The sequence below is a fragment of the Anticarsia gemmatalis genome, chromosome 27, assembly GCF_050436995.1.
Source record: "Anticarsia gemmatalis isolate Benzon Research Colony breed Stoneville strain chromosome 27, ilAntGemm2 primary, whole genome shotgun sequence".
Taxonomy (NCBI): Eukaryota; Metazoa; Arthropoda; class Insecta; order Lepidoptera; family Erebidae; genus Anticarsia; species Anticarsia gemmatalis.
Genome location: NC_134771.1, coordinates 5,883,402 through 6,118,294, shown reverse-complemented (window position 1 = coordinate 6,118,294; position 234,893 = coordinate 5,883,402). Strand labels below are relative to the sequence as shown.

Here is a 234,893-nt window from a genome sequence, read left to right as displayed (position 1 = left end):
TTTTTTGCTATTGTACTGAGTGTTATGTCTGTCTGTACGTATGTGCCTGTGATTTGTTTTGCATGCTTTGGGAGTCTGATTCTTGATTGTGTTGGGGTCACATTTATCTGAAAAGAGATGCATTAAAGAGTCATAGAATTATATCAACATTTTCAGTGTGAAATCCTGAATTTATGACTCAACATAAGTATTAGAGTAAAGACTTTCCCACATGAAGTCTAAGAGTTATTGGGAGGTACTACTTCCAATACCAGAAACATTTCCCGACTGTGTCTGACCGTAAGTTATTAGGGTATGAACGAAAATGTTACTAAAAGTTTCATACTTTTTTGTCAGACCTGGACCCGATAGTTGGATGACAAAGCTGAGTTTCTTGGCTAGACCTGACTTCTAACGCCACTGAACAGGGATGACAAGGAAAGTTTCTTGTTCTAGGACTCCAGTGGATGAAGTAAACTGTGACTTACTCCTTTACTCTCATGTTTTTTGGACGTGACAGCTATTTGTGGTCGCTTGTGATGTTCTTGAACGTGATGCGCGTACCTCTCCCTGATCTTCGGACACTGGAGCTGGTTGCAGTTCTAAAACAAGATGTTTGGCATCTGATCCTGGAGGTCTACTGGTGAAAGTGACACTATTATTGTTCTAGTGGAGCAGAACGGTTCAGGACTTGCAAATCAATCAATTCATGCAAAAGATCAACATTATATTAATGATCGGTCAGATTATTAGTAGTCCCGCATTTTTCACCCTGTAAGATAGCACCATGACTAACTTTACATACGTTTGCAAACCTACACTAAGCTTTTAGGTACGCAAAAATTACTGACAAATCAAGTATGTAGACTACATTATATGCAGAGGCACTGAAGTTTAACTTTAGTGCGTCCGCAGTTAGAAAATACATATTATTATGTAGAAATGCGACTGCAAACAGCAATATTCTAAGAAACAGTCTCAAACTCACAAGAACAGAAGCTTTATTCCTATATCTGCAGACTTCCTTAGAGTACCGCACTTCGACCTTCTTGTGCCCCTTCCTCTCCCGGTCCCTCACTGGGTGGGGCTCCTCTGACGGTGCCCCATACTTCCTGGGGACCTTGTGCGGCTTCTTCACCGTGTCTCCTCTGTTCAGGTCGAGGGGGTTCTTTTTGGATTTCACTGAGGTGTTCAGGGAACGGGATCTTTGATCTGTTTAGTGAAATCCTACTAATATTATAAATGCGAAAGTTTGTGAGTATGTATGGATGTTTGTTAGTCTTTCACGCAAATACTACTGAACCGATTATGACAAAATTTGATATGTAGGTAGCTGAAGATTCAGAATAACACATAGGCTACTTTTTATGCCGGAGTTCTCGAGGGATCGGGATTTACACGGGAAGGGTTTAGGGAGATAACAAATCGGAGTGCTCCTTACACCTTCCTAGCCGCATACCGTTGCACCGAACTATGAGAGTGATGGAATAGAGAGAGTACGCTTACATACTCGGTCACTAAAATAACAGCGCATGAGCTTGTAGCAGCCAATACTAGAACGCGTAGTTTCTATGAAACTTAACACTACTGGAAGAGTATGCCGGTTAGAAGGCCATTACCTTGAGGACTTGCAGCTCCCTTCCTCACAGCGTCCGAGGAGTAATGATGGACTAATTCTATGTAGGTATCTTTTTGCGCCATCACGTACAATTGAATCAGTATATGTGTTATATTACATGCTTTTTATTACATTTTGTTTGTTTGATTTTTATTGTTATGCTGTGACAGTATTGGTGAATGACATGTTGGGTATAGAGTAGGAGTATCTTTTTAATGGATAAAACTTTTGAAGAAGTATCTATTGGTTACGGATAAGAATTATGCTTCTTACTTACGAGTGTACAGGTTTATTTTATCGAGCCGTGATTTTACTCAACGTGATTGCTCGATTTAGTGAAATTCTTTGCAATGAGCAACTTCGATTTATGGCTTTTGCAGTACCGTACACGTACCTACTGATATTTATTCGTGTCTGAGTAAAACTATCGCGCTATGCCGTATGTGATTTAGTATTATAATAGCTAGACTTAGACCTAATGCTCCGATTTAACCTACTTTTGATGTTCGAGCGATAGTGTACGCCATTGCAAACCAAGATGTCTCGTGTAGATCACAACCTTTGGGTTTCATTAACGTATCATTTTAGTTATTGCAATTTCTGTAGCCGTAAGTTAAGCAAGGTGTGATGATTTTCAATGCACCTCTGTCTACGTCTTTGGGTGTAACCGAACTCTATATTTTTATAACTCTAAACTTTAAAGGGATGAAAAACTTGCCAGATAGGTGACTTCGGCGACCTTTCCTCTTTTTCTGTGACTTTTCGTAAATCATTATGACTTCTGGAATTTCATGTCCTTTTAGCGGATCTTTAGCCCTGAAAACGAAATTGTGACTAGCGTTTAAAGTATTTTGAAAAGGCAGAAGTAGTGTTCGTAACCGACGCCCTGTATGACAAGATGTATAGATGTGAATGAGGCAAGGAAAGTTTGTAGGGAACGTACCAAGTTGCGTTCCCTGGTCTCTGCTTTAAACTATGTTTTTAAGTATGAAATAGCCAGAGACCAGAGAACGCCACTTAGTACGATCCTTACAAACTTTTTAGCTGCATTCACGTCCATACATTCATTTATTTAATTTGTCCTTTTTTACGTTATATACAAGAAAACATTTAAAAACAAAATGTCGATTGTCATTCTGTCATATTTCTGACATGTAGAAGTTAAGAGATTTATCGCAAAATTCTAAATTCTTGCAGTTTATATAAATTTTATTGTTTCATTTCCGACAAAGGATAATATACTTTGGATATTCCAGCGAGAAATGTAGGTATCTTTAATTTTACTTTCTATTTCTAGTTACCTCATTTTTCAAGTAAAAATGGTTTAATGCATAATTGAGGGTGCGTTTCCACTAAAGAAGAATTGGGCGTAGCGGTGTGTAATAGATCGCGAATCAACCAATGACACTAATTCCACTGACGTGAAGTGGAGATTTTGAGCACTGATTGGTCGATCCCGGATTCCTGCATGCTCCTACCTAACTACTACTAACCTAGCTCTGCTTCAGTGGAAACGCATCCTCTGCAAGATGACCATCTAAGGGATTTCCCCCCGACAGAAATAAGGTCGATATATTACTTATCTATCTAACTATGAACTGCTGTCTTATGAGCATAATTAATCGTCAGTCAATGGTAAATTAATGGTATCGATCAATTGTAACACAAAAATAGAAATTTTTTCACCAGGAATTATAACGTTAATCTTCATATATGAAACCAACGCAATTGATAAAAGTTTGCAAAACTAAAATAAACTTTTATCAATTGTGTTGGTTTCATATGAAAAAATAATCGAAACTAGTTCATGTTACCACTGTCAATGTTACCCAAATGATTCAACGTAACCCAGATTGACTGTATACGAATTGCCAACACCACGGTTTAAATTCTTTAGAGACCCTTGATAGAATTGAGTTGTTAGGAATGTACATAATACCTCAATGGTCTACAAATAAGGAGCTATTTGGAACTGTCATCATTCATGAATGTGACGTAGAATGCTGTCACACTTTATTTGAGGCGAATACATCAGGAGAAGAAGTCCTAAAGGACATTTAGTTATTATAAGATCCATGACTACTCCAGATTTGACAAAATTTCGTGTACCTATGTGGCTTCTACAGACATACAGGTTTGAGCAGACAGTATTAAAATTTAACAGAATATGGAACGTACTTATATGATACAAATAACAAATGAAAAAAAAAGGTACTCAGACATGCCGATCGTTTTGAAGGACTATAGGCTATAAATTTTATTGAGATATCTAGAGTTAAAAAAATAATAATTGTTTCTATTTCCAATATACTTTAGCCCTAGCTAACATTCACAAGTCAGTGAGTGACTGACGTTCTAAATTCTAAATATTGTATACCTTTGGGAATCGCTTTTACGGGGATATTTGCTAAGTACCTACGTAAAACTATAATGAAATGCAACGCAAAACTGTAAACGCAAGAAAAGCGACTAAAACAAACCCTAGTTTTATTATTTCTTGTAATTATATGTCAGGTACGAGATGACACTCACTACTCTGACAAATGGAGTCTCCCTGCATTTCGTTCACGTATTTATAACAATGTCAAAAGCCCGGTTTCCCAACTTCTTTACTTCTTCTACTTTATTTTTCTTTTTGTATTGTTTCAGGCCTGTACACCACAGTGAAGACTTCCAGGGCTGTTACCGGCCTGATCAGTGTTACTCGTGCTTGAGGGTGCTTAAAATGTCGGTAAGTAAAGAATAAGTTATCATGTAGTATTAGACCAGGATTATAAAAGGTTTCAGGAGTCCAAAGCCCATGAAGTTGGCAACTTAGTTAGTCTCCTTCTTGACTTCGAATGCTAATTTTAGTAAGACACAATATAGACTGATTGTCATTTAACTAACGTATGCAGATGTTTAATTAGGTTCTGATAACCCCGCAAGGCTCTGAAACAATAGGTATTGGTAAGAGATCAGCAACGGAACCGACCGAGCTTTACGTGCTGTTTGTTCCACGGGGTGTAGGAAAACAACTTTACCTGGCTTTTCTATGTATAAGGGGCAAGCCAAACAAGGCAAGCTACTCCTGGACGAGTATCCGCATTCCTAATTACTGTTGGAAACATTCCATCATCTACACCAGTGGTTCCCAACCAGTGGTCTGTGGAAGTAAAAATGTGGTCCGCGAATGATTTTAAAATTAAACATTTTCAGGATAGTTATTACACTTTATTTTTAATATACTTACGAAGTGGTCCCTGCTAGCAAGAATAATATAAAAGTGGTCCCGGACTAAGAAAAGGTTGGGAATCCCAGATCTACACTGTAATCTGCAAGTCTTGTTACACCTCGACTAGACTTAAAAGTTGGTGTTATTTCCAGCACATCCCAATCTCTCGCGACATCTAACAAGTGATGGAGGGAGAGGGGATGGCGGCGATGGTGCGGGGGCTGCGGGAGGCGGGGGTGGCTGTCACCCTCATGGACGGTGATAAACAGTATACGCTGATGCCTAATGCTGGTTAGTTTCAGAAGGTTTAAGAAAATATATTAAAAGAGGAAATTAAAAGCGATTGGCTCTTCTTCTCCTTTCCTTATTTACGATGTTAAAAAGCGTTATCCTTTTTGCTATTTTAAATCTTCCTTCATCGTAATTAGCAATTAAATAGCTATTATGGTATTTATGCTAACATTTTTTTTACAGATCCGAAAAACTGTGTGAATCTCAAAGGTAAATATTTTGTTTTATGTTTAGTTCTTTAGTAATCCTTTATGCCGAATTCCGATAACACAGTTTTAACAATAAAAAACTATTTATTACAATCTTATATAAAAAAAATCCATGTCAATTATATTTACCGTACTCCTCCGAAACGGCTTGACCGTTTCTCATGACATTTTGTGAGCATATTGAGTAGGTCTGAGAATCGGTCAACATCTATTTTTTATACCACTAAGTGACATTTTTTTTATTTATATGGCAAAACAGCGTTTGTCAGGTCAACTAGTAATTCATAAAAATATTTTTAACTTACATTAATTCAACTGTAGTAAAATTTTTCTTTATGAGTATTTCTCTCATAGTATTATCAGCTCAATACACAGATTTTGATTCTATGTTAGAAGTACCTCAACGGATGCGGGAGAGTGGCACAGACCCTGGCGGTTCACGCTGCGACTCAGCAGCACAGGCTATTGACGGGAGATACGCTAGTACATATCAGGTAAAACTAAACTCACTAGATTAGTTTTATCCAAAGTGATTGTGAGTGATTGCCTCCGTGGCGCAGTGGTTTAGGTCACCACGCCAATACCATTGAGTTGAGAGGTCGTGGGTTTGATTCCCACACGGAGAAATGATATTTGTGCGCAATCCACAATTAATTGTTTCGGGTCTGGTCGTGCTTTGTGTCCGTTGTTTGTATGTTTGTAAAAGTTCCCGCGACACAAGAGCAATTTTTAATGTTATATTGTCTATAAGAAAAAAGAAAAAAAGCGCCTGGATTTGCTCTGGAATTATTAGACCCACATAAGATTGGTTTTAATGTTGCTCTTCTTAATATTTTTGGCAGTTTTACTTCCATGATATCACGCCTGTATACTCAAATTCGCGACTAACAATATTATTCCCATGTAATAGGGGGCGAGCCTATTGTCATTTATGAAGCACGGTAACAAACTCCAGTTAATTGATGTCAATTTTTAATCTAGAAAGTTAGTTGCTACAGAAATTGATATTTCTCTATTTTGGTGGATGATATCTACCTACCGTCATATAAAGTCAGTCACAGAATAATTTGGGCTTTACTTCTTTTTAATTTTATAGACTAATACTTCTAAGTTTTAACTTTTTAGAACTCTAACGCAATGTTTCGTTATATAGACGACGCACTGCAACTTAAGACCGACATCTCCACCGGTCACTCTTCCTGAGTTTCCACCGCAAAGACCAACCCTGTATCCCGGTAAGAGACACATTTACTTACTGGATACTGATGTTTATTTCACTAAAGTAGTCTTGCTTATCCCACAGCTCATAAATATTGCAGGCAGATATTCGCCCGATTTGAAAAGTATTTTTTACAATAAAGCCTCCATTATAACTTCATCACATAAACATTCCTATTGAACCACCCTATTTTTAAAAATAGCCGCATCAAAATCTGTTGCTTAGTTTTAAAGGTCTAAGCCTACATAGAATACATACACACATAGGGACAGACGTGGAAAGCGACGTTGCTTTGAACTATGTAGTTGATATACCTTAAACTATTTATTACTACTAATGGCCCTGGCTAAATCAGTCGAAACTCTATTCATCTTTGTGCAATAAAGCTCATTACAATTTGGGTTCGTTGGGACAGGTCATGGCAACTTCGAAGTGGGTGGCGCAGGCAGCGGAGAAACTTTCACCCCTACGAAGATTCCTGCTTTTAGGGGTGGCATGAACTGGCCTGATAGAGGTGAGTTTTATTTGAAACTAATTAAATCTGGCAAAATATTACCGCTCGGATAAATACCTATATAAAAATAATCTTATTGAAAACTTAAAGGTCATTCTGAAATTAGCCTTTTTCTCATAGGTAGGCAGAGACCAAAGAACGCCATTTGGTGCTATACTTACAAAGTTCCCTTGCCTCAGTCATATTTATACATCTACAAAAATACTTTTTAGTTTTATTATAATAGTATAGATGAGATAATGAATGAATAATATGAATCATCTGCAATATATGGACACAGGCCAATGATGATGATGATGATAGATGAGATAGAAATTTCAACACTATTCTTGCTCCAGGGTGTGTGTGCTCTGCTCGTGTCTCCAACGAAGTGGACCCCTTCGCGAACTCTCTGAGGAAGTATCCCTCGCTGTCTCCGGAGAGGTCTACCGAGATGATGGAAAGACTTGTCAACTATGCGCAGGCGAAGGGCTGTGAGTATTTTAGACACTATCAATAGATATAAGTGCCGCCGAGTGGTTTAAGTACCAACTCACACGGAAAATGGTTTAAGCCTAGGGAACTCACCAACGATTTTTCCAGAAAAATTGTATTAGATACTTTGTTTTAACGTTAAACCAAAAGAGCGTGAGGTTAACAGGTCAAAGAGTTCTTTAAATATTTCTTTAAGTTTATGAGTTCGGCAACAGGCGCTTTAAAAAAATACATACTATGCGAAAGTCAAGTTGCAAATCAGTTTGGTATTGCATATCCCTTAAAGTTTTAGTCCAAACAAATATTTGCGATTTATATCAAAAAAATGAAAGAAAGAAAAGAAGATCATTCAGCCATTTTCATGAACACTTTTCAGAAAAAGATACCGCTTATTTACAGTCCAAAAGCCGATAACCCGTCTCCAACCGCCCACCCGTCTCTCGGACTCGGCGTACACCATAGACCCTGTAAAGTCCAGCTCCCGCAGCCGAGCCTCCCACACGGACTACTTCAGGAGGAGGGAGGACTCCCCCACTCGGGACCGGAGGAGGGAGTACAACTGTCAAGACGTGAGGTTCCCTCAGGAGTACGATGCGAGGTGCCTGAGGGAGATGAGTAGGAGAGTGAAGGATTGCGTCAGATCTGTTTGTGTGAGTGTTTCTTGTATTATTTGTTATATTGTCACGAAAAGATAATTAAGTTAAAGAATTAACATAGTTAATGATTTCAAGAACTTTTTTTATATTATTTACTTAGTTTTTATAAGAGGGCTAACAAAAACCTAGAAGAATATAGGACACATTATGTGACACTAACTTTAGCTAAAATATAGCGGGTGTATTCTCGGATCCATTTTGAATCAACGATCCATATTACACAATCAAGATATGAAAAACGTTACTTTTATTGAACTACAATGTGGTTTCTAAACTTTCCAAACTCTAGTCTAGGATGCTGACCTGAAAGGAAATAGCTTTTTGAGAATCGCTGACATAATATGAAGTTCATTAAAATTCTGATATAGCCCATACGTATTATCTACATTATATTTATAGGTACTTTATATGTATTTCTGGTTTCAGTCGAAATAATTGTCTTACAGCCTTTCCAGCAGTGCCCAACAATCAAGGAGAGCTTCGACCACTGTAATGAGAGCAATTACCGGAACGTAGTAAGTACACAATTGGGTAGTTTTCTAAGTTAACAAAAAAATATTAAACTCGCACTCGTAAAAGGTTCATGCTCAGACTATGTAGCTTGTTTTCGTAAATAATGTTGAAATTGTATTGCAGACTGAAACATTTTATTCGACACTTATTTGATACCTACGAAAATATGACATAGTGACGTCACTATGTTCTATTTCTATACTAAAATGTGTTTTTGACATTTCATAAAGAGTAGCTGATTTGACTGCTAGGCAAATCCATGTTAATTAGGTACTTTAGTTTATCATGCATTTGGCTACTTATTTTAGTCATTTGTTTAAGAATTTCATTAATATATACATTTTTTTCTCTAGGGATCAGCTAATTCAGTCAACATGGAGAGTCAAGGTAATTATAAATTTAACCCATTAATGTCCCAATGCTGGGCAAGCTCACGCAATGAGGGAGGGGTTAGGCTTTAAGTCCACCGCGCTGGCGAATAGCGGGCTGTGGAGACTTTGCTTACTTTCAAGAACTGTTCTAAAGAACTCTCAGGCACGCAAGGTTGCATCACGATGTTTTCCTTCACCGTTAGAGCAAGTGATAATTATTTCTAATACACACATAACTTCGAAAAGACATTGGTGTGTTGCCTCGGGTACGAACCCTCGGCCACTTGCGTGGAAGTTGCAACTTGAACCACTGGCTATTGTTAGGTCGGGGAAAAACTTTTTTCGCATTATAGTATACATTAACTTGAAATAAAATCTCTTTGGCTTCAAGAATCACAAACGAGTACACGGTTCATTAGGTTTCTTTCAGTGAGCTCGTGAGGTACCCGAAAATCGAGCTTTTTTGTGTAGAGAAAATATTTTATTACAAGTTCATACATACTATAATGCGAAAAGATCGTACCACTGCGGGGCGAAGGCTCCAACCTTTACACTATAGCCTATCTTCAGCAGTTAGATTCCGTTCTGGATTGAAGGTGTCAAGCTCATCTTTCTATTTTTGTGTACAGCGGGTGTGAAGATGGTGTCAAAGGAAGTGGCAACGGTGCCGCGAGCAGCGCCCTCTAGAAGAACTGTAAGACATTACTTATAGTAAGTAGCTGTTGGATAGACATGGGAGGTAGAGGGCCTAGCAAAAAACAGGATAAGATCTATAGTAAAGTGTATCAAATTCGTGAAATTACGCTAGCATTTCAAGGGGATAGGCTGAAACTAAAGAAAGTCAAGAACAGAAAGATTAAAGTTCTAGGGAAACCTAAAAAAATAGAGCAGTTTTAATTCTCTCTGGTTGCTAAATAATATCCACCTGATTCAATACAAAATTAGTGCAGAATAAGAATTTCTAACGGTTTATGTATACCGTATATTAACGTACAGTCAAGAATAGGATAGGATAGATAATGAACTATTATACATAGACAAATTTCTAAAAAGCTTATATTATTACCTTAAATATATTTAACGTTGTGTTTACCTTAGCCCAGTCCATGCTTCCTCTTTTATTTCAGATCGCCGTCCCGCTCTCTCCATCAGCATCGACCACCAGACCTGAGGACTGCTCCCACGCTCCGAGCCACAACTCCTTCACCTGCAAACGTATACAAACCACATTTAGCCCCCTAGACCTGCGACTAAACAGTCGCAAATCTGTCCAGACAGTCTCCAGTTCTATAGAACTAAGTAAACATAGTCATATTGATGATGGTAGGAAAAGCAGGTCCCAAGAAGAATTTAAAACTTACGACGATGATGAATTTAGAACAGATCTTCTAGAACTATTAGAAGATATGTCTAATTGTTCTAAATCTAGAAAATACGTTAGCTACGAACTGTTTAAGAAACTTCTAGAAAAGAATAAAGCAGAGAATTGCTGTGACAATTTCGATAACTGTTTCGAAAATGCCGGTGATACTAAAACTGTGATTTCTGACGATGACTTAGATAGCATTATTGATAATTGGATAAATATTATTAGTTTAAATAATACTGATTTTTACGGACGACAATTGGATAAAAAAGCTATATTAAATACGGTTGCTAGGAGAATTAAAACTTTGATTTATAATAAGAGAATGCCTGATAATGAATTTAAAAGTGAGATGTTTAATATGTTAGCCGATGTGCCGATAAAACCGTGTTGTAATTTCATCACTTATGTAGGTAGATTAATAGATAATTTACTAGGGCGATTGAGCAATACTTTTGTACAACGTAACACGGTAAAAGAAGACATGAGTAATAATAAACCACCGATCGAAAAGAAAAAGAAATCCGTGATCACTGAAAAGGACTTCAAGAATCTCATTGGAGATATTTTATTAGACTTTTTTGAGAAATACAATATAAGAATCTGTGTCAATCTAATACATGCGATTGAGGAAGAATTGTTAGACACTTTCGTAAATTCTCTGGATAATTTAAAACATGGCGACTGTTCTCTTATAAGACAAGAAATTGAGGAAATTTTGAAAGATGTAGACGAGTTATCAGATACTCAAGTAACACATTTAACAAATATATTATTACGTGATCTAAAAGATATTTCTATTGGGAACGACTTTCACAATACTTATACAGTCTGCCATTCGACTATTCGTTCAAATCAAGGTATCAACAAGAATCAACCTCAAGAAAATGAAGCCAATTTAACAGCAAACCAAGACCATTATATTGAACAACTAGTCAAACAAATAGACCAATGGTTGTCTAGTCTAAATCTACCTCAAGTCCTACACGCAGGGTTTAAACAAGTCGTAGTCACAGATCTAGCAACAGACATAGTTGATAGACATAAATATCTAGAACTAAACCCTAGCAGCAAAGGCACAGAGGCTGATGAATTAGAAAATCTAAAATTTCAGATATTCAAATGGATTAATAAATTAGTTGGGGAGAATAATATGGAGACGATAAGACGTGCTCATGAATTGATGGATAAGATTAAGAGCATACCAGTGCCTGCGTTGATAAAACCTTCACATGTTCGGAGACATAATAATATTAAAAAAAGCTTTGGTAAAGAAAGACCAGCAATCAAAATACCAGACGATTTAAATACCCAGAAAGTCACAGTAGATCAAACTAAAACTTTTTACGGCCAAAGAGAAGTAACTAGCTATAGAACTGAAGCTGAAATGGCTGATCTAGACAAGAAATCCAGACATGCTGTTAGTTTTAGACCTGTAGCCGATGTTAGAACTCCAGGCAATCAGTCTTTGCCACCTCAACCTAGTAGCAGACCATCCGAGGTCGGTCCGGCTTACCAGAGTTTACCTAACCAAGGTATGTCTGAATATCAAAAGTGTAGAATTATGGGCAATGAAAAAGACTGTTGTTCACGTTTGAAGAATCCAGATTTAGGTCTACCTAGATGCTGTACTGGTCGGGAGGAAGTCACTGGAGCGCAGTCATTGAAAGAACTGAATGAAGAATATGATTTATATCTAAAACAATGGTTGGAAAAGATTCCCATACCTGTTTCAAATGCTGAAGAGCAAAAACTAGCTGACCTAGCGAGACTAGGTATTTATAATGGAATTTGGAAAGCAATAACCAAGTTAAAATTTGATTCTAATATTTACAACAATCCTTTCTACTACCAAGATGTGTTAGATGATGAAATTCAAGACCTACTTAGTAATTTGCCTCAGACTAAAGAATTGGAGACTGTAAAGAATCAATTAATATCTGAGTTACTAGAAAAGACTGTTACTATGAATGAGCGAATAAGAGATGCTGCTACACCTTCAGGTTTTAAGCAAAACCTTTTAGATATACTAGATAATTATCTACCAAATATTTCCAAATTTGATCCCTTGAAACAGCACGTTGAAATACAGAAAATAAACTTAGTTGAAGACTTTGTACTATTCAATAAGTATCTAGATGAAGACGATACCAAAAGTAATGTTTATAGAAATAATTTTCTAAAGAAAGTTGATGATTTAGGTAATTTAATTGTTGGTACATTTGCCGAAGAATATAAAGACACAGACCCATCCGTTTACGTGAACGAATTGATTAGTGCAATCAGCAAAGTCCCTGTACCTCACGATGAGAAATTAATAGAAGAAGCGTATGAAATCTTAGTTCAAAGAGAGATAGGGCAATGGATTAAAGACTTACCTTTCAAAGAACATCTTAATCCGTTAGATAAGTTACGGTTAAGAGACACTTTAGCTATAAAAGTAAAAGAAATTGGCAAACAAATGAATCTATCTGATTGTATCGCCCATAATGAATTACAGAAAGTCCTACCGAAACATTTAGAAAAGCTGCCTTTACAAGATGGTAGTAATATTCCGTTTCTTATTGAAGAACTCGGGAATAGGCTTAGATATTTAATAAAAGAAGAGGAAAGAAGGAAACTAGTGTCTTTTGCTATACCAGAAGACTATGGCGAGTTCAGTAGAGACATGCCAGGCTGTTCCAGTCTGATGAGGAGCTCGCAGAGTGTTAATAATGACAGCTCTTACATGATGGTTGATGGCGAAGTGGTTAGAAACCCTGGACCTAAAAACTGGGTGATGCCAAAAGATTCCATAATTCCTGAAGAAGAATGGGTTTCTATGGAGGAGACGAAACCTCCGTCTGCTATGATGGGAGACCTATCAAGGCAACAGTATAGTCCAAATGTTGGGCCAACATTTGATCAAGCGTCTGCCCAACAACAACCAGTCAATCCTAATTCTTTACCCCAGGAGTATGAAGACAGACCAAATAAATACCACAGGCCATCTCCCCAATTTCCCCAAATTTACCCAGACGGCAGGGCCAGTTATCAAGGCGATTTTAATGAACCATCTGCCAAACATCACACTAGCGCGCCACACTTTCCCAGTGGTGTTACAGATAAAAGAATAAGTCAGGGTAAATCTAGATTGTCTTATGATCTTAGATACCCTTGTGGAAGAGACAAATACCCAGCTTTGACAACAAAGAAACACTTCCCAGTGACAAGTAATAATAACCTCTCCCAACAGGCCCTAGATGATGTTAGAAAAAAGCCTAATCTGCAAGAGATGGCTGGAGGTGGAATCGGAGATCTTGGTACTAGCCAAGTGGCTGGTTCCAGTAGGGGATACTCCCAAGCTCAGGTTCCTAGACAGTCTTCAACAGCAGGAAACCAAGGAGCTGAGTTTTACTTATCAACAGACAGTACAGGAATTATGAAAGTCATCGAACAAAATAAAAGCCAAAAAGTCAATATCAAAACTACACCAGAGCCTGCAGAAAATCTACAATACAGTAAAATGCAAGCAAATCCCGAGGAATTTGAAGGCCAATTCTATGTTGTAGATCCTAACACGGCAGAAATGACCCCAACACCATTCACTATAAGTCAAGGAGGATACACAACACCTCATCAACCTATAGCTCAAGAATACCCGGATAGACCGCAGAAAAGACCGCCGGATTATCAGCAAGAGAAACCAGAATACCAGCAGGAAAGACCGGGAATGAGGAGAAGACTGGAAATGGATGATGCTGATGATGATGATGATGACTTCAGGTGTATCTGTTTGGAAAGACGTGGAATGAGAAGACGGAGGCTTTTCTATTCTTGTGACATGGGGTACCCGCCATACATGCCTATGATACATTGTCCATACTTTTACTGAAAACGTTAAAATGTCTAACCAAAACATAAGCTTGCTAGAGGCTTAGATCATCAATAAACGTCAGCCTTATTTAAAGCTTAGGAATATAATCAAAAGCCGAAATACATTGAAATGTTACGATTGAGTTGTAAGGCTTATGAATTACTCCCGGTTTCAGCTCTGGATAAGTACGAGATATCTTATCAGAAGGATATTTGAGTTTGTTTTCATACATCTGCTGTTATCTTATTAGGCAAAGAAGTTATCTGACACTTCTGTAAGCTATGAAACTGGCTCTAAGTGTTGTATAATCTATGCGATAAAATTGCAGGGATTGAATGAAAACTGCTGTCAATTTTCCTCTTGTTAAGCTAACCGATATTTATTTGGGAGTGCTTAAACCTGCTATTATTCTTCTACATGTTAAGTTTAACTTAAAATCAAGTTAAAGGTGCTGAATTAGTAATAAATTAATTGTAGTCTTGTGTTGAGATTTAATAAGTATCGTGTCTTTATAATACTGTAAAATACTCAAAATAGTTGTTTGTTTCATCGTAATTTTGTCTCTTGTTTCGTCTCAAATATATCCCAAAAGAGATTTATATTTTCTTCTAACTCCCACCCTTAGATTCTAATCTTTATTAAGAACATTCAAAACTAAATCAGGTAAATATATTTCTACAACATTAATATAATTATTTGTTTTACAGAACTTCCCGAACACGATACAGTTATAACTGTGAGTATTACGAATTATATTATATAAAAATAATTAATATATAACACTAAACCATATAATAAAAACAGATTTTCCATTCACAGGAACCTGAAACCAAATCGAACAATTTAGAATCAACAACGAAAGCATCTCAGACAAGTAATAAGATATCTTTGCAAAGCGTTAATAGTACAATAAATATCACAACTAAATGCAAGTACATAGAAATTAGAAGCAAATCTCAAGAAGAATTGACATCTAGAACTAAAGTTAAGACTACAAGAGTAATCACAGGAGACGATATGAAGGAAATTACCGAATGGCTGGAGATCCACAGTGACAAAGTTAAAGTACTGCAATGGAGTGAAAAGCTAAAGAAATTAGCTCTAAAACTCCGAGTGCCTGGCGAAGAAGAAAGGTTGAAAAGGAAGATTGAAAAGTACTTGGAAAAAGCACCGGAGAATTTCTCCGATAATGATGAGGAAACGAGAGAATTCAGAAGACAATTACCGAAACATATTGTGAAGAAACTGAAAAAGATGTACCTGAAAACGCCTCGACATGATATTGATGTTTACAGAATGGAGATGCCTAAATACTATAGCCGATGCAAAATGGATCATCTAAATAAAATTTTAATGGAATGGTTGAAGAACATAACAATTAAAAAGAAGGATTTTCTCGGTAGAATTGTTAAGAAAGATAATATTATACGATTTGTAACTGATTACCTAGAACCGTTGGTTTTAGACAGACCTAAATCTGAGATAGAATATAAAACTGCTTTACATAACAAGATTACAGACATTGTAAATGATTTACCAATAATTTATAACGGTAGAGACAAAGAATATTACTTAAACAATCTAATTGAAACTTTAGTAAGCGAAATACTAAGCATTGATGGTAAAATTCCTACAACATATATTCAACCTACCGTTTCAGAGATAAAGCATTTCGTCAAAGATGAAATTTCTTTCTTTCTAGAAAGATCTCACGCGGCTCTTAGTACTAGACGTATAGACTACTTAGAAACTGAGCTTATAGACCATTTATTAGACCTAACTAATATAGAAAACATTGATGAAAGTGTTATAGAAGAAATCAAATGTCTACTTATTAATATAGCTAAGTTATCAGATGACAAAGCTAAGTATTTCACTAAGATTATTGTGAATGATTATAAAGAGTTCTTTTTCCGTCAACATTACTTCGCTGATAAAGAAAACGGAAACGTTATCAAGCCTGATGTTACAGCAGAGGTTAAACTAGAACCTAGTACAATAGAAGATACTAATAATCTAGATATTTATGAACAAAAACTCGCAGAAGAAATTAATAAATGGTTATCGAAAGTAACAATACCGGTCGAACATCAAAACTTTAAAGAAACTACTGTTAAAAATTTAACCAACGATATTATAGAAAGGCGAAGATATTTGCAAATGAATTCTACTTCGATCAGTGGTCTAGACGATTCTGATCATTTGAAGTATCTAATATTTCGAAGTATTAACAAATTGATTGGAGAAAACAATCCTAAACTTATGGAACTTATAAAGGAATTAGTTGATATTATAAACAATATACCTATACCCTCTATCCTCAATTTGGGTAATACCCTTTCAGATACCCCAATCGTAAATACCCGAGCGATCATTGAAGATAAACCCACACCATACGTGGAAATACTTACTGATAAAATCTACACATGGTTCAAAACACTACCTAAGGAAATCCATAATTTAGTAGGTATTGATACAAGTAAACAACTAATTAAGACTTTAGCGCAACACATAGAAAATTGTAGCAGCAAAGATGCTAATAGTATCGACAAGGCTATAGATGATTGGATAGAAAAAATGTTCAACAAGAAACTCAATTGCAAACAAGTTTTACTATTGCAAAATAAAATCAAAAATAATGTTGCGATTTCCGAAAGAAAAGTGCAGAAAGATCCAAAACAAGAGAAACTATTGATCAGACAATATGAAGACATTATTGACGAATGGATAGATGCAGTACCATTGAACACTGAAAAAGACACAACATTTTTGAACAATAGAAATGAATTATTACACGAACTGGCAATAGATTTGTTTAACATTAATAAATCTTTAATGGATTCGCCAAACATGCGTAATAAGATGCACGAAAGCATTATAGATTGGATGAAAATAGTTCCATTGAACAAAGAGAGCTATAAAAAGAGGGATGTTTATGCAGCAAAATTGGCTAGACTTATTCAAACCTGTAGTGCTGAAGGGTCTCATGAAACTGAAACAAAACGAAGTGAAATCGATGAACTGGATAAGTTAGAAGAAGCTTTACTTAAATGGTTAAAACTCCTCCCTTTATACAACAATCGGAACGGCTCAAAAGATAAATTTGAACTGATAATGAAAGAACTTGTGAACAAATTGAAGAATGCTTTAGAAAATGGCGACACGATAGATGATAAAATCATCGATTATATTAATAAACTAGATACAAAACAAAGTATAGATGGAGTTCATAAAACAGCGATAGAACTAAAACAATATTTACAAAACCTCAACTTTGTAAAACATTCTTCGACTGTTGAAAATAATGATGAAACCTTCAGAGCTAAAGTGGAACTTTGGTTAAACAAACTACCTTTAAAAATAACAGATACTGAATATTTTGATATACAAAAAACTATATTTATTGAAAAGATAAGTGTGCTGAAATGTCTGGGTTTAACTGATGAACACATGAAAGTAGAAATTATCAAATTTATGAAAACTTTACCGATGGATTCTAATAAACGACTAGACGAATTATATTTGACAGCAGAAGCGAATAAACTAATAAATAGTTTTACAAACAACCAAATACAACCAAAAGTAATATCTAATAATAAAGAAATAAAAACAATTGGAGAAACTATCAGAAATTGGGTAAAACATCTACCTTTGAAATCTGTTTTGAAGTTTGCAGAATTACAACCAATCATTGATGAATTAATAAACAAGACTACTAGCCTAATAAACAATAAATTTATTGAAAACTGTGACTTCGAAATAAGAAAACCTATAGCTAATTTCATTAGACAATTTACTTCGGAATCTGAAGGTATATCAGTACAACTTAAAACTATATTGATTGACGAACTTATAAATAATTTGAAGAACATACAAGACAATACTGATAATGACCTACCAAGTAGCAAAACAAACTATACAAGTCAGAATAATTTAGCAAATAAAACGAAATCAATAGACCTTAGTATGATAGATTCTAAAAACAGAACTAACGTCACTGTGTATGGAATGTCAGTAAAAAATACGACAGATGATTTTAGCATACAAAGCATAAAAGCCGAAGATATAGACTCTAATTTAAACGCATATATAGGACAGATAGCTCAGCAAATTGCCCAATGGCTGGACGATTTCGATTTGATACAAAATCAAAATCAAGGCATGAAAGATGTCGTGATCAGTGACTTAGCTGGTGACATTGTTGATAGACTGAAATACTTAGAACTTAGTCCACAAAGTAAAGGTACGCCTGAAGAAGAAATAGAGCATTTGAAGTATCAGATATTTAAATGGATTAACAAATTAACTGGAGATAAACAAATAGAAGCTATATCTCATGCTGAAGATTTAATGAAACGAGTTCAAAGTATCCCAGCTCCTATGTTTTCTTTACCGAATCAAAATGTTGCAAACAGATCTAGAAATGACCCAGTGACGAGACAAGAAGTGGAAAGTATGCCTATCTATGGCCCTAATAGAGGTGATGGTAGCTTCAGTAATGAGCCCCCTCGACCATCATCTAGAAGATTGAGCAGTCCTGGAGAATTAGGTATCCCAGCATCTCCTAAAGTTAAACCGGACCCTGTGACAAAAGAAGATGTCTTCGCCAAATACCAAAAGGTTTTCAAAGAAAAGGTTTACGAGTTACCAATAGACACTCCTACGCCTGAAAGCGCGCAATTAGCTGAACTAGCAAGAACTGGAATATTCAATGGTATTATAAAGACGTTTTTTCGACTAAAATCTGAATCTGAATTTGAAGATGATGATGGATATTTTGAGCTTATTCTAGAAGATAAACTGGATGAAATGCTAGATCTACTACCACAAACAGAAGATTTAAAAAGCCTTAGGCACGGTTGGAAAGTTGATGTATTAAGTACGGCATTAGATATGCGAAAAGAATTACAAAATGTTTCAGACAGACCGTCGTTTAAACAACGTCTCAAAGATGGGTTTAACAGAAAATTTGCTAGAAATTTCGAAATGGAACAATGCTTTCTGTTACAACATGGATTTTTAACTGAAATGGCGGATGCTTATATCTTAGAAACAAAATACAAAGAAGAAGATCCTATCAAAGCTAATATTTATAGGCAAAGGTTAATGAAACGAATTGATGAAATGGCGAACCATTTAACAAAGCAGCATAATGTAGAATTTCGGTTTTTGAAGAAGCCGCAACTTGCGCAAAGAGCTATGAGGATCTTGGAAGACGTTCCTATACCCACAGACGATGTAATGAAAGAAGAAGTAGAAGAAATACTTCTAGCACAAGAAATAGAGCGTTGGTACAGAGAACTACCAATCAAACCTTATTTAAACAACTTTGATCAGGTATTTAGACGGCGAATGATCGATCTTCTAGCTAAAAAAATATACGAAATTGAGAGTAACGAAGACGAATTAGACACAACAAAAGAAGCTCAAATGAAACACGAAATGAGTAGATTTTTAACTGAAAGAGGTAAACTGGAGAAAGACCAAGATTTGAACATTAACTTTATGGTCGATGAACTCAACAATAGGATAAAAAATAGAAAGTTGAAAGACGCGAGTGGTTACGAAGGTTTTGAACAAAACAAGCCTGCTTGTTCAACGTTTGCTAAAGTAGATAATAATGAGATTTTAGCGCCATTGATAGATGCGTCTGCAACTCATGGTGGTCCTGAGAGAGTATCAACTCTTCAGAATCTGTTAGAAGCTGGTTCAATAGACCATAGCAGCAGCGTTTTTATCGAACCAATAACGAATGCAAGCCGCCCTGGAGGCAAGGTTACTAGCAATCAAGGTCTACCTTACCAATGGCCTGGACAATCTCCCACTGCTCCTAGAGCCAATAGCTTAAGAAACCGAAGCCAGAGCACTCCATTACATGCCCAAATAGTTTCTCCTCCCAGAGTGAGTGTCCAATCAGACTCTCTTCCAAGTCCTGTCAGACAGCAGTCTCCTGTGAGTCAAAGGAACGATGTCTGTCAACTCAAATCGCCGAATGGCCGTCCGAACTACCAAAGCAGTCAGATAGATCCAAATCAGTACTCACAAAGTCTTCAAGGCGCATGCCGTATGGCCGAAGCGAGTAGAGCGAGGCAAAGTTCTTCACCAACTCCAAATGTACCGACAATTCCGAGATCCTGTAGTCCTCGACGAAGGGATACTCCTTGGGTCCATCATTTAGAAGACGATCAAGAGGAAGATGATTATCCTTGTGTTGATGTGGAACAGAAAGCGAAAGACCAAAGATTGAGTAGACGGGATACAGTCCATCATTTAGACCCAAATCTACAGGAACAATTGAATCAGGAATTTGGTAACCAAGCTTATCAAAACCCTCAGAGGAATCAACAGGAGCAAAGCCAGGAGTCTTCAAATCTTCGACGAAATCAAAACCAGAAATCAAGTCCTAATTATCCTGGGGCAGAAGGGTCTCAGGACCCTGGTCTTCGTGAACGGTCCCCTGTGAGGGTGACAAGAAGCCAGGGTCGAGAAGACGACCCAAATAAGCAGTATCTTCAATGTAAATGTCTGGAGAAATATCGTAAAAGACGTGTGTGTATCAATTCGTTCCCGTGTCCGAACTTCAGAGCGCCGTGTCGGTATTTTTATTAAATTGTTTTTGTGTATGTCTTTAATATATTTTGTTGTTTATTGCATTGTGTTGTTATTCTTTACTTTATAATAAAAAATCTATAAAATGTTAGCGAAACATGAGATTCAGATAACACATCCATACTTAAGTTTGTTATTGACGGGTGTACCCAATAAATTGTGGGAGAAAGTCGGGTACACCACATGAAATATTTATAAACTTCCTGCCTTAAACTAACAATTAAATCTGAACAATGTATGTAAGGCAGGTAGTTTATAAATAATTTTGGCATATGGCAGGCTTGCTGTTTTTAAAGAATTCAACTCAAAATTCAAGTTATTCTGTTCTTACTACACAGGGTAAGTAATTATTGTGTTTAACTAATCTTATATAGTTTATCGACTAGTTTCCAGGACTTGACACACCCTCATAATTTGTTCTTAAAGGCTTGCAACTTTCAACTTTCATCCTGAGTTTCAAGTTCCTGAGTTTTGAGTAAGTGATAATTATTATTATATTTCTAATACACATAATTAACTTGGAAAAGTCATTGGTGTAGTGCTTTTAACCCTCAATCACTTACGTGTGAGTCGAATTATTATATTATGAGCCTGGATGTTAATGTTTCTATATAAGTATGTATTTAGAAGTATATAAGTATAAGTATGTTTATCAGTTATTTGGTTACCATAGTACAAGCTTTGCTTAAGCCCAAAGCACACGACGCTTGTTTTGCTGCTAGATAGCTTGCTAGAATTTGCCGCTGGGTTCGAAGTTGACTGTGGCGCTGGGTGCGCTGATGGCTCCCTTGGTAGGTTGGCTTCACACGGTGCTTGTCGCTAGGCGTGCATCGAAGTGATATTAAATTGATTTCTCAAATTGTGAAACTTGGTTGAGCACTCTTTTGCCGTCACGGTTGGCTTTAACCCCAAAACTGCGTTCCTCACTCTATCAAGAGCCTCAGTTCGAAGACGCTTGTTGTGGTAATCGGAGTATTTGTTGCATACAAACACGGTTCTTCTTTGTATGCGTCAATTAAAGCATTAATTTGCTCCGGAGACCACCTTTGCGACATATTTTTTCAACAACAGAGCACGAAAAAAAGAGGACACGCAAGCAAGCCGTCACGAAAAATAGCACACGTTCTATCATCGACAGCCAGCACGCAACCACGCTGCAGAGCCAGCAGTGACGTCACTTTCTCGCAGCGCTGCCAGCAGAGTAGCCAGCAGAGGGCCCCGCAAGCAATCCAGCAGCAAAACAAGCGTCGTGTGCAGCGGGCTTTAGTTTGGAGTCAAATGACCGTGTGTGAGTTGTCCAATCATATTTATTTATTTATTTTATACCACTTGGCTCAATTCACTGGACAAAAGCCCTAAGAAAATTAAGAAGAATATTTCAGTTGTCAAAATCGGTCATAATATCTTGACAATGTTTTTCATGGTCTCATGAAAACAAAATTCTAAAACATTTTGTAATGAATTGATATCAACGAATATTTATTAGTTTTAAGATAACGTTTTTTTATAATGTAAGTATACATAATAATATAACGCCCGTTAAATAACCGTAAAAGTACACAAAGGTGTATGAAATACACCCACGTTTTGCCATTTACAATGTTATTACCATCTAATAGGGGTCGAGCGTCCGGCCATATACTGGGTACGTCACAAAACTCTGGGCTACTACAATATTCTAGTTTTGCCTGTGAGCGTCGTCTTGACGACTTGTGTGGTGTAGAAGTAAGGGCGCGTTCCCACTATGTCGTAACGATTAATTTATCGTTGGACGACAGTCGTCTCTAGCTGTTCCCATTATAACGGTTGTTTGTCGTCAAAAAAATTTATCATTCAGTAACTGTCGTATCTAGCCGTCTCCACTGTCACGAAATTCTGAAGTCACTGCAAAAAATGTCATAGACATAGACAGCAAGTCATGTCGTTCTATATGTGAACACCTCCATTTAAACACATGAGCCACAACACTTGAAACTACACTATTATCTGTCGTCACGACATAGTGGGAACGCGCCCTAAAAGTAGTAATTAGACAGCTCCCACTACGCGAGGGTGGTGGGATCGATTCCTACACGGGAGAAATATTTGTGTTTACCAAAAAAAAAGTTTCGGGTCTGGTTGTACGTTGTCTTTGTTGTTTCTGAACTAACGACATTTCTATGGATTTATAGAAACTTTTAGATTACTCTGAATAAAAGATTTTGTGATGTTTCAGGCCAATAGTCCCAGGTGACGGGTGGCGGAGTTGCTTCTGCCCTGATCTTTGCTTCAATCTTCTCCGTCTCCTCAGGCTGACTGTAAGAATAGTTTTTAAAAATCTCTTTTTATTAACATACAAGCTTATTTTAATATTGTAACGTTTCTCCTATTTGTCTTAGGGCCACGTCACAATATATTAATGAAAAAAACCCCGGAAAATTTTAAACTTTCGCGTTGCGTGTTTATTATAAAATGGAATACGGGGATTAATACTAACATGCATTTTACCTTAGAATGCTTACTACGGGCAATGCAACCTGTGCCAAAACGACAGGCATTCTAAAGTGTAGCATTCGTACAGTCCAATATCTGCCAAAACCTACCTGCGGGAAATAAAACTCAAAGTTCTTCTGTTTTCCAGAACCTACCTCTACCCAAAGACTAGCACCATGGAGGGAGACGGCAAGGGTCTCCTCACTATCCTGCACAGCCTGAGCGATGACGGCACAGTCCTCACCGTGGTCAAGAGACAGAAGGACAAGTTCAAGTCCAGCTCAAGTAAGTTAAATATATAATATTCTATACTAATATTATAAAGCTGAAGAGTTTGTTTCTTAGTTTGAACGCGCTAATCTCAGAATCTACTGGTCCGATTTGAAAAATCCTATCAGTTTTAGATAGCCCGTTTATCGAGAAAGGCTATAGGCTATGCAACATCACGCTAGGGCCATTAGGAGCGGTGAAGCAACGAAAAATGTTCCAAAAACGAGGAAAATTATGACCCATTCTCTCTTATGTTACGCAAGCGAAGCTGCGCGGGTCAGCTATAAAGAGTTCCAGTCTTAATAATAGCACAGATTTCTTTCTTTCTTTTCGTAAGGTTAGTGGTCAACCTAGTATTAAAGCACACTGTTTGCTGGGAAAGCCTGCGGGACACTGATGTTCTACATTCTGAATTATGTAAACCTTGTATACAAGACTTAAATTATATCGATACGATACACGTCAAAATGACAATGACAACAAAAACTTAAAAATCAGTTTATTTGGGTTTTTACCGTTATCTGACACACAAAGTTAAATAATAATATATTTGTTGTTCACTATAAGGTGCCCGATAAATGAATGTTGAATACCTTCTTTTATATAAAACTTATCAACATTTTATGCATACATTATTTTGCAGCGAAGTCGTTAGTCCATCGTCCGTCAGTTCAGACGAACACAGCGCGAAACGTAAATGCAGCCGCACAGATCTGTGATGATCAATATGCAAGCTGTTATCAGGTATATCTTTAAAATTACTTTACTGTAAGTATACAATTTGGTACTTACTATTGATATTTTCGAACTACTTACAATTTTTGCTAAATCAAGATATCCGTAGATCCCTAGAAAATCATATTTAGATTCCCCTTTAAATGTTTTCCGTTCCAAACAGTTACATAATAATGTATTAATCAATATTTTTCATAGCTCCTTACCCCTAAATGAAGTAACTGAACCCTTATAAGATGACATGGCTTGTCCGTATCATCCAGAAAGGCGAAGGCTTTGATAGATATTGTTATACAATATACATATATTTGGAATAAAAAATATATTATTTTCAGGTGGCACATTGCAACACTAATCCTAGCCCACAGCCACACTCCTTGACTGAGTTTCCACCACAGAGGACTAGCCCGAGCTACAGTAAGTCTAATTCCTATACTTTATACGAAGAAGCAAACCAATTTAAAAATAACAGCAACACAGAACATGAGGCTGTTGCCAGCTCTACTCATTGGACCTACATTCCGTATTGGCGGTAAATTCTATACTTGACCATTATGAATAAATTATTTAATTTTGAATCCGACTTAGTATTGTTTTGCATTCTCCTTAAATGTAGGTTGGGCACTGAGTTGTGAGAGCTATTGAAGCCAACGTATTTACTAAGCCTTAGAACCACTACATGTATGTGGCCCACTAGTCTAGAACAGTGAACTCATTATCAGCAACGTATTCATATAACCAACTCTACTGTGAATAAAAGTAGACATGATTTTATATTTTCAGTGGATGGACACTTTGCTATCGGTGGCTGTGGCAGCTGTGAGCTTGGAGAGCTGAAGACACGGTCTACTCGGTATAGAAGAAGCCTCACCAGATTCGGCAAAGGTACGACAGTGTTATAAAAATTTAATTATTTTTAACCCACTATTATCGCAATGCTGATCAAGGGATCCAATCGTTCCCCGGAATGTGGAAAATGATGCACGCTAAGTTCACTGTGCCGACCAAGTTAAGATGAAAAACAAACGATTTTTGTCGTTGGTATAAGTTGATACCTCCCACGCAAGTGGTCGACGGTTCGAACTCGAGGTAACACACCAATGACTTATCCAAGTTATGTGTGTATTAGAAATAATTAATCACTTGCTTCAAGTGAAGGAAAACATCGTAATGCAACCTTGCCTGCCTAAGAGTGCTTTAGAACAGTTTTTGAAGGTATGCAAAGTCCTCAAACCGCATTTGGCGAACGTGGTAGACTCAAGGCCTAACCTCTCCCTCATTACGGGAAGAGACCCTTGTCCAGCAGTGGGACATTAACGGGTTAAATTTATTTATTTTTATAAACTTTGTAAGCCTCAAAAACTTTAACAACATTTTTAAAGCTTAACTGGTATCAACCTTCATTTCCAGGGTCACTTCGTTGCAGCAAATCATCTCGGGACATGAACGCCTTCGCTGACTCCTTACGCAAGTACCCACGACCAGCAGTTGACAGAACAGTCTCCAGTGAACTGCTGGGAAAACTCCTGGAGCAGAAGAGGGTTAAGGCTCGTGAGTTAGCTACCTGTTTCTTATTCATTCATTTGTCGTATGGTTAGTGGTCAACCTAGTGTCAAAGTTCAAACCGCCCGAAGGCCTTTGACGTGGCTTAACGACGGTTATCTTAATTAACAATAACCGGGATTGACTTTTTACGCGCCCTCTGAGGCTCGAAGACGCTCAGCTCAAATACCATACGGTCACCCATCATAAACTTTAGTCACTACAGCTATTGCCCATCGGATGGTAAACGATCTGTGGGTTAAGCAACTTTAGCGCAGACATCCTTTTAATGGATGGCCGCATCATGGTATTCGAGCTGAATGTCTCAATGGATCGGGGACAACGCAAAAAGTCCTAGTTATTGAAAAAAGTAGTATTTGAGCTGAACATCTGATAGCTGGCTGTATAGTGATATTTGAGCTGAACGTCTCAGTGGATCGGGGGCAACGTAAAAAGCCCTGGTTATTAAATTAAATTTAAAAGAATATAACAGTTTTTAGCTTTCCAAGGCTTTCGAGTGACTTGAACAACTTTGACACAAGGTTGACCACTAACCATACGATGGCTGAATATTACTAATCTACCCTAATTTCAGACCACATCGCACCCCGCACTCGCAGCATGCGCTCCCTGCACAAGCTCAAGTCTCGCACACACTCGCGCTACATACAGACGTACACGCGCGCGCACTCCCGCGACACCACGCGCGCTGATGATGATGAGGCCCGAGGCTCCAGGAGTGAGAGGAGCAGGATGAGCTCGCCAAGGTCGAAGTCTCCCGTCAGTGATGGGGAAAATGTTCGGTGAGTTAAATTTCTTAAGTTAACTATCTAAATAACTCAAAGGTGACTGACTGACAGACATAGTTGTCGATCAACGCACAGCCCAAACCACTGGACGGATCAGGCTGAAATTTGGTATGCAGGTAGATGTTATGATGTAGGCATCAGCTAAGAAAGGATTTTGATAAATTTTATCCCGAAGGGGGTGAAAGTGTGTATGAAAATTCTGGTGCTCTAAGCAAATGTATTGGCCTTGATGATATTTTGCCTCTCTGTGGTTAAATATATACTTTCCTTCATACCGACTTTCTAGGTTTCAAATCCGTTTCAAATTAATGTTTTCAGATTAAAAAAGTCTTAAATTTTAAGTTGTGAAAATTAGTCTTACGCCTGATTCCATATTAATCGTCTCAGTTTACTGTCTTACCGGGGTATAAAGTTATAGAATTAGGTCTAGCTAGCTACTGCGCTTAAATACCTCCAAGGACGACATTATTTATGCCTCGCTTTTCTTTTGTTTTCAGTCGCAGCAGTCCCATCAACGTGATGTACGACTACTTGAAGGTCCACTCGTCGTGTCCCTCTCGCTCCGAGCGAGAGATCCGACTCAGAGAACTGAACAAACATGTCCGAAGTGCTATCAGGCAGATTTATCAGCCACCTACTGTAAGTTACAAACTATTTACAGTTTCAAAACAGTTTCTTCAAAGATCTTGCTGAATATTTTTGCTAAGCTTTTAGTGATTGACCGAATAAGATGACAAGCTTATACTTTGGAGAAAATCGATCACTATCTTACCTCTGACATTAGTTTTCACTTAAAATTAGAGATATAATTTTCTAGCTGACCCGCGCAACTTCGCTTGCGTCACATAAGAGAGAATGGGTCAAAATAATAATTGTCCATGTCTTTGTAACATTTTTTGCTCGTTCTCTGCTCCTATTATTCGTAGCGTGATGATATATAGCCTATAGCCTTCCTCAATTAATGGACTATCTAACACTGAAAGAATTTTTCAAATCGGACCAGTAGTTCCTGAAACTAGCGCGTTCAAACAAACAAACAAAGAAACAAACAAACTCTTCAGCTTTATAATATTAGTATAGACCATGTTCTCCGGAATTTGATGATTAAAATATTTTTTCATCTTTTCTAAATAATATTGACTGTATTTCTTGCGTACCAAATGGTGTACTTTGGTCTCTGCGGTAAAAAGGTGCGAAATTATGTATTTATGTATTTCCAGGTGCTTCAAGTACCTTCCAAGATCCAGAAGACATATAAAGATTACAAGAACGCTTGTCTTAAAGTCACTGACAGCAAGGTCAGTACGACGTCGTTGATCAATGAACGAATGAATAGATCTTTCGTTCATTCGTTCTATTTAAAATGACAGATATTATGTGATTTGATATAGCGGAGTATATCATATTTTTGTTTCTTTTCACAGAAACCTACAGAAATTCAGGATAAAGGTTAATATTAAAACTAATATTTTCACTTCTAAACTACCAAACCAATTTTCATGAAAGTACCTACATAAAAATAGTATTATTATAGAAAATGTATATACTGAATATAATACCTATAAAACTGAATATAAAAAAGTGAAAATGATATAATTTGTTTCATTTCTTTGATTCAATTCCAGACAATCAAACAACCTACCAAAAAGCGCAAATCACAGCAATGCGATACGAAGACAAATCACGAGCGAAATCTATCTCGTTCTCTGAACCACAAGAATTTCCCTACAACAGTAACGGACGCGACAGTGCTGAAAGAAGGAACTCCTCAGGCTTACCAGAAGTCAAAGACGCTGTAGCAAAAGGCTTCAGAGATGTTATCAACAAATCAGACACACCCAGAGAACGTAAAGCAGAAATAAAGAACAGACTAAACGAAATAGTAGACGACTTTGCTGATGATATACAACTACATCCAAAAGAAAAAGACAGAATTGAAGTCAAAAGAGCGGTTATGAAAGACGTTAGGAGGGTCGTGAACGACGCATCTATAGCTAAGAAAGCCAAAGAATCATTAAAACGACAGCTTTCAGAAGTAATGGACAAAGTTATGAATATATTACCGGAAGACGCCGAAGATGTGCAGGAAAAACCTGAGCATAAACACAAATTGGTCAGACATACGCACAGTTTTTTAGATATATTACCAGTGCCACATCATTTGAGAGAAGATTTGAAAGGGAAGATTACAGATATAGTACAGCCCCCTGAAGAAGTCCAATACGTTTCAGCTCAAAGAAGACCTTCAACACTACCTAGGCTTCCTAGCTATGTACGCCAAAGTCAGTTTGATTTCCCTGAACCGTTGCCAGAAGTAAAAAAGCGTAAGAGCAAAGATTTAGGTGATAACTTAAGTCCTGATGAAATGGAGTGTTGGAGGGAGCTGGCAGCTGTGACCGGTACTTGGATAGATGAGTTACCAATTGATATGGATGAACGATCAAAGGTAGCTGTAAAGAATGAAATAGCTAATGATATAATAGAACGGCAGAGGTTTTTGCAGTTAAATTCGCAAGGACAGACAACGCTTCAGCAGGAGTTGTCGAATCTACAGTATCAGGTGTTTAAAAGTTTGGATAAAGTGTTGAAAGAAGACGATATGGGTGTGGTGATGAAGAAGGCTGATGATTTGATGAGAATGATGAAAAAAGTCAGGTGTCCGGCGACTTTTGGAGGTAAGGGATTTTATTTATATAATGTTTTGTGTTATTTTCAGGATACAATCTCTTTGCTTGTTTTCTTTGTTTAAAAAAAAACAACTCCCGCACAAAATATTGCTCTTGTGTCGCGGGGACCTTTTTAATAATACAAACAACGGACACAAAGTACAACTAGAACCGCAAAAATTATTATCCCGTTTGGGGATCGAACCCACGGCCTCCCAGGGCAATGGCAGTGGTGACCTTAACCATTGCGGGAAAGAAACCAAAAATAAATGCATATTTTGTGTGCCATGAATGGCAAATGTGTCGAAATTATATTTTAAACTAGCTGACCCGCACAACTTCGCTTGCGTCACATAAGAGAGAACGGATCAAAATTTTCCCCGTTTTTGTGACATTTTTTACCCTTACTCTGTTCCTATTGGCCGTAGCGTGATGATATATAGCCTATAGCCTTCCTCGATAAATGGACTATCTAACACTGAAAGAATTTTTCAAATTGGACCAGTAGTTCCTGAGATTAGCGCGTTCAAACAAACAAACAAACAAACTCTTCAGCTTTATTATATTAGTATAGATATAATTTCCACAGGTAAAGGTGGAAACAAACCAAGAACAGAATTTGATATAAACGAAGAAAAGATGAGAAGAATTATTGATTCCTGGATGTCACTGCTCCCTTCAAAGCTAAAATCAGCTGAAGAATGGAACCATTTTAACAAAAAAGCTGGCATTTTGGCAAAGAAACTGACAGAAATAGCACTATCTGACCGTACTCCTTCTGAAATAAGAAACGAAATGAAGAAAGAGATTACTAACTTTCTGAAAAAGTTACCTTTGAAAGAAAAACATGTAACGTTTGCGCAGGATCTAGTCGAGAAGCTTATAATAGGTAATGCAGCGGGTAAAGCAAGTAAAGCTAGGAGTAAAGTAAGTGGTTTCTTTATTGTATGGTTAGTGGTCAACCTAATGTCAAAGCTGTTCAAGTACGCACAGCCTTTGAAATGTCTTAAAGACTGTTATCTTAATATTAAACAACCCGGATTGATTTTTTATTAGCCCTCCAAAGCACGGAGATGCTCAGCTCTAATACTACTATGCGGCCACCCATCTTTAGAATAATATGCAACTGCTTCACAGAGGTGGGACGGGTCAAAAAGTATTTTCTGAGATTTTCTGTTAACGATTCCTTAGAGAATTACGAGGTCGTGAACCTTCGTGCCTTGGAGAGTGCCTGAAGCCGTCGGTCCTACCGAACTCAACCGTCGTAGCTAGGACTCGGAGGACATTATAATAGAATGACTTCATCGTTTTCAGGCGCCTGCTGAAAAGCCAGAAAAAATCCAGCCAGTCTGCCCATCACCTATATGCATGAAAGACAAATCTGTGGAGACATGTCAGTCAGACTTCGACTGTCGTCCTTGTAAGCCTTGCCCTAGAGTAGTTCGGCCTTGTGCGAGGTTCCGGCCATGTATGGGCGCGTCTCCGATGCCGTCGCGACAGCCCAGCCCGATTTGTTTGGAGAGATTCCCGTGTGGGGAGAGTCGCAGTGTGCTTGATGTTGGACCTCAGGTAAAGTAAATTTATTTCGAAATAAACTAGCGTAGGTTTGAAGTAGGTTATCAATATGAATGATAATATGACGATAAAAATAATTACAATTTGTGATAGGAAAAATCGGTGTCTAATGACTGTTTAATGATGAATGATGAGTTTTGAATGATGACTGATGACTGATGACCTATAGCCGATATGGACATATGAATGATGTCCGATTACCGATGAATGCATAATGATGAATTATGAATGTCCGATGACCGTAGACCGATGAATGATGACCAATGACCAATGACCAATGACCGATGACCGATGATCGTATACCGTAGACCGTAGACCGTAGACCGTAGACCGTAGACCGTAGACCGTAGACCGTAGACCGTAGACCGTAGACCGTAAACCGTAGACCGTAAGCCGTAAACCGTAGGCCGTAGACCGTAGACCGTAGACCGATGAATGATGAATGATGACCAATAACCAATGACCGATGACCGAGGACCGATGATCGTAGACCGTATACCGTAGACCGTAGACCGTAGACCGTAGACCGTAGACCGTAGACCGTAGACCGTAGACCGTTGACCGTAGACCGTAGGCCGTAGACCAAAGACCGTAGACCGTAGACCGATGAATGATGAATGATGACCAATGACCGATGACCGATGACCGAGGACCGAGGACCGATGATCGTAGACCGTATACCGTAGACCGTAGACCGTAAACCGTAGACCGTAGACCGTAGACCGTAAGCCGTAGACCGTAGGCCGTAGCCCGTAGACCGTAAGCCGTAGACCGTAGACCGTAGACCGTAGACCGTAGACCGTAGACCGTAGACCGTAGACCGATGAATGATGAATGATGACCAATGACCAATGACCGATGACCGATGACCGAGGACCGATGATCGTAGACCGTATACCGTAGACCGTAGACCGTAGACCGTAAACCGTAAGCCGTAGACCGTAGACCGTAGACCGTAGACAGTAGACCGTAGACCGTAGACCGTAAGCCGTAGACCATAGACCGTAGGCCGTAGACCGTAGACCGATGACCGATGACCGTAGACCGTAGACCGTAGACCGTAGACCGTAGACCGTAGACCGTAGACCGTAGACCGTAGACCGTAGACCGTAGACCGTAGACCGTAGACCGTAGACCGTAGACCGTAGGCCGTAGACCGTAGACCGTAGACCGTAGACCGTAGACCGTAGACCGTAGACCGTAGACCGTAGACCGTAGACCGTAGACCGTAGACCGTAGACCGTAGACCGTAGACCGTAGACCGTAGACCGTAGACCGTAGACCGTAGACCGTAGACCGTAGACAGTAGACAGTAGACAGTAGACCGTAGATCGTAGACCGAAGACCGATGAATGATGAATGATGACCAATAACCAATGACCGATGACCGAGGACCGATGATCGTAGACCGTATACCGTAGACCGTAGACCGTAGACCGTAGACCGTAAGCCGTAGACCGTAGGCCGTAGACCGTAGACCGTAGACCGATGAATGATGACCAATAACCAATGACCAATGACCGAGGACCGATGATCGTAGACCGTATACCGTAGACCGTAAGCCGTAGACCATAGACCGTAGGCCGTAGGCCGTAGACCGATGACCGATGACCGTATACCGTAGACCGTAGACCGTAGACCGTAGACCGTAGACCGTAGATCGTAGACCGTAGACCGTAGACCGTAGATCGTAGATCGTAGACCGAAGACCGTAGACAGTAGACAGTAGACCGTAGACCGATGTTCGATGACCGTAGACCGTAGACCGTAGACCGATGAATGATGACCGATGAATGATGAATGATGAATGATGAATAATGAATAATGACTGATGAATGATGACCGATGACCGATAACCGATGAATAATGACCGATGACCGATGAATAATGAATAATGAATGACGAATGACGAATGACGAATGATGAATGATGAATAATTTATGGTGACTGATGAATGATGAATGTTGACCAATGACCGACGAATGATGAATAATGAATAATAAATTATGTATGATGAATAATGACCGTCGAATGATGAATGATGAATAATAAATTATGTATGATGAATAATGACCGTCGAATGATGAATGATGAATAACGAACGATGAATGATGGCCAGTGAATGATGAATGATGACTGATGAAAGGTGAATGATAAATAATGACCGATGACGGATGACGAATGACAAGTGATGAGTGATAAATAATAATGACCAATGATTGATGACCGGTGATGATGAATGATGTCTGATGCATGTTTTATCAGTTCTTGAGATTAGCGCGTTCAACCAAACAAACAAACTCTTAAACTTAATAATATTTGTATAGATCATTTTAAATCTTAACGTTATTAAATATTCAACAGGTAGTAATTAAAGAATATTACTGGGATAACGACAACGGTGAAGACGACTATGAATCTGAACCATACGACTTCGAGCCCTGCCATCCTACACCATGTCATCCTGCACCATGTCGACCAAAACCCTGCCCAGGGAACACACTCCTCATATCACGGTCAGTCTCCTGCGACGAACCGGTCTACTGCCAGCGTTGTTCCCGACAGAAATCCTCAGTATCCTGTCAAGGAGGATCCAGGGTCTCATTGGCTTATAATGCTTCTCCAATCTCACAACGGTCTTCTAGATCCGCCAGTCCCAAGACCAAAAGACCATCACCATATACGAAAAAATCACCTCAGACAAATAAAAATACTAAGAAAGAACGGCCACCTAAACCGAGAAGACCAGTTCGCAGTTCCAGTCCAATAGACGGGAAGAGTAGACCGGTCTATCAAAGGTCATCGACTTCTGTGAAAGTTGATGATTCTTGTAGGGGGAAAGTGAACGATAGGTGTGTGTGGGCTAAGCCATGTTGTCCGAGGAAGCACGTGATGTCTCAATGTCAAATGAGGGGGCGCTGGTTTCCAGATGATGGCTCCAGCTGTTCTAAGAGTTGTGGGGTTCATTGCCCTTATCCCAGTGACTTGTATTTTAGATAGTGTTGTTTTGTTTTGTTTGGAATTAAATTGTGTCGTTTTCGATTTTGTTTTTTATTTTGTTGCATATGTAGCGCGGGTATGGTGTACGTGGGTTCGAATCTCGCATGATGTAAAAAGAGTATTTTTTAATGTGTTATCCACAAAATTTATGTAACTGTGCTAACTGTAATTTGAATTGCAAACGTAGCGAAAACAATAATCGCTTAAAATAATTCTCTCGTTTTCAAAAAGAGGCTTATAGCCGATATAGATTCATCAGTCATTATTCATCGGTCATCATTCATTGGTCATCATTAATTATCATTCATAATGAATGATGAATGATGAAGGATGAATAATGGATGATGAATAACGAATAATGGATGATGGATAATGAATAATTAATGATGACAAATGACTGATGAATAGTGACCGATGAATGATGACCGCTGAATGATGAATAATGAATGATGAATAATAAATGATAAATGATGAATGATGACTGATGACTGTTGACCGATGACCGATGACCGATGACCGATGAATAATTAATGATGAATGATTAATGATTAATGATGAATGATGAATAATGAATGAGTGATTATGAATGATGAATGACGGCTGATGAATGATGAATGATGAATGAAGAATGATGAATGATGGACAATGAATAATAAATAATGAATGATGAATGATGACCGATGAATGATGAATGATGAATGATGAATGAAGAATGATAAATGATGAATGATGACAGATGATCGATGACAGATAAATGATGAATGATGAATAATTAATTAAGGATGATGAATGATGAATGAAGAATTATGAATGATGAATGAAGAATTATGAATGATGAATGATAAATGAAGAATGATAAATGAAGAATGATGAATGAAGAATTATGAATGATGAATCATGAATGAAGAATGATGAATGATGGACAATGAATGATGAATGATGAATGAAGAATGAAGAATGAAGAATGAAGAATGAAGAATGAAGAATGAAGAATGAAGAATGAAGAATGAAGAATGAAGAATGATGAATGATGAATGATGAATGATGGATGATGAATAATGAATGATGAATGACGACTGATGAATGATGAATGATGAATTATGACTGGTGACCAATGACCGATGACCGATAGCTGATGATTGATGATGGATGAATGATGAATAATGAACGATGACCGATTACCGTAGACCGTTGATCGTAGACCGTAGACCGCAGACCGTAGACCGTAGACCGCTGGCCGTAGACCGTAGACCGTAGACCGCAGACCGCAGACCGTAGACCGCAGGCCGTAGACCGTAGACCGTAGACCGTAGACCGTAGACCGAAGACCGTTTTGTTTGTCATGAAATTGTATTGTTTTGATTTTTTCGTTTTATTTTAATACTGTATCTGTAGCAGAGGTCTCTTGGTGATCGTGGGTTCGAATCTCGCATGATGTAAAAAGGTATTTTTTACGTGTGATCCACTAAATTGTTGTTACAGTACTTACTGTAATTTGAATTGTAAACGAACGCAGCGAAAACAAGTACAAGTTTCAAGAAGAGGTTTATAGCCCGGGAATTTGAAATTCCATTTTGATGGAAATACAATTATGCAGTTGCGCCTGTGAATTTAACAAAGTCATTTATGGGTCCTTTCCACTTGCGATGGAAACCGAGCTTTGCAACGTATTTTATTGTTAAAATTTATTTCCTACGATAGTACTACACAAGGAGAACTTGAATAAGATTCTTTAACAACATAGACTAATACAGAGCGGTAGAGCCCTTTTCATTGATTGCTTTTAAACTCTATGAAATAACAAACCACTGACTAAAAGACAACAATTTTATTACCAACAACACAAATCACTGCCTGAAATAATAATAGCTTGGGTACGGACAAGGGACTCCACAACACTTAGAACACCTCCTCAAGTTTTCAGCAGGGCAGGGCCAGCCACTTTCCCTTGCAATACACTGAGGCCTGGCCCTTCTCCTAGCACAACTAGACGCCAATCGCTCCCTGCACTTACACCTTGGATTATCTTCTTTCGGTATATGAGTTTCTTCATCTTCAAATGAATGTCTTGAACATCTCGGCTCCCAGAAATCTTCTCCCATTCTCGGACACCATCCAAACTCCTCAGGAGTTCTGATCCTTTGGCAGGGCTTCCTCAAATCATCTAAGTCTTGCAAGTCAATCACTCTTTCTTTTCTTGGATATCTACATTCAGCTGACTGAAGGCCGTCTCTCTTAGGGCCGCTGCACATGGAACCGTATGAATCTCGATATGTAGTTGTTAAATGCTGTGGTTCTGGAAACGTTTGTGGGGACAGTCGTCTGCTGATCCTCTGATTGCAAGGTCTCGAAGTACAAGGACTTGGGACTCGAGGAGGTGTGTATCTGATCGAGGTTCTTGAAGGTGCATCTGTGCAGGTGATAAAGGATCTTTGGGTGGCACAGCGGGGACATGCTGAAGGTCTGGCCCCAGGGTCTGGGTGTTCGCAAGGTATTCTCATGGGTGAGAAGTGCTGTCGTCTCGGTGTGGTGCAAGTTCGACGTTCTTGACTGTGTTCGCCTTCGGGAGAGTCTACCGAGTCCCAGTAGTACTCTTTTATTATTACCTGTGAGAGAAAAAATATTATAGGAAATCGATTTAGTAATTAACTTTTCCAGTGACAACAAAGTGGAAAGAAAGATTATACGAATCTATACATTTCGGAGAAAAGGTACGTTTTGTCTAAGTGGTGGCGGACTTTTAATTCACAAAGATAAAATCTATTAAAATAAAAGCCTATTTTTATTTACATACGCCTGAAAGCCAGTACCGTTCTATACATACAGCTGAAATATTCAAGTTTTGTGTAATTAAATAATACATGAGAATATAAGAATACCTGTGGTTGAATGTCGAAATGGCTACTACCACTCTCCATACAAGGATACCTTGTGATCCTCAACGGACTCGGTTTGACAGTAGCCTGAGGCACTCCAGGACACGTCCTAGGCACAAACCTAGGCGGAGACGGCGTGGGGGGAGCGGGCGGCTTGCCTAGATACTCAAAATTCAGTTCAGTCTGACTTCCAGCCTCAATAGGCATAGGACTAGCTGCTGCGTTACGTTTGTCCCCTCTCAACAGCGAGGTCAAACAGTCCGGAGCTAAACACGCTCGTTGTCTGATCCTCTCCAAGTGAGCTCTATCCTCAGCAGTTAAAGAACATGGAGGGTACTGGAAACTCCTGCCTTGATCAGGTTGTATAATCGAAGGTGTCTCCTTCAACCTGACCTGTGACGGTCTTCGCCCAGACGACTCGTCGAGATGAAAAGACCGTCTACTAGAAGCATCAAATTTCCTAGCCTGTTCAGTTTGTCGTAGCTCGTCTATCAGTTTCAAAACATAACTGTCTCTACGTTTCTCCTGATTCGGTGGTAAAGGTACGTGAGGAATGAAATCTGTGATTTCTTCCTTCATTTCTCTTCTCATTGCTGGTTCACTTTTCATGCCATTTTGTTCAATACCTCTTATTTTCCCGGCTAATTCATCAAGTTTGATTTTAGTATCTAATCGTTCTTTTGCCGTCTGTTTCATAGTAGGTAGTTCTTTCATCCAATCGTCAATAATATTTTTAATTCTGGCTAATTCTACTTCAGCTTTTATCGAGTCGTCTGTAGGTCGTGGCACTTTGTGTAGCGCGGAGTATAAATCTCGTTGTGCTTTATCTGAATCTATAGGTTTTTCTGGACGCCTTTTTAAATAGTCTTCGCAGTATTTCTCTACTTGATCTTTGATTTTCTTTTTGAATTTGTCTCTCTGATCTTCGTTACCGCCGGTGTAGTGCAGGTTAATGAATGCGTTAGCGACGTCATCCTTCATAATCTCGTAAGATGCCTGTTCCTCAGTTGTAGGGCTCTCAGCTTCATTGAGCACTTTTGGTACTGTTTCTTCAAGTTGCTGTTCGTATGTTCGTGATAATTCTTTGTGGCGAAATACTGGGTAGGATTTCTGACTTGATGGCCTGCGACTGTCTGTGGTAAAATAAGAGTATATGAAAAATTATGAGATGAGATGTCTTCTCTGTAATCACGAATTAACTTAAAGCTAAAAAATGACGACAAACTTATTTTAAAAATAATACAATCACACCAATCATCATCATTCATCTAAATGCAAACACTGATCTACTGCATAGAACAATCATACTCTCAAACTTAACTCATTTAAATAAATCTTAAAACAGAATTCTTCCACACTTGCTCAAAAACAGGCAAAACATAGCAAACCTACAGAATACAGAATTGCCTTTTTAAAAGGCACGAAAACTTTACCAAACACTCGAAAACTATCTACAAAAAGATTTTCTGTCCCAAACATCTTTTAACGATGACAACTCCCAACCTTGCATCGTCTCGGGCGCTTGGACCTCCTGCATCGAATGCATCAAATCATCAGCTGTCTCCATCAACGAACTCATATCCTTAGGATCCAACACCTTGTCCAGCCTTCTAAACAACTGGTACTGCAAGTTTTCCAACTCTTCCTGAAGCGTCTTCTTCGCTCCAGGGTTCAGCTGCAAGTACCTCTGTCTGTCTAATATATCACTCGCTATACCAGCTTTCACAGCATTCCTTTTTCTTATATCAATATCGAAAGGTAACGCATCTATCCATTCCCCGATAACTCGCTGTAATTCATTCCAACAAGCTTTTTCATCTGTAGGCATAGATACACCAACATCTTCTCCAGAAATTATTGAAGTATCACTCGGTGAAAAGTCAATGTGACCTTTTTTAGGAGTCGAAGTGGCAGGTTCTTTTGCTTGGTCTTCGAAAATAGGGGAAATTTTATCCGGGGAAAATCCATCTCTACTTAGATGAGTCTTATCTGGGGAAAATCTATCTTTGCTGGTTGTAGATTTGTCTGCTGTAAAGCGGTCTTTAGGGACAGATAAATCTGGTCTGAAATGATCTTTGGAAGGCTGTGTTTCTTGCGTAGAACGATCTTTGAAGGTTATGTCTGGTAAGATGAGGTCTTTGCTATAAGGGGTTTTATCTATAGTTTGTTCTTCAATGGACGAGCTTTTGTCTAGAAATTCTAATACAGATGATGTCTCGTCTTCTTGGTCTTTTGAAGACTCTTCGGGGATGGGCAGGCCTTTCATGACCATCGTCATTCTTCGCCCGTGAGGTGGTGGTGTGGTTTTATCAACGGCGGTGGACCGGCGACGTTCTTTTATGCCTTTAAGTATACTCTCGTGGATGGTGCCCGCAAATATACCTCTGGGCTGTTCATCGTCGTGATCTGGAATACATAAAAAGCGGTATTACTTACATCTATACTAATATTATAAAGCTGAAGAGTTTGTTTGTTTGATTGTTTGTTTGAACGCGCTAATCTCAAGAACTACGAGTCCGATTTGAAAAATTCTTTCAATGTTAGATAGTCCATTTATCGAGGAAGGCTATAGGCTATATAACATCACGCTACGGCCATTAGGAGCGGAGTAGCAAGGAAAAATGTTACAAAAACGGGGAAAATTCTCTTTTCGATGACGCAAGCGAAGTTGCGCGGGTCAGCTATGTACTAAATAATTGAAGCTTCGTGCCCGGTTGCGACATGTATTTTGTTATAATTGTAAGTCTCACATAAGTCCCGCAAACACCTTACTCTAAAGAGCAGTTTTTAGTATTATATTTAAGTATCACATAATATTATGTCAAACAAAGGGATATTTTAATAGATAAACAGTAAATTTTTGATAACAATAATATCTAAGGAAATTCATATTTAATAATGAAATTATTGCTTCCTAACACAGTCAATATTATGCTAAAAAGGAAAACTCCAGGAGTCTTAGAAATAAAGCAAAGTTTAGTGAAGGGAATAAATGATTGTTCATATTCATTTCAGCAATACTTGCATAATTCTTTATAAGAAATTGTACACAAATTATCCTAAAAGAGAATAAAGTTCATACCTTTATGCATCATAGACTCCATTTCAGTAATAAGTACATCAGCAAACTGCTCCTTCAAATTCCTTTTCACGTCTCCAGGCAACGCGAAATCATTGATAACTCTACTCAAATCCCTAATTAGCGACTGTTTAGTGTTAATTATACTCGCTCCTCTGTCCGGAATCAATTCGTTCTCATATTCATCAATCAGTTCGTCTATTTTAGCTTTCAATTCATCTTTTTTATCATCACTAATGTCTAAATTGTCAACAATGTCTTTGAATTTTTTAGTTAATGTTGTTTTTATGTTTGGTAGAGGGATTGATACTGATATTTCGTCGGTATCTTTGACCTCTGAGTCGTAGATCACTCGGCCCATTGACTCTTGGTACGTGCTGTCTTCTGGACCATGTTTCATGGCTATTACTCTTGGTTTCTTTACTGATTCTTCTGAAACTGTAACCATATTTATTAGTTTTGGTAACTTGATCTAATAATTGATGATGTACTATCGAACAAACTGAATCATGACCCATTTTGCCGATAATTCGCTTGACACCGTCAAAACAGTAAGAATTTCGTCTCTATCGTCAAAGTTGCACTTAGGACATTTTAAACATGCATACGACTGTGTTATGATGTATTACGACTACAGACAACTTTGACCTTTGTTATTACAGTACGTAGATACATTTTCGATAAATCACTCTTAATTTGAATCTAGAATGTAAATAGTCTAAACTCTTTTCACTGTGAAAAAAACCTATTTGTGTCAAATATCAAATAGCACGTCATTTAGAAATCTGTGAAACGATTAGGGTAACCACTATAGTCATTGCCCATCATACAGATTGCCAATGTTAAGGAATAATACGTTTATTTTAATTTATAAAGTTACCAGCTTAAATTAATTGCGATGTATGTCACTTTCAGAATATTGGTAACATTTTAATTTATAGAACTCATGTCCGACGTTTGTGCGACAGGTGTGTAGTTCGAAAAGTAAAAGTAGGTAAGTTTGTTGCAATTGTTGTTAAGGATAACACATTTGAATTAACATTATTCGCTAGTATTTCTTGTTAGTGTTTTATATTGAATTAGTATAAAGTTATTGAAATAAACGACTGATGTTCTTTTAGAAAGAATATTTAAGTTGCGATATAATATAATAGAGTTTAAGTCAATGTTTTACTAAATAAAGATACTATTGACCAAAATTGTGTATCAATTCCTTAACCGGGTAATAACAATGCTTGTTACCCTATATTATTTAAATTTTTATAGTAACATTATTTCCTATAAGGGCCGAATAAACCATGTCCCGAGTGGGTATCGAACCCACTCCTGACGCGTCGCAGTCGTAACATCAACCCACTACGCCACGGAGCCTGTTGAAAACGGTAGCAAAGCATTATTGTATTGGCCCACAAAGATTTGTCACAATAATGACAGATAACAAATTCATTACCAAGGAAACGTAGGTGCAAGCCAATTTCGACCTACGCGTATATAGACGTGTTTTAGAAAATGAGCACATGGTGGGTCATGATTCAGTTTGTTCGATAGTACATAAAATATCACGGCTATTAATATTCTAAGGTGTAGCAAGAAGTATACAAAATACATCTACGTTTTGCCTTCAACAATTTTAGTCCTGTAGGGGGTGAACCCATTGTCTTATATCAGGCACATTATAAAACTCCGTGCTACGTATTATGAAATATTATAATAAGTTAGAAATGACCAATAGTTATTTACCCGAATCGTGAATCGAACCCGGACCCCATGATCAGCAGTCGAATACACTATCTAACATTGTTAATGGCAAAACGTGATTTTATATTTACACCTCTGACTACGCCCTCGGGTATAATAGCCGTGATATTATGAATGTCATATAAGGTCCTTACCTTCGTCGGCCCAAGATGCCGTATGTGCATTTATCAAACTAGAAATCTCATTGCGTATCATAGACTTTCTCTCCCTGGGTATAGGCGCATCAGCTATGATATTATTAATATCAGCCTTTAAAACTTCTAAAGTAGCCATTGACAACGGTCTATCCAAAGTGTCTATAATAACATCTCTGATTTTAGCTTTCATTGCATTTTTTTCCTCAGCCCGAAGCTGTAGACCTTGAAATATTGAATCTATTCTAGATAAAACAGTCTCTTTAAGACCTAAAACAGGTTTTTCTTTATTTTCTTTAGTTTTTGTTTCCACTGGTGTTAATCTCGAATCGTAAAACACACTTTTCCGTTTAGCACTCATCCTTGCTAAATCAAAAGCAGCAGATTCCAGTTCTTTCGATTTCAATTTAGTATCAACCATATTAGTTAGTTTATTTTTTATTTCTTGCTTTTTATTATTCGGTATTGAAGACTCAGCTATTATATTATTTATATTGTCTTTAATAACTTGCATTGTGTCACTTGTCATTCGTTCTCCTAAACTGTCATCTACCATGTCTTTTAGTTTATTTTTCAAGTCGATTTTCTGAGCGCTCGGTATCTGCGATTGGTCTAAAACCATATCAATAACATCATCAAGAACTTCTTTCACTTCCTCAGTTGGTCTGGACATCTTTTCAGCTGAAGATTTTTCAGAACCAGGCTCTTGAAATTTACTAATTTTGATGCGTTTTTTCTGTGAATCACTTTTAGAAGCTATCGGTTCAACGTTCTTTTCTACGACATCGGTTAACAATCTTGTCGCTTTTAGTTTTTTATCTTGTGATATATTAGCTTCAGCTATTATATTACTTATTTCCTTCTTCATATCTTTTACTGATTCTTCAGAAAATGGCGTTTCCAAGGAATGTCCCATTACACTTTTCAATTTCTTTTTCAGAGTCTCTCGATCATTTTGTGGTAACTGTAAATTATCTAGGATAGAATCAACTTCACGAAATACTTTTTCTTTTACTTTCGGCGAAGGTCTTGAATCCTCACGAACATCAGGGGCCGAATCTTCCATTGCACTGTCGTCTATTCGAGCCCTAAGTTTTGGTTTGTCAGTATATTCATCGGGAAAGTTGGAAGACATTCTGCTCTTGCGAGATTGCTTACGTTTGCCTGGTAACTCAATATCATCCACTACTAATGTCAATCTCTTTCCTAATTCGGCTTTTTTGTCTCTTGATATAGGAGATTCGGCAGTTATATCAGAAATCCCATCTTTGACCAACTGCATAGTATCAAAAGTGAGCGGCGTTCTCATATTTTCGTCAACCATATTTGTCAGTTTACCTAATAATTCTTTTTTCTTTTCTTTAGGTAGTTGTGCATCATCTAAAACTTGATGCATTTCATCTAACATCAAGTTCCTTACTACCTCTTTCTCTAATTCAGTCTCAAATTCATTTAATTTATCGGAAATTATACCTTCTAACTTATTCTTTATTGTATCTTTTTGAGACGAAGTCAAATTGCATTCATCTAACAAATCACATATGTCATTGTTCAAAGACATTTCAAGATCAGGTCCCATTGGTCGGTTCATGGATTTAAACAACGTATCTTTCAGTTTCTTCTTTAAGTATTGTTTTTTATCTTCAGGTATAGGCATATCTTCAATCGTATCACACACTTGCTGTGCAAGTGAGAGGGACATACTATCTCTCGCTCTCATTGAACCTTGGGCAGCTTGCATGCTTTTATTCAAAGCAGTTTCTAATTTAGATTTCAAATTAGTTTTATTATCTTTCGGTATTACAGCATCGTCTATCGCTTCAACAATACTCTTGATTATATTCTTTCTTCCCATCGCTGTTGGAGCTCCTTCTATGTCCTCCAAATAGACCTTTTTCAACTTATTTTTCAAAGCGCTTTTCTGTGCTTTTGTAAGCGGTTCTTCATCTATAATCCTATTTATATCTGTTAATACTAAGTTAGCTGAATTACCACTACCAACAACTGGCAGTTGATCCAATTCTTTGGTTACAATATCGAGTATTTTATTCTTTAAGTCGTCTCTCTGGTACTGAGTAATGGGTGCTCCACTTAATATATTAGCTATTTCATCTTTCATTTTACCCATCATGTTTATTTGAAATGGCGGCTTTAAATACTCAGTAACAACATCTTTGAGAGCATTTTTTAAGTTCTTTTTCAGATGCTGACGAATGGGTACTTCATCTATCACATCACCGGATCGTGCGAGAATTTTGTCTTTAACTATATTAGTGTCTTGCGTTTCAGTTTTCAATTTATCTACTACACTCGAAATGGCTGTTTTCAAACGATTTCTTTTATCTTTTGAGAAAACTACCTCGTCTAGAACTTTAGAAATGCCGCCTTTTACTCTGTCCTTAGTACTAGCGCTTATTGGATCTTCAAGACTTGTTAAGAAGTCGTATAGTTTAGACTTCAGTTCAGTTTTCTTCTCTTTGCCTAAAGATTCTAAATCTATAACTGTTTCAATGTCCTTTATGAGAGCATTTCTCAACTGATTTTGCAAAACATCGGATTCCACTACAATGTTATTTAACTTAGATTTTAAAATCTTTTTCTCATTTATCGGAATAGGTAGATCATCAATCGTCTTTTCAATGATTTTCCTAAATTCTTTAGGTCTATTTAAATTATCTAGAAGTGATTCTCGGAATTTTTTCGCTAAACTTGCCCTTCTATTAGGAGCTAGCGGTAATTTATCAATATGTTTTATTATATCGTCTACAGTCTTCTCATTTATAGACAATGGACGTTCTTCCATAGCTAACAGCTCGTCTGAAGTCACTTCAACTAACGCTATAGCTTGTTTTATAAGATCTTTGACATCAGCAAACTCCGGATCATGTGCATGATCATCAACAATTTTCTGAACTTTATGTTTTAAAATTTCTTTATTATCTTTACTAATAGGTGCTTTATCAATCGTATCAAACATGTCATATAAATGCTCTCTTTTATTGTCATCATGATACGCTTCATCTAATATATTATTCACTACGTTAGTCATTTTATTCAACATCACATCTTGGTCATACCAAGGAATGGATGAATCGAACAGTAAACCTTGAATGTCTTTCTTCATCATATCTTTCATCTCCCCTAAATATCCTTCTCGTAATCTTTCATCCACCATATCCTCGAGTCTGTTCTTTAGTTCCATCTTTTCATCATTAGGTAATACTGCTGCATCAATAATTTGTTTGACTTCTCTCAAAATACTTTCTTTTGCGAACTCATCTGCTGTCTGCACAGGTATTGCTTCTAGCTGCTTGTTTACAACATCAACTAATTTGTTTTTCAAATCTTCTTTATCATCTGCAGGTATTGGTGATTTACCTATAATTTCAGTTAGTTTCTTTTTGATATTTTCTCTCTGATCACTCAAATATGGACGATCTAAAGCCTCTGCTAGCATAAGACCTAGATCATTTTTCAAATAAGCCAATTGTTCTTTAGGTATAGGAAATTCATCAATTAATTCATTTGCATAACTTATTATATTTTCTTTCGCATAATCAGTAGTTGTTTGATGTGGCAGCTCGTTTAAGTTCTCAGCTACAACTTTAGTTAGTTTACTAATCAACTGATCTTTTAAAGACCTTGTAGGTATATCAGAATCGAGAATAATATCATTAATATTTTCCAAAACGGTATCTCTTATTTCATCTGAATATGGCTGGGACATGATATCACCGATCATATTTTTCAAAGAGTGTTTCAAATCACTTTTTACATTTTCTGGTATTTTAGAATTATCTATCGTAGAATTCACATCTCTTAAAGTCTTACTATGGATATGTTGTTTCATAGTCTGCGTTGGTAACTCATTTAAATATCCATCGGTAATTTCAGATAATTTATTAATTAAATTCTCCTTTCTATCAGTATCCATTGTTGCATTACTAATTATGTTATTGATCATGTCGTGAATTATTTCTTTAACATGAATAGAATAAGGTTGCTCTAAAGTCTCATCAAGCATTTGTTTGAATTTGTATTTCAAATCGCTTTTCTCTTCATGGGATATAGGCTCATTGTCTATTATGAAATTAATCTCTTTCTTCAATAAATGTTTAGTAGCCGTCTTGTCTCGAGTCGACAACATTTCATCAAACGTTTTATCCAAAGTATCATCCAATTTATCTTTCAATTCATTTTTAATTTTGTCAGAAATATTTAAACTTTGAATCGCGTCATCGATTTGTTCTAACAACACTTCCTTCATATCAAAAACATCTCTTTTAGAAGTTAAAGGAGACGATTCTATCTTTTCCGATATTACTTTTTCAAGTCTGTTTTTTAAAGCAGCTTTTTTGTCTAGAGGTATCGGCGCGTCCTTTACTACGTCATTCACATGTTGACGTAGTTTCTCTTTAAGAGTATTCTTTTTAACTTTAGCAGGTAAAGTTTGTACTTTATTAGTTAGTTCATCGATATGTTTGTATAACGATTCAGGATTTCTTATTCCAAATTTCTTTAAAACCGCAACCAATTCATGTTGGTAATCTTGTTGGCCTTCGCTTTGCGCCCGCTTTATTGTATTAACCAACTCTCGCGCTAAATTAAATTGTTCTACAGGATTCATTTCTCCTACTCCCGGTACATCTTTGAGGAAATTCCTCACCTCTTTAAACGTTTCTTGTTTTAAAGTCGCATCAAATTTCTCTCTATCTTTTCCGTGTATAGTGTCAGTAACACTATCTAACAACTGTTCGGTTAATTCATCATTCATTTCAGAAGTGATACTGAGACGTTTCAAAACTTTGTGTATATCATTCTTTATTTTATTTCTGACACCTTCATCGTGTCCGTGAGTGTGTAACTTGTCTAGTTTCTCAACTAAAACGTTTATCATTTCGTTCTTTTCTTTCGTGCTTAAAGGACTATCAGTGAGTTGATCTGCATGATCTATTATATCAGAAATATGCTTTCTAAATTTATCTTTTAAACTTTTATCTTCAACAACTTGCACATCTTTTATTTTAACTACATCTCCGGCTAATTTCTCAGCGATTCTATGAACCTCTTCCCTGACATCACCTGTAAATTCTATCGGTAATTCTTCTATTATCGGAATGATTTCAGATATTAACACAGCTTTGTATTCATCAGGATCATCCGGTGCATTAGCTGCTACTAATTTCAATTTCTTAACTAAATTATCAACTATTTCTCTTTTATCAACATCATCAGTATCAAAATTCAACTCATCTACGATTTTTTTGACAGCATCTCTTACTTTATCAGGTTTCCTAGGCACTTCTTTGATAGTATTTAAAAGATTTTGGGCTAATTGTTCTCTGAACACAGCTTTTTCTTGTCTATTCCCTCCACTCCACATGGGCATTTTATCCAAACTCTTTTCTATCGCCTCTCTCGCTCTTTCATCAAAATGCTCATCATCTGGTAAGCCTTTCAACGTCTCAGCTAAATTCTGTACCATGATTTCCCTTCTAATTTTATCCTGAGGGCTTTCATTAGGTGGTACAGGGAGGGAATTCAACCATTCGTTGAGGATATTATCAATTCTGCTGCTGTAGTATTCTTCATCAGTTTCAGGCATGCACTTGCAGGTGGATCGAGACTGTTCAGGATCTGGCTCGCAGGTGCAGTCTGCTGGGTCGGAGGACTTGTTCAAGGTGTTGGGGCAGCACTGGCAGATCTTGTTGACACACTTGCAGTCGGGTGAGTTGATGCAGTGGCAGTAGTTGCGCTCTATCATCGATGAAACCTGTTTGTTCTGGATTTAGAGAATGTTGAATTAGATTTTGGTATAGTGTAATACAACTAAATTTTAAAGTATAAAATGAAACTATAATGTCTTTGATATGCAATGGCAATCAGAAAATTAACGGAGAAGACAGTCGGATAAGCATGCCTAATATTCTTGTACCAAAGTTCGACTGTTATTTTATAAAGGAGAATAGTGTCAAAAAACAAATTACATTAGTTTTTCTCCCTTTGGCATTTTTTTACCCACAGCCAATGTTATTTAAGCTTTGGACATAGTTGTGCAACTGTTAATATATTTAACAAATACTTTAATTGCTCTTTAAGGTATCTTATTGTGCACAGCGCGGATACGCAGTCCACTACGCAGCCACTTATTAATCATCATAATATTAATAAAATATTATATAACAAAGTATATGATATACTCACAATCCCCGGGACCCCACAGCCGCTGAGCGTGGCGAGCAGACGACTGAACCCAGAGCCGGATGCTGCGCAGTGTATCATTATCAACATTCAGGCAGACAACACCAACATCACACGAGATAAATAACCATTTAAACTCGCTAACAAAATCATACACCTCCATTTAAATACTTATGAAAAAATACATATTACATTCTTTCTTTGCGTAGGAGGAGCTCGTGGCTTAGTTAACAACAGCCGCGCGGATCGATCTCTGAGGTTAAGCTATGCTTGCCGAGGTTGTTCTGTGGATGGGTGACCATCTTACACATATTAAGTTCCTTCGTGTTTTGGAAAGCATAATATGTATTTTTTCATTAATATATATCATATTCTTTTTTTACCTATAAATTTCACCCGTTTTTTCATTCACACATATTTATACACATACATTTACTATCATACGACTATATAAAAACGCCTATTTCAAGCACCTAAAGAAAGTACATTTATATCAATTTCTTGAAACACACTTCAATATAATATTACAAAACGATTAATACATGTTAAGAGAAATAAATAGCTAGAATAATATTCACCTTTCTGCTCGTCGTTTGACAACTGAAAGCAAAAAAAAACTGTTTTAACACAAGTCTTAAGGCTTCCTGTAATTGAAACTTATTTTCCAGGCGCTAGAAAAATAAATATAAGTAATAAATAAATATCATTGGACAACTCACACCCGGTCATTCGATTCCAAACTAAGCTGAGCTTGTACTATGGTAAGAAAATAATTGATAAACATACTTATGTATACAGGGTGTCCCAAAACTCAACGATAATCCGAGACAAGATGAAAGGCCAAGTCATACCGGTTCTAGGAAAAATAAGAAAAAAATTCCATATCACTTAGTTCAGAAATAATAGACATATTTCAAAAAAGTTGAAATTCCACACCCTTGGTCGCATTTTCAAGTCCTGTGATCACGAATGTCACAATTTCGCTGTGTTTTTTTTAATTTCGTAATCTTCATTAAATATGCTATGAATCGTATAACAAATTAATGCACAAAACATTGTTAATTTAATAAAAAAAGCTAAGTTTTAGTGAGTAATGGTTCACAAAAATATCGTTAGTTAACTGTGACGCTTCGTATTGAAAAAAAAATGTACTACACTACCCTTGGCAAGTTATTTCAAAAGTTGGCGCATTTAATCAAGATTTCAAAATGGTGCTACACTTGCCACTTTTCTTGCCATTAAAAATGTTATTTTTATTTGAACGAAGAGTATCCTCGCAGATGGATCGAATGCAGTGGTTCAATTTTGTGGCCTCCTCGTTCCCCCGATCTAAATCCAGTTGATATTTTTTCCTGGGAATGCATAAAAGAAAAAGTCTATTCGAAATCAATACAAAATCTATCAGAACTTCGCTAGAAAATTGTCACAGCGTCAAAGGAAATAAATGCAAGGAATTTTGCTTGACTGGTGCAAAGGTCTTTTGTAAGGCGTTGCAGAGCTTGTATTCGTGCTAGAGGAAAACAATTCGGAATTACTTTAGTTTAAGGAGAATAATTAAATGAGAACATGATTCGTTCATTGTTTTTTTTTATTATTATTACATATTATGTTTATAAGATTAAATATTGGTTATGGATTGACTCAATTACCTCTTTACTAAAAATAATTGCTTTCCTCCGGCACGAATACAGGCTCTGCAACGGCGGCGTACAAAAGATCTTTTCAACAGTAAAGCAAAATTCCTTGCATTTATTTCCTTTGACGCTGTGTCAATTTTCTGGCGAAGTTCTGATAGATTTTGTATTGATTTCGAATAGACTTTTTCTTTTATGCATTCCCAGTAAAAAATATCTACTGGATTTAGATCGGGGGAACGAGGAGGCCACAAAATTGAACCACTGCATTCGATCCATCTGCGAGGATACTCTTCGTTCAAATAAAAATAACATTTTTAATGGCAAGAAAAGTGGCAAGTGTAGCACCATTTTGAAATCTTGATTAAATGCGCCAACTTTTGAAATAACTTGCCAAGGGTAGTGTAGTACATTTTTTTTTCAATACGAAGCGTCAAAGTTAACTAACGATATTTTTGTGAACCATTACTCACTAAAACTTAGCTTTTTTTATTAAATTAACAATGTTTTGTGCATTACTTTGTTTTACGATTCATAGCATATTTAATGAAGATTACGAAATTAAAAAAAACACAGCGAAATTGTGACATTCGTGATCACAGGACTTGAAAATGCGACCAAGGGTGTGGAATTTCAACTTTTTTGAAATATGTCTATTATTGCTGAACTAAGTGATATGGATTTTTTTTCTTATTTTTCCTAGGACCGGTATGACTTGGCCTTTCATCCTGTCTCGGATTATCGTTGAGTTTTGGGACACCCTGTATACTTCTAAATACATACTTATATGAATAAATTGACAACCAGGTTTAGAACAAATGCTCGTGCTCATCACACAAAGATTTGTCCCGGGTAGGATTCGAACCCACCACACGGGTACGCTACGGTTATTGCGGCGAAGTGACAACTTTAACCACTGCGCCAAACGTGCAGTTAAAAGGTATAAAAATCTGATAATTCCGTAATTTATTTTTAGATATATAATCATTTTGATACATACCCATGCGCTCGGTCTGCCTGTACAAGTCTTCTTATGTTCTTGAAACCTTCCCTGCATCTTCGGACACAGTTGAAATACCTGAAACATAGAAAATACTTAAGGAATTTTAAAGGACTGTGAAAAAATATTATGTGGCATATTATAAACGTTAATTTTTGTTTCAGATTTTTTGACTGACTGACCTGACTCCGGAAAATCATTAAAAATTGCTGAAAATCTCAAGAAAATCTTTTATGGCGCCGAAATTCGAACCTGACACTGCACAAGCATAAATTACCGACTTGATATGCCGCAGAGAGGACGAAAGAGGTAATGTCTTTCTAGACAGTCTTCTTCTTGTCGTATCGTTAGTGGTCACCTAGTGGCAAAGTTGTTCAAGCCGCTCAAAAGGTCTTTGTAGACAACCACCGAGACCGACTTTTAACGTGCCCTCTGAAGCACGGTGACGCCCAGTTAAAATACCACTATGCGGTCACCCATCTATGGAATGACCGCGCCAATGATTGCTTAACCCACAGATTGTTTACCAACCGGTGAACGCAACTGGCTATGGGCGCCTGTAGTAGTACCATAAAACAAAAGACAGTGTACCTGTCTCACAGCCCTTCGGACTTGTCTGGTGACGTCATTGCGACGAGCCTCTCGCTCTGAGCGAGGGGAACGAGACCGGGGGGACTTGAGGTAGTCGTACGTTGAATAGTCGTTATAGCTGAAGAAAAGGAAAACATTTGCATGGATAAAAATAATTTAATACTATTCTTGACAAGTCCCGCACTTGGCCAGCGTATTATAAGTCCGTCAAGTGCAGGTGGACTGGCCAGGATGGTGGACTCAACGCTTAACCCCTCCCACTTTTGGGAGGAGACCCTTGTCCAGCAGTAGGACAATAATGTGTAAAAAAAGAAAGGAACGGTTATGGGTCCATGACAAGGACAAAATACGGATCTATAAATGATTTTGATAGAAAACGAGTGGCACATACCACGAAAATAGGGAGTTCTTTCCCTCTCTTTATAGGATAATATTAGAATAGGTGCTGCATGTTGCAAAATGGTGTCCTACTTGAGATTTCTGACTCCAAAAAGCCATAAATCTTTATTTTTCAGAAAAGAAATCTATACCACATTTTGTCAAACTCGGAATTCAAATCCTACACCTCATGATCAGCAGCAGTTAATCAAAATAATAGATCAACGCTAAACTCAAACAAAACAATCATCTTCTCAACTCACTCATATCTCCCTCCATCACTGACAGGGGACCTCATCCTGCTCCTCTCACTCCTGGAGCCTCGGGCCTCATCATCATCAGCGCGCGTGGTGTCGCGGGAGTGCGCGCGCGTGTACGTCTGTATGTAGCGCGAGTGTGTGCGAGACTTGAGCTTGTGCAGGGAGCGCATGCTGCGAGTGCGGGGTGCGTTTCGGGCTGGAAACAAGAAGAATTATTTGATAAGTGACGACTTTTTCTGATCGGGACCTCGAAGAAGAGGAATTAGTCCAGGCAGCCTGCGACCACGGCGAGTGCAGCCTGCGCCGAATCGTTTAATTCCCGTATTCTATTATACATTAAACATGCAACGTTAGAGTTTAAAAGTTATGAGAAGAAGAATTGTAAATAATTTGGACCGCCAAAAAACTTGTCGATCATAAAAACCGGCCAAATACGAGTCGGTCTCGCGGACCAAAATAATTACGAAGATAACAATTTAATTGTATGGGGACTTCCTTTAATATTTTATTTGTTAATTTTTTTACGGAAATACATATTTGTGAAAATTTCAGCTTTCTAGCTATCACGGTTTATGAGATACAGCTTGGAGACAGACAGCGTAACCTGCTGAACAAATTTTTGTGAATTTAGCAATACACTCGATTATACAATTAAGGTTTAACTTAAAAAGGTTATGAATTTTTCACAGGTTACCTACAAAAATTACAGTTTATACTTATTACAGCCACAATTTAAAAATAATCAATTGTTAAGATGTTAAAACATTGTAATCTTCTTACAATACTTAGCCTGCACATGTTTGAGGAGTTTCTCCAGCAGCTCGGTGGAGACTGTTCTGTCCAGCGAGGACCGAGGGTACTTGCGCAGAGAGTGGGCGAACGCGTCCATGTCGCGAGATGACCTGCAGTTTCTGACCACTGACCCTGGGAGAGGATAGAGAATTGTATATTATTTACTGAGGAGGGAAACCTCTGCCTAACAATGAGACACTACGACCTCCGTGGCGCAGTGGTTTAGGCGGTCACCACTCCACTACATCAAGATGTCATGAACGAAATATATCTGCGATCTGCTAATAGTTGTTCGGGTCTGGTTGTAATTTGTGTCCGTTGTTTGTCCCTCTCTTCCCGCGACTCAAGATCAATAATAAGAGCAGGAGTTTTCTTTAAAAAAAATCGTGATAGAGTTATAGAAATACCATCCGTACTAATATTATAAATGCGAAAATCTGACTCTCTGGTGTCTGTATGGAATTTCTATTTTAGCAAAAAATATTACACAGGAATAACTGCAAGAATAAGTTAGCCTTTAAAGAAATGTATAATAAATGTTGTACCTCTATCAGGCCAGGTAAGTCCTCCTCTGAAATGATTGCAGGTGATCCTCTGCTCTCTGAGGTCACAGCGTCCTGGACCACCCACTTGGAAGTTACCATCCTCTGTAGATAAAATGTTACAGTTATGTGAAAGTTATGTTACTGTTAATCGTTTAGCCAGGTCAAATCCCTTCGGGAGGCTTGAACCACTAACCATACGATGAGGAGAAGAGAAGTACTTACTGTAACTAGGGCTAGATCGTTGTGGTGGAAACTCAGATATTGGGTAGGGCGGTGAACTTGGGTTAGCGCTGCAGTGTGCCATCTGAAATACAAATGATATTGAATAAACAAGTATATCTATTGCAATACTAGCTGACCCGCGCAACTTACTCTAAACAACTCTAACAACTCACATAAGAGAGAATGGGTCATAATTTTCCCCGTTCTTGTAACATTTTTTATTGGTAATTTGCTCCTATTGGTCGTAGCGTATAGATCTTCCTTTAAAAGTTTCCTGAAAAGTGCCATACCTGATAACAGCTAGTATATCTATCATCACAGATCTGCGCGGCGGTGTTGACTCCACGCATGTGGGGGTCCGTACCCGTCTGCACGGAAGAACGGTGGCCGGAGCACTTTGATGCTGAAACAAAGAGACTCCTGCTTGATATTCAGGCAACATTGTCGGTTTTACAGTGTAGTATATTACACAGGAGCGTTTAAGTACGATCAACATTTGATAGGATAGTAAACCGTTTCGCGAAATGCAATGTTAGACTCAAGACGGGTATATTATATAAGCATAAGCATATAGGGGATATATAAGCATATACTCCTTAAGACGTGAATCCCAATGCCCTTAATTTCCATACTTTGATGAATGAAAGAAAACAAATGATAGAACTAGGAGCATTTCTTCGCCATGGCATTTGAAGTAACGGTGACAAATATAAAAAAAGAAGGCAGACAAACATCGAAGTCTTAGTAATAGGCCAGGTTTTTACCTTTGAGTACGGAACAATAAAAATAAGTTTATCTGCAAAACAACTTAGTAGGTGACAGTAGCTATATCTTATTGATGCATGTAACAACTATTTGTTATCCTGTATTTTGTGCCTGATGATTGAATATTTGTAAAAGTCTTCACCACGCCAGAGGAAAGTTACCACTAAAAGCTGTATTTTTTAATAAGTTATGTCATATTTACCAGCTGAAATTGCAAAGGAATTATAACAATAATGAATATTCACCTTGGTTTCCACGTTTCGACCACGACCCACATCCTCCACCTGTCCCACTCGCCGTGGTCGCGACCTGACCGGTGCCAGAACTCTTGGACTTGCAAGACTGCCTGCCCTGGTCCTTCTGCCTCTTCACCATAGTGACCACGGTGCCATCGTCACTCAGGCCCTGGAGTATCGTGAGGAGACCCTTGCCGTCTCCCTCCATGGTTAGTTAGGGAATGGTATGTGCTGGAAGAAAATGTGAATTAGTCAGTATTTTGCTATTTTCTGTTTAAAAAATTGTTTGTTGTCTAAATATATAACTCAAAGGTGACTGACTGACATACCCCCGGTTTCTAAGGTACATTTAGCGGTAGTTTATCTATTCAATAGCGTTTAAACTCATATAAAAAACGTTATTAAATAGATAAACTACCGCTAAATTTACTCAGAAACCGGGGGGTAGTGATATATCAACGCACAGCCCAAACCACTGAAAGGATCGAGCTGAAATTTGCACTTTAAAAGGATTTTGATCAATTCTACCCCCAAAGGAATAAAATAGGGAATGAAAGATTTTATGAAAATTCTGTCCTAAGTCACAAACAAACAGCAATCGAAAAGAGTAAGTCATGAGTTTCTTGCTTGTTTCTCACGAGAAACCAAACATAATAATATAATAAAAGTATACTTTAAACACTTTTTACAAATTATTTCAAACATTTTTAATCGGAATTGAACGCCTGCTGTAAAATTAGTAATAATGTCAAATTACAAAACATATTGCGATAATATTTTTAACAGGCGTTTACAAATATTCTCTACGTACACGGGGCTTCATGTAACAGTGTCTGAAGACTTACAGTCAGTTTGAGGAGACGAAGTAGACTGAAGCAGAGATCAGGGCAGAAACAACTCCGCCACCCTTCGTCTGGAACTATTGGCCTGTAATATTATACATAAAAATAACATGCTAATATCATAAGCAGAGATAGAATGGTCTAAGCACATGCCTCAGATGCAAGTGATTGAGGGATTGAACCTGAGGCAACATACTAATGATGTTATTTGTGTATTAGACCGTGTCCGCCGCGATTATTTCGCGCGAGTGTTCTGTAGGTACATAAGGAGAGTGAGCGCCCCTTCTGGACACGATCTTAGAGATAAGGATCAGTTGTTATAACGGTGGAGGAAAACTTCATGATGCAACCTTGCATGCCTGAGAATTCTTTAGAACAGTTCTTGGAGGTTTACAAAGTCCCTTCACTTGGCCATCGTGATGGACTCGATGCCTAACCCGTCCCTTATTTCGAAAGGATACCCTTGCCCAGCAGTGGGACAGTATTGGATAAAGTATTCACCATAATTGTTTACTTACATGATAAAAACGGATTTTCCTATGAGTCATTAAGTAAAACACACGCGGATTTGTAAAAAATAAATAAAATTCTTTATAATTTCGTGAACACCAAACGCATTTTGTAGACAATGTCAAAATATAAAATTATCTGTCAAATTGATTGCTAGAGGATTACATCGGATTTATAGTTTTTTTATTTGCTTTTTCAACACGTTTGGCGAAGTGGTTAACGTGGTCACTGCTGTAATAACCGTTGCGTCGCGTATGGTGGGTTCAAATCCCATCAGGGATAAATGTTTATGTGATGAACACAAATCTTATTTTATGTTGTCCAATGTTTTTTATTTATTTTATTTATCTTTAAAAGTTGATATAACTACCTATTAGTACCAATGTGTTTATAAGCATAAAAGTGAATTTATCAGTTAACTGGTTAGCCGTACAAGCTCTCCTTAGTTTGCAATCAGATGACCGTGTGTTTTCCAATTAGTGAATTTAAAGAATTCTATCTATGTTCGTTGTGGATGCGGCTGATGTCACGTTCCTCAATACTATGTCGATCTCAAACATAATCAGTCTTTAATTAGAATCTAATCAAGTTTAAACTGCAAAAAAGCCGCACAAAGGCCTTTGACATGTCTTAAATTGCCAATCATGATCTTAATTGACAATAACAGGGACTGTCCGAGACTTAGGTGCTTACCAAAACACGAACTTGATAGCAGTGTTTTTTTATTTACAATTTTTGAAGTCGGTGTTGCGCAAGAAGCTCCCAAAGAACATAACCCATTAATATCCCACGCTGGGCAAGGGTTTCCTACCATAATGAGGGAGGGTTAGGCCTTGAGTCCACCACGCTGGCCAACTGCGGGTTGGCCAGCGTCGCATACCTTTAAAAACTGTTCAAAAGTACTCTCAGGCATGCAAGGTTGCATCACGATGTTTTCCTTCACCATTGAAACCAGGAATCACTATTTTTAATACACAGATCACTTCGAAAGGTCATCGGGGCGTGCCTTGGGTTCAAACCTGCAACAACTTGCATGAGAGATATCAACTTATACTACTCGGCTATCACTGCTCCAAAAAACAAAGTTCACCAATTTAAATATTAGTATACTTACTCAGATATTACATGCTCTGAATTCGAACCCTACATAATAATCAGTATTTTAAACCGAAACAACACGTTATTATCGCAACGGTTTTTATTCTAAATGAACGAAAGTTGTTATCAAACTGGTCGACATTATCTTAATGCCAAGGTTCAATTCTGTATGTTAATTTATTCGTAACGATTATATTATATTGTATAATATCAAACTACTATATACAGGAAAACTTTGTAGCAAACTAGATTATATATTTTATCGTATGTTTAGTGGTAGAGCTAGTGTCGAAGTGAAACTGAAAACAAAGATTGCCTCTGTGTCGAGATCGGTATACTTGGTTCGAATCCTAGATCAGGGCAAAAAGTCTTTCCTGAGTTTTTTGTTAAGAATTTCTTAGAGATTGCTCGGAGCTAGGAAGTTCACGTTGTAGTCCTCCGTGCCCCGGAGAGCACGTAAAACCGTCGGTCCTGCGCCTGACCTGTCCCTGCTTAGCCATCCCACCGGGTTATGAGAGTAAAGGAATAGAGAGTGTACCTGTGTATTGTGCACACAGTTGGACACTATAAACAAAGTCCTGCACAGTTAGCTGTTTTCAATTAAACTTGCCGCCGTTGCCGAATATAGACCAGGAGGATATTAATTAATGTCAAACTTCGAACTATGACCGACTGTTCTTTTAATTCATAATTTTGATTTTTAATCATGTACATCCAAATTTTCGTCAACATAATTTTCTTATTTTTTCTAAAAGAGTAACAAACATACATCCTCACAAACTTCCGTATTTATATTATTAGTAGGATATATTATTAGAAAAGCCGTTGATACTTGCTCTCATAACCGATATATTCTATTCCTGTTGATACAACGATGGCTTCAATTAGGTGGTTTGTTTTGAGGTCAGCCGTTGACGACCGTTGAGACAATTGATAACGGACTGTCGTGATAACGAGAGACGTTACTGTCTTATTGAGGTGTCATATTTGTGTATGAAATTGCATATTCTTATTATTTCTTATGTCGCTGGTTCGGTTTCTGGGTTGAGCTGTGAATTGTTTTTGTGCTAGAGTTTTCTCTGTTTAGTCCCCTTTTGTACGGATGACATAAATCTTAAAAATTAAAGATTATTTCAATGTTGTCAGGGATCACACTTACTTAAGATAAAGAGGTTGAAAAATACAAACCGTGTGCCTTAGGTTTCAAACCCACAACCTCTAATCTAGCTACTTGCATAGAATGTGAGTGTAACCACTTGGTTAGGTACCATAGAATAATTGAAGATACTCTTTAAAAATATAAAGCAATAAATAAAACCTTCATAGTAAAAAATGCCCATTAAATAGGCCTGTAATTTACTAGCAGTAAAATTAGATAGTCATAGTATAGTGTCATTAAAATGCATCCGAATATATTGTTTTCTTTGCCTTACTTTGTTCTGACAAAACAACAGATTATATCAACAAATCCATTTTGAAAATCAGCCTTGAATGAACCACAATTGATATTAATTCGAAATAAAAGCGACCTATAAATTGTTATTGCGATACAACTATTAAAGGTAATAAACTCCATTCTTGCAATGAACGTTGTGTTGCAATATGGCGGTTCGCGCCTAAAGTTGACGTTTGGGATAACTGTCACTTTGACAGTAAGTCTGATATGATGATTTTTATGGCGAACGCTAGTATGTATACAGCCATATTTATAATAGGTTACATTTCAAGTTCATTTTCTAGGTATTCGGTGATTCTTTTCTTGATATTCTGACTATTTCTTATATAGGCAGAGGTGTTTGAAATGCATCCTTGTTTCGCCATTTAGAATGTTATTTCCATATATTCTAAATTTCGTGTCATTATTGGAAATAGTCTAATATAATTTATAATGACTAGCACTTTGTCAAATCCGGGACCTTGCGATCAGCAGTCATATACTCTCTACACAAAGGCAGGCAAAGTTATCAAATTTCTTCTTCGATTTTCTGATGATTTCTTGTAACTACATAGGTACCTATTTTTCTTTTCTCGATTATTTTTTCCAACAAATCCTGACCCCGAAAGAACTATACAGGTACATATATGGATCACATAATGATGAGAGTTTTTTCAGACAATACAACAAATCCAGACTCAGAAATAACTATATGTGGATCTTGTTGGAATCGAACCCACATCCAGTGCATTAAACTACCTCAATTAATGCGTTAGACAGGTTTTTGCCATTTATTTTACATCATTTAATTTAAAAGGTAAAATAATACTTAGTCTATAAAAAAAGATCAATAATACCTAATTAGTAGACAAACAATTTTATAATTGAAACAGCAGACTCCACGTAGAGCTGTGCACCTTGAAATTATTGCAATTATTTAACATGCAAATAACTAGTTTGTGATCATTGATGCTTACCTACTTATAAATGTAGAAAATCTATTAACACAAAAGTTGAGTTTTTAAATAAAATATCACCCATGTAATATCATCCATTTTCCACATATACAAAGTAGAAAAAAAGAATGGGCCATTTACGCAAAGTAAAGTTCTCGATTCTCGACACAAGTGGGTATATATTATATGAAAATCAATTGACTGCATTCATTTTTATTTTTTAAATAAATGTGTGTTTTACGATGGGGAAATGTTATGTATGATTTATGTATGCATACTTTTTAAATCAAATAACACAAAAGCGAGCTGCGGATTTCTGAATAATAGGCCTACGGTCAAATTATTTGTTGTATGCGCTGTCTATTCTAATATATCCACACCGGTCAAAATATCTACTAATAACTCAACTTGATCTGATAATTTAAACAATATAATTCAAAATGTGGTAATAATTCACAATACACGTAATTTACGTAACACGTTCAAGCGACACAAGGTCGAGACTGTCTCACGGTTTTTATATAAAACTTTATTTGTCACGAAATTAGTATTATTGCATTATATTGTGTGCACGTCGTCTTTTTAGGTCCTGTATGACAACATGTATGGATGTGAATGAAGCAAAGGAAGTTTGTAAGGAACGTACCAAGTCTTTGGTCTCTGCCTACTACTAAGGGAAAAGTTGTAATTTATATATGCACTAGCTGACCCGCGCAGCTTCGCTTGCGTCACATAAGAGAGAATGGGTCGAAATTTTCCCCGTTTTTTGTAACATTTCTTATTGCTACTCCGCTCCTAATAGCCGTAGCGTAATGTTATATAGCCTAAAGCCTGCCTCGATAAATGGGCTATCAAACACTGAAATAATTTTTCAAATCGAACCAGTAGTTCCTCAGATTAGCACGTTCAAACAAACTCTTCAGCTTTATAATATTAGTATAGATGTGTGTATTTTTTCATTTGATGATAAGTCTTAAGGCTTCATGTCTTTGCAAAACGTTGTCCTCTATTAAAAATCAAGTTATTTTTTCCATTCAGTTTCATACAAAGCTAAAAAATGCAGTTTTATTAAAACTTTTAAAGGTGAACAATATTATTGCGAAATATCAAAAGTTGTTTACAATTCAAGTGCTTAACCTTGAAATAATTAACAAGACTTATAATAAGAGTTAACTCGTTAAGGATAGTGGGTTCGAATCGTGATGTTTAATTAGTTAGATAATATAGCATTATAGGAAATCGATATAAATAAAAATGAATAACCGAAACGTTAAAACACAAAATATTTTTTGTTATACCTGCCTGCGAAATGTATTGTTCTTGAAGGTATGTCAAGTCACTAACCCGCATTTGGATAGCGTAGTGGACTCAAAGCCTAACCTCTCTCTCCCTCTTATTCCGAGATACCCGTGCCCGACAGTTAGATAGTAATATTTTGACTAATAATTGAAAACTAAACTACTAATAAAATAAAGATCAACCACAGATAATAAAATGTTAATTATGTATATCGCAACACTGAAACTAAAGTGATTTACAAACATTAGCATCGCCTGTTAAGTTTTACAAGCATAGCTAATTTTATAACAATAATAGTTAGTTTAGTAATTTTAAATATTTGTTTGTTAATGTCCTTGTGAAGTAAATAAGAAATAGTATTATGAAGACTTGTTATTTTATTTTTAGTTTCTACACATAATATATATTTATACATAACATTACGCTTGGTGTACCCGAGGAGGTAGGCAGAGGTGTATGAAACACACTCACGTTTCGCCATTATTAACAATGTTTCTCCCATGTAATATAGGCCTATTGCCATTTACCGGACACTACCAATCTACTGACAGGCTACTATTGTGATATATTGTAAATTAGAAAATTCCCGATCTGGGGAGGTTTTCCGAAAACAAAATATACCAAAAATGCTTTACATGTCACGTTTGTTTCTATTAAAATGATACTTTGGTCTGAATTCAATTTTTTTACAAATTTGTTCCATGAAATCGAACATGAAGCCACGCGATCGACAGCCTTATTTACTGTCACTTAAACCATCACTATTATACAGTATGATATCATATTTAAAACATACAATAAACGACTTATCTACAAAAGTAACACGATGCCTGTCAAATTAACTCACAGGTCGTGACCGTGTTAACCTAGACATAGTAATTATTCAATTAAATATATTTTATACATCGTTACAAACAAACTAGTAGAATTGCTTAATATTTATCTATGATAGCCAGATAAATCTATACTAATATTGAAAAGCTGAAGAGTTTGTTTGTTTGAACGCGCTAATCTCAGGAACTACTGGTACGATTTGAAAAAATCTTTCAGTGTTAGATAGCCCATTTATCGAGAAAGGCTATTATATTATAGGCTATATATCACCACGCTACGACCAATAGGAGCAGAGTAACAGTAAAATATATTACAAAAACGGGGTCCTTTTTGCATATACTTACCTGGGTCCTTTGCATACCTTCAAGAACTGTGTTAAACGATTCTCAGGCACGCAAGGTTTTATCACGATGTTTTCCTTCACTGTTATAACAAGTGATCATTATTTCTAACACACGCGTAACTTCAAAAACTCAATAGTTTGTAGGCATGGGTTTCTATTTCTTTCTATAACCTATTACTGTCCCACAGCTGGGCTAGGGCCTCCCAAATAGAGGGGTTAGGCCTTGAGTCCACCACGTTAGCCATTTAGCTAGCTAGAGACTTCTTGCCCTCAAAAAAAGCTAAACCTCTTTTAGGTATGCAAAGTTTCATCACTTTATTTTCCTTTAAAAAACCTTTGATAAGTTAATGTAGCTTAGTCTCGGTTTTCAGACAGCTACATAAAAACTTTAACGAACCATTTCTCAATAACAAATATTTTATACATAAACTACTACATTATGTTTCTTTATAGCTCTATAGCAAGCCCTAGGACATCTAGGTCTCAAACTAGTCGTCTACTCATCGCCATAATCCTAACTATGGGTAGTAAACGACCTTCACTAATCTAGCACATACATAAATACACTACATTACTAGATATTAAAACAAAGTTCTGTGTTGTTAAGTCAGAAACGGCTGGACAGATTTTTATGCCGTTTTTACCAGTGGATAGATTAATTCATGACGAGTTATCATGTGTACTTATGATTAAATTTTTGTGTATATGAATGAAACTTTCAAAATATTTTTTTTTTAATCAGAGAGGCTCGTGCCTTTTGTTTGTCTGCTTGTCTGTGATAAACAGTCTAACTAACTGCTAATCCAATTTCCGTGAAATTTTCATATACATACATACATGAAGCGATTTATAATTATTGTAATTAAAAATATCGCGCTATGTACGTACACTTAGTTAATTGTACAAATTAACACATCGTTTTAATTGCGGAATTACCGACGCTGCAAATACTGTATCGTTTGTTTACGTACACAGCAATTAGTTCAATAAAAATACGGGAAAACATGGATTATATTTAGCTCAATAAAAATGTGAGACGGATGTTATTCCTCTCGTCAAGTCAGAAAACCGGCCAAGTGCGAGTCGGACTCGTGCACGAAGGGTTCCATACCACCACCTGTAATAGAAAATTGCTTAAAAATTACGTTTGTTGTATGGTTGACAATATTTACTTTATTGTGATTTAATTATTTATATTGAAAGATAATAGTAAATATTCTGTGAAAATTTGAAGCGTCTACTACCGTTTTTAATATTGAGCAAAAAACTACGAAAAAGACACGCTTATTGTATGGGGACCCCTTAATCTTTTTAAATTTTTAGCATTTGTTATTATAGCGGCAACGGAAATACATCACTTGCAAACATTTCAACTTCCTAGCTTTAACGGTATATGAGATACAGCCTGGAGACAGGCGGATACACTTACCCCCGGTTTATGAATACATTTAGCGGTAGTTTATCTATTCAATAGCGTTTTTTTGTTTGAGTTTTAACGCTATTGAATAGATACTCTCCCGCTAAATGTACCCCAGAAACCGGGGGTAAGAGCTTTAGTATTAGGGTACCGTTTTTACACTTTAAGATACGGAACCTTAAAATCAAAGTCTTTGAACTCCTTCTAAACATCAATACAGTCCCAAAAACATTTTATATAAAAACTAGGATGTACCGTAACGCTACATTAATGAAATGTCTCACAAAAAGGAGGATGTATCGAGTAGTCGGCGTTTTTGTAACCACTTGACCCTCAGTGACCCGTGACTCAGGCGGTCCTATTTTGTATTCCAAGTAAAGCGCCTGCTATGTTATTTTAAGGTAAAAATAGCCAAAATCTGTAGAACTTTTGTATTCTACAGATTTTATACTTATATTATAAATTTGACGATTTCTTTTGCGCAGTCGGTAATATATACTTATATGCTTCTGCCGAACAGAGGTCTCTGGTTCGGATCCCATATCGGCCTAAAATTATATTTAATAATTTCCTCCTAGCCGATAACCGGTGACAGTGGTCAGTTTCATTGAAACTGGACAACGGTACAGTACTTGGTTTATAGTGTCCAGGTGTGTACACAAATTCCTAATGATTGCACGGAGTTAGGAAGTTGGGGTTGTAGATCCGTGCCTCGGGGCTCGGAGAGCACGTAAAGCTGTCAGCCCTGTGCCTGAGCTCTCACTGATCGGATAGCCGTCCAGCCAACTATGAGAGTGATGGAATAGAGAGTGTACCTGTGTATTATGCACACACTTGGACACTATAAACAAAGTTCTGCACAGTTAACCGACTTTAATGAAACTGGCCGCACTACCCGCTGCAGCACTACCAGCAGAAAAAACATTATTTATTATTTTACTTGCTATCATATACTTTACAAGCTATTTCTTGGCGCATATTGTAATCCCGGTTGTTAAACTGTATTTTGACTTAAATTGGAAGTTAAAACCAGTCAGTCTTCTTTGTAGTTAGCACTAAAAATAAAAGAATAGACCTTGAGGGCAAAGACTGTATTCTCTATTACTTACATAATGTAGGCTGAGGGCACACTATCGAGATCTCAACCTTCAACACGAGGTGAGATTAAATATACACGAAAATTGTTTAATCTATACTTTACTAATATTATAAAGCTGAAGAGTTTGTTTGTTTGATTGTTTGTTTGTTTGTTTGTTTGAACGCGCTAATCTCAGGAACTACTGGTCCGATTTGAAAAATTCTTTCAGTGTTAGATAGTCCATTTATCGAGGAAGGTTATAGGCTATATACCATCACGCTCCTACCAATTTGAACAGAGTACCAGCGAAAAATGTTTCAAAAACCGGGAAAATTCTTATGTGACGCAAGCGAAGTCGGCTAGTCTGGTATAATATTCTTATTAGAAACATTGAAAACCTAGCATGATCCCCTATTTTACTAGGCTAGGGGGTGTTTTAACAAAGAAGAAACTAAAACTCTGACTACCTCCGTGGTGCAGTGGTTTAGGTCACCACGCCGCTACCATTGCGTCGGGAGGTCGTGGGTTCGATTCCTACTCGGATTATTTTTTTATGCGATCCACAAATTTTAATAATTGTTTCGGGTCTGGTTGTACTTTGTGTCCGTTGTTTGTATGTTTGTATGTTTGTGCTCGCGACGAGCAAGAGCAATTCCTAGTGCGGGAGTTGTCTATAAAAAAGAAAGATAAATAAAATAGAGCCGTAACCACTTTAACCAACCCAGGAATCGAATTCGATACTCACCAAAACACAAAGACAGTCTACCTAAGTATCATCAGTAATTGTCTCCAAAAATCTGTCAAATATGATCAGCAGGTTTTGAGATTAATCTGAACCACAAACAAAATCATGATAGTTTCTTTATTTATTTAAGTTATTTGAAATATTTATTCTTCTAAACCACATTACAATATCATTAGAACAGTAATAATACGTTACAAATACAAATCTCTAACCACACATTTTTTACTCAACCGGGAAATCGAACCAAGGACTTCATAACCTTTAAACAATGTTATTACCACACTGATACACAAAAACCATTAACTATTACAGTTTAAACTATAGCAGTAATAATGAGCTATGATTTTTCGAGGTTCAAACCCGAAACCACACACAAATGAATTTTCGAAGTTATGTGTGTTTTAGAAATAATTTTCACTTGTTTTAACGGTGAATGAAAGGATTGGAATTAAAAGCATTTCAATGGCCAGGTTATAAACTATAAGTATACCAAATTTCATTAAAAATAGTCCAGTAGACATTTTACTGCCTTTAAGTTAGCTAAATAATTAATTAACATGTAGTCAACAGAAAATAATTACTTTTATTCATACAAAATTCTAATTATGTATGCAAGTACCTATTTACAGAGATTATTCGTATAGTAATAACTCAATACAAATCAAATTAAAAGCATTATGACCGTATCACGATAAAACACTAATTTATTATCTGTTACGCGTAATGCAGATGTTTTACGAAGCAATTAAGTCAGGAGAATAACAGAATGCACTTTCAACAATGGCTGACGGCTATTATATACGCAAAACTCTAACACAAACTTATTACAAACTTAAAACTACTTATTTACTGTTAAAAAACTAAATTAGAAGCTAAAATAACCCGTATTTGTGAAGAAATAAAGATCACGAGAAATAATTTCTAGTTTCCAAGATGGCGTCTCTAGCTGTCAAAGTTGGTAACAACATAATTTCTGCTGCCAACTTCAGTTGGTTTTAAACCGTGTTTCGGAACGCTCGTCGCGTGTTGAATAAAATTAAAACAAAAAAATAACGTTTAATTTATAAAATACAATAAAACTGTGTTATTGTGTGAAGTTTATGAACAAAAGTAGTGTATTTTGGATTTGTAGTGACTTTTTCGGATTGAAAAGTGTTCGTGAATGTAAAATAACGTTTGGTTATTCGTAAACAATGCTTGTTTAGCATCATGGAAGACGTATACACAATTAAAGTTAAAACTAAGCCCGATACAAGGAACTTGTATCCTTCGGAAAGGCGTTATTCCGCGTCAACTGTGTCGGGACTAGCTTGGGTACATATCGCATTGGCTGCTACTTCATTCCTTCTCGCTTGTTTAGCATTAGTTAACCCTAGTACTGCGCCCGCAATCATATCGAACACAACGGACAATCAAAATGGGAATGTCAACGATTTTTTTGAAAACGAAACAGTTTTGACTCAAATCAATTCGAATGATTCGAATTATGGATCGAGTAATGCTACCGTTAACGGTTTTAGTGATAGCAATTATATATTAGTCATTGCGCCTAGTCTGATCACTGTGTTTGGGCTAGCGGCCGGTATAGCAAGCATTCTTGCTTCTGTAAGATGGTATATCGACCATAACATAACTTGGCTATTCATAATATCCTGTTTATCGACCCTAGTGTCCTTGACCGCATTCATTTTGATCGCTGTATGGTTTATAACGACTTCGGAAGGAGATATAACGGACTTTTACAAGGACAAAGTGCCTTTTAAGGACTATTTCGTGGTGAAACACAGTGACGTGATAGTAAAGAATGAATCGCACATGATTATTGCCTTGAACCCTGTCAAAGATAGCGAAGAAACGCCGAATTTGTTTACGAAAAGAGTCTTATCAATAAATATACTGATTGCTGCGTTTTTGGAGCTGTTATGGTCGATTTTAAGCGTCAAAATATCTTACAAAGGCATGAGGAATACCTACAAAGAAGAGACTGAAAGACGCGGCAACTGTATCTCAGTTGTGACTAAAATCAAAGGGAATGATACCAGAAAGTTCCCGAGAAACGGCAAGCTTGTACCCCCAAAGCCAGATTTAATAGAACACTACCCAAGTAAGAAGATAAAAAGAATATTCCTAGCGCAATCCGACAACGGTTTTTATTTGAAAAACCAGCCGAATAAAGCGAAACCGAACACGGAAACGAGTTCCGAGTTTTACAAAGAACGAATGATGAATTTTCTCAACCGCTGTGCGTCTTTAGAAGGGATTTCTAACCCTGAAATAAGTCCTAGCATGCATTCGGAGACCTTAAACCCTATTCCTGAAGGTGTTGTCGATAATACGGTACAGGAAACATCAAATCAAGACACCAGAGATCGTATGACGCCTATAAGTTGGGGAGACACGCCAGACCATACGATTTACAATCAGAAAACGTTAGATTTGGACAAAATTTTCAAGTTGAAGAACAAGAAAAGTGAAAATGAAGGAAAGTGAATGTTTCAAACATTGTTGGTTGACACGCGAGCAGCGAACGTTTGTCAATGCTCTAAGTAATGTCTATTGTAAAATTGTATTGCTTTACGCAATTCTGTATATTTGGTAATGTTACTTTTTGTGCGTTATGGGAGCAATGAAACGAATTGTTTAACTGTTATAGCTATTTATGGAAACGCTATTTTTAACAAATATTAATAAGCAGTCATTTGACGTTTATTGTAAACTAGGTCAGTCTTGCAGTTTCGCTCGTTTTCACGTCCTCTTTAAAGGTTTATTCTTGAAATATTGTTTTGTTAACATGCCCATTTTATGACAAAAGACTCGTCCCCTATTACATGGGACTAACATTGTTAATGGCGAAACGTGTGTGTATTTCATAAACCTCTGCTTACACTATCGGGTATAATAGGCGTGATATTATACATGCATGTAGACTTCGAGGCCTATGTTTTATTCAGGGTCTTTATGTATCTTCATGTAACATTTTGTTAATTTCCTTTCAGCAGTTTAGGTGGCAAAGCGTAAAAAACGGACAGATATTTGTATTTATAATATTAGTATTACTATAGACACGAATTCGAGAAAATATCATGACACTGTTCTATTAGATGAGTAGCTAATTACACTAGAATTTTAAAGGAATGTAATAATTCAGCATAATTATGAATATCATTGAAATGAAAGTAGATATTTGCATTAAAATATGCGTTTCCATGAACACTACGTACCTAGTTATGAATGCGAAAGAGTATACAGTGTTACTCGATTTAGTTATTTACTCGATTTAGCTATTCACTCGATTACTATAGTCCGAGAACTTAGAAGAGAGCATTGGTAATTAATATTCTATTCATTTGTATCTTTGTATGTTTCCAATATAAAGTATTGAACCGCATAAGTCTGTAGATCACTGCTGTTACAAAATCTTTAATTTTATGCCTCCGCCAGCCGCGAACCCTGTATACAAGGCTCACTACTAAGTAATCGGGCTATAGCCGTGATTTTTACTCGATAATTGTGACTGCTCTTAAATTAAAATCTCAATTAACGAAGAAATGCGATGAAAAGTTAATTAATACACGGTTTAAATTAGTCTAGCCTGTTGATTTATTTTTACATGACAGTTTCGAGTAAAACTCTAAAATACCGGACTAGATCCACATTGTGTGTTTTAAAGTGCAATCATTGATCTTATGGTACAGGTTTTCGAGTAAAACTGTTATTATCGAGTAATACTGTATGTAATAATTGAGACTAGCCAATTTTTGGTTTATTTTGAAACATTTTGACACTAATAGCCGGTTTTCAATGCTTTAAAATAAGTGTTGGTTAGTTTATCCAGTAGAATATTGATAGTTTTGACATTGCCATCGGGTTATCCGACACTTAACCAAAAGCTGAAAACTGACTATAATACGAAATATACGTGAATCTCATTGTTATTTTGTAAATATATTTCTAGTATAAGTTATTTTTAACTGTATTATAGACTTAAACAGAGCTTAATTGTAACAGCTCATTTTTATACTATTTTTGAATACAGCTTTTTCTATAACAACTAATAATTTAAATTATTTTTAACAGATGAATATTCCTACTTAACATTGTTTTTACCGTTGTAGTTTAGGAACTAAAATATAGTATTTTTATCTAAAAATCGAATTATTACTGACAAACAGTAGCGCATTCCTATTAAGTAAAATATGGGTCCAATTAAATGCGTATATTGTCCCCTTTTATAACAAAAAACAATCGTCATCGTCATTTTTTTAGGCAGCCATTTTGTTAGTTTCGGTTTCCGAACGAACATTTTTTTATTAAATTTCACTGTCACTTTCTTTCATTTCGTTCATATTTTTTTGTAAATTCGAGACTTAATTACCGTTTTTATAATTAACTAATAAAACGTTTATTAACGTTGCTATTTTCAAGGAACTTTGCTTTCATTTGAGCTGTCAGAAATGTATTTTTCACATAATTGTTCATTGTTAGCGTTTGTTCAATGGCCGATGATATAATAATAGGTGCGCCATCTTTGTTTTTCGTATGAGGAAAGAAAGAGACGACGTGAGGTATTTTTTTGACAATATTTTTTGAGTGTTTTTGTAAAATATTGTAGATAGTTCTTTTAAAAGTCAATGACTTTGGATTATTTAACAAGGTAAGATATATCAGAGTTTTGACACGTTTTATAATGAACCTCGTGTAAGCTCTGATTAGTTATAGGCATGGAAGTAATAATAATAAGTTAGTATTATTACTTCCATGGTTATAGTTACCTACCTGCCTACAGTGTTTTGTCTTTTTCACTCATATGCAGTTTCAAAATTGATTACACACGTTTATTAGTAAAACAGACATAGATTATATGGCAAGATTTATGAAGTGCTTGAAATTTCTTTTTCTTTTAAAAAAAGACAACTCCCGCACTAAGAATTGCTCTTATGTCGCGGGGACTTTTACAAACATACAAACAACGGACACAAAATACAACCAGACCCGGAACAATTATATGTGGATCGCACAAATAATTACTCTGTGTGGAATAGAACCCACGACCTCCCGTCCCAATGGTAGAGGCGTGGCGATTTAAACCACTGCGCCACGGAGGCAGTCAAATATATATATTATAATAGATAACTATTTTCAATGAAGTTGACCTCAAAATAATCTAAATTAATTTTCAAAGGTAATCGCGACATATTATAGCTGAACTACGTATATACCTATTATTATAAATCACTCCATCATTCCCATGTAGGTAGGCAGAGACCTATGATCACAATTTCATTAGGTCCCTACAAACTTCAAATTGTCAATTAAAAAGGCCAAGCCATTGCAAAATTACTTAAACTTCAAAACATTATAACAAACCGACATCCGTACTTCTCAAAATCCGTTCAATTGTCTTACAAATAATACTAATATTGAACAACTATTTAGTTCAGCCATTGTTAAGTTGCCAACTCGCCATAAAAACTATCTATTGTCTCATATTACAAGTTGAATGCTTGTTGGTCTGATTAAGAATCGTTTGGAATGAGTATTATTTATTACTATAGGCCCCTGGCTTCGATTAGTTTAAAAAGTCATACGACAAAAAACTTTTAAATTTTTTACAAATAAATCTTCCTCTAGAATCACTCGATCTTTTATAAAAACCGCATCAAAATACTTTGCGTAGTTTTAAAGATCTAAGCATAAATACAGACAGACAGCGGAAAGCAACTTTGTTTTATACTAAGTCTATTTAATGTTATAATTTTTGAATATAGCAACAACCTGCGAGAAAAGCAAACGCATTAAGGCAAACATTCATCATTTAAATTATGCCTTTTTCTCATAGGGGAAGATCAGTACCTAAAGAACGCCACTTGGTACGATCCTTACAAACTTACTTTGCCTCATTCACATACATACATCTTGTCAAACTAGACCGCCGGTTATTAGTAGCATCTGACCATTCTGCAAGACATCACCTATATAATCCGTGTCATTCTAGGTTTTTCAGATTTTTTGTTTTTAAATTGGTTGAATTGTTTTTGCTATCGTTGCTGTTTGTCACTACACTCAGAACTATTTCTTGAAATCTCAAAATGAGTACAGTCACGGGTAAAAACTATAGACGTTCATAAATTGTCTTATAACAGATGTTAAAATAACCGCGACGAGGCGAGATGTGGGTTGTTGTAAAAACTGTTATTAACTCAGTCTACGAAGCTAACTAGTGTTTATCAAGGTGATGATTATTCGCATAGCACGGTCTTAGAAGAAATTATATATCCTATTATTTCAAACAATATATAACTTTTGATATTCTCGCGAGTTCGTTGAAACGTACATACCTACCAACCTTTTTTTTTTACTTCTCGGTAAATTTTATTAAAATTAGTTCAGTGGTTTATTAAACAAAAAAAGGCTGTAAATCTGCCTTGTCTATAAAATTAAAACCTATCCCAATGACTCTTTTCGGCCGTTTCGAAGATTTGACGTAACAAACAATAAACCACCTTCAGTAAAGAGCATTTTTTGCTAACGCTACCCACCTACCTGACTATCTACTAAACTAACCTATGACACACTATGTCTCTAACTTAAAATAGGTTATTGAAAACCAACTTTAATCATCGATACGTTTCACAAGGACCATCTTACTAATAATAAATGCTAAAGTTTGTATATTTGCTACTCAATCACGACAAAACTACTGTACTGATTAATGAAATTTGGTACACTAATACTTTAAAACCAGGATTAACACATAAATATAATACCTTTATCCCGAGAAATCTATTCAATTGGACGATACCGCGGGCAGAAGCTAGTCTTTATCAAAACTAAGACGAACATCCTTGTTCGTCTAAAACGTATTTTATTTGTCAACTAGCTGACCCGCGCAACTTCGCTTGCGTCACATAAGAGAGAATGCAGGGTCATATTTTCCCCGTTTTTGTAACATTTTTCGTTACTACTCCGCTCCGAATAGCCGTAGCGTAATGTTATATAGCCAATAGCCTTCCTCGATAAATGGGCTATCTAACAGTGAAAGAATTTTTCAAATCGGACCAGTAGTTCCTGAGATTAGCGCGTTCAAACAAACAAACAAACAATCAAACAAACAAACAAACTCTTCAGCTTTATTATATTAGTATAGATAAAAGATAATCTGAACGCATGACAGATGTTCATTCAAGGCTCTCTCGCGGCGTTGCTCAACCGCGGACATCGATTCGTTACAATTATTTTATTCATAGTTATATTTATACTAGCATAAACCCGTGGCTTCGTCCACGTAGTTTGTGACTTAGGACAGAATTTTTGAATTCTTGAAAAAAGTTTCAAACAAACTTTCATTCCCTATTTTATCCCCTTGTGGGTGGAATTGATCAAAATCCTTTGGATGCCTACGTTATAACATCTAAATTTCAGCTCGATCCGTCCAGTGGTTTGGGCTGTGCGTTGATAGATCACTATGTCAGTCAGTCAACCTTTGAGTTATATGTATATGAAAGAGCGCACGTATAAAGGGTGTGCAAGGGGAAAGGAAAGACCGCCTATCCTTTTAGAAACCCCTACAGAACTTAGCGCAACTCGGGTCTCTAATCAGAGACTAAAATCATACTCAAGTTCTTGATTAATTAAAGTAATAAAATGCAACTTTAGAAAAAATATAATCTTGGCCCGTTCAGCTGATTTATATAACAAAATGAGTTATCTATGAAATATTAAATCATTAACGCTATTTCACTACGAGGTTTAGCAGTTATGGTGTTACCGTGATTAATTGATTGAGTTGTAATCTTATTTGATTTAGTTATGGACGTTCAATAAGAATATTGCGCTGTTAAGAATAGGAAGATTATTAACCACTAGCTGACCCGCGCAACTTCGCTTGCGTCACCTAAGAGAATGGGTCAAGATTTCCCCCGTTTTTGTAACATTTTTCGTTTCTACTCCGCTCCTAATGACCGTAGCGTGATGTTATATAGCCTATAGCCTGCCTGGATAAATAGGCTATCTAACACTGAAAGAATTTTTCAAATCGGACCAGTAGTTCCTGAGATTAGCGCGTTCAAACAAACAAACAAACAAACAAACAAACAAACTCTTCAGCTTTATTATATTAGTATAGATTTATTAGCTCAAAATAATAAAATGAAAATCAAAACATTTATTCATTTAGGTCAAATGCTGACACTTATGATAGTCAATGATACAGAGAGTGAATTTACCGTCAGTTCGGAAGGTAGGGTCCAATGAGAAGAGCTGGCAAAACACCTGGCCACTCTTTATGAGGCATAAATAAAAAAAAAATGACTGGACAACTCACACACGGTCATTTCATTTCAAATTAAGCAGAGCTTGTACTATGGTAACCCAATAACTGATAGACATACTTATATACTTCTAAATAAATACTTATATAGATAAATTGACAACCAGGCGCAGAGATTCAGACGTGCCGATCCCACCTGGGTTCCGAACCCGCCACACGCGGCGCTACGGTGACCCTTAATGTAAAGACAGAGACATACCCTCTACTACTCATCTCTTATTCATAAAAAACATATGAAGTTATGAAAGGATTAAAAGAGTTTTGTTTCTTTCACTCCTTAGGGAAATGAAAACATATTATAGTTACTTTTTAACTAAAATAGGTTTATAATCTATTGGGTTTTTATTAAAACTTCTGAAATCCGTAACTAAAATTATCCGAAGTATACGGACAAAATGAAAAAGCTTAATATTTGTAACCGTATCCGAAATCCAATATAGTGTTATTAAAATATAAAATAGTGTCTATTTAATAATTATTGTTGATATTATTACTGTAAACGAATTTATAATAAATTCTTTAGAAATAAGAGACTGATTTTGTATTCTTTTGTATATTAAAATAACTATTCCTTATTTATTTTGTTTTATTTATATTCCTTTTAACAATAATTATTCCCGAAAGGAAAACAATTGTAGCTTTTGACCTGAGCCGGGATTCAAACCCGAGATCCCCACACTACACCACCGATGCGTTACAGGGGAACCTTACCTTGTTTTAATAACTTCTCTTTAAAAAGAGGGTATGGGTGTGAGTTCGAATCCCACGGATTAAACTATTGATAAAAACCCGATCCATACATGCATACATACATCCAGATCTCCAAGCATTTGCAGCATGTACAGCATTCTAGACAAAAATCCAGGGTCAAATCCTGGACACATATTGATAAGACAAATCGAACCCAGGACTTTTTCAGGTAAAATAAAATCCTGTAAGTATATCAATAAAACAATTTATTTGGCGACAAATATCAAAAAAATGTACTTCAAAATTCTTAATATTAACATGAAACAATTTTCAAAAAATATAATCATTATAGCTTATTTTATTACTGGGCTACTTTGGCCAAATACAAAATATTTTACAACAATTTCATTCATTCAGTATATTTGTAAAATTAAATGACCCGGTGGTCGAACTTTAGACTAAGCATTTATGAAATCACCAAGGCACATTTTTAAAGCTAAACACAAGACGGGAATCGAAGTCGAGACTTCACGAAAACATTGTCTTAGGCCTGCAACATACTAGGTTCGGCATTAATCGGTCCAGCCGGGCGGGAAAACCGAATAAGTGTAGATGAACCCGATCGGCTCAAGCCGAACAAGTCATTGCCGAACCGAAAGTGCCGAAGCAAAGATGTATGTATCAAGCCTTTTAAAAATTTGCCGCAGCTGTCACATAAAGCAGTAATTCTTATCTCTAGCCGGGAATCAAACTAAGTTCCAACAGAACAAATACAAATACAATATTGTATTGCTTACACAAAAAATAACATACTCTCAGATCGTACGAAACAATACTACACCACCCTTGCACTAATACAACACTTCATTTAACTCAGGAACCAAACCCGAGACTGAACGATACACTAATCGCTCGCACAACAAACACTATCTTTCTAGTACCTAGTAAAAAAAAAACGACCTCAAACGGAAATCGAACTCACGCACACGCATAGATCATTCTCACTGAACAATAAAAACTAACATTAACAATGACCAATTACATCATTAAAGATTTCTCGTTAAATCAAAGGATATATCGCTATCTCTCTCGCACTTATAACAATGTGTACAAGTGCGAGAGAGAGGTCCGATGTTTACTTAGGAACTATAAAAACTAATATGTACCTTATTATGTTATTGAAACTTGCAAACTATTCTCTTAGCAGATAATGGCCAGTTTTAATTAAACTGGCCATGCAAAAGTTTATAGTGTCGTGTGTACAATACACAGGTACACTCTCTATTACATCACTCTCATAGTCCGGTGGGACGGATAACCGACACGACCAGTGAGAGGTCAGGCGCAGGATCATAGGCGACACGTGCTCTCCAAAGCACGGAGTTCTAGTAAAACTGGTTACTAGATTATTAATTATATTCCATTTTGTGTCAGTGTTGAAATGTATAGAGTTTAAAAGTTGTCTAAAGTGCCCAATACGGCACCTTTAGCCTAGGTTGATGTTGATGCCTAGTTGTTTGTGTGCCAATATCTCTTTGACCCTTGCAGTAGTTTTGACATGATTGGGTATTAAACATCCATCAAAATATACAAGTTTTTATTTATACTTCGGCACTAAGAATTGCTCTTTTGTCGCGGAGACTTAACAAACACACAAACAACGGGCACAAACTACAACCAGACCCGAAACAACTACTTAAGGATCGCATAAATAATTGTTCCGTGTGGGAATCAAACCCACGACCTTCCGACGCAATGGTAGCACCATGGCGACCACCTTAACCACTGCACCACAAAGACTGCCAATAATAATAATACTAAATAGTATATATATAGTTTGCAAGTATCAATAATATTATTATATAATGAAAATAGGCGGGTTGTCCACATTTGTCCAGCAGTGGGCTTACGTGAGCGGCTCATCTGTGAAGTACGGGTGTTCTAGACAGTCGAGCGCGGTCAGGCGTTTAGCCGGGTCGAATACTAGCATACCCTGGAAAATGTAAAATAAAATATTATTATTATAACTTATATTGTAGTATTATTTATGTGTATTTTACCTCTGTCTACACAAATATTATTACTACAACTTTTATTATTGCTTAGTATGTTAGCTCTGCCTACAGTATAACAGGTAAGATAACATGTAATTTTTTTACTCAAAATTGTAGGTAAATGTGTATGATTTTTCCTCCATTAACAATGTTAGTTCCTTCCATGTAATAGGGGCGAGCCTATTGTCATATCGGGCACATAATCAATCTGGACTAATTGAGAATATATCAAAAGAGTAATAGCACTTTGTCCAGTCTGCCTAGTCCATAGTTTTTGAATACAAATATAAATTTGAAAATCACAATAGGTCTTGAACCTCGTGGTCATTATACAGATGCACTGCCTATCTGTCCATCTATCGTATGGTTAGTGGTCAACCTAGTGTCAAAGTTGTTCAAGCCCGAAAGGCCTTTGACATGGCTTAACGACTGTTATCATAACTGACAACAACCTGGACCGATTTTTTACGTGCCACGGAGACGCTCAGTCCAAATACCAATATGACGTCGCCCATCTATAGAATGACCGCGCCAAGGTTTGCTGAACCCACAGATCGTTTACCGACCGGTGAGCACAACTGGCTATGAGCGCCTCCGCTCCAGAGACCACTACCAATAAGATAATTACCTTGATAAGTTCAAGTGCGTGTGGATGTATTCTAGGTATGATCTCCCCAAGGTCCAGGGGCTTGTAGTCCGGGAAGCTGTCCAGCATGATGGACGCGTTCTCCGGCCACTCCTCGCGGGACGGACGGCCTATTAGTCTGTAATATAAAGCAATTTTTATAAAGTTGAATGATAAATGTAATAGAGTAAGATAAGGAGGTATAGCAAATGTGGCAGTCTTCTCACGATGGTCAGTTTTATTAAAACTACCCAACTGTGCTGATGTATGTGTGTACAGAATGATTTGATCTGAACATATATAAAAGACTGTGTTCAAGTAGTTTACTTTATAGCTTTGTAAAGATTTTATATTGAAAATAAAATTAACTAGGTATCTTTATGCAAAATATCACCAAAATTGGTTCAACGGTCTATGCGTTAATGCATAATTGACAGACACTCGCACTTATAATATTAGTATGGATTCAAGAATCATAGAGTATTTATATTTTTAGTCCCTGCACCCCCGGAACATATATTATTTGATTGATTATTACCTTAAGTCAGACGAATTAGTAGAAAGCTTTAACATGCGCGATTACCTAATTTCGAGTATTTCTAAAATAAAGTAAATTAAACACGCCGCCATGTATGTTACCTGAATATACTAATAAGCTGGTGAGAATCCGAAGATCCAGGCAGCAGTGGTTTCCTCGTATGCAGCTGAGCGAGCACACAGCCGGCCGACCACACGTCCACCGCGGTGTTGTACGATACGCCCAGTAGCACCTCGGGGGGGCGGTACCAGAGGGTCACCACCTGGAAGAGAGAGGTAAAAGGGTCAATATAGGTTCCATCATCAGCCTAGCCTTTCTTCTAACTATGTTGGAGTCAGCTTCCAGTCTCACCAGATGCAGCTGAGTAAAAGTGTTTTACATGGAGCAACTGCCTATCTGACCTCCACAACCCAGTTACCTAGGTTATAACACGATACCCTTCGGAAAAACTGGTTGTCAGGCTTTCAAGTTTCTGACTACTGTTAACTACTGTCAAAGATCATTGAAAATGACAGCCGGGACCCACAATTTGGAATTTGGTAACGTGCCTTTTTGAAACACGGAGGAACTAGACATGTGTAAGATGGTCACCCATCCACAGAACAACCTCGGCTGTATGACTGACTGACACTCACCACACTGGTGAGCTTCATCTCCGTGTCGTAGGTCTTGGCGAGACCGAAGTCAGCCAGCTTGACGCGCCCCGCGCTCGTCACCAGCAGGTTGTGAGGCTTCAGGTCTCGGTGGACTATCCGGTGAGAGTGGAGGAAGTCTATGCCTGATAGAATGTCGAAGGACATGCTCTGGAATAGATAAATAGTAAATTTTTAACAGCATTATAAAGAAACAGCTCTCTGTATGTTGATAGGATGCCAAGAGCAGGCTGCAGTTTGCAGTCTTTCAAGAAAGTTTGTAACAACATTTAGGCAGGCAAATTTTATTACAATGTTTTCGATCACTGTTAGAATAAGCTTTAACAGAATCTAAAGGAAATTCTACAAAAGAAAAAACAATATTTATAGCTTACTAGCTGACCCAGCAAACGTTGTACTGCCATATAAATAAAAAAAATGGTCACTTAGGGACATGAAAAATAGATGTTGGCCAATTTTCAGACCTACTCAATATGCTCACAAAATTTCATCAAAATCGGTCAAGCGGTTTTGGAGGAGTATGGCAGCGAAAACCGTCACGCGAGAATTTTATATATTAGATTAATAAGAATTAGATGATAATATACCAACAGAAAACTACTATCTAATACCTAAATTAATAGTAATTACTTAATATGTATAATATGGTATGTTAATTTTATATTTTGATGACTAAACTTACCCTGATCCTATTCTCGGACAGTGGTCCAGGAGCTCTCTTCAGATAAGACTCAAGGTCCTGCTCCACATGCTCAAACACCAAGAAAAGCACCAACTGCTGGTCTCTCTCCATTGACTGACCTCCGTGACATACATCTAGAAGTCTGGAAATAGGGAGATTATACATAATATTAATATTTATTTCCACAGTTTAGATAATATTAAAGTGTGAGGTATTTTGATTAGACATTACAAGTACCTACTGCTTAATTAAAAGTATAATAAATTGAAAAAAAAGCCATTTGAAAAAGTGAATATTTTTTTTATTATTGTAGTGCTACAAGTGCATTTACAACAACTCTAGTATACACCTATTCAACAATATCTTTCATACTTTCCTAAAATATAGATATACATAAGCACATTTTACATTTAATATCTTAACTATAAACAAACTCTTAACAGGTGCCTTCAATATTTAGAACAATTATTACTTAGCAGCATCACAAGCATAGAACATAGTATAATCATTTCAGCACCTTTATAATGATGAAATATTATCAGTAACTTTTATCCCATGCCGCAGATTTCGCGAAACCAAAGTCTTAATTCAACTTGCAAAAAACTCACCTCACAATATTAGGGTGTCTATAAGCCTCTAATTGCCTCAACAGAGCGATTTCTCTCAATGTAGACAGAGGTATACCATCCTCGGTCAGTGCCACCTTCACCTTCTTCATGGCTACGATCTGACCTCCATTGTGGAGATCACGGGCTTTGTATACAGTGCCGTATGCACCTGAAAGCAAGGATATATTTTGATGAACAATTTAGAGCTAAGTGGTAGGAAAAGAAAAGTGATATTTTTGTAATATTAGCACTGGCTGCAAACGCAAGAAGTTGACGGTTTAAAAGTAAATGTCGATGAAAAATATAGTGGATTTGCATGAAGTTCAAAAGTGATATTTTAGATGTATTAGTGCTGGGTGCAAATGCAAGAGGCTGATGGTTTATAAATTAAGCTAAGTCATTATTAGGTAATTGTCACTTGCTTTAATGATATAAGAAACTGTGTTGAGAGAACCTTGTATCATAGAGAGATTTTAATACAGTTTTTGGAGGTATGGAACTACCACCCACATTTAGGACTGTGTAGTTAGAGCATGGTTTCATCTAATACCACTCATTATGGGAGATAGTACCAGTACTGTAGAGTCTGTAGATTATTTGATTAGTTTTCTGTTGTCTTTACTCAAATATAGATACATTTTTGAGACATTGGAAGCCCTTATTAGATGCATAGTCTAAAATCATAGTAATATTATGTAAGTAAACATATATTATCGATCTAATGTTTAAAATAATAATAAAGAGTTATATTATCTCTAATTTTAATTATAACAGGGTAATAAATAACAAATAAATAAGGCAATCATGTTAAATAACATGCACAGTATTTTGGAACGCATCCTAAACCCACGAATAGATAAAAAACACAAGAATTATGAGATAACATTAATTAAAACTAATTTCTTTACTCAGTTTGGCCATAACAAGGCATTATTTGATCAAAAAACATTGAAACATTTTCACAATCAATCTAAACTTTATTTGTAAACAATATTTAGCCGCTGAAATTGCGCGAAAAGGTAACAACCGGCACATGTAAAAAGAGGTTATAAATACAGTTATATTATCTGTTACCTGTTCCAATTACATTTAGCTCTTCATACTTCTTAGCATTCTGAATTAATGCACTAACATCACTTATCGAGGCCATAGGCGCAGGACTTTGGGATGTACTCGCCCCGGACATCATTTTTACAGATAAAATCAAACACAAACACTCAAAAGAACTGATTTAATCAATAATTAACACTTTTATTCACATAAATAGTAACTATACATGATATATGAACACAAAACACGTGTTGAATAGTTTAGGATACAAATAAAGTTTGTTTTTTGTGTCAAACTTTTTCCGTAGCTACGGGTGAAGGGGGAAGGGGGAGAACTTGAAACTGAAAGAAGTCGTTGAACTAAAATCAACCACCTGCTACTGTTATCCGACTAAATTAAAATGCTTGCATATCAAGGTCGCTTTTTATAAAAGCTGGCCCACTTAAAAAGTCGAGTTTTTGTAAGTTCAAAATATTAAGTGCAGCGCCATCTCTGGTTATATTTGTGGAAGCATTTTGAATGCTGATAGCGCAGCGTTTTAAAAATGTTTAGATAGATGGCGTTTTAGTAGCACCCGTAAAGATTTTGGGTTCGCGAAAGATATCCAGGATCCTATCATTTTGGAAATTAATAAAAAAAATGTCATAACGAATTTTTGAATTGCGTTTGGTTTCTAATTTACTTTTTGAAGAAGTATATTTTATTTCGCAGTGTTATGCTAATGATTAAACAAATAAAACAAAGATTTATCTCAAGAAATAGGAACGAAAACGTCTCCGTAAAGGTTGAACATTTTTATTATTATAAAATAAGATCAAAAAGGATTGATAAAATAATCACCAGGGCTCGTCCGGGATTTGAACCCGGGACCTCTCGCACCCGAAGCGAGAATCATACCCCTAGACCAACGAGCCGTGATAGCACATGTTGAATTTACTGTTTAATTACCACTGGTAATGACGTCAGTCGGGTTGTGATTTCCGATACAGTTCCCTGAAAACTTAAAAGTAAATTAAAGTGAAAAGGCAAGAAATTTTCTAATGTTAATAAAAATTCTGTTTCCTCTATTTTCCTTACCTAATTGACATAAGTAAAAAACAATACATATTGATGCACCTAAACAATTATTCTTCTCTTTTGTTGATAATTAAAATAAAATTATTAAGTTGTTATCTTTAGCAATAGAATCACTAAGTCTATAACAGCCTACGATATCCTTATGCTATAATAAACAACTTATTTCAGTACCAAAACAAGATGACCGAACACCTCAAGGCGTTTTAGAAAGTTGACGTTGACGCGCGAAAGGAGAAAAAATTACCGCTACATACACCCTCTAACCATCTCGTTTCTTCGCGTTGCTTCCAAATCTTTTGTCTCGTTTTCACATATGAATCGAAGTGAATTTCGAGTCGCGCCGCGCCAGTTGACTTTAGACGGTACTGCGCGCGCATGTTCGAATAAGATGGCGGTATTTTCGAGTAGATAAAATACATTACAGTAACTTTTTCTATAAAACACACAATTTAAATTATTTACTTGCATTAGAATAGTGTTATTATTAATTTAAGATTATTTTAGTATTTAATTAAATGAAGTGCGGACGGAAATCGCGTGTGGTAGTGTGTGGCAAAATGTGAAAGTTTCTTCGTGTAAGAAAACAGTGGATCTTTTTTTTACGTGTTATCCTACATATTTCTAGTTTCTACAGCTGTTTTTCTGTTTAAAAAACGGTAAGTTAATTTATGTATTTATCTTGGATATTCTTATACGATTAAATTGCAGTTAAACTTTGTTCTAAACAAATAAACTATCGCCAAAGTTAAAATTATGAATGAAGACCGATCGATGAAACGGAAATGCACTTATTGGAAACTTGGAAAGATTGCAAACTTTGTCGCAAGAAGTAGGGAATTTGTTAATGGATAGAGTGTATTTTCTCCACATTTTCATTGATTAGAGACACGTAGTAAACTACTTTTACTATAAATAGTTTTAACTTATTAACCTAGTTGTTGCGGTGAGATTTCTACAGAAACATGCATAAACTTTACAAGAAATCGAAATCAACAGACGTAGAATGCAGGTCTTATCCGTCTCTCTAATTATTTGTTTAACTTACTTCGATGGACTAGCTACGATTACTACGATAAGTGTTTAAATGAGGAATAAGGTCTTAGACTAAACTTACTAAATTTCTTAGATAACTAGGTACCTATTTATTACCAGGTAACACAGATTCTTACCATTTAGTTTTAGAAAGGAATAGAGAATAGAGGGGTAGCAGAGAGACGAGAGTGCCCATGATGCTATAATCTCTTATGCTGGGGCTACATTAGCGGGCTATGGCGAATATTCGTGTTAACGCGATGAATGTGGCCGGGTTCATCGTGTCATCGCGTAGTATTCGGGCGAAGACGATGTAGTATCGAGGAGCTGTCGGTAAACTGGCGCGAATCAAAGGGATTTGTCGCGCCAATATTCGCTTAGGTGGCTACATCTACGTCAATTCAGTGTCGTCCAGACTTTGAAGCGAGACGGACGTGCATTTAATTTTTTACACTATGGAGTGGAGTAACCTTTTTAATTTACCGCTCACGTCTCCGCACAACAAACTGAACAGCACAAGGCACGATGCATCGCGTCAACTCGACACGAATCTTCGCCCGCCTTAATGTAGACAAGAACATCGCCCATACCCGAACACGATGTTTTTGTCGCGCCAACACCATACGAATCTTCGCTCGCTAATGTAGCCCCAGCATTATGCTGGGGCTACATTAGCGGGCTATGGCGAATATTCGTGTTAACGCGATGAATGTGGCCGGGTTCATCGTGTCATCGCGTAGTATTCGGGCGAAGACGATGTAGTATCGAGGAGCTGTCGGTAAACTGGCGCGAATCAAAGGGATTTGTCGCGCCAATATTCGCTTAGGTGGCTACATCTACGTCAATTCAGTGTCGTCCAGACTTTGAAGCGAGACGGACGTGCATTTAATTTTTTACACTATGGAGTGGAGTAACCTTTTTAATTTACCGCTCACGTCTCCGCACAACAAACTGAACAGCACAAGGCACGATGCATCGCGTCAACTCGACACGAATCTTCGCCCGCCTTAATGTAGACAAGAACATCGCCCATACCCGAACACGATGTTTTTGTCGCGCCATTAGGGATAGGAAGAAAATCTAGAAATAGGTAGGGTAAAGCACCCAGTAGTCAGCCCCCAACCAGTAGTCAGCCTTTACAGGCTTTATATCCATATAATTAGTGTAGAAAATAATAAAGACCAATAAAATAATCATTAATCGAATCTGTATAATCTTATTGACTAATATACACAATTACGATTCGATAGCATGGCAGGTTGACGTGTTACACTCATTCTTATGAACTGCCATGAAAGACATGGGCAAAAACGTCGCCATTGCTATTTTTTTGTTAAGGATTCGTGTTTTAGTTTTTGGCATGTTTTTAAATGAATTTGATGCAATATGGAACGAATTGATATTTTATGCTAGTATTTAATAGTTTATCTTCGATAAAATCATGCATTGCAGACGTTTTATTTGTCTTTTGTATTATAAATTAACGTGGCCGACTATTGGGTTTGCAAAATATGAGGTTGATCCAGTACTCGGCCATGAGTGGCTGACTACTGGTTTTTTTGCAATTCTCATATATGTGGTTGAAATTAACAGGGCGAATACTTCTCAACATAACTATTGCGTTGAGCTAAACTCTTCTAAGACAAAAATAGTATTTTACCAGTAGTCGGCCGCATATAAAGTCAGTGAATTTCATGAGGCCGACCATTGGACCTACATATCCCATAGTCGGCCGTCAGTTTTGCTAAATGAAATTGGGTCTTAAATCCTTTCAGTAGGGTTCAAATTTGTGGACGGCTATGTTGGCACAAAACTTAGTTACTTGTTTTCGAATAGTATCATATCAAAAAGACCAAAAGATCTGTATAAAGAGGAATAATTGTCATGTGCTATGGTGGCGATCAGAAATGTTATGAAAATCATGGAAACGAGTCGAGTGCTTGGCATTTCACACATTATTATGACACTACAAGTCCGAAATCGTTTAATAGTCGCACAAATGCCCCGTACCATACGGGGCTTTGTAAGCTAGACTAAGTGCACTCCCAATAACAAATGACTGCCTTAAGAAACTGGTCACGATATGCTGGAATCAGCTTCCAGTTTCACCGGATGCAGCTGAATAGCAGTGTTTTACATGGAGCAACTGCCTATATGACTTCCACAACCCAGTTACCTGGGCTATACCACGATTACCATAAGACTGGTTATCAGATTTTCAAGCTTCTGACTAATGGCAACGATTGCCAGAGATCCTTGAATGCCCGCCGGGACCTACAATTTACCATGCCTTCCGAAACACGAAGGAATTTTGGGAAATGAGAAAAGAAAGGAATGATACCAGTCACTTCTATCATCCACCTTCTATTTCCTAGCCTACCATTGACTTATGTTTCAACACATCAAGAAAGCTAAAATAGTTTTATAGAAGAGAGCATCTTTTGTAGATTGGGGAGAGTTGAAAAACAGAAGGAATAAGGGAACAGAAAATAAACTTTTATCGCTGTGAACCGTGTGAAGAAAGATTGACTAGAAAACATTTAGAAATCAATTACCTAAGTGCTAATAACTATAAATTAAAATCTTGAAAACCCCCGATTTCACAATATATTTTTTTATTTCATACTTTTTATAGGTTGGTGGTTAGGCTAAGCCATTCTGACTTTCCCACCACCAGCTTTCTCAGCATGCGAAGCCATTTGAGACCCCGTCCGAGTAAATTTGCAGACATTCGGTTAATCTCCCCACTTTAACCCACTACAACTTTTAAACGGCTCCACCGATTTTCATCAAACATGTCTAAAAACACTCGCACATATGTCACCTTTAATTAAAAAAAAACTAAATTGAAATCACTGCATCCTTTCGGGAGTTATGATGCCATAGACAGACAGACACACAGACAGACACGTCGAACCTTATAACACCCCTCTTTTTGCGTCGGGGGTTAAAAATTAATGGATGCATAAATTGTACTGCATGGTATTATTGCAAATGTGCTTTATTTCCTGGAGATTTCAATAAAAATATATTTAAAATAGAACATTTGTATTGAGTTAGTAAGAGGCTGACTACTGGGTAAGACATGGCTGACTACTGGCGAAATGGGGCTGACTACTGGTAAAAAGTGCCATATTTTGTTTAATGTGGATTTTTTCCATAATAATCTTATAAATATGATATTTTTTTTATTTTTTTCTTAAAGTTTAATAAATTACCTTTCATATAATGACTAATGATTTTACATCTAGTAGTAAATGTTAAAAATATGGCTAAATCAAATTGACATTTTCACTAAAAGGCTGACTACTGGGTGGTTTACCCTAGGTAGGTACTTTATGAAGTTACGATTCTTTCATGCTTATTTAGGTTGGTAGGTACATGGAACGGATGTAAAGTCCCTTGTATGTAACACCTACAAACAATGTCTAGAGCGGAAGCTAAGGTAATAAGTAAGTTTCTGTTCAGGCCTTCAGGGTATAAAATGCGATAATTTGACGAAGACAGGTGTACCTATGTATTTAAAAATCAAAGCAATAGGGTAGGTAGATGACTACCAGTCAAACGAACTTCTCTATATGAAATGTCAAAAATACATTTTAGTAGTTTATTTTATTTATTTTATTTTTAAAAAGACAACTCCCGCACTAAGAATTGCTCTTGTGTCGCGGGGACTTTTACAAACATACAAACAACGGACACAAAGCACAACCAGACCCGAAACAATTATTTGTGGATCGCACAAATAATTGTCCCGTGTGGGAATCGAACCCACGACCTCTCGTTGCAGTGGTATCGGCGTGGCGACCTAAACCACTGCGCCACGGAGGCAGTCAATAAGTTATAGGAATACGAAATAGTGACGTCACAGTTTCGTATTTTCGTTGGCTTGTGAGTGATGAGTGCCTAATTTAATGTTTCAGTCTGTACAATCTGTTATTACAATTTCATCACTATTTACCAGCAAAATAACATAGCCTGGGCATTTAATATAGGTAAACTTTGTGCGAATACAAGTTTAATAATTTTTCGTTAACCCAGTCAACTACCTACCCAATAATGTGTAACGAGTTTGAAAGAAACTATGGTCTGTAGTCTTTCGGTCCAATATTCTGAACACTCTGATAGCTTGAAACGTAGGTAGGTATTCTTCTTCTTCTTATCGTATTGTTAGTGGTCAACCTAGTGTCAAAGTCGTTCAAGCCGCCCGAAGGCCTTTGACATGGTTTAACGACTGTTATCGTAGTAGATAACAGCCGGGACCGACTTTTAACGTGCCCTCCGAAGCACGGAGACGCCCAGTTCAAATACCACTCTGCGGTCACCCATCTATGGAATGACCGCGCCAAGGGTTGCTTAACCCACAGATCGTTTACTGTCCGATGAGCGCAACTGGCTATGGGCGCCTCCAAGGTAGGTATTTATCTTTAAGTACATTATACCTGACGTGGTAATGTTTATGCAAATTTAATCCGAAATTTGAACAGCTGTCGCAAGTAGGCCTTATTGTTAACAGTTTTTACAGAATTTAATAATTGCTAAACTAAGTAATTATGTTTTTGGAAGTATTTTCCTCAAAGTACCTATACGCTAGCAACTAATTCCGCAATTGGACCTACGTAAACGTTTTTTTTTTTTAATTTTGTAGTTTTACTTTTTTTAGTTTTAGGATAGGGGTAAGAGAAGCATAATAGAACGTCGATCTTTAATTGAGAGATAAGTCTATCATATTTGTAAAAAAAAAATCCGGACACAAAAGTTTCAGGAGTGAGTTACTTAGGTAGTTTGGGCTAGGCCACTATACTGCGTCGCCCCTTCGCTAATATTTACGACCCTTGTTTACGCAATTTATATTGCTGTCAAGTCGTTTTAGCTATGTGCTTCTTGCCCTTAGGGTAAAATGGACCATCAAGTACAGGTTAATATCAATGAAAACAACGATAATAATAAAAATATTACACAATCTGTAATTTAAAAAATCGTCGTAGGTACCATACAACCTTACCTAACTGCCTCTGTGGCGCGGTCAGTAGTATATGCGACTGCGGTGCGAGAGGTCTCGGGTTCGAATCCTGGGTCGGGCCAAAAAGTCTTTTCTGAGATTTTCTGTTAAGAATTTCTTAGAGATTGCCCGGAGTTAGGAAGTTGAGGTCGAAGACCTCCGTGCCTCGGAGAGCACGTAAAGCCGTCGGTCCTGCGCCTGACCTCTCACTGGTCGTGTCGGTTATCCGTCCCACCAAACTATGAGAGTGATGGAATAGAGAGTGTACCTGTGTATTGTGCACACACTTTGACACTATAAACAAAGTCCTGCACAGATGGCCAGTTTCAATGAAACTGACCGCCGTAGCCGTATATCGGCTAGGAGGACATCATCACCTAACTCTAAGCTCCCTAAAAATCAAGAAAAATTCCTTTACGGATTAAATCAAGGATTTGAATGAAGGCGCGTCAAAACTCCATCTTTAACAGATCCCCGAAAAAAGATGACTGCCGTAAATATCTTTAAACTAACAAAACAAAATGTAACGCTCGAATCACCACCATTATAATTGCACCACGTAACAGTATTCACGCTGTGCTATTAAGTGGGTGAGCAGCCGATACTCTATTGAACAGATTATACTTTTAGATTAGCGCAGTCGATATAATGAGTGGTTTTTGAACATTTTCTCTTGGAGTTTTCTAAAAGTTATCGTTAGATATGTTGCTTGGTTAGTTGGCTACAGTTTAGTAGCGTAGGTCTTCGTTTATCAAAGAAATTATTGTAACTACCTAGCCTGTATTAGGACTAACCCTTTTTGGAAGATAGTCGATGAAATGCAGTTGTTGAACTAGGTATAATTTTAAGGTTATTTGCCAAAATTGGCTATAATGTAATGTGGCTTTTCGTAAAAAGCTTCTGGGAGTCCTATCTTTTATTGAAAGATAGTTTATTGAAAACGGCTGTTGTGTGTAATAAACAATTGTTTTGACAATCATGACATCATTTTAAATTAACATCTTTAATGATTTTAACAGTCAATTAATGAAAATCTTTCGAAATTAAGTTATCTGAAAGTATAAAATATGGTTGATAAGTTTAGTTTTCCAAAACTTGATCCAAAAGGAACAACTAGGCATTTTTTAAAATTTTAATACTATCTACAAACCAACTTTTAGTAAAACCTCCGTTATAATAGTAAAAAGAAACGCGTTATTCTTTTCATTTTAATGATAGGTTTAATGTTAATTGTAGTTGCAACAATGGAACGTACACACATTGCCCATAAGCCTTTGGTACTATTGTTCAAGACTTCCACTATTAAGAGATATATGTCATGATGTACCGTCATACATATTTACAAAACTAAATTATGTATGAATGAGAGCATCGTTATATGTAAACATTTGTATTAAGGTAGGTACATAAATGTATGAACACATAATATCATACCTGTTATATCCAAAGGTGTAGGTAGAGGTTTCTGAAATGCAGTCGCATTTCACCATTTACAAGTTTAGTCGCATAGACCCATGTAATAGGGAGTCTATTGTTATATACCGGACACATTTACATATGTCCGGGATATTGTCGATAAGAAATATATTTGGAAAGTCCTATAGTAATTAGACCACGAAGTAGAATTCACTGTTCATGTGGTATAAACAATTCGACTTCTAGACTACATTGGCATAAAAAAAAATGAAAAATATCTACTTATGGCAATTGTATTAGTTACTCCAAAATTGTCTAACAAAAATTTCTGAGATTGAAATATTATTGGCTATCTAAATTCGTTCTAAATTAAAATTCTACATCTAATAAAGTTAGGTTAAAGGTCAAACACCTGCCCAGTATATAGACCCCCAAAAAGTAGACTTTAAGTAAACCAAAATCCAAAGCAAGATAAACTCTATCTCTACAATCTTTATAAACCGCACTACAATATTTTCCTCGTCTCACAAGGCACGTCAAACATTCCTGGGTAGGCCGTGGAACCGGTTGCGGCTACATTCAGGTCAGCAGTGCCAGCCAGCGCCCTGTTTGACTTTCAAGGACAGGTGTACGCGAGTTTGTTGCTTTTACTGTTTTACTGTTTAAAGAGCAGCGTGGGTTCGATTCTCTTGGTTTTCGTTTTGTTTGAATGTCCGTTGTTTTGTCTTTTTTTATGATGAAGACAGTTCTCGCGATTTGTCAACTGAGTAGTCTCAACTAAGAATTGCCCATTAAATTAAGCAAAATTTATTTGCTTATTACCGTAATGAGAACTAGTGTTGCATAGGTAACTTTACAAATATACAAAACTATCTTCTTTGACAGCCTCCTTGACGCAGTGTTTAAGGTGGTCGCCACACCACTATCAGTCAGTCGGGTTCGATTCCCACACGAAGCAAATATTTGTGCGATCCACAAATAATTGTTTCGGGTCTGGTTGTACTTTGTGTGCGTTGCTTGTTTGTAAAATTCCCCGCGACACAAGAGCAATTTTTAGTGCGCAAGTTGATCTTTAAACAAAAAGAATTTACAGAGAAGCGCGTATTCAAAGAAACAGAAAACTACCCAAGATTTGTTCCAATCGGACTGGTAATTCCAAAGATTACCACGTACAAACAAACAAACAAAATACTGTTCTGTTTTACTATAATAACGTGAAGTAAAACTCAGGATACAAGCCAAGCTATATACTTTACATAATTACCGATAATTATATTATTATCTGATCTAAAACTACCGGATAGAACTTTCTAGATTATCTGATTATTACATAACGGACTTTCTTGTAAATGGCGATGAATTAATCAAAAATAATCGTCATTTTGATACATATTGTAATTTTATTGCCGATTTTGTAACTCAATGGTGGACTTTCTATAGGATGTATATAAATTATGTAATTTAATTTTGTATTAGAATATTAATTTTATGTGATTTTAATGTCATTAAATTACTGAATTAATATGAAACAAGTGTATTAATACACCTCTGCCTACACTTTCGGGTATAACAGGCATGTATTACAAATTAATGCGTATGGTCAATGCACTAATAATGGGTTAAGCAACCTTTTCGCGGGCTTGCCAAAGATGGGTAAGTTGTGGGTGGCTGCTTTTGAGCTGAGCGTCTTTTTTCTTTGGAAATTAGTCCGGGTTATTGTCAACTAGCTGACCCGCGCAACTTCGCTTGCGTCTAGTAAGAGAGAATGGGTGAATTTTTTCCCCGTTTTTGTAACATTAATTACTGGTACTCTGCTCCTTTTGGTCGTAGCGTGATGATATATAGCCTATAACCTTCCTCGATAAATGGAGTATCTAACACTGAAATAATTTTTCAAATCGGACCAGTAGTTTCTGAGATTAGCGCGTTAAAACAAACAAACAAACAATCAAACAAACAAACTCTTCAGCTTTATAATATTAGTATAGATAGTATAGATAAAGATTACAGTCGTTTAGTCATAGCCGGTTGTAAAACATCAAACGAAATGACAGTAGGTATGTTTTTTGAGAAAGAAAACATTCTAAAGAAAGTCATTCCATGGCTCTACAACATGGTTTTATTTAACGTGCCTTCTGAGAGCGGAGGAACGCCATTAAACGATTGCCTACCTTTAAAATAACCACGTTAAAGTTTGCTTTGTTTAAAGTGAAGCAATTAATTGTTATACATACGTTGTTTAGGTTAAATTCAAGTCCCTAACCCACTCTGGGCCAGCGTGGTGGACTCAAAGCCTAAGCTTTCTTTGATTCCTAGAGTCGCTTAGAGAAGCCCTTTTGCCATTAGAAGGAGAATTATTATTATGGGTTATTTTATATACTTATATTCGTATATTATGAGTTTATGTCTCCAGATTACAATCTTACCACGACATTTTCAAAAAAGTAAGTGAAATATAATAGCTACTGCTCTACATTATGACAGAAGTCGTGATAACAACTCATTATCGTGGCCCGCATCACTCATACTGGAAAGTGAAACCATAGCTCAAAATTACGACATATTTCAGTATATTGTCATTTTTAAGTACAGCTTTCAGCGCAGAGTAGTTCGCTTTTAGTGTTTGTTCAGATAATAGAGAGTAGTCATAATTAGTCATAGTTAGACTATGATGAATTATGGGTTCGGTTCAGGTTAATTTGACAAATTGGAAGAAGAATCTACAGACAACATTTGTAGAAAATGTAAAGTTGCAATTAATGCTGCAGTCCATAATCTAACTCCCAAAATTGTTTGGAGCATTCAATCAGAACCTATTTTAATTTAGGTATCCTTAAGACAGAACATCAACAATCAGAAGTATACTATGGTTAACGTAGTTGAAATAAAGATCTACCTAATTATATTAAGATTCTTGGCTAATGAAACAGGTACAACCCATAGCTTTTTAGGGTATTATTTTCTAAGTTCCCAATCCGCACTTGACCAGCGTGGTGGACTGAAGGCCTAACCCCTCCCTCATTACGGGAGGAGACCCTTGCCCAGCAGTGGGACAGTAATGGGTTAAATTTATTTATTCATTATTTTCTAAAAAAAGGCGAGTCTAACTAGGAACCTATATTACATTCTGGAGATTCAATATATATTCGTTATCGTGATTTATTTCATTGCTTCTAAATCACAATTTTCTGCAAAAATCCTTTTTTCCGTTATCTAAAGACCCACCCATAATTAAGTTTTATGTATTAACCGGTAGGTATATGTTAATTCAGCGCATATTTCACACAAATAGATAAATGAACCGTTATACGTCAACGTACGGTTTATTGAATATGTTCACGTTTAAACTTGTTTCTATATAAAAATATGTATTTACTCATAGAAGAAGATTTTTGATAAAATAAGGAATTTACAGATGAATCAGTTTGGGTAGAAACTTTGATTAGGTCCTATGAAAAGTTGCTGACTTAATTTTTAACTTTACTTTCCGCTTAGGGCTTATTTTCGTCAAGAATTCGTGTTGTCACTTAAATTACCTTATAGTAATCATAATAAAAAGCAAAACATAAAATTACACCACTTTACTATCAGGTGAGCCTAAGAACAACTTGCTAAGATCCCTTCAACTTCCCTTGCTTCATTCACATCCATACATCTTGTCTTACATTTTTCATCATAATTACCACAAACAGCAAACACATGTAATTGTATCCACAAAGTAACAAACAAAAGTGTGTCTCCGTCGTATCCGTCACGTAACGGCGCGTCAGGTGGTGACCCACATACTGCGGTGAGTACCGTAGACGATGCTAAGGGAACTTGTTATGGAGATACCATCGACTAGCGTAGTAAGAATGTTTGTGTGATGAGCATGGGTATTTTTGGGTATGAATGACTTTGATAGGAATTAGGCACGGAAATCAACGGATAGGGTTGACTGAAAAAAATGGGGGGGCCTTTGCTCAGCAGTAGGATAATACGGGCTAACAAAGAAAAACGAAATGAAAACGGTATGACAACCTTTCCTTTCTTTATTTTTTTAAACAATTCAATTCAATTTCTTCATCGCCCTGAGGTAGACTGGTCAAAAATGGCATTAAGTCCGCCTTTGTATAAGACTTTTGTTTAAGAAGTTTGAAATAAATAAATATGCTTTCAACCATTTCGGAAGGAAACTTGTGCCCAGCTGAATCTGAAGGACAGTAAAGCTAAAGACATTTCCAAGTATAATAATTACCGTTTTGTTTCCTATACTGTTATGCTTTCATACCGTGACGATAAGCGTGCCTTGGCCAGTCATTGGAGTGTGACCACTGTTATATGGGGCGGAGGGGCCCGTGACGGAGTGGACACTGATTGACTTTACAAACATATAAATTATTTAAAGACGTAGTGGTTCATGTCACTTACTACCACTTTGCAAAAGGGGGTTGTGGATAAAAATAAATTGTGTGATCTGCAAATAAGTATAGATGGTACTGTGTATCTGTTGTTAGTTAAAAAAATTTGCTGCGAAGTATTTTTAAAGTCCACAGGAACTGATTGAATGATTGCCAATTCGTTGTATTCTAATACCAAATAAACTTTCTTGTAAAGCACCTAGGTAGTTCACTTTCATGGAAGATAGCCAATGGAGTCGATTATAATCCATACTAATATTATAAATGCGAAAGTAACTCTGTCTGTCTGTCTGTCTGTCTGTCTGTCTGCTACTCAATCACGTCTAAACTACTGAATCAATTTGCATGAAATTTGGTATGGAGATATTTTGATACTCGAGAAAGGACATAGGCTACTTTTTACCCCTGGAAAATGACGCATTTCCCGGGAAAATGCAGAAAATTCAACGAAATCGCGAAAAATCAATATAATAATGACATTGAATTAACAAAATTCCGTTGCCATGGCAACTGTTTTAATGGCGGATATGCCTTAGCGCGACTTCGTTATATTAAGAGATATAAATAGTTTTAAGAGTATTTTTCGTGAAAAAAAAAAGCATATTTTATATCATTACGCTACGACCAATAGGAGCAGAGTAACAGTAAAAAAGTGTTAGAAAAACGTGGAAATTTCTGACCCATTCTCTCTTATGTGACGCAAGCGACGTTGCGCGGGTCAGCTAGTACCAAATAAACTTTCTTGTAAGTACCTAGGTAGTTCACTTTCATGGAAGATAGCCAATGGAGTCGATTATAATGTCTTAGTATGCAAAACATAGTTACCCTCTATCCCATAACCTCTCAAGCGCCCGGCCACCGTGTCACGGTTGAATGTTCTACCCCCGTCAAGCGTCCCGCCACCGTGGTACGGCAAAACGATCTTACATTTAAAAAACGTAGAAACGAAATGCTAAAACTATGTTTATCCCTTTCAAACATATTTGACATTGAAGCTGATGAAACGAGACGACGATCTAATGCACACACTTGAATAAGTGGTTGATATAGGCCAGAGAGCACCTTAAACAACATCTGACCCAACGACATGTTCCTTTATGACCAATATTGTAAATCCTTTTTTTAACTAATTATAAAGATTTGAGTATATTTTACAGTTGGATTTTGATGTCATTATTCATTAACTACACGATAAGACCTTTCGTCATACTATTTTTTTTGCCTAAAAATATTTTTTAGACTTTCTTCAAACACATGCCTAAAGCACAAAATATTCAGATTAAACCGACTATTGTACTACCACTATCAAATATTATTTGTGGTTTATTTTTTTAACCTATAGCAAATTTTATGTAGATTTCAAATATATAAGGTATGACTAGGGTGTTAGTATTAAAATATGACGGAATCGGCGTTTAAACGCCAACCGCCAATTCAATTTCGCGCGCCATTTTTGGCCCGGACGCTTAACGGTATATTTGAATTTTGACGTTGGGGCGCTCGAGAGGTTAACACTAATAACCCAATTAGAATGAAAACTGCTGTTGTCTGGTAATCAGCAATTGTTTAGGCGTAAGACAGACGGCTTATCGAATTCTTCAAGGCATGAATTTGCTGCCAGTCGTCGCCATTCCACTGGGCTCAACTCCCGCGCGAAGTCGCATTTTAGTGCGTTCCACAAAATTTCTATATGTTTGGTTGTACTTTGTGTTCGTTGTTTGTATGTAAAAGTCCCCGCGACACATGAGCTATTTTCAGTGCGGGAGTTGTCTTCTTTAAATCATAATGATAATAAATAGATCTTTATTACTTCATATTCAGAATTTCCTAATCCAGAATTTGACAAATAAATCTTGATAGAAAGACTACTAAGACTAACTCTTTAGCGATATTTTTAACCCATTGCACATATTTCTCTTAAACAACAATGACGCTAAACGTTACTTAACCAAAAAACCCCGTACTCTTCAGCTAACTATACCGTATGTGGCAACTTCAACGTCCGTCCGTTGCGTAAACGCTTGCGTCCTTGTATGATTCATTGTGAAGATGTAGGAGAAATTATTGTCGTTTACAGCTTGTGTACAATTATGAGGTATGTTTTGGTTAGAAAGATTACCTTTTTAGTCTAGACGGTAGTAGTAGTTGATATACAGTTTCTGATCAGCGGACTTATCACGTATCTCAGTTGACAGCTAGCATACGTCAAATCTATGGTCACTATTCAGTACATTGCTGCTTGCGTAACGTATTAATCACTATAATCTAAGAGAGAAAACAATGGACAGCATTGTGGCTTTCAAATGGTTGTCAACTGAGATACGTGATAGCCTCCCAGGAGATTCTCATTCCCGGGTACGGCGAAGTGCTATTTATTAGGATATTTAACTCTAGTGTGGGAGCGACATAGTGTCGAAGTAGGGTCTGAAGAACCCCGTCTTTCCGGGTCGGGAAAAATGATAGTTTTCTCTTATTTATACGAGATTTATTGTCAATAGTAGCCTATATGTATACAAATACACATAATATCACGCCTATTATACCCGAAAATGTATTCCCAGTAATTATTATATTGGGAAATGGCAATAGGCTCGCCCCCATTTACATGGGATTAACATTGTTAATGTCGGAACGTTATTGTATTTCATACACGTTTGCTTACATTTTCGGGTTATTATAGGCGTGATATTATATGTGTCTGTATACATATAGGCAAGTATATACTACTAGGCAGTTATTTACGTATTTAATTTTGTTTGTCAATGTTTGTTTTTAAAAAATGTACTTAATGATGTAATGTTGATAGTTTTCTTTAAATTCAATTTCAATTGTCATTGTGAAAGGCTTTAAATCAGTTTGTTGAAGATTGCTACCGTATTCAATTGTGTTCTGATACTTTCGGAAGCTGACTTCTTGACTGAAGAATTGAAGTGCGTGCAATTTACATATTGTCTCTTAAATTTAAAGTAAGTCTGTTTTTCTACTTGCATACGTCCTTTATTATAGTTTCTGTAACTGTAGCGGCATTATATTGTGCTAATGACTTAATGATGCCCATACCTATATGTATTCCATACCTATACTTTAGTATTCGGTGGTTGGTTTGAGGTGGTACCCCTCCGTACCTCAGAGCACACGTAAAGCTGCTGGTCTTTCTCCTGACCTGACGTCAGCCAGTACAAGACTGGGACAGTTTTTGTGTCTATTATGAACGGTATTAATAATGATGTTAATTGTATATCTTTTATAAGATCATTTGATAGCAAAGTAACGATTTCTTTGGCGAAAATGATTTACAAACTCATAGTAATCAAATTCTGAGTTCCTTCCTCACATATATATTGTAACATTTGATACCACTTTACTTTAAATAATACTTTTAACAAATCCGCGTACCACAGTAGACATTCTACACTGTTGTAACTTGTCCAACTGACACACAGCCAGCTAGTTGCGCAAGCCATGTTGTTTCATATCCTGGTGTTCGTGAGTCACTTGGTCTACTTGTGAAGCTAGTATTGGTTTATTAAGGCTTAGTGGTTGTTAGGTAATAGTGGATTTCGGAAGTAGGTGATAGTGATCTTGAGTTCTGATTTGGTTAATTGAAATATTATTATGAATATTGACATTGTTTACCCCCGGTTTCTGAGGTACATTTGGCGGTAGTTTATCCATTCAATAGCGTTAAAACTCATATAAAAAAAACGCTATTAAATCGATAAACTTTCGCTAAATGTACTCAGAAACCGGGCATTAGTCTCTTTAGAGTTTATAAGGGATGCGAGTGATACATGTTTTATGCTACGGAACAAAGAATTATGTCGCAAAGCTTAACAAGGGACACAAAGTACATGTAGACCTAAGTTACTTACTTATGAATAGTTTGTATTTACTACATTTGTCATTTACTAATAGAGTGTACGACCCAGAGTAGTAGCGTAATTACCTACTTACTTGAAAAGCTTATTTGCCTTTTGAAAATATCACATAACAATAAAATCCGTTTTTTTCTTTTCTCTTTACATACAAACTCATCAATTATGTAAACTTTTACATCCCCATAAGTGAAAGTTAGCTACCTACTAGCTAAGTTAAAGTTCGATAATCTAAAAACCCTGGATTTTACAGCAGGTATTAAACTTCCGAATTAAACCAAGAATTGCCTCAGAGACGGTTATATAGTTGCGCAAACGCATCGTTTTATATCCTGGTGCGTGTGAATCACGGTCTACTTTAGTATTGTGATAGTTATGACGTATAAATTGTGATGATTAACGACGGTAAAGTAGGCTATTGTAGTTGAGACCGTAATACGTTGGGAAATGCAGGGTATACCTTGACAATACAACCTAAACAAAGTGACTATGCCTGCCTCCGTGGCACAGTGGTTAAAGTCGCCACGTCGCTACCATTGCAGCGGGAGGTTGAGGGTTTGATTTCCACACGGTACTTGGTGCCTGTTGTTTGTATGTTTACAAAAGTCCCCGTGATACAAGTGCAAAACTTAGCGCGGGAGTCGACTTAAAAAAATAAAATATATAAAGCAGCTATGCAACCTAGTTTCGAAGGTCGCAAAGAAGGGTTCATTTAGTCTAGTTAAAGAAGGGAAATCATTTTTTTTTTCTATTAATCACTGAAATGATATCACTGAATGGATATCAAACCAGCGTGGTAGACTAAATATGTGTGACAATAATAAGCGAAATAAACAAGTTTATGTCTTGCATAATTTAAACACACTAACACGTACTAAAAACTGCACTAAGCGATGCCTTCCCAGTATGGTGTACGAAATACAATGGTTACCTAATTATATACCTACATTATGTGGGACAGTAACGTGTTGAATAATAACTAACATAACAGTCTCTTACGTGGATGGAAAAGGCAGCTTTCTAGTTACTTTAGTGTCAAAACATTGCCCAGGAACTGTCTAATCGACTATGAAAACGGTTTATTTGTCTGATTTTTTTGTTCTTACCTTTTAATAAGCTATTTTGATGATCTATTTCATTGTTTTGAATTTCTTTATGTAGTATTATGCATCAAAAATCCATATTTATCCTACTGGTAGACCCTGTGGCATACAATTTGGGAAAGATAAACAGTATTTTTATAAATAGTAACCTAATTTATCAATTCGGGAGGAGGCTTTGCCCAGCAGTAGGACGGTAATGGGTTACAAAAGTTTACAAGCTGTTTTTTATTAGTAAACCTACTATTAAATTGACGACATGGTTTTGTTTGTTTAACGCTTGATATTTTGCCTGGAAATCGTTTTTTTTGCACGAATTAAAATCTATTCCTCACTCACATAAAAAAACGTTCAGTATTTATTTCAGTTCATTATAGATAGAGATACCTAGACTATCAGACAGACTGACAAACAGACTTACAGATAGACCAATGCCAAGAGTGCCCTACTTTATATTATAAATGCGAAAGTTTTAAGTAAGTATGTATATATGTTTGTTACTCTTTCACTACTTACGGATTTCAATAAAATTTGATCCACGTACAGTTTATAACCTACAATAAACATATAGGATACTTATGTTCTCTAAGAAATCTCTTCACGCGGGCAATGTCGCGGGTACAAGCTAGTCTTCCAACACATCTAGGTACACAAACTTGACCTTCAACGGCACTAAATACCTAAGTGAAGTCTAGACCTAAATTCTTAATAGTGATTACGAATTCTACAAGTGTATTCATAGCGGGCCGAACCAAACGTTGGTGTATTTGGACCAATATGTGGGCCAATGAATAACAAGTTTAGGGTCTAAGACCTCTAAGTGGGTTTTGTGGGTTAAAAGAATGTTGGTGGAAATTTTACATATAAAATTTATTTTTATAAATGTCGTGTAAGTGCTGATTAGTTATTGTGTTTTGTCACTTTTAATCATTTTTGAAATCTATATAAGTGAGAAAAACAAAACACTATAAGTATAAGAACTAACGCGACGAAATAGAAAAAAGTGTAAGGTTGTATTAAGTTTATTTTCGTAGCTCTTAAACCCTACAAATAAAAGTTAAAATAAATAGATAAATACCCTAAATAGTTTTAGACCTGACTAGATCGAATTTCTAGATTTCTGAGATCTTGCGAGTAGAATATCAGTGTTATCAGGTCATTTCGACTGCTGTTTATACATTTGCTGAAACTATATCTTGTAGATAACTTATCTTATACTTATTTCTAAGCTGTGATGCGGAACTAATTCTACCGGGTGTCAATAAAGAAATACATTTTGAAATGAATATACTGATGCTCCTGCTGTACTCTTAGAATCTACACTTCTGCCTTTTCTGATGTAGAACCCAATAAAATCATATTAGTTCTAAAATCTTGCCAGCTGTATCGGCTAAACAATTTGTTTAAATGACATTTTACCGGAAAATACTAATGAGTGAAAACGCAGCGGCACCGTTTCTTAGCCCTCCGTTTCCTGGCGACAAACTACAGTTTCTAGTCATTAATAATACATACGATAATATCACGCTTGTTGTACCCGAAGGTGCAGGCAGAATTGAAATACACCAGCGTTTTTCCATGCACCAAGTAGGTCCCTTTTAATTGAGAAAGAGTGTGTTGCCGGGAACATAACCAAACTCCGGGCTTGCGGAAATCAATTACAAAATAGCAATACCACTTTGCCCGACCCAGGATTTGAACTTGTGATCAGCAGTCTTAAGGCGGTCAGACGTGCTTCCGTTGAACGGAGAGTTCTACCTGTTCAGTTATATGTGTGCAGGAAGACCGGAGCGTGTCTGGTGCAGTGCAGTTTTCTGAACTGCAGTTCATGCGGTCGCCCAGCACAGACTAACCTATATAGATAGTTTGTCCTGTAGACTGATGACTAGCAATATAAACTACCACCAACACCACAGAGGTAAACAAATTAAAGTCATTATTAAATAATTATTTCCTTTTTCCAGGTACCCACCAATAATCGTGCTAGCTGCAGTGAAACCAAAGTGATGTGAACAAAATATGTGAAGTGCCACAATGACAGTTAGTGTATACAAAATGGCCGCCACGACAAGATGGCGGACGCGGGGTGCCGCGGTGCTCTTAGTTTTATTTATACAAGTTGTTAATGGTGAGTTATCATATTTTATTCATAATTTTTCATTATTTACCAGTAGTCAGAAGCTTGAAAGCCTGACGTACATTTCGTTCCTTAAAACCCGCCAAGCTTGGCTAGCGTGGTGGACTCAAAGCATAATCCCTCCCTCGTTACGGGAGGAGACCATTGCCCAGCAGTGGGACAGCAAAGGGTTAAAATAATGTCCCAAGTTCGGCGGGTTCTAAAGAACTCTTAGGCATGCAAGGTGTCATCACGATGTTTTCTTTTACCTTTAAGGGAGCAAGTGATAATTCAAAAAAGTTAAGTTGCTTAAATTTGTTGGCTAAACTTTTACATCGAACGATCGGCCAAGCAATATGAGTTGAAGATGCTTAACAAACCACACCGATACCACAAAACCAATTATAGTAGAAGGCGATAATTCATCTCATTGTACCAGGTACCAAACACACCTGCTTAAAGCTTTAAAGCTCTCAAGGTTGTTGTATTGGTCTCAAAGTCAAGGTCCCGAGGTCAGTTGCCCCAGTTTTGGACACGATCGCAACCAGATCTGAACAGATTGGTTTGATGCTTTAAATAGATTTTATGAAGCGCAGATTTTTTATAGATTTCGAGAAAAGAGTTATTATCTTCCAGTCTTTGGATAGTCTGTATGACATCTATGTAAATGTAATGCGAATGGAGCAAAAAAGGTTGTAAGATTTCTTAAAAAAAGCATCAATATCAATCGATTAAAGTTTAAGAAAAATATCGTTACGAAATCTTGCATGCCAGAACTGCAAAAATAGTTTATAAAGGAATGTACATAAATCCTTTGACCATTTGCTAGTCTGGTGGACTGCAGGCTTAACTCATGTCATATTCGAGTAGATGACCGTTTCCCGGCTGTAGAACAGTGATAGGCTCGATTTAAGGTACGATATAAACGTGAAAGCATACGACTGAAATGATTTTAGATAATCATCTTATCTCATTGATTTATTGCTTCATTAAAGAAAGATAAGTCTTCGTTAGTCAGAAATCGGCATAAAACTTTCAAATATTATTCAAATCGGGGAAAAGGCATATTGCATTATGTAAACTAAATAGTATTATACATATTATGTAACAACACAAAATGTATTAACACGGCCATATTGGCCAAACAAAAAAGAAATCAAACTAAAATGCTATGTCACATTTTTTCCTTTCTCTGACTACTGTTATAAACAAATCTTTAAAGGCACTACAAAAAAGGAATTGTAAGAAAGTTAACTCAGTATATTATTGTCTGTTTGTTATTCCATTGCTAGCAAAAAGCCTCCCGAAATGAGAGAGGGGTTAGGCTTAATCCACCACGCTAACCAAGCGCTGGTTGGAGACTGCATTCCTTCGGAAACTGTTTAAACAACTCTCTGCCATGCAAGGTTTTGTCACTATGTCTTCCTTTACCATTAAAGCAAGAGGTCTTATCTAAAACTTAGATACAATATCATGGAAAATTCTTTGGTGTGTTGCCTAAGGTTTTAACGCCACTATTTGCGTACGAGGCGAATGCTTTTACCATTCAGTTATTTATCGGCTATAAGAAATGCTAGATCACGATTAGTCCTGGTCTAAAAGCGAGCTAGAGACTCTACTACATTCTTTCAAGATTTGTTCGAAACAAATGATAGACAACGCAAGATTTCTTCACGAAGCTTTCTTTCACCGTTAAACCTAGAAAAATGACTTCAGAAATTTAGAAATGTGTCAGGATTTCATCCCTCCTATTAAAAATTTGTCGCTAAGCCCAAAAACAAGTGAACAATATCATAAAATAGTGTACATTTTGAAACAAAACGCAATGCTTATAAAAATGAAAGCGGCCACGGTGAGTGAAAGTAGGTATATTATATATTCTTATATATTAGCCGGTGAACATCGTAAACAGAGTTGAGATATGTTTTGTTGTGTAGATTTTATTGATAAATCCTAAGACAAGGTGTATGGATGTGAATGAGGCTAGGGAAGTTTGTGGGGTTCGTACCAAGTGGCGTTCTTTGGTCTGCCTATCCCTATGGGAAAAAGGTGTGATTTAATGTATGTAGGTACGTATTTTATTGATATTTATTTAGTGTATGGCACCATAGAGTTTACGTGGCCTTTGTAATGACAGCAACTTTATGATATTTTTATAGTTGCTTCTTAAGTATGGATTTAAAGCAATTTGGACCTGTGAAATGGTAAATTTAATGCAAAAAATAAATATAAGTATTTTATTATGTGTAAGTTGTAACATATTAAAGATTATATCGTTTCTAGCTAGAACGGCTAGCGGCTCTAGAACCTCAACACTGCTTTTTCAGCATTATTTTTAAGCCTAAATAAGTATGTAGAAAGGCTGAAATCACTCTTTCGTAATTGAAGATAAGCTTCTCTCATTTTCCCCATTTCCTTCCCTCCCCCCAGCAAAATCCGGTATCCAAAGGGCTTTCTCCCGGAAAAAAAGGTTTAATATAGAAAAATAAATTGTAGAATTTTGCACCGCGGGCAAAGTCGTATTCGTAAGTAAAAGTCAATTAAATTACAAACGACGACATCTCAAATATCTACGGGTCATTACGTAACAGTCAAGGTTCGATGCCTGAGTCATTTACGTCAAATTACTGTACAGTTGAGTAAGAGTGAACATTCCCTGCTTCCGGCGACAACAAAAGATTATGAAAGATGCTGTTGAGATCTAATGGTTTTAGATGAATTTGTTTGTGCGGTTTCGGACTGCGTGGAAAATTTTGTTAATTTGGAAACAACTGGGGGAAATTAACTGGCAGCTAGTGGTTACTAGACAAACAATATATGATGTACTAGCTGACCCGCGCAACTTCGCTTGCGTCACATAAGAGAATCATAAATTTCCCCGTTTTTGTAACATTTTTCACTTGTACTCTGCTCCTATTGGTCGTAGCGTCATGATATATATATAGCCTATAGCCTTCCTCAATAAATGGACTATCTAACACTGAAAGAATTTTTCAAATCGGACCAGTAGTTCCCGAGATTAGCGCGTTCAAACAAACAAACAAACAAACTCTTCAGCTTTATAATATTAGTATAGATTATTCCACTTATTATTACTAAAACTAGAACTCTTCCTGTGGAGCAAAACCCTTCCCTCCTTTTTACTTAACAGAGAATAAGGTATAGACTTAATTTGGGGCCACTTATACCTACCTCAAATTTAGTTACGTAGGTACATATCTATCCATCGCTCAAAATAGATAGACGGCTGAGTAAAAAGTTACGTAGGTTATCAAGATCAGTATTGGATTTTGAGTTTTGCAACTGTAAACAGAAAAATACGTGTCTAAATGTTTATTCCTCTCTAAAATCGGACTATAGCTTTAAGAAAATACAAAACGAGATTGTAAGGGAAGCAAAGATTTTGTTTTTCTTCCTGTCATTCAACCGTTTAAGTGCTAATTCAACATGAAATTACTAAAATTACTTCCTCATTTCCTATTTTCTACCTTCAAAACAACCAAGTTACGTGTGTAGCTTGTAAAATATGACACAACGGTATAACGGCATAACCTACATACGATACGCCGCGCCTATAACATTCAATCAAGATGTTGCATTCCTAACGTCTATAAAGTATACATTGAATTTTGTCTGTAAATATAGCAACTAGCCAATGTGTAGGACTTTGCATCCACACTACTAATATTATTACTTATCTTACATATAAAATATCCATGTCACAATGTTAGTTACCGTACTCCTCCGAAACGCCTTTACCGATTTTTACCAAATTTCGTAAGCGTATTTTTTTTTTAAGAAAGTTGTTATTTTTTTTTATAATGTGGCATTAAAAAATACATGCAACCCTAAATTTTTACTTTTTATCACCAACCTCTATTTTATAATAGCCATTTTAGTATTATCTATAACGGCAAAGCAACGTTTCCCGGGTCAGCTAGTAGTATATAGATATTTACTCTGCGTCCGTTGTTTGTATGTTTGTTAAATTCTACCAGTAGAAACGTCGTCCAAACAAACTATGTTCTAACAAAACTACTTTCCAAACCCATTTTTCACTACAACTCTTGTTTAGGTACCAAATTTTAATCAAAATCCGTTCAGTTTATGTAGTTAATCAAGCGTTTAATTTATAGCTACAATTAGCAGCATTTAACAAGCTGTTACGTATGTATCATATACACAATAGCTTATAACTATGTCGTAACAGTAAGTTAACCGTAAGAGCAGTGATCCGGCTTGCGTTAACTGAATTATTACTGCTATTGAGCGAACTGGTGCGAGGTTCAGTCAATCGGTTTGATTCGAGGGTTTGTATGAATGTGGAGACTCGAATTATTGGGTTTTATTCAAAAGATTCAATGGATCCAAAAATATAATTTATTTTCATTAAGTGGTGCTCTTAGCCAGTTGCGCTCACCGGTCGGTAAACGATCTGTGGGTTAAGCAAACCTTGGCGCGGTCACTCCATAGATGGGTGACCGCATAGTGGTATTTGAACTGGGCGTCTCCGTGCTTCGGAGGGCACGTAAATAGTCGGTCCCGGTTGTTGTCAATTAAGATAACAGTCGTTAAGCCACGTCAAGGCCTTCGGGCTTGAACAACTTTGACACTAGGTTGACCACTAACCATACGATAAGAATAAAGAAGATTACGATTGTTCCTGTGTAAGGTTTTGATTGAGTTCGAATGCTGTACAGAAGTCCCAGTTAAAATTTCAGGTCGGTCCGATAGTGTGCATAAGTTTTCCTTTGGGAATCTATCGTCCTTCCAAATTTTGGCGGCTGGGTCTCTCTCTATTTGTGTCGAAATATCGTCTCATCCGACTATCAGAGTGATAGATTAATCTTTTTGTATATTATGCACACACTTGGGTCTAAAAAAAACATCTCTTTTACTGTTCGGTAGTTTATAAAACTACGGCCGTAGCCGAATAACTTAAGCAAATTACTTTTGGTGCTGTCATTTATATTGAGAGCTAGATTTTGACACTAGTTTTATACTATACTATTATTATTGTATAATTTGAACCTATATTAATTGTAACCGCTACCAAACCTAGAGAGATCAGATATTGATAGAGATTACTCCTCAAAGCTCTAATGACTAAACACATCATGCTGTGAAAATAGCCAACACAACGATACCTCATTAAACGTCATGCTTGGCGAAAAGATACGCTCTGACAAGCACTGGGTAGCTCGTTACTTGGTTACGCTAGTTTCTTCATTGTATGTCTATATAGCAACCCCTTGTGTTGTAAGGGGGGAAATCCTTTCGGGGGAGAAAAGGGCTTTGTTATGAGACAGGTAGAACGCATGATACAGCCTCCGTTGCATCTTGGATACAAACTACTCCTTGTCGGACTAGTTGCCGCCCGCGACTTCGTCCACGTGGAGTTTTCCCCTTTTCTCAACATTTTTTGATGCTGCCTTGTACCTTTCTCAATAAATGAACTGAAATTGCATTTTTCGAACCAGTCGTTCCTGAGATTAGCGTGTTAAAACAAACTCACCAGCTTTATATTTGTATTTATCAAGAAGGATTCAATGCAAGATGTTGAGTGATGATTTTGGTAGTTAGCCTAAAATCATATTGTTTTTGGTACGTCTGGGTTTAGCTGCTATGGTGTCCTAATATGCATGTAGTAGAGGTTTCAAAATCTAGGCTGCAATTACTTTTGCTTATGTGACTTGATTAGATATTTGTGAAATGATCGAAAATATTTTCTAGAATTACCTAATGACAATGACATAATCACAATAACATTATGTCACAATTTCATTAGATTATTATACATTAAATTGTATTGTACAGTAATCTATTTAACATTTCCTTTTACAAACAAACATCAATATAATTACATCAGTATATTACAAATTCCTTCTTTCATTCTCATTGTTGTCGTAAAAATATTTTCATACTTACTCTTCAAGATTTCTTGAAACATAAACAGTGACAGTGAAAGTGTCTGTCTGTCTGTCCGGCCATTGTTCTGTTGCATTGTTATGTCACTGCTTCAGTCGATGACTCGTATTATTATTATTCTACATCATTTTATTGTTATATTTTACTAACAATTGGGACTTTTTGATACGAATGAGTTAATTTTGTAGTCATCAGAAACTATGAATCGTGTTAGTCACTTATAGAAACTATATTTTGTGTTTAGTATAACTACTTATGATTCAGGTATATGACTAAATTTGATGAGCTACTTATGATTAATAATAATAATAATTAATACACTTACGCTCCGATCTGCTCTGAGATAGGCTTCCAAGTATGTTACAAGCTATACTTTACTATGTATACAATAGTGTAGTTTTAAACCAGTAATATTTACAAATAACGTTCTACCTTGAACCCTTCCCTAAATCCAGGAGAGGACCTTTGTCTCAAAATGGCATACAAACTTATCTTTATGACGCCTGATTATTGCCATTTGATCTTTTTAGATATTAAAACTTAAGGCCCTTTCTACACTTACAAACTGATGGAACAATTATTAATTATAAAGATCACAATTACCTTTGGACGACTTTATGATTTGACTATGTACTAATACATTGCTTTTCTTTAATTTCAGGTTACGAAGAAACGTTTTCAATATCGCAACTATCACCAAAATCGGCGATCGGACCTCAATCACCACTGGACAGCCTGCTCCAAACAAGTCAGGCAGAAAACATACCTTTTAGAATAGAACCTAGCGTTAAATACGAAGATGATGAACGTACGGTGGAATTTAAAGACCTAGAAGACCATATAATAGTCGCCAGGTCAGCAGATCCTCTCAGGAGCTCAAGAGCAATCAACATTGATGAAATACCATCATCAAACAATGAAATAGACAATAATCTAGAACTACACAATAAAAGGAAGTACTACGACATCCATCCGACGAAAACCATGGCTTATTTGAGGAGTGATGATGATATAATACTGTCTTCGGAAGGCTTCGGGGATAAGCTAGAGTTCAGGTTTCCGGGGGAAGGGAAGCGGGTTCCAAAAGCGCGGGCACTGGCGCCTATGGGACCCAGAATACGGCCTACTGCAGTGCAACCGATCTTTGCGACAGCCACCCCTAAGAACGAGGGTAGACAGAACTCTGACATCCAGAATATCATCACAGGAATTGTCAAATTGTTGAACGGGAATGTCAATGTCCAAGCTAATTCCCAGCTACTAAGACCTGGGCGTCCAATGGCGTCTCGTATCAACAATCGTGGTCCGCCCAGGATATCTGATGTTCCACCTATCCCGGAGTTCGATGGACCGATGACTCCGCCCCCTCATCACTTCCATCCAACGAAGACACCTCCTCCTTATCCATTTGATAGACCTCCTGTTCACGTCAACTTACCAGAGCAGATAGTACCGCCTCTTTCCCGTCCAGGGTTTCATAGACCGATGCCTCCTTGGCAGAGACCGAGACCAAGACCGCCTAGTCGACGACCAATCCCTGGTCTTCCGATGTATAAGCCAAATTTACCACCATTACCAAATATGCCCGACATTCCTGACTTAGAAGAGAAACCTGATCACGAAGACTTGCCAAGCGAAAATGAGACCACGCACTCGGAAAATACGATACACAATGAAGAAAATATTCCGGTAACAGAAGTGAATACAACAGAATCGGATAGTAAGGAGGAGAAAGATGAAACGACTACTGTAGCAGACACTACAACTACATCAACAACAACTACTACAACAACGACCACAGAAGCGACTACCACGGAAAAAACGACCACCACAGAAAAGACCACCACGGAAAAGACAACTACTACAACGGAAAGACCTACCACGGAAAAGACAACGACCACAGAAAAGACGAGTACTGAAAAACCGTCTACCACCACTGAAAAGAAAATTGAAAAACCGAAAATTGATAAGAAAAAAGATACGGTTGTTGAAAAAGACAAAGTGAAGGATAAATTTAAACTGGAAGATAAACCTTTGAATAAAACCAAGTTAGATACGGACCAAGTGATTCAGATTGTTGAGCCGTCTATACCAGAGGTTAAGCCTAGTACGGTGTCCATTGCTGCTGCTACACCGACTGAAGGGTTGATAAGTGCGGCTCCAGTCGTCAATGTATCGAGTGCTAATGCGATCGAGTCGAGCTCGATTAATTCAGAACCTATACCTAGTAAGTATTTTTTAACCTTCTTAAATGAATATCCTTTACATATCTAGGACAAAAATATTTCTGAAAATAATAAATTTGCCGCAAGGGCGTAATTGCACAGCGTTCATTAAAATATGAATATAGTAGTTCAGTAAAAAAATTGCAATATTTTTGTTCAAAATAAAACCATAAAAGTTACTTTTCAACGAATCGTAACCGACTTTCTTAATAACTAAAGTTTTTTTAATAACCGATTTTTTAAACGACGTTAACAAAATATCTGCTGGCGATTTTTGAAAAATGGCTGATCATATAACGTCTTTAAAAATACGACAGTCAACGCTGACTAATTTCACTTATAAAACGCGAGCTAGCTCGTTCTTTGTAGAAATCAAAAATATCAATAACACCTGAAAGTTGACATTCTCTTTTTATCTTTATAGTTAATAATAATAAAAACCCATTAGTCTCACTGATGGGCAAGGGTCTCCTCCCGTAATGAGGGAGGGGTTAAGCCTTGAGTCTTTATAATTAAATAATAAAAAAAACTTTTTTTTCCAGCGTCCCAATCCCCCAGCATCCCCTACCACCCCTACCGCCCCCGTCCCGGCATAGTCCTGGACGACACAGACTTCAAGCCCCACGGCTCGAGGTACAGACCCGACGCGTCAGTCATCACCGCCGTGGAGACCAGGCCGCCAGGGTATGGAGAGATCTTTGACGTCACTGTGTCTGCTATACAGGGGCTTGGGGGGAAGGAGGGAGGGGGTTCCGGTGAGTGTGTTACTACATTTATTCTTAGAAATTTTAGATCCAAAGGTCTAGAATCCTTCTGGACCCTAGAGCTTATTTTTAGGGTATGTACAAAAGAGTTTAGGGTCCAGATATCATATTCGTTAGGTTCTAGATTGTAGACTATAGGGCAAGAGTCGAGTTATAGACCCTAGGGATCAGGGTCTGGACTAATTTTGGGCAGCTTACCACCTAGGGTCTCGATATGGTAGTAGATTCTAGGGTCCACGTATCATATTGGTTAGGGTCTAGAATTTCGACAAGGGAATAGATACTGATCCTGCGATGACGTTGCCAACATTCCGGAGACATTCCCAAAATGTTGGCAGCATTGCCACTTTATATGGCAATATTTAATCTCCATGCCAACTTTCTTTAACTTGCAGTGCACATAGAAAACGTGAACATAGGTCACGGGCACGACGGCGACATCATCGTGTCCGCGTCGGACGAGCAAGGCTTCGTGTCCATCGACGGCAAGAGAACATATCTCAATCTGTTTGACACCTCCACTGCTGCACCCGCTGTCACACCCACTAGGGTGCATCAGTTGCCGCATTCTGGTGAGTCAAATATTCTTTATCTTTCTCCTGGAGAGCAGTGATAGCCGAGTGGTATATGTTGATACCTCCGAGGCAACACACCAATGATATTAGTTCGTGGAAAAAGTCTTTTCGCAATATAGTATGTATGAACTTGTAATAAAATCTCTTTGGCTTCAAGAATCACAAATGAGTACACGGTTCATTAGGTTTCTTTCAGTGAGCTCGTGAGGTACCCAAGTATCGAGATTTTTTGTGTAGAGGATTTACTCTTATTCCATCCAGGGTTGCAATTTGAAGCTGTTATTTTGCCGATATACTTTTTTTTACCTCTTATATTTGTTTTATCCTCCACAGTACCGCCCCTCGCCCCGCCACCATTAGACCAGTCCATCGGCACAGGGGTCGCGATCCCAGCGGACGACATCCCCGTGCCCCCCATCAGAAGACCAGGGCACCAGCACCCCCAACATCCTCAACACCCCCCACATTCTTCACACGCACAGCATCCGCTACACAGACCTCAGCAAGGGTATAGAAGACCACAACCCACTGTGAGGTAAGGAAATACATTTATCTATACTAATATTATAAATGCGAAAATAAATATGTCTGTCTGTTACTCAATCACGCCTAAACTACTGAACTAATTTGCATGAAATTTGGTATGGAGATATTTTGATACCCGAGAAAGGACATAGGTTATTTTTTACTGCGGGAAAATGACGCATTTCCATGGGAAAATTCAGGTGGCGGACGAAGTCGCGGGTAAAAGCTATTGACTATATGTATATTAGGTATAATTAGGTAGTAGTAGTAGTTGAGGTATAATTTCAGTCAAATCTGTTCATCCGTTTTGTAAAAGAAGAGCATTTTTATTTTTTGTTATATTTTGGGAAAGTACAGATTTTAAAGATTCAGCTTTACCTGTTGATACAAGAGCTTCAAAATCGCATTACCACGACAAAAATACTATTTAAAAAACGTGTCTTTGTTTGGCTTTTTAAATGAATGCTTGGAAAAAGCCCGACGTGGTATAATATATTTTTGTATTCCAATGGTATAGTTTGATAGGAACATAACGAATGCCTTTTTTCAGGATTAACGGTGAAACAGTAGCGAGTTAATATTATAATGATTTTTTTACAGAATCGACACGTGCATAGTGGGTGACGACTCTACATGTGATCAGGCGCAGAATGAAAAATGCAGAACTGAGGCTGGTAAGTCATCCATACTATCCATACTAGTATTATAAATGCGAAAGTAACTCTGTCTGTCTGTTACTCAATCACGCCTAAACTACTGAACCGATTTGCATGAAATTTGGTACGGAGATATTTTGATACCCGAGAAAGGACGTAGGCCACTTTTTACCCCGGGAAAATGACGCGGACAAAGTCGCGGGTAAAAAGCTAGTTATTTATATTACTTATTCGTATTCATACTAAAAACCTAAAGGCAATTTTGTTAAAAAATACTTTTTAACTCTTCTATGTTAAACTCCCATGTCTCAAATCTAAATCAAAATTGTTTGTCAAAAAACATAGGTATTTTATGTAGGTAGTCTGCTATATTTTGTTTGAAATGACATACAAATGTTATTATTTTACACAGAACATTATAAATATTTTTTTATATTTTAATAAAATATTTATGTATTAGTCATGAAATAAAGGGTTCTGGTACAGTTAGGTCTTATAAATAGAAATCTAAAATTTAAATTAATTTATCTTTGAGAAAATCATCAATGGTGTATTAACATATTATTAAAAAGTCAAGAAGAAATGTAAATTGGTTAAAGCTTTACTATATTTGTTTGTTGTTCTAGGTATATCAAGCTGTCAGTGCAGGCCAGGATACGCCAGACGCAGTCACCGCGACCCTTGCCGCAGAGTTGTGGCGCTGCTCCTCAACCTGAGGGTCGACAAGTTCCATGACAGAAAGGTATTTGACAACTATTCTCACACAAGTGTTCATGATAATAGGCTCAGCAGTTTATGAGCTGATGATTTCCTGGACATTTCTGGGGCCACGAAAGGAATCAGATTTTTGGTCTCCGGTCCGACAATACACTAAGTAGGAATTACCACGAAAAGACGTCGTAGTATCGAAGCTGTGTACAAACTAGTATTTTTTCATTCCGAGACAGCAAAGTAAAAATTTGCTTGCTTTCTCAAGATACAAAATATAGTATATCAAGTTGCTGAAAACTTAACCACCGTTTAGCCATTTTGACGCAAGTTAAAACTAATCAAATGTTACTTTATTTTAATTTTTAACTCTTGACGCAAAAAGAGGGGTGTTATAAGTTTTTATAATATTATAAATATGTATATGGCTAATGTATTAACAATTATGTTTTTATTGCAGGTGGCATGGGACGCTAAACTAGCTGATAAGGATTCAGATCCTTATCAACAGCTGAGTTATGAAGCTGTTAGAGCTGTAAGTATTTTATTTATTTTGTATTACGAAATGAAAACTCTCCCGGTTTCTGAGTACATTTAGCGGTAGTTTATCTTTTCAAACTGTCATTTTTATATGAGCTTAAACGTTATTGAATAGATAAACTACCGCTTAATGTATCTCAGAAACCAGGAGTAAGAGAGGACTTGTCTCGTTGTGACAAACATACAAACAACAGACAAAAATAGCTACTATAAACAACAGCTATTTCGATCTGAAAAAAATATTTGTAGATCATACGAGGTTTAGTTTTATTTGGGAATCGAACCCACTATCCCCGCTTACCGCTGGTAAAAAGAGGGGGTACGGGGGGTTTGAGAAAATCTGAAATTGTTTGTAAAATTTCATCAAAATCGTTACAGCGGTTTGTAAAACTGTGAAAGCGTAACAGCTTAACATTCGACGTTTCATATTTAAGTAATTAGTTAGAATATACGCTGCAAAGGTACCGGTATCGATTTCAGTCGAGTCATTCATTCATTTTCCTGGATTCAAAATAGCTTAGGTATGTTCGTCTTGATATGTATTTTTTGTATCGAAACTTATGCGAAGACTCTTAGGTCGGATTTGGCGGTGTTTAAGTACATAATGCTCTGTAAACTACATATTAATTTATTTTGTTCTAAGGTGGACTCAGCATTCTCAATGACGCCGTTCTCGGACGACTTCGTGAGCGGATCTGTGAACTCCGTGCACAAGGGAGACGAAGACAACCCCGGCGTCTATGTCAATGTTACTGTATTGGTAAGTAGTTATTACAGCCACTTTCAATAATCTATCTATCCATTGTTTTGTTACTAAAGTTAAGCAGTTTGTCAGTTAAACTTAACTTTGTTTCCACCCATTTATTAGCTCAAAATGAGTGTACATAGCGCCTCTTTACATGAACAACGTGACATCTAATAAAACGATTTTTACTCGATATTCAAAACTGGGTTATTTTTGCTTATTTTCAGAAAGCACGTTGGTTACCGCAATAGTTTAATTGTTTTTCTACATAAAAGTTATACATATTATAGAATTTATCAACACTAAAATTTTTAAAATGGCTCCATTGTAAAGTTATAGTTAAAAAAATATCACGTTGTTCTTGTAAAGAAGCGATAGGTGTTTCGTTAGTATTTGATACATACTGTGCCTCACTTTGCTTTCCATCTAGAACTGTAAGCAAGATTTAATCACAGTTACTTGGTTATAAAACGATACTAATTAAGACTGGTTGTCAGACTAACAAGCTTCTGACTACTGTTAACGATTGTCACAGATCTTTGAAAATGACAGCCGGGACCCACAATTTAAAGTGCCTTTCCGAAGAACTCGGAAAGTATATTATGGTCACCCACCCACAGGACAACCTCGGCAAGCGTGGCTTAACCTCTGAGATCGAACCGCTTGGCTGTTGTTAATCAAGCAACGATCTCCTCCTATTATTATAATGATTATTTTTCCCCCAACAGATGCAAGAAACAGCAGAAACAATCCGTCCACAAGTGGGCGTGGACATACAGAAGCACTTGTTAGGAGTGATACGTCGTCGCTCCAACAACATTGGCGCTTCGACGCTATGGGTCACCTCGCCCGCTGGCTCCGTGCTGCCTTTACATGGTGAGTAACCAGTCATATACATACATGAACTAGCTGACCCGCGCAACTTCGCTTGCGTCACATAAGAGAGAATGGGTCATAATTTTCCCCGTTTTTGTAACATTTTTTACTGTTACTCTGCTCCTATTAGACTAAGCGTGATGATATATAGCCTATAGCCTTCCTCGATAAATGGGCTATCTAACATTGAAAGAATTTTTCAAATCGAACCAGTAGTTCCTGAGATTAGCGCGTTTAAACAAACAAACAAACAAACTCTTCAGCTTTATAATATTAGTATAGATAATATGTATAAGCCATCGAGGCGCCCGTAGTCAGTTGCGCACACCAGTCGGTAAACGATCTGAGGGTTAAGCAACCCTTGACGCGGTCATTACATAGATGGGTGATCGCATTGGTATTTGAACTGGCCGTATCTGTGCTTCGGAGGGCACGTAAAAACTCGGTCCCGGTTGTTGTCAATTAAGATAACAGTCGTTAAGCCACGTCAAAGACCTTCGGGCGGCTTGAACAACTTTGACACTAAGTTGACCACTAACCATACGACAAGAAGTCTGTAGCATATACCTATAAACAATGACTCTGTGGTCTAGGTGGTAGTGTAGACAACTGCTGAGTAGGTGTCGGATTCGATTCCCGTGTCGGGCCAATCACTTTTTACAAATATTTGCCTGAAATAAAAAAGTTGAGGTTGGAGACCTAAATGCCTCGGAGAGCACTCTATCTAGTCGAGCCGGTTATCCGTCTCACTAGGCTAGATTAATATAAAATAAACTTTACTGCAATATTTTTTTATAACTTTGTTGTAATAAAATAAAATCTTTATTTATGGACTTTTTTAATAAATAATCTATTTTTTAATAGACATTCAAACATACAAGAAATCGCGCCTTTTTTCAATTGAGGTAGGCAGAGACCGGACACATCCATACATCCAGTTATACAGGAGATAATTGCGTTCAAATAGAAAAAAAGCTTTCCAATTTTTATGTTAATTTAATTTGTAATTTAGCTAAATTAATATCTCTATTTTGTTTCAGACGTGGACGAGTGTACGTCATCAGATTTGAACGACTGTCATCAGTTAGCTGAGTGCACTAACACATGGGGTGGATTCAGGTATGTATGGTGACCATACATAGTCGCCATTTACAAATTATTGTACATAGCTTTTGTTAATTTGGTTTCACCACTTTTAGATATCAGATAAATATTATTATTAGGGCTCACTGAAAGAAACTTAATGAACCGTGTCATTTGTGATTCTTGAAGCCAAAGAGATTTTATTACAAGTTCATAAATACTATAATGCGAAAAGACTTTTCCCCCGACCTAATATAAAAATTAGAAGGCGACATACAAAATTAGAAACTTGGTGGCTACCTGTCTGTCGTGCTGTGATGCTTTCACTGCTTGCAGTAATTTTTTCTTAAAGTTCAACCCCAGAATCCCCAATTTCAACCCCCAAAATTCTCAATTTCGACCCTTAAAACACATTTTGGTGATTCTTACATACGTACGTAATATCACGCCTTTCCCCATAGACGTAGGCAGAGACCAAAAAACGCAACTTTTTATTTATGTAGATTGTTATTTTGTCCGTAGATGCACATGCCCAGACACAACGTTAGACGCGGCAACCTCTACTACTAAACAAGGTCGCGAGTGCAGATCCTGTGCATCATCACACTGTAACGAGAGAGGTGTCTGCAAGTATGCTAATGGACAGCCGTATTGCAGGTGAGACATATAAATAGTTTTTCTTTTAATCATTTATTCAATTTCGACAATAAAATGTACATTTTCATAAAAAGATCATCAACTCGTGCCTTAGTTAACAAGAGCCGCGCGGATCGGTCTATGAGCTACACTGGAGCTTATTAAAAAACATTTCGCGAAAGTCTGACAACTAGTCTTAGCGAATTGTGTTATACCTAGGGAACTGGTTTGTGGAGGTCTGATAGGCAGTCGCTGTATCCGGTGAGACTGAATGGCTGCTACGCACAAGCCGTGCAGAGCTGTCAATACCCAGCATTACTGCTCAAATACTAAGAACAAAATTAAATGACGCCCGCGAACCTCGTAATTCGCCGTCACACCCGGCAGGAAGTGTAGGAACCCTGATACACACATAACTTCAAAAAATCCTTTTATTGGATCAGTGTGTTGCCTTGGGTAACTTACGTGGGAGATACTAACTTATATCACTCAGTTGCACCCCTGCTCTTTTATACGCAGGAGTTAAGGTTTATTTTAAATAGATTTTATGCTCAGTATCTTAGCCTCCGCTGGTTTTTTATTGCCTTAGACCATTTTTCCAGTATTAATATAACATTTGTTGCAGTTGTTCGTCGGGCTACTACGGGTCGGCGTGCGAGGTGGACGGCGAGGTGGTGGGCGTGGCCGTGGGCGCGTCGCTGGCCGCCGCGCTCGTCATCGCGCTCACGCTCGCCGCGCTCATGTCCTGGAGGTACGACTGACTGACTGACTGATTGACTGATTTGTCTGTCTGTCTGACTGACTGACTGTCTGATTGACTGACACTGACTGACTGTATGACACTGACTGACTCACACTGACTGACTGACACTGACTGACTCACACTGACTGACTGACACTGACTGACTCACACTGACTGACTGACACTGACTGACTGTGTGACTGACTGACACTGACTGACTGACACTGACTGACTGACACTGACTGACTGACACTGACTGACTGACACTGACTGACTGACACTGACTGACTGACACTGACTGACTGACACTGACTGACTGACCCTGACTGACTCACACTGACTGACTGACACTGACTGACACTGACTGACTGACTGACTGACACTGACTGACTGACACTGACTGACTGACACTGACTGACTGACACTGACTGACTGACACTGACTGACTGACACTGACTGACTCACACTGACTGACTGACACTGACTGACTCACACTGACTGACTGACACTGACTGACTGACACTGACTGACTGACACTGACTGACTGTGTGACTGACTGACACTGACTGACTGACACTGACTGACTGACACTGACTGACTGACACTGACTGACTGACACTGACTGACTGACACTGACTGACTGACACTGACTGACTGACACTGACTGACTGACACTGACTGACTGACACTGACTGACTGACACTGACTGACTGACACTGACTGACTGACACTGACTGACTGACACTGACTGACTGACACTGACTGACTGACACTGACTGACTGACACTGACTGACACTGACTGACACTGACTGACTGACTGACTGACACTGACTGACTGACACTGACTGACTGACACTGACTGACTGACACTGACTGACTGACACTGACTGACACTGACTGTCTGACACTGACTGTCTGACACTGACACCGACAGACTGACACCGACAGACTGACACTGACTGACTGACACTGACTGACTGACACTGACTGACTGACTGACACTGACTGACTGACACTGACTGACTGACTAACGGTTTCGGAAAGGCTGTTGCTCGTGAGAAGAAACTCGTATATTATTTATAACTAGCTGACCCGCGCAACTTCGCTTGCGTCACATAAGAGAGAATGGGTCAGAATTTTCCATGTTTTTGTAACACTTTTTACTGTTACCTACTCTGCTCCTATTGGTCGTAGCGTGATGATATAAAATATGCTTTTTTTACGAAAAATATTCTCAAAATTATTTATATCTCTTAGTCTAACGAAGTCGCGCTAAGGCATATCCGCCATTAAAACAGTTGCCATGGCAACGGAATTTTGTTAATTCAATGTCATTATTACATTGATTTTTCGCGACTTCGTTGAATTTTCTGAATTTTCCCGGGAAATGCGTCATTTTCCCGGGGTAAAAAGTAGCCTATGTCCTTTCTCGGGTATCAAAATATCTCCATACCAAATTTCATGCAAATTGGTTCAGTAGTTTAGACGTGATTGAGTAGCAGACAGACAGACAGACAGACAGACAGACAGAGTTACTTTCGCATTTATAATATTAGTATGGATAATGTATTATTCTTATTTACAGTCGCAAATGGTCTCGTGAACAGAAGGCGGCCGGCATGGGGTCTCCTATATTCAACTACATGGCAGCTAACACTATCAAGACACCGCCCGTCGGACAACCGCCTTATCAGGTAAAACACATATTATTACTAATTCTTATCGTATGGTTAGTGGTCAACCTAGTGTCAAAGTTGTTCAAGCCCGAAGGCCTTTGACGTGGCTTAACGACTGTTATCTTAATTGACAACAACCGGGACCGACTTTTTACGTGCCCTCCGAAGCACGGAAACGCTCAGTTCAAATACCACTACAGTCACCCATCTATGAAATGACCGCGCCAAGGGTTGCTTTACCCACAGATCGTTTACCGACCGGTGAGCGAAACTGGCTATGAGCACCTCATTTCCGAGATTAAAGCTGTTTTATGTTTTTTGTCTTCAACTATCCTTGTGCAAAACTGCAAAAGTTAATTTTAAATGATGTGAAAATGTTTGTTAATTTTGCAGGTGACGTTAGAAGAAAGGATGCGATGGGCGCAAATAGCTGAAGCAATGGCCCAAGCCAGTCACTATGCGGTAAGATCCTTAGTGCCTATGTAAAAAATATATTACGATTTTTCCACTCATTTAACCAGCACTTGGCCAGCGTGGTGGAGTCAAGGCCTAGACCCTCTCCCTTCCTTTGGAAGGAGACTCTTGCCTTGCGGTGGAACAGAAATAATTGAAAAAAATAATGATATAACAAAATCTTGAAAACCATAAAAATATTTTTTAAACAGGTCTCAGTTTAAAAATAAAGTATATATTAAATACTTTACGTCATACTTTGTCTTACACAGGAATCGAATGAGTTCCTGTACTCTGAGACAGTCAATTTATTAATTATCTTTTTCGTATTTGTTTCAGCCGGAAGCAGCTCAAGCTATGGCGACGCGTCCGTCTTCGGCTATGTTTGGAGGATACCCTACCTTACCCCCAGTGCCTTTACCCAGGTAATATACACATATTATTATATAGTAATTATGTTCAGTAACTATGTACAATGTGGGTAATTTTTATATACAGTACAGACACATATAGTTGATAGGCATTGATAACATGGGCCTTAGTTATCAAAATTGTATATATTAGGTCGGGGAAAAGTCTTTTCGCATTATAGTATGTATGAACTTGTAATAAAATCTTTTCTCTACACAAAAAAGCTCGATATTTGGGTACCTCACGAGCTCACTAAAAGAAACCTAATGAACCGTGTACTCATTTGTGATTCTTGAAGCCAAAGAGATAATATATTAGGCCTTTGTGATTGAAATTTCATATATTTTAGGGCCCCAAATATTCTTGCATGGGGCCCCAGTTCTAATCCAATCCAAGGTCCATATAATATCTGGATTTTAAATTTTACAATAAATTTGTGGGATTCAATTGTATTGATAAAAGGCTATTTAAGTCGCCTGAGATTAGCGCGTTCAAACAAACAAACTTTACTATTGTATAATATTAGAAAATTCACCACACGGGGCCCCAATATTTATAGTCGTACATACTACTAGCTGACCCGCGCAACTTATCTTGCGTCAGAAGAGAGAATGTGTGAAATTTTTCCCCGTTTTGGTAACAATTTTTACTGGTGCTCTGCTCTTATTGGTCGTAGCGTGATGATATATAGCCTATAGCTTTCATCGATAAATGGGCTATCTAATACTGAAATAATTTTTCAAATCGGACCCATAGTTCCTGAGATTAGCGCGTTCAAACAAACAAACTTAACAATTTCATATTATAAGCATAGATGGTAGAAAATTCACCACACGGGGCACCAGTATTTATAATCTAGTCGTATATACTTTGTTGTGAAATAAGACAGGGTATTTACTAAGCCCGTAAGTGGTGTAAGAATACTACGTCACAGTGATATCAGTTACGACGTGTCGTACAGACTGGGCCTGCACGCGCACCACACGGGCACCATGAACACCGTGGCCTCGCGGGCCAACACCGCCGCCTCGCACCATAACATATATGGTAAGTTTATATATCTATATTATTGTTATATCAAAGAACATTGGCCAGTTTTATTGAAACCGACCACAGGTTTCAATTGACCACCATCAAAAATCTTAATGTATGTGAGTATATTGCTTAATATAAAGTTAAATATATACATACATAATAATAAACCTGTTGTACCTAAAAGTTTAGGCCGAGGCGTAAAAAATATAATACGTTTCTCTGTTAACTATGTTAGCCCCAAAAGGGGCGAGCCTATTGCTATAAATAATACCGGCCACTTAATCATACTCCTAGCAGCTATTGAGAAATATACGAATATAAATTAGAAAAAAATCCATGGCACCGAGCCCTTTTCGGAAATAGAACTGGAAATCTCTCGATCAGCGATCAGATACACTACGAACCACGTCGCAGATATAAAAGTGAAATTTTAGAAAAAACATTGTATTAAAAAGTAGTGGCAGCGGTGGGATTCGAACCCACGCCTCCGAAGAGACTGGTGCCTTAAACCAGCGCCTTAGACCGCTCGGCCACGCTACCCCTTGAAACAGTTAACGAATCATGTGTTTAATATACAATTACCTAGGCTTTACTACTCGTGATATTTTAATTCAAGATGTCACTTTTTTGTTATATAACAATGAAATGCTCTCATAACTTTTAAACTCTCGCGTTGCATGTTTAATGTATAATAGAAAACGGGAATTAACGCGAACACGCATTTTACCTTAAAATGCCTAACGTTTCGGCGCAGGTTGCACTCGCCGTGGTCCCAGGCAACCTGCGCCGAAACGTTAGGCATTTTTTAGGCGTTTTCTATTATAAATGAAATGCTCTGTTTATATAACCTTTGTTAGTTAATAAGATTTACTCTTGTCTGCATAGATAACAGTTGTTAAGCAACGTCAAAGGCTTTTCGATCGGCTTGAACAACTTTGACACTAGGTTGACCACTAACCATACGAGAAACAAACAAACTGCCACATAAGCACTCAGTTATCAAGAATTTGTTAATTTATAATGATTTTAACAATGTTTTAATAACACAGGTTATACAAATCAAATGGCAACGGAATCCACAAGTTCGGAAGCGTCGTCGCACGTGCAAGAGAGAGCTGATCTATTAGTACCAAGACCTAAGTCTAGGGCCAGGAGTATGCATGTAAGTTAACCATTTACCCTCTTTCATAAACACACTATAAACCTACAGTCAACTTGGGTAACTTTGAATCATTTGGGTAACATTGAACGTGGGAACTTGAACTAGTTTCGATATTTTTTTCATATGAAAAAATAATCGAAGAAAAATTCTTACTTTAATTTATTTATAGCTTACTATACTAGCATATATCACCATACCGTCGTTCAATTAAAAAATAAAACAAACCTTTTATATTTTTCTAATACTTACCAGAGAATACGATAAATAAGTCAAAAAGTGAAGTTTATTACTTGTCTCCCGGGTTTGATTCCCCGAAGTATTTTGAGTTATTTCTTTTTTCGTTTTCATGTTTTCATCACTTGAAAATAAACTAAGTAACCATCCCACTTTTATTACTAAAATTATCAAAATATAGTATTTTTACCTCTCCCCAGAATCAAACCGGAATATACTACGACGTGGAGTACGAGAACGCGCCGGAAGCGATCTACGGCACTAAAGGCATCCCCCTCTCTACGTACACCGTCAGTCGGGGCCCCCCCTTCTATAGGACATAGTATTTGTAAGTATCGGTGGCCTTTACTTGGTTCTTACTTTAATGGGGCCCCATGGGAACTGTGCGCTAGAGTGTGCGGGGCCCCTATGTAATGTTGCTGTAAAATATGTGTACTGTTTTAACAGGGCCTTGTGAACATTATATTAAAATGGTTGGGGCCCCTAAGAATATTTTTTCTAAGATTTATGTACGATACTACCTAGGATATTTGAATATCCGTGGCACCTATGGAATATTACTCTAGAATGTGACAAAATTAAACAAAATACTAAGGACATATTTTATTGTATTTTGAAGGAAATCATGTGAACTTGAAATATAAAAATGACTGGGGCTTTATTGAAAATAAAATCATAATTATTGACAGAATCCCACAGGAAAGTTATCCACAAAATTATGAATGTTTTTACGAACGAAGAAAATGTTGTAGTTTTTAAAACTAAGCTTATATCTGTGAATTGTTTGAAGACTAACTGTAAATGTTTGATATCTATAAATGGGGCCCCGTGTCGTGGGGCTCCAAAGCGTATTACATTTTTAAGAAAATATATGTGAAATCTGTATGATAAAATTCATTAGGTATTGGAACGGACGTCTTGTGCAAATAAACTACATTTTAATATTGAACATGTTATTTAAACCGCAGTACCGTCTATACATATTTTAGTCAACTATAAATCGATTCTACTGGTACAATTTTTAATTAAATTGTACTCTAAGTAATTTACAACGACTTACGACACGAATTTCTTTTATAAATACATCGAAATTTAGGTATATTTTATTTAGTTTCTGTCCCACTGTTGGGCTAAAGGCTTGTTTGGGCATGAGTGGCTAATATTACCATCTAGTTAGCAGTAGAGTTAGTAGTTAGGTAGTCTGTCTGTCAGGAAATAAATAAGGGCCTTCTAGACCTAAACTACAAGACATAATAAAAATTGATTAAGGTCAGGGCCCCCTGACCTCGGGGCCCCTACTAGTAAGCGCCCTTTCATCAAATTTCTAGGCGCTCATAGCCAGTTGTGGTCACCGGTCGGTAAACGATCGGTGGGTTAAGCTGCCGTTGGCGCGGTCATTCTAAAGATAGCATATTGGTATTTTGGACTTAGCGTCTCCGTGCTTCGGAGGGCACGTAAAAAGTCGGTCCCGGTTGTTGTCAATTAATTTAACAGGCAGTCAAAGACCTTTCGGGCGGCTTGAACAACTTTTAAAGCTTTTTGGAATATTGAGTGGAGATATTTTATTTTTCTATAAACCTTGTAAATATAACTAAAAAATACATTTAAGTGTAATAATATTCTAGTTATTCAAATACCAATTATTTTAATGCCGTTCAATAGTTTTCATATAAGGTTTTGCAGCAAACAAATATTTATGCGATCGACAAACAGTTTTTCAAGTCTGATTGTAGGTACTTTATGTCCGTTGTTTGTATGTTTGTAAAAGTCTACAAAATTCATGCGAATTTAGGGAACACAGTGCTATTTGGGTTCAATTCCTAACTAGGACAAATATTCTGTGGTCTACAAAAAGTTGTTTCGGATTTCGTTCTTTGTGATTTGTTTGTATGTTTGTAAAGAGCTTTTGTAACAATATTTTAAACCAATTTTTTGTACTGTTAAATCAATTTTCACAGGCCATCGATACGGTGATTGTAAATAATATATTATTTGCTATATTTCATTTTTTTACTGAAATTAAACATTTTGAAAAACGTATTTAAAGATAATGTTACTCGATTTTTGTGACTGCGTACCAATTTTAATATTTTCAGACATTAATGTGAAAAATGTAACCAGGAATAATTTTAATAAATAGAGGCAAAATTATGTTACCTTATTCAAAAGAAAAAAATGAAAAAAAATCTATAAAATGCTTTCAAAACCTTTATTATTGGTATTTTCAGTCATTAAAACCGAGTAATCTTGAAATAAAAATTAAACGATCAAGTAATATGTGTTCTCCTATATTTATTGTAAAATATAATATTAGTCATCGAAATTATATTAAGAAATAACTATTTATAATTTAGTTTTAGCATACATACATACAAAATATACACATCTTTAAAAATATAATTTAAAAATCTGATGTTTTGGTTGTGTCTGCCTACATTTAAAGAAAAGGCGAGATATTATGTATGTATGTAAAAAAAGTATCATTTAAAAATTAAGGATAAATTCGAAAAAGCATTTTTTAAATATTTAATATAAATAATAGTCATGTTTTTGTAGAAATAAGTAAAATAAATATTTTGATATTGCATTTTTACGGACAATGTCCGGATTACCCGGTTTTATAGCCGGGTAAACCGGGTATTCAAGTAACGGGAGTCCAAGAAACCTTGTTAGTGTTATATATTAATTAATTTAATTATTTGTGTACTGATTTTTTATATATTATGTAAAATATAATAACTTAAACAACGAATTTTTGTATTTTTATTATAAAACCTGCACATCTAATCATATCATATTAGGTGTAGCGTATTTGTGTATTGTAAGACTCTTTAAATATTATTATTGTATAATATTTAAATATAATATTATTATTTGTTTAACACATTTATTGAGGACATGCAAAGTCCCTAACCCGCACTTGGCCAGCGTGGTGGACTCAAGGCCTAAACCCTCCCTCATTACGGGAGGAGACCCTTGCCCAGCAGTGGGACAGTAATGGGTTAAATTTATTTATATAAAATTTGTAAATTTACAAATATGTATTTTTATAAAGCCAGAAATATATACTTATTTACACATTATCAAAGAACGTCTTTAAAGTTAAAGTATTGTCCGTCAAAAGGCCCAAAAGGGTAAAACAAATGAAACACAAGTAGGTATATATAAATTAAAATTTATTATAAAAACATCTATAATATTAAATGCCCTCAATTAACTTAATAAATGCATTTTCTTTAAGTTACAAGCACCATCGATTCGTTATAATTTAAACGAAAAACACATTGACTGCTTTTTATATTAGAAAATAACTGAATTTTGACATTAGTATTGAGACAGTAGTTAGGTCAAAATAATATTGACCTTTTGACACTTTGCTCGTGTCAATATTCAGGTCAATATATTTTGTTGAATTTTGACATTACAATTAGGTTAAAGTCAAAATTATATTTTTTCGTAAAGCAATCAACGTGTTCAAAGAACTCACCAGATGTCGCTACATCTAGAAGTTGTTTGTTCGTCTTAAATTTATTTCAAGTATCTTTAATAAATACTAAAATGGCAATAATCAAATCATTTGTAAACTAAATAATCTTATTTAGTACAATTTACAAAAAAACATGGCGATTTTTTTTACAATTTTTGTCAATATAATATTACTATCTCAAAAACGGGAAATCAACGATGCATACAGACACTTATAGGGGCATTTTGCAAAATTGAGCCCCAATACGCCGATTTTGTAAAAAAGATATAGTTTAAGAATCACAAAAAACTAACATTTAGACTTTTATGTGCCCCTATACTACAATCATTTCACTAAAACTTATAAAATAAGTTCAAAATCACTCTTAAAATCATAAAAAAGAGTAGGCACAATCATCCTTCATGTGCCCCCATCTGGCTCTATGTGCCCCTGTACTGCAACATCGTTGAAATCCCTCTAACCCCTTCAGAAGTTACTCTTTAGGTAGCAGTTGTTGAGTACGTTGTAGTTAAACCTGTAGCCGGATTCAGGCACATCGTCGGACACTAGGTTGTCGCTGTGGAAGTGAACGTATAGGGGGCCGGGCGGGGTCGCTGAGGAGAGAAAAATAAAACTAATAATAGTCGGTAGTGTTTGTAGTAGCTCCTTACATCTGCAATGATTTATATCTAATAGAAAATATTGTTTAGTGATTAAAAAGAGTGGCCAGGAGTTTCTTGCTAGCTCTTTCGATTGGCCCTACCTTTCGAACTGGCGGTAAAATAAATGACTCACTCCCGGTTTCTGAGTACATTTAGCGGTAGTTTATCTATTCAATAGCGTTTAAACTCATAGAAAAAGAACGCTAGTAAATGATTTGATATGGATTTTCAAATACTATGGCGGCGGGTCTTTTCTATGAATGAATGAATGAATCGGCCAACGGTGTAAGACCCTGTTTTTAGTGTACAAATGTGTACAATACACAGGTACACTCTCGATTCCTTCGCTCTTATAGTCTGGTGGGACGGATAACCGACACGACCAGTGAGGAGAGGTGAGACGTAGGACCGACGGCTTTACGTGCTCTCCGAGACACGGAGGTCGACCTCAACTTCCTAAAAATACTTTTTGATCGTATTAACTTCGAAAGGAAAGTATAAAGTCGGTCGCATTTGTTGTCAATTAACATAACAGTCGTTAAGCCCCATCAAAAATCTTGGAACTACGTGAGCGTTCGTTTTAGTGAGTGTCGAAAGAACTATTTTTTGCAGTACATTTTAACTGCCAAACTCCTTGATATGATAATACAGTTACCAGTACTTTTCAACTTACAAGCAATAATCTGGTTAGCAGCACTAGTCCCGCAGTACTTGGAGCCTCTGAGTCCGTCAGCGGTCTCGGCCTCGGGTATGAACAGGTAGTCTTCAGACTGCGGCGCCCCCTGCGTCACCGGGTTGCACTGACAGTCCGTGTCCAGGAATAAGTTCTCATCGTTACGCATGGCCATCTCGAATGATGCTGCTGTTAGTCTGCGGAAAAGATTTTTTGTTGAAGAAAATTGTATGGTAAGGTTTGGATGTGAATGGAGCGAAATTTTAGAGAAGGTGGTAAGTGCTACGTAGTGCAGTGGTTAAGGTCGCCAGTCGCTGCCACTGCGTCGGGAAGTCGTGTTCGATTTCCACACGGAGCAATTATTTGTGCGATCCACAAATAATTGTTTCGGCTCTGGTTGTGCTTTGTGTCCGTTGATGTGATTTTACGTACGTGTATGTTTGTATTGTGTAACGTTAGTGTATTTTGTACAGTATTGTTTACACATTATAATTAAAAGACATAGATAACCAAAGATATGAAGATTTATTTAATCCTAGGGGATCTGCGTAGCTTTGATAGTGAAATTATTTTGAAAAAAAAAATCGCAGTCTATTCATAAAATATAAGTATCTCCATATTATTTCACGGCAACTGTTTAAGTGTTTTGCTGTGAAAGTGCTGTCTTTTGTCTACTTAAATATTTTCTTTCATATTTAATAAGATTTTAGTCAACTCAGTCCCTAGGTCCCTAGTCGAATGTTAATGAAAAATGGTAATACTTACTTGATACCACAAACATCGGGTGTTCTTCTAAAGCAGGTGGCGTAAGCGAGGTTAGCTATGTAGGGCCCAGCGCCGCGGTTATAGTTGAATGACTCGAACGCCCCCGCCCTGTCTGGGTAGTATTGCAGGCAGCCGGGGGGAGCTGAGGGGAAGAAACAATAATGCAGAAAGCTGATAGAATAATATTTGTATTCATGACTATTTAACCATTAAAAAAATCTGAAACCTTAACTTAATCAGAATAATCTCTCTATAATCTCATATAAAGGTGTGATTTTTTTTTATTATTTACTTTGAATAACATGAAAAAATGAGGACCTGGAGATCCCAAAGTTTTTCAAAACTCTTCAGACAATATATTATTATCTTATAGAAACAGGTTCGCCAAAATAAGCTTAAAGGAAGCAACAAGTTCAGGCTCCTGAATTTGTCTATTAAATTAGACTAGCAGCTTGTTTCACTAGAAAGGAAATAAGCGTTGGGCAGCCTAACCCAAAGGCAAAAATCTTTATGAGTAAAATGTATAAAAATGAAACCCGTTTTCCTTGGTCACGGCATCACGCGTGAATGGCTGGACCGATTTTACTAAATCTTTTTGTGTTGTATTTGTTATTATTAGGAGAAGGTTCTTACGGAAAGAAATATTAAGAAAATCTCTCAGAAATATTGAAAAAAAAAAACATTTAATTGTGCATATTTTTAGCTAGTTATGAATATGTTAAATATTTTGTTGATTCAACTTACCGATCAAGTACTCATCTCTGTCAGCGGAGGAGCTGAGCGGGGTCGACGGGAGCGAAGATGTGATGGCTTCGAAGATTCCGTCACGGTATTTACTGAAGAGACAAGCATATTACATTAGATTAATCATTAAGTTATTAATAAAATAATAAAATTGTCAACGCTGGGGTCGAGTATGTTCCCCCATGAGTCCCAGTGTTACGAAAATAGCACTATTTCAAGAACTGTTTTGAAGAAGTCTCATCTCTTTTCGATGTTTTTCATCACCGGTTAGGAAGCGATACATTCAAATACATTTCTAACAAAAAAAAGTAGTTATGTAACCTTGGGTTTGAACCCTTGATCACTTTGATGGGAACATCATCATCATCGCTCTTCATTCAATGATTTTTAAAGACACAGGTAAGATTAATAGGCACCATTCCTCAATCCGGGAAGAGACCCTCGCTGGGCAGTGAGACAACAACTGGTGGGAAGACCCCTTTGCCCAGCAGTGGGACAACGACTGGCTAAAGAAGAAGATGAAGTCTCACCCCAGGGTATTGAAGCACTCCAACTGCGTGACCTTGATCTTCCAGGTGGCTTGCGGCAGGTTCGGCTGGGAGCTCCTGTCGGCTATCTTGAAATTGATGCGGATGTGACGGCTGTTGGTCGACGCGTTCACTCGCACGTATACTGGGGGGAGAAGAGGGGTTATTAGGGGTCTTTTGTTGAGGGTGTTTTGATGGTGAATGTTTGTTATGAATAGGAAAAAGTAGAGACAGAAGTTATACTAGTTGATTAAATAATGTTATTTTTTATATTATCTTAAAGTATTTGATAACTTATTTTTCTAGTACTTACTTGTTTTGAATTTTTCTTTTTCTACTTTAGGTTTAACGAAAAAAATTGCAGTGTAGCTTGCACTGGTCGACGATAACTTTATGTTGTCAATCACTTGACGCTATACAAAGATTATTTGTGTTTTATGGCGACCAACCTAACATTTTAAAGCCTACGTACAACATCGGGCTGCGCCTAATTGAGTCCAATTTCGATTCAAACACTCTTCGACAGTAAAAAAAAACCCTTTCAAAGATTGATTTACGAGATTGTATCAACATTTTCAGGGAGAAAATGTCGCTTATACCAGACAGCTCCCGCACTAAGAATTGCTGTGGGGTTGCAACTATTGGATTGGATCGAAACATTTGTTCTGTGTAGGAATCGAACCTACCACGCACCGGTTGCGTGGTGACCACCTTAACCACTGTGCCACGAAAAAAGCCTATGATGATGATGGTGATGTTATATCTACATCATCAACTTCATCACTGGTACTCACAATGCTGTCCATTGTTGTCACCGCACAGAGGGGGGAGGATGTCGGAGTTGGCCTGCAGGTTCGTGACCTGGAAGATGTCGTTGCGGCACGTGTACCCTGGACGCTGCGTCACGTTCTCTACTGCCTCCACCTGGTGACAGACAAGGTTATAAATAGCTTGAACATGTTTTACGTAGCAATGATTTATATCTAAATACAATACTAAAATTGGCAAACTGTTTTTTTTTTTACGTTTCAAAAATGGTTGGTGTGAAACCTATGCATAGTTCGCTAAAATTGCTGTTATATGTTTGCCGTAGGTAATATAGATTGATTCGGATTCAAATAGAAATATTGTGCCTTTTACTGTCTCAAATAATTTGTGTCCAAATTTCGCTAAAATAGGTAGGTACCTACTTACCTTTAAAAGGTAGGCATTCAGCATAATAGATAATTAATTATTTTTTCCGTTAAAATGGATAAATGTAGCAGCAGAATTAATAATATCGTTTTCCCTAGCGACTTAAGTAATTACAATATTTTCAATTAGATTAAGCGTCCTACCAAAAAAATATCAATAATTATGTTTTGGACATCAAAATTTTTCTTTGTCTTTCAATGAAAGATTTACTCACAGTAGTTGGCGGCGCAAGGTTAAACGTCTCAAAGTCGATCCTCATCTGACAGATGTTGTTGTTGTTGATCTCCACATTGTAGGAGCACTCCAGACCTGAGGACTCACGGCTGAGGGGCGGGTTGATGAAGACTGCTACCTTGGTGTTTGTGCGGACGTCACATGCGTTCACTGGGGGGGAAGGAAGGTATAGTTTTTAGAGAGAATTTAGGACTAGGGAAATAGCCCTTAATTTTTTTTTTTTACTTTTTCTAAAACTTCTGTTCCTAGATTGTTTTTTACTTTTCAAATTATGTGCCATATGCACTCCAAAACGTTGCTTTATATGTAAAAATTGCTAATTTAGTCCGGCCGCTCTAGTACAACAAAATAATTTTTAAGACTTTAAAAAATTATATCTCCGAAACGGTGAGTCCTAATTTGAGCTGAATGATACCAATATGTCGGCAGCAATCCATACCAGATGCTGCCTATATCGTTTGGACAACCAAGTGTCAATTTTTTAAGTACTTTCCCCTCATGTTCCATCATTTATTTCCATTCATCATATATATCAAAGGGGAAGCTATCGTGACAAAAACGACAATCTAAATGTTCAAAAGAAAGGTGTTTGTGTTAAAAAACCACACACATACATAAATATCATGTATGTATGTCAAAGCTAGCACATAAATACAACAATAGGATTCCTAGACTAGTACCGTATGCCTGTAAATTGTACAACCAATAAGCTTTGTAACGGGTAAGTATTTATGAAGACAACTCCGCTATTTCGCTAAGTTGTAGATAAAATATTGACTATAAATACAATGATCTATTGCTTTACGGTAGTTTTGAAAGCTGTCGTAAACATACTTTTATTCAGAGAAAACAAGATTCGATATTTTCCAGTAATTATTAAGAAAATATAGGTAACTAAGCTGTAGTAGGTAAGCCTTTTCTTATGCACAACATATATTTGCCACAAATAAATTACGTATGCATAGATTCGTCTACAAACGAAAAATTATATTGCTTATTGGAAAAACGATTCGGACATACAAGTAAAATTCGATTTTATTTGGTTTTTGGTAAACACAGTAATCATGACTTGAAGAAAAGTTTTATTTTCGAGCGAGCTTTAGCACTTTTTGAAGTAAAGCAGTTTTCCCGCGATTGGCTAGTGCGAAATAAATAGTTTTTCAATGGTTAATCGTCACTTCGCCTCTTTACATGAACAACGTGACATCTCAAAAAAAACTATTTTACTCGATATCCAAAACTAGGTTACTTTTGCTTATTTTCAGAAGGCACGTTGGTTACCGCAACAATTTAATTGTTATTCTACATAAAATATTATTATCAATATTATAGAATTTATCAACACAATTTTTTTTTAAATGTCTCTATTGTAAAATTGTAGTTCAAAAAATATCTCGTTGTTCTTGTAAAGAACCGACTTGATTTGCGGTCGATCCGTGGAGCCCCATGCCCAACAGTGGGACTACAATAAGCTTATTATACTTACAAGAACAGCAAGTGGCGAAGACTCCACAGAAGCCAATAGCCTTTCCACCCTGAGTGTTGCACTGGTTCCTAGAGAGACAGACTCCGCCGGTAGACCGGTCAGTACCCAGGCACTGCTCGCCGTTGCCCACCGTGAAGATAGACGCGGGGGACTGACGACCGGCTGTGGAGAGAACAGGAGAATTTATAAATATGCTTTTGGGACTCCAGGAGATCTTGTTGATGAGAGGATTCTGTTGTTTTTAACTGACTGCAAGAAAGGGGGGTTCTTAATTCGTCTTTTATTTATATGCATCGAAAAATATTGTCTGAAAATCAATACTCTATAGTAATAGCGATTATAACTATTTAAAATTGATATTTTATAACATCTCGATTACATATACTCTACAGCATAATTACTTAAAAAAAAAGAAGTTTTTTACTCTCAAAAAGAAGAGCCTCAAGAAATATAAATCGATTCTTATACGAATTTGATATCTAAATATAAATATCGAAAGTCGATTTACCACGATAATTAATTTTGAATCGATTATATTCGGAAATAATATCGATTTTTTTAGCCCACAAGCCTATTTTAATCTATCCCGCCAGTGGCGCCTGTGGCATTGACACAATTACCGGTGCATTCCGCGCGCTAAAATAAAATAAAAAACTGTTGACTTTGCGCAAAAAGGACTTTAAGGTTATGTTTTAGTTTTTAGTGTAATTTAATAATAATAGTTATTGTTTTGTGTAAAAAATACATTTCAATAATAAGGTTTAACCCATTAATGTCCCACGGCTGGGCAAGGGTCTCCTCCCGTAATGAGGGAGGGGTTAGGCCTTGAGTCCACCTAATAATAAGGTTTAAGTGTTTATCTACTGCGATAAGGACGCCGTAGTGTTATTAATAGTCTATTATTATTAGGTAGTGAGTGTTTGTTGTATTCACGGTGCCGTACACCGTATATACGTTTCTTAGATTATATATGCAACACTGATTAGAGCCTTGTAATTGTCGAGATGGCGATCAAAAACACTTTAATTTTTTGCATTGCTTTTCCAAGCGCTCGAAGTCATTAGTGGTGATTCATAAGTAACAAACTTAGTGATAATAACTCGTAAGTGGGTAGGTAATGTATTCGCACGAAGTGTCAGTGTCGTCACAGGATCGAGACGCGCCGGCGCCGAGCTCGCGAGCCTTGCGATGTCGCCGCTCCAGCGTACACGTAAGTAATAATTTGTAGTCATCTATCTATCCAACGTATGGTTAGTGGTCAACCTAGTGTCAAAGTTGTTCGAGCCTGAGAGGCCTTTGACGTGGCTTAACGACTGATATCTTAATTGACAACAACCGGGACCGACTTTTCTCGTGCCCTCCGAAGCACGGAATCGCTCAGTTCAAATACAACTAAGTATGCGGTCACCCATCTATAGAATGACCGCACCAAACGTTGCTTAACCCACTGATCGTTTACTTAGCGGGAAGCACAACTGGCTATGAGCGCCTCTAATAATTTGTTGTCATAAAATGATACGAAAGAATGAGTGTTTGTACTGAGTGATACTTCTTAATTTCTTTATTTTATTATTTAATATGTGTTATATTTTAATAACTTCAATTAGCCAACTTTGTCATTATGACTATTTATTGACCACTAGCCCTACTCATACGTTAAAGGAAATAAGCTACGGTAGCGGAACGTTGTAGATATTCCAAAACATACCTAATACAATACGGGAGGAGCTCGTGGAGCTCGAAAAGCACGTTATATTGTTAGTTAGTGGTAGTCAAGCTAGAAAGCCTGACAACCATTCTTACAGAAGCGTATCGTGTTATAAACCAGGTAACTGGGTTGTGGAGTTCTGATAGGCAGTAGCGCCATGTAAAATACTGGTGTTCAGCTCTACCCCGTGAGATTGGAAGCCGACTCCAACATAATTGAAAGAAAGGATAGACAACTTCCTTCTTAAAAAGCTTTTAGATTTTAAGAGTTAAGTTGAAATATAATGCTACCTACTTACTTCTATAAACTGAGGCGGTAGTATAATTCACCGCTATACACAGTAATAATATCCGAAGAAGTTTCTGTACCGCCATCTTGTATTCCCTGTAACAATAAATAAATAATTTAAGGACATTATTTCGGCAATAAACACAAAGGCAAGAGGGTCGAGTTATGTTGTTATATTAAACAACAACTGAAACTTGAAGCACGGAGACGCTCAGCTCAAACACTGCACGTACCTCTATGTAATGTCCGCGTTACTCAACACACTGATCGTTTACCGACCGGTGAGCGCAAAAGTTTTATTACACCAACTGGTATTCAAAAACATGTAAAATCGGGTCCCACGTGTTTTAAGATCAAAGTCAAATGATCGGAGGGCTTGTACAGTTATTCAATATGATGAGGTCAATGAACCCTGCTTGACCGGTCCCGTATATAAACATGTATTGAAAAACTATTAGACGTATTTGTAATAGCTGTACTTAAAAATGACTGTGAATTAGCTGCCCAAAGCAACTTTGCTTGTATGTAATTTTGGTACAATTAAATAGGCCTATAATTTTGACCTCCGATTGTCCATTATCGCCATAGAAAATATCATGAAAATTGTTTCAGAAGTGGAAGTAACGAAAAAATATCGTGTATGTATTAGGTATTACTAGCTTGGTCTCGTGACTTTATTCGCATATGAGTTCCCAGACGTCCGGTATATAGCAAAAGCCTTGCCCCCTATAACATTGTAATCTATACTAATCTATACTAATATAATAAAGCTGAAGAGTTTGTTTGTTTGTTTGATTGTTTGTTTGTTTGTTTGTTTAAACGCGCTAATCTCAGGAACTACTGGTCCGATTTGAAAAATTCTTTCAGTGTTAGATAGCCCATTTATCGAGGAAGGCTATAGGCTATATAACATCACGCTGCGGTCATTATGAGCGGAGTAGCAACGAAAAATGTTACAAAAACGGGGAAAATTTTGACCCAGTCTCTTAGGTGACGCAAGCGAAGTTGCGCGGGTCAGCTAGTAGGTACCTAATATAATGGCGAAACGCAAGAATATTTCATACACCCTCGCTTACATCTTCATGTACAACAGGCGTGATATTATGTATGTATGTTTTTATGTACTTTTGTTTTGTTTATCGTATGGTTAGTGGTCAACCTAGTGTCAAAGTTGTTCAAGCCGCCCGTGAGGCCTTTGATATGACTTAACGACTGTTATCTTAGTAGACTACAGCCGGGACCGACTTTTTACATACTCCGAAAGCACGGAGTCGCCCATCTCAAATACCACTATGCGGTCACCCATCTATGGAATGACCGCGCCAAGGGTTGCTTAACCCACAGATCGTTTACCGACCGGTGAGCGCAACTGGCTATGGGCGCCTCAATTCAGTGTGTACTCATTAACCAAAACAACATCTCAGTTTATCAATAAAATCGGACATGTTTAAAATTACGGTAAATCTCGGTACAAACACAAACCTGTTTGCTGTTTATTTAAACGTTTGGTTTGATCTCAAAAAACGGTATTTAAGTGCTCTCTCAACTGATACAAGTAATTATTGAAAATGAAAGTTACCGTTAGAGTTGAATTTAAGCTTTAAATAAATTAATTGGAACTTTTTTAAGGAAAAATTCGGTGGAATTGTAAACCTGATTTTTGTACGTTGGTTTAATAATTTAGGTCAAATATTGAGCAGTTATACCCGAGTGGACAAAGCATTCTCCTCCCAATCAAGAGATCGAGGATCGGAAACCAAGGCGAAACACCAATGACTTCGAAGCACTATGTGTATTAGAAATAGTTACCAGTTGTTCTAACGGTGAAGAAAAACCTCGTGATGAACCTTGCATGCCTAAATTTTTTTTATAATATTCTTTGAAGGTATGCAAAGCCCCCAAAACACACATTGCCAGCGTGGAAAACTCAAGAACTAACTCTGGCTCATTCCAGGAGTAGTCCCTTGCTCAGGGCAAAATTTGTTGTAAAATGTAATCTGTTATCAGTTGTCTGGTTACAAGCTCTGCTTAGTTTGGAACCAGATGACCGTGTGAATTGTCCAAATTTATTTATTTATCCCATAGATATTCTAACAGTTCTAACAGTTCTTAAATCCACAAATCTATACTTTAGTTATTACAAACATGTTAGCGAGAGAATCCGAACAATATAACGTAATTCGCACGTTTGTAATACTCCGGCTACATTCAATAACCATTAACGATGCATAAAAAAGATTTTCTATTACCTTCTATTAAATAAGTTATGAGATAGACCGTTAATCACTAGAGCGAAGGGAATTAATAATCGGCATTCATCACTTCCTACTAAACTCGTTTTAACGGTACAAACTGATGCATATGTTATTATGAGCGGTTCAACTGATGGGACCCCGTTAGTTACTTGAGAGGAAAAACGTATGTTTGTTTAGTATAACTACAAGCTTTGCCCGGGTTAAAAAGTAATTTTAAATAAAACTTTAAGAAATTTTGAAAACACACACTGAAACCTTTCCATCGGAGAAAATTGTATGGAAATCCGAAATTTTGAGTTTCCAACTATTACAGTTATAGGCAGACGCGGAGGGACTTTTATCTAAAAAATATATTTTCATTATATGCCAATTTCTACCAGAAGATTTGTCACTATAAAACGTATCGTGCAAGTTAAAAACCACCCGTGTACCAAATTGCATCGAAATTTAAAAGTTACGAGCATAAATCCATCTTTACCAAATAAGTATCGCATTGATAAGCCGATTTTTGTAAAAAAATAGCCTAATTCCGATCTTTCAGATCTTTTAGTATCTCCATGTTATATTACGTGAAAATCTGTTCAGCCGTTTTGAAAACGTGCTTTATGCTGCTTTTTGCATTTACAGTATAAGGGTAGTTCTAAGATTTAACTAGCAGAACTTATCATGCCCTTTGCCAAATTCATTTTTGGGATAACAAGCATCATGTTAAAAAAAGAAAACTAAATCAAGTTTAGTTTAAACGCAAGATCTAGACTGACATACACGCTGGCTCAAATAAATCTAGGATATAGGCTAGAATGCTATTAAGTCGGACTAACCATTTAGTGGTCAGCTCATAGTTGTTAGATGACCACAGATTTGACCACTAACAACGTAATTTGAAAGCTGTAAAGTTAAACTTTAATAAAATGGCAGTCCTTTTCTAAAGTAAGATGACTTGCGATCGGATCGTGGTGGGTTCGAATCCCACACATAAGTTATTAAAAGTTAAAGTGGTTATACAGAATTGTTATTATTATTACTTATTAAGAATGGCTGGCTTATTGATAAAACTATTTTTTTTTTCATTATTATTGTTCCCACTTTCAAAACTTCTGAATAATTACCGGTTAACTTATCTGATAGAATTTTGAAGCCTGTTTCTCTATATATTGGATAGGTTATCCAGTAGCTATCAGTAAGTCGCAAAACTAGCCTTACAATACTTAATAACTGAATTACTTTCAGGCCCGAGAACGGCTTATGAAGACTTTATATTTATTTTCAAAATAAATCAAGCAAAACCGCAAACAACAGCTAGTTTAATTAAAACAAACAAACAATAAATTATTTAAATAATTACCCCTATATTATAAATCCATTGATAATTTACACAAGGCTTTTAACACCGGTTTTCTATTTCATAAATAAACACAAAACTAGTTTTTAATAAAGAAATGGTGATAGCTATCAATTATATAAAATGTCGGTATTTAAGTTTGTATGTCAAATGTAACAGGATTTTAAACGTGAAGAAAATAAGGAAAAGAACTTTGGACTTCGAAATATCGATAAATTGTTTGTGCCCACGATGTTGTTAGCATGGAAATATTATTTTATCTAAATATAGTCTAACGACTTAGTAGAGATGAGCACAATTTATCTAGTTTGTAATTCATTATGTATTAGAAATCATTATCACTTGCTTTAACGGTGAAGGAAAACATCGTGATGAAGCTGAACATCGTTTGACGATTTTCTTGAGAGCATGCAAATTCCCCAACCCGAAATTGGTCAGCGTGATGGACGTAAGGCCTCTCTAAATTTGGTAGTAGACCCTAGCCCAGCAGTGGGACAGTAATGGGTTAAAAAATATTATGTGCACAACACAATGCATAAAATTTCAAAATTGAATTTAATTGCTTATGCATAAGTGATAGATATAGCAAGTAATAAGGTATCTGATTCTTATTTAGTGGTGAATCAGGACCTTCATATTAAAAAAAAAATAATCTGTCTATCTGTACTGCCTTAATCATTGAACGCTTTCAAATAAAATTTAGCATGAAGATAGTTGAAGAACCAAAATTTTACGCAGTCTACCCTTTTTCTTAAAATACATACTCTAAGATGCTAAAATAAAAGATGTTATGTACTTAAAAATATGCAGAACCTAGTAGCTACTAACTTAACTACTAACAACACTCTTGAGGGACAAATTTTATCAAAATTTATTCAGCAATTCTTACTTGAAAGGCTAATAAATATACCGTACAACTTAAGACCCTATTTCAGACACAATCCATCGATTTTCAGACAGGTTTTCAAACAAAAACCTAGGAATTCTACTAAGAATGTGACAATAACATAGTACCGCTACGCTATTCACAGTGGGATAAGCAGAGAGGTTTATTACACAGTAAACTTTGTGACCCGTGTGTTGTATTGCTGAGGTCTTTTGTGAAAATTATGGGAAAAACCGTTTCGGAATTTACAGGAGACTTATTATATAGGTGTCGAATAATTTATGAGATAGTTATTAGGTCGGGGAAAAGTCTTTTCGCATTATAGTATGTATGAACTTATAATAAAATCTCTTTGGCTTCAAGAATCACAAATGAGTAAACGGTTAATTAGGTTTCTTTCAGTGAGCTTGTGAGGTACCCAAATGTCGAACTTTTTTGTGTAGAGAAATGATTTTATTACAAGTTCATACATACTATAATGCGAAAAGACTTTTTCCCCGACCTAATATATTCATAGGTTGGGTTTACTCAAATTACTGTTATAATAATTTGGTATGCTAAATTATTTGGAAGTAGTGAGCAAAGGTTTAGGGCTGTTTTAAAAAGCTTTTATTCAACTTGAAATGTACATATGTTAGTTTGTTTGGGGCAAATCTTGTGATCGTTTTTTGCATTGTCAAATAATTTTCGAGTTTTATTTTTACAGATGTTTCTACTATTATTTAATTATTTTATTAACTTTTGTGTCTGTCAAAACCGAATATTCCTTCGTATAAAATCTAAACGTACTTTTAAGTTACATATGCATTTTAAAAAATATCTTTAAATGAATTCAAACTGAACATAGATCGAAGCAATAAATACCAGTTGACGCGTTTTTTAAAATTTAATTATACTAACTACTACTAAGATGTTTGTAAAATAGATAATCATTATATATTCATTGTTTTAAAATAAAAAATACTAACTAATTACTTTTTATATCTACTTATTTAGGGTACATTTAATGATAAATTAAACCCATTAAATGTCCCACTACTGGGCAAGAGTCTCCTCCCGGAATAGGGAGGAAACATACGGTATTTTTTTAACCCGAGTTTTTTTCACGGTTACAAATTCGAATTCGGGTCAGCTATCATAATAATAAAAATTATTTCGTCCACTAATTTACGATAAATATAAATAATATATATAAAAATTGTACGTACGTGTGTCCGGGCGAGGGCGTCGTTCACAAGTGAGTAAGTTATGCAATGGCCCTCTTTATATAGTTAACCGAGCGCAGTTTGACCGCTACGGACCGCAGACGATACACGTTAAGGAGTTGCGACACCTTTCTGTAGGCCGACAACTTCGTACAGAGCCTACTAACTAAATAACTGCACGTTTGGCGCAGTGGTTAACGTGGTCACCTCGCCGCAATAACCGTGGCGCCACGTGTGTAAGAACAATAATAGCTCTTTGCCCGATTCGGTAATCGAACTCGAGACCTCATGATTAGCATAGGAAACATTACTGACTAGGTCACAGAGACAATCACGTATTTAGATAATAATCAAAAAATTTTGTGTAAGTATTTCCAAAATAAAGTACCTGTATCAAACAAGTCACCGTCAGCTGTATAAGACTGCGGGTTACTGATGTTTTTAATTCTGAATGTTGTATACCTTTGTATGCAAGGCTCTCTACTAAGTTGTAGGGCTATAGCTTGTAAGCTTGTTTATGACTTGTGCAGTCAAGTGCAAGGTCTCCAGTTCGATTCTTGTGTAATGTTATTTTTAGCAGTGATAGGAGAACTCCCACGCAACTCGTCGAGAGTGCAACACTGATGACTTTAAACGATGACTTTTCTTAGTTATGTGTGTATTAGAATTAATTTTAATTATTTGTTTCAAACAATCATTATGTAAATACTGATTGTGTCACATATATATGTTACTGTAAAAGCCCGAACTGTGGTAAATCCTAAGATTTTCCGGTAAAACCTAAGATTTACCAACTCTCAATGGTAAAAGTCCGAAGAAGCCAGAGTTTAAAAACTATGTTACGATATATAAAAAAATCCTCCTTCATAACTATGTTTATAACTATTTCACGGTATAATTATATACTGTGACATAGTTATAAAGAAGGAGTTTTGGGCAAAGCGACATGGGTAGGTTAGGTTAGAAGGCTAAGGTGGGAGCGAGCGAAGCGAAGCTCCCACCTTAGCCTTCGTGGTTATTTTTTTTTAACCACCCAGAAGGAGGAGCCCCGCGAAGCGGGGCTCCGGTGACATCTCGACATCATCAAGTGAATATAGGTAAAAGTTCGAAATAAAAGAATTGTTCGGACTTTTACCATTGCGAGTTGGTAAATCTTAGGTTATGCCGGAAAATCTTAGGATTTACCACCGTTCGGGCTTTTACAGTAACATATATACTAATATTATAAAGCTGAAGAGTTTGTTTGTTTGTTTGAACGCGCTAATCTCAGGAACTACTGGTCCGATTTTAAAAATTTCTTTCAGCGTTAGATAGCCCATTTATCTAGGAAGGCTATAGACTATATATCATCACGCTACGAACAATAGGAGCAGAGTAACAGTAAAAAGTGTCAGTCAGCTAGTATCTCATACTAGGTGACCCGCGCAACTTCGCTTGCGTCACATAAGAGAGAATGGGCCAAAATTTTCCCCGTTTTTGTAAATTTTTTTACTGGTACTCTGCTCCTAATAGTCGTAGCGTGATGATATATAGCCAATAGCCTTCCTCGATAAATGGGCTATCTAACACTGAAAGATTTTTTAAATCGGACCAGTAGTTTCTGAGATTAGCGCGTTCAAACAAACAAACTCTTCAGCTTTATAATATTAGTATCAGATGTGTGTATTAAAAATAATTTTAATTATTTGTCTAAAACGGCATGTAAATACTGATTGTATCACTTATATCTTATATGTGATACAATCAGCATGTAAATAACAAGATATAAGTACAATTATAGTGATCACTTGTTATAACGGTGAAGGAAAACATCGTGATGAATTACTTGTCTGAGAGTTTCAACAGTACTTGAAGGGATACAAAGTCCCTGCAATTGGGTAGTTGACTGGGTTAACGAAAAATTATTAAACTTGTATTAGTAAAAGGTTCATATAAAATGCCCAGGCTATGTAATTTCGCTGGTAAATAGTGTTGAAATTGTAATTACTACAGACTGAAACATTTTATTAGGCACTCATTTGATACCAACGAAAATACGAAACTGTTACTATATCGTATTCCTATACTAAAATGTAGTTTTGACATTTCATAAAGAGAAGTTGATTTGACTGGTAGTCATCTACGCTATTGGCCAGCGTGGAAGGCTTGTGGTCTAACCCCTCGTTCGGGAACAGACCCCTTAGCAGTGGTATAGAAAGGGGTTAAAAAAAATACGTCAATTTGGTCAGGTTGTTGTTGTGAAGGAAAACATCGTGAAAAATGACATGTCTGACAGTTGTTTAACACAGTTCTTGAAGGGATGACATTGTTATTAAATTGGTATTTTTTAAAAAGAGCAAGCCGTGAGTTTTGTTGCCGTTTCTTCTCACGAGCAACAGCTTTTCCTAAACGGTGGTAGATAAAAAATATTTTGACGATTTCAAATACTTGTTAAAGTTTATGAAATAAAGAATATTTGACTTTGACTTTGACTTTGATGCGAAGCCCTTGCAATTGGCCAGCGTGGTGTACTAATGGCTTAACCCCTCTTTCATTCCGAAGATATTAGAAAGGAGATCATCCACGCTCCATACATTTTTGGGCCTTTTTTCAAAGTGCCGGCCAACAAAAAAAAGTGGCATGTATCGATAGAGCTAGCCATTTGAAACAATAGTTAGTATGGCACGAAACCGGTAGGATCGCTTTGAACCGAGTTATACAGGTTTGAAGATTCATAATATTCAAACATTAATTCATTTCTGAAAGTGCTGTGAAACATAAAATAATGATTGATTTTGCTAGAATTAACTATCTAAAGCAAATGACCACTCTGAAGTTGATTTAAGGTCGTAAGCCCACGTATCAACTCGGAAACGGGTCGTCACCTTATCAGCTCGAGATCATCAGTATTATTTGTATGTAATTCCCTACTGTAACACACTTATCGGAATCGTTATGTGATCGCCCCGGCTCACGACCATGGGAGTGGTTCGTATGCACATTATGCATACACCAGCACCCAGGGTGGAGTGCGGGGCTATGTGCAAATTCCGATAGAATTGTGGGCATACCTTCTAAACCGCAACATGTGTCCTCATAACAAGGTCCCTCATCACAAATCGTGCCCGAAGCACAAAATATTGTTCCACGTGCCGATGAGTCGGACATAACAACCCAACGGCAACACTCTAGACGACCTCTTACCTAGACGATGGTTTGTTAGTTGCACACAACCGAGGGTGCGGCCTCTTAGGTGCGAGTTTGATTCCCCGGGCGCCTCAATGCGTCGCCACTGGACTGGTCACTGGCGACTAGCGCAAGGTCAGCGCATCCTCCCTTAGCGAACCCAAGGGGCCGCACCCTCGATTGTGTGCAACTAACAAACCATCGTCTAGGTAAGAGGTCGTCTAGAGTGTTGCCGTTGGGTTGTTATGTCCGACTCATCGGCACGTGGAACAATATTTTGTGCTTCGGGCACCATTTGTGATGAGGGCCCTTGTTATGAGGACACATGTTGCGGTTTAGAAGGTATGCCCACAATTCTATCGGAATTTGCACATAGCCCCGCACTCCACCCTGGGTGCTGGTGTATGCATAATGTGCATACGAACCACTCCCATGGTCGTGAGCCGGGGCGATCACATAACGATTCCGATAAGTGTGTTACAGTAGGGAATTACATACAAATAATACTGATGATCTCGAGCTGATACGGTGACGACCCGTTTCCGAGTTGATACGTGAGCTTACGACCTTAAATCAACTTCAGAGTGGTCATTTGCTTTAGATAGTTAATTCTAGCAAAATCAATCATTATTTTATGTTTCACAGCACTTTCAGAAATGAATTAATGTTTGAATATTATGAATCTTCAAACCTGTATAACTCGGTTCAAAGCGATCCTACCGGTTTCGTGCCATACTAACTATTGTTTCAAATGGCTAGCTCTATTGATACATGTCACTTTTTTTTGTTGGCCGGCACTTTGAAAAAAGGCCCAAAATGGATGATCTCCTCTGCAGTTAAAATTCCCTTGGGTAACCAAACAGTTAGAAATGGAGTTCCGTTTTTACCCTCTAAGGGCACAAATATTTGGACAATTGCCAGCTCATTCGAATAAATATTAGACATAAGTTGTCTGGTGATTTAGAAAATTTATAGATATTTTATTATCACGCTATCTATTGAATAGTTTATCTGTCACTTTTCTATTAACAGTAATACTGGCATTTAAACAGTGTCTTTTACCAGTTTTTATGACTGTATATTTCAAAAGCTGTTGTTTAATTAATTGATAACTTTGACAGTCGTAAAACTTACTATCTTACTAAAATATGGCAGAGATGTGAAATTTTGTATGTATGTATGTTTGTTAATCTTTTATGTAAAAATGATTGAAACGATTTTAATGCACACATTGCACAGATTTCCAAAACTTTTAAAGATTTATATGTAGTTTATTGAGAGCTTATTAAGTTAATAAATAAGTTATTATCTAGTCCTAAGTGTGTCTGTATGTACCTATTTTATGTCTAAACAACTTAGACTTAGCGATGTCTTAAGAAAAGACATTTTAACAGGAAAACAACAACACAGGCGGACCTGAGGGCATAAGCTAGTAAAACATAACTGTCAAAATCACTATGTATTATATACCAGTGTTTATCCCTTCAGGGAAACTGGCGAGATAACAGTTAACTCTTTAATTACAAACATCTCATAAAATACAAGATAAATTACCAGCCATCGCTTTTTGTGTGTATGTTTGTTGTAATCTACGAAACTAATGGACTTTTTTCTATGGAACAGTAAATATTGGCTCAGGTCAAGACCCTCGAGGCTTTTAATAATTCATATTTACCGAGTATTTTTTAATTTTTGGTAATAAAAATATGAGAAATATGATGGTGGTTTTAGCTGTAGTTTATGTGACTAGTCATTCATGTGTTTAGTTTCATCAATTACCACTATGCGATCACCCATCTGTAGAATGACCGCACCAAGGGATGCTTAACTCACAGATCGTTAATCGACCGGGTTAAAAAAACTAAGCTCATTGATTTAGGTTAAATATTGACACTTATAATAATCGTTACAATTACTGGATCTACCACTAGCTTGTAAAGAGCCTTATTTTTTTAAAGTCAACTCCCGCACTAAGAATTGCTCTTGTGTCGCGGGGACTTTTACAAACATACAAACAACGGACACAAAGTACAAACAGACCAATGGTAGTGGCGTGGCGACCACCTTAACCACTGCGCCACGGAGGCCGTCAAATGCTAAAGGCCGTATGAAAAGAGCTAGCAACAAACTCACTCACTCTTTTCCATCGCCGTCAAAAAGTAAAGGACGTATTCGTACTTATATTTTTAAGTATGTGTATAAATTAGGTAAATATGTATATGGAGCCCCTGACTGTCCCACTGTTGGGCAAGGATCTCCTCCTGGAATGAGGGAGAGGTTAGGCCTTAAGCCCAATACGCGAAATGAGAGAGAGGTGAAATTTTGAGTCCACCGCGCTGACTGCTGGGACTTTGCCTACCCCAAAGAACAGTATAAACAACTCTCAGCCCCAGTTTCTGAGGTACATTTAGCGGCAGTTTATCTATTCAATCGCGTTTAAGCTCATACAAAAAAAAACGCTATTGAATAGATAGACTACCGCTAAATGTACTCAGAAACCGGGGTTCAGGCATGCAAGGTTTCATCACGATGTTTTCCTTCACCGTTAGAACAAGTGATAATTACTTCTTACACATGTTCAAAGTCATTATTGTTTTGCCTTACCACTTGCGTGGGAGATGAGTACTTACTTCTGTTGTCTTTGATTGTCGTATGGTTAGTGCTCAACCTAGTGTCAAAGTTGTTCAAGCTGCCCGAGAGCCCTTTGACATGGCTTAACGACTGTTATCTTAGTAGACAACAGCCGGGATCGACTTTTTACGTGCCCTCCGAAGCACGGAGACGCCCAGCTTAAAAACCATAATGCGGTCACCCATCTATGGAATGACCGCGCCAAGGGTTGCTTAACCCACAAATCGTTTACCGACCGGTGAGTGCAACTGGCTATGGGCGCCTCGTTCGGTTCGACGCTTCTGCTGATCCCATGATAGTAAACTGTGAAGTTACGCAACAAGCCGCATTCCTAAGCCGTTTCAAGCCGGCCAAGTCTACAAGTCAACGGATTTTCAAGTGTGGACAAACAAATGTAATCCAAATATGAGTGGAGCCGGGGGCATTGATCTGTATGTAGTAGTACCATGTGTACTGAGTTATGGTTCAAATGGTTTTGTTTATGTAGGAAAAGACAGGTTTTTTATAAGTAAGTACATAATGTATGATGTTATGTGAACGAAAAGTACTTTCTGATAGCTTTTCTTTATTCACTTATCTACTCATTTACAAATTATACTACCTTGTAAATGCAGATGGGCAGTCGCTCCATGAAAAATATTGGTATTCAGCTGCATCTAGTGCAGGGGCTCCCAACCTTTTCTTAGTCCAGGACCACTTTTATATTATTCTTGTTAGCAGGGACCACTATGCAAGTATATTAGAAATAAAGTGTAATAATCATCCTGACGAATTTAAATTTTAAAATCATTCGCGGACCATATTTTGACTTCCACGGACCACAGGTTAGGAACCACTGATCTAGTGAGACTGGAAGCTGACACCAATATAGTTTGGAAGAAAGGCTAGGCTAAAATACATGCATCGTTGGAAAATAGCTGCGTTTCAAAAATTTATTACAGGTTCTTTAATTATATTATTATGTTGTTTTTTTAATTTTACATTGTTATTTATACATTAGGTACTGTCCCAGTGTTGGGCAAGGGTCTTCTGGAAAGAGAGAGGAGTAAAGGTCTTGAGTCTATCACATTCATGGCTTTCTCTCAAAGTTGTAAATATTTTAAACAATTAGATAATAATAATTACGTGCGTTGTTACTTAATTGTGTATATTTTTAAAAGAATCTGTTCTGCGTTAAAATTTGTTTTTGAGTTTCTGAAAAAACAGTGACATCTATGTGCGAACTTAGAAACAATAATTGTTATTTAATACAATAGATGTCAGTAATAACGTATTCGGCCATCTGTTGAAAAACAGAACTAACTTATAAGTGTGTAAAAGTTACAAGTAGTTCTACGTATACACAATAGAGAGCAGCAGATAGGCCATTATAATGATATTATTAAATTATGACCAGCTCAAGCTTTATGGAGTTACAAAATAGTGAAAAACATTAATTAAAAGTGGTTTTGATAAAAAAATATTTTTATATTAGATCGATTAAGTTTTAATTTAACACGAGAGCAATTCTCAATTTTTTTGACCACATCCACTATCACAATGTCCCATGTTTTTGTTTTTGATTATTTTTTTAATATGATATTACAACTAATATATTCGATTGTCATTACTTCATCAATATTATTAAATTATCAGACAAAATATCAAAATAGCGTACAAATTGATTAGTTAATTTTAAAATGTATAAATCTAAAATATCAAAATTCTCGTAGTATGGAAAACAGTTTGTCCCATGGTGACCGCAGTGATTTCGAATTCATATAATTTCATAAAATTCTAAGAACCTAGATATATATTTTAATCCTAAAACACTGATTAATGTATTAAAATTCATGTAATATTGAGTTTATTGTAAAACATGCTATACTTGTTTATTTTATTTCAAAACTAATATTGTCCCATAAAAAGTTCCGAAACAAAATTCAGATTTTGTTACCGATTATCGTATCGATTTTTTTCAAAAGGTGTTAAATTATTTAGTGTTTTTACTCGTGGCACCACTTTAGATGACATTTAACTTCGCGATATTGTTGAAATTACATTTTGGAGTCAACAACAACCGCGACCAGACACTTCACACTGCACTGCCACAAATTCTTTCCAGGATTTGTTACGTTGTGTCAAGGTAAGTTCATAGTGATTTAATATTTTGTTAAAATTAGTTAAAAGTTAGTTTTATGCACTACATTTTGATGCAAAATACTTGTTTCAACTGTTAGAATTTAACGGAAATTTTATTTTTTGAATATCTAAAACCTTCATTTCGTTACTTCTGTGTTTGTTACTTTCGCGTGGTAACGTATAATCGGAACGCGGGGTAACAAAAAAGGATTTTATAAAGCCAAGTACACATCTCATAACAATTTTGTTGTAGGTTTATTTTTAACTCCTATAGCATAATATTGCTTTCTCTTTCTAAAGTTACGTTGATATTGCTTAATTTGAAAATTGTTACATAGGATCTAACATCAATAGGGCATTATTTTCAAACGAGCACCAAACTTGATAATACCGATTACATACTACTACAATAAATGTATTGTACTAATATGTAATATATATATCTATATAAATATTACAAAATAAAAACGGTTGCTGGGTAGAATCGGCTGACCGTAGCACTAAAGTACCTACCTACTTTATTTTTCGAATGGATTTTTAATTGATTGTAATGTATTGTTAAAAATAAGGTGATAAATAAGTAGGCACAAGTTTTTATTTGTTTCCTTTAGTTCATTTGATGAACCTTTTATTTTTGGAATGTTTAAAACATTCGTAATTTTTTTTTAAATTTTATATTGATTTTTACTACTTTTTATTTCCATTTTATGATAATGTCAAGTATGTGTATGCTAAGCCTAACATTTCCAATTTTGTTACCGAAGCTTCTAATTTTGTTACTGTCCCTAAATAAAGCTGATAATTATGTTAAATATTGTTATTATTTTAAATTTAAAGACAATAAGTAATGGTTTAAAATTGACTTTATGACAGATATTTTATAATAAATAAGAAATATAGCATTCTTCCTTTTCAGTTTAATAGAAAAACAAAACTTTGTGAGTAGAAAGTGTTAATGGTAACAAAAAAGCAGATGTAGTGCCAATAAAAAATATTGTATTACATTATTCACAATTTTTCTTTTCTCAACATGTTATAATGTTATAATCTACATAGAAAAATATAAAAACATAAAACAATTTGAGTGAGTTTTTATGATTCTACACTGATTTCCAAGTAACAAAAAAGGAACTTTTATTTTACCCTTAACTAATATTTTACAGTTTTTTTATATAAAACATCTCTAAAACAGAAAATCAATCACAAATTCAGAATTTGAATAGTTTAAGCTACCTATATTTAGCGTAATATGTCCAATATATATGAATTTTATTTTTAGACTATTTTTGAGAGTATGGTCAAATATTTTGAGAAATGCTCACGAATGGTTGTTGTGCTACTGGCATCTTGTGGCTGTTTTGTGCAACTATAGTCGTGTTCTTTGCTTCTGGATGTCGCTTTCAGTTCGGAATTAGGAATGTTATGTAGTAAGTAGTTTTACAAGAATGCAATAGATGACAATTTATAACATTGTGAAATATTTAAAGCTAATTTTTTTTTGTAATATTTATCTTTTATGTTATATAGTTTTAAATGCTACTAAAATTATTTGGTAAATTCCTGAATTTTATTGATTTTTATAGATATATGCGAATGTTGGACAATTTTTTTCACTGAATGTTCGTATTAAAAAATCATATTAATTTAACAGATTATCGTTTTGAACACTATAAACAACTTGCCAAAGTAACTAGCTGCTATTACCTAAATCTGTCAAAAAGACACTTTTAAAAAAACGTTAATATAAGACACTTATCGTATAACCAAATAACACAATATAAACACGCTACATTTCAAAACCACTAATCAAATAAAAAACGCTCACCAATCCAAATCCAATCCTTATTAACAACCACTTAACCTCAGCTACCATTGTTCACTTGTTCAAATAGAAAAGATTCTCCATTCGTTACATTGTGAGTTTTGAATCGAAACGCGTCGCAATCAAATTGTAATACCGTGCATTCTCAATAATGGCCGGATCATGAGCCTTAATACTGGGATATGTTGCGGTACAAGTGGGTATTCAGACAATTGATAAACTGTCTAATTTTGAAGATTTTTTACATTGATATAAAATAGCTAGTGCCTCAGTTTCAGGTGATAATTAAAGATATATAAATAGTTATATAGCAATCCGAGGCAGAGCTCGAGAGGTAAAAGCAGTTACCTCACACGCAAGTGGCCGAAAGTTCAAACTATACATTATAGTTACCTTTTCAATATATGTACATGTGTATCTATACTAATATTGTAAAGCTGAAGAGTTTGTTTGTTTGAACGCGCTAATCTCGGGAACTACTGGTCCGATTTAAAAAATTTTTTCAGTGTTAGATAGCCCATTTATCGAGGAAGGCTATAGGCTATATATCATCACGCTACGGCCATTAGGAGCGAGATTCTCTTATGTGACGCAAGCGAAGTTGCGCGGGTCAGCTAGTTAGAAATAATCTTATTCTCCTATTATTATAATAGTGAAGGATACGGCCAACTGAACACACACGGAAACTTCATGATGAAACCTTGCATGCCTGACAGTTGTTTATTCGCACGTGGCCAGTACGATGAAGGTCTCAGCTTTCCCTAAAGAGCGAAGGGAAGTGACACTTGCCCAGCAATAATCGGTTAGAGGACTTTAAAATATATATTGGAGTCGGGCTGATGCTTAACCCCCGGTTTCTGAGTACATTTAACGGTAGTTTATCTATTAAATAGCGTTTTTTTATGTGAGTTTAAATGTTATTGAATAGATAAACTGCCGCTAAATGTACCTCAGAAACCGGGGGTAAGCCACATTATTTTGGGATGACATTTAATCCAAACTATTGCAACAGTGTCGATATTTACGGCAAACATGGTTGTTAAAAAATCATAATTAACGTTTGGAATATAAAAACATTTACATAATGAGTTTTATCTAACAAAAAAAAATATATATATGAAGAATGTAAAGGAAAACAACATTTTCCAAATATTAAAATTCGTTTAAGCTTTATATGTACGAAATTTGAGAAATGCTTGCGTGTACAATTTAGCATACAGTATCTAATGAGTAAGCTCCAGACATTATGAATAATGTCGTATTTGTTAGTATGTCAGCGACAGTACATTCAAATCCAGTGTTATTGCCCGCTGAGTGGCGACTAGCCGCGGTGCACGCAGCACAGATATAGAGCTGAAAATACCACCTCAATCAAACCTTAATATAAATGTTTTTGTAAGGATCGTTGTAAGTTAGTCTGGCCTCTGCTTACACCTATTGAAAAAAGGCGTAATTTTATGTTTGTATGTATGTAAAAAGTGATTCGGCTTATATAGGATGTTAGAAAGATTGTTGGCCAAACTTTATAGGCATCTGTTGTGGACTGCTGCCGACATGTTTGTATCGTTCAATTAAAATTAGCACTCACTAGTTTCGGAAATCGTCGTTTAAGTTCTATTACCACGTAAGTAATTTTTTGCAGTTTTGACATTTTGATATCATTGGTTAGTGAAAAGTTGCTAAAATTACTTAACGGCAAGGTGATAGAACTTAAACGACGAAATATATGACAGTTTAAAATTAAGGTTTTTTGCCCTAAACCGGGAGGATTAAACTAGCGATTTTTTTCACTTTTACTCAAAGTTTTCTAGTTCATATGGCATATCATTTCAGTTGGTGTGAACTGAGGAAGTTTCTAGGAAATATAGTTAGTAAGAACCATATCTCTAATAAAATACTGGAAAACGGTTCTTCAAGTTGTCTATCCAAATTCCTACATTAGATAATAATATCCACATAAATAAAAATGAATCACCAGAACGTATGTACGCGCATAGCTTTTGAAATAAATTTAACATGTAAGAACTAAATTAAACGGGATAATTATTTTATAAATTTAATAATATGTATGTTTGGGATCGATAGGCTCACAATTCGCGAACGAAGACGGGCTAATCCTTTGGCGTTTGAAGAAAGCATTTAAATAAATTTAATTCAGCGGTACTATCATCTCTATACATATATCGTAGTGCAATAATTTGGGATTAAAATATGCATTTCTAGATATAATATTTCTTTTGAATCCAGTACTTTAGCAAAGATCTAGACTTGTATTAACTTCAGACCTTTTCATAGCAAGGGGGTAAACAGAGCTCTATTACACATGCTCGAATTCATATTGAAAATGTGTGGCTCAGTGGTTAAGATGGCTGTAGTATTTTAATATTGCAAAGTAATATAGGGGTTCGAGTCCCGGTAAGTCATAAATTCATTTATCTATCGTATGTTTAGTGGTCAACCTAGTGTCAAAGTTGTTCAAGCCGTCCGAAAAGCCTTTCACATGGTTTAATGACTGTTATCTTAACTGACAACAACCGAGGTTTTACGTACCCTCTGAAGAACGGAGACGCTCAGTTCAAATACTACTATGCGGTCACCCATCTATAGAATGACCGCACCAGTTGCTTAACCCACAGATCGTTTACCGACCGGTGAGCGCAACGTCTTATCGTAATCATGAATCGCAATGTAATCCAATCAGATTACATTTTCGTCTACGAGGTCATGCCTCATACGTGCCTATGATCCTGCGCCTGACCTCTCACTGGTCGTGACGGTTATCCGTCCCACCGGACTATGAGAGTGATGGAATAGAGAGTGTACCTGTGTATTGTACACCCGACACTATAAACTAACTCTTGCACAGTTTCAATGAAACTGGCCGCCGTGGCCGAATATCTTACTTTTTACTTTTACAAGTAAGACTGTGGCACAGTCGGTAGCGTAACCGACTTATAATCAAGAGGTTCCGGATTCGGTTCTCGGGTCGGGCAAAATACTATAGTTATTTTCTATTCGTGCAAACACGTACATAATATCACGCCTTTTTCACATAGGGGTAGGCAGAGACCAAGGACGCCACTTGGTACGATCCTTACAAACTTAATTTGCCTCGGAATTTGGTAACGCCGTGTCCGGTATATAGCAAAAGGCTTGCCCCCTATTACATGGGACTAATATTATTAATTTTGAAACCGGTGTATATTTCATACAACTCTGCCTACAGTTTCGAGAGAAAAATATTATGTAAGAAACTAGTAAATCGGAATAAATTCAGCCAAGCATCAAACCCGCTACCCGCTCTACTAACACACAGCCTAACCCGTGCCGCCGCATACGAACGTGCCGAATGAGCCTGAAACGACGCAGGTAACAAAAAATACAGCCTTTTGACTGTCACGTCATATTAGTTGAGATTTAATAGTTGAAAATCTAATATGATAAAGGGTTATTGGAGATCTTTTTGGAGAGTTAAGCAACTTGAGTGAGGTTTGGATTGTGATGGGTGATCATTTGTTACAAGCACCTACCTAACTTTATAGGTCGGGATTGTAATGGGTAATCTTTTTTTTTAACCCATTACTGTCCCACTGCAGGGCAAGGGTCTCCTCCCATACGTGGGAGAGGGGTTAGGTCTGGAGTCCACCACGCTGGCCAAGTGCGGGTTGGGGACTTTGCATAAATATAGGTATTAAACAAATTACAAAGTACATTGTCTTTTGACTGCCACGTCATATTAGTTGAGATGTAATAGTTGAAAATCTTATATGATAAAGGGTTATTGGAGACAACGCAAAGAATTTTCTGTGAAGAGTTAATCAACTTGAGTGAGGTCAGGATTGTGATGGGTGATCATTTGTTACAAATTAGAATTTATTTTTCATTTTATCAGAACGGTTTAATCGTAGCCAGTCGTCAGCCCATCCGAAAACTTTGTGAATATGTATGGAAGATTTTCCTGAAATTCAGCACACAAAGTTTAATAAAGATACAATTTTATTCAACCCTTGTTCGTCCCACTGCTTGGCCTTGAGTCCACCACGCTGGCCAAGTACAGGTTCAGGACTTTTCATGTACCAAATCAATAAATGTATAATAAATGAAATAAATTTAGGACATTAATGTCTCACTGCTGGGCAAGGGTCTCCTCCCATATTGAGGAGGGATTAGGCCTTGAGCCCATGTAAAATGTATTAAACAAATTTCAGGCATGCAAGGTTTCATCACGATGTTTTCCTTCACCGTTAGAACAAGTGATAATTATTTCTAATACACACATCACTTGGAAAAGACATTGCTGTGTTGCCTTAGGTTCGAACCGTAGACCAATTACGTGGGAAATACTAACTTACCACTCGGCTATCACTGCTTTTAAAATGATACTTTTCTCAATTAGTTCAGCGTGCTAGGTACCAACTTATCACACCACTTGACTGTCACTGCTTTTTTAAATTATATTTCTGAATACAAAAGGAACTTATTATTTCCCATTAAATGCTGCAGCTTTTCTTTCTATTTAGTTATAAGCATTGTATTTATATTTAATTAATGGGCTAAATAAATATTGTCGCTACAACTTGGTGTAAAGTTTTTCCATCTCGGCCGAGGCGCGTCATTTATGTAGGACAGTCGCACTGTTGCTCGTTAAACGACTTGTTAAACTGACGTTAAGAAATATTGGAAACATGGATTAAAAGTTTACTATAGTTGGTATAGAATAAGAAAAATAGTTGATGTTTTAGAAAAGGATATCAGTTAAGTTAGCTAAAAATGGCATGGATTTTCTGAAACTGTGACCAGCTTCATTGTAACTAGTCACACGTTTTGTTCCTGAAATTGTTTAGTAGCTTAACATATTACGCACGAACGATGAACGCATTGAACTAAGTAGTTGCCCGGTTTCAATGAAACTGGCCGTAGTCGAATAACTAAGAGGACTTTATTATTTCACATTACATAGATACACTCTCATAGTCCCCTGGGACGGTATTTTGACACGATCGATGAAAATTCAGTTAGAAAATCGTCATTTTTGCATTAGAATTTATTGATATGAAAATAATTAAACTTTTTTTTGTATGGATTTTTAATACACAAACATAATCTAAAACTATCTTTATTTTTAAATTATCTACCACTTGTGCAGTTATCCCCTTATTCATAAAAATAAATATATGAAGTTATGAAAGGTTTATAAAGAGTTTTGTTTCTTTCACTCCTTAGCGAAATGAAAAAGAAAAAACATAATATTTATTATGGTCGTTTTTTAACTAAAATACGTTTATAGCGTGTTTATGAATAAGAGGGTTAGAATCTAACTAACGGCAGTTTAACACAAAACCACCAGTTAATTCACAAACGCCAGTTAGCTACGGTACGCGCAGCCCGGCTCAGGTGTCTCGTAATACCGTTTGAGTGACTCGGCCTTTCGCTAAACACTGCTTTTACCGTATATTATATACTGTACATTATGTATATATACTTCATGTTTATTAGTAATAGACGGTGGTTCGAGTCCCGGCTGAGGTAATTAGGTGAAAAGTAGTAAAGTAATTTTTATGGATAAAAATGTTATGTGAGTGTGGTTATGAGTAGATTATAGACGAGTTTGCTTGACTTTTTTGTAATGTTATAAATAAATAGGCAAGAAGAAATAGTAAAGTGCATGGTATAAGTTGGCACCTTAGAGGTACTAGGGACTTTTCAAAGCTATGTGTGTATTAGAAATAATTATCACTTGTCCTAACGGTGAAGGAAAACATTGTGATAAAGCCTTGCATGTATAGAAGTTATTTAAAACATTTCCTGAAGGTATGCAGAGTCCTAACCTGCTCTTGGCCAGCGTGGTGGACTCAAGGTGTCACCCCTTCCTTGTTTGGGAGACCCTTGCCCAGCAGTAGGACAGAAACGTGCTTAAAAAATATATATACAGGAGCTTATACCCTTTCTCAGAATACCAGCTATCGTTTTGATAATTTTCATTTAAATTGGCTCAGTAGTCTGTACTAGGCCGTGATAATCTAACGGCGATCATAAGTGTCAACTCGACCACAATTTATAAATGTAGATCTTTTAATATGATTATTTACTCCAAGGTAGAGATAGACTTAACTTTTCATTCTTTAATTAGTATGGTACCGCCACAAGCTAGTTACTTGGGTTATAACACGATACCTCTCGGTGAAACTGGTTGTTAGACTTTCAAGCTTCTGACTACTGGTAACGAATATCAAAGATCTTTGAAAATGTCAGCCGGGACCCGCAATTTAACGTGCCTTCCGATACACTGAAGAACTCGATATGTATAAGATGGTCACCCATCCACAATACAACCTCGGCAAGAGTGGCTTTACCTCAGAGATCAATCCGCGCGGCTGTTGTTAACTAAGCCACGAGCTCCTCAAGTGCATAATAAATACTGAACACAAAAGTCTCATATTTTTATTAAAAACCCTGAAAAATAGTAAAAAATAACTGTTATTATTTGCACAGGCAACACCAGGGCACATCACTAGCGCACAGTGAAGATGAAGTATTTCACAGTTAAAGTAATAGTATGAAAAGCTTTTTGCCGGAAAATATACAAATATGCAAACTTTCGGCATTCACTTCATATTAGGCTATAGTGAGGAGAGTTATATTAAAATATCGATGTCGATAAAAATATTTTTTACTCTTTTCGTCCACTATGCGGTATTTAAATTTCTGTTAAGCAAGTTCTCCTTTTGTGATGAAGACGAGTAAGTGTTTTATATGTTGAATATGTTGCATTCCTTTAACAACTTTATAAAATCTTAAGGTTAGGTTTAAACTGATGTTTCCTTCACTCTAGTGCCAAGCCTTTAGTACCTCAAGCCCTCAATCATTGATTCTGGTAAAATGTTTCCGCTTAAAAAACAATTTTCCTTTAAGAAACCATAGCTTGTACCTATATTACCAGACTCTTATATATTCTAAGCTAAACAACACGACCATACTCAAATAAATAGCGTCTCTTGTGATTTTATACATCGTAAATTCGCGTCAACGTAAGGAAAATGGATTATGAGGTCCCTAATAAAAAGGGATAATTACGATACTTTCATCAACCTTCCACATTTTCTTTCGCTATTCAAGTTCTTCTGCTTTTTCTAGTAATTATTTTAAGCTAAGTTGAGTTGACACACCATGTTTATGTATTCAAAAACAAACTGAAATAAGATTTGTCAGATTTTTTACGACCGGCTGCCCGTCTTCAACCCACCTTGGGAATTTCACTAATAAAGCAAGATACAATATTTTAAAATTACTAAAATAACACAACGAACTATCGATATCGCCCCCTCCCTAGTCCTCGACCTCTCGACAGCGGGGCGCGTTCGAAAAATATTTCCATTCACTATTTAAAAAAAATAAAAGTTATATTTTTTCATATTTTACACTGGGCCTCTATACAAACACTTGTATCCATTTTAAATTAAAAAATATAAATATTTTTTACATTAAAGTTACTGAAGCTGTACGTAGCATTACGCCTTTTGCTCTTTGGGGATAGGTAGAGAGTAACAAACAGACGGTCATAGATAGTTGCACTCACTGTTCGATAAACGATCTGTGAGTTAAGCAACTTCTGGCGCGGTCATTCCATAGATTGGTGACCGCGTAGTGGTATTTGAACCGGGCGTTTCCGTGCTTCGGAGGGCACGTAAAAAGTCGGTCCCGGTTGTTGTCTACTAAGATAACAGTTGTTAAGCCACGTCAAAAGCCATTCGGGCGGCTTGAACAACTTTGACACTAGGTTGACCACTAACCATACGATAATACCTATATATATACAGTCCATTGTTAGAGGGATGCAAAGTCTCTAATCCGCGCTTGACCAGCGTGGTGGACTCGGCATTGCGTCGGGAGGTCGTGGGTTCGATTCCCATACGAAACAATTATTTGTGGATCGCACAAATAATTGTTTCGGGTCTAGTTGTACTTTGTGTCCGTTGGTTGTATGTTTGTAAAAGTGACCCCGCGAGAGAAGAACAATTCTTAGTGCAGGAGTTCTCTTTATAAAATAAACTAGCTGACCCGGCAAACGTTGTACTGCCATATAAATAACAAAAGTGTCACTTAGAGGTATGAAAAATAGATGTTGGCCGATTCTCAGACCTACTTAATATGCTCACAAAATTTCATGAGAATCGGTCAAGCCGTTTCGGATGAGTATGGCAACGAAAACTGTGACGCGAGAATTTTATATCTATATCTATACTAATATAATAAAGCTGAAGAGTTTGTTTGATTGTTTGTTTGTTTGTTTGTTTGAACGCGCTAATCTCAGGAACTACTGGTCCGATTTGAAAAATTCTTTCAGTGTTAGATAGCCCATTTATCGAGGAAGGCTATAGGCTATATAAAATCATGCTACGGTCATTAGGAGCGGAGTAGCAACGAAAAATGTTACAAAAACGGGGAAAATATTGACTCATTCTCTTAGGTGACGCAAGCGAAGTTGCGCGGGTCAGCTAGTATTAGATAAACTCCAAATCGAAACGTGGGTGTATTTCAAAAACTTCTGCCTATTTCTCAAGTATATAAACATCTAAAAATGCTTACTTTTTTAAAATACTAATATTAATGTAGGTATATAATGTAGAATAACCTAGGGTTGTACAATAGGCAGTGGGAACGGATGGCTCTAATTGGTGCGCCCTAGGCATCGCGTAAACCGGACGCGGATAATGCGAACAACGCATGCATGGAGACGAAAACTTTTAATTATATTATAGTTTCTTTTTACTTTTGTAAGAAGTTCGGTTTGAATTCAAAGTTAGTGTTGGTTGAAGATATTTAACAATGTGTATTGTTGGCAAGTTTGACTCTACACATATGAAGATGTTTTATTGGTAAAAAAGTTGGGTATAAGAATAGGGTAGTTTTTTTGAAGTCATATGAAGACGTTTTCTAAATAAAAATGTTGGGACTGACTTACTATTAGAATAGGGTCTACTCTCAAATTGAGAGAGGGGTTAGGCTTTGAGTAAACGGGTTCACAGCGCTGAAAAATAGATTGATGAGTTTTCATTCCTTATTTTTAGCTCTCACGCTAAAAAAAGTCTCGTCTAACGGAGCCTTTTGCAAACATAGAAACAATGAACACGTGATTTAAGCAACGACTATTACTTCGTGATTGACACGATTTGTTAAAATAACTTTATGTTTTTCTTTACCGTTAAGGAAGTGATTGTTATTTCTTATACATATATCAATTGAAAAAGTCATAGATATTTTGGAAAAGCTTAACAAAATTTTACTAGACCCAGGAATGAAACCCGAGACCTTGCGATCAGCGTTCTTATAACCTACCGCCCAGACCACAGAGGCAGACTACTTTCGTAATTTTGTATTTCAGTTTGGTAAAACGTCGTCTCCATTAGTTTCTTTATTCTCTCGAAGTACGTAATATTTGTCGTCTCAAAAATACAAAAAATAACAAACATACATACAAACATAGATAGACACGGGAAATGCGATATGTATCTGTTGTCGTGTAATTATCACGATTACTGAGGGTAGGCAGATATCTAGGTACAGACGTAGCACTAGGTGATATAATAGAGTACTAAATCTATACTGCTTTATGAAAAGAGACTGAAAAATATTTTTGTTTAAATTCATTAATGTCCCGCTGCTGGGTAAGAGTCTCCCCTCGTAATGAGGGAGGGGTTAGGCCTTGAGTCTATCTCGCTGGCCAAGTGCGGTTCTACATAAACTAGTCTTAAATTCAAGACTGAAACATATTAGGTCGGGAAAAAAGTCTTTTTGCCTTATAGTATGTATGAACTTGTAATAAAATCTTTTCTCTAAACAAAAAAGCTCGATATTTGGGTACCTTACGAGCTTACTGAAAGAAACCCAATGAACCGTGTACTCTTTTGTGATTCTTGAAGCCAAAGAGATTTTATTACAAGTTCATACATACTATAATGCTAAAAGACTTTTTCCACGACCTAATATGTAAGTTTGGTATAGGTCTTAGGTCCTCCCCAGGTCCTAGTCCCAAAGAAGGTAATATCTCTCCATCAAGGGGGTATTTTGGAATTCATTGACCATTTGGAAGGTACGTGTTTACCCCATTAATGTCCCACTGCTGGGCAAGGGTCTCCTCCAGTAATGAGGGAGAGATTAGGCCTTGAGTCCACCACGCTGGGCAAGTGCGTTTCTACTTATACTACTGTTAAATTCAAGACTGAAAAAAGACAAGAAAATCTGACAACCAGTCTTACCGAAGGGTATCGTGTTATAACCTAGGTAACTGTGTTGTGGAGGTCCGATATGCAGTTGCTTCATATCAGGGCGCCTTTTGCATATTGGATATTTTTTTACATATTGGAGGCACCCATAGCCAGTGGTGCTCACCAGTCGCTAAACGATCTGTGAGTTAAGCTAACCTTGGCGCGGTCAATCCATGGATGAGTGACCGCATGGTGGTATTTTAATTTGGGCGTCTCCGTGCTTCGGAGGGCATGTAAAAGTCAATCCCGGTTGTTGTCAATTAAGATAACAGTCGTTAAGCCACGTCAAAGGCCTTCGAGCGGCTTGAACAACTTTGACTCTAGGTTGACCACTAACCATACTTAATACTATAAGAAGAAGAAGGGCTACTATTGAGAAATTTATATAAATTAGAAAACACCAACAGTATTTTGTCCGACACAGGATTCAAACCCGAGACTGCATGTTCAACAGTCGATTACCCAACCACAGAGACAATCTTGCTCGCACAAGATTCGATTACCGTTCGGACACTTTTCATTCACAATTTAATTTTAAATGCATTTAACTGGACAATTGTGGTTTTATTTCACCGAGCGATCTCTGATGATATTAACAATTAATTCAAATACACAGTTTTACACTTTCGTTCATAATGTATCACCTAGGGCGGTATTCGTTTAATTGCCAGCTAATTATAACAGCACTCGTAAAACTGCGCGACTTCACATGCGAGCAAAATGCCTGATAATTGATTTCGAGTGTTCTTGCTATTAGGTCGGGGAAAAAGGCTTTTCGCATTATAGTATGCAAAACTTGTAATTAAATCAAATATCTTTGGCTTCTAGAATCACAAATGAGTACACGGTTCATTGGGTTTCTTTCTGTGAGCTCGTGAGGTACCCAAACATCGAGCTTTTTTGTGTAGAGAAAAGATTTTATTACAAGTTCATACAAACTATAATGCTAAAAGACTTTTTCCCCGACCTAATATATTCATGCAAAATTTGATTTGAATACTATTATTGTATAGCATACTAGCTGAACCGCGCAACTTCGCTTACGTCACATAAGAGAGAATAGGTTATAATTTTCCCCGTTTTTGTAACATTTTTTACTGCTACTCGGCTCCTAATAGTCGTAGCGTAATGTTATATAGCCTATAGCCGAGTTTAATAAATATGCTGTCCAACAGTAAAATAATATTTCAATTCGCATCAGTAGTTCCTGAGATGACCGCGTTTAACCACACAAACAAACTCTACGATTTTATAATATAAGTACACCCATAGCTAGTTGCGTACAGTGGTATTCGTGCTTTGCAGGGCACGTAAAAAAACAAATAAAAAACACTTCTGAATAGATAAACTATCGCTAAATGTACCTCAAAACCGGAGGTTAGAAAGTCACCTTTGAGTTATATAGTTAGTTAGGTAAATATTTAGATAGAATATAATATATAAAAAAATCTATGAAACCACACAAAAGGTTGTTAACCCCACTCATTATATAATTAATACAATGGCTAATGACATGTAAATGGTTATATTAACCAATCATATCCTCTGGTTACTGTAACTCTCATTGGTAGTTGTACTGTTATGGTTTTTGGTTGCTATGGTGATACATAAATAGGTGTGTTGTACCCAATAGTGATTTTTGTGGGTGTGGTTATATTGTAATTAAATTTTCGTAGTTTATGTGTGTATTAGAAATAATTATTACTTGTTCCAACGGTGAGGGAAAACATCGTGATGCAACCTTGCATGTCTGAGAGTTCTTTAGAACAGTTCTTGAAGGTATGCTTAGTCCCCGACCCGAACTTGGCCCGCGTGGTGTAGGTTGTACTCTAAGCCTAACCCCTCCCGTATTAGGGGAGGAGACTCTTGTCCAGCAGTGGGACAGTATAATGGGTTAAATTATTTAATTTATTATCTCCACTAACATGTGGAATAAAACGGTATGAAAAGTATCGCATTTAATTTTCAACGTTATTTATAGGCAAAACCGAGGACTCTAGCTAGTATAGATGACACTCAAAGCAAACAATATTATGTTTCAAATCTCTTAAACAAATACTTGCACGGGAATCGAACCTACAGCACGAGCGGCGACCACTCAATGAGTCATTGTACTAAATAACTATTAAAACATCAAGCTTTTTGTGCGCAAAGTGTAGGCAGAGGTGTATGAAATACACAGGACCTAAGTTTTGCCGTTTTAATATTAGTCCCATGTAATAGTTGGCGAGCCTATTGCTATATACCGGGCACGTTACCAAACTCCGGGCTGCTATTGAATTGAGAAATATTCTAATAGGAGACCTGGGTATTGAACCCAAGACCACGGAGGCGGTGCCTAATTATCCAGAAAATCATTTTTTTCTGTTTATATAATTATCACTTGCACTAAACCTGGTTTTCAAACGCTAAGCAATATGTCAATGACTTGTCGAAGTCATATGTGTATTAGAAATAACTATCACTTGTTCCAACGGTGAAGGAAAACATCGTGATGCTAACTTGCATGCCTGAGAGTTCTTTAGAACAGTTCTTGAAAGTATGCAAAGTCCCCAACTCGCCCAGCGTAGTGGACTTAAGGTCTAATCTTCTTTTCATTCTGGGAGGTGTCGCTTGCCCAGCAGTGGACATTAATGTGTTTCTAGATTTCTGCAGTACTTACATACTTACTCCAAATAAAATAGCGTCAGTCCACTATGTCTTCTTTTCCCTTCCTTTCTATCAGCCGTCAGGACAACCTCTTCCATAGTACTTGAGTATTTCCAATTAATTTAAAAGTATGTTTATCAGTTGTTTGGTTACAGTACAAGCTCTGCTTAGTTTGTAATCAGATGACCGTGTGTGAGTTGTTTAAATATTTTGGATGTTGAGAATTAATGTGTTAATTAAATTATTAGTTTCGTTTTGTATTCGTGTAGTGATCATCTGATAATTATCTTAAGTAAATCTAATTGTGTAAAGATTTTCTAATATGTACCTACTTAGGGAGATTTTTTTTCCTTCGGATAATTTTAATCGAAAGTTTAACTTTGTCAATTTTACTACATAAATTACGTTAATGAATATTACTTTTTAAAATCGTCATATTTATTATTTTCTTTTTTGACTATCTGTAAAACTGCTTATTAGAGGAATCGAACCAATAATATAATTATTTATAGCCAATTTCACAGGTTTTAGATAAATGTTTGATAACTATCTAATTAACAAAGTATAAGAAAAGTACTGTCAATATTCTACATAATAAACTATTTGATATTTATCCAGGAGTTAATATAGTAACTCAATGTGTTTTTGTGTTTGTAGTACCTACTTTTTATACCCTGTAGCTTTATATTATCGTGGTGTGTAGGATAAATAATAAAAACTACAATGTTAGGGCAAAAATTAATCATTTATTTCATATAAAAACACACATTTTTACACATATATTATTATGTAGAAATCATTAGAAATAGCATAAAGTTGGCCAAGACTCGAAATTAAAACTGATAAACATAAGTTAATGATGACATTTATCATAAAATTAAATAAAAATTACAAATTATATTGATTTTGTTATAAAACAACAACTTCAATAAAAAAAAAGGATTTTCTAAGGCGATGATAGATTTGATATCACTTATATAAGCAATATTTTCTTTCGTATACAAGAAATAAGACACAGAAATTCAATAAATTTACAGAGGTTAATCAAGTTAAGATACTTAGGTAATAAGAAGAACATATTAGACCGGTGCAAAAATAAATTAATAATTATAAGTTAGTAAATTAATAAAACAGGACATTAATAAATAGACGTATAAATTATTATTTAAGACATGATGATTACATCACAAACACATACAATACAAAATACAACAATACAAATACAAAAAACAGCAGAATCAATTCCGTTCTTCTTTCTTCGCCTGATGATTACGTAAAGCGCAGGCCCTTATCAGTTCTCCGTCCAGTTGTATATAAACACACAGGCAAGAAGAATGACAAGGGCACGCAACATTACATTATAATTCTTCTTATGTAATCTTCTGTCCAAAACATACAAAAAAAAAATTGCCAACATACTGCTACTGCCATCTGACGTCGAGTAGTGGAAGCTTTAGTGAGTAGTGTTGCTAAGAGATGGCGCGTTGTGTCACATCCTGCATCCTAAATGTGAACAAATTGGGTATTTGTCACAAGGTTAAAATGCAGAGATAGAAATGTCGTCGTTTTGGTTTCAATGCTGAAAAAGAAGCTTAATTCTAACATAAAATTACAATAATAAAGTTAAGAATTACACGTAATTTTTCAGGCTGACTTTAAAACACTAAACATTATTTTTTGCAAAGACTGGTGTCATTATCGAGAAACACAAATTGCATTTAGATATTATATAATAATGTCTAGCGATTCAAAACCGGACTCCGTAGCATAATTCACAAAAGTGAGAAAATATCAAGTGCTGGTTACATCACTTACGGATAACCTATCCAACAGATAAAGTAACAGCAAAAGCATGAAAAAATATAAATTGTTAAGCTAACTGTGACTTATCCAGTAGTGATAAAACCAGCACTTATTTATAAAAGCAGTATCATTTTTACATGAATCATTATACATACATTTAAAATACAATACACCAATTAAAAGTCATCCAAACGTCTAATTAACTAAATTAAATCCAATATCCTCGAGTACCTGCAACAAAAGAAAATGGCGATTAATTATTATACAGAAAAAAAGATGGCCGCTGAGAAAACACAAGCCATTGTACGAAGACATCTTTTTAATTAAATTTGTCAAATCAAGACGTTTTTTTTCAAGTTTTCATGCTTTTAATATTATTTCAGGCTATTGTGGGCTTTATCTTAAATATATTTTGTTTTGATAGTGCCTTTTAGACGACGAGTGTTGAAGTTTTTTTTCGTTGGTTGTTTATGGTTAGCAGTATTGCCAACATTGAGATATTGTTTCATGTAACAGATATTAGATAATAATATTATTATGTTCATTGATTTTTCTGTAAAGTGTAATGGTATCAATATTATTTTCTTTCAATAGTAAGTAAATAAGTATTATACTAAACTGTATCGTGGCTAGAGTAGGTATTCCATAAATCTTTTACTAAAAACTTAGTAGTCAATCAAATAATGATACCATGTACTTCTGTAATTAATACGTTATATCATGCTTTTTTTCCATAGAGGTAAGCAGAGACCAGAGAACGCTGCTTAAAAGAAAGATCCTTATAAACTTCTCTTGCCTCATTCACATACATACATCTTATCATACATTCAATAAAAATTATGTAATTTCAACAATTACATGGAAACAATATAATCCTGTCCTGACTCAAATATCACTCAAAATAAGTTTATCTTTAACTAAATAAGACTAACAACAAAAATATGTTTCGACCAATTTTCTAAAACAATAAATATAGCTCGTCAAACTTAATAAGTTAAACAGAGACAGTTTTCACTTAAAGACCATTTAAAGTACGTTAACGAATGCTGATAGATAACTGTACCCTTGTCAGTGACTCGGCCGGAATTGAATTTTGTACCTTTCACACCCCCTCCCATCAGTCAAACCGTTATTGGTATAGTTCGGTTATGAACGTTGCTGAAATTAATGGATTTTCACTGAAATACATGAGTGTATTTGCTGAAAACGAGTTTGGGGATGTTATGTTAAGTTTACTAATAGAGGAAGTAAACTTAACTAAAGATTTTTATTTATTTGTTGTTCTTGTTTAAGTTGTGTGTTGTGAGTTAAAGTTGTTGTCACCCGGAAGGCAATTGACATGACTTAACGACTGTTATCTTAATCAACAACAACCGAACCAACTTTTTAGGTGCCCTAAGCACGGAGATGCCTAGTTCGGAATTACCAATTTAACTAAAAATATAGATAATAACAACAGTCTATTAGTAGCTAAAATAATCCTAAAAATCCCCAATCAATTTTCCTAGAACTGAAAATCAATTTAGCGTCCGCCATTTTTTCTCTCCAAAAAGAAAACATATTACAGCGACAATTAATAACATGAAGGTAGTTAGAAACGACAGAATTCTCATAAGGGCCCGTTAATAAGCCCCGAAATGACCATAACGAGGGTATTACAGCATTATAGGGGGCGCATTAAATCAACTTTTAATTCTACCCCCACCCGTTCGTATTAATTTAGTAACTCTTTAAAACTAATTGGTTTTGGGGATGTACTGGTATTTTTTGGAATTTTACAGCCGTTTAAAGGATAAAAATATTTTTGGTGTAAATGTTTTTTTTTTATGTAGACTGCCTTTATATTGTTGCAGATACGACTCACAATCACGATGGTTCTGACTACATGAAAAAATCTGGTAAGTAGTTATTGGGTTTTTTAAAATTTCGGCTTAAATTTTCACAATAGCAGTTCAGAGTTTGGTTACATGCCCAGTAAATGGCAATAAACTAGACCCTTATTAGATATAAGCAATATAAATAGGGAATCAGGGGTGTATATCACACATCTGCTAACATCTTTACGTGTAACAGACTTTTTCTTAGCTTAACGATTATTTAACCAACTAACTGATATTCTACTAGTACACGTAACCGGCGCGGCGGTCCTGTATGACAACATGTATGTATGTGAATGAAGCAAGGGTAGTTTGTAAGGATCGTACCAAGTGCCGTTTTCTGGCCTTTACCTACCCTTATGGGAAATATGCGTCATTTTATGTATGTAAAACGGGTATAGCAATAACTTTACACACACTAAAACTTTCATGTGAAATACTTATAGCCAATTGTTAACTGCATCAAACACAACTCTAACTCAACCCCCAACTAACTTATCAAAAACAAATTTAAAATATAACCAATAAACTTTTATAATAACCCTGCAAATGCGACTGAAAACCGTCGACTGGCGTCAAATCGACCAGAGTAAGATTTACGAGCGGTCCCGGTGACCACTCTAACCGAGCGTTAATCTCCCGTCTAATCGAGCATCGGCTGAATTGATTTTTTCTCGAAGGCTCGTATTTTTTAAGGCGCAGGATTAAGAACAGATGTTTGAAGGATTGTGGAAAGATGTGGAGAGAATTGTTTTGTGTATTTGGACGATGTGATGGTGTTTTCTCGTAGCCTTTTGTGGCACGTGTTAAAATTATGCTAGTGTTTTTTTTACCTATATTGTCATATAACTGATTTAGAATAAAGACAATTTGGTTGGATAAAATCACGCTTTTTTCCCATAGTGGTAGACAATGCCACTTGGTACGCTCCTTACAAACTTCCCTTGCCCCATTCACATACATACATCTGGACACACAGGACCGCCGGTTACGAGTATTACTAAGAAAACTATACTATTCGTAAATTATAACTGTATATAATTTATCATAGTTGTAGGAACGTCTAAATATATCATCAGACAATTAGCTCTACTTGATTGACTTCTTAATTTCAACAAGTAACACCAAAATTTCCGATTACAAATCCAAAAATAACCTATCAAATTGTGTCTAAACGCCCGCCAAAAGCAGACCTTAGGGGTCAAATGAGCAGTATGTGAAAAATCCCACCCCTTCGTCCAGTCGAGTGATTTTATTTTATAAATTGACTGTGTCGGGGACATAACCTCTAAACGGACCGGTTTCTACAAATTGGTAGGTCATAAAATTTTCTGTTGCTAGTTTATTGTTGCTGGAGTTAATTTGAAAAGGTTTTTGTGGTTTAAAGTACATTGAGAATGTGGTTTTCGATTTTAGAGTTTGGAGTATATTTCTAGTAGTGCTATTTTGGTAACTTACATATACTATTTTTTCAATTGAAACTTTATGGCACTTGCATTTGAACAAAACCTGGCACTTGTGTTGGGTATCATCAGGTTTTCATATTACAGACACATTAGAATAAAATACTTATACTGTAACTTTCTTCTTAATAAACATTATGCTAGCTCTGATTAGTTAAGCAGTGTTTTGTCATTTTCAATCGGTTTTAAAACTGTATATAAGCGAAACAAGACAAAACACTATATAACTAATCAGAACTTTCACGAAATTTATTAGTAAGAGAATAAATGCGTAGTTAAGGACCATATTTAAAAAAGAATCGAATAACTAAATACTCAAAGTTCTATAATAAAATGAAAATTAATATATGCTTCAGTTCACTCTGTTGAGACGCCTAAACGAGAAACGCATACTAACTACCGTCATCTATTGTCAAGTAGCACACAACATTAGTTGGTCCACTCACCGACAGATGGTACTGTGCTCAATAAACAGTCATTTACACTCTCGTCGGTACTGTCTACAGAATAGTCATGGCATTGTCTATGTCGCTTGAACTGAATTCCTCCATTTATTTTATTATTAAGTGCCAGTTTTCTTATTTGCAGAACGATCGTGGATTAATCTATTCGATTCTGTGGCTTAGCCTTTATTGGTTACTTCCTGTAGTAACAATCTTAAATCGTAGTTTTTACAGTCACTGCATTGTTACCTATTAAGTTTTGCTTTGAAATGTAAATTCATATCATATCATTATTTAAATGTATAAAATTTTACATGAGGCTCTACAAGTATATAATATGATTGGAACAAATAGAGAGAAAGAAATGCAAAAGCTTCGTTAAAGCTACAACCAGCTTACAGACGAATCATTAAATACTTCGCCAAAAGTGGATTACTCAATGTTATGGCTTGAATTAAGAAACATTCATTTTGAAATACCCTATTCAATAAATCCCACCTTTACCTTACTAAGAACCTTCATAATTATAATCTTAAACACGACCATAATGTAAAACAGAACACAAACCACTAAACACAACATAATAGCCTATTCCGGTTTAACAACAACTTCCGGTCCATTATCATCTTGCTGTCCGTACTCTATGGTACACGGCGACCATGTTCCGCTGACCATAGGCAATAAACTACGTCCCCCACACGGCTATTGCAGAAGGCAGCTACCAATTGATGTTTCGAACCATTGTGGTCGTTGCCAAACAAATTTCGACTTTAACACTTGACTGTAAGGTGTAAATTTGGTCAGCAAGTGTATATTTGTACATGGTAATCCGATTTTGGTGTTTAGCTTGATTGAAATAGGGTAATTTGTTGGTTTGTGTTGTTGATTTTTGGTTTTGAAAGGTAAGTGATTAATAATTCGTTTGCTAGTTCAAGACGAGTGTATATTCGATGCTTAGATACTACAGAACTTAACTACAGTGTAATGCAAAAGCATTTTGCATAGAAAAGGTCCATTAAATGCCATAATAACAACTGGTTCAGTTTGTACTAAAAGAAGATAAAAAAATTACTAACTGGTGATCCTGCATGACAAGATGAATGTATGTGAATGAAGCAAGGGAATTTTGTAAGGATCGTACCAAGTTGCGTTCTTTGGTGTCAGCATGCCTTTACGGAAAGGAGGCATGATTTTATGAAATAAAGACTAATATACCTATTCAATTAGGTTTCAAATAGTTGAACTAGTGTTCGGTATCAATAGAAATACACAACAGACAAAAGTACATATTATTATAACGTACAAAATTAGCTCTGAAAAAGACTAATACAAACTAACAAAGAATGAAAAACTTACTGACACAGTTACTATAATATTATTTTTCCATTCCTTACATCTTAGAATATAATCACTAATGATTATTACCATTAATGTGGTCATAAAGACCGTAAAGTTAACATCAATAGCCATAAAATTTACTTTGAACCATCATTTAACGTCCACGTCGATAATATAATTTTTGAGTAAATAAAATATGAATAATGGACGCAAATGATTCTGTGATTACTTGGACGTGAAATAACGTTATTTTAATAGGTCAAACTGTAAAATTAGGAAGTAAACGGAGACTTCAGAAAAGTAAAATTTTAGATATAAATTATTTTTATGTACTAACTACGGTTCAAACTTAAGTAAATAATAGTATGTAATGACAAGTTTAAAATATGTTTAAATCTCTTTTATCTTAATAGATCATTAGTTGATAAAAACATCTAGAAATATGCTAAAGGCAATTATTATACTGTTAATATTAGCTAGTGATAATGTAGTTTAAATAAAATTAAATTCAATAATGAAATAAATAAGTGACAAAGAATAAAACGGGTTGCCAAAAAAACGTTCTTTAAACCAACAAAAATTCATATTGTATTCTGTAACAAAATATACAGTCCTACCAACCTAACGACACCGCACAGATAAAAAATAAATAAAAGCGCGCGAAAGCTAACCTAACGCTGTCCATACTTCATTAAGTAACAAACAAAACCAGTTACCGTCTGTCTGAATATTTTACAAGTCATTCCGGGCCGAGGCGTTAGCAATTTGATGATATATCCCGCTAAGGGAGCGTGATATGATACGTTCCATGCCCATAAACTATGCATGACTGTAGTATTGACGTCTTGTCGATTGTGTATAGCGACATCTGTTGAGTAAAGTAAGTACCTCAAGTGGCGCTACTCGACGGTAGATGGTGTAAGTAGTATTTTACTTTGATGGTGTAATACTGTTGTTGGGAGAAAATTGTATATATATTTATGAGGATAATAATACGGCGTGATCATAAGCCTGAGGTTTGTATTACAGTAATTTGTGTACACAGTAATTCGATTATGTTATATTGTGTAACATAATGTGAATGAAAAATGGAAGTTGATGCAGACACAATCAATCACGTTTGTATTATGATAATAATGCGTTCAGTCAACCTCATTAACGCGAACGCACACAGCCGTCCAATTACATCATCGTCATCAATAATAAAAACTTAGTTCCGCCACTCCCCGCGGCGCAGCGCTGTAATCTCATTACTGGATGCCGAAACATTATACAACCGATGCGAGAATGAAAAGAACTAAAACGGATGGAGGGTTGAAAGCATTTTCATTCGCTAAAAATCAGTGCCGTGGTAAAAAAAACTCGATACTGTGAAACATGAAAGGTATCTCGCTTCCATTGCCGATTGTAGCAAGAAGGAATTTTTTACGAAATTTTTTAAAACGTCGGCACGGTTTTTAAAACAAAAGATCCCCCTGTTATCTGTTTCTTTGTTTTATTTCGAGTTCGCGAGTGCTGACGGTAGCATTGGAAAGGATTTTTAGATCATAGTAAAGGATTTTTACTAGTCGTAGAAAATAAAATACGGAACATTGCGAAAATACCTACAAATTTCACCAAACTATCCAACAAAAATGTAAAATATCTGTCCTATTTGCAAAACTTATCTATAAATTCATCCCCTTAAAAAATTAAATATCACGAAATTTTCTATTTTTAGTTATGCTTCCCGCCGGCAGATGGCGGTAAACCACAGTTAGAAGGTTTTGATGTCGTGTTACTTGGTTTTTGCGGGTATAAAATTAGAGGTACGTTACGTAGCCCGGGTGCAAACATTTTTAATTAAATTTTCTGGTTTGTGGCAAGTAGCCGGCCCTGTTTTACTACTATGAGTATAATAATAGGCGTTTTTAATAATAGAATAAGGGTTAGTTGCACAGTTTATATTTAAGTGGCTGTTAAATAAATTGACAGTATTTCCATTTCTATATATCTAACAGATAGAATTTAGATGGATTTGAAGTTCATATACATTTGCTGACTTTTTAGAAGCACCTATTCTTAACTGTGAAATTGGCCTTAAATCTAGTGTTTTTAATCTTTAAATTCTCAAATCTGCCGTCCTAAAAGCATATTGGGACCAGAAACTGGTGGACTCATATTGGGACCACAATGTGACTATTAAGTATAGCAAGGGACCGCTTTGAGACCAAAAATATTGCTTATAAGCATACATCAAGGAACAATTTCAGGACCAAAAATATTAGTAAAAAGCGTACTACAATGCAGTACAGTGGCACTAAGACCTACAAAATCCCAGTACAAGCCCGAAACACACCGAAATGTTCCGTAAAAGGCCGAAAATTATCTCGTTGTTTAAATTCAAAGGTAACACAACACAAACACCAAGTCGTACTTGTTTCGTAGTCGCAATTAGCGCGGGTTCGCACCACAATGATGGCCTCACCTGCGGCCGCCTGATTGCAAGGGTTATGCGTTTAGGACTATTTTGATAGATGTTGGGCATTTTGGAAAGATTTTTAGTGAACTCTTACCCCCGGTTTCTGAAGTACATTTAGGGATAGTTTATCAATTCAATAGCGATTCAACTCATATAAAATCTATTGAATAGATAAATTACCGCTAAATGAACTCAGATACCGGTGGCTAGTGGTGATTAGGAATTTAAGAAAGATTTAAACTGAAATTTTTGATCTATTTACTTATCCCTGTTTGTACATATTACTAAATTGCTTAACGGGTCTTAAATGCGTTGAGAATTTTAAGGTTACGATACCTTATTTAAGAACAAATAAGGTTAATTTAAACTACTTTTGGTTCTTGGGAATATCTGAAGTTTTTTGGAAAGAATATTATAAATCAGGACAATGTAATTGACAGTTTTTCTTTTAGGTTTTAGTAGTGGTCAGGTGATTGATAATGTGTCAAATATTTTGATTTTAAGTCTACATTACATGGAATCGAAAACCTTATCGTGTAGATAACAAAAAAACGTTTGTTCTACACCAATGCCAACCCTTTCATTAAAAACCGACCCCAAAAAAGAAATTCCTAGCTCTAATATTTTGTCTCAAAAATCCGGTAAAATCCCTCCACAAAAAATGTCTAACCAAACTACTAAACCACTAAAATCTAACACCAAAACATCTGCAGCCCAGCATTTAACACTTAACCTGCAGATAAGACTCCACATTAACTAAGGTATATTAAATTTTATGCTATTTGAATAGGACCGCCCATGGAAGGGTTTAACCAAACAATCCAAAGGACACAGGTAAGCGTGTCATTTTCAATTATAATTCAAATTATCCTTTGAGTAGGTTGAACTTGGACGTTTTGTGTTAAAAGATTAAATTTTACTTGCAGGAAATTTGTTTTTTTGGCTTTTTTGACTGTTTTTTAAGGGAGAAGTGGATATGTATGTATTTCTATAATTTAGGTCCTGCCATTAAGACTATGCTTGTAATGGAATTAATGCAAAAATGACACATTAACGTAATATCACGCCTGTAACACCCAAAGGCGTAGGTAGAAGTGTACTACATCCACGCATTGCTCTGAACAATGTTAGTCCGATGTAATGGAAGGCGAGCTTATGGCCATCTACTGTACACGCTACGAAACTCCGAGCTACTATTGAGAAATATTCTATTATAAATTAGAAAACGAAAAATCTACTTTGGCCGACCCGGTAATCAAACCCGAAACCTAAACATCAGTTTGGATGCACACAGTTTTAAAATCATAATATTTAAAGTCTATTTCAGACAATCAATTGCAAAACCTAACGCCAAGAATACACTTAATTATAATATGGAGTCCCTCCCCTAACAGCAACCCCTAAATGTCGCCCTAAATGCCCCGGGCATTTTGAAATCAACACGAAACGAGCCTTAATGGTACCGCGACAATTGGAAAGTTGAAAACATCGCGACATATTTTTGTGGAAAGGTTTTTTTTATTTTTTTATCCCTGTTTAATTTTTGAGGCTCGCTTCATGCGGTTTGTGAAGGATTTTGAGGCTTTTCTGTTGGTGAGGCGTTTTTTTATTTGTTGCTTTTTTGAAAAGTGATTATTATGTAGATAAGAAGTTAGTTGTGGGTTTAAAATTTTGAGTGTGATGTGATTTGAGATGGATAATTATGAAGATGCATAATTTGAAGATTTATTTCAGTACATTTTGATCCAAATAATTTAAAAATTCTTGGTTTTTGGTAATAGTTAATCGTTAACTAGTACTCAGGACTACATAATCGAAAGTAAAATTATTAGATTTCCTTGGTATAATATAACTGTTCATCGTTTGGTAATTTGGTTACAGTACAAGCTCTGTTTAGTTAGATTTTTTTTGTTAAGTAAGTTTTTCATAGAATTAGTCACAAAAAATAAACAACATTACATAAAAATGCTGCCATGTAATAATATAATACATTATTATAATTAATAAATAAATGGAACAAATTATAGAAAGAGTTCTTACAATGGCTACAAAAACATTTATAGCGAAGAATAATAAATCATACATGACTATTATTTCCAAAATTGTTTCTATCAGAGGTCAGAATTACACGTTAGGTCTATCATCGCGCCTCAAACCTCAAGGGAGCTGGCAGAACACTTGCTATTAATATCTGAGGTGAGCAGAATACGTATATGATTGTTTAATAACGTTGTGTCTAGGGGTTCGATTCCCGGGAGATGATGTGTGTAATAATGTTGTTTTTGTTATTATGTAATAGATTGTACCACAAAATTATGGGAATAGAAATGAAGCTTTAGATGAGAGGAATAATGGTGTTTTGAGATAGGTATTTGTAAGCAATTCTTATTTATTTATTTATGCTGCCTACCCATATGGGAAAAAAGTGATTTTATGTATGTACAATAATATTTATGGGTAAGATGATAAAATTAATGAATTGGTATAGCCGAGTGGTTTAAAATTAGCACCTCCCACGCAAGTGGTCGCAGGTTCGAATCCGAGGCAACACACCAATGACTTTTCGAAGTTATGTGTGTATTAGAAATAATTATCACATGCTCCAACGGTGAAGGAAAACATCGTGAGGAAACCTTGCATGCCTAAAAATTTGTTTAATACATTTATTGAGGGCATGCAAAGTCCCCAACCCGCACTTGGCCAGCGTGGTGGACTCAAGGCCTAACCCCTCCCTCATTACGGGAGGAGACCCTTGCCCAGCAGTGGGACATTAATGGGTTAAATTTATTTATTATTTTTATTTATAGTACTAAAATTGCATTCAGATTAAGTATGTACAAGTATGATCTTCAAAGCTCATGAACAGATACTAAAAAACTAATTTTATAAAACTGCACGTTCCTTAGTATTATATTTCATCTGAGAAAATAGACAATAACATTTAATATAATACAATATTTTGAGTATAACAACTATACTCTTACGACCACTAACGCCATCTAGTGTCGAGTAGCAAAAACCACTTAAGTTCACACATCTCATTTTCCTAATCACGGACTATCGGTGATTAAACCGCCCCTCATTTTAATTAGTATAGGGGTTGAAAAATACCCCACATTGGCTGTTTTAAAGGGTTCTATAGTATTAGCAGGATAATCTGAGGGGTAGTAAATTGATTTTGATTGGGGATGACCAATTGATACGGGCCAGCTGTGTAAAGTTAACGTATTAGGGTGATTTGAAGTAGTTTGGTATTATTAGAAGCGATTTTTGGAGTGTAAGTTTATTGGTTTGAATGACTTAGCAGTATGAGTGAGTCATGGGAATTTGGGTACTCTAAAAAGCAATGGAAACAATCTTGAGAGAAAATTGGATAAAATAACCATTATTTTGCAAGACAGACGTTTATATTTTGAAAGTAAAGAGGACTTAAATAAGCATCTTATAATCGGATAGTCTATTTTCTCTGAAATAACTAAGAACTTATTAATAGTAATACACGAAAAAGTGTCCCAAATTAGCTCATCAGCTTCTAATTCATGTAATTCTAATATCTACAATAGTATTTCACATAATAACAGTAATTTTAAATCCACAAACAATTTTACAACAAACTGCAAACGACAAAGCTCATCATAAAAATACACCCAACAAAAAGTTGCGCGCTACTCGACGCTAGATGTCGCAAATTTCCCATCAGCCGCGCAGCTCGAGTGGAAATCTTTAATTAATTCATTAAGGCCGTCTCCGGGGGAAGAACTGACTAACTGGTATATTTGCCTGAATTATGAACTTAGTTTTTGATATTATGTAGTTACAGTTTTTAGTTTTGAGGTTAACTTTTTTGACGTATCGTTAGTGATGGGGAGTATGTTCATATTTTTGTATGAAACTGAAAATTTATAGATTTTTACAGTAAATTTTATGAAATAGTGTCCTTTTAAGTACTTGTCTGGTTATTTTTAAGCATCTTCATCTATCTGTCACACGCTGGCACGATCATTAACACTTAGACACTGTTTAAATCATTTTTATGTTTGTAAAAACTGCGTTTAAGGAGAAGGGATTTCAATTCGGTCATATAATTAACGTGATTATTATTTTAAATTCCAATATGGACCCTATAAATCCACCCTAAAAATAGGCCAAAAATATCACAAACTATAGTTAACCTTTAATGATTCCCAGCAGTGGGAAAACCTTCCCAATATACCCTTGATTTCCCACTAATCAAATACAATTACTTTTCGTACAAATATTTATTGAGAATGGCTTGGGAGTTCGTGTAATAAAACATTTTTTTGGTTCAATGTTTGGTAGGTTCGGACTCGCCCTTCGAGTTCCCTTTAGAGGGTGTGTTAGGGGTTGTAGATATGGAGAGAATGGAAGGGGCTTAGAATTTAGACGTGTAAATGTTTTAGGGCCAGTTTTACAGTAAATGTATAAGTGCTAGATAACCTATCTCTTAGATTAACTGACAGCAAGTGTATTAAAATCAAGTCCTACTTATATTGGTGAGTCTAAGGCCATTTATCAGGCACGTTACCATACCCCGGACTATTATTTGATAACATCTATTGAAAAAAAACAATATAACTTTGCTCAACCAAGGAATCGAACCCGAGGTATTTCCCGTAGTAACAAGTACCCTATGTGTTAATCCAGGTTATAAACTATCAGTATACAAAACTTTATCTAAATCCTTTCTATAGTTTTTTCGTAAATTAGTTAAAAACATACATACACACAAACCTCACAAACTTTTGTCTTTTCCAGAAACAACATATGTCCTCACAAAACTTTCACATTTATATTTTAAGTACGATTATTTATTTATTTAAAATCTTTATTTAATTTAAAGAGGACTTCGAATACAAAATTAGCGACCATGTCGTAAGCAGGATTATATTCCAACTTAAATCATAACCACGCTTTATACCCCATCTAGTGAGCCGACATCGTTCACAATCGGTGACAGTACAGAAAACAGGAAATGCTCATTTTGTCGTTCAATAAACGAAGTAAATTGTCGTGTGACCACCCCTTAATGCTTTTGTACTTATTTTCTTTTAGTTTGTGGTTAAACTTGTGTCAAAGTTATTCTATACTAGCTGACCCGCGCAATTTCGCTTGCGTCACATAAGAGAGAATGCGTCAAAATTTTCCTCGTTTTTGGAACATTTTTCGTTGCTACTCCGCTCCAAATGGCCCTAGCGTGTTATATGCGATGCGATGCCTATGCGATGTTATATAGCCTATAGCCTTCCTCGATAAATGGGCTATCTAACACTGAAAGAATTTTTCAAATCGAACCAGTAGTTCCTGAGATTAGCGCGTTCAAACAAACAAACAAACTTTTCAGCTTTATAATATTGCTTTATAATGTTAGAATAGATTAGTATAGATCAGCCTAGCCTTTCTTCCAACTATATTGGAGTCGGCTTTCAGTCTGTATGGATGTGAATAAAGCAAAGGAAGTTTGTAAGGATCGTACCATGTGGCGTTCTCTGGTCTCTGCCTACCGCTATGGGAAAATGGCGTGATTTTATGTCATTTTTAATATTATTATGTACGTACATATTTAATATCGTATCGGTAGCAATTATAAAAAGTCGTAAGGAATACTTACATGCAAATCTCCCCAAATCTTCAGTTTTCAGGTCAAACTGTAGTTTCATCTGTAAATAAAGAAAGAAATTCAATTAGTATTATTTTTTACCCGTTATTCACTCCGTATAGAACTATGTCTTAGGGTAGAAAGTGTCCTATATATTAATCTATGTTATAAACTAACTGTGTACCAAATTTTACGAAAATGTATTGAGTAGTTTTTGCGTGATACAATACTAAATATACACCCAAACTTTCGTATTAATAATATAATATACTAGCCGAACCGGCAAACGTTGTCTTGCCATATATAAAAAAAATAGTGTTACTTAGGGGTATAAAAAATAGATGTTGGCCGATTCTCAGACCTACTCAATATGCTCACAAAATTTCATGAGAATCGGTCAAGCTGTTTCGGAGGAGTACGGTACCAAAAACTGTGACGCGAGAATTTTATGTATTAGATTTTAAATAGAATATATTATTAGTATACATTTAAATCACTTTGAATGACAAAGGTCAAAACGTCATAGCTTGCATTGTGTGCTACAAGGCCGTAAGCATATTATTTCAGTATGAAAATGACGTAAGATGTACTAAAATGAGGTCTCATAAGACATTTTTCTAATATAAGTTTCTGGCTGCTTTCGTGGCGCAGTGGTTAACGTCGCCACGACGCTACCATTGCGTCGGAAGGTCGTGGGTTCGATTCCCACAACTATTATAATAACACGTAGGAAAATATTGCTCAATTGATATTAGAATATTTTAGTAAAAACTCATGCTATATTATTATTAAATTAAGTAAGCCATGTTAAAGACCCTATTTCATCAGCATTGTTAGCGGCGAAACTTATTTCATACACCTCTGCTAAACCTTTGCGTATAACAAGCGAGTTAGTATGTATGTACAAGCATCCCTTATGACATCACCTTGACATCAAAAACAAGATGTCTGCCAAACCAATATGGTGGCACAAAAAAAATCAAAACGACAACTGTCATTGAGTCAACGACAAACTGATCAACGCTCTTCCAAATTTAAATTTCAAAACGCCTTTAAAATTCGAACCCAATTTTAAAAATCGAATTGACATTCAAATTTGGAATTTATTCTTTTTTATTCATTTATTCTTTTGCTGTTTCTTGTGTGCCTGTTATTTGATACAATCTTTGAAAGTTATTTTTGTAAAACTATTGTTATGTCAATGTGTTTTGAATAATGTTTTTTTCTATACGTTAGGTTGTAAAGGAAGTGAGGAGATTGCGTCGGGTGATAATTTCCTATAGATTTGCTCCATTTGTGTGGAGACGTGTGAATACTTATGGAAGATGTTCCATTTTGTAAAGTAGGTTATTATGTGTTTTTTATTTGTTTTGGATGTTTTTTATTAGATAGATATTGTGAGAGATGCTTTGTTACTTAGTTGTAGTTTATAATAATAACATTATTAGTATGAATTAAATTTTTTATTTGAAATAGGGCATTTTTGAAACAGATCGATTTGTTTCTCAATGGGAATACAAAGATTTTTTTATATTGTTATAAATAGATTGTAAAGAAAATAATTTTAAATTATACTTTATCTCTCTACTCTCTTGATTTTATTAATAAGCTAATGAATGCTACTGCTGTCTTTGTTTCACAAAAAAAAATATCAAGTAAGTAATTATTCATTTCATAACAAAATAAGTACCAATCTAGCAAAGAACTCATTTTCTTTTATTATTTTTTATATTTTACTCTATAAACTTATTACGAAAATATTTATTAAATAAACTATTTACAAACCTGAGTCTCACAACGAAAAGGTCACAAAAAATTTAATTAAAATTCACTTTACTTTTTAAACACAATATATAATTAAACTATAGCCCTAAACCTATAAATTAATTCACATAAAATCGAATACAAAAATCACTTTACCTAAACACAATTTTTTAAAAATAAAACAACAAAAAAAATACATTTAAAAAAAACAAAAAAAAATCTTGAAAATAAAAAAAAAACTCTACAAAAAATACTTCGAAACGACTTGAAACTGATATTATCGCGGCACGAATAAGCAAATCACTAACACAAAATAATAATATGTACATTTTTATCAGTCCGCCATGACAGTCGTTGGCAGTAAACAAGCGGGATTGGTTCCATCCGCTTGCAAATTGGACTCACGGACGTCCGTCGTTGCCTCGGCGAGTATTTAAAAAATTACACTTCGATTTCTGTAGTCTATGGTCGCGTTTGAATTTCGAATTGGGTTTTGGAGTTTGTTTGATGATGGTTAGGTTTTGAATTTCGAATTTTATGTTTTTTTTATACGGAGATTTTTTTTTTATTTTGGTATTCTTTTTCGGTCAATGCATAGACTAATGTTTACTTGAATAATGTCAATTTAAATTACTAACATGTTCTTAATTAGTTTATTTTAAGATAGTCGTGTCTAAATTTAGAATTTCTATTCTTTAAATAAGTTTATATTCTTAGTTTCGGTGTCCTATTTCGATAAACTTTGATTTTCGAATTTAAATGATCTAAATTTCGAATTTCTATTTCTGAATTGTTATTTTTAGTCACACCGAGATCCCGTTTTAGTCAAAATCAAATCATTTATTGCATCAAATGTTGACACTTATGATAGTCGTTACAATTACTGAATCTACCACTAGTATAACTTAGGATAGTATTATCTCATTTCAATGATTTGGATTGAATTAAAAATAAAATTTGAGTTACTAACCGACTTCAAAAAAGGAGGGGGTTCTCAATTCATTCGTCTTTATTTAGTTTTGTATAATGCATTAATAAGTGTTTGTTAGTAATTTCCAAAATAGGCCTTTCAAACCAATAGAATATTGTATTCGTACCTCATTAAAAAAAGGGCTGGGTGTTTTTAATTTACCCCGTTTTAGGGGTAAAAGTAATTTGTACGGACTGACGGGTTTCTTGTCGTTGAGTGATAATCTCTATTTCTTAGTTAATTCATTTTAAGTTTATTAGTTTTGTAACAGCTTGTTGTGATTTATTTACTTTAGTTATTAATATTTCTCTATTAGTCATTTTTACTTTATACACTTTATATTTAAATTTGAAAGTATGATAAGTGTCATTTAGGTAACTAGTTTCTGCCCATACAAACAGCCTTTTCGGGTTAAAAAGTATCCTATGCATTAGTCCAAGTTATAAACTATATGTGTATCAAATTTCATGAAAATATATTCAGTAGTTTTGGCGTCAAAAAGTAACAAACATACATACATGCATCCTCCCAATCTTTCGCATTAATAACATTAGTAAAATTTCAAATTCAAAAAGCGAACACAACATTTAAAACAAACGAATACCCCATTCCAAATTCAAACGCAGACGTCATCATTAACTAAAGCATAACCAAGCAATTACTTACTTTTAAAAACCGAACAATAGAATCTTAAAAGAACACATTCAAAAATACGGCATTCCATTTTTAAAATTAGAGTTTTTTTTTTAATTAAAAGGGTCGTTTCACGATATGATCGCGCTTTGTCGTAGCCTTTATTTATTTTTTTAAGGTTTTTTACAAAGCAAATTTAAGGACGTTGGTAATTATGAAGAGTTTTTTGAGCTGGCAATGTTTGTTGTGGACTTTTTGCCGTTGAACAGCCATTGTGGATAGGTCAAGTAGTTGGAGAACATTCTAGGCTATTTTTCAGTGATATTTTAATGAAAGGAATATGCAAGAGATGTTTCAGGTTCTCAAATCTGCAATTGTAGTTTGACTTGTATTTGTATATCAAAACGGTTCATGAAAGTGGTAGAATACTAATGCAGAACTTAAGTTATTTATTTTTTGTCCAGTTTTGTCAGTCTTGAAAAGTTGTAAGAATCTTTTTTGAATAATCTACCGTGCTATTGTGTATTCCTGTGCCTTGGGGTCGTGTACAAACACAGAATATTACGAAAGTCACACAGTACTAATATACCCGATAAAGCTATTAATTTATGTATTTCTCGCACAATTGTAACGTATAAGAATTAAATAAATTTCATATTTCAGTATGAAAAGTCACAAAAACAGAAAAACATGACGAAGTCGTTCAAATTTTCAAATATCATTTCATACACCACACCCATCTATTTCCCAACCTTATCCAAGGTTGCTTGCTTAATCGTTTACCGACCGATGAATATTGAATTCAAAATTCCCCTTATCACGAGGTCAGCCCTTCCTATCGCTTATCAAAAGTACTTCCCGTGGAACTAATACAACAACTTTTTTGTAACAGCAAAAAACTGACCGATATTTGATCGAGTATTACTCAGAAACTACTGAACCGATTTTGATAAGATTAGTACAGTTAGAAAGGTTATTTTGTAATCTACAATTTGGTATTAATATCACCAAATTTTGAAAAGTAAAAACGGAGATATTTGTATTTTTGTTGTTGCAGACATCACAGACGGATATAGGTTGCTTTGAAAACGAATTCATGGAAGTCCAATCGAAAAAGTATATTGTTAAAATATGCTAAATGTTATCGAATGTAATTATTTTTTGTTAGCTCGTTTAAAACAACGGATGTTGGGTTCAAATGGCAGGCACCGGGTTTTGTAGACGTATACCGCATTTATAAAGAAATAATTCTGATTTGCTATGTTTAAGAAAGCTCTGTGGCACGGTTGGTAGTGTATCCGACTGTGGACTATGAGGTCTCGGGTTTGAGTCCCCGGTTAGGCAAAGTAGTATTGGTCTTTTTTATTTATATTACAATATTTCTATATGTATGGTTTACACTTGGTCAGCATGGTAGAGTTAAGGCCTAAGATCTCTCTCATTTTAGGAGAAGACCTGTACCCAGCTGTGTTACAATACTAAGAGTCATATAATATAATTAAATACTTTAGCTACATGCCGAATGCCTATCCTTAAAACGAAATTAGCTAAAGTTTACACAGGTCATGGATAAGTATCAGATATCTTATCCAATAGATAAATTAACAGCAAATCTATGAACACACTTTCCAATTCCACCTGATTAACTAACCAATACTTATTTAAATAAAAACTAAATATACAAAACAGACCTATATATACCTAAAGCAAATAACAAAGTTACTCAACTAAAACATTTGTAAACTTGACCAAAATCGCCATTTTGGGAACCTAAGCCTTCTTAAAAAGTATTAATATAACTTCAAAACAACTGGCCTGAAAAACAATACGGTAGTTACCAGTCAAATCAGCTACTCTTTATGAAATGTCAAAAACACATTACAGTATAGTAATACGACAAAGTGACGTCACTATGTCATATTTTCGAATCAAATGAGTGTCTAATAAAATGTTTCAGTCTGTAATAATTACAATTTCAACATTATTTACCAAAAAAGCTACATAGTGTGAACATTTTAGATGAACCTTTTACGAGTACGAGTTTTGAAATCAAAATCAAATCAGTTATTCAGATAGGTAAAATGCTGACACTTATGATAGTCAATGATACAGAGAGTGAATTTACCGCCAGTTCGGAAGGTAGGGCCGATGAGAAGAAAACAAGAAACTCCTGGCCACTCTTTTTATTCGCCATCGTTTAATAATTTTTCGTTATCCCAGTCAACTACCAAATAAATTGTTACTAAAGCTTTAAAAAGTACAAAAACCAATATGGCTGACCAGCTATTAGAGTTATTTGTCCAACGTCAATTGCAGCAAGTAAGATTGAGATCTAAGATCTTTGCTTCAGACGGTTTAAAAAAAAAGATATTTCAAGATGGCGGATATTTCAATGTCAGATGTGTGTTTTGGCGGGCTTTTGTAGCTTAAATTGGGATTAAAACTTCGATTTAAAGATTAGATATTGGGAAAATAAATTGGTTGATTTTGAGGAAGGGGAATATGGTGGCTATCTTTTTCAACCCTAGTTAATGTAGGTACGAGTATTAGAAGAAAAAATACTTTTAGACTTGCACGTTGTATGTTTATAACGTATTAGATTTTTGCTCGCGACTTCGTCTGCACGAAAAGATTTCTTAAGTAAAAAGTATCCTATGTGTTAATTCTTAACTATTATCATATATGTACCCGACCGTCTCAGAGCGGTCCCGGGTTTCATTTCCAAGTTGGACAAAGTGCTATTGCTCTTTTTCTAATTTACATAATATTTTCACTAGTAGTCCAGAGTCAGGTAACTAACGTGCCTGGTATAAGACAATAGGCTCGTCCCTATTACATGGGACTAACATTATTAATGGCGAAACCTGGCTGTATTTAATACACCTCTTTGCAGACATGCATTGTCATTTTAGACTGTAACGTTATTTTACTAAAACCAAGGTAAAATCCAGGTCATAAAATAATAAAATTGAATAATATTTCTTTATTCTACACACAAGTCGTGCAGTAGCAAAATGTTTGACACTAAATCTACGGAAAACTGCCCGTTTGCTAGCGGCTCAGAATTTCTGAAACGCATGTCAAAACTGAACAGGCTTTTGCATTTTATATCGTAATATTACTGGAAAACTGAGTTTTAAGCTTTATTTGAAAGGAAAATGATTTAAAATTGTTTGTTAGGATAAAAATAGGAACAAAATATGACTAGAATAGTGTAAATTATGTTCAACGGTTAAGTACATTATTGTACTAGGTTATATTTGTGGAGTGGTTGCAGAAAAATGTATTTTTCTCCGTTTTTTAAAAACCGATTTTAACGAAACTTATATTGTCATATAGCTGAAATTATAGACTTTTATATACAGTTAGTTTTATTAGAATAAGTTCAGTAGTTTCTGAGTAATACTCATTGAAAAAACTACGACAATTTTTATCACAATTCAATTGAAGATAGAAATTTGAAGTCATCGTTCCTGTAAAGCAATAGCAAAGAAATATGTATTAAAATATCCATATACATTTTTTGTTACTTACAATTTCATATATATAATACACGGAACGGGAAGTCCCATCGCTAACAGATAGATACAGGATGTCCTCGAGATAAGGGGAATATTAACCGCCCTACATTTTTAACATAATCAAACGAATATAATATCAAAATCTATTAATATGATAACCGGGACTTTTGCAATGACTACACATATCTAAAAAAAAGGTTTCACACAGTCAACTGGCCACCTAAATCACAATAACCTAATCAGCCATATAAAGAAAAAAAAACAAGCAACCAATAGCGTACGTTCCCGCCGAAACGCGTTCCATTTCCAAATTATTTCAAACATGGCGGACGGTAACGAGCCGAATGGGCAAACAGCAATTGACCTCAATGTTGGGGCTAATGGCGCTCTAACGCTTGAAGCACATGACATTGATATTTCGTTACGGGATATAAGAATAATACTTTTTAGGATGCCTAGTGTTTGTGAAAATGAATAATTAAATAACTTATGTCCGGTTTCTGAGTACATTTAGCGGTAGTTTATCTATTCAAGATTTTATATGAGTTTAAGCGCTATTGAATAGATAAACTACCGCTTAATGTACCTCAGAAACCGGGAGTTAGTAGTTTAACTAGCAACCATAGTGCCCATATGAACTTTAGTTTTCATGTTTTAGCAACTTTTCTTACTAACCTTTCATATAAAAGTTATTCCCCTTTATTACCCTCTTCAGAAGGAAATTTCCAAAAATCCTCTCTTAGTGCTCCTCTACACTTCCTAAGAAATCGTCATACCAAATTTCAACTTTCTACGCTCAGTAGTTTCGGCTGTGAGTTGTCCATCAGTCAGTCAGTAACGGAAAAGTTTTATAAATGCTGATTTTAAGTCTGACAGCCAGTCTTACCAAGTGGTATCGTGTTATAACCCAGGTAACTGTGTTGTGGAGGTCAGATAGGCAGTCGCTTCATGTAAAACACTGGTATTCAGCTGCATCCGGTGAGACTGGAAGCCGACTCCAACGTAGTTGGTATAAAGGCCTAAGGCAAATATTTCTGTATTTTTTACATTATTAAGTGGCACAATAGTTTTCCTTATATAATAATCAGTTGGCAGCAGGATAAATGGAGTGTAATTGAATAACTGAAGTATTAAAAGAATTATTAATACAAGTACAATATTTAAACCATATTAAGTGGATTGCGGGAATGTATAATACTTGTTCAGGCAAAAACTACCAATGTTTTTTTTCCCTTTACTTCCTCACTACTTGGCAAGGGTCTCTTCTTAAACGAGGGAGAGGTTGCTATTCAAATGGGGACTTTGCATGCCCTCAAGAAAATGTATTAAACACATAAGGAGAGCAAGGTTTCATCACGATGTTTCCCTTCACCGTTGAAGCACGTGATAATTATTTCTAATTCACACATTTTTTTTCCCATTAATGTCCTACTGCAGGGCAAGGGTCTTATGGGTCTTATGTACTTATATCTTAGGGATTATGCCTCGAGTCCACCACGTTGGCCAAGTGCGGATTGGGGACTTTGCATGCCCTTAATAAATGTAATAATGTACTTGGGAATAGAACCCGAATCTTCGTGAAACAATCACATACTTTACTATTCAATAAATATAGTTTTGATCTTAAATTTTAAAATACTCGTTTTTATTCTTCATTTTAAAATAATTTTAACATTTCAAAAACGCTTTTAAAATTGTCAATACAAGGCACTAGAAGTGCGAATCAATGCAACTACTTTTGGCCCCAGCTTTGCCTGCTATTATTAAATACAACAATGAACGGTACAGCTGCCAGTTTCATTGTGATTTAACAATACAGTCTAACGGAATCCGAGGGTTTGCCAAATTATTATTATTTTAGCCTGTTAGGGTGATATTTTTAAATACGTAAAATCATGACTCTTTGAGAATAAAGTCTCTACAAACTTGTTTTACTTCATTCACATCCATAAATGATATATGATATTTTTTGAATAATTTTATCAATTTGTAGTAATTCTCATGCCCTTTAAAATTTTTTGAAGTTCGATTTTACGAAAATATATGGATCTATAGTATAAAACCTGCTTGTATTTCATACTAGAGGCCACCCGGGACTTGGCCCGCGTGGAAACCCTTCCCGTGTAAATCCAGATCCCTCGGGAACTTCGAGATAAAAAAAGTAGCCTATGTGTTATTCCGGCTCTTTAGCTACCTATATACCAAATTTCATCGTAATCGGTTCAGTAGTATTTGCGTGAAAGAGTAACAAACATCCATACATACATTCTTCTCACAAACTTTCGCATTTATAATATTAGTAGGATACCTCTGTATATACTGCTAGAATAACACATGACACATACATATAATCACGCCTAGTTCCTATAAAGGTAAGCTGAAATCTCAAGCTTTAAAAACAAGCTTACTAATTCTTTAGACTATTGCATAAACTCAAAAAAAGTCTTTGTCAAAACAAAATTTTTGACACAAAGACAAGCTTTCAATTTTTTGAGTCTATTGTCAACATTTTGACAATGAAACAGCTGTTTATAATCTTATTGTCAAAGACAGATGTGATTTTGAGAAATTTTGTCAAAAGACAGATGTTTTAGTTACATTTATATTTGAAATTGACACGTGCTATTGAGAAATTTTGTGTCAAAAGTAGCTTGCAGGAAGCTGGCAGCTTGCTAAAGAAAAGGTTTTAAAGACAGTAGGCTCGCTCCCTATTACATGGGACTAACATTATAAATCGCAAACCGAATATTTTCGTACATTTCTGCTCACACCTTCGGATATAACGGACGTAAAGTTAAGAACATATTTAAAATCTATTTACCTCCATAGCCAAGATGTCCAATCGAAAACAACACTTATTTCCAACAGCATAAGGTCTTCTCAAAAGAATCTAATCGGCAAAAGATTGGAAACGCATCTACCGTATCATCAAGCCGTAAGCCCACGGGCTAAGCCGCAAAGTGGCCGAAAATACCTTGAAGTAGGTGCTCATTTCGGCTTAGCCTTAAAGACGACAATCGATTTCGTCAAAGAGACTTTTTAAAGGACCTTTTTGGGCTCGACCTAATTTTCTAAAGCAGTTGCAATTTTATTTTTGAGAAAATATACCTACGTAATGTGAAAATATATATGTATACTAGCTGAACCGGCAAACGATGTTTTGCCATATAAATTAAAAAAATAGTGTCACTCAGGTGTATAAAAAATAGATGGCCGAATGCGGTCACCGATCTATAGAATGACCGCGCCGACGGTTGCTTAACCCACAGATCGTTTACCGAGCGGTGAGCGCAACTGGCTATGGGCGCCTGTAAAAACGTGCAGTTAAACTAAACTATGAATGAATTTATTACTATATAAATATACATAACTTCTAAATTTCTATATAATAATAGTTTGATAATACAGTGTTACAGTCAGTATTGTGACTGATAAGAGGTGGCCTTCGCTCATTGATAACAGCCTGATAACGTAATCTTGCTCCGGCCGGGGTCACTGGTACGGAAATAAAAATTACATTTATATTATATTTCAAATACTATAACTATGTATCGCTATAACCCCGAGAAGCCATAACCAGTAGCGCTCATCGGTAATCTATCTGTGGGTTAAGCAAACCTTGGAGCGATCATTCCATGGATGGGTGACCGCTTGGTGGTATTAGAAATGGGCGTCTCCGTGCTTCGGAGGGCACGTCGGTCCCGGTTGTTGTCAATTAAGATAACAGTCGTTAAGCCACGTCAAAGGCCTACGGGCTTGAACAACTTTGACACTAGGTTGACCACTAACCATACGATAAGAAGAAGAAGACTAGCCTTGACTCGGGGTTCGATTCCCACACGGGACAATTATTTGTGCGATCCACAAATAGTTGTTTCGGGTCTGGTTGTACCTTGTGTCCGTTGTTTGTATGTTTGTAAAAGTCCCCGCGACACAATTTCCCCTAAGTTAGTAAAGTACAAAAAAATTAATTATCATACTTGGACTATATTTTCTCAAAAACTACTGAACCGTTTTTCAAAATTCTTTCACTAATACAAAGCTACATTATTCCTTAACAACACAGAATACTTTTCATTTCAAAAATAATCCAAAAGTACTATATTTTTAACAAATTCCCGGCCTTCCATTTTCAGTTCCTACTTTGTTCGAAGCATGCGTGCTTTTATTAATGTATCCAGAATTCAATATGGCGACTGATGACGTCACACGCCAGTTGGTATCACAATTAATAATATAACAACATTCTTTAACTACAATTACGTAATGTCCGACCATGTGTGGGTATTCATCTCGGGAACTGAGGGACTGCTTTTAGTAAGAATTACTAGGAATTAGATTAAGTTTTAGGGTGGGGCTTTATTTTGTTGTAAACCTTGTGTCAAAGTTGTTCAAGCCGCTAAAAGGTCTTTGACATGGCGTAACGACTGTTATCTTAATAAGTATTGTACTACAAACAAAACAAAAATAGATTTTCGAAAGAAAAGAATCCCGAATTATCTGAGGTTCAATCTTCATGATTTCATGAAAATCTGTTCAGTTGTTAAGTCATCAGTTATCAGACATACTTTCGCGTTTATAATAATAAGTAATTATTATATTTAAGAAGTGTTTTTAATTAATATTCAATAGTAGCCCGGAGTTTGATAATGTGTCCGGTAAAAGGCAATAGACTCGCCCCCTATTACATGGGACTAACATTGTTAATGGCGAAACGTGGGTGTATTACACTTCTGCTCACACCTTTGGTATAATAACGTGATATTATGTATGTAAGCAAGCAAATCTAAGCTAAACTATAGTTACTATACTTACTATAGTTAGCCTATCTCTAACTAAAGATAGCGTATAGTCATAAACTGTCTGTCGTCTGTCCCATACGCAGTTATTGATCGTTATATAAAGTGTTTGGTATAAGTAATAAGATACAGCGGTTTAAATATTAGTGTCTATTATCAAGGCGTATTATCCTGACTCCTCATTAGTTTGTGGCTAAATTTCTTTCCGACATAGTAGTACATGTAGTGATTAGAAAGACTGTCATAAGAATAGACATCAAAATTGAATAAATGAACGAATTGATTTTGATTTTTCGAGCTTATTACCTTTGAGTATAGACATCTTTTTCAGTATGTCACCGTAACTGGTTCCAAGACTAATTACTGCTCTTAAACTTTTTATATTTTAAGGGTAGGTAAGTAGTTGATCTATATACGAATTGATATATTATTGTGGTAATTGATAAATTATTTTCATGATTACGGACAGGAACTACATAAATGTAAAAAAATCCTTTACTTCAATAAATAAAAATATTGCCACACAAGTTTAGTATTTTACTTTGGACAGAATGTTATCCAAATTAAAATTTGAAACTTGTTTAGTAATTATTTCTGTATAACAACGCGTTTTTTTAATGATTTGTCCAGAAGTCAGAATAATGTCTGAAAGTTCTCTCTAAGTTTATAACTTGGACCTCAATGGGGCGCGGCTATTAAAATATATAAAAATCACCACTTCGGTAGATTAAAAACGATACACAAAGGATATGATTTAGCAAAACATAAGTTTAATATTGAAGAAATATCGTAGGAAAACTTACGAGACGACATTGTTTGATAACTAGTTGATTATTACATCCCCTATTTTGCTTTAAAGGGTAAGCCACGTCAAAAGCCTTCGGGTGGCTTGAACAACTTTGACACTAGGTTGACCACTAACCATACGATAAGAAGAAGACTTTAAAGGGTTGATTTATTTAAAAAAAGAGAAATTTTGACCCTTGGTCTTTAATTAATATTATCATATAAATCAGTATTTTGATATGTTTGTACTTTGTTTAGTAGATTTTGATTATTGAGAAGAAAATGATTAACCCCCGGTTTCTGAGGTATATTTAATAACGTTTTCTTATATGAGTTTAAACGCTATTGAATGGATAAACTGCCGCTAAATGTACCTCAGAAAACGGGCATTAGGCCGTGCGAAATGATTTTCCGTGGTTAAAAGTGTCCTATGTCCTGTATGTTAATACAGAATATATACTATTTACGTATACAATATTTTACTAAAATTCGTTTTATAGTTTTAATGTGAAATACTAACAAACACAGATACATACTCTCATACTTTAGAATTTTTATAAAATTGCAAATATAAATTTATTTATCAACACGAAAACGAGTATTACCAGAGCCAATTTAAAAAAGCAAACGTTTGTCTATTGCACACAAAAAACCTGAATAGAGTAAGCATGATTTTGTTGTGTACGGGATGAAATCCCTTTTGTGTGCAAACGATCGTTTACAAAACACCCGGATGTAGACCAGCTGCGCCATTGCTGGGGTGACCATCAGAACTGGGGTGAATGGGAATTTTCCCATAGTGGGAATTTTGGTGGGAATTTTTTTGGTAGTTTTAGAAATTATGTTGTGTGTGTGTTATTGGCTTGTAAGATAATTATCTTTTACATTAAAATTGTATTTAGTAATGGTAACGTTTTTCATTAGTGTTTATTTTGGCTTTAGTTCTTTTTGGTCACAGTCTGCCTCTATGATTTTATTTATGCATGTTTATTTTTGGCTTAAATAAAAAAAAATGTTGGTTTCGTTTAATTGTGATAAATACTTTTATTGTTTTTGTACAAAGTGGTGTAATACAGCAAAAAATAACCTATTTTTGTTGATTTAGACCTAGAAGTTTAAATTTTAAATGTTGATTATTATAATAATTTAAAAAACATATTAATAATCTTGCTAGGTTTAATACCTACTAAGGCAAAAACCTTTTTTTAGGTACAAATAAAGGTTTTGAATCAAATCAAAATACCTTGACCAAAAAATTCCTCAAATCAAAGACACTATTATAAAGTTTAAACATCACAGATAAGAGCTCAGCTGTACATGAGTAATGCACACACAAATGATTTACAATTATTTCCCAGTACTGGCGTATCTAAACTGACCTCAGAAGGACAATGACCTTTATAGTATATAAGATAGTATTTACTGTTTAAGTGCATTTCGAGTAGGTTTGACTGATTGTGTGCTGTTTTCTATATATTTGTCAGACCCGAAGGTTAAGACATAGGTGTAGATCAATTCGCGTTTCTTTAATAATATTTTTTTTTATAAAGCATGCCTGTTTTACCTGAAGGTGTAGCCAGAAATGTATAGAATATAACAATACATATATAACATCAATCCTGTTTTAGCCGACGGTATAGGTTATAAAGGTGATTATAAAATACACTGACTTTTTGATACTATGCTAGCCCTAAGCAATAAAAGGCGAATCTATTGCTACATAATGGACACGTTACTAAACTCCCGACTATCATTATGTTTATTATTATTGAAAACAAATTTAATTTATTTTATTGAAGGAAAGACCGATAGCACTTTGAACGACTCGCGAATCGAACACGAGACCTCATGATCAACGATCGATTAACTACTGACTGCGCCACAGAGGTTGTTGAGGGCGCAGAGACAGTCAAATAATTGAAAAATCTGATATCAATTAAAAAATTAAATTATTTCATAAAAATATGAATCGTTAGCAACAAGAGTTGCTTGTTTTTTGTTCATATGGATTTAAAACAATCTGTTAAAATCTGTCGCGTGGTTTACGAGAAATACGCATAAATGATTAGCGAATTAATTTTACTATGTAAAGATAAGTTCTTTATCTTATTAGTATCTCTAGACAAACGATATAAAGATAATATATCTGTTACATAACTGCTCATGTAAGTAAATTGAAATGTGTTATGATTTCTACGATTATAATGTTGATACAGCACTATTTTTACTAGCCAATTGATGTGAGAAAATTGTTGTGTGGCAAAAGATTTTTACCCATAGGGGTCGTCTAAAAAAATTTTACAGCTTATATTTTAATATTCAGCACATCGAAGTACGATTTAAAAATTATTTTTACTTTTATATTTTACATTTTGTTAGGTAAACAAATTTAAAATTGAGAGATTTATTTCGTCAAAAGTGATTTGATGCTTTCTGTTTCTATATTTGGATGGGTTTTTTTAGTAAAGAATTGACTAAAAACTTTAATCTACCCTGTCAGAACTTACAAAGTAGGGTCAAAAACTGGTTTCGACAACAAAATGCCTTAAAATTGTCACTCAAATTGCAATACTGGTTACTCCAAATAATAATACATAAAAATCGCTTTTAAATTTGGTAAGCAGAGTCCAATAATTTCACCAAAAAACCACAATAGCCAATTACGGGACATATTTCGTAAAATCCTGCCCTATGGTCACTATGGCGGACTAAAATAAACTCCGGCGCACATCTGCGGCACACGTGGCGAGGACAAAGCATGAGGGCTATGGGAACGAGGCCTAATTGCTTCGCGTTCATGGGGTTCGCTCATTGATTCATATGGGGCTATTGGAAACTGGACTAGTGGGTTTTTGAGATGACGAAAAAAAAAATTGGCAATGTTTTTTTGAAAAATATTGGATGTAAGAGATTTTATATCTAATACATCCAATACATACATAATATCACGTCTTTTGCGAGATAGGGGTAAGCATAGACCAAATAATGCGATTTGAAACGATCTTTACAAACTTCCCTTACCAATATACAGCCATAATAATATTAATTTTGCAATCCTGTATGACAAGATGTATGGATGTGAATGAGTACAAGCTCTTTTTCGAACCAAATGATCGTGTGTGAGTTGTCTAATTATATTATAATATAGTTTTGTATTTTATTATTATTATATGAGATTTTTCAAAGGCTCTCGGAATCCTTCAATATGCTTTCTTATACAACTATATTTGCTCTCTTGGAAGTAACATGCGAAATCCAAGTGAAATCCTTTACTACAAACTACCACTCTCAGAAAAACTACCACAATATATATCTTCTACAACACTCAAACACCTACCACTACAAATTTCAATCATCCCATCTTTGGTAATAATGTTAACACAATTAATCAGATAATACATACACCCCCTATCTTGGTCCCCTATTTGCACACATGCCCCCAAACGCCCGGCATGCCTTTGATATTAACGTTCAACTATTTGCCGAAGGGGACACGGCTTAAATTAAAAAAGTATACAAACAATATTTTTGGAATTTCGATCGCATGCGAGTTTTGAAATTTAGGGGTTCATGGGTTATACTTTGTAAGGTTTTCTTATACAAATTGACATTTTGGTTATTTTTAAAAAGACAGCTTTTGCACTAAGATTTGCTATAGTGTCGCGGGGACACTTAGATTTTTTTTCTTGTATTGGACAACTCAACAAAGAATTGCTCTTGCAAGACTTTTACAATCATACAAACAACGGACACAAAGTACAACCAGACCCGAAACGATTATTTGTGGATCACACAGATAATTATTGCATGTGGGAATCGAACCCACGACGTCCCATGACAATCTTTATCTCATGTAATAGGGGACGAGCCTATTAACATCCTACTAATATTATAAATGCGAAAGTTTGTGAGTATGTATGGATGTTTGTTACTCTTTCACGCAAATACTATTGAATCGATTACAATGAAATTTGGTATATAGGTAGCTGAAGACCCAGAATAACACATAGGCTACTTTTTATCCCGAAGTTCCCGAGGGGTCTAAATTTACGAAGTCGCGGGCGGCCTCTAGTATAATATAATATTAGAAAAGTAAAGATAATAATGTACATATGTCTGTATATAACTTATTAAGACGTTGTCTTCTCCATGAGAAAGTACCTACATGTAATTTAAATGCAACGTACAGTTTCTAAGAAGGGCGCCTAGCGTGCATTCATATGATATCTTTGTAGTAATTTATCTCTATTAACTGCACATTCCGTTGTATTGACTAATATTATCACGCTTTTATTGTCGTGGTAGAAAGCAGAAGTGTTTGTTAAATACTAGTTAATTATAGTAGCTTATATAATTTCATATTAGGCATCATTTCAAACTGTGATTTTATTTAATAGCATTAGACAACTCACACACGGTCATTTGATTCCAAACTTAGCAGAGCTTGGAGTATGGTAACCAAATAAATGATAAACATACTTATATACATACAGCTACTTTATTTTGAAACACACATAATTATCCATTAGAAAGATAAATCGTATCCAAGGCACCATACTAAGTTATCGGACTAAGAAACTGTCTACGCGTCAAATTCTATCAAAATCTGCATTGCCATTCTTGAGTTATCATCTCACAAACGTACAGACAATTTGTAGCACACATCAATAATGCTGTTCTAAACTAAGCTATCGGACAAACTGTCTATGCGCCAAATTCCATTAAAATCTGTCTATCCATTCCTGAGTTATCATCTCATCACACAATTTTGTAGCACACATCAATAAATTGTAACATTAGAAGTCTCTTATGACGCAGAACGCAAACCAATTGATTTGTCTCATTTGAAGCTGCGGATACGGCGACTATTTGCATGATTTAAGTCCCTGAGTAACTGTGAGAGCACGTTTCTGTTACTAAAGCATTAGTTTAACGTTTTATTTAACTAATGGGGCCAAATATAGTTGTTTTTGGGACATTATTATAAGATTTATAGTGTAAAAGAATCAAATTCGGTTACATAAATAAAAATACGCGTTATTGTCATAGACGTGAAACGAATCTTTTCATATTATAATAAATACATAAAAATACGCCTTTTTCATAAAGACTTTTTAGACATTTTTTTATAAAGATACCGGAGGCTGAAGCCACTAGGCAGAGACCAGAGAACGTCACTTGGTACGATCCTTACAAACTTCCCTTGCTTAATTCACATCCATACATCTTGTTATACAGGATTGTAAAATTAATATTATTTTGATTGTCATCAAGCCAAGTTAAATGCAAGCCTGAGGGTTTTGTGAAACAGTTACTGAAGGGATGCATAGTCCCCGCATTTAGCTAGCGTGGTGGAATCAAGGGCTAACATTTTTTTCATGGCGAGAGGAGACGTGTGGTATGTCCACGTGGTCACATAGAGACCCTATATAAACTGTATTGGCAGCCAATATGGATTGCATTATAGATACAGATCGTATATTATTTTAATCGCTGTAAGACTGGACACAGGAAGATGTTTAATGCTTTAAGTATTCGCTTCTTACTGATATCCGCTATTAAAATACATATGTTGAATAAATTGAGGTGAATAACTTCTAAACTATATTACAGATTTTGACAAAAATGACACAGAATTAAAGCTTATTTTTCCACCTCTTAGTCGATATAAGTTTCATAAAAATTGGTTGTATAGTTTTCGAGAAATAGAGCCATTAGAAAATCACTTCGTTGTGTAATACCAGTATAGGCAATTTAGGTCTGACACGAGTTATTAAACTAATTGGTCCCTGGGGCATCTTGTACGCTCATATGATATCAATCAATAACGGAATATTGTAGGGAACTTGCTTGACTTTAGACATACATGCAAACATACGTACATACTTACAAACATACGTACATACATAAAAGCAGACAGACAGACAGACAAACGTTTGTACAGACATACATGCATAAAATCACGCCTGCTCCCCACGTGGGTAGGCAGATACCAAAGAACATCATCTTTGCAAGCTTTTATTGCTTCATTCACTTTACATTTGAGTTTAATGTGGTCGAAAAATTACACTTATATCACTCTTCAGAGAGGAAAAACTGGTCTAGATTTTGAGTACTTTTACCTACACTTAGGCTATTTGTGCGAGCGCCATACGAACGCCTATCGATTCTTCGCGAGTGCTAGGTTCGAATCCCGGTTAAGGCACTGAATTTATTCGAATTTAGTTATGATTTATTGTGACATAGACAATTGAATGTAACGCACCAAAAAGGAAAATTACAATATATTTGCTAAACTATTATTACAATACAATAAGGTAAATTAAATTATTAATTCAAATAAACTTTTAATTTAGCAAGTCAGACAAGGAAAGATTGTTACAAATATTAAAAAAATGTCGTTTATACAAAATACTTGGAAAAAGTCTTCAAAAAATATGTATATGGTCACCCTACATTTCAATTACGTTAATGAAAACGAACTACGCCTAAAACAGGGAAAATTTTACATAAAACATTTACATAGCAACACACTATGCCCTTCGAAATACGGCCAAACATTTACACATAGGAAAGAAACTTAAAACAATAAATTTTCAGCTTAGCAACAACAAAAATCTAAACAAAAAACTATTTTTAAAAATCGACTCACCGTTTTGTTGTAATACACGCAAAAAAAAGCACTATCCGCCATTTTGAAACGTCAAAATTTGACACACGCGCGCGAAATGAACATAGACGTTTCGTTCTAAAATTTAGATGAAAATTTTGTATTTTTTTGATTGATTTCTGAACGGACAGACGTCTGTGTTGTATGAGAAGCGAGTTCGTACTGAAACGACTGTTGAATGAAGTGAATGACTATCAGAAATAGGCGAAGGGAGGCGATGGGTTTACGTTTTTGATGCGCTGAAGCGCTTTATGTATAAGATTATTTCATGTTATGTATTTTTTTGCTTTGTATTCAAAATTTGTTGCTTAAATTGTTTAAATGTTTCTGTTTTTTAACATTGGAGACGGTTTTGAAATTATTGTTGTTGTAATTTAATTATTATTGAAGAATAATATTTGATAATTATTGTACTGTAATGTGTTGGAAGTTAAAATTAAAACGTATTAACGAAAAAGACAAACAAATTCCTCAAAAATAATTAAATGAAAGTTAGGTACTGTCAAAATACAGTGTTTAGTATTTATTGAAATACAGTCTTCATAGATTCTAGGGCGATTTATTTTTACAATATAATTCATAGTAAAAGGTCTATTTGGGACAAATATCTAAAATAACTCCCATTACCTATTTATTATGTTTTCTTTAAGACCAAAAATGATGACGTAATATCCAATAACATTCATCAACCAATCATAATCATTTAAAAATAAAAAAAAACATGCAACCGTTGATTCTCCAACAAAGAATCTAAATTCAAATATTAAAGCGTCCTAAAGCGCTGCACTCCTGCATTGTCCGTTAGCGATCGACCAATCACAGCGCAGTATGTTCAGTGCCAGCGGTGCTCAACCTTTTGTAGCCCATTTAAATCGTGAGTGTATGAAATATTTGAAATATTCATATTTGATTTGTCGACGTCCGCGCGTCCGTTTTATTAGTTCTGAATGATTGTAATAGTTTTGTTCGTTTACACATTGTAAATGTTTATTAGTATGTTAGTTTCAATGTGTGAATTTTTAACCGACTTGGACAAAAGGAGTAGGTTTTCAAATCGTCTGATATTTTATATTTGTTTTAGCTTTTATTGAGTGCACCGATTTGATGAGTACGGACTAGTCATTGCCCAGCAGTGGGATAGTAATAAAGTCTAAAAAAGTTAATTAGCGGGTACAGACGTGGCTAGGTACGGGTTCAGTTTCACCCCCTCTTTTAGTAGCCTATGCTACTACTTTTAATTTTATAAACAATCCCTATGGATTGATTATAAAATTAAAAGTAGCTTATATTTGACCTTAAGTTTTTTAATATCTCCATGTTAAATTTAATTAAAATTGCTTCAGCAGTGAAATCGTAACAAACAGACAATTACAAATCGTGAATATAAGAACAGATATTTTCCGCGAATTCCGCCGGACAAAGTTCATTACGCTGTTTTAATAAAGGGCCTGTAAGGTACTTTGTACTCTTTTAAAATGTATGGTCATACAAGAATATTGTGTTATGTTTTCCTTTACCATTACATTTGTAACGTATTGTTAAATATGTTTTGCAATATAGGAAACTATATTGAATACACTATGTATTTATTATCGATTAATTATCAAATTACGCATACAAAGTAAGATACAAAAAAAGACTTACAAATTCAAAAAGTAAGTGTGTAAGACGTCAAGTTTTTAGCCTAAAGTATTTGAACTTTCAATTACTTTTGTAAGTCACTATTATATTATTAAGTTATTATTTCGAAATTCTTTAATATTAGCCTATATCTCAGGCCTTAGCTTTAAACCTTCAATAATTTCTGCAAAGAGGCGAATGCTTATACCAATCAACTAATATACTATCAAATATAAAATCTATATAACACTACCATAAGAAACCTACGAACAACAAAACATTCCCAAACCGTTTCAAAAATGTCGCCCAAAAATATGTTCAACAAAACCATAAAATATTTGTGAAAGCATCAAAGTAAGTATTTTTGATAAAAACATTAACTTTACCGTGTGTTCTGACATAGAATTTGAGCGTTGCGAAATATTTCGTGACGTCACAGGGTTACCTTCGTCACCCCACTTTAGGGTGGAAAGTGGGTTGGTTATGTAATCGCTGTACTCTGCTTAGCTCAATTAGGTGTAAAATGTTGTATATGTTGAAATGAAATATGTCTTGTTGTTGAAATTTGTGGTTATAACTGAAGTGATATTATGTATATCAACGAATGTATATAGCACATTATTCTACATTAGTATATGAAATATTATTCATATCATATAGAAGGCACTCGTAAGGAAACTATGTTTGGAGAAGTGTATCTAAAATCAATAATGGAACAAAATTGATAAATTTATAATCAATTGAGAACTTACACCTATTTTTTTCATTTTCATTGGCTACTTTAGTATCACGTAAGTCTTAAAAACATGTTGTATTATAGACCGAATTTAATGTCAAAACGAATGTAATTAACCTACTACTATCCCACTGCTGGACATATATCTTTTCTATATATAAGAAGATTTAGGCTTAAATACAGTACGCCTAACAAATACAGACTTTACATTCTTAAAAAATCATTGAAACAACTTTCAAACACATAAACATTTCACGATATTTTCCCCGTTACAACAATTCATAATCACTACAAAAAAAAAATTAAACACCCCTATTTTAACTCAAAAACTTGGGGTGGAAAAAAAAGATGGCGTCTGTAAAGTCTTACTGCTAAGTGTCGAACAGTGTACCAAGTTTCTTCGCAAGTGCGTCTGTGGTGTAACACAAGCTATAATGGGTTACTTTTTTCTAGAAAATTCCGACCAAAAGTTGAAAAATACTTTTTTAAAACATTTTTGATGGACGTTTTTTATTAACTAGCTATTGTTTGGGATTTTTGGGGTGGAAGTTCAACCCGTTTGAAGGGGTTGATTTTGGGAAAATCATTAATAGTGATATTTTAAACCCGCTATACATATTTAGCACATAACAGTAAATAATATATGGTTTCTTATTACACAGAGAGTATATGATTTACTTGCAGTGTTTAATAATTTAATTAAAAATGAAAAGAAATAGGTTTGAACTTAAATCTGGAATTTAGGAGTTATGTGTTTTATAACAAAAAAATCTATACGACAATGAATTGTATATTTATAACCTCTTCCAAACCGACTCTTAGTACTGCATTTGTTTGTAAAACCAACCGATAGCTTTAGAGCAAACTGTAATTTAAAAGCATCATTTCATCACCACAATTTCCCTTTAAACAAATTCAAAACCCAACTTAAATTCTTTTACAAAATTAAATTAAACATCAACCAAAAATTCACACATCATACATTTCACCTCGAAAGGCGACCGTAAAGGGCCGGACCCGTATGACGTCACCGTTATGACGTCACATAAAGCCTTATTAACGCTGAACACATAGCAGAACAAAGAGCGGCGTTAAAAGATCATGCCCATTGTGGTATGTAGGTCGGGAGGTGATATAGTGATGGGCGACAGCGGTTTTCATAAGCGGAGCGGGTAGAACATTATTTAGAGTGTAAATTAACTGGAAGTAGCGTCTGGAGATGTTATCATACGAGATTTGAATTTAGTTAAGATCGCATTTTTTGTGATACTCAAAGTTGTAGTCTATCTACGACTAATGTTTGTCCTAAAATAGTCGATTTTAAATAACATAATACGATTTGATACTGATAATATTGCTTTAAAAAGGCTAGTAGAAATAGTAAAGTATATCCATGCAATAAAGGACTTTCCAAATTTACATAATGGACTTTCCTTTCTGCTATGAAACTTTATCCAAGGTAAAACTCTACATCATTATCTTAATTTAGAAGAATCGAACTCCGATCGTCTTCGTCATTGGCAAACACACTGTACATACAATAGAGTATATTATTGTTATTTCAAGAAATCAGATTTAAAATATGTAATACCATTGACTCGCCTCTGTTTCCGCTATCGCTCTCGCTCCTCTCATTACTAAGGTCGTTACCCTATTTTACAGCCCAAGAGAATAATTACGACTTTGCTTTCCTAAAGTTTGCATTTCAGCTCCGCTATTTCAGCGGCAGATTATTATTTTTCAGTTAGCGTTTGATCTCAAAATTGTTTTAGTTGGATGAACATAGTCAAAACTAACGCTTGGGGGCTGAATTTGGGGTTTCTGACCTTATTTTCTTAGTGTATTTAGAAATAACTAATTGCTGTGTAATTTGTGTAAGATAAAAATATTTGTAAGTCTTATATGACAAGATGTATGGATGTGAATGAAGCTAAGGAAGTTTGTATGGATCGTAATAAGTGGCGTTTTTTTGTCTCTGACTACCCCTATGGGTAAAAGGCGTGATTTTATGAACTTATCTATACAAATGTATGTATCATTATATGTATGAACATTTAAAAAAATAATAATATAACGCACACATATTTTTTGCTTGTTCACTTATGCTTGATCTAAGGTTATTAACTATCTCTATATTAAATTTATATAAATGTATAGACTTCATACTCAGTATCAGCAAGAATTAAAAACCTACTATACCTAAAAACTACCTTTTGTTTCAAAAGCAAAATAATTTTGCCCCAAAAATTTTACTTAGAAATTATTCCCTTTTGTATCGAATCAAAGCGTTTCATATAAAATTTTGTTGCCCACATCCCATAATTATCGTTAAGGCTACAATAACATTTATTTTTATAATAATTGTTATGTTTTTCGTAAACGGGTGCGAATATTGATCAACGTTACTGAGGTATCGGTATTTTGTTTTACCCCTATTTAACCCGTTTGGGGGATGATTTTTGAAAATTAAAGTAGTCTATGTGTGAGCACAGATCTTATACTACAACTATGCGAAATTTCAAAATAATCAATTAAGCAGTTTAGTCATAAAAGCGTGCTTAAAAGACTTTATTAATTTTCGCATTTTTTTATATTATTAGTAAGTAAGTATAATAAGTTTTCCTTCACCGTTAGAACAAGTGATCAATATTTCTAATACACACATCACTTTGAAAAGTCATTGGTGTGTTGCCTCGGGTTCGAACCATCGACCACGTCGATTTGGCTATGACTGCTCTTGTTGTATTAAAAGAAAATATTCTCCTACTGGACTTTAATATAACCTCAAAAACTTTATTAAATTAACTTAAAACGGAAACATTTTTATAACTTCATCTTGCTGTATAAAAAATATAACGAAAAATATGAAAAACGCTTGTCCGTTTTAATGAAACTTTGGACTAGGAAATAAACTTGCTTTTTTTACTTAAAATATTTACTTATTTTTGACCTAATAACAAATCCTACTAATATTATAAATACCTAAATTTGTCTGAATGGATATATGTATGTCACTCTTTCGCGCAAAATCTACTGAACAGATTTTAGTAAAATTTGGCCCAGAGGCAATTTGTAACCTGTATTAACAGGATATAATACACGATACAGGAGAAAAAGATTTCTCGGGAAAAAAAATCTTATACAGGTAATCTTTTCATACGTAGGAAGTCGTAGGAAGAAGCTAGTCAAGAATAAAGCTTAAATGACCATTATAAAACAATGAATTGGTAACGTTATAAGCAAAAACTATCAACAAATAACAATAATTAAGAAATAATAGAAATATTCTCAAATATTTTTTTAATAGTATACTCTTCTAAAAATGCTTTCAAAACTTTGAACATCATTTACCAAATACAATACTGTCTGTCTAGTCACACACACACACATGTATATTATACATGTAAGTATAAATGTGTGAGTGTTTGATAAGAACAAGATAAATGTTACACAAAATTTTGTTTTCAAACATATTTTTATTTGTAATATAACTGCTACTGTGTTTAATACTGATTGTAGTGGCTTGGGTTCGACTCCCATAATATGTATGTTAATGCGACTAAAGTGAATGAATTTTGTGATGAATGTAAAACATTTATAAGCAATAGTAGTTGGGAAAAAACGTAATATTTAGTATGTCTGTAAAATCCCAGAAAGACATGAAAGGTATGAAAAGAGAAACTGACTGAAAACAACCGACACTACTGGACTTAGAAACTTAACATTTTGCATTGAAATTTCATGAATAGATCTTATGAACATTGAAAACAATAAAAAAAATCAACCCCTAACCTTTTTTTAAAGTATTTACAACCAAGAATACACACCATAATCGTTAAACCAAAAAATATTTTTAACCTAAATATTTAATCTCATACATTTTATAATATTTACCCCCGATTTCACCCCCTACCCCCCACTTCCGGGGCTGAAACTGGGTGTAGTTGTGGCTTTATCTGTGTATTTCCGTACCCTTTGTGGGTTTAGAATATTTTATTATAGGCTTAAGTATCAAATTAAGGTGAAAATGTCCGTTTGTGGTGCTGTGGTTAAGGTGACTGGTATAAAAACTGGACCACGATGTTTTAGGTTCGATAGTACTTGGGTAATATACAAAAATTTTGAGTTGAGGTCATTTATTTAATAGAATAGATGACTAATAATTCTACTAAGAGTTTCAGGTCCAGTTGTACCTACTTTATGTAAATTGTACTTTTTTATATTTTCTTAAAACATAATACGCGTCATATGTTTACTATGCAGTAAGATTTACCATAAATCTGAAAATATATTTTTTTTAAGAAATATTTGTCTGCGCTAAACACGCTTAGTACTAATATCACTTGACCCCAGTTTCAAAAATAATCATTATGTTGTGATTTGCTTTAAGTAGCTGTTCTATAATATTATAATTTAGAATGAAAAAAATAGAATTTCTGGTTAACAAACATTTTTTGAGCAAAGCGATCGTACACTTAACTGTCTTTATTTTTTTCTAACATTGTCCTACTTGAGTATAAAATATTGTATTTAAACACTTTCTAAATCAGTCGTCCATTTTCCAATAAAACAATCGTAAAGAACTCACCTCTCGCACTGCGGTCAGCGTCTGCAAACAAAAGAGGATAATTAGCAACCCTCTCTCATACGGGTACAGCAAGGGTGGGTATGTTTCCTGTTTCAGATAAAATTGTAACACATTGTGTATTTCTATAGTTGAATTAAATGTGTGTGGGTGTGATTTGACAGCTGTCAAATGTGACATCTTTCAGTTTGGTTGAAAAGACTGTAGGGATAATTTGTAGATTAATTTTTGCAACAAACTACAGCTTGTTTTAGATATTATATTAGTTTGTAAACTGTTGTAATATATGTAAATTTCAGTTTATTAAAGACGCTGTGTAAAATTTATTCTACACATCAAATTTATTGTTTTTTTAGTGTTACAACCAGCTTTGAAACCCAAAAGAACTTTCTAAAGGTTCGAATTATCACAAAATGTCACTCATTAGTTATCCCTTTAATATCAAACCAACTTTTTACTTTATAATTAACAGCTGAACGTAAGAAAACTTAAACTTTATCACATATATCTGGAGCTTAAAGAGATTATGTCATCGTTTAGGTCTTTTCAACAAAAATAACCCATTTTAAACTCCGTGCAATGATTATTCGATATAACAGCAGATTTCGTTATTAAATAATATAGCCTCAAAGGCTATAATTCAAGTTAATCGCTCGTGAAACTTCATTTTGGCTATATTCCAGAACAAGTATCGGTGTTAAAAATCTTTTAAATCATTTTGGACCTAGATTAAAACTGGGTATATAGGACATAGGTCTCCTCTCAAAATCAGATAACGAAAGAGATCAAGTACTTACTAATAATTCTGGGTAAAGCAAGAAAAAATCCTTCACTGACACCATTTTCCAGAGGTAGTCAGAGACCAAAAAACGCTTCTTGGTAAGATCCTTACAAACTTCCCTTGCCTCATTAATTTCAACTATCTATATGACGTTTGTCAAAATTGGTTTTCTAGTTTAGCAGTGAAAGAGGATCAGAAAAGCAGGAAAACAGACAGACATTCGAACTACAGTATTTGTAAACAAATATGCATTTTATCTTTTCAAACAAATAATTTATTACTTTAAATTCTCACAACAAATCTGAGGCAACAATTCGAGCAAAAAAAGATAAAAATTTCACCATCTTTACCACAACATTATGCTATCTTCGCTTATCATTAACCATCCGGCAAAAAGCCCAAATAAACACCCTTTATTAACCCCCAACCCCTATAATAGGGGCTGTGCTAAATACCCATTAAACACCTAAGGGATGTAACATTCGGAATACGTTCATAAAAACCTATGGACATCCTACTGGTTACCGGCGTAATCCGGCCATAACCGGTTATAAGTGGTACACTCCGGTTATAACCGGACAAAGGGGTGGAATATGAAATGGGGAATTAAAAAAGTACGCTTGTTGACTACTTTCATTGCGGATTGTTTGACTAGATTTATATTTATGGTAGACTTTGTAAAAATGTTTTATTTTGATACAATAATATTTCAATTATAAATGCGACAGTTTGTGAGGATGTATAAATGTTTGTCAATCTTTTAAGCATAAAGTACTGAATGAATTTTGATGAAATTTGGCACATAGATAAATAATGAATATTGCCAATTATGAATATTTGATTCCAAACTAAGCAGAGCTTGTACTATGGTTACTAACAAACTGATAAACATACTATATACTTCTAAATACATACCGAAAGCCAAATGATGATATAATTAATCAATTGATATAAAATTATTAAGAAAAGCCATTGAGCGGCTTGAACTACGTTGACATTTAAAAGCGAGTGGGTGTGGGCTTAAGTCTATATTGAGAATTGAAAATAATGGTCTTATTTCATTTAAATTAATCTATTTATAGTCCAAATCTTTTAATTCGAGAGATTATATAATAAAGTTAATGTCTTTAAATAATCATCAGTCTAGCCTTTTATCCAACTATGTAGGAGTCGGCTTCCAGTCTCACGGGATGTAGCCGAATACCAGTATTCTATATGCATCGACTGCCTATCGGACCTTCACAACCCAGTTACCTGGGTTATAACACGGTACCCCTCGGTAAGACTGGTTGTCAGACTTTCAAGCATCTGACTAAAAGTTCAACTTTAAAAAATTCGAACGGAGAAAAAATCACCAACCCTAATCCGGTTCGAACCGGTTTTTGTAACTGCCAGGGCTGTGCAAAAGTATTTATTGTACCCCTTTTTTGTAATTCAGTCACCAATTACGGGCATTTTGTCAAACTTTAATTAATAACTCGACTTTTCAAGGAGTTCTCTGTACAACGCCCTCTCTCGGCTGTAATTGGTAGTTTTGTGTTACCTGAAGTGATTGAAATATTAGAATTTTGAAAACTTTTCCAACTTTAACGCGACCATTTTATAAGGGAAGGTATTTTGTGATGTTTTTTGCTTCGAAAGTTCATTTAAAAATGCTTTTAATTAGTTCGGAAATTGATTTCTATTGAGTGGTAAAATTCGTGGTAATTTTACAATATTTTTGAGTACTACTAACTCTTATTAAGTTTTAGCACTTTTCTTATACAAATAATAGTATTAACTAAATAAATTAAAATTTGAGTGAAATAGAGATAGTAATACTAATGTTACATAAGTAAAAAGTTAATTTAAGGTACATTTCGTAACAAAAAACTTGTTAGTAAGTCCAAAATATAAAGACCCATACTCTAAGATTGTTTAAATCAGAGTGTCAACCTTAAACTGGTATTTTCAACCAATCACATGTCAGTATATATGTGATGTTGTAAGCCTACGATAATGATTACGTATTTGGCTTGCCTATTTATCAGGGGGCGTAGCTCAGATGGTAGAGCGCTCGCTTAGCATGCGAGAGGTACCGGGATCGATACCCGGCGCCTCCAATCTCTTTTTGTACTTTATTTTCATTTTATTTCTATCTTTTCTAGATTTTAAAATAGGCAAGCGTATTCAGTGAGTCGTGAATATAAAAGCGTGTTTTCTTTTAATCTTTAGCCGTGCTAACTCGAGTGTAAGTAGATAGGCTATTGTTGAGAATGTATGAAATGTTTCCGCTACTCGATAATAGATGGCGTAGGTTTTTAAAATGCTGTAGTATTTTGCTTAGAATTTGCATGGATGATTTTGAAATCAAATAGGTATTTTGCAGTAATAGAAAATAGGTAACCACAGTTTGGTATGCTAATTTGATTGTGGTTTTCATTTGAAATAGTAATATTATTGAAAATCTGTTTAGTATTGCGTACATATTCGACATGGAATAACAAAATTCTATAATACTTTCGTTACTACTGGAGGACATGAAAATGCATTGCATTTTTACTAAATAGACTGTTAATTTGTTTCAAATATTAATATAAAACTAGCAAAAATGAGTAGTCCCGGTTAAAAATATGATATTTGACATAAAATCTGAGTATGTATTTTTGTGTCAAATATAATATTTTTTGTAAGTGAAATTACATAAACTTGTAAGACAATCAAAGTAAAAATTACTGAATCTTACAGGAAAATATCATGCAAATCTTTCAAAATCTAACCAATCTTACAATATTTCTAATACTCCCATACAATGGCATTAAGTCCGCCTTTATACAGCCCTGTATATAAAGTTTGAAATAAATAAATAAATAAAATACATATTCCCACTCTACAATCTAAAAAAGCAGGTCCATATTTTAGCAAATTAAGACGCCATTTTGATTGCTCGGCAGATAACCTCAAAAGATTGACGGTTCATATTGGTTTGCGCGCCAAATCTGACATTTGATGGGTAAACGTCATTATACAGCCACAATCGGCCTCTAAGGAGTTTGGTAGCGAATCTAAGATGTTTAATAAATCGATTTAAAGTGTAAATGTTTGGCTGTATCTTGGTTTATTTGCGTAGTCTAGTTTTTTGATTAGAATTTTATTTTCTATGAAGATGAGATTTTTTTAATAAACATCTTTGAAGTTTTCGATTTTACTGTAATATTTGATATTGTAATACAAAGTCAAATTACTTTTAAGAATGTCTTCTGATCTACAACTAGTTTGTGTATGCGATTTTGTCCGCATGAAAATATTTTTCGCAGTAATTTTACATATTCCATATCCTATGTTATAATCATCATCTGATTCTATAATAATAATCATCCATAACCAGGTTGTAACCTGATTAACACTTTCGCTACCAACAAACCTACTTAGTACGTTTTTTGAACCCACTGGACGAGTTGCTGGCAACCAATGTACCAAATTTCTTCACATACAAACTTACGCATTATTAATAACGGTAAGAAGTAAGATAGTTGACAATAATTACTGAAATGGATTACTCAAATCGCTTACTCGTATTATTTTCATGAAGTTTCGAGATAGACATATAATAAAAATAAGATTCCTTACTTCGATTTAAATTACTTAAGCACGTACTTGGTACGATCTTTCCAAACTTCCCTTGCTTTATTGATATCTAAACATCATGTCATACATACTTTAAATGCATTTTATTCAACATCAACCATCCATTTTTCATACACACTAATACCAATTTAAATTAACTAAAACCTCAAAACCTTGAATAATAGTTTAAAATGTAACTAAATACATCATTCAATTATTACAGACAGCTACTTCGAACTCGGCCCCAAGAGCCCTTGATTTAGTGGCCGATAATTTAATTATTTACCGGAATCAATTGTTCCTCGATTAGTATTTGATATAACCGCGAAATTGGACGATATTTGCTGAATTCATGCAAATTTTGAAAGGGTTTTAGCATTAGTTACTGTCCCACTATTGGATTCCACTATGTAGTTTACTCTTTAAAAACGTATTTCGTATGTTGATAAAACAAAGTTTTACGAAAAGTCAGATAACAGACTGAGAACTAAGTCACAAATTGACTTGGTTACTATATTTAGGTCATTACTCAGTGGTTTTTTAATCCATATTTTTAGAAAATGGCAGACGTGCGGCTATTTCAGAAAACTAATACAAAATATTTCAGTTTTTTTAACATTTTGTTTGATTTGGGACAAGTATATAAATCTGAATATATTTCATTCAACAAATTCCCATATTTTTTGGAATGTTTTAATGATACAGTCAAATGAAAGTTGAATATTCTCTATACACGACTATACGCTTTAAAATAAATAAATGTATGTATGTCCAATTTTTGACACAAAGCTTTAAGTCACTATTCAAAAATCTACATCACAACTAAAACCACGGTATTAAAACAAAACAAGTCAATCACATGAAATTAACCCGAAAACGTTAAACCGTATTACGGAACTAACATCAAAATAATCCCCACTCTAAACCATAAACAAAACTAACCTCAAACGAAACCGCAATCCGATTTTTGCTATCAACAACCACCACAAGCTTTTAAACAATGAGAATTAGAGGGAGAAAGCGCATTATTCCCCAAACTTTAATCTACGGCAGCCAACTTAGAAGTTAGACAGACTGAAATGTCTATAACTATTATAATATCGCATAAATTCAAAGTTTTAGCCAAAACGGCGCAACTATGCGATCGGATAGTTTGCAGAATTTGTGTTCAGCGCCATCTACCGTCGAATAGCCCGGATAGCTTTGGAAGAATGTCGTGTTGATTTATAGTTCGGAAAAATTGTTTAGCTTGTTCGGTATTCGGTGAATTAGATTTCGCGAATTTGTAGCTCGGTTATTGGTTTTGTAGTCTAATTGGAATTTGGGACGACAATTTAGTGCATTTGGATGATATTTTAACTATTGCATTTTGCATTTATCAATTCATTCCTAATAGAGAACGCGGGGAACAAATTTTATGGAATTCGGTTAAGCAATTCTGGAACTTTATTTTCGCGTGTTTGAGAGTATGTTGCCGTGTATTTTGCTATAAATTGTTATTTTAGAGAATAAGGAATGTGCTCAAAGCGTCTTTACGTTATCTTTGAAAGCTCAGCGAGAAAATTAAGTACCTACCTATGTCATATTTCACGTTGCATAACTTTGAAAAATGGATATTTTATATATTTGATAATTTTTAAGCAACTTCTTACATAGAAAATTGCTTTATGTACTTTTTTCTGAAAAAAAAAGAATATTTTTTGTATAAAACAATTCACATTCAAAAATTTTTTTCTTTACTTTATTGCAAAAATTTAAAAATAGGTTCAACAGACTAGTCACTCTACATTTTAGATAATATTATGGTGGTTCCCCCGACTTTGTCCACATAGAATTTCTCTACTTATAAATTATACCACACTTATGTCAATCAAAACTACAGCTTTTAAAAATACATCAAATTCACAAAAAAACAACAGTTTTTTTCTCCAAAAATGTGACAAAAGTTATACATCATCAAAAGAACATAGATGTCCTTAACTATGTGAAAATTTGCACTAGTGAGAGATCAAACACATTACGTAATTCGCACGTTTGTAATACCCCGAGTATAGTGTATTTTCATAATTGCAACTAACAACCCCAAAACAAATCTGGCCGCTGACATTTTCAAAATGGCAGCCACGTTGTAACGTCATTGTTAAACTATGACATTTAAATATCATACTTAATGTCAATTCCCATGACTATATAGCTATTATTTGGCTTTACTCGCTTTTTAAGACGTAGGGTAAGTTTCTTGGATTAGAGATAAGTATCGAATAGTTTATTAAATAGATAAAGTATGAAAATTACTGTTAAAATTCCATTTGATAAATTAATCGATACATATTCAGAAATGCAGGTTCAAAACGAAGGTTTAGTGAAAATAGTTTTTTTTTCCTAATAATATAATTGAGATATTTCATGACGATGTTTGATACTAATTTAAGCAAAAATTGTTTAATAGATTTTCATGAAATTTGGCACAGATACAGTTTAGAACATGATTTAACACATAACACACCTTTGTAACCTGAAAATGCTCACCATGCGAACCTAATCCCGAGTAAAAAAAGCTAGTGTTAGAATAAGACGAAAATTCGGGAGGATATAATAATATGTACTTACGTTAGCAACTCTCTCAAGCAAAAACTACTCAATGGAATTTGCGAAAATGTGTCATAGTTGTAGTTTTAAACCTAGATTAACAAATACATACTTTGTAAACTGGAAAAATCTTGTTATCTGAACAAAATAACGGACAAGAAATACGAAACAAATGTTCGTAAAAAGTATTACGGACAATTATTTCACACACAAACGTCCTTTTAAGATAAGTATAAACATTTAAACACATTTTCAATATGAACCACGATCATTAAATTCTCATCAAGGATATCAATCCAATAGCGAAGATTAAAAAACATGTTCATTCAAAAAATGGACAGAATAAACCCGCGTTTTAATAATGTATATTATTATCTTTTTCAAAATTCTTTATCGATTGCGCCATTCATTGTCCCCACCCTACGGTTCTTTTTTCTTTGTAAAAAAATGTAATTTGTACACCTCTATCTCGAGTTTTTATTGTGTGAAATTCTCGCAAAGGCTCACTGTGAAATGTCTTTGCCTTTTCAAAGATGGCGCCGTTTGCGCGGGAATTTTTAACAGTAATTTGGAGATGTGAAAAGGAATATTTCTTTAAAGTGTCAAAGTTGTTTAAACCTAAAGTCCTTTGACTGCTTTTCTTAAATGACAACAACTTAATTCTTATTTTTTAAAGCTTGTAGTCTGACAACTTAGTAAAGACCCTTAACGATTAAAGTGCACGATTTATTAAGATTATAATTAATAATTTTGCGTATTTCTAAATTAAGATGCTGTATCGATGTTTATTAGTAAGACAGTTAGGATACTTTTTACTCCAAATCTTTTTACATAGACAAAGTGGCGAGAAGAACCAATTTTATTAATAAACTAGCCTTCCAGCCGCGACTTTGACTGCGTGGAATTTCCAAAAATCCTCTTTTGGTGCTTCTCTTCACTTCCTAAGAAATCTTCATACCAAATTTTAAGTTTCTACGTTCAGTAGTTTCGCCTGTGCGTTGTCCATCAATCAGTCAGTCAGTAATGGAAATGTTTTATATATTATGTACCTCACAAGCTTAGAAATTACACCGCAATTCTCCATTTTGTGTACATCCGATCATAGTAAGGTAACATAAATTAGAAGCGAGTCCCCTCTCTAGCACGCACACAAGCGCGCATTGTGCACGTGTGCGTGGTGGAATGTGCATGTTATATGAAGGGGAGATGGACTAGTGATGGGACGTGTTTATCGATAGTTTACGATTAATATATGTGATTTATTTTAGTACAAGTTATGATTTTTTTAATTGCGGTTTTTTTAAGTAGTAAATTTAGAAACCTATTGAAGCAAGTGAGAAGTCCCGGAACGAAATGGTCAAAGTATGAAAAAATATTTTCATTAATTCCTTCCTTTTTTAATTATGTATTAGTGTAATCCTAGAGTGTGAGAGTGGTCTACATAGTTAACGCTTTAACTGATATGATCTACTGGGTGTCAATGCAGATACTTAAATTGTCACTGACAAAATTATGCTTTTACACATTTTGAAAGATAATTTGTACCTAAGAAACTGATTATGATAGATAATAATTGTCGATGATGATGACTATTTTTATTAAACTTTTGCATTGCAAAACGATACGAAAAATCCCAAAAGATCCCTGATAAATATTTATTGTATCAATCGCCTTGTAACTGACTTACATAAGATCAATGAAAAGATACCATGATTTTTATATTCCAGGAGCAAAAACTATATTTAAATGTTTATAATATAGTTTAAAAATAAAGCTTAATTTGCTTTCCGTTAACTCCTTTATAAGCGTGGGTTACTGTTTCCGAGTATTGCAAACCTAGTTTATTAAAAGTAAATCTAGTCTATTTCTAAGAAAAATATTTATAGATTTTTGCATTTCTTTCTGCAGTCAAGTTTTCTAGGGCTTTGATCTATTTTTAATTTTCTTTTAAATTAAGTTGTCTATGTTTATTTATAAATGTTATGTAAAGTGTTTCTTTTTGATCTATTTTTGTATTTATTTTTAGTCAAGGAAATGTAATAGGAAATTATAGACTAATACTATATTGTATTATAATCTGATAAGTGCGATTCAAAGACGTGCAAGTGAAATCGTCGATCTTTAAAACAGTATTCGATTTCCTTATACATCATTTTCACTATAGAGACAAGATTGTTTTTCTAGTATTTAGTAACTAAACTGATACGTAAATGTATGAAGCAGCATAACAAAATTAACCGACTGTCTTTTTAACTAACCAGTTATTTAGTCTTAGGTACAAACGAAAAACAAAAGTTAAAAAATAAGGTATAGTAACCTTTATAATTCATCGCATTTAAGATTCGTTTGGCAATTCTAAAAAACGTTTTATAATCTCTAAACGGCCACCCATCTATAAAACATCTTCTTAAAAGGTTACTTAACTCAATTATTAAAATAAGTCATTTAAATATAATTAAAATCATAACACAAAAGCAAGGAAGTGATGATAAAATTCACTATCTGCCTTGAAATCAATTGTCACTTAGTTAATTGACGGCAGGGGAGAGACAAATCGAGTTAGAAACCCTTTCGCCATGTCGGTTTATATTTACGTCCCGTTCTGTAACAGTTTTATTCAATTTTATTGCGAAACTAGCTTAAAAATGTGCGAGTGAAAATGTAGCCCGTGTCCCTCCCCTGGATTTAATATAGCTGTCTGAGTTTTATTCGAATCGGTTTTGCCGTTTTCATGTGAATGATGGGCAAAGAAATACATTTGTAACATTAGTATATGGAGTGTTGTTTTTTGAGAGCAAAAGCTTTTAAATTTTGACCTACCAATATGTACCATTTTCAGTCAAATCGGTGTAGTATTTAACCAGAGGGCATTTATGATTAAACGTTATTCTTATTTACAATAGATTTTGTGACAATAAATGTAGAACTGGTATTTAGATTCAGAATGACAGCAACGGCTTGGTAGCCGCAAAGCAAGGTTTACACACTTTCATACTACTAACTTTAATATGACTTAGACCAAGAAAAACACTGGCTAATCTCTGGATGGAGCACTTTGAGGAGAAAGCATTGGCACTCGGACCAAAAACCATACGGCTTTGGAAAAGATATGTGGACGACATCTTCTGCATTATCCAAGGAGGTCAACAGGAAGTAGATCAATATCTAGAACACCTAAACTCCATTCACCCTAAGATGAGGTTCACCTACGAAATGGAGACGGACAGGTCGTTGTCATTCCTAGATGTGAGGGTTGCCGCGAAACCCGACGGATCCTTATCACACTGTGTTTACCGGAAACCGACACACACAGATAGATACCTGCACGCTACATCACATCACCATCCCCGTCACTTGCAGTCCGTTATGACGTCACTGAAGAACAGAGCTCATGACCTCTGTGACCCTGAACATGTTGGGAAGGAGCTGGAACATGTTCAGGAGGTACTACGAATGAACGGATACCACGTAAGTCGACGAAGGAACAGGATCACGAAACGGAGTAAACATCCGGAGGTCAACAGACAGCCCGCCTACTTGCCCTACGTCAGAGGAGTGACTGATAAGATCGGGAATGTATTGAAACAATACAGCATCAGCACAGTGTTCACGCCGGGGGCAAAAGTCAGCAGCATGGTGGGCACACCGAAGGATGTACTACCGTTTCAAACACCAGGTGTCTACAAGATCAACTGCAGCTGCGGTAGTTCCTACATAGGCCAGACTAAGCGGTCGATAGCTGAAAGGGTCAAGGAACATATCGCCGCTGTTAAGAACCGTCAAATCAGCAAGTCAGCCATTGCGGAACATCTACTCGAAGCAGGAACTAATCACTGGATTGAATTCCATCGCCCTCAAGTCCTCTCCACTGAACGACATTTCTACTCGAGGATTGTTCGTGAAGCGATCGAAATCAAGAAACATCCAAATTTCAATCGGGAAGACGGCTTCAAATTATCCGCGACGTGGAATCCAGTGATTACTGTTACAAAACCTCGCTATGTTTCGCAATCGGTTAGCTCACAGAATAGGGACACGGTTAGTGTAGTGTGTGTTGGCGGTTGGAAAAATCAAAATATGAGGGTGGATGGACATTCGTCCGCCTCATATACACGAAGTCCTGTCATCGCTGCTCCAGTCTGCCTGGGACCACGGCGAGTGCAACCTGCGCCGAAACGTTAGGCATTTTAAGGTAAAATGCGTGTTCGCGTTAATTCCCGTATTCTATTATACATTAAGAAAAAATCTGATTGAAAATATATCTTCAAACTCTGACGATGTATGAAGGATACGAAAATTTCAAAACTTTAAAAAATAGTCTGTACAGAACCAAAACTGTTACCAATATGGTTGAAGATACCTCTTTTAGCCATAAAATTGCATCCTACCATGCAAGTCTCAGGTGTTAATCACAATCTCAAAGTAAAGTTAAATTTTGTCCATCAAGAGCATTCGACCACGAACTAGTCTAACGCCTTCATCGACTAGTGTAATAGGTTGAAAATTAACAGCACCTGTGATCTGATTACTGACAGACAGGGTAATGACCGTCTTAGGGGTTGAGTTAATTATTTTTGGAGAAATTATATTTTGGTTATGTATAAAGTAGTGGTTGCAGATTATGATGAAGATTTCTTGGATCTCTAGATTTTCACTTTTGCATAATTTGTGGTTATCAAAAATCTACTAAGATTAAAGAGATTAAATTAGTGGTGTATGTAAGACATTGCTCGTTGGCAGATATTCTTAGCAGTCGTTCAACGACTGATACACATTTCATACATAGCTTTGGAGTTCACCAGTTTTACTTGTGAGGAAATTAATTTCATTGAGATATATTTGTCACTTTTAAATTTTGTCAAAAATGTATCGGAAATGTTAAAACAGCACTAGGTACATTCCTATAAACTTGAGACAAACAAACTACCGTCAAATTAACTAACTCAAGTCGTGTTTAAATCAATTTTCATTTAACCATACTTTACACCCCATCATTTTAAGAAACCACATGAAAATAATCGACAGATTATTGACTAGTACCTATACCTTGGTAACTAAGGTAGTCTGGCTAACTGGAGTTAAGTTAACCGTAGTATATTAGCTAACTAACGTTAAGTTAACCGTGTGTTAGAATTATACGCAAGACTTGATGCTGAAAGGGTAGCCTGAAAGTACATATATTATAGTACTAGTCTCTGCCGTCCCATTGCTGGGCAAAGATTTACCCCATAGGTTTTTTACTGTGTATTGTTTAAAGGTATATATAATGTTTAAATTCATGTAACGGGTGTTTTTCAGAAGTTACTTTTTGTTTCAGATTGGGATACATTTGTCCAGCAGTGGGACGAAAATAAGGTAAAATTATTCATAATAGTTATAATGCTAAAATATGAATAAGTCTATTTATTGTGAGAATACGGTTTTATGTTTTTTTAACGTAAATTTGTCTAATTTTCAGACAAATTTTTATTTATAAGACACACAGGTACCCTAAAAAGTTATCCTATTCTAATAACTTAAATCTTTCTATTTATATTTCATTCATACCGTATTTATTTTCTTTGAAAATGTATTCCTTCAAATATAGTTCTCAGATCTTAGTTATAAAAGCAATGTTTCACTCCATTAAAAATATTTATATTATTATCAATTTAAACACACAACTTTAAACATAAATAATAAAACAATATTTTATCGACAACAGCTTTGTCCCATCACTAGCGGCGCACAGACGTCCCCTATCGATCCAGCATCCGTTAGAACACCCCGCACTATCGGTCGATGACCCCGTGACCTATTGTACATGCTATTATATATTAACAATTATATAATCGTCATACTAATATTATAAATGCAAAAGTTTGTGAGAATTTATGTATGTATGTTTGTTACTCATTCACACAAATACTTCTGAACCGACTACGATGAAATTTGTTATATATGTAGCTGAAGACCCAGAATAACACATAGGCTACATTAATCGAGGGATCGGGATTTACACGGGAAGAGTTTCCACGCGGACGAAGTCGCGGGCGGCCTCTAGTAATCATCATATTTTATAGTGTATAAGAAACAATTATCACTTGTTCTAACGGTGAAGGAAAACATCGTGATGCAACCTTGTATACCTGAGAGTTCTTTAGAACGGTTCTTGAAGGTAAGCAAATTTTCCATCCCGCAATTGCCCAGTGAATTTTAATGTTATAATCATCATGTACATTAAAAATGTATCTATTTAGATTAGAAGAATTTAAGATTCGTTAGATCGTGATATAACCAAGGTAAATTCACTTAAGATTTAGAGAAGATGGGTGCCGATAACAGTAGTCAGAAGCTTTAAAGTCTGACAACCCGTCTTATAGAAGGGTAACGTGTTATAACCCAGGTAACTGTGTTGTGGAGGTCAGGTAGACAGTCGCTGCATGTAAAATACTGGTATTCAGCTGCATTCGGTGAGATTGGGAGCCGACTCCAACATAGTTGGAAGAAAGGTTATACTGAATACTTCTTAATAATAGCCTGGAGTTTAGTTAATTACCCGGTAAATATATGTAGCTATAGGCTCCCTATTACATAGGACTAACATTATAAATGTCGAAACGTAGGTGTGTTTCATACCCCTCTGCCTACATCTTCGGGTAAAACAGGCGTGACGTTTTACATATGTATGATACATGTATTTATACTAAACTACCCTCTAAACTGTCACCCATTTACCCCATAAAGTATGTAAAGAAAAATTGATATATTTTCATACGAATATCTCTCATGTAATATTTATAGGGAAATCTTCACGGAGATTGAATTGCTAGCAAAACTGATTTGAATTTTTCTTATAGAAAAGTTCATTTTATGTACTAGTTTCTACCCGTGATTTTGTCTATCTTAAAAGATTTTTCAATGTAAGAAGTAACCTATATGATAATATAGGTTATAAACTACCTGAGTACCAAATTTGATCAAAATCCGTTTAGTAGTTTTAGCGTGAAAGAGCAAGAAATATACGTATATCGAAACAAACTTTCACATTTATTATATTATGAGTAGAATAAACTAGATACCGGATTTTTCGTTATATTATTATTTCTTATACATAGATATCTTGAAAAAGTCATTGGTGTGTCACCAAAGGTTTATATGATCTAATTTGTATAGCATTAACAAAAGCATTTAAGAAAGTGTGTGTATCAATCGCGCGGTTTCAGGTTTGATTCTCGATTAAATCTTTAAAGCTTTTACGACTAAACTACTTAAACGATCACCATGAAATTTAGTTTAGAGATAACTTAAGACCCCATGTCAAATATAGTCTACTAGTTTTTTTCAGAATTCAACCCTTAAGATAGAAATAGGGGATGAAAAGTACGCGAGCGGTCAGCGCGGGTCAGCTAGTACAATATAATAAAATATCTATTTTTATAAGATGACCTGAATTTTAGTCTATTTATATCTAGACCTAAAATACCTAGGCTTTTAGCGTTGTAAGTTAGGGCTTGTATTTTATTTTGAGAAACACTTTAGTGATTAAATGGTTTAAAGTGAATTGCGAGATATCCGAATAATGGAAATTTATTTATACCTATTAATACGAATTTGTTTAATACATTTATTGAGGGCATGCAAAGTCCCCAACCCGCACTTGGCCAGCGTGGTGGACTCAAGGTCTGGCCCCTCCCTCATTACGGGAGGAGACCCTTGCCCAGCAGTGGGACAGTAATGGGTTAAATTTATTTATTTTATTAATACGAATTTAAGTTTTTATGAGTTGAGCATTAACCGCGAGTTTTACTAATGATTATAACTTTAGTTATCTTGAAAGGAAATGTATAAGAAAATGTGTTGAAATTCGTTTTGTTAAGTTATCTAATACTTATCAGAAAGTAGCTATCGGGCGTATTTTAGTAAACTTAATAGATAATTTGATTACTTTGATTTTATAAGAAATTACTCTCACAGCAAGATGAAATGTACTTTGTCAGAAAATGCTCTCAGTCTGAGTTAAATAAAGGTTATAACTCAATACTCAGAATGTAAATCAAGTGTTACAACATTGCGATGTACAAATTCTTATTCGCTTCATATTTTAATTATTGCGGCCTATTGCATTTAGGACTTTTTTCTGGATCTACTTATTTGTATTAAATTACAGTTAGATTATTGAAAAAGGTACAAAGCCTCTGGACCGCAAGTGGTCATTGTGATAGATTAAAACCTAATTCTTATTTTTTATAGAAACTCCTACACAATTCCAATAGCTATAAATTACTTAATATTGTCTTTACTATAATAAAATCTATAATAATATTATATTTGCGATCGTAATCCCTGCCTCTTGTCTTTACAATATAGCTACTGTACCGATTTAGTTAAAATTTTGCAACTCCATAACTTATATGCCATGAGAAGAATATAAGACACTGTCATATTTATTAATAGTTTGTCTTATTAAAGGAATAAAAGACTGTCTAAAGTGTCTAACTATAAACATGTAAGTGAAGCCACGGGAAAAGCATAGTGTTAAAAATTTATAAAGATAATAAAATTATATGTTCTTGTTAACATATTTCTCAGCCATGTTTTCCTTAATGCTTTAAAATTTACTTACATTTGTCTCAACAGTTCTTGATTCAAGTATACTTGTCAATTTATTTGTATTTTAACAAGTAAATAAGAAATAAATCGTTCAAATATAATTTCAATCGAAGTTTCAGTAATTATTTGAGATAATTTTCGTATTCTTTAAATTAATCAAAGAGGTGAGTTTATTTTTCGATTTGACCTTCTAAGTTATTGTATAAAGATTCTTTCTTATTATTTTGAAGTAATTATAGATGTTAAACACGACATTTTTAATTAAAGTGTAATTAGTTCAAAACAATTCGTTGTAAAACCAAATGCAAGAAAGAACCAGTAAGAAACGTAAGACAATTTTTTTCAGCTCAAATCAAACCAGAATACTAAAAACTTATAACACAATTATAAATCTTTAAGCAAACCTTATGAAATCAGACTAAAAACTATCTATCCTGAATCAGTCTCCTATTACTGAAAATACCTCAAAGATTTTCCAAACCTCTCATTGCTCCTAAAATAGTATGGGTATTTAAGTATTCAAAAAACCTATTTCATGTCCCCAAATCACTAAAGTTCAGGTTTCCTTTCCAATTTTAATATATCTCAACAAAATTTCATTAAATAATTTTAAAAATGTAGCTTATGGAGAAAATCTTGCTGAAGTAGACAATATCTTTAAAAAACGGTCGAATTGAGAACCTCCTCTTATTAAGTCGGTTAAACAGGTTATACTGCAATTACTACAACTATCTCTGACTTTGATATTAAGATCTCACTTCCTATGCCTAAGATATTTTACAGATTTTGCATGTCTAATTCCTTACCATATTAGTATTAGAAATAATTGTCACTTGCTTTAATGGTGACAGAAATAATTGCGAAAAAATCTACTTAAAACTCATTTAAATCATTTTTAAAAGAAGTTCAGAAAACCACCCAACTTCATAAGACTCAACCCCACATACTTAAAGTATTGTACTTGAGCAATCATCTATTTTAACCAGATTGCAACAAATATCAAATTTTTAAAAGAGTATCTGCTGAAAAACCTCCTCAACTCATAAGTGTACCATCCTAGTAACCAACTTCCCAAAAAAAGAGGGAAAAGGCTTTCAACTTTACCAAGCGGTTGGAAAACCTACTCTCAAATTATGAAGATTGACAAATCGCTCCTTCTCATTAACAAAAACCTGCTTTTTAGTAATCAAGACTAAAACCTTCATCTTTTCACTGTAGAAAGTTACAGGTACTTTTTTACCTTCAATCTTTCTTCCATGTGGTATTCTACCACAAACCACGGTGGCACAAAATTATTCAACCTGCTTTAAAGCAGAAAATCCTATCTTAATTACAGATAACCAGATCTTAAAAGCACGGAGACGCTCAGCTTAACAGCTTAAATACCAATAAACTAACCCTTAACCCTACTAAAGATAGGTGACCTTACCGACAGTTAGCGACCACCAACCGTAATTCTACCACAGGTAAGAATAACTCTAGTCTCTGAAAACAGTCGTAAAATATGAAAGAGGCTTTTTATGTACAAAGATATGGCTGTTTAAACCTTGAAGACAAAAAATGGAAGATAGGAACAAAAACTATATGACCTGATGGGATCTTGAGACCCAGAGATACACCTGTGAAGGTATCTGTAAAATACTTGGGACAAGAATATTGCAATAATTCTTGATATATAGAATCTATTGCTTGCTTCGAAATAGCGAGGAAACGTTCGAGAGTATTACAAAAGCCGTGGTATAACTTCAATTGCCCGCTGTAGGTTGTGACCTTAATTCAGGGCAAATTGCTCTCAATTCGAGATGAAACCTGTTCTAACAAAGTAGGCCATGAAACAACCAGCAAATTTGCCGTTCTTCAAGATATTTTTAATAATCTACAGATAAAAATAGAAGGAGAAGAAGACCGAAGTCTTAACTAATATTTGGCGCGAGAAAACTTGAATACCCTACGACGGATAAGCCTGCAAATCGTAAGACTATATTAATTCTGCTACAACAAGCCTAAAAGGCAGCAAGCGACGCCAACCACCGAGATAAAATAGACTCTAAACCGTACAAAATAAAGTGTAGTTTCGCAAGAGACCGCTGAGAGGTAGATGCTATTTTTACCCCTCACATCTGCACCAAAATCGATAATCATTGCACGTGTGAAATAATTTTAACACCGCATTTATACGTCAAAATACAGTGAAAAATGCCGGGAAAATCTGCAAAAGAATTAGTAAAGAAGAGACTTACCTTGGGTACAGCAACGCAGCTTCCACAAGACCAAAAAATAAAATAGAAATAAAAAATGAAACTAAAAATCAAGAAATAAAATTTTTGAAATTTATTAAAGTAAAAAAAACGGAAACAGGAAGTGTGAAACAGGGAAATAGGGGTAGAAAATGATATTTTGTCGAAATAAAAGGAGAGCGAAAACACACGTTACGTGCGCCTTCTACAGTGGTTACTGGCGCTCTGACTCTGAGAGGCCGAGGGTGCGTTTTTATACTCACGGAGAGGGCACGGGGGAGGGGAGGACGGCAGCCATCTTGCCCGTCGCCATGGCAACAAGGAGATGGCCTATTACGCGAGGGTGGCGGAGATTAGTTCTACCGTCCGCAAAAAAACATACCAGATATTAAAAATATAATTTGTCAATAAATTAATTAAACGTAATCCTTTCTGGGTCTTTTTCTGTTTAATTAGTGCGAGAATTCTGGCTCTGTCTTTTTAATTTGGGTTGTCAGTAAATGAAAAGTTTTATTAAATTAGCTCGAGCCGTTTTTGAGATTAGTGTGTGATTTGTGAAGGAAGTTTCGCTTTTTTCGTATATTTTTTGGGTTAAATATTGTTTTGCTTAATTTGATTTGATTAAAGTGTTAATTTTGAAGAATTAGGTCAGTTATTTTGTTTATAAGAAAGTTTTTGTTTTGGTCCCTCGGTGGGCGCCAAGATATTACGTGTTTAACTAATGAATATTGGCTGTAGTCTGAAACTATATTAAGGCTTTATTAATGCCACGAAAGACATAAAACCATTACTCTCATAACTTCACTGTTCTTGTATTTTAATTGTAAAGCTAAAACCTTTTTACAAGATTTTTACAAGGTCACAATTAACTTAGAATGTATAAAATTAATAAATTTAATTAATGTTTTATACCTGCTTGCAGTCTTTGATATTTGTAATCATCGCTCTTATCCTAAGTCCATGTATTCCTAATGTAGGCAAAGTTCGATACGTTTAATTATTAAATACAGTTTTACAAGTCCCATGTTGGGTGCCATCTTTCATGTGTTTCATAAGAAGGTTAAACTAAGTGAACAACTTTTAGCTGTGTTCTGAAAAATATACTGTTTACTTATAGTTTTTACTAGGTTATTATATCTTACATGTCGTTCATACTTAGGTCTCAATTCACAATGCACACTGCACAATTCTATAAAGTACCTAAATCTTTCCTTTGGACCAGTGTCAAAATTATTCAAAAAGTTTAGGACAAAAGTATAATCCGGAAAAAGTACGAATTTATTCACAAAACTAAGAAAGACAGTCATCCTAAATTCGCTCTTTATCTTAGACGCTGTCTTTTTAATGCTCTTAAAGGATCTTATCAATTAACTTATAAAAAAAGAGCTCGGTTTCGAAGAATTTGTATCGAATTTAACATTAGTAATAAAAATAAAACAAAAACTAAAAATATTTATCTCAAACTATTTCTATGTTAACCCTACCCTCGCTGCGTCCGTTTCAACCCTCCATTTACACACACACCCCTAAAATTGCACACATTTGCACCCAATATTGTATGTACATAGCACACATGCACAATACACTACGTTTTCCAACTACGACACACAGAGGGCGCTGTCTCGGAAACTCAGAACGGAGACGAACACAGTGTCTCTCTGTGCCTATCCGTGTCTTAGACGAATTTTCCTATTGTCCCACACACAGGATGTCATATCGACGAATATAGCCATCTCTTTCTCCCCCTATACAGTTACATTTGCCATCTCCCTCGGTTGCATAGCGGTTGACAGATGTAAATTCCCGAGAAAAAAATTGATTTTTCCGTTCGTCATTGCAATGACATTTTTGATTTTGGTTTTCGTAATTTTTGATATTTTTTGAGTTATGTTTTTTGTTATTTTTTGGTTACATTTAGTTGTAAATTATTCGTTTTGAACGTGGGTAGGAGAAATAATTAAGGGTTGGCAAACATTTCTTAATATCAAAAGGGAAACGATACACCTATTTCAGTAGTCTACTTTCTTAAATATTTTAGCGATGTTATTCCTCAATATTATCTTAAAGACAATTATAAACCTTAAATGGTTCAAAATAAGGTATAAATTCAGTTGTAACGATTCATTTTTGTAACATTGTAACTTTCTGCCCGCGTTGAATATTTTATTACTACTGTGGTTTGCGCTATTCATTTACAGATGACAGTAGTGTGCAACATATTTCATTATATTCATGTTTTCTTCAAGAAAAAGTAATCGACTCCGATGTTTGTTCAATATATACATTTTTATGTTTATCTTAAGTGATAACTGTAAGTATTTCCTTGATTATAGTAATGTAATATTTTTCACGTTGCTGCTACTCGACGCTAGATGGCGCTAAGCCTGACTCCAATTTGGATAAGTAAAAAACTGAAAAAGCTTTTAAAACTCTATAATTGAAGTCGTTAATGTACTGAAAATATTTCTATATCATCTTTCTTCACAAATACGCTATATATTAATGATTTTCAATATATTCTAAGACACCTTTATGCGTCAGTTACATGGAATTAAGAACTAGTTTTGATCAAATCAAATCAAATCAAATCAAATAATTTATTTGCTCAAACATGGTGTTTAAAGATGATAATACAGGTGAAAGAGCGCATATTCTGCCACATGTGGCGTGCAAATATTAACAAATTTTATAACAAAGTACTTGTTTATAATATTTCTATCTTATCCTCTAAAAAGTTCTTAATACTATAATAACACTTAGATAATAACAGTTTAAATAGACGTTTTTTGAACATTATAAACGGTAACTCTATTAGACTCTGTGGTAACTTATTAAATATTCGTATACACATACAATAAACGTTTCTTCTATATAATTCTAGTCTTATTTGTGGTAAGCATAATCTATCCTTATATCTAGATCTACTATTATATTTATCTTCTAAACTTTCGAATAAATAATTATGTTTTTTTACAAATATACATATTTCATATATATAAAGAGAAGGCAGTGGAAGTATTTTCAGATTTATAAAGTGCGGTTTACAAGTATCTAAATAGTTTAAATTACATATAGCTCGTATGCATTTTTTTTGGACTTTAAAAGCTCTATCTATATCTACGGAGTTACCCCAAATTATTATTCCGTATCTGAGGATAGAGGATACATAGGCATGGTAGGCAGATATTGCGGCCTCTTGATTAACTGTCTGTCTTATTCTATTTAGTACATAAATAAACCGATCTATTTTGTTGACTATTATAATGTTGATATTGATGAATTCCTAAAAATAAATGATATAATAATTTAGATTAATATTAAATATTAATAATTAAAGGTCAAGTGCTACTCGGAACCGGTGATTTTGCTTAACAAGATGTTAGGTTACACGTACGTATTAAGTGGCGGTGTCTGTTCTCTGCCTACCCCTATGCAAAAAAGGCGTGATTTTATGTATGTATCATGTACGTAATAGTCTTAACCTTGAAGAAAAAAAAAAACAAACGTACATATTACGTCAGAAAATTATTGCGGCATGAATTATCTAACATGTTCTATAATGTCCTGCAATTTTATTATAACAATAAATTACATACTGTTACACTTAATGCATTAAATAATATCTATATTACAATTAATCACAAGAATTGCCTTATTTACTTTGTGAAAAATCCGTCGGCTTTAGAGTAGAGCTAAGAGCTCTCAAGTATTTTCACAAACCATTTTTTTTTCATTGTAAGAAATGTGAAGTTGGCACTCAATGGGTAAGTGCTAACTTCACACATTATCTATCTAACAAGTTTTCCAAGACTTATCTATAAGCCGTAAAACTGGTCTCTATTCTTCTTTTAATGAATCATCATCTTTTCAGAATCCCATGAAAACATTCCAACAACATTTTCAAATCCTTTATAAAACTCATTAAATACAAACAGCCTTTTCAAAAAAGCAAAAACAACTGAAAAATTCTCAAACAATCATATCGCAACAAAAACAGAGAAATCAGAATGTTCCTCTCAAAACTATGCACTCATTAAGGCTCAGCAGTTTTGTAGATAACTGCTCACAAACGTACATACTCGTAACGTGAGCAATTTTTCAACATTCCTGAGCAAACAGGTGGAATATTAAAAAACTTAGCCGGTACTGTTACAAAATGGGGTCCCGGAGTTAAATTTTTACTGGATATAACAAGCCAACACCGGTCGGTAAATGATCTGTGGTTAAGGACCTGTTGGCGTGGTCATTTTATAGGTGAGGGTGACAGCATAAAGGTATTTGAACTGAGTCTCTCCGTGCTTCGGAGGGCACGTAAAAAGTCGGTCCCGGTTGTTTTCAATTAAGATAACAGTTGATAAGCCATGTCAAAGGCTTTTCGAGCGGCTTGAACAACTTTGACACTAGGTTAACCACTAACCATACGATAGATAGATAGATAGTTAACAACTTATTACTCGGCACACCAATTTCACAAAAAAAAAGAAAAGAAATATAGTATATTTTGTGTCGCGAGTTATACTATCAATCGGACATAGTCGCTGGCTAAAGCTAGCTTATAAAGGTTTATAAATATTACTAAGTTAGTTTAAAACAGTGGCTTTTTCAAAACTTATGTACAAACAAAATAATTATTTTTACAAGTCTCGAGAAAAACTATAATAATTTAGACGGAACCAATTCGTTAAAATATTGATTCTGACTTGACCATATCAGATATGAGGTAAAAACTCATACATTCCTCACATTAGAAGCACTGGTGGAATAAAAATCATATGAAATAATTATTATTACGATATAACCAACTTTTTATCTATTCTCATTGGCTCTACCTTCCGAACTGGCAGTATATAGCTATCAGTCTAGCCTTTCTTCCAAACTACGTTGGGGGAGGCTTCCAGTTTCATCGGATGCAGCTGAATACCAGTGTTTTACATGTAGCGACTGTCTATCGGTTCTCCACAACTCAGTTACCTGGGTTATAACAAGATACCCTTCAGTAAGACTGGTTGTCAGACTTTCAAGCTTCTGACTACTGTTAACGACTGCCAAAGATCTTTTAACGTGCCTTCCGAAACGCGGTATAACTCGATATGTATAAGATGGTCACCCATCCACAGAACAACCTCATCAAGCTTAGCTTATCCTCAGAGATCGATCTGCTGTTGTTAACTAAGCCACGAGATACATTTGTTTTTATATTTGTGTACACTCAAAATATTTCTAAACGCGTAATACATTTTGGCTTCAAGAATCACAAATGAGTACACGGTTCATTAGGTTTCTTTCAGTGAGCTCGTGAGTACCTAAATATCGAGCTTTTCTGTGTAGAGAGAAGATTTCATTACAAGTTCATACATACTATAATGCGAAAAGACTTTTTCCCGACCTAATACATTAGTGTAACAAAAGCTATTATTTGTCTGACCGTACCGGCTGCAGCTGCAACTGTTATTGTTTTGTTAACTGTATACGGTAATGAACATTTTTGCGAATACTTTACTGTATACGCGGCGGCGGGAGTGGATTGATTTAGTTATAAATTTTTGGATATTTTTGAAATGCCTTTTAATAGGTAATGGAAAATCGAAGTTTTAAGACACAAAAAGATTTCATGTTATTATAATTTAAGCCACTCTTCAATGTAATGTATTCATTTTCCAACTACAATTGCTCGAATTCCTTTTTGCGTTCTTAGTGACAATTTTAAAGTACATGTTGATAGACTAATACTTCATATTCTGCGGAAGGGCATTGCTTACTGTTTTTAACCCAAATAACAACACAAGTAAAGCCAAGGGCTAAGATCTATTATCTTCACGTAATATTATTTAAGCAAAGGAGAGATTGGATGTATGTATGTTTAAAACTCGTTCACACAAAAACTACTAAACAGATTTTCAAGAAATGTCGTTTACAGATAGTTTACTACCTGCATAAACACACAAAACATTTATTATCCTACAAAATCTTTTCACACGGACGCAGCCACGGGCATAAGCTGCCTCTAAAAAGCTACTAATACCCTCATCGGTCGGGAACCACTCTTCCCTCCCCCTGTACTTCATAATGAAGAGTTCAAGTAATTTGTCTGTCTGTCTGTCTGTTAAATCAGTTTAGCTAAACGACCTGCAAATATGCCCATTTGCAAACACCTACACGATTACTCATTTTGGATATTTTTTTTAACTTTTTTGAACGTCTGCGTATGCAAAATGCTGTGTTTTAAAACCGACCCTTAAGTTAGGGGATTGTAAAATTATTGTAATGATTTTTATAAATGTCGCTAATAGGCAGTTGCGCTGACCGGTGGGTAAACGATCAGTTGGTTAAGCAAAACCTGGCGCGGTCATTCTTTTGATTTTCCAGTTGATATTGAAAAAACTCTTATTTGCTAGAAAGACATACATAAGATCATATCGGTGATGTCTTGCAAAAAGGTCAGGTGCGTAGTACTCGTAACCGACGGTCCTGTATGACAACATGTATGTATGTGAATGAAGCAAGGGAAGTTTATATGGAACGCCTATGTCTTAATCTATGTTACATACTAATATTATAACCCTGTCTATAACGATTTCACGAGTCAAAGGCTCAACCGTATTGAATGAAATTACATTTACAGAGTAATAGATAATCCAGGAAACGATACACATTTTTCTAGAGTTTCCAAAATATTTTCCCAATTTATTTTTTATTAGATACTTTGTTCTTTTGGGAATTGAACTCAAAACCTCGTGATCGACGTATACATTACAGCTGAGTCCAAAGAGGCAGTAGAACCTTAGTACGTTTGTTTGGCAGGTAGCCAAAACATATCGCCCTCTGCTCACGACATTTCAATTTGACGTCGTATTGTTAAGTTTCAGCTTGGATGAATATCTGCTAGTTTATTTAATAGAATAGCGGGTTCGATTCTTAACTCAGGTAAAATGTTAGTGTCGATCTAAGATAGATAGCTTACTTTTAAACCGACAAAAAAACGTTTATTTGTATGTATTTATTTTTTGTGTGTTTCGATCTCCGAGGTTAAGCTACGCTTGCTAAGGTTGTGCTGTGGATAGGTGACCATCTATACATTCCAAGTTCTTCCGTGTTTCGAAAGGCTCGTAAATTGTGGGTCCCGGCTGTCATTTTCAAAGATCTTTGACAGTCGTTAACAGTAATCAGAAGCTTGAAAGTCTGACAACCAGTCTTACCGAAGGGTATCGTGTTATATCCCAGGTAACTGTGTTATGGAGGTCCGATAGGCAGTCGCTCAATATAAAATACTGGTATCCAGCTGCATCTGGTGAGACTGGAAGCCCACTCAAACATAGTATAGAAGAAAGGCTATTAAGCTGATAATACTCCTTACTTACCGGGAATATAAAAAATCAAACAAGAATTCAAAACCAAATTCTGTATTGACTTAAACAATTTAACAAAAAAAGTACTTGACCATACATACAATTTCATAAAACCAGACTATATAAGTCATATTTTTAATAACAAGATTGATAAGACGAACACCTCATATTACTTGACGAAGCTCTAATTGCAGTCAAATTCTTTCTATAATGCCCAACAATGTACAAACAACTGGCCAAAGCTAGAACGTACAAGAAATTCATTATAAACATATTTAAAGCCGAGTATATATCATTATCTTTTCTAGATTTATTGTGGTTAAAACAGTAATTGTCTATAGCTGAACAGTATATAAGGAAGCCGGTAAATAAAGTTACCGATGCTATAATATTTAGTATTATAAGCATTGTGTAGAGGATTATTAAGCCGCGGCTTGCAGTCCAGCAGGCAACGAGAAGAATGATCTTTGAGACGAGTAAAAGCCACATTAAGCCGTTGCCAGCTAAAAGGAATATTCTGTAGAGTTTTTCGTTGGATAGTGTTTGTGCTAGTTCGTGTTGGGGACCTGGAAATATAAATATTTATTATATTAAGTACAGTGATAGAAATGGTATAAAAATAGCATTTTATACAAATGGAAATTCTAGAACGCAACACACAAATAACTTTTTTAAGTTGTGAGTTTAATGATAAACACACGTAAACAAAATAATTGATATCTTATTACTAGCTGATCCGGCAAACGTTGTTTTGACATAAATTTAAAAAAAGTGTCACTTAGAGGTATGAAAAATAGATGTTGGCCGATTCTCAGACTTACTCAATATGCTCACAAAATATGATAATTGGTCAAGCCGTTACGGAGGAGTACGGTAACTAACATTGTGACATGGACATTTTGTATATAAAAAGATTATCTCGCCGCAATACCGCGTGTGGCGGGTTCAAATCCCACCTGGGACAAATATTTGTGTGATGAAAGGAAGTATCTACTCCGAGCCTGGTTGTCGATTTATCTATAAAAGCATGTATTTGAAGTATATAAGTATGTTTATCAGTTATCTGGTTACCATAGTACAAGCACTACTTAGTTTGGAATCAAATAACCGTGTGTGACTTGTCCAATATTAATTTATTATATAATGTGCGTAACATTCTCATAATAGAGAGGTTCATTCATTCATTGGCCTGTGTCCATCTATTGCAGATGATTCAGGTGGCGTCAGATAGAAGAATATTAGTAATGAGGGAACATCTTTGTTCGTGACTTAAAATACCTATACGGGAGGTAATAGAGAGGTATATATGTTTCATTTACCTGCAGAAAAGAACGCCAGGATAGCAATGGGTCCGAATATCAGTGAAATAATAATGCCTAATACAGCCAGTATACAAGCGTAACTCCTCCATAGCAAACACATAAAACATTTACACATATTAGCACAGTTCCTCACTTCTACGCATCAATTTATATCATTTTCAAAACATTTTTCTATTATTTACGAAGAATTTTCTATGAATTTTTGTATGTAACTGTCAGAATTTGGACAAAGAGTACAGAATTAGTTGTGAAAGGCTGTCAAAATTACGTTTGAGTTATTTGTAAAGAGGTTTTTTTGTTGCATGATATTCCAAGAAGGAATTATTAAATAAATATCTTTGAACAGCTCATACACACATCTGACCAAACTAACTTTTTCGAAGTTGAAATAACCTAGTAAATAAGTCAAACATAAGCTCTTTTTATTATCGGCGAGCGCTAAAAGACACACACGGAGCATATCGGTGATGTCTTGCAAAAATGTCGGGTGCGTAGTACTCGTAACCGGCAGTCCTGTATAACAACATGTATGTATGTGAATGAAGCAAGGGAAGTTTGTAAGAATCATATCAAGTCATTGATTTCTACCTACCTCTATGAGAATAAAGCTTGATGTTATGTTAACTGCACGTTTGGCGTAGTGGTTTAAGCGGTCACCTCGCAACAACTGGAGTGCGTGTGTTCGAATCCCACCCGGGACAAATCTTTGTGTGACGAGCACGAGTATTTGTTTTGAGCCTGGATGTTAATGTATCTATATAAGTATGTATTTAGAAGTATATAAGTACGTTTATCAGTTATTTGGTTACCATAGTACAAGCTCTGCTTTCTGAGATGTAATTTTCCCTCTTTGTCGATTCCGATAGTCTACGCTTCAGGCAAGGCTAGTCTGTCTGAAGTATAAAACTACCCTTACAGAGTGGTGGTCAACACAATATCTTATATTACTTGGTACAAGTTGTTGACCCAACACCTGAAGATATTGGACAATTCTTGATTTAGGCTGTGGTCAATATACGGTCGTTCGGTCGACTGGAATATGTAAAGACAGACGGTTTTAAATTTGTGGCCCCTGGTAAATGTAAAAAAGGGGATGTTTTCGGTGTTATTTTACCCACGACTGAACACTCGTTCCACTGCTTGAGGCCCTAACGATGGAGATGTGTTTCATGATATTAAACCCTTTTTTGTAATCTGAAGTTAATGAAGAGAGTAAAATTAAAACAGGTACTTGTGTTCAAGTTGTTTGGCACCACCTATATAGATTATATTATCACTAGCTGACCCGCTCAACTTCGCTTGCGTCCAATAAGAGAGAATGGGTGAAAATTTTCCCCGTTTTTGTAACATTTTTTACTGGTACTCTGCTCCTTTTGGTCGTAGCGTGATGATATATAGCCTATGTCCTTTCTCGGGTATCAAAATATCTCCATACCAAATTTTATGCAAAATGGTTGAGTAGTTTAGACGTGATTGAGTAGCAGACAGACAGACAGACAGAGTTACTTTCGCATTTATAATATTAGTATGGATTTGTTTATATCGCTATTATCGCTATTATTATAACCATAGTCGCTCCAAGTAAAATACAGGTATTCAGCTGCATCCAGTGAGACTGGAAGCCGACTCCAACATAGTTGGAAGAAAGGCTAAGCTGATTGATAACCCAAACCAAATTACCTACGCTACTAATGTATAAATAAAGCCTCCTGCCTACCCTCATGCATTCAGGTGTAACGTAATAACACATCATTGTATCAAAGTTGTGTGAACAGACAAACAGACAGACACACAATACACTGGAAATTGAATTCTGCTATGTTTTACCTTCAGTTACAATGTGTAGACTAGGGAGTTGGGACAAAATTCACGCTAATTTTTAATACTGGTTTCTGGTCGTGACTTCGTCTGCGTAAAAACTTATTTACTTGTGACTAATTTCATCAAAATATGTAGTTTTTGCGTTAATTACATAAAACTTACTTTAATGATTAGGTTTTGAACTAACTAAGCAAAACTTTGTATGTTATGCTTTAAAAGCTAAGGCCTAGCGATAAAATGTAGCTTGAGAATTGAGATATGGAAATAGGCTACTTTTTTTTTATAAAAAATCAACATTAAAACGCGATCACCCACAACTACGCAAGGGTCTCCGCCCAAAAATTAGGGAAAGACTAGGCCTTGGGTCCAGGCAATTTCATACCTTCAAGAACTGTTCTAAACAACTCTCAGGCATGCAATGTTTCATCACGAAGTTTTCCTTCACTGTTAAAACAAGTGATCATTATTTTTAATACACATTTTCGGAAATTTATTAATATATTTGAAATATTGAATCCTTGACTACAAGTATATAAGATAAAAAGCTATTACTAAGATAATATTAAATTTAAAAAGTCCCAAGTCCCTAGTCCCAGTGGTTTAAAATAAACTTACTTTGCCCATAAACAATGAACAAAACCAGAGACTATTGTAGACTATTAAGTGAATAACTGTATCATATCGCTATTGTCTCACCGGTGTAGGCAGGTCTGCCAAGTTTAATTCGTTTTACTTTAGTAGTTTTAATTAAGTTTTCAAAATACTTGATGTTTTGAGAACCGTTAAGTTTACAGTTCGATTTCCGAATGAAGGTAGTTGAAGTTCAAGAATATTATAATATTTTGATAGAGTGAATTTTGGGAATCGGACACTAATTTAAAATATGTGTGTTTGAGAGTTTTGAGGTCCTGAGTTCGATTCTGTAAACAAGATTGTCGATGCTTTGTTGACAAGTATTTAATATTCGGTTTAAATTCCATTTTTTTAATATCTTTAATAGTTTAATATATTAAATAATGATATAGACCGAAAGAGTTTTAATAATAGAATGGTCACTCTAAGCAAAATGTCTTTGGTATCAAACAAAATAATTTTAATACATTTACTTTTGCACACTTCAATTTAACTACTTAAATAAACCAGCATGACTCGGGAATCGAACCACACACACTCATTCAAATAACTCATATCACAAACTGGTATACTGTACAATTTCATACAACAAACTCATCTAAAACACTCAAAACTGACTATTCAGCCGTCAAATAACTCTGTTTATCTCCCTACAGCATCAGTCGCGATTGTGTTACATATTCCTACATGAAACAAAACGTGCTTAACGGAAGTGAAGTGATAGGAGTCCTACTATCAGTTCTCGACTCATTGTTTTATCACTCTAAGAGAAACTCGACTCGTTTTCACAAATGTGAGTGTTTTGTGTGTTTTATTTTTCGTGAATTTCGGCTTTTTGAATAAAAAGTAGTTTAAGAAAAGTTAGAGCGGTGAATAAGGTAATTATTTTGTTTTATAATTAGTGTTTTAGCAACCATTACAAATAAGTATATCCCCTGTGTTTATAATTGCTTGCTAGATTACTTAAAATAAACTTTTCAAAGCTTATTTTGTCTATTACTGATGATCGTATACAAAAAAATGTTTATTTTTTGTCAATTTGAAGAAGGCTTAAGTTTGTCGTCAAGCGACTCTGCCTATCTTCCTACAGCATCAGTCGTGATTGTGTTACATGTTCCTCCGTGTTACGTATGGGGTTGCTGAAACAAAACGTGGGTAACGGAAGTGGAGTGATAGGAGTCCTACTATGAGTTCTCGACTCATTGTTTTATCACTCTAAGAGAGTGAACTCGACTCGTTTTCACAAATATGTGAGTGTTTAGTGAGTTTATTTTTCGAAGAATTAAATGAATAAGGTAGTTAGTTTGAAAAAAATTGGAGCGGTGAATAAGGTAATTTTAGCAACCATTACAAATAAATATATCTCTTGTATTTACAATTGCTTACTATACTAGTTAAAATAAACTTTTCAAAGCCTATTTTGTTTATTACTGATGATTGTATACAAAAAACGTTTTTTTTTTGTCAATTCGAAGAAGGCTTAAATTTGTCGTCAAATAACTCTGTCTATCTTCTTACAGCATCAGTCGTGATTACGGTAATATTTTATATTTTAAGAGCAGCAAAGTAAAATTAAGGAAGCTTTTTAACAGGAACATGAAAATGACGATTCGAAACTAAAAAGGTGGTAGTAAAAAAATAAATAAATTATAGAATAGATAGCTTAATGATAGTTTACTGAAGACGACCGTTAGTTTAGGTAACCCAATTACTCTTATATAAAAAGTGACCTCACTTAAATTAATTTGAGTTAAATTATGCAGAACTTTTTAGTCAGTCGTGAAATCATCTGCCTATCTCCTTACAGCATCAGTATGATTGTGTAACATATTCCTACATGAGAGGGGTTGGTGTAGAACCGTGAAACAAAACATGACTGAACGGAAGTTTGTTGATACGAGGGTGGGTACTATGAGTTTTCGAACTCATTTGTTTCTCACCTCACTTTTTAAAGTTTTGAGAGTTTATGTTGTGCAAACTAAGGATAAAAATATGGACAAAATAAAAAACTTTCAGCTCTCATTCACGATCATGAAACTATAATCCTGCGTGTAAACTTTAGTCATCGAAGTTATTAATCTTTAGCAAAGTTGGTAAATAATTAATAATAAAGTATGGACTACTTTATTGTTAGTTATATGCACAGAAAAACGTTCAAAAAAACTTCTTCTATTCATAATTAAAACTTAACAAGTATTCTGCACAAACGTATTCGAGACTCATATCAATAAAAAATTACAAAATAGATAAACATTTAATGCAATATATCGCCAAACGATTCATTTAGATTCATATAATATAGACCTCGTTAACATTCCCCTTTAAAAATATATTAATATCTCAAAATACGAAACTCGAATCAAACTCACTTAAAAACTCGAACGTCAACCAATAGTAGGGCTCAACAAAACGTCAGAACACCGGAAGCATCGGCTTGTTCCACAACTCGTGACGTCATTGCCGCCATCTTGTCACAATTTAAAATTAACGTCTATTTAGATGTGGGTTATAGGAAACAGATAATGACGTGTGGGTGTTTAGATGATAAGAGAAGAGCTTTTCTTTGTTTGTTGGTAGATAAATACATTAAATTAACTTTATCAAGTATCGATAGTTTGCAATTAACCCAGTTTGAAAAATAAGCAGAAAAGTATTAAAAACGATTGTAAATTATTTTTTTATTCAAACAAAACTTAAGATGATTAAAAATATAAAGTGATCAAATAAATTTTGCATGTGGTTTACATTTCTTGTAAAAAGGATAGTTATCTAATTTCTTAAACCTTATGTTTTATACATAAAAAAATCATCACTGCTAATATCTATTCTACACTTTCTAAACTAATCTACCGTAAAATGTTCTGTATATCAATATTAGCAGTTATGAAAATTAAATCAGTCCTAAAAATTATTGTCCTACCCAACCACATTCCATATCTCTCCATTGAAAGGTTAACCCAAACAAGAACAGCATACAATTTCCGTCTCACAGCGACACGTCTGCTCACAACAAAAGTCTGCCACCAACTGCCACTATCAGTTCGAAATTCAAATTTAACGGTTGACCGGAAATGCGGCGTCGGACGCTTCCGGCGTTCGATGTTGCGTTTAGATTTCGAACTCGTGTTTGAATGTAACGGCTTTTGAATTTGGAGTTGTTTTGTTTATGGTTTGGTGTGTCTATGGTTTGGGTTGTTTTTGTGTTAAGGATTGTAAATGAGTTATCAATTGAGTAGGACGTTATATTATAATCTCCGTAAATTCAGGACGGCGAGTTTATAATTACAGTAAATTCAGAAAGTCAAGTTCTTTCATTTTCAACTTACTGGGTACCTATATAAACTGTATTTGAGCTGTAATAGTGTAATGACCTCTAATTCTTAATTGGTGAAGAAATAAATATCTTTGCGCAACTCAAACACTGTCATCTGATTAAAAACTTAATTAGACCTTGTACAGTAGTAACTAGACAACTGATAAAGATACTTATGCAGTTAAAAATACATTCATCTTTTTCCACCTCATCTTAAGGAAACACTATTATTTAGAATTGCACTTGTGTCGCAGGGACACTTACATAATTT

At 35.5% G+C, this 234,893-nt stretch overlaps 4 protein-coding genes, 2 long non-coding RNA genes and 3 other non-coding genes across 10 annotated transcripts; 4 read left to right on the top strand and 5 right to left on the bottom strand.

Moving 5' to 3' along the window:
* Positions 1–65,989: 65,989 nt before the first annotated feature.
* On the top strand, positions 65,990–73,890 carry LOC142984515 (uncharacterized). The gene has a single exon (XM_076132202.1). It carries the CDS (start codon positions 66,196–66,198, stop codon positions 67,474–67,476), a length of 1,281 nt encoding a protein of 426 aa, XP_075988317.1. The 5' UTR covers positions 65,990–66,195; the 3' UTR covers positions 67,477–73,890.
* Positions 73,891–74,254: 364 nt separating this feature from the next.
* Cdk4 (Cyclin-dependent kinase 4) lies at positions 74,255–80,602 on the bottom strand. The gene is made up of 7 exons (XM_076132411.1): positions 80,240–80,602; positions 79,166–79,334; positions 78,558–78,699; positions 77,858–78,025; positions 77,324–77,484; positions 76,688–76,823; positions 74,255–75,998 (listed from the first exon to the last, which is right to left on the bottom strand). Exons 1-7 carry the CDS (start codon positions 80,352–80,354, stop codon positions 75,912–75,914), a joined length of 978 nt encoding a protein of 325 aa, XP_075988526.1. The 5' UTR covers positions 80,355–80,602; the 3' UTR covers positions 74,255–75,911.
* Positions 80,603–81,057: 455 nt separating this feature from the next.
* On the bottom strand, positions 81,058–81,129 carry TRNAP-CGG (transfer RNA proline (anticodon CGG)). The gene has a single exon. It is a non-coding gene; the product is annotated as a tRNA-Pro (tRNA).
* Positions 81,130–81,645: 516 nt separating this feature from the next.
* On the top strand, positions 81,646–123,960 carry pwn (calcium-binding EGF-like domain-containing protein pawn). 2 transcript variants are annotated; one of them, XM_076132029.1, is made up of 20 exons: positions 81,646–81,948; positions 100,082–100,245; positions 106,823–108,388; positions 108,929–109,141; positions 109,546–109,722; positions 110,059–110,260; positions 110,851–110,924; positions 111,533–111,648; positions 112,075–112,149; positions 112,798–112,914; positions 113,628–113,775; positions 114,816–114,894; positions 115,381–115,515; positions 116,120–116,245; positions 117,823–117,931; positions 118,307–118,375; positions 118,706–118,791; positions 119,739–119,824; positions 120,862–120,974; positions 121,409–123,960. In XM_076132029.1, the coding sequence occupies exons 2-20, from the start codon at positions 100,152–100,154 to the stop codon at positions 121,529–121,531; spliced, it is 3,708 nt and encodes a 1,235-aa protein (XP_075988144.1). In that variant the 5' UTR covers positions 81,646–81,948; positions 100,082–100,151; the 3' UTR covers positions 121,532–123,960. The 2 variants fall into 2 exon arrangements, with proteins under 2 accessions (XP_075988144.1, XP_075988142.1); XM_076132027.1 differs by having other exon boundaries at positions 119,721–119,824.
* Positions 120,271–120,352, bottom strand: TRNAL-AAG (transfer RNA leucine (anticodon AAG)). The gene has a single exon. It is a non-coding gene; the product is annotated as a tRNA-Leu (tRNA).
* Positions 123,961–124,367: 407 nt separating the features above from the next.
* On the bottom strand, positions 124,368–138,677 carry LOC142984637 (uncharacterized). Its single transcript, XM_076132387.1, has 10 exons — positions 138,647–138,677; positions 132,966–133,051; positions 130,960–131,121; positions 129,454–129,623; positions 128,840–128,969; positions 128,049–128,190; positions 127,519–127,610; positions 126,775–126,916; positions 126,010–126,206; positions 124,368–125,288 (listed from the first exon to the last, which is right to left on the bottom strand). The coding sequence occupies exons 2-10, from the start codon at positions 133,039–133,041 to the stop codon at positions 125,161–125,163; spliced, it is 1,239 nt and encodes a 412-aa protein (XP_075988502.1). The 5' UTR covers positions 133,042–133,051; positions 138,647–138,677; the 3' UTR covers positions 124,368–125,160.
* On the top strand, positions 132,038–214,713 carry LOC142984639 (uncharacterized). The gene is made up of 3 exons (XR_012960156.1): positions 132,038–132,169; positions 164,953–164,997; positions 214,676–214,713. It is a non-coding gene; the product is annotated as an uncharacterized LOC142984639 (long non-coding RNA).
* On the bottom strand, positions 161,942–195,763 carry LOC142984638 (uncharacterized). Its single transcript, XR_012960155.1, has 3 exons — positions 195,424–195,763; positions 176,311–176,359; positions 161,942–163,330 (listed from the first exon to the last, which is right to left on the bottom strand). It is a non-coding gene; the product is annotated as an uncharacterized LOC142984638 (long non-coding RNA).
* TRNAA-AGC (transfer RNA alanine (anticodon AGC)) lies at positions 205,193–205,265 on the top strand. Its single transcript has one exon. It is a non-coding gene; the product is annotated as a tRNA-Ala (tRNA).
* Positions 214,714–234,893: the final 20,180 nt, after the last annotated feature.

What these genes read in the sequence shown, in the direction of transcription:
- LOC142984515 (XM_076132202.1), top strand. Translation starts at nt 66,196, where the DNA reads ATGGAAGACGTATACACAATTAAAGTTAAAACTAAGCCCGATACAAGG.
- Cdk4 (XM_076132411.1), bottom strand. Translation starts at nt 80,354, where the DNA reads ATGATGTCCGGGGCGAGTACATCCCAAAGTCCTGCGCCTATGGCCTCG. An exon ending in AGATGAAGCTCACCAGTGTG is followed by an intron (nt 77,485 to 77,857) that starts GTGAGTGTCAGT and finishes TCTCTCTTCCAG; the next exon opens with GTGGTGACCCTCTGGTACCG. An exon ending in CAGCTTATTAGTATATTCAG is followed by an intron (nt 76,824 to 77,323) that starts GTAACATACATG and finishes TTTATATTACAG; the next exon opens with ACTAATAGGCCGTCCGTCCC.
- pwn (XM_076132027.1), top strand. Translation starts at nt 100,152, where the DNA reads ATGACAGTTAGTGTATACAAAATGGCCGCCACGACAAGATGGCGGACG. An exon ending in TAATTCAGAACCTATACCTA is followed by an intron (nt 108,389 to 108,928) that starts GTAAGTATTTTT and finishes TTTTTTTTCCAG; the next exon opens with CGTCCCAATCCCCCAGCATC. An exon ending in AGACCACAACCCACTGTGAG is followed by an intron (nt 110,261 to 110,850) that starts GTAAGGAAATAC and finishes ATTTTTTTACAG; the next exon opens with AATCGACACGTGCATAGTGG.
- LOC142984637 (XM_076132387.1), bottom strand. Translation starts at nt 133,041, where the DNA reads ATGGCGGTACAGAAACTTCTTCGGATATTATTACTGTGTATAGCGGTG. An exon ending in ACCTTGCGCCGCCAACTACT is followed by an intron (nt 128,970 to 129,453) that starts GTGAGTAAATCT and finishes GTCTGTCACCAG; the next exon opens with GTGGAGGCAGTAGAGAACGT. An exon ending in TGCTAACCAGATTATTGCTT is followed by an intron (nt 125,289 to 126,009) that starts GTAAGTTGAAAA and finishes TTCTCTCCTCAG; the next exon opens with CGACCCCGCCCGGCCCCCTA.